Below are 270,000 nucleotides of genomic sequence, written 5' to 3'. Positions count from 1 at the left end.
CAGATTGGCAGTGGAATCAGACTGATTTGACTGACAATCTGTCAGTGGAATCATGTCAAAAACTAAAAACTAAATAATTCGTTTTTCAAAAATCTTTTTTTTTGTGTTGCATTAGTCGACTATTAGCCGACTATAGGCAACATTTGGCCAATCAGATTCCACTATAGAAATCCTTAGTCGGGGACAGGCCTAATATACACACACACACGCACACGCACACGCGCACGCGCACGCGCACGCGCACGCACACACACACACCGTTACATACATACACATGCACCACTAACAATCCTACTACGTGAAGATACACACGCATGCACACACACAAGACACAAAATGTAGCATTTTCGTCTTCTCCCCGCCGTCCCCTGATGATCTCTCATTGTCTTTCCTCTCTCAGTGGACGTCCAGCTCTGCTTCTTTCCAAACAAACCCCCCATTTCCCCTAAGTAACAGAATATCAGACTGAAAATAGCCCCAATCACTTCTTTTAAAGAAAACAAATGTGGGACTCCATTAGGTAAAATTCCTTCCCCCGCCCACACACACACACACACACACGCGTGCACAAAGTCTAACGCGTACAAAATAAATGCACATGCTCATGCACGTTTTCACTCAAATGCATACACATATGCATGTGTGCGCAAGCACCTACACACAGATCTACGCTAACGCACACGTGAACACGCCACACACGCACGCACGCATGCACACACACACACACACACACACACACACACACACACGCACGCACGCACGCACACGCACGCACACGCACACGCACACGCACACGCACACGCACACGCACACACACAGTACCACAACATATGAGATCAATGTCCACAGTGACCCTCCCCCCATGCCACAGGCAGTCAAAATACAATATTGCACATTGGTTCAATAAAGTGCCAAATTATCATCACTTCTCTCGCACGCACACGTGCACACGCACGCACGCACGCGCACGGACACACACACACACACACACACACAGACGCACACGGCCTATATCTGCCGTGTCAGGGTTTGGAAGCTGGTTGAAATGAGCAGTATTCTAATGTTCTACTTATCCAAGCCATCTTAATGACCATGACACAGGCAGAGTGGAAGCAGCAGCTGCAGCAGCTGTAGTCCATGTGAAAAAAAAAACATTGTTTCTGACGAAACACACTTTAGGGAGCATATTTTAAAACGGACATTCTTCTTCTTTTCTTCTTCCCTTTTTAAATCTACAGATCCACAGTTGGCAGTCGGCCAGCAAGACTCCAGGAAAGCGGTGGGGGGGGTCAGTGAGTCAGGAATGTGACCTAGAATGCGGTGCGTTGGTGAATCTCTGCCCTGGAGTAAATATCCCACCGTTGTTGTTCATTCGGCGCTCCAATAACTTCATTATACGTTCATGTATCGCAGCGTAAATGTATTCACACATCTCTTGTCTTAACCCATTAAGACCGGGAACGCATCTGTGTCATTTTTTTGATTTCTTTGGCTATTCAAAAATAGCAGATCTACAAGCTCATAGCGCGGCACTCGGTGCCGCGCTATGAGCTTGTAGATCTGCTATTTTGTTTTTTAAATAAATCGTGAAAATGTGTGCAAATCTTTGAATATATATACATTTTCAACTCAAATATTTGCTTCTGGGGGGGGGTCTCTGGAACAAAATATTTTGAGATGGGGGGGGGTCTCTGGAACAAAATATTTTGAGATGGGGGGGTCCGCAGACAAATACATATCATTTTGGGTGGTCCTTGACATGAAAAAAGTTTGAGAACCACTGATATATATATTTTTTTATTAATAGATTCATTCCCGGTCTTAACGCGTTAAGCAACACCACCGGCTTCATATTCAGTAGTGTTTGCATGCCTTTAACTTAGTGACTCAGCAGTGATCCTTTCTCACTGAAAACTAAACATGCTTCATGGCTCAAACATCTGGCCTTAGTTATCACCTAAAACCAAACCAGGTAGACCTACAGTATATACAAACCAATCAACCAACCCTGTTCAAACTGTGAAATAGCTCGCCTCATTCCAGCTCACATTGTGAGCCTGTATATCGGCTGTTTTTCGTAGAGACTCATGATATATCGTTGCTGTCAGGCAGAAACCTCCTATCTCCATATTCTAACTTGTTCTTCCGTATATTAACGCCCTACTTATGATCATACTACAGCGTCACAGAAACGTATTGAAAGTAGCAGATCCACAAGCTCGAAACGCTGTGTGAATTTAAATCCTGAAAAGTCACAGTGTTGGACATATTGGTTTCCAACTGACAGAGACCATATCATGATGGTACCAACCAGGGACGTGCAGAGGGATATGGAGAGGCAAGGGGCTGAAATTCCAAAAGGGCACCGAACAATTACCATACTTTTAGGCCCGAAAACCCAAATAACCCAAAGATGTGTCCTTACGCGCTTAATGTCCTTAAAGTCCTTAAAGTTACGCATCCAACAAGCTTTGAACTGAGCAGAATGGGCCTTCCATTCCAGAGATAATGGCCAAAACATCTTGAAAACGACCTCTTTCGCCGTTTTTTGATCGCCGATTTTCGATTGAGTTTTGGCCATTGTCGCCCGTTTTTCTTCAATAACACGGACTAGGAAGGTCGGACGGCGACAAACTCGATACCTGAGTAAAGTTTACTTTGAGACATTTCCGTCAGCCTTACTGTTAGGCCTCTAGGGGCAGTTGACAATTCTTTTTTGGGGGAAATAGATTTTCTTTTTTGGGGGCGGTGTAGCCGCCCCCTATAAGTGAGTTTTGGACACCGACCAAAAGATTTGTATACCCCCTAACCCTTCCATTGTTAATGCAAATCGATACTTTTGCAAAGTCAGCCAATCACATTACAGCTAGTGTCATCACCACTAACTGTAATGTGATTGGCTGACTTTGCAAATTCAGGACTGTGATTGGCTAGCGAAACACATGACACATGTGCAGCCCTATGAATAGCAGTATGGACTTTAAAAAAAGTCTTTTATCCTTTTTTTAAAGTGAGTCATGTTGTGATGACCACACACCGCCCACTTCACACTGGGTGTGATTTTTTATTTGTTTTCTAGTCTGGAGGGGGCACTTTTTTACCGACGGGTAAAAGGGCAGAGGGGCTCCAGCCCCCTTTCATGTCTATGTGTGCACGTGCCTGGTACCAACAAGAGCTAACAGTACAGAAGCAGGACCCCCCCCCATGTGTGTATGGATGGACTGGTCCATAAATCAGCCGACTCATCCAACCATCCATAACCATAACTATCAAATGTCTCCAGGAAGGAGGACGAGTGACCTCGTTCGCGTCTTACCGTAACGTAAGCACTTCCTCTAAATAGAACCCGTTGCAAAGTGGGGCGAACGCGACCGACTGCTGTAAACATTATGGAATGGAATGTACTGTATGTATGGAGAGAATCACATTCCACTGAAACTGGTTCAACTCAGGACTGAAATGTTAACTACTTCATGACCGCACACACACCCCGGCCAACATAACTTAAACTACTACAGAGATAGAGGTTGCCTCATGGACCGGTTTTGTGTCACGAGCGCAGACCCCTCCCACTGACACAATACTGTCTCAGAGCGAACCACTTTACTCTCTTGATTCTATAGAACAGTGGTTCTCAACCAGTAGTCCGGGGACCACCAGTGGTCCTTGAGGAGGTTTCCAGTTGGTAACCAAATGGACCCTTATTAGATCTTTAACTCTTGAGAGCGTAAAATGAAACCAAATGGACCCTTACGGGTCCATTTGGTTTCATTTTACGCTCTCAAGAGTTAAATTATTGTTAAATATCTGCATTACTTAATTTACAAGAAGTCTACACAATTAGAGAATGTAGAAGAATTGTTATTTTGGTCGTTGTTTTCCTGTTAATCTCTCCTATTGGTACCAACATCAATACAGCATGGATGGAACTATGGAAAAAATCTTATCCAACAATGACAAACTATTCTAAGTCTTGGGGCTGAGAAGCTAAGTCTCATCAAACGGTGGTTCTGTGGCTCAAATGCCCAATAATTAATGGACCTTGATATGAAAAAGGTTGAAAACCACTGCTATAGAAGGTACCACACTAGTGTCTACTGAAGGTTTGTTCGGTATATATATATATGGATGCACTTTCCATAGAATCAAGAGAATCAATGATCTCTGGCACCTGAATTGCTTCCGCAGGATGAATAAAGGTCTGTCTGTCTGTCTGTCTGTCTGTCTGTCTTATTGAGTGAGACACTCATACAGGTACAACCGTGACATGTTGGTGTGACATCATGGTCCACAGGACTGTGCAGGGCAACATCAGCATTACAATCTAAATGTTTACATCATTTAGGGGCGGCCATAGCTCAGTGGTTAGTGAGCCCGCCTAGGGAGCCAGAGGCCCTGGTTGCCCTAGGTTCGATGTGTTGCCCATATGTGTCGATGAAATGAAATTTGTCCCTGAGCAAGACTCTTAACCCCTAATTGCTCACAGGTTCTCATTGGAAACAAGACCGCAAGGACTTTCATGAACGACCTGTTAAAAGGAATTATCCTTTATCATCGTGTTTCACCTCTGTGTTCTGGACTGGTTGGTAGGCGTCAGAGCTCTGGCAGAGCAACTACACCAGCAATACAGTCAACACAATGGTGACTGTATTGTACCTATCAGCAAGAACACATATATTTTGTACCTGTACCTGGGTTTTAGGTTGGCGTTACTCTATTTTAGAAAAGCTTCCTGTGTGTGGACAGGTGTTGAAAATTAGCACTCGTGCTATATACACTGTAAACAATGCATCTGGTTTCGTACAATGTAATTGTGATGTCTGTCCATATCAAATATATAAACATAACATGATATAACTTAACATTCATGTGGCCTAAGTCACTTCTTTTGGGCTTGTTTTCATAGACCTGGTTGCTTATTTCTCTCGCAAAATCTGGCAACACAGGTTAACAGATGTAGTGACTCTGATGAGCAGGTTAACATATGTAGTGACTCTGATGAGCAGGTTAACAGATGTAGTGACTCTGATGAGCAGGTTAACAGATGTAGTGACTCTGATGAGCAGGTTAACAGATGTAGTGACTCTGATGAGCAGGTTAACAGATGTAGTGACTCTGATGAGCAGGTTAACAGATGTAGTGACTCTGATGAGCAGGTTAACAGGTGGACAGATGTCATGCGTCATGCCATGTGTTCACCTCTTCACTGACAGCCTCCACACATTAGCATGGAAATAGAGGAGGAAGAATTAATGAAATATAAACCAAAAAGAAGTGAAATCTAGTCCGTCTTCTACGGCTTTGAATCAGTGAGGTCACATGACCCAGCCCTGCTCAATCATCAGGTTTCTTACATGTGTAAACACTGGAGAATGCACGACTACTACATGTGGTATTTAAGGAGCCAAGTCCCTCCCCAACCCAACACAACTGTAACTGTAACTGTAACATCCACAAGCCTGGGATGAACTCCAGCTATTTCTATTCCTGGCGTTGTTGACGATGACTTCATTCAGTAGTTATGCTCACTTCCTCTTCCTATAGATTTTTCGTCAGGACTTCGGTTACTCTATGGTTCTTCTGTCCAGTGGTTGGAAGAAATACACAAATGGTTTTACTTAAGTAAAAGTATCAATACTGCAGAAGTACTCTGTTACAAGTAAAAAGTCCCTAATTAAAAATTGACTTGAGTAAAAGTACAAAAGTATTGGTATCAAAATGTAGTTAGAAGTACCAAAAGTAAAAGTACTAAAATGTTGGAAAATAGCAGATTTGCAAGCTCACAACGTGTCGCACCGCTATTTTCAAATAGCCTAGGTATAAAATAGGGCTAAAGAGGTTAATGTATGTTTTATATATCTGCAAAGTAACCAGTAACTAAAGTTTTCAAATAATTGTACTGGAGTAAAAGTATAATATTTGCCTCTGAGATGTAGTGGAGTAGAAGTAAAAGTATAGACAATTGGAAATGCTCCAGTAAAGTGAAAGTGCCTCAAAATTGTACTTAAGTACAGTACTTGAGTAAATGTACTGGTTACTTTACACCACTGCTTCTGTCTTCCTCTCTTTCTTTCTTTCTTTCTTTCTTTCTCTCTATTTACAGTAATACATGTGAGGAAGCCCAGCTCTAGTAGCCTGGTAAACCCTCCCTCCGGAAATCTCATTTCCATTTGATTTCAGGAGTGAGTCTGGCCTGATCGCCCATTCTGCAATATTGGCTGTGGGCTGGAGTTGGGCGGGAGTAATACCGTTGACTGACAACCCCTTCAGCCAATGATCGTTTTTCCCCTCCAGCCAATCAGCAGACCTCCAGACTAATGTGACGCAACGGGACTTTTGACACGGCCATGCCCAAAATAGGTTGCCTTATTGGGATACATGCGTGGCACTGCCCGCCCCTCCCGGTTCTCAGAATTTTTATTTTTAAATAGGCTCTGTCATGATTAATTGACTACATATATGAAGTCAAACAACTCAATTCTATCCAAACGATATCTTAAAAGTAAATTCCGTGCCTCAAAAAAGAAGTTTGAGTGTAACTGGCCACAGAAACAATGGCGGATCGTTCCATTTTTGTCGGCTGCACTCGGTCCCATTCGGGCTCACTCGTACTCGCCACCTGATTGGCCAACTGTCGCTGTCAATCACAGAACGATGAGCGACGACGCTGATAGGCTCGGTTAGCTGGTAATTCCGCTAGAAACCCCCACAATGGGCGTTCATGCCAGACTCACTCCTGGAATCAAATGGAAATGAGATTTCCGGAGGGAGGGTTTACCAGGCTACAGCTCTAGTGTCAAGGACGATGACAGGCAGACTCAGCGGACGATGAATAATTCATGCTGAGGATCAGTTTGCATATAGATCAACCCCCCCCCCTCCACCCCCCCCCCACCCCCCCCCAGACTGCTTTCATCCAGACCTGCATGTTCTATAACACAATCATAAGCACTTTAACGTACATATCACTGTGTGTGTCTGCATGCTGGCGAGGCCACGCCCATTTCAACCCCTACACTTTGCATGACTTTGCGTTTAAATAAATATTTTTTTAGTCCACTTTACAGATCAAAGAAACATCTAGATTAACAAATCCATCTGAGCAGGAAGAGCACATGCATGGAGGTGTCAAGTGAAGCAGGCTACAGCATTGGCTCTCAAAGTGGGGGTCCGGGGACCCCCAAAGGGGTCTTTGGAGGGGTGGGGGGTACCAGGGGGTCCCCAGCAAAATGCGTTTGTTTTTTTTAGATTATTTTTTTTATAACCATTTCATCCATAAAACAAACACACACACACACGCTATTGGTGGTCTGGAAATACATAAAAAAAATAGCAGATCTACAAGCTCACGGTGCGTCACTTGGTGCCACGCTGCGAGCTTGTACATCTGATATTTTTTGTATTTTTTTACGTAATATCTTCTCTTCTGTGTGTGTGTGTGGGGGGGGTCTCCCTGGCGTACGTACAGTACATGTACAGTAGGCTGTTTTTTTTTAATGAAGCATCCATCCAGATGCAGTAGAATAGGATACAGACATACAGACAGACAGACAGACAGACAGACAGACAGACAGTATAGCCACATATTGGGCACAATGATCAACTGGTTCCGACTGGATAGAACCGGTCTCATGTCATCATGCCTCAGACAGAGAACAGCAGCCTACATGTTACATGATAAACACCACTGCATTTTTATTTATTTTTAAATAGCAGATCTACAAGCTCATAGGGTGGCACTCGGTGACGCGCTATGAGCTTGTAGATCTGCTATTGTTTTTGAATAGCCAAATAAATGTTAAAATGACACAAAGAGAACAGCAGCCTATGGTTACATGAACACAACTATTATGTTATTATTATAAAAAAAAATATATAATGCATCCTCTTCAATCTACAAGTTACATCACCATCACACTATACAGGGGGGTTCAATCTATGCTCATCATGTATGAGCTTGTAGATCTATCTATCCCCCCCCCTTCTCTCCCCAAAGGCTAATAACACATCAAACACGAACCAACGCACGGGCACAATAACACGCACGCGGGTGCAACTGAAGTGACACGCGTGCATATGATCTAAGTTTGCATCATCTGTCTCCAGATGATGCAAACTTAGATCATAAATGTATTGTTTGTTTTCAGAGGCAACATTTCAGACAGAAATAGGGAGGCAAAACAATAAGTTACCACTTTATAAGCCCTTCTAAAATAGTGGATCTGCAAGCTCTTAACGCGTCGCCAAGCGACGCGTTGAGAGCTTGCAGATCCACTATTTTTTTCCAGGTATTTGTTTGGGGGTGAAAATAGCCATGGTTCACATGACGCTCGTCTATCACAAGCGTCATGGCGCTACTTGTTCTTGGTTTTTGAACTTTCTACATTTACGACCCGTACATCTACATGGACGTTCACATTTCAAATATAAAGCGCTGACCCCCCCGGCCACGGATGTAACAAGTTAAAGCGCTTGGGTCTAAGTACCCGTATCTTCCATATTGTTCAATAAAAAAGCATTTTAATCCAATCGGTGGCCATTTTCTTAGAATGTTCTCCATATGCTTTCGACTACGCGACCCTATCGGTTGTGAGGTGTACTGCACTTTGATCCAATTTATAACTGTATGAGAAAATGAACGCCAATCGGATTAAAATGCTTTTTGTTGAACAATACGGAAGATACAGGTACTTAGACCAGGGCGTTTTAACTTGTTACATCCGTGGTCGTGGGGTCAGCACTTTATATATGAAATTTGAACGTTTATGTAGATGTACGGGTTGTAAATGGAGACATTTCAAAATCCAAGAACAAGTATCGCCATGACTGTCATGATATGACAGTCATGTTTCAGGGCTATATAATATAGGGGCGAAAAGAGAAAATGTTTGAACATGTTCTCCTCTATAATGACATTCCCAAAATAAGGATGCCATCATGTTGAAAGTAGTTTAGAATAGATGAATGGTCGCATTAAACAATACAACGCGTGTCTGAATTATAACACGTGTCACATGTAGATGGACGGGGCATCGATTGCGATGAAAATCTGAATAATCTGCAAAACAACTATTCAGAGTTTTGGGACAATTATGCATAAAATAACTGAATGTGAGGTTTAATGTAAACTGCATGGCCCACATGACACTGTATGTGTTTCCTTTCGTATCTACGATACGAAAATAAACACATCAAGTCTTGATCCCAGGCTGATGCAAAGTGAAAGTATTTTGCATCATGATCTGCTGAATATCACCATCATGGGCCATATACACCGCGAGTGTGTGTGTGTGCGTCAATACAATACATACAGTAACATAATAAGCTATAGGTTTATGTATGTATTAGCCTACAGCACACACACACCTTTTGGGTTCGTGTGTGTGTGGATACATCACATACATTAGATACATAGTGTGGATACATGTGGATACATTAGACTCTATAATGTATCCACAACACATTGTATCTCTATAATGATCAGAGAACTTACCGATCAGATCAGAATCTGTCCACCGACGATGAAGCTGTTTAATCAGAACCCAGGAGAAGCAGCCAGGACGGGTAGCCTATCTGTGGAGCAAAGCGGAAGGTAAACAGCAGCAGCGGCTATAGGGCTGGATCTACACAGCTGTCATGGAGCAGGGATGTGTGTGTGTGTGTGTGTGTGTGTGTGTGTGTGTGTGTGTGTGTGTGTGTGTGTGTGTGTGTGTGTGTGCGCGCGCGCGTGCGCGTGGTCTGTGGCTGTGCGTGTGTGCGTGCGTGCGTGAGTGCGTGCGTGTGTGTGTGTGTGTGTGTGTGCGTGCGTGTGTTGTGCCGGTGGGGAGAAGTAGGAGGGGTTCCAGCCCAACAGAACACACCGATCGTCCAATGAGAGCCGAGCACCAGAAACCAAAAGGACCAATCAACTGAAATCATCTGAGTTCAACAGAGCCGAGAAATCAGCATCATCACAGAGGAGGAGGAGGAGGAGGAGGAGGAGGAGGATGGAGGTGCAGATGCAGTCCATACAGACAGACAGACAGACAGACAGACAGACAGACCTGTGAATGCATTGTGTCTGCACTATCCTATGATAGGACAGGATAGTGATGACACAATTAATTGGATAGGATTCCTATCCTATTAATTTGTACTTCTCTTGTTTGATGCATCCTTAACGTCTGTTTATAATGTTATTATTGTGTTTCCTCTGCTTGATGTTTTGTGTAAAGCACATTGTCTTGCCTTGTTGTTGAATTGTTCCATAGACTACAGTACAAATAACACTGCCTTGAATATACATGTCAGCTTTATATGTATGTGCAGACTCTGAAATTATTTTAGATTTGTGTTTTAGGTTATTAGATTTTTAGATAGGCAAATGCATTTAAAAAAATGTTGATATTGTAATCAGCAAAATAATTCATTGTTTTAATGTTATTTGTCTTTTTAAACCTGTGATCAAGCTGAATAAACATAACATAAACATAACATAAACATAACATAAACAGCTTTGCCTTTGTTGACAGTGAAGTTACTATTAATTATGCTCTATTTTGCGTTAAAAATGCATAGTTTATTCTGTCAATTGCAATGCAGAGAGAGAGTAAACAAAAAGTGGTTCTCAACCTTTTTGTCATGCGACCCCCCAAAAATAATCATGTTTGAACTGGGGACCTCGCAATATAATCATATTTGAAATGGGCACCCCCCCAATAATCATATTTGAACTGGGGACCCCCCAAAATAATCATATTTGAACTGCGGACCCCCCAATATAATCATATTTGAACTGCTGACCCCCCCAAAAAATCATAATTGAACTGGGGACCCCCAAATATAATCATATTTGAACTGCGGACCCCCCAATATAATCAGATTTGAACTGCGGACCCCCCAATATAATCATATTTTAACTGCGGACCCCCCCAAAATAATCATATTTGAACTGCGGACCCCCCAAAAAAAAACATAATTGAACTGGGGACCCCCCAAAATAATCATATTTGAACTGGGGACCCCCCAAAATAATCATATTTGAACTGCGGACCCCCCAAAAAAATCATAATTGAAGTGGGGACCCCCCCAAATAATCATATTTGAACTTGGGACCCCCAAAATAATCATATTTAAACTGGGGACCCCCCACCCTGACAAGCACTTGGAACGTTAGGAGTTGCGGCGTTAGGTTTAGTTTGACTCGGTTCCACAGATATAGTGAAAATAGCAGACCTACAAGCTCACAACGCCTCACAACGAGCCCCCCCCCCGCCCCCCCCCCCCCAAAAAAAAAGAATGTTTTGGGGGACCACTGCTGTAGCATATAGCCTAGGTTGTGTTTCTAAAAAGTGGGACAAAGAGAGAAGAGGAAAAGAATAGTTGTAATGTTTACCTTTGGTCTTCTTCAGGCAGAGGATGGAGGTTGTCAGCTGGGTAAAGGATGGACCTCAGCTCCAGAAGAAGACCCTCTACAGATCTGTTGTGATGTTGTGACTGCTGCTGCTGAAAGAGAGACAGACTTCCCCAATTTAAGGGGGGTCTCTCCTGCTCTTATATTAGCGCACACTACCTCCCTCTAGTGACCGCCGTGAGAAAATGCAACACGTTACACAAGGCAGTTATGTCAGTGGTTCTCAAAGTGGGGTCCGGGGACCCCTTTGGAGTCCTTGACGGAGTTCCAGGGGGGTCCCCTAAGCTAAACAATTGATAGTTAGGTTAGGAACCACATGGATCTACAAGCTCATAGCGCGGCACCGAGTGCCGCGCTATGAGCTTGTAGATCTGCTATTTTTTTTAAATCGTGAAAATGTGTGCAAATCTTTGAACATATATATATATCATTTTTTTTACTGAAATCTTTGCTTCTGGGGGGGTCGCTGGAACAACATATTTTGAGATGGGGGTCCTCGGCCAAATACATATCATTTTGGGGGTCCTTGATATGAAAAAAGTTTGAGCACCACTGATATTACAGCAACATAAGTTTAAAAAAAAAAAACTGTTAGGATTTAGAAGACATTTTGTAGAATCCCTCAGAAGCAAAGATTTGAGTTACAAATGTTGACTTAAAAAAAATATATATATATATTCAAAGATTTGCACAAATGTTCACGATTTAAAAAAGAAAATAGCCAAAGAAATCTAAAAATGACACAGATGCGTCCCTGGTCTTAATGAATGAAGAGAACCAGTAGAGAACCACTTCACTACGTGAGTACAATTCACTGGACACCCTTTCTAATCATAGTTTCTAATAAGTGCCTTTAGTTTCAGTGAATGAAATCTTAATGCTATACACTATACAGCTACAGTGACATGATGCAATGTTGTGATAACAGTTACGTTTCCTGGTTTTTATTTCATTAACATGTTTTATTTTGTTTACAATTGAGGAAGATCTAGCACAGAGCCCTGACACTGTCCAACACATGTTGGGATGAATTGAAACGCTAAATAAATGCCAGCCAGGCCTTATTATCCAACATAAAGTGTGTGACCTCATTGGAGCTGCTCCCCATTCTCTCCACTATTCTCTCTGCCATGGCTTTTTTTCCCCACTAGAATCACTAAAGCAGTAGCCTCGGAAACCCATCCTTTTTTTTTTTTTACTAAAGCAGGAACACTGCTGCAACCTGCTACCATTCAGCCACCAGAGCATTAAAGGGATAGTTCACCGAAAAAATGACTTATTTTCTATCAATTACACACCCCATGAAGATTTAAATTCAATTATTATCGCCGGTCATCAAATTATTGTCTTAGGAATGCGACAAAAACTACAAAAATCTCCATGAATTTCATGGAGATTTTTGTAGTTTTTGTCGCATTACTAAGACAATAATTTGATGACCGGTGATAATAATTTGATCTCCGGTAGGAGACATTAGCATCTTTCTACCGGTCATGAAATTATTGTCTTAGGAATGCGACAAAAACTACAAAAATCTCCATGAATTTAAGTCTCCATGGGGTGTGTAATCGATAGAATAAAAGTTATTTTGGGGGTGAACTATCCCTTTAATGAGGTCAACGTGTCCGGGTAGCTCAGTCGGTAGAACTCACGCCACAAGATCATGGGTTCGATCCCCGGGCACCAACTCAGTGTGTAAGGCTTGGGTGCGGTTAATACCCCAACCGTGTGATAATTGGTGTGGTTAAGTACTGGGAGCTGATGGTAGGTGTGGTGCTATCTCTCCCTGGGTCTGGTTAAGTATGTTCTCTGCGTTCTCGGCTGATACAGACAATAAGCGTCTTCTTACTTACAATACTTACTTACTTAATGAGGTCCAGTGGTGGAAAAAGTACTCAAATGTTTTACTTAAAGTAAAAGTATCAATACTGCAATATATAAATACTCTGTTACAAGTAAAAGTCTGGAATTGAAAATTTACTTGAATAAAAGTACAAAAGTATTGGTATCAAAATGTACTTAAAGGTAGGGTAAGTGATTTTATTTGGTTAAAATAAGTGTTAAATAGCTCTATATTCTGATAGTAATCATTGCTATAGAGTGTTTGTTCAGTAAAAGGAGTCTCCTTGTCTCTCCAGCTCTTTATTAAACAGAAAATGCATTTTCGTTTCAGTTTCATTTCCAATTTTATCCAACCAGGACAGAGAACTCAATCAGGATACAGATTAAACAAGTGAAATTGGAAGTGATGACACTAAGAAATGAGCAGACCAAATTGGAACTGGAACACTATAAAAATGAAGCTTAAAAATGGGTACTTTCTCCTGATTGGCTGAGATTTTGACACCTACCGGAAAATGTATTTTCTGTTTATTAAAGAGCTGGAGAGACGGAGAGACTCCTGTTACTGAACAAACACTCTATAGCAATGATTAACCCAAAAATATCACTTACACTACCTTTAAAGTACCAAAAGTAAAAGAACTAAAATGTTTAAAAATAGCCGATCTACAAGCTCACAACGCGTTGCGATGCGTTGTGAGCTTGTAGATCTGCTATTTTCAAATATAACAATTGGAAATGCTCCAGTATTTCCAACAGTAGTTATAGAACGGGAATGGGAGACAGTGATGGGTTCGAAGGGTGGGTGTGCATCAGGGATCAGTACTCAGTCCATTACTGTTCGCTATTGTGATGGATGTGGTATGGAGGGAAGTGAGGGGTGGACTACCATGGGAGCTGCTCTATGCGGATGACCTGGTACTGATGGCTCACTCCAGTGGCGTGCACAGACATTTTGAGGGGCAGGCGCTCAAGTAAATTATACTTTTTTTTGTTTACTTGGTCTGCTCTTTTTTCCCTCTACACCTATACCTCTTTGCCAAAAATAGCCTCAAAAATAGTGAAAGGGATGAAGGTGAATGTGGAGAAGTCAAATGTCATGGTTGGTGGTGCTGGCCAGGGAGTGATACCGCAGTCAGGAGGAGCATGGCCATGTGGAGTTTGTGTGGGAAGGGAGTACAAGACAACTCTCTCCAGTGCAAGGGCTGCCAAAAATGGGTCCACAGGAGATGCAGTGGAGTAAAAGGTAGTCTGCAAGCGGCCAGCGAAACATTCCGGTGCAAGGAAGACGTATGAGGTGGTGGACAGTTTCTGCTACCTGGGAGACATCCTTAACGCTGATGGGGGGGGGGGGGGGGGGGGGGGGGGGGTGGACCTAGCGGCGACCACAAGGGTGAGAAGTGGATGGAAGAAGTTCAGGGAACTCACGCCCTTCCTAACATCCAAGGCCCCATCCCTGAAGATGAAAGGGCAAGTGTACTCAGCCTGCGTCAGAACAGTGGCATGACGTCGTAATGGAAGTGAGACATGGGCTGAACAGAGCAGAGGTGAGGATGATCAGATGGATGTGCGGTGTGTGTCACTGAGGGAGAGAAAGACCAGCGCAGTGCAGAGCTCTGAGACAGAAGATGGGAGTGGAGGCCACAGTGGATGTGGTGAGGAGAGGCAGACTGCCATGGTACGGACACGTTGTGTAAGGAAGGAGGAGAATGATTGGGTGAAGAAAGTAATGTCGATCAGACCCAGTGGCCGGCCGGCCTAAGAAGACCTGGCAGATGACCGTGTTAGCTGACATGAAAGCACTCTGCATCGATCACGAGATGGCCATGGACCGTTCCCGGTGGAAGAAAGCCATAGCGAGAACCCAGTCCAACCCAGCGGAGCCTGGAAAGCGGACTTTAAACAGCCAGATGACCAAGGGGGTTTCAGGGGGTTCCCAGACAAATTAATAGTTAGGAACCAAATTGAACCTTGTGTGTCTGTAACTCTGAGAGTGTACAAATGGAACCAAATGGACCCGCTAGGGTCCATTTGGTTCCATTTGTACACTCTCAGAGTTAAATGAACATGATGATGATGATGAAATGCTCCAGTAAAGTAAAAGTACCTCAAAATTGTACTTAGTTACTTTACACCACTGATGAGGTCAGACACGTCTTTCCGCAAACTGTTGTGACAACATTGAACTACACATTGTAGCGTTAACGTGTACATGTTCTGTGGAAACGAAGGGGCACAGATTAGAACACAGTCATTATGAAGTGTGTCTACTAACCTTTTGGACACGTATTATGTAACGGCCAGGATTCAAACCCGGGTCTCCCACATCATGGAAAGCCAAGATCTTATCCATCCACCACTAGCCTAAAGGGGAATTCCCCCCCTTGGCCGGGGGAGATATCAGCCCCCCCCCCCCCCACACACACACACACACACACAGCTCCCCAGCCCGTAGGATTACATTCAGTGACAAATATCGCCCTCGCCGCCCGGCTTCCCTCCCCCGAACACGGGGCCAATTGTGTTCGTATAGACCAGGGCTGATGCAACTTTGATGATGCAGAGGGCCACTATATATTTACACACTCACTCCAGGGGGACACGTTGCATATACTGTACTGTCGGGCAGACACCTCTTTTCTCCGTATTTTAACTTTTTTTTTTAGAAATTACCATTCTGTCACACAAAAGTAGCAAAAATAGCCGATCTACAAGCTCAAAACGCGCCGCAGTGCGACGCGTTTTGAGCTTGTAGATCGGCTATTTTTGCTACTTTTGAATTGGAATCCTGAAAAGTAACATTTTTATTTCATTTCAAATGCATTTAGTTATACTTATGTTAACTTTATGAACTTAAATACAAATACATTGGACATAGAAAAAAGACAATATAATTGTAATACAAGTCATTAAACTACTAATATAGACTGAATTGATAAAAAGCGGGTCATGTTTGCATGTTTGGAATTGTAACAGCTGAAATCAATAATATATCACTATTCTGATATTAACCATTAAGTGAAGGTGGGGGCCGCCAGTTGCTCAGGTATGGTATAGACAAAGCCGGATGCACCGCGGTGGATTCGAACCCCTAGATTCCACGGGGGTGGGCAGGCACTTTACCACTGCACACCCGTGCGTTTGTCTTTCTGCTATTAAAAAAATACAAAAAAACATGTAGAGTATATATGTGATAATGTATCAGTTTTGTTTTATTTAAAAATATGACACATCAGCAACTTTTTTTTGTTAGCACACTGATCATATTATTTCCAATCCATAATCCATATAGCCCTTTATGGTGTTTAGAATTATCAAAAATAAATCTATACTGTACCAGTGATAACCTTGGCAATCACCTTTGATGCATTAAATTAAACACTGCGTCATAATTTAAGAAATGTATAAACAAAGCGGTTTAATATTTATTTTATAAAGTTCTTATTCAAAGTCTCATTTGTCGTTTCCATAAATTTCCTAATTTTTTTTTTAATTCACAGCTTAAATCAATAAATAGTGTTGTAAGGTGCACACATTCATTAACCACTTTAAACCCGGCAGCAAAAGAAAACATGCTCAAAAATACCTTTTTAAAAAAACAATCTACAAGCTCACAACACATTACAATGCGTTATGAGCTTATAGATTGCCTGTTTCTTTTGGCCAATGAAATAGGGCTCAGGTGGTAAAAAATATTTGGTAAATCTAAAATAATAATAATAATAATGTCAGTCCCTCTAAGATTGTAGTTCAAAACAGAAAACAAAGTCAAAAAAACATTCACGCATTTTTACCATGCTTGCGTGGTAAAAAAATATTATTATAAAATCCAATATTATGGGATATGCCGATCCAAATTCACACTCACAAAAATGTCCCAATCTATATCTGCTTAACCCTTTATGACCAGGAATGCATCTGTGTCATTTTAGAATTATTAGGTTATATTCAAAAATAGCAGATCTACAAGCTCATAGCTATGAGCTTGTAGATCGGCTATTTTTGAAAAATCGTATAAATGTGTGCAAATCTTTACATCGATACATACATACATACATGTATATGTTTCAAAGCGAACCTTTTTAACTCCGATCTGTGCTTCTGGGGGGTCCCTGGAACAACATATTTTGAGATGGGGGTCTGTGGCCGAATACATATCATTTCGGGGGGGTTCTTGACATGGAAAAGTTGGAGAACCACCGATATAAAATACGTAAAAAAAAACAACTGCTAGGATTTAGGAGACATTTGTACAATATACTACATTCAAAGACTTGCACAAATGTTCACGATTTAAAAAAAACAGCAGATCTACAAGCTCTTGAGCTTGTAGATCTGCTATTTTTGCATAGCCAAAGACATCTTAAAATGACACAGATGCGTTCCCGGATTGAACAGGTTAATAATAGTAAAATATTTCACAAACAATACATTCCCCTTGTCCAAAACATTAACATCTCAGGTATTGCTAGAGGATTAAAACACGAATATCAAATAAGAGAACCAACCAAAGCGTAAAACGTAATTAACTCAAGTACAATCCAAGAACTTCAATTCCACAAAATGGATGCAGAACGCAGTGAGGTGCAGGTTGTTATTGAATTATAGTAGACATGTGTGAGTAATAATGAAATAAAAGCTCATGAACCGGTTTGTGCTCTTAAAGCGTTCTCTACACACCAATCACTCAATACTAGGTTATTGTTTAAAGTGATATTAGAATACTTATTGGTGTGATGGCACAAGGCCAGGTTCTTACCTACCCAAAAATAGACCTAAAATCTATAAGCTCACAACGTGAACTATTTTCGGAGCGTGACAACGACGTGAAATTAAGGATAAATTAGTCTTAAAGGCTGACTTTTTTTCCTATGGATTAGTCACCACATGGAGACTTCAATTCATGGATACGTTTTTAGTTTTTGTCTCATTCCTAAGACAATAATATGATGACCGGACTTCTTTTTTTTTAAACAAAAAAAAAAAGGCATGGGTTTCCGAGGCTACCCATTCAATGGTCTGATAAAAGGTGATAATGTCCCATTCAATGCATTGATAGCATGACTAATCGATAGGAAAAAAAAGTCATTTTGGGGGTGAACTATCCCTTTAAGCCTACAACTGCTCATAAGAACAAACTCTAAACCAGTGGTTCTCAACCAGTGTTCCGGGGACCACCAGTGGTCCTTGAGGGCGTCCCGGGGGGTTCCCAGACAAATTAATAGTTAGCAACCAAATTGTGTGTCTGTAACTCTGAGAGAGTACAAATGGAACCAACTGGACCCGCTAGTTAAATGAACACTGATGAGGATACTACTGTGTAGATTGGGAGCCCCAAGAGAATCAAAATGGTTGAGTCCCTGGCTTATCTTATCAAATGGGGGGTCCCTGGGCTAATATGTGTGAATTTGGGGGTCCTTGACGCGAAAAAAGGTTGAAAACCAACTGCTCTAAACCACTGTAGTGATCAGCTGTCTCATTAATACTTCACTATCTCACCACGTTTGTTTCGACTTTCACTTCATAGTGAATCAATGGATGTCTAAGCGCCAGCTGTACTGTACTGTACTGTACTGTAGGTTCAATGGGTGCCAGCAAACAGGAGGAGCCCATGTGGGGTGGGGGGGGTGACGTGAGGACCACCCCGGCCTACCAGTACTACCAGCCAGCTGAACCAGGTGGGCTCACAGCTCTCACAAGTCTATCTCAGGATGAAGGCCGACCGCAGAGAACAGGTCACACCCGCTTCAGATGCAGAGGCGTGGCCGTTACCTTCCACAGCTCCTGGAAACACAAACAGAGCAGTCATGGGCATGGACAGTGGTGGAAAAAAGTACTCACACAGTAAAAGTATCAATACTGCAATGTAGAAAATACTATGTTACAGTAAGTAAAAGTCCGGAATACATTTTTTTACTTGAGTAAGAGTGCAAAAGTATTGGCATCAAAATGTACTTAAAGTACCAAAAGTAAAAGTGGTCATTATGCAGAATGTCCTGTTTCAAGTTTTCAAATGTATAAAAATCTTTTGAAAATAGCAGATCTACAAGCTCACAATGCGTCGCACCGCGATAATAATAAATGTTGTCGCTGTCTTTTTTCATTTTCTTTTCTAACAAATCAGGGCCATTGAACACCCTTTACGTCTGTGTGTGGGTTTTAAAGATATTAAACCAATTAAAAGTGTTTAAAAAAGCACTTCTGACTGTTGGTCAACCTCCAAAAAAACTCCAACAAAGGTTATTATTTTTTTTCCGTCTGACTTCGTCATTCTTTCTTTCTTTCTTTTTCCTTTATTTATTCAGGAAAACCCATTGAGAGGAAGCTCTCTTTTTCAAGGACGCCCTGATAACAAACATTTGAATCACATTACAATGTCACAACTAATTTAACAATAAAGCAAAAAAGTAAAAGCAAAAGCATAAAACAACATTAAAATACTCGCAAAAGGCGGTGAATCAGACAATACAGTGAGGACATGGATAACAACATAGCGATTTAAACATCAGATGCAAATAAACAGTGTTACATGAAACAGGTACAGTCACTATGTAGTGTGTCCTCAAGAAGCATTTGTGAATTCTAATCAATGATGGACAAAACCCATCATTCTCCACATTAATGGTCAAAAACCTCCTAACTCCACTTGAGCTGTTATTGGGTAAAGTTATGATAATATGATAGGTGAACTGTTTGGTGCTACTATATATATGACTATGAATTGAATACCAAGGACCTCAATGGAAACAAGACCGCAAGGACTTTTTTGGACGGACCTTTTAGACAAAGAATTTTAAATGTAATTGTGCTGTTTTAAAATGTTTTGCCAAATAAAACATATTTAATTCAATTCACACATTCAAGTATCTGACAATGTATAAAGTCACCAGACCAACTTTGATGAGTGTTGTGTTGTTTTAAAAATATGTTTTTTTTTCTCCTTCATTTTCTTGCCCGACAGCAGAGATATGCAATGTGCTATTATTAACTTTTAATAATAGCCCATTTGACATGCAATAATACAAATACAAAAATTGACTAAAATATTATAGTCTAATTGTCTTGTATTTGAGAGTGGTCCTAACTTGACACACAACCAATGTGCTACCTATCGTTTTAATACTAATACTTTAGCTCCATCTAGTGGCTACTGGCACATACAATCTATTCTATCAACTCAAAACTTCTAATCCCTATCCTAGTGCATCAGGTTTGAAAGATATAATTTAATTAATCAAATTAATATGTATTATTGCCATAAAAAAAGGTCTTCTATTTCTTCTCCCTTTTTTGTATATACTACATATATGAGCTTGTGACTGACTCACCAGTTACTCTATTATACAGTACCTGCACTATGAACGCATAGAGTCTATGCGTTCATAGTACAGGTACTGTATAATACTGTATAATACTGTATAATACTGTAAATGAGGTTATGTCTCACCAGTTGCTCTATGCGTTCATAGTGGAGGTACTGGGGGAAGTTGGTGGGGAGCTTCTCCACATGGAAGCTGATCCGTCCGTCCTCCATGGTCTGCATCTGGGACAGACAGCGGTGGAAGTGGTCGTAGGCCTCACAGGATATGTCCATGTGTCTCAGGGTGAAGTTCAGCCTAGTGGGAGGTACGAGGAGAGAAGGGAAAGCACAATGGCCCTCATTTATCAACGGAGCGTAAAAAACGGCTTATCTTTTTCCATATATTCGGCCGTACACCAACGTCAAAGTCACATTTATCAAAGGATCCTATACAGCCCATCCTAGCGTACATCAGGTCGGAGCTTTGATAAATCTCACGTCTGAAAACGAGCGTCATTTAAATAACACACCCTTAAATATTCACAAAACGCCCAACTTCACGATATGAAGAACCAGAATACGACCCAAAAAAAGCATGAAAAGCCAATAAGAAAGAGTTTCCCCCGCTCGCCGCACACGTCCCTCTTGCAGAAGCGCACAACGCGTTGCGATGCGACCTGTTGTGAGCTTGTAGATCTGCTATTTTCAAATAGCCAATGCAGCCAGATCTGCAAGCTTAACCGAATGACTGTTAAAGCAGTTTGTTTAAATTAGTTTATAAAATGATATATTTTCACAGCGATTATTTATTAGTGTAGATACACATTTTGGAGTGGATTATGTGTCCAGATGCCTGTCAGACAGTCAGACAATGCTGCTCCGCAGGTCTACAATGGAATAAACGGGCGCAGCCAACGTTAACAACTGGTCTCTACCAGACGTGAGATCTCAGCGTACGGTAGGATGAATCCAACGTCAGGATATATTGATAAATGCCAAATGTTGCGGTGATCTCGCCGTACGCCCATTATTTGGTCTGCACCGCGTTGATAAATGAGGGCCAATATGTGTCGATAATGATCATTAAAAAGCTGGACCTTAAAAAAGTCTCTTAATGTTAGGAGCACCATGTTTCAGTGGCCTGTGCCACTGAAACATGATTTCCATTTGACTTTCATTGCGAACGCGGAAGAGGCGCCTCCGCGCCCCCATGTCACTCACGCTCTCATTGGCTGCCCCCATGTGAGTCACGCTCTCATTGCCTGCATGCACTACAGTGTGGCTGAAATTCGCCTGTGCCCCTGGCTGACTAATTACACTCCTCTGAGAAAAATATAGCAGCGACAGTCAAAAAAAACACATCTACAAGCATCTACACGAGTTCATCTATTGGGATATCTAAGAATTCCATGTCATTTGTGCATATTTCAGGCCGGATGGCAAGTAATTGCTCATTCCTTTCTATTCTTCTTATTGTTATTTTCGAGCTGCGTTCGCTTCCAGCGTTCGCGCGTCTTACTTGTGTAATATTCTACTACCTACCTACCTGTATTTTACCACTGACCAGTGGTGGAAAAAGTACATTTTCTTTTTACTTAAGTAAAAGTATCAATACTGCAATGTAGAAATACAAGTCAAAGTCCGGAATTCTAAATTGACTTGAGTAAAAATACTGGTATCAAAATGTACTTAAAGTACCAAAAGTAGAAAGTACTCATTATGCAGAATGTCCCATTTCACAAATGTATAGAAATCTTTTGAAAATAGCAGATCTACAAGCTCACAATGCGACGCATTGTGAGCTTGTAGAGTGAGCTTGTAGATTGGCTATTTTCAAATGGCCGAAATGTATATACTATAAGTAGGGCTGAAGCGGGTAATGTATGTTTTGTGATAATAATCAAAGTCTACAAAGTAACTAGCAATTAAAGTTTTCAAATACTTGAAATGGAGTAAAAGCAAAATGACTGAAAGTTGTAAAAAATACCTCAAAATTGTACAGTAAAAAAAGTACAGTACTTGAGTAAATGTACTTAGTTACTTTACACCCCTGATCTCACCTCTTCTCTATAGGGCCAGTGGCGCCCATTTTCTGGTTCCACTTCAAAATAGTCAATGCATTTTCCCCATTGACATTTCCAAAAATATTCATATCAATCATTTTAAGCCTAGAATCAAGCCATCCTGGGTCCTGGTGAATCATGACCATAAAATGTTTGATTCTGTGAAAAAAACTTTTTGAAAACGGCAAAACAAAGGGTATTTATTAAATATAGTATATCATGTAATTAAATATAATATAAAACAAATCACAGAAAAAAATGTTTTATGGTCATGATTCCCCAGGACCCTGGATGGCTTGATTCTAGGCTTAAAATAATTGATATAAATATTTTTTGAAATGTCAATGGGAAAAATGCATTGAGTATTTTGAAGTGGAACCAGAAAATGGCCGCCACTGCTATTTTTAGCGGCGCTAGCCGCTCTATACCTTTAGGTATAGAGCGGATATTAGCCCTCTATACCTGGCTTTTGCGTCAACGTTCTGATTGGTCAGGCTCGCCAAGGTTCTGATTGGTCAGGTCCGTCAACGTTCTGATTGGTCAGGCCCGCCAAGGTTCTGATTGGTCAGGTCCGTCAACGTTCTGATTGGTCAGGCCCGTCGAGGTTCTGATTGGTCAGGTCCGTCAACGTTCTGATTGGTCAGGCCCGTCAAGGTTCTGATTGGTCAGGCCCGTCAACGTTCTGATTGGTCAGGCAAGGGAACTATTCATGACATCAATATTATATCATGAATACAAAATTAGATGGTTTATATAAACTGTAAAAGTCCGGAACATAAACACTCTGGGTACGGCTTATAAATTGTATAGATTATTTCATAACACATACATATCTTTCTGGTACCACATGTATACACACGGACACACAAAGTTTATTTTTTAGGTACCCACTCTATCAGCTATGACAGATCAGTTTTTGCCACTTACCTTGGAATGCATTTGGTGATTCGCTTCCAATGGCACTATTTAGTGCCACTGGAAGCCTTGAAATAAATTTACAGAGATTTAATATTGTTTCTCTAGTATTTCTCTGTGTGTACATATGTCCGTGTCTATGTCCAGGTGTATGTCCATCATTATGTTCGTCCTCTGTATTCTTATTAACTGGGGTATAAACTAATATTGATATTATATATTAGATATTAATATTGAAACACATATCTATGACAAAATATATCAAAGGCGCCGCTACCTTCACACAGGTGTGATTTTTATTACCTCTTCTCTATAGACAGGTACGTAGTGCAGGGATGCTGGAAGTTACTGCAGAGTCTGTAGAAGGTTCTGAAAAACGCGTCTGTCAGCTCATCATCATAGCAAACTGGAGGCAAACAAAAACAGATCATAACACTCATTATGTGTGTCCACTTTAGCTATTTTACATGTATTTTCTCATTCTTGTTCCGTATTCAAGTGTCAACCACTATTAAGGAATGTCAGTTGTTGTAAACACAGCACAACTCATGTATTTCTACCATCATGGAGATTCACAGTGATTCCAACAAACATCTGACTCCAGAGTCTGACTGAAAAGCACTATAGTGTACTCTGAGGTCATTCACTGAGGCTGTGCTGCCACCTAGTGGCAATAGGTAAATTAGAAGAAATGTATGTGATATTGTCCACAGGTTAAGTGAAACCCTCCCAGGTTTGACAGTCCATGTTGCTGCAAGGGCCTTTTTTAGACGCATAGGCAAATTAGTACTTTTTTTCCAGGACTTTTATTTGTTCTCCTTTTAGCCTAAATGTCTGACTGTACCTCGTGCTGATTACATCTCTGACTGATAAAGTAATCAATCAATCAATCAATCAAAGCTGACAGTGTTAAACTACACGTATGAGCTGAGGTCAAAGGCCAGACCCTCATTCATTCATTTGTAACCTCCCGTCTGGACTACTGCAATGGAGTCCTGTCTGGGCTCCCAAACAAATACCTGGACAGGCTCCAGTATGTCCAAAATTCAGCTGCCAGAGTTCTCACCCGCACCAAGCCATGGCAGCACATCACCCCTACCCGTAAACAACTGCACTGGCTTCCTGTTCAATTCCGCATCCATTACAAACTCCTCCTTCTGACCTACAAATGTCAAAACGCCCTCGCTCCACAGTACCTCTCAAGCCTACTCCATACACCGAGCCGGTCACGGACCCTGCGGTCCACAGACTTGGACCTCCTTGCTGTCCCCAACACAAACATGCGAACTTTCAGGGACAGAGCCTTCAGTGTGGCAGCCCCCACCCTGTGGAACTCCATCCCAACAGGGATTCGCCATGCTCCAACACTGGACTCTTTTAACCCATTAAGACCTGGAACTGTGTCATTTTTTGATTTGAGCTAAAAAGCATTATTTACACTTTGGGCTATTCAAAAATAGCAGATATACAAGCTCATAGCGCGGCACCGAGTGCCGCGCTATGAGCTTGTAGATCTGCTATTTTTGAAAAATTGTGAAAATGTGTGCAAATCTTTGAATATAATTATTCTTAAAGCGAACATTTTTAACTCAAATCTTTGCTTCTGGGGGGTTCCTGGAACAAAATATTTTGATGGGGGTCTGCGGCCAAATACATTTTGGGGGTCCTTGACATGAAAAAGATTGAGCACCACTGATATAGAAACATACGTTTTTCAGAAAACTGTCGGTATTTAGGAGACATGTAGAATCGGCTTCAGGTCTCAATGGGTTAAAGCTGCCTTGAAAAGACACGTGTTCTCTCAGGCTTATGGCATATAGTAGTTGTTTGTTGTTTGTTTGTTCATTTGTCTGTTAGTTGTTCCTTGTTCTGATGTAAAGCGTCCTTGGGTTTATGAAAGGCGCTATATAAATTCGAGCTATTATTATTATATTATTATTACACTCTTACCGTCCGCTGCCAGGATGAACCTAGTGTTGTCATGGAGATCTGCCACTTCCTCCTCCGTCCAGCTGAATTCCACATCAGCGTCTGACAATGAAGGAACAACAAAAAAATATCATCATATATTTATCAAGTAAAAGGAGTCAAGGACTACTGACACTCCTTTCTCTTCAATTAGACATCAAATTCAAGGATGAGGCAATAAGTAAATAAATAAGAAATTAAAACATTCAGAAAATAAATGGTTTTCTTGTGTAGAAAAACAAGGCCTATTCACCTTGGATTTCTTTCAGTTTTTCCTCACATAAAAACAAAACACATCGACACAGAACTGTACACAAAGTGCAGCTTTATGCCGTAGACAGAGCATCCATGAGCAACCGCAGGTTAATATCAGAATACTGATATGTTATTGATTTCAGCTGTTACAATTCCATGCAAACATGACCCGCTTTAATTACTTCAGTCTATATTAGTAGCTTAATGACTTTTTTATGTCCAATGTATTTGTATTTAAGTTAATAAAGTTAACATAAGTATAACTCAATGCATTTGAAATTAAATACAAATGTTACTTTTCAGGATTCCAATTAACACATGGGGTGCCAAAACCGAATACCCTTCGGTTTTGCAAATAGTTACGCGGAGTGCCAAAACCGAAGGGTATTCGGTTTTGCTGTCTTTTTGTTTTTTTCGTTTTTTCCCACACGGGCGGGGCTGGAGCAGCTCTGGGAGTACCCATTGGCCACAGTTACATGGACCATCATGTATTCATTCAGAATGAACTCATTCAGAACTAGAAAATGTGCTCCTCGGAGCACAAGTCTCCGCCAGCAGCAGGATTTTTGGTAAGGAATTTATTCCAAGATTGGAACTTTTTCTGCTAATATCTCCTGACTAAATGTTAGCTTGGCTGATGGCACTGATGTCACTTCGAAACATGCAATGCAATGTTTTGAAGTGACTCCCCGTTTTATAGGTATGTATTTCGTCATGCGTCTCGCTAGCCAATCAAAGCACACCCTTTCAACATATTGTCACGTGTCACGTGAAGCTTGACCAATGTTAGCTTGGACACACAGCGAAAAACGGAACGAAAACATACTCTCCACCATGCCTTCGGCCTGGCGGAGACAATGAACTCATTCCGAATAGAGGAATCTGTTCCACTCACCTGTTTACATGGGACCTGAATAAAAGTATTCCTCGTTTACATCACCAAAGCATTCATTCGGAATATAACTTTGGACATGAGCAAAGTGGTTCCCGCCTACGCCCGGGCATGGACCAGGGGCCACTACCCGGAGCAGAGCTTCCCCTGGTGGGCATGGGAGGAGCCAATAAGCCCCCTTGTGCCTCCGCGGCCGAGGTCTGTTGGTCGTAGGCAGGCAGGGAAGCAACGCACCGACTCCTGGCCAGGCAGCGTTGTATGTGGTGCAAGCCTGTGTTCCTTTGTTATTGCCGTTTTAAAAGTAGCAGATCTACAAGTTCAGACCAGTTTCTTTTTTTGTATTGGTACCAGACACGGTAAAACGTAGGCTAGCCTATACTATTCTATTTGTCACATCTCTCACGTAGGTACAATGACGTCATCGCGCATTCGCACATGGTCATTATAATAATAAATAATAATACATAAACACCGGACCGCTCATGGTCATTATAATAATAAATGGAGAGAGAGAGAGAGAGCAACACTACAGTCTATGAAACAAGGCACGCTCATTTATGGCAAAAGTACAAAAGTATTGGCATCAAAAGATACTTAAGTAGAAAGTATAAGCTACTCATTATGCCAAGTGTCACATTTTTCTTGTATTATTATGAATATTATTATGAAAAAGCTTTGAAACATGCTGTAACTCATTCACTGTGAAGAAAACCCTCTTTATGCGCCGAGTAGCGCGCGGTGCGCACACGGGTTGAATGCGCACACGGGGTCAAAATCCAGCGACCAAGGCGCGGCCGTGGATATCCCGCTCAAAAGGTGCGTGGGGCGTGGTGTTTTGGGACGACTGTTCTGGCTGCCCATGTAATTAATTGATTAAGTAAAACTCATCTGTTTTCGCTGCAGCTGCGCCCTAATAATGTTGTTTTCATTTATTTTTGTTCACGTATGCTATTAAAACAATGCAGCTATTGCAGTATTTGGCCTTAACATGTGATTAAAAATGTATACGTATTTGGCCCCTCATAATATATAAAATAAATGTAAAATCTGATTTAAAATTGAAACTTGCAGCTGATCAATGCGTTTCTGTGTTTATGTGTGGACAGGGATTTAAAAAAAAAAAAATCTTTGTCATGTGGCCAGGGATTCTTTTTAAAAACTGAGGACTAAAATACCCGTTTAAAAAAAGATCCATATAAGTGTAGCCTAGGCCAGCAATCCTTGGAGCGTCCGTTCTCCTGGACAAGTCTGGGCTTAACCATTACAGGCTTATTAAATGACGCTATAGAATAGAATCATTCATTTTATCCCGCAGGAGCGACCGTGGCCGAATTACAGATTTGATAGGTCATTTTTGGACAATTCTGACAGCCCTACTAAGCACAGACATGCGCAAAGGAATGCATGTATTCCAAACAGAGAGGAGTGTTCGGAATGAAGTGTTTACATGGTCAATTCCAATTGGTATACCCCGATTCAAACGGTCTATACCACCCCTCCTAACCCGAATGAAAATTCATTCGGGTCAGACTGGAATGGAATATTCTATTCCAATTGAGGTGTTTACATGAGCATTTCTATTCTGAATGAATTCATCCATTCATTCATTCCGAATAGAAGTGTATTCATTCCGAATGAAACTGTCCATGTAACAGCAGCCACTGTGATCCTGAGAAGGAAGGGCCAGATAGATCACCGGAAACAAAAATATGGCTCCCATCCGCTTCCTGTCTATTTCCTTCTTTGAAACGCTTATATCTCCGAATCTGTTTCCGGTGGGGAAAACCGGTCATGCGCGGTGCGCGATCCGTCCCCGTTGTAACTTGCGAGTGAAATGTTATCGTTCCAGGATGTAGCCAGGGTCATCGCGCTAAATGAATGGATGCTTTTTTTTACGTGGATTTGCTCGTCGTGGAGTCTAGAGCTTTAAACAGCAAAGCGCAGTCAATGGGGAGAATGCTGGCACTCACGGTATGTTGTTATGAAAAAATGCTGGCACCCAATGTGTTAAAAAAATACCAAAAAATGATTCAGGATTCCAATTCCAAAATGGAAAAAATAGCAGATCTACAAGCTCAAAACGTGTGACATACTAGAATGACGAAGTAAGGCAATCATTTACGAAAAAAGTTAAAATATTGAGATAAGAGGTTTCTACCCGACAGCAACAGTATGCAACGTGGCCCTCTGGAGTGAGTGTGGAAATATAGTGGGGTACAAGAATAGAATATAAAAAACGGCAATCAAAAATGCAGTATAAAGAAAAAAACAGTAGGCTTAGACAAACACACGCACACGCACACAACACACACACACACACACACACACACACACACACACGCACACACGCACACACGCACGCGGCCCGCCCCCTAGAAGCCTCCCGATAACGGCGTGCTTGCGTGTGTGTGTGTGTGTGTGTGTGTACGTGCGTTTTATGGGCGTCATATCGTGTGTGTGAGTGATTGGAGAGAGAGAGAGAGAGAGTAATCTTACCTGTACAAAGGTCATGTTGGAGCCAGTCTAGTTGCCTCACCCTGACTTCACCACCTGTTGAACAGACCAGATGAGATAAAAAACTAAACAACAACGTTGTTTTCTTCACTGTGTTGTCATTCTCATGCAGTGGTGTAGTTTACTCAAGTACTGTACTTAAGTAAAAATATTTAGATACTTTTACTTTACTACAACTACAATTATTTGAAAACTTGAGTTACTAGTTCTTTTGCAGATATAAATGATTATATTATAAAACATACATTAACCACTTCAGCCCTATTTTATAGGCTATTTGAAAATAGCCGATCTACAAGCTCACAACGCGTCACATCGCGACACGTTGTGAGCTATTTTCAAACATTTTAGTACTTTTACTTTTGGTACTTTAGGTACATTTTCATACCAATACTTTTTGTATTACCTGCAGGCTCTGTCAGATGTCTATTTAAGGTGACGTTCTGCTGACACATGCTGAGTAGATCCTCTCCAACATCTGCAACAGAAGAGAACAGGACAATGAGATTACATGGAAACGATACATTGTTGTACCTGTGTTTTCTAGTAGGCTATACATTTACACGTTTATCTCTGGTTCTCGGTGTACCTCTCATTGCCTTGCCATTTGCTCAAAACAAATGGATTGTAATAATGGTCTCAGTGAAGCGTTTATGTTCTCCATTATCCCCAATGCCTCCCCCGCTAACTTAATAAGAGACGGAAAACAGAGAGGCTGCCAGAGGCTGTGGGTTAGGCCATTCCATCCGGGAATGCATCTGAGTAACCACTTTATCCATATTTTAGACTTTGGTTGTTCAAAAATAGCAGATCTGCAAACTCATAGCGCGGCACTCGGTGCCGTGCTATGAGCTTGCAGATCTGCTATTTTTGAAAAATCTTTAACATTTTGTGCAAGTACTTGAATATATATTTATATTTTTATAAAAGGGAACACTTGTAACTCAAATCTTATCGTCTGGGGGGGGTCCCCGGAACAACATATTTTGAGATGGGGCGGTCCGCGGCCAAATACATATCATTTTGGGGGTCCTTGACATGAAAAAGTTTGAGAACCACTGATATAGAAACGAAATACGTTTTTCAAAAAACTGTAGGATTTAGACATTTGTAGAATCCCCCAGAATCAAAAAGATTTGAGTTACAAATGTTTGCTTGAAAAATACATATATTCAAAGATTTACACAAACTTTCATGATTTTACAAAAATAGCAGATCTACAAGCTTGTGAGCTTGTAGATCTGCTATTTTTGAATAGCCGAAGAAATCTAAAAATGACACAGAGATGCGTTCCCGGTCTTAATGGGTTAAAACGGACCCCCCCCGCTCCGTGTCATCCAATGCTGTTGTCTTGGATGCAGACCACGAGAGAGGATTTGATTTGATCAGATTTTTATTAGGAGTTTTAAAGCACAACAACTCAAACAGTTTAAGGACATTAAACCCCCATGGGATAAGCACATAAAGGTGTTATTAAAAAACACCAGACTTTCCAAAGTTGTCCTCCTGGTGGAAACAGGAAGGAACTAGAAAAAGTGCTCCTCGGAGCACAGGTCTCCGCCAGGTCAGGTAGGTTATTGTGGCCTCCTGGTGGCGCTATAATAGGCCAATGTGAAAAGGGAGCCATTTCTTCTTAGGCTTTTCACTCAATCGTATTGCAAAATTAGACCTGCTGGTGGCGCTATAACAGGCCAAACTGAAACATTTGGGCCAGAGGTTCTGACTTGGCATCCAGGGAGTGTGTGTGCACAGTTTCGCAGCGACCGGGCCAACGCTCGCCATGCCTTTCGGCCTGGCGGAGACAATGATATAAATGTTACAGCTTCACTGTAATAAATGCTGCTGTGTCCTGAGTATCACACATTAATCACCTTAACACATTTAGACCGGGAAAGAATCTGTGTCATTTTTACATTTATTTGACTATAAAAAAAATAGCAGATCTACAAGCTCATAGAGCAGCACCAAGTGCCGCTCTATGAGCTTGTACTGTATATCTGCTATTTTTAAAAAATCTTTAAAATTTGTGCAAATCTTTAAATATATATATATATATACTGTATATGTTGTTTTTAAAGTAAACATTTGTAACTCAAATCTTTGCTTCTAGGGGATTCTACAAATGTCTTCTAAATCCTAACAGTTTTTTGAAAAAACGTACTGTATGTTGCAATAATCAGTAGTTCTCAAACCTTTTCATGTCAAGGACCCCCATTTGGCCGTTGACCCCCATCTCAAAATGTTTTGTTCCAGGGACCCCCATGAAGCAAAGATTTGAGTTACAAATGTTCCCTTTAAAAAATATATATATTCAAATATTTGCAAAAATGTTCATGATGAAAAAAAAATAGCAGATCTACAAGCTTGTAGATCTGCTATTTTTGAATAGCCAAAGAAATCTTAAAATGACACAGATGCGTCCCCGGTCTTAATGAGTTAACGGCAAAACGTCTGTGTGCTCTGCAGCCTCGGTCCAATTAAAGAGTCCCTTATCAGGAATACACAACTCACTGTCTGTTAGGAGGACTGTGTGTGTGTGTGTGTGTGTGTGTGTGTGTGTGTGTGTGTGTGTGTGTGTGTGTGTGTGTGTGTGTGTGTGTGTGTGTGTGTGTGTGTGTGTTGGGGCGATTTATTTAAAACAAAACACAATAATACATTATAAAATGCACCCACACACTGTTTTCCACCAGGTGGGTTAGAAAGGCTTGAAGCACACAGACACACTTTAAGCACTCCCTCACCCTGTGTCATCTCTGTACTCATTACATCTTGAGTTTAGTTTAGTTTGAATTTTTGAGAAAGCCCTGGCCTGCTCACCCCTTCCTTGAAGCATTAATACATGTGATATTCTATGTCCATGCTAAAACATGAAACTCACTATTTAGTCATCTGTACCTACTTTACCGCATTGATCGTTCACATTCAGTCAACTGTAAAACATTCTAAACGTTCTACAACATTCTACCGGTCTGTAGTAAACAGAGGGCAGAGGGCCAGCTCTGTAGTCAGAGTTATACTGGACAATGTGGAGGTGGTTGCGGAGGGGAGACTGGGGAGGAAGATGGAAGCTATCCTGACAAAGCCCTCCCACCACCTCCATGGTGGGCTAGCGGAGTTGAGGAGTAACTTCCAGCCACAGACTGTGCCTCGGCTTAAGACTGAGCGACTCGGTCGGGACCTTTGTGCCAGTAGCCATGAAGCTACGTAACCGCCCTGTTCTGTCCCTGGATTAATGTCTCCTATGAAAATAGATATTCTGCTATTTTCACAATATTTACCTGTGGAACAGAGTCAAACTAAATGTAATGCCTCAACTCCTACAAGTGCTCGTCAGGGTAGCAGGGTCCTCCGTTCAAATATGATTATTTGGGGGGGTCGTGGCCTGAAAAGATTGAGAACCACTGATATAATGTATGGGTTGTGTAGTTGTGTATGGGCTGTGTGTGTGTAGTTATTTATTTTACTCAAGGCTCCAGAACGTGAAGTGATGTTGTTCAGTAAAAGTGTGTGTTTGTATGTGCCTCCATGTGGGCGCGGCTGTAGAGTATCTGTGCAGGTTGTGGACTTTGAACCTCACCTGAGTGTCAACTGATTCCTGCCAAGCCCTTTCTTATCAGCACAATACAAGAGACAGGAAAGGAAATTAATCTTCAGTCAGTCAGTCAGTCAGTCAGTCAACCGTACTAAATTGGCGCAGCAGGGAGTTCAACTGGATCAGGAACAGTTCTGCTGTTCTATCTGTCTGGACCTACTGAAGGATCCAGTGACTGTTCCCTGTGGACACAGCTACTGCAGGAGGTGTATCGATGGATTCTGGAACCAGGATGATCAGAGAGGGAGGTTCAGCTGTCCACAGTGCAGACACACCTTCATCACAAGACCTGTTCTGAAGAAAACCACCGTGTTGGCTGATGTGGTGGAGAGCCTGAAGAAGACAGGACTCCAAGATGTTCCTCCTGATCACTGCTACGCTGGACCTGGAGATGTGGCCTGTGATGTCTGCACTGGGAGGAGACTGAAAGCTGTGAAGACTTGTCTTCAGTGTCTGGTCTCTTACTGTGACACTCACCTCCAGCCTCACTATCAGTCTCCTGCCTTTAAGAAACACAAGCTGGTCAAAGCCTCCAGCGAGCTTCAGGAGAACATCTGCTCTCGTCACGACGAGGTGAAGAAGCTTTTCTGTCGTACTGATCAGCAGTGTATCTGTTATGTGTGCTCTGTGGAAGAACACAAAGGTCACGACACGACCTCGGCTGCAGCAGAACGTACTGAGAGACAGAAAGAGCTCGATACGAGTCAGCAGAACATCCAGCAGAGAATCCAGGAGAGAGAGAAAGACCTGAAGGTGCTTCACCAGGAGGTGGAGTCCATCAACCACTGTGCTGACAGAGCAGTGGAGGACAGTGACACCATCTTTACTGAGTTCATCTCTTCCACTGAGAGAAGACGATCTGAGGTGAGGGAGCAGATCAGAGAGCAGCAGGAACGTGAAGTGAGTCGTGCTGAAGAACTGAGGAGGCGTGTGGAGCAGGAGGTCACTGACCTGAGGAGGAGACACGCTGAGCTGGAGCAGCTCTCGCTCACAGAGGATCACATCCATTTTCTACAGCGTTACACCTCCTCCCTCTCAACGATCAGTGAATCTACACACCCAGTCAGCAGCAATGTCTGTCCTCTGAGATACTTTGAAGATGTGACTGTGACCGTGTCCAAGATGAGAGACAGACTAGAGGACATCCTTACAGAGGAAGGGACAAACGTCTCAGAGACAGTGAACAGAGTGGATGTTTTACTGTCAACACCACCAGAACCCAAGACCAGAGCTGACTTCTTACAATATTCACGTCCAATCACACTGGATCCAAACACAGCTCATCAACTCCTGTCTCTGTCTAAAGGGAACAGAAAAGTAACACGGATGGTCAAACCACAATCATATCGTCATCACCCAGAGAGATTCACTGATTATGGACAGGTTCTGGGTAGAGAGGGTCTGACTGGACACTGTTACTGGGAGGTAGAGAGGAGTGGAGGAGTTGTTTTTATAGCAGTCTCATACAGAGATATCAGCAGAACAGGTTCTGGTGATGAATGTGGATTTGGATTCAATGAGAAATCGTGGTCTTTACGGTGTACCAAAAAAGGTTATAGTTTCAGACACAGAGGCGTTGAAACTAAAATCCGAGGCCGTGTGTCCTCCAGAGTAGGAGTGTACCTGGACCACAGTGCAGGTACTCTGTCCTTCTACCGTGTGTCTGACACCATGACTCTCCTCCACACAGTCCACACCACGTTCACACACAACCTCCATGTTGGATTTTGGCTTCCATCTTCATATGGAGACACTGCTGAGTTGTGTGACCTCAACTAAATCACTGTTTTGTTTTACTTTAAAAAAGAAAAAAGAAAGAAAAAAACACCTCACAAGACATGTTATTTCATTGTGGGACAGTTACTGGTTGCTATGGCAGCTTGTGGAAACTAAAAAGACAACTGAGTCTTTCTCAGATTTTCTTTTCTTATACAGTATAGCATATTATGCCAAAAATGGTCAAAATCCATTTAGTTTAAAAACAGTAATACTCTTGAGGATGTACTCTGCCGTTTAGTAACACAGGGATTTCAGTTAGAACTTCTACACTACATAAAGATAATGACCATGATTGTTCTTTATTAATTATTGTATATATTTTTTCTATTGCCGCTGTGATGACTGAGTTGAAGATCAACTGATGATGACACATCATTAACTGTGCCGTAGCCTGGTGGTGGTGAGATTGAATGCCACACGAAACATGTCATGTAATTTATTTTATTTTTATGTATTTTTTTGTGTTGAAATTTGAACAGTTGGTGCCAATATATATGACTATGAATTGAATACCAAGGACCTCAATGGAAACAAGACCGCAAGGACTTTTTTGGACAGACCTTTTAGACAAAGTGTTTTAAATGTAATTGTGCTGTTTTACCTTTTTTTTGCCTAATAAAATATTCAAATCAAATCAAATGTCATGTCAAATCTTTAATAAAGTCACTCTAATGATAACTTGTTCTCTCTTTTTGTGTCAATTCACTTCCACTTCAGTCTGCCCAGCCTCTCACTATAACATTAACCCATTAAGAACCAGGAACGCATACTGTGGCATTTTAGATTTGTTTAGCTATAAGTTATTTTTCATTACTTTGGGCTATTTAAAAATAGCAGATCTACAAGCTCTTAGCGCGGCACCGAGTGCCGCGCTAAGAGCTTGTAGATCTGCTATTTATCTATTTTAAATCTTGAAATTTGTGCAAATCTTTGAATATAATGTATTTTAAAGCGAGGGTTTCTAACTACAATCTTTGCTTCTGGGGCATTCTACACGTGTCTTCTAAATCCCAAACAGTTTTTTTGAAAAATACTTATGCTGCTATAATATCAGTGGTTCTCAAAGGACCCCCAAAATGATTTGTATGTATTTGTCCACGGACCCCCATCTCAAAATATGTTGTTCCAGGGACCCCCACCAGAAGCAAATATTTGAGTTAAAAATGTATATTATTATTATATTATATTCAAAGATTTGCACACATTTTCACGATTTATTTTTTTCAAAAAAAGCAGATATACAAGCTCATGAGCTTGTATATCTGCTTTTTTTGAATAGCCAAATAAATCTTAAAATGACACAGATGCGTCCCCGGTCTTAATGAGTTAACGGCAAAACGTCTGTGTGCGCTCTGCAGCCTCTGTCCAATTAAAGAGTCCCTTATCAGGAATACACAACTCACTGTCTGTTAGGAGGAGTGTGTGTGTGTGTGTGTGCGTGTGTGTGTGTGCGCGCGCGTGCGTGCGTGCGTGTGCGCGTGTGTGTGTGTGTGTGTGTTGGGGCGATCTATTTAAAACAAAACACAATAATACATTATAAAATGCACCCACACACTGTTTTCCACCAGGTGGGTTAGAAAGGCTTGAAGCACACAGACACACTTTAATCACTCCCTCACCCTGTGTCATCTCTGTACTCATTACATCTTGAGTTTAGTTTGACTTTTTGAGAAAGCCCTGGCCTGCTCAGCCCTTCCTTGAAGCATTAATACTTGTGACATTCTATGTCCATGCTAAAACATGAAACTCACTATTAAGACATCTGTACCTACTTTACTGTTCTGTAATGTTCACATTCAGTCAACTGTAAAACATTCTAAACGTTCTACAACATTCTACCGGTCTGTAGTAAACAGAGGGCAGACGGCCAGCTCTGTAGTCAGAGTTATACTGGACAATCTGGAGGTGGTTGCGGAGGTGAGACTGGGGAGGAAGATGGAAGCTATCCTGACAAACCCTCCCACCACCTCCATGGTGGGCTAGCGGAGCTGAGGAGTAACTTCCAGCCACAGACTGTCCCTCGGCTTAAGACTGAGTGACTCGGCCTTTGTGCCAGTAGCCATGAAGCTACGTAACCGCCCTGTTCTGTCCCTGGATTAATGTCTCCTATGAAAATAGATATCCTGCTATTTTCACAATATTTACCTGTGGTACTGAGTCAAACTAAATGTAATGCCTCAACTCCTACAATCCAAAGTGCTTGTCAGGGTAGCAGGGTCTTCAGTTCAAATATGATTATTTTGGGGGGTTGTGGCCTGAAAAGATTGAGAACCACTGATATCATTTATGGGTTGTGTAGTTGTGTATGGGCTGTGTGTGTGTGTGTGTGTGTGTGTGTGTGTGTGTGTGTGTGTGTGTGTGTGTGTGTGTGTGTGTGTGTGTGTGTGTGTGTGTGTGTTTGTATGTGCATCCATGTGGGCGCGGCTGTAGAGTATCTGTGCAGGTTGTGGACTTTGAACCTCACCTGAGTGTCAACTGATTCCTGCCAAGCCCTTTCTTATCAGCACAATACAAGAGACAAGGTTCAGTGTGGCTTGTCTTTCTGAACCAATCAGAAAGGATCTCTCATCTCATGTGACCTCTGAGGAAATTAAACTTCAGTCAATCAGTCAGTCAGACAGACAGACAGACAGACAGACAGACAGACAGACAGACAGACAGACAGACAGACAGACAGACAGACAGACAGACAGACAGAGAGTGGTACTAAAATGGCGCAGCAGGGAGTTCAAGTGGATCAGGAACAGTTGTGTTGTTCTATCTGTCTGGATCTACTGAAGGATCCAGTGACTGTTCCCTGTGGACACAGCTACTGCAGGAAGTGTATCGAGGGTTACTGGAACCAGGATGATCAGAGAGGGAGGTTCAGCTGTCCACAGTGCAGACACACCTTCATCACAAGACCTGTTCTGAAGAAAAACACTGTGTTGGCTGATGTGGTGGAGAGCCTGAAGAAGACAGGACTCCAAGATGTTCCTCCTGATCACTGCTACGCTGGACCTAGAGATGTGGCCTGTGATTTCTGCACTGGGAGGAGACTGAAAGCTGTGAAGACTTGTCTTCAGTGTCTGGTCTCTTACTGTGACACTCACCTCCAGCCTCACTATCAGTCTCCTGCCTTTAAGAAACACAAGCTGGTCAAAGCCTCCAGCGAGCTTCAGGAGAACATCTGCTCTCGTCACGACGAGTTGAAGAAGCTTTTCTGTCGTACCGATCAGCAGTGTATCTGCTCTCTGTGCTCTGTGGAAGATCACAAAGGTCATGATACAACCTCGGCTGCAGCAGAACGTACTGAGAGACAGAAAGAGCTCGATACGAGTCAGCAGAACATCCAGCAGAGAATCCAGGAGAGAGAGAAAGACGTGAAGGTGCTTCACCAGGAGGTGGAGTCCATCAACCACTGTGCTGACAGAGCAGTGGAGGACAGTGACACCATCTTTACTGAGTTCATCTCTTCCATGGAGAGAAGACGGTCTGAGGTGAGGGAGCTGATCAGAGAGCAGCAGGAACGTGAAGTGAGTCGTGCTGAAGAACTGAGGAGGCGTGTGGAGCAGGAGGTCACTGACCTGAGGAGGAGACACGCTGAGCTGGAGCAGCTCTCGCTCACAGAGGATCACATCCATTTTCTACAGCGTTACACCTCCTCCCTCTCAACGATCAGTGAATCTACACACCCAGTCAGCAGCAATGTCCGTCCTCTGAGATACTTTGAAGATGTGACTGTGGCCGTGTCCAAGATGAGAGACAGACTAGAGGACATTCTTACAGAGGAAGGGACAAACGTCTCAGAGACAGTGAACAGAGTGGATGTTTCACTGTCAACACCACCAGAACCCAAGACCAGAGCTGACTTCTTACAATATTCACGTCCAATCACACTGGATCCAAACACAGCTCATCAAGAGCTGTCTCTGTCTAGAGGGAACAGAAAAGTAACAATGATGGACACACCACCATCATATCCTGATCACCCAGAGAGATTCACTGGAACATGGGCTCAGGTTCTGAGTAGAGAGGGTCTGACTAGACGCTGTTACTGGGAGGTAGAGTGGAGTGGATACAGTGTTTATATAGCAGTATCATATAAAGATATCAGCAGAACAGGGTCTGGTGTTGAATGTGGATTTGGACACAATGATAAATCATGGTCTTTACAGTGTAACAAACAAGGTTATAATTTCAGACACAGAGGCGTTGATACCGTCATCCCAGGCCGTGTGTCCTCCAGAATAGGAGTGTACCTGGACCACAGTGCAGGTACTCTGTCCTTCTACAGTGTGTCTGACACCATGACTCTCCTCCACACAGTCCACACCACGTTCACACACAACCTCCATGCTGGATTTTATCTTCCATGTTCATTTGGAGACACTGCTGAGTTGTGTGACCTCAACTAAATCACTGTTTTACTTAAAAGAGAAAAAAAAGAAATACACCTCACAAGACATGTTATTATGTTCATTGTGAGACAGTTACTGGTTGCTATGGCAGCTTGTGGCAACTAAAAAGACAACTGAGTCTTTGTTTGTACTTTGTTGTTTAGTAACACAGGGATTTCAGTTAAAACTTTTACACTACGTAAAAATAATGACCGTGATTGTTCTTTATTAATTATTAATATTATTTTCAATTGCCACTGTGATGAACGAGTTGGAGGTCACGACCTGATAATGACACATCATTAACTGTACCGTAGCCTGGTGGTGGTGAGATTGAATGTCATACATAACATGTCATGTAATTATTTTTATTTTATTTTTATTTTTTTGTATATAGTGTTATTTTTTTCCTGTATTTTTTTGTGTTGTAATTTGAACAGTTGGTGCCAATATATATATGACTATGAATTGAATACCAAGGACCTCAATGGAAACAAGACCGCAAGGACTTTTTGGAAGGACCTTTTAGACAAAGTTTTAGATGTAATTGTGCTGTTATACTTTTTTTTGCCTAATAAAATATTCAAATCAAATCAAATGTCATGTTAAAACTTTAATAAAGTCACTCTAATGATAACTTGTTCTCTCTCTTTGTGTCAATTCACTTCCACTTCAGTCTGTCCAGCCTCTCACTATAACATTAACCCATTAAGAACCAGGAACGCATACTGTGTCATTTTAGATTTGTTTAGCTACTGTATAACCATTATGTTTATACTTTGGGCTATTCAAAAATAGCAGATCTACAAGCTCGTAGCGCGGCACCGAATGCCGCGCTACGAGCTTGTAGATCTGCTATTTATAATTTTGTTATCTTGAAATTAGTGCAAATCTTGACATTGTACACATGTCTTCTAAATACAAAACAGGTTTTTTTTTAAACTTATGTTGCAATAAACCTTTTTCAAGTCAAGAACCACCAAAATGATATGTATTTTGTCCATGGACCCCCCCACCAGGGACCCCCACCAGAAGCAAAGATTTGAGTTAAAAATTGGATTGAATGGGTTAAGTAGGAGTGTTTTCTGGAGGTATAGATATAATGAAGTCACGTTTACCTGTGCAGTAAACTGTTTTGGCCAGAGTTGCCATGACGACGCTGGTCAGGCCCGTTCCGGCCCCCAGCTCCAGCACCGTGGCCCCTCTGAACGTGGACAACTGAGAGAGGATGTAGTCGGCCAATAGGAACGCCCCGCGCCACACCTGACCAATAGCAGGAGGGGAGGAGAATGCAGTGTAAATAATAACGAGGCAGAGACAGAGGACATTACGTTCAACAAGTTGGCTTAAAGCAGGGTGTCATTAATCCAGAAACGCACCTGTGTATCGTTTTTAGATTCCTTTGGCTATTCAAAAATAGCAGATCTACAAACTCATAGCGCAGCACTGAGTGCCGCGCTATGAGTGATAGAACAAGTGGGGGGGGGACACACCCCAATGGTGGCAAGCTAGCGCCGACCGACACAGGGCCTGGGCCTAGGGCCTACTCCTATTTATGTCAAACAAACAGGAATGAGGTGAGTGGACATCAGTGTGTTCTGATGTCCAGTGCTATGATGCAATTCTGTTGTCATCAATAAGCCTGGGATGTCTGTGATGTTGATGTGAATGTAACATATAATATATATATATAATATAATGTAACATCACAGAGAGAAGGTGAGACTAACCTGTTTGCCCACATCTTCCAGAGTAGTGGCCATGGTGTGCTCTGTAGATAGTTTGGAAATGTACATTAAGCACATTATTAAACACATTATTACCCTATGCAAACATACACCCACATACAGTCCATAACACATTAACACAGACACGTCATGCCAGGGTAAAGACAGCTGAGTTGCAGCTATGCACAGATATGATGTTATTCAAGGTTCTCTGTATTCACACAACACACCCTGCATGTTCAAGATCCTTCATAGAATAAGTGACCTTTACATCTTCACAATCACACCCACACTGGCAGGCCGGGTCACTAGATTTGTACAACCAAGGTTTACATTACATTACATTACAGTCATTTAGCACACGCTTTTATCCGAAGCGACTTACAATATGTGTATTCAACATAGGTAGGAAACTACTAATCACCAGAAGTCTTAAGTGCAATTTCTGCAAAAACAAGTAACTAAGAGTATACCTAGTGCTAAGGTAAAAGTGCAATATATCAGCTACCTATTTTCCTTAAACAGATGAGGCAAAATCAAATGAGCAAGAGCTAAAACAAATAAGTGTATCGACTAAACAAGATCCAATAAAACAGTAAAACAATAAAACAAGCGTTCATACAACTAGTTTACTGGCTGTTCCTGGGTCAAGACTATAAACTACTAGGGGTGTCACGATACGCCTAATCCACGATTCGATTCGACTTTCGATTTTAAGGTCACGATTCGATTCGATTTTCGATACGATATATATTTTTAAACCTTATTTTTTTCAGCTTTGAGGGCTATATGATTATTAATTTAGGCTATTGTCTTGATTTGTAAAGAAAAACACATGTTCTCTTTTATTTGAATAATATCAAATGAGAATGACAATAACAAAAAGGCTTTTATGCCCTTACAACAACTGTCATTTTCAGATTCTTCTTTAAGATGAATTAACAACAACATTCTTGTGAAGCTCTATAACTAAATAAAATCTAAATACAAAGTTGAACATGTAAGAAAAAATGATCGAAAGACAACTGTTATTTGGCTACATGTTCTTAAACATCTTAAAGTATGTTCACATTGTTTGAACAGGTAAGAGCTTTAACAAACAAGAAATGTGAATAATAAGCTAAGCCAGGGGTCTTCAACAGGTTTATTTTTTATTTTTTACCTTAACCCCATCCCTTTTCTGAGGTGAACTTTAGCCAAAAATATCAGATCTACAAGCTCACAGCGCCTCGCGCTGCAAGGCGTTGTGAGCTTGTAGATCGGCTATTTTTGCCAAGAGGTGTAGAGGGGAAAAAGAGAAGACGGAGTGGAGCATAATCGACAAACGGTAGCCGTTTTGTCAACAACGAGTCGGGTGCCCTCATAGTTCACTGGGAAGCCAAAATATTGCCAGACTTTTGACTTAAAGGAAGCGGGAGGGTTTTCCAATTCTTCCGTTTGTGTATCATCATTACCATCGCTGGCTTCAGCAGTGGCCATGGTGAAATGTAATGTTACTAACGTAGCAGTACAGACGCAACGTTACAGCGGTCTGTCTGTCCTCCAAAAACTCCTCTGCTGCGGTGTGCACTGTGTGTGGGTTTGTCGTGTCGTCTTTTTTTTTCTCCCCCGTCGTAAGCACACATGTGCGATGCACGGAAAAACACAACAGCAGCTCCAGCATGGCTTTCACCCGGACGTGCAATCGGATGTGCGCATGCGCGGGAGTATTTATTTTTTTAACCCTTGAATCGCGATACGGCTTTTGATTTCGATACACTGTATCGTACGTCATTTTCGGTTCGATCTCGATACGTATCGCGTATCGTGACACCCCTATAAACTACACATTGTGGAGTCTTAGTGGTTCCCAAACTCGACCAAAAGAGACATTTGGTGTCTCCCTGGGACCTAAACGTACAAAAAAAATTAACATTAAGTCCTATTTAATAGTGACATCAGCCGATCTGCATGTGTTGTGAGCTATAATAGATGTGCTACTTTCACCATAAGTTTATAAAATGTATGGAATAAAATTCTGAACTTCTGTTGAAAGATATTTGATTGTTTTTTTGGAACATTTCTTTGCGGTGTCACGCGCTGAAAAACTAAAGTCAGGCTTTACCGACCGATCCTTATGACATCTTTGAGGTACTGGTGGTCTTCATCGTCCTGCTCTTCATCATCATCTTCTTCATCGTAAGTGGCTGTTGATTGGCTGAGGATGGTAGGACACACCTGGGTTCTGCTGACCCTCTCTGTCTGGACGTTCTGTCTGGGCCTGATGGAGAACAACAGCATTTCCTCTGACTTCTGTTTTTCAAGGTAACATTTTTAATCATCCAGAACGAACACACACACACACACACACACGGTTCTGTGGTTCTCAGACATTTTCATGTCAAGGACCCCCAAATGAATATGTATTTGGCCGCAGACCCCCACCTGAAAATATTTTGTGTCAGGGACCCCATACAAGATTTGTGTTGTTAAAATGTTTCAAAACTGTTAAACAATGTGTAAAATATCATACTTACAGGTTCACAATGTGTCACATGACTGGCATCAGCTATTTTCAAATAGCTGATGTCTCTAGGTATAAAGTGGTTTAAACCCCCTCAAGGTCCCCAGACCCCACTTTGAGAACCAGTGCTGTACCAAACCAGCTGTGGCCAGATGTATGAGGGTTAGTTGGTTGGTTATTGGTTGGTTGAACGTACCTTCGTGTCACCTCCAGGTCCCCATCCTCGTCTAGGATTGGCTGCACAGTTCCGTCCACTTCCTCCTCTGCCACCGGCGTGCTCCCTTTCTCATCTTCCCTCCCACCGTCTTCCTGCGTGTCACCGTGTAAATCTTCCCCGAGAGCAGTGGGAATGAGCTTGAACTTGGAAACAAAGACTGAGGACAAAGAAAAAAACATTATTCATAATATATGAATAAAACATTTAAAAAAATAAAAATAATACTTTCTAAATCATTTTTTTACTACAAGTACAACATGAAATGTAATTGTTTTACTAAAATGTGTTTCTTTGACGAAGCTTTCTAGATGTTACGTTGCTATGGAAGCAGAAACGTATAACACTAGAAGTTCGGGCCGCTACGCGGCCCGAACGTCTAGCGTGACGCGTCGTTCACTTTGCAGTGCCACCTTACAGGCACCTCACAGTGTGAGAGAGAGTTTTGTGCTCTCCTAAATCCACGGCAGGCTTTGAAAGTACCCACTTCAGAAAGAGGTGACGTGCATCACCTCTCCAATGACCAAAACCCACTATGGAAGCCGTCGAACTGGTGCGATCTGACGGCATCCTAGAATTTATAGGTAGGATGTGATGTCATGCGTGATGTCATGCTGTCGTGAGATTACGTCACACTGGCGTGATGTCAGATTACATCACACTGGCCACATACAACGTTCGTACATACTGACAACCGACATGGCGCAGGATTCAAATTGTATATATATAGATTACTTGCACACGCAATAAATGCTGTCTCTGTGAGGTTGGTGCATTACACTGAATATAGTCTCGTGTAGCCAGACAACTATTCCACAATCTCATAGAGTCTGGAACTACAACTCCCAAAATCCGAGAGAGGAAACTGTCACTTCCGTTCACGAAAATATATTTTAAAACATCTTTACATTTTACTTTTTAATTTACATTTCTGCTAAGCAGCAAGCTATGTGTATACTTAGATGATTTGTATTTATATTAGGATAAATTTGCGCGACTGTAAAGACGAAACGGAAATGGAGAGGAGGCTCCACATCCGGTTTATATTCTAATCATGATCAGAGCTTCCGAGTCCCAGACTGTATGACCGGAAACATTTGAAAATTGTGGGAGGCAACAGTCTGGTAAGGCGAGACTACACTGAATAACAACAGTATAATAGACCCCTTAACAGACGACGTCACACTGGTTGCAAGCGTCATACTGGTTGCATATGAAACCCATTCTGTCAGGTCTAAGCCTGGGCAGCGTTCCTTTTCGGGTATATGATCCGGTCGGGAGCGACCGGATCGCGACAAACCGGAAAGACGTCTGACCCCAAAATAGGTCCGTCCTAATAAAATCCTAATAAAACCTAATAAAAATATATTTTTAACATAAATGTGAGTGTACTTTCCGGAGACTATTTAGCGTCTGTATTATCCCTATTATCCCACGGGGAAATTCTATTCCATTTAAATAGGGATTGGGGAACCAAAACAAAGCGGCACCGCAAAACAGGATCGCGACAATGCGGAAAGAGGATTCTTTTTTCTTTTTTTTTTTCCTAGACCGGATCATATGGGTCTTTGGGCCTGATGGAGGGGAAAGGGAACTGGTTGGAATAACGTGTTCCTTCCACGCGCTACGTCCTACCAGGGAAACTCTCTCCCCTGTCAGGTGACAAGAAGGTCAGTTGGCTCTCATGCATTGAAGGAGGCATGAGCTCGGCCCCGGCCTCCCTAGGCTGGTGGGGGGAGTGTAGCGCCCAGGATCAGTTTAGCAAATTGGCACCGGGTGAAAAAAGGGTTACAAAATCGAGGGATAAAAAAATTTAAAAAAGAAGAAATACTTGGAATGGAAGTTCTCGAACGGATAGGACACGGTTGAGGCGTGCCATAAGGCAAGTTTATACCAAGGGGCAAGTCTTAGATATTTACGATGAGGCCGACAAAATGGCCAGAGTGGCGCTGTTTTACCCTGCGCCGACCTGCGGTGTCAGAAATAATTTATTTTAACGTGAATGGGTTTTTTGACAAACTTTAGACTAGATTTTCTTACTGTAATAAAAATTGTCATAAATTCTATATGCTTCCAGTCGCTAGTTTAAAGTCTCCTTTCAATCATCAGGATATGCGTTTTGCTAAATTATGGTCCTATTTATTATAAAATTGACGATAAAGTAGGCTATTCCCTAGGAGGGGCGGGATGATTTGATTGACAAGCTACACAACCAATAGCATTCATTCCCCGCCCCCCCCTCTTGATTGACAAGCTACCCAACCAATAATGGTCTGGTCTCATTCTGACGCGTATTGAAAGATGGCGGACCTACAGTCTTGGAACAATCAGCTTCATTTTCGGTCTGTAGAAAGCAGCGGAGTGGGTTTGTCCATCTCATTTATACAGTCTATGGTTTATACACCCACACCCACACACACACACACACACACACACACCTGGCTGTCCTACGCGGTTGAGGCGGGCCATGAGGTGGCGTGCGTTGGGCAGCAGCAGGTGAACGTCTGACAGAACGGTGTCATAGTGGAAGGTGATGCGGTCCATGGCTCCTCCCACATCACCTCAACGACAGATACTGATGTGGTGGTGTGATCCTTAATGCCTGCAGACCACACACACACACACACACACACACACACACACACACACACACACACACACACACACACATTTTTAGAATTACATTTTATATATATATATTTTTTTTTTAAATACATTTTTTAAATAGCAGATCTACAAGCTCACAACGTCTCACTGCAACCTGTTGAGGGCTTGTAGATCTGCTATTTCCAATGTGTGACACCGCCATGCAATTAAATATAAATCAGGCCTAACTCTAACCCCAACCCCCTAAACCTAACCTCTATGTCTATTCTTAATCCTAACCTAACCCCTACACCTAACCTCTAGATTATGTCTATTCCTAATCTAATCTAATCCTATCCTAACCCCTACACCTAACCTCTAGACTATGACTATTCCTAATCTTATTCTTAACACAACCCCAATCTTCTCCTAAGTGTGCAGTGCCATCTGTTATAAAACAACCTTTTATCTGGTGAGGACTATTTCTTAAAATCTACCACACTACACTACACCACACCACACCACACCACACCACATATAGTCATCTTGAAGAGATTGCATGTTTATTGTCATACAGGCTGTCCATATGAACCCCTGGGTCCTGCTTTAAGGTCAAAGGCATATGGTCAGACAGCATGGCAGAGAGGCCTGCATGTTATTTATAGAGGCTGGTGTCTGCTGTCCATGTCACATTAGACACCTACGTTACATGTAAGTTACATGAAGTAACAGCTGGTATAAAAGTAAAAAGAGATTTATTCTATTCTACCTACAGTAGATGTATATTCTACCAGCGTCACTTTTAGCAGGGTTCATAGCCTATGCTTGTTTCAAGAACATTATAATGGTGTGTAAATTAAATAAAAATCAAAAATGTGCCACAGACAAGACCAAGTCTTTGGCAAGGACAAGTTTTCGGACATAATATGACCCCTGAGCCAGAGTTACCGTTAGGTTAGCCTTAGATAAAGACTCTCGTATAGATGTTTTTTTTTTTATCGATTTAGATTGTTTTTATCTCTACTAGAGTCTTAGCGACAACCCACCCAATTTGCCCTGGAATGTCACCAGTAAAGCCCATATGTCTCCAAACATGTACAAATGCAAAATATAAGGTGCTAACGCTTGCTATAAATGTTAACTAGGTGTCCGAATTATTTATGCAATGCATTAGTTCATATTGTTCAATAAATACGTGTTTTAATCCCGTCTGTGGCCGAATGACATTTGTTCCCCTAGTTTACTTCCTGTTTACATTGAGTGTAATTCCGGCTTTCACCAGATGCGCCCCGTGACTACCGTCCATTGGGAACTTTGGACAGAATCGGCCACAGACGAGATTAAAACACTTCTTTATTGATATGGATTAATACATTACACAAACACACCGGACACCTAGTTAACATTTGGGCCAAGCGGGTAAAGCACCTTATATTAGCATTTGTACATGTTTGGAGAAATACGGGCTTTACTGGTGAAAGTTCAGGGCAAACGGGGGGTGGAGCTAAGACTCTAATAGATATATAAAAAAGTAAAAATCGATCCAAAAAAAAATCTACGATAGTCTTGATCTAAGGCTAATTATAATAGTGTGTAAAAAATAATAATCTAAAAATGTGCCCACGGCTAAGACCATATCTTTCCCAAGGACAATACGGACATATTACCGTTAGGTCAGTCAATATTTAACCGTTAATGGGTTTAATACATGATCCTAATCCTAACGTGTGATTAAATGTTAGTCCATGTAACAGTCATCTAACTGGCACTGCTGTGCATGTGTTGCCGTTAGATTGTAATGTTTTAGAACGTTCTGCTCTATAGAATAATAATAAATTATTTAAATTAGTTTATATTCATTTTAGATCATTTTAGTGATTTAGGACGTGAAGAGGGGGGCGGGGCGACGTACATAAACAACACGTATATATTATTAAAGCTTAAATTCAACGCGTTTAAACAACCTAAAGCATAACCTGCCGTTTACCTAATAGAGACACGGTGGTTAAAAGTCCAAAGGCAGAGTAATTAAAGAGATAAATGTCATGTTAGTGTTTAATAAGGAAAGAGAAACAGAACTCACACATTAAACTTCTCTCATGCTCTCCTCTACACGGACACTAATGACGGACGGACACGCTCCTTCACCCTTGGGTGCCGCATGCTATCTGGTCCTGACAACAAGTGGGAAACAAGTAGTGTTGCAGGACGTTCCTAGACCATGCCCCTAAGACAGGGCTATTCAACGTTTCAACTTTTCAGGCCAAGAGCCCCCTAGCTGAGAGAGAGATGAAGCAGGGACCCCCTCTGTATTGTATAAAATTGTGTTTCAGATAAACTTTTGCTGCTCTTTTTTCCCTCTACACACCTATAACTCTTTGCCAAAAATAGCCGATCTACAAGCTCGCCTCACAACGCCTCGCAACGCGAGGCGTTGTGAGCTTGTAGATCTGCTATTTTTGTCAAAAGTTCTCCTCAGAAAAGGGATGCTAGGGTTGAAGTGGTTAATGTAAAAGGAAAAAAATCATGTCACACAAAGATTTGGCGGACCCCCTGTAGTAACTCTGAGGACCCCTAGGGGTCCCGGACCCCCTGTTGAAGACCCCTGCTCTAAGATAATCATGGAGAGATGTGACAACATGTATTTACACATGCAATCCACACACCCAGTCACTGGAAACTGTTAAATATTTATGTCCAGATTCAGTTTTGTAATGTATCATTACAAAAACAAATATTGAAAGCTTAATAAAGCTCAATAATAATAATAATAATAATAATAATAATAATAATAATAATAATAATAATAATAATAATAATAATAATAATAATAATAATAATGCTTGCAGTCAGTATGGCAGGTTGTATGACCCTGTAGTTGTTGTATTTAGCCACAAGATGGCACTGTTACCTACCATTTAATGGAACTCAACAGTGAGGCGCTGAAGTAAAAAACAAACAAAAAAACATTCATTTTCTGCATAGAACATTAATATTAATATCGATTGGAACATTACCTCATTTGAGTTTAAAGAAAATTCTAATATAAACGGAAATAATAGATGCGTAGAAAATACATTAATAAACTAATAATAAAATCTATTTGTAAAATGTATGAATGTGATGAAATAATAATAATGTATATATTTGAGAGAGATAGCCAGAGATCCATATTTTCTGCCAAATAGAATTGATAAGGTACCAAAAGAATGGGTAAGAAAGGGATCACAGGTGTATTCACAGATGATTAAAAAATAATACAGGGGTCTGCCATCAGAATAGCCACACCAGGGGCCACGTGTGGCTCTCAGGGGCCACATCAGGGGGCCCCGGGGTTCCACAGGTGCACCGTTGCCACCAATCTGCACCAAACTTGGCACAAACACTGTTCAGGGGCCTGCCATGACAATAGTCACACCAGGGGCCCCCAATGTATTTTACCTTTTGTAACTATGTGTCTTTGTGACAGTAGTATTTTCATGCTGGCATACCTGAAGAATATGTACAGGGCAAGGTTCGAGCCAGAAAATGACATGAGACATGAAACTCCACATTAGCCAAGAAGAGACAGACATGGACCACCCGTAATCATGCCATGAAAAACAGTTCACTCAATGACTTGGTGACCTAAGATGACACGTCGATGTAGTTGACAGCAGTTACTGGGAAGTAAGAGATCAAGAACTTCCACAGAAAAGGGAATAGCATCTCAAGAAGGGGAAGTGTAGCAGATTGCCTTAGTTATCATTATTAGGAAATGTGCCCATGTAATAGGGTGTGTCTGCTCACTAATACATAAGTTACAAATCAGTATATCAGTTAATATGAGTTTGGTTCCTCAATTGTTGTTTGTCAAACTTTTTGGGCTGACCCCATGTCCAGGTGACCTTTAGTCTAGTTATCTCCCATCATCACTTTAAAGGGTAATGTTTCAACCAAACTGAAATGCAGATGTCCTTTGTTAACATAAAACAATCAGTCATGATTAATTCCACATTTCTATAAAGAAAACATCAAATGGATGCAACTGCTAAAATAACCTGACTCCGCCAGATGGGGAAAGTATTGAATGTGACGCAGGCTTCTTCTTCAGGTTACTCCTAAAAGGCCTCACAGTGGATTTGTTTCTATTATAATAAACAATTAATTCCATCACTCATATTATAAGCATCAGACACTTTTCCTCCATTTTATTATCAGATGTTGTACACATACATATCTTTTAGTTAGTTTCATACTTCAGCATGATCGATACCGTTGATTAAATTACATTATTCAAATAATCATAATTGTCATCATGTCCAGCATTAGATCATGTGTGTCTGTATCACAGCATTCGTGCCTCACACCCAATCTATGTGTGTGCGTGTGCCTGTGTGTATTGCAGCAGCGTTGTGCCCCCACATCCAAAGCAATCTATGTGTGCGCGTATGCCTGTGTGTGTTGTAATCGGCTTTCTCCAGCCCAAAGTACAGGATACACATGCTATGTACTTTCGTGTACTAAGCATTTTCAGTTCCTCAGATTATATTCTCATCTATTTCTTCATTTCTTCATCCTGTTTGCCACTGAGTGACCAGTACTGTCGACATCTCCAGTGTCATACGAGGTAACCTTCGCGTCCAGTAACCAGTAACTTTATGTGTGTTGTATTGCAGTAACATCCTGTCCCCAAGATGTTTGAGGAGCTTTACTCACACAGCATTATTCAGTAAAGTGATTTGATTCATTCTTCATTAGTGTACGCTTATAAGCAAGGTTTATGATCCCCGCTGTGCTGTGCTTTACTCTTTCCTATTAATTCTTCTCTTCTTTGACCATGGTTTAGTAGGCCTAATAGGCAGACATGGAGACCATTATCACCTGCCCTGGCCTGGGATTTGCCATAAGGGATCCAAGGTACCCACGGTTGAAAGACTGATCTGAAAGCCATGTCTTTCGACACATAATGGGAACGGATATTCTATATAAAGTGAACTATATTTAACCACTTAAACTCTACATGGTTGACCGGAGGCCCTTGGGGCTTTATTCTAGTGTCTTTTCCCTGGTGTTAGGTAGGACAACTAACAGGTTGACAAGTAGCCTTTCCTGAAGCTCCTACGCCCAATATCTCCCCTGCCAAGTGGGGATTCCCTCTTGGCTCCCATGCGGAAGACCCAGGTTCAAATCCTGGGTCTTACAGTTGTAACAACCACTTGAATCTTAGAATTCCTATTCAGGGGCAAATAGTGAACATCTGATCTACAAGCTCACAACGTGTCTCAACGTGTCACAAGTAACGTTATCATGCATGTTGTGAGCTTGTAGATAGTCCATTTTCGGTTATTTGGTGTTCAGAGAAAACAGGAGGGCCAATTATAGAGCCCTGGGAAATTGGTCAAATAAGTATATGGTTTAAGTTGTTTCCACATCAGGAGAGGACATAAAACGTGGGATTACAGCTTTATTTTGGGGGGTTGGAGAGGGTGATATTATTCAAGTATCTTGCATGAACAAATGATGTTGCACGTTTTCTAACGTAACACTGTAAAATTGTGGATTTCATAGATGTTAGTAAGGTTGTGATGTCTATTTACACAGCTCACCTGTGGCCAGATTTTTTTATTCTTTTTTTTACAATTTAATTACAATCTAGGTAGCTGGCTAGCAGTTTGTACTGTATGTTAAAGCGGCACTATGTAACTTTTGTAATGAAGAGAAGACAGTCATTTTGTCCAATCTGTATGGTAGAGTATGTTAATAAATATAACTTATACAATTGGGGTGGTTGTATTTTGTCTCCCTGCTCTTCTATTGAGACAAAAGGTCATGGCTCACCTAGACACAGGATCTGACACGAATTTTGACCTGCTAGTCAAGATTAAATTTATCCCCTGAGCAAGCAGGCAGGCTCTATTAGCTCAATGGTAAAAAAAATGTCAGCGCTTGACCAAACCATTCAGCATTGGAAAATATAGATGACTCGATTTTCACACTCTCACATCACATTGTATACCTTTATGTCTGTCACTGAGGTCCATAGAGCATTAATACAGTTGGAGTTTGTCACTACAACCCTAAAAAACCTGCTCATCTGACAGCGTTTTAAACTCAAACACAATGACAATAACACACTTCATGAACTGGCTACAGACAGGTGCTGTTGAAAATATGACATACCAACATGTGATATTCCACTTGCCATACTCTCAGGTTAGTTATAGGGCATTGTTATTTCTACATCCTGCTATTTGTCTCTCTCAGCTTTACCAACAATCATATTTAATCAACTGAAAACCATTTGATCAGGCTTTGATGTCAAGACTCAATAATTTACAATTTACTATTGTCTTCTTTGAGCAGTGGTTCACAAAATGGGGTCCGAGGACCCCCAGGGCCTTGAGGGGGTCCCCAGCAAAATTAGCTAATAATAGCATCAAAATCTTTAACCCTACAGTATATACGTACATCAGCTATTTGAAAATAGCCAATCTACACATTCTCAACACCGTGTTTTGAGCTTGTAGATCTGCTATTAAAATAATAATAAAGAAATAAAACATCTCGAAAAAGAATTGTCAGTGCTGCTCTATGGGGCTGAGACATGGGCCCTCACAGTGGAGTCAGTACTGCTGTATGGAGCTGAGACATGGGCCCTCACAGTGGAGTCAGTACTGCTGTATGGGGCTGAGACATGGACCCTCACAGTGGAGTCAGTACTGCTGTATGGAGCTGAGACATGGGCCCTCACAGTGGAGTCAGTACTGCTGTATGGAGCTGAGACATGGGCCCTCACAGTGGAGTCAGTACTGCTGTATGGAGCTGAGACATGGGCCCTCACAGTGGAGTCAGTACTGCTGTATGGGGCTGAGACATGGACCCTCACAGTGGAGTCAGTACTGCTGTATGGAGCTGAGACATGGACCCTCACAGTGGAGTCAGTACTGTATGGAGCTGAGACATGGACCCTCACAGTGGAGTCAGTACTGCTGTATGGAGCTGAGACATGGACCCTCACAGTGGAGTCAGTACTGTATGGAGCTGAGACATGGACCCTCACAGTGGAGTCAGTACTGCTGTATGAGGCTGAGACATGGACCCTCACAGTGGAGTCAGTACTGCTGTATGGGGCTGAGACATGGACCCTCACAGTGGAGTCAGTACTGCTGTATGGGGCTGAGACATGGACCCTCACAGTGGAGTCAGTACTGCTGTATGGAGCTGAGACATGGACCCTCACAGTGGAGTCAGTACTGCTGTTGTAACAATCGGCCTTTACCTTGAAAGGAGAATTATTAACTAAAGGAAAATCAACGGGATCGACAGGTTTTTAACTGAAATTAATTTAATAATAAAGCCACAAAATAAACAATTACAAATTAAATGGTAAATAAATAATACACTTCAGGCTTTTAAACAAGACTTCTGTCCTTAACTCTTTCCCTAATAAACGAAATAAATAAACAAACAGATTAACAAAACAATACTTCTTTCAGATCACAATCTCATTCAAATACAAATAATAAACAAACTACTCGGACGTGAGGGCGAGCGTCGCCGCAGACCGACGTTTCAAACAATAACAACCGTTCACGCGTTAGTGTTCAACCGGCCTCCTCTTCCCACGCTCTCGAGTTAGTCTATAGTATTAGTCCTTATATCCAAATGAAACGATAACGATCTTCCGCACGTCGCGGTCCGAATGTAACTTAAAGTTCGGGGTACCCCATTATTTGTAATCCTCAGGAACAGAAATATGGACTCATCTCACCCGCGGCTCCGTCAGAATCCTCTCGGTGACGAGCGGTCCATTCATAAATCCAGCGCGATTGTAACCCCACGGCAGCAACGACTCGTTCCTCTTCCGTTGGGCTCGCTCTTTCTTTGTTCTTGGCTGCAGCTTACTTAGTTAAAACTTTACAACTTAACCTAGTATCACTGGCGCTCAGGAGATCTCCTCTCGATTCACCCGTTCACAGGTTTGTTTGTTCCCCCCTCCCCCCAGTACCACACCTTCTATTTGTAAAGTCGGGTGGCGCAAATCATTCAATCACCCACTGATCAGACCCATTACCTTCACGTGAATTGGAAATGTCCAAATAGCTCATAGAGTCCAACATGTCACATATCACTCGTATATAATAACATGCATAAACAGATCAGATGTTACATATCACTCTTATAAAATAACACCCATAGATCAAGCAGATAAATATAATAAATATAATGTGCATTTGTCACACTGTATGGGGCTGAGACATGGACCCTCACAGCATTACAGGTAAGGGCCCTGGATGGAGTCTACACAAGAATACTACAAACGGCACTAGGTGTCACAGGGAAGGACCACATCAGACCACGGGTCACAGACAAAGTCAGAGAGAGAAGGATGAGGCTGGCAAGGCACTGCGTCAGGCACCCGGAACTAGAGGCACACCTGATTCGGATGCTATCAATGCATTGAATGGGAGATTATCACGTTTTATCAGACCATTGAATGGGCGAAGTAGGCGAGCTACTGTCTACCCCGCGATTTATCAGACCATTCATTGGGTGTTATCAAGACATACTGACCTACCGACGGAGATGACTTAAATAGTTCAGTTTTGGTTTTGGTTTTGGTTGTTTTGGTTTCGGACCATGACGGAGGCGCGCAGTCTCAGGCGAGCTGGAGCCCCGCGACGGACCACCGAGGGAGCTAAAGCGACCGAGTTGCCGTCCTGAGCGGTGCGACGCTCGCCTGTGCCTACTCAGCGCCGTTGGAGTTATGTACCGATAGGCACAGAATCGTAAATATTGTTGTGGGGACTGCTCCGCCTCCAAAGTAGGTCAGTAGCTCCCGATTACGCCCAATGAATGGTCTGACAAATCACGGGGTAGACAGTAGCTCGCCTACTTCGCCCATTCAATGGTCTGATAAAACGTGATAATCTCCCATTCAATGCATTGATAGCATTCGAAGCCGGTGAGAGGCAAGCAAACTGACACTATGGGAGCCAACCCAGGGCAAAGCCAGGAAAGGCAAGAAGCACCACCTACGTATATAGATGACAGCTTTAGCTAACAACACCTAGAGCTCAAGACCCTGATGCTAGATCTATACATTTCAATAACTAGAGGTTCAGGCCGCCACGTGGCCCTCACAGCTACGTTAACTTGCACCGCCGATCGGATCGATATGCCCATATAGGTTTATCTGTGCCCCCAGGGGTCACATGTGCAAATCTGTGTTCCTTTTTCTGGCCATGTTGTCTTTGGGCCTCTTGCTTCTGCAACACACACACACACACACACACACACACACACACACACACACACACACACACACACACACACACACACGCACGCTGGTCAAGATAGGGAACTTGGGAATGACAACACTTCTACAGAAAGAGGAAGGAGGAACTGAAATCTCAGCTAAATATGTATTGTATATGAAACTGGAGTGCGTGTTGTCAGCAGTATTTTAACTCAAATCAGCAAAAACTGTGTCGCGGTGATTAAAGAAAGAGAACTTGGGAATCCCAGCCGACAGTGAAATGAGGACAAGAAAGAAGGAACTGAAATCTCAACCATGTGAACCATACATGAAACTGGATCAAGTGCTGTCATCAGTATTTTAAATGCACGCCATTGAGCTGGACATCTGATGATACACAAAAAAATAATATTTTAAATGTCCCATAAATCATTTTTGCTTTGTTTGATGCGATAACACTTAATTACTTAACTTAACTTTACTTACTTTATTAACTTAATGTTAATTATTATTAAGAGAACTTGCCTGTCTCAAAAAGATAATTAATTTTGCTTACATTTTTAATATCAAACTACTGACTGATTTTTCAGTTCTTGGAAACCGTTGGTCGTTTGGCTCTGCACACCTTAAGGTCATAGTCATATGTCACACATGCCTGGTGTGGGACAGAACGGTCGGATGCTGTCCGAGTTATGCCCAGGACACAATTCGGGTTAGCAACTGCAAGACACTCCCACATGGTGCTTTCATCCTGACACCTGTGGGGTGGGTGGCAGTCTTTTATTCACAGAATCTGTCAGATCAGACCCTTTTCTGCTGGCAATGTTTAGGGTGAAAGTAAAGGTCTGCAAAGGGTAGGACACACACACACACACACACACACACACACACACACACACACACACACACACACACACACACACACACACACACACACACACACACACACACACGTCAAAATAGAAAATCAGTTACCTTTATATTTAAAGTATAAAAATAGCAGATCTACAAGCCCACAACGCCTTGCACTGCAACAAAAAGCGGGGGGAAAGCGGAGACTAAATACAGAGTGAAGGTCAAGTTTACTAAGTATTGACGGTTTAAGTGGTTGAATGTCTGAAAATACACATTAACATGTATCCAACATACACTGATGATAGTGCTGTCAAACAAGCCTATGAAAAGGTTTTATTTGCGACACAATATGCCCTGCTTCATCTGTCTCTCAGCTAAAGGGTCCTGTCGTGGCATAAATTACATCTATTATATTAGATGTGATGAGATATCCTACTATAATTCTAGTAACCTCTGTCTGTCTGTAGTGGTAGGTGTAGTGGTGAGTGAAGCTACCCGGTTCTACTCAGTGGCTGGAGCAATTGCTCTGATTTTGCACACAGCCATTGACCATTACCATCTGAACTTAACTGTGAAGCCCGTTTTTCAATTTCATCAAATCTCAGCTTCTTATTAGCGTTTTTGTGTAAAACACTGTCGCCATGGTTACGGGGCTGCCCAGCTATGGGACGAACTGCCTCCCGGGTTGCCAGATCATGTGCGCATATCCCCCCACGGATGCGTCGACCGGGTATGGTCTAGTTAATTTAAATTTGATAGGGATCCCTAGAGACACTTCACCTTGCAGCCTATGCAAGATGATCAAGTCTCCAGAACAACACATGTGGTCCATTCTTAGACATGCTAGCCTGCTAATAAATGCAAGACGGACCAAAATGTAGGGTACAAAATAGCATTTTTTTTAATTATAGAAAAGGTTTAAAAAATACAATTTTAAGAGTGAGTCAACTAGCAGGAAAGACTGGTACAAAACAAATCCAAAAAACAAACAAGGGAAAGGAACAGCGGTCCTATACAGGTGCCGCTTGTTCCACATGGACCTACAACCAACGACAAAGCAGACATAGTTTACAACAGTGGTTCTCAAACGTTTGTCTCAGGTCACCCCTGTAAATAACTTTTTCCATCCAAGGCACACCTGAATTACATTGTTACCTTATAGAACCGTACATTTGTCATATGGTACGTAAACATGTAAATCTTCCTCCCCCTAAGATACAGTATGTGTCACGAGGAAAACTTGAGAATAGTTTCCATTACGACAGATCGAAAAGAACTTCATACTTGATATTTAACCACAGCATCCCTAGAATGTTCACCAAAACTAGCAGATCTACAAGCTCACAACGCGTCACGTTGTGACGCGTTGTCAGCTTGTAGATCTGCTATTTTTGGCAATAGAGGGTTTAAGTGGTTAAACTGAAATTCCAAATATTATCAAAGTATTCTGCGGCACCCCTGGACTTGCGTCATGACACCCACTTTGAGAAACCCTGGTTTACAATATGGACATGACACAAAGCACACAGCATGTAATATGTCACAGGCAAACCAATACAAGGATTACCTTACCAGATAGCCCTTAATTCATTTACACACAGGACGCCTCTCAACGGTTTCAACCAGCAGCACAAGCCCCCCTGTCTCCACCTGTAGCTGTTATAACAATGACATCATACATGTAGGTTAAACACAATGTTACACAAAATCATATAAAACTACAGAACCTACCAGTATATCAACCCTCGTTCACCTTTGCACATACATAATACTCACATTTGTTGAACACAATGTGGAATGTCTTACCAAAAGGAGTATATGAGTGTAAAACCCCACTCACTTTCAAAACTGCCCTGAGAAAAAAAACACCTGTCAAAATCTTAACCTTACCCCCCCCCCCCCCTCCTTGAACTGTTATTGTACATACTTCTTGTTTTTCATACCAGTAACCTGTAAGCTGATTGTATGACGTTCTGCATAGTATATCTGTCTGTTTTCGTATATGTCATTATGATTTGAGTGTGTGGGGATCTCCTTTTAAATAAGCCATTGTGCTTTTATGAGCGATCCAGTTTAGAGGACATTGTATTGTAAATTATACTTCCATGTACTGTTCCCATGTATTTTCTAAATAAAGTACTCAAACATTCAAACCCCAACACTAGTGGACAGGCACGACAACAGCACCAAAAGTGGCACAGACCTGACAATATAAAAACATTTCTCATTGTAGACCATTCAAAACAATACAACGGTAAAAGGGAGGATACCATTACAAAACAATCAAAAGGCTTGCCGATTACCACCCAAACACTCCCTCTCACAACACACTACCGGTGTGGTGTGAGGACGCACAGTTTAGTGATCTACTACCTGCCTGTTCAGAAAGGCCTTAAATACCTGTGTCACTTATGACATCACTTCATCTCTGCCTCCCTCTAGAGGCTACATACACTCCACTCATGACCAGACAGTCACCCCCCCCCCCCCCTCCCCCCAGCCCAAATCACACTCCTGTTTCAAAGGGACCATCTGAATTATGGGAATGAACCCCATATGTACATTCTGACATTGTTTGTATTCATTTCATTGTACCTGTGTATTGTGTGTGTGTGTGTGTGTGTGTGTGTGTGTGTGTGTGTGTGTGTGTGTGTGTGTGTGTGTGTGTGTGTGTGCGTGCGTGCGTGCGTGCGTGCGTGCGTGCGTGCGTGCGTGCGTGCGTGCGTGCGTGCGTGCGACACATAATGGGAACGGATATTCTATATAAAGTGAACTATATTTAACCACTTAAACTCTACATGGTTGACCGGAGGCCCTTGGGGCTTTATTCTAGTGTCTTTTCCCTGGCGTTAGGTAGGACAACTAACAGGTTGACAAGTAGCCTTTCCTGAAGCTCCTACGCCCAATATCTCCCCTGCCAAGTGGGGATTCCCTCTTGGCTCCCATGCGGAAGACCCAGGTTCAAATCCTGGGTCTTACAGTTGTAACAACCACTTGAATATTAGAATTCCTATTCAGGGGCAAATAGTGAACATCTGATCTACAAGCTCACAACGTGTCACAAGTAACGTTATCATGCATGTTGTGAGCTTGTAGATAGTCCATTTTCGGTTATTTGGTGTTCAGAGAAAACAGGAGGGCCAATTATAGAGCCCTGGGAAATTAGTCAAATAAGTATATGGTTTAAGTTGTTTCCACATCAGGAGAGGACATAAAACGTGGGATTACAGCTTTATTTTGGGGGGTTGGAGAGGGTGATATTATTCAAGTCTCTTGCATGAACAAATGATGTTGCACGTTTTCTAACGTAACACTGTAAAATTGTGGATTTCATAGATGTTAGTAAGGTTGTGATGTCTATTTACACAGCTCACCTGTGGCCAGATTTTTTTATTCTTTTTTTACAATTTTATTACAATCTAGGTAGCTGGCTAGCAGTTTGTACTGTATGTTAAAGCGGCACTATGTAACTTTTTTAATGAAGAGAAGAGAGTCATTTTGTCCAATCTGTATGGTAGAGTATGTTAATAAATATAACTTATACAATTGGGGTGGTTGTATTTTGTCTCCCTGCTCTTCTATTGAGACAAAAGGTCATGGCTCACCTAGACACAGGATCTGACACGAATTTTGACCTGCTAGTCAAGATTACATTTATCCCCTGAGCAAGCAGGCAGGCTCTATTAGCTCAATGGTAAAAAACATGTCAGCGCTTGACCAAACCATTCAGCATTGGAAAATATAGATGACTCGATTTTCAGCCTGCTATGTGGCGCTCAAATCGAGTCCTATCGCGCTGATCAGAGCAATGGCCATTTGAAATGTTTGACACTGCTATAACGCTGCTGCAATGTAGTGCTAGCCTGGGTGCCAGCCTGCTTCGCTGCGTTCGGTGGACTTTTTTTCTCTCTCCGCTTCTCAGTCTGGAATGCCTCCTATCTCCAGGAGGCGGGACACAGCAGCCAAGGTTCCAAACCTACCGTGGCTTCTGATTGGTCTGTGGTGCGGGGCGGGACAAAAAAAACGGTGTGATCGTTTTGATTCGTCATTCGTTTGAACAACATCCAATCAGCAACGACGTTGCCTAACGTAACATATGTAGTTCCTGTGTACTTCCTGTGTAGTTCAGCAAGACGAATCAATCGGGGGCATTCCAGACTGAGAAGCGCAGAGAGAAAAAAAAATCCGCCGAACGTAGCGAAGCAGGCTGGCACCCAGGCTAATGTAGTGCCACATGTGTGCAAACTTCCCAACGTTTACCCCCAAATACAATTTTTTTTCCTGAAATCCCTCCTGTCTAACTGATCCCTCCTGATTAGTGGCAGTGCCCACCTGGCTGTAATTGCCATGGGGTGGGGATGGGGCAGTCCAAACACACATTTGAATCTGCAGGTATTTGTGAGTGAATCTCACCAAAAGAATGTGAAGCCTGTCTCAAAACTTAACGGATATGCACGGATCTGCAGAAAGTATGAATCTCACCAGGGGCGGCCATAGCTGAATGGTTAGTGAACCCGCCTAGGGAGCCAGAGGCCCTGGTTGCCCCAGGTTCGATTCCAGGCCAAGTCAGCATATGTGTCGATGAAATGAAATTTGTCCCTGAGCAAGACTCTTAACCCCTAATTGCTCACAGGTTCTCATTGGAAACAAGACCGCAAGGACTTTCATGAACGACCTGTTAAAAGGAATTATCCTTATACCAACACACGGATCTGCAGAAAGTATGAATCTCACCAACACACGGATCTGCAGAGAGTATGAATCTCACCAACACACGGATCTGCACAAAGTATGAATATCACCAACACACGGATCTGCAGAGAGTATGAATCTCACCAACACACGGATCTGCACAAAGTATGAATCTCACCAACACACAGATCTGCACAAAGTATGAATCTCACCAACACACGGATCTGCACAAAGTATGAATCTCACCAACACACGGATCTGCACAAAGTATGAATCTCACCAACACACGGATCTGCACAAAGTATGAATCTCACCAACACACGGATCTTCACAAAGTATGAATCTCACCAACACACGGATCTGCAGAAAGTGAGAGTGAATCTCTCCAACACTGTGTGAAACTTAGCACATGTATTTAAATGCAAACTTACAAGTTACAAGTAAGTTTGTGGATAGGAAAATACATTTGTAACAATTCTCTTAAAAAAGCGTGATGTTTGTCTCAAAATGATGTAACAGGAAAAAGGAATGTATGCGTGTGTTGGTCTACTCACAAATAAGATCCAACAATTCACACACAGAATAGATGATTTACAAATGATATTTTATGATAAATGCACACACAAGTATAATATTTTTTTGTAAAAATTACAAATTCAAATTTACAAAAGTCACAAATAAATAATTTGTGTTTGTAGATTGCAAAATACATTTGTATGTAATCATGGAAACACATTTGTAAATCATGGAAACATATTTGTAAATCAAAGAATATTTGTGAATCTTGGTATTGGATTCACAAATACTTTTGAGACAAATCTCTCCCCATAGGTTCTCCCCAGGGTGAATCATGAGTGCACGTCCTGATGGATCTGAGATCCCACCGAGACCCAACCATCCAGTGCTTCAAACGTCAGTATGAGGGGTACTAATAACAGACCCCTGGTCAGTGTGAGGGCTGCCAATGTAGCAGTCCCCTGGTAAATTGAAGATGGTGTATGTGGTGGGTAGCTTTTCAGCATGAAGGTATGAAAGATATATACTGTCTTTCTCAATATAACAACCCTAGCCGGCTTGAGTGGTTTCCGATTCTGAAGCCATCCTGACAACAGGATGGTCCTTGACATTGGACATTGACATTGTGTTGTTTGCCATGTGCTGAAGCTCGATTCGTGCTGCTTTTGCATATATGAACATTATGGTATACAGTAGTGTAATTTGTACCCATGGTGCTGCATCTCCAGTATTTAGAAATTGTGTGTCTTTAACTTTTTCCCCCTCCTACTGAAAACTCCAAAATGTGGCCAGCAAGATCCCACAACTAATCGTATGGTTTTTGATTTATTTTCTTGGATAGATTCAAGGTTTTAAAGATGCAATGCCATTTCTTTTAATCTTGATACTGTTGTGTGTGGGAATCCAATGTATACAATCTATGAGTGCCTCTGTATTCTTTTGCATGACGACGAGCCTTCATGGGACTTTGATTTTGAAGGCTTGTTTGAGGACGAAGAAAAAAACAATTGACCCATGAGCAAGCGCGAATCTTGCCCGGAGGAGGGTGATTTTGTGCTGGTAACCTCTCCCCTCCTTCAAAACACACACACACACACACACACACACACACACACACACACACACACACACACACACACACACACTCTCCCCCACACAGACGCCCTCACACACACTGCCCCTTACTCTACACCCTCACACAAGCCCCCGATCTACAACCATCTGACAGAAAAGACATTCTAGTACTCTGAACCTATACCCATACAAATGTTTTAAAAAAACGGGGACTGATAGGTATGATTTTGCACCATTTTCTTATGGTTCTAAAGTGTACCATTTTTCATTTGTATGTATTAATATGGTTAAAAGTGTCAGTGCCTCTCTGGCAGCCTGCCAGAGAGGCACTGGCAGCCTGCCAGAAGACCAAAACAGTTTTTGGTCTTCTGGTATGTCAACAATATTAGATAGCAGGTTAACCTCGATTTCATTCAAGCCATAACTTACGGCTGACGTGATGACGAAAGGCGTAACGCCACGTTATGTGTATACTTACTCTGTACCTCTGTTTTAACGTCAGAAGAATATATCTGGAACCATGCATGTCCAACGCTTGTAAGATCTCTTCTCTGGAATAAACCCAAATACTATTATAACACGTTTCCTTCCTCCGTTTATTGATGTAATTAATTCTTATCTGACTGATAGATATGGACCGGTATTTAGTAGGAAAAATAAAGCTATCAGGTTCCTGTTGGTTAGATAACTGGTTATCCAAGTGAATGCCATACCTCTTATCACATATCTTAGAGGTGTTGTTAACAATATTTAATAATCCACAGTGTAAAACACCTTTTTAAGATATAGAAATACACCTACAGTATATTCTTTTTTTTCAATAGGAGTTGTTATTTCCGCTACAAAATCAAATAATGCTAGTGAAGGAGGTCCTGTTTTTTTTCTAAATCCATATTGTTGCTTGCACAGTTGTTGTTGTTGTTTTGTGATAAAGATTGATCGCAGACAGATGTGTATAATGGTTCACTCTTAACAATTAACATATTTATAGCGTTGCAGTCAGTTGACTTCTTACCCTTAAATTATTTGGGGATTGGGGTAAACTGTAAAGTTGGGTTGGGCTTTGCCAAACCAGGCCTACCGTAGATCCGCCCCCCCCCCTCCCTCCTGTATAAAACAGCAAAATAAAAGTCAAGGCTTCAGTTGCTCTCAGTCATCGTTGTATTTGCTTCATCAACCTACACTTCTAATTCTTGGCCAGAGGAACGAGGTAAGTGTTGATTGTTTTATTTGTTTGTAATTTGTTTTCCGTATTTCCTGGTAATTCATACTCAGGTTTGCTTATAAAAGATAAATACTTATCACGTAGTATGACATGAAATGAAACACTTTTAATGTATTCTAACAATGTACATAAACGTTTGACTGCAACTCTGGCTATTCTGTTTTATTGAAGTTAATTGAGATTAGTTCATCTTTTACTGATGTATGCTGGAGATTAACTACTTTTCTTTTTTTTTAACAATACTGTATTATGTTGGTCAGTGACATCCATGACCCCCAAATTGATCTGTATTTGGCTGTGGACCCCCAATTAAAAGTATTTTGAGCCAGGGACCTCCATGAGAAAAGATTTGTCAAGATCTGTGAACTGTTTTTTCTTCTTTCTTTTCAAAAATAGCCGATCTACAAGCTCAATAACGCATCACAAATATTTTTTTGGGGTACATACACATAGGGGTTCCTGGGCCCACTTTGAGAATCTCTGTTATGTATTGTATAAGATATGCTCACATAATCAATACTTATCTTATTTTGTAGATACAGTATGGGAAAAGGAAAATCAAAACCACTTAAACCTGACCTGAGTAAGATTGTTCAGTTATTATTAAATACCATTATAATACATATTATAATTGATGTTGCTGAAGCTATTTTTAGTTAATTGTTTTGCTCACTTTTTTTCCCCTCAGATGAATGGAGAAAGACAGACTGGTTGTAAGAAGACATATTTTTACATATCAAATAATGTGGTAAAACTAATAAGAAAGGAAAACCGGTGCGCTTCCTCTGGATGCCTTCTTAGTTTAGGCAGTGGGTGCTCAGCTATGTAAATAACTCAAAAGAAAACCACCTAAGTGGAAAAAAAGCGGCACTCCAAAATAAAGTTGCAAGACAGTGGCTCAGATGTGGTTTCTCATTTTATTGAGAAGTGAACACTAACGCGTTTCGGCCGTAGCCTTCCTCAGAGCAGATTAATTTTAAAAATGAGAAACCACATCTGAGCCACTGTCTTGCAACTTTATTTTGGAGTGCCGCTTTTTTCCACTTAGGTGGTTTTCTTTTGAATGTGGTAAAACTGTGGTGTTTATTCATGAATATGAACATGAAACTGTACAAATTATGCTGCAACACTGTTCATTTTAAAGGGGTAATTTTTTTTGTATTTTCTTCTGGGGCTTGTGTGGTGCCTTCTAAAAAAAGAAGAACAATTTATTTATTAAAATGTGTAGGCCTACTCCATTGGGCTGTTTGATTTACTGCTCAATGTTTACGTGAAAGCTAGGCTGCTCCACCCCTCCCTCTCCCCCTCTTTCCTAGCCTGATTCATGGATGATGATGAATGTTTATTTATATTGTATTTCATTTCTATTTCATTTTATATCTTCAGCAGCAAAGAAGCAATGCTTGACTCTATGAAGAAATACCAGCCTCAAAATAGCAGCATCAAACACGTCAGGATCTTGCTCCATGGACCAGTAGGATCTGGCAAATCCAGTTTCATCAACTCTGTCAACAACATCTTCCAGGGGAGAATGACACATGGTGCACATGTGGCTACTGTCAGTGGTGAAAGTTACACCAAAAAGGTAAGTAATATATTCTGATTGAAGATATGCTGGTGAAAGTAATCAGTCATATATGTAATGTATTCATGATTTTGCTTAGTAAACTGTACTGTATCATTCACCTTAAGAATTATCAACACACAACTTAGGATGAATTACCGTGGTGTAATGAATGCATCTCCTATAACAGGGGTGCCACACTGCAAAGAGGTCCAATCTGTCTTGGGGGCGGGGGGTCATGACCATTTATCATGTATCTGTATGGGAGCTTCTCTCTCTCTCTCTCTCTCTCTCTCTCTCTCTCTCTCTCTCTCTCTCTCTCTCTCTCTCTCTCTCTCTCTCTCTCTCTCTCTCTCTCTCTCTCTCTACCACTGATAAATTATGAGCATGTCGGTTGTGTCGGAGTTCAAATTAAGTAAATTATTTGATTACTCAAATCAGCCTAATGATGGCGCTGTAACAGGCCGATTCACATTTTGGCCTAAAACTCTTGAACCATATGCCTGGATTCCATGGATCATGACGGATCACGATGGATCATGACGGCCCTGTTCATTTCTGCCTACAAGGTTTTCCATCATTATGCTCAAATGTGTTTTGCTACAACTCCTACACATTGATACATATTATCTCATGTGATCAAGATGCATCTGTCATATTTTTCAGATTCCATTCCGATACGACTGGCTTTCAAAGTTTATGGAAGGGGTTTTGCACAAAATGCTGAAAATCATGAGGGCATCCGATTGTTGTAAAACTTTGCACGCACTGTCCCAGTAGGCAAAGGAAGAACTTCCTCCCCCAAGTTTTTGAATCAGCCACATGTTTTTTTTAATGTTTTTATGCCAGACAAAGACCTGCCTGGCATATTTTCTAGTTGATACTGTAATGTTGTGTACAATTTATATTTCCAATGCCATGATTATAATCACTACTCTAAAAATAAAGTCCCTAGAGGCCATAATTGGCTACATTTGAATTGCAGGAAATCAGTGACTTACAGATTTTCATTTTTTTTACAGTATAAAACCCATGAAATCGAAAAGGAAGACGCACAACACTTCTACCCCATCGTGTTCAATGACATCATGGGCTTTGAGGCACAGGGTGGAATTGAAGAAGAGGACATTAAATTGATAATGAAAGGCCATGTAAAGGATGGTTACCCGGTAAAATGACTGCATGTGTCACACCCTTGTCATTGTAATCATAAATGTAAATGAATCATTCAGACGATATTTCATGACGTATCCCACTGTCATAATCTTTACCATAACAAGATGTTTACATTTTTGTTCAGTTCAATCCTGCTTCAGCGATAACGGATAAGGATAGTCTCTACAACCATCACCCCACTATGGATGACAGAATTCATGTTCTGGTTTCTGTCGTTACTGCGGCCAATGTGGACATCATGGATCAAGATGTCATAAGCAAGATGCGGCGCATCAGACATACAGCCAGTGAATTGGGTAAAAGCTCATTTTAGCTTGATGATTTGTTCTCACAAGGTTATTATCAATTATTTAATTGTCTTCCTAAAACTTAAAAACACCTTTTAGTGTGGTTAAGAACTAAATAAGAATGAGTATGTCTCAGTCACAGTGTCATTGTCACAGTATGTAGCAGGTTGAAAAAAAGAGGAAAAGAGGGGGGGGGGAAACCTTCACTTGGGTATGTTTTTGCTCTTTTGACAGACATTCCACAAATCTGCATTATCACCAAGATTGATGAAGTCCATGATTTGATCAAGAATGATGTAAGAAATGTCTACAAGCTGAAGATTTTGAAGGACAAGGTGAGTTTTATGCAAGATTATTAAACTTGTTAATAATAATAACTTTTTTCATGTAGCACTTTTCTAAACAGAAGTTACAACGTGCTGCACAAAATCATACAGATTAAATTGACGAAAGGGAATTGAGAATTGAGAATGTTAAATCCAATGTTGCTTTGTAGTTAACGGTTATTTTCTTTTAAAAACCTCCTACTGGCCTGTCATTCTGTCAATACTCTCAACACAGATGGAGGCATTCAGTAATGCAGTGGGTATTCCAGTGAACTGCATCTTTCCTGTGAAGAACTACCATGAAGAAATTGACCTGAATCATGACGTTGATGTTCTGATACTGAAAGCACTGAAACCGATTATTGACTTTGGAGAAGACTTCATCAATGGGGTGATGAAGGCCGATCCAAAGTTAACATCCGTTTAAGTCAAAGCCTTAAAGGGACAGTTCACCCCCAAAATGACTTTGAGTTTTGTGAAAAAAATCTAAAATCTAAAATGACACGGATGCTTTCCCGGTTTTAATGTGTTAATAACACTTTTACGTGCTTGTCCCAGGGGGATTTTATGTCCTCATACTTTTTGAGTTGTTGTGCTTTAAAATTCCTAATAAAAATCTGATCAAATCAAATCCTGTCTTGTGGTATGCATCGAAGACAACAGTGTTGGATGACATGGAGCGGGGGGGGGGGGGGGGGGGTTCTGTTTTAAGTATCTGGCCTAACCCACAGCCTCTGGCGGCCTCTCTGTTTTCTCTGTTATTAAGTTAGCGGGGGAGGCACTTGGGGATAATGGAGAAATAAACGCTTCACTGAGACCATTACCATCCATTTGTTTTGAGCAAATGACAAGGCAATGAGAGGTACACTGAGAACCAGAGTTAAAGGAGTAGTTCACCCAAAAAATAACGTTTTTTCTATTGATTAGTCCCCCCATGAAGACTTTGTCGCATTCCTAAGCCAATAATTTGATGACCGGCAACAGTACCGGTCCGCTGGTCATGAAATTATTGGCTTAGGAATGGGACAAGAAAAAAAAAAAAGATATCCATGAATTCAAGTCTCCATGTGGTGACTAATTGACAGGAAAAAAAAATCTTTTGGGTTAACTATTGCTTTAAATGTCAACCTCACCTTTTTTCAAACCTAACTTCATATTGGTCCTCACTAATGCATATTATAAAATGGCACCATTTCTGTTTACTCACAGAGTGTCTCTGAGAAAGGCTGTGGGCAGTTTAAGAAATTAGCATTAGTGAAAACCATGAAGATGAGGTTGAAAATGGGTGGAGCGCTCCTTTAACATTTATAGCTTTTCTGCTTCATTTAGATACAGTACATAGTAACATCCTTATTATTAATGTAACAACTAACAGTGCACAAATGGAACGACATTAACTATTTGTGCACTTTTCAGAGTTAAATTAACACTGATATTTTACTGAGTGGGACAGGGAGGTCAGAGGGTCAGAGATGGATTCCTCTTTGAAATGAGATGAGACATTTAACTCATGAGTGACTGCAGCCTGCAGGCAAAGTTGGATAAATGTCAGGTATATTTCAAGCCCAAAGGAATGATTCAATGATTCAATTCTATGTAACATTTATACATAAAATGACAAATTTTGTAACGTCAGCATTAATACATATGTACTTCATATGTCTGTTTATTGTTTGTTTGTTTTTTCAAGATACATATATTGTTTTATTACCATTGTATTATTATTATTATTATTATTATTATTATTATTATTATTATTATTATTATGTTTTTGTTCCATCTGATCTGTCAAACATACATACAGTACATAAAGTGTAGGAGGAACAGCCTTTTTTATTGCCATTCTTGCTCCAATACAGCAACTTAAATACATAAATAAATAAATTAATTAATTAATAATAATTATATTAATTAATTATAATTAATTATAAGAATACATTATCACAAGAAAAATAAAGCCCCCACAGGAATTTCATAGACTAATTTTAAACACAATATGATGTATGGCCTAGTATAACACAAGTACGCATGTTCTTTTTTTTTTTTTTTTTTTTTTTTTTTTAACCTAGTAGTTACCTTCTTGTGCCACCGTTTCAATAAATATATTTAAACTAACTTCCACCCAGAGTGAAATGTTCAGCCCATCTTCATTGTCTGACTTTAACCCTCTTCACATTTTTTTTTTTTTTTCAAAAACTGCTTAATTTCTGCCAAACCATATAGTTAGTTGGCTCATCCTCAGATGCCTCACTTTCCCACACCCCAGGCTCAGTACTATCTGAACTTTCATCAGAAATGACATCTCCCTTTTTTGCCAGACTGTCACCTCTATCCTCTGTCACCTTTTTTGGTTGTGACCCACCTGGGACTTTTTTTGCCTTCCTTTTTCCTCCCACCACCTTTACACAGTCCTCTCCACCACCCATGTCCACATCTGTTGCCAACTTCCCTCACTCTCAATGCCACCAGTAACCTCATCCGCTACAGATTCACCACCAATCACCCCCCCCCTCCTTCACCTCCACTATTCTGTTGCTGTCCATTCTCCCCCCCCCCCCCCCCCCCCCCTTCAGTTTTATCCTCCTGTCCCACAGCCTCTCCATCCTTGCCCCCCTCCCCTCTCTCCCTCAGCACTCTGCACCTCTGCACTGGCTGAAGTGGACGGCCGTTCTGGACATGATCTAACGAAATGCCCCTGCGAGAGAGAGAGAGACAGTAAGCTTTTTCATATCTGCATCATTATGGTTTGGTCAGGTTTGTTTCTAAACTGTGGAACCATTGGTGTGTAAGCCTGTATATGAATTTATGATTGTATGTGTACTATATGTCCGCCTTTTGTTTGTTTTTGTATTTGTATGTTATTTTATGTTGCTATGGCTCATGTGTCCTTAATAAAGTTTGATTGACATGGTAGATCAAATATATGCCGAAAGCCAATATACTATGGGGAGAGATTTGTCTCAAAAGTATTTGTGAATCCAATACCATGATGCACAAATATTCCATGATTTACACATTTGTTTCCATGATTTACAAATGTGTTTTGCAATCTGCAAACACAAATTATTTATTTGTGACTTTTGTAAATATTAATTTGTAATTTTTACAAAAAATAATTATACTTGTGTGTGCATTTATCATGCGACAGCGCATTCCTCCGACAGCGCAGCGCTCCGACGTTTTCAATACTAAAGCCGAACCAAACCCGCACCCTAACCCTAACCGCACGCGGATGCCACATAGTCGGAGAAAAGGTCTGTCGGATTAACGCATGCCTCCCTTTATCATAACATATCATTTGTAAATAATCAATTCTGCGTGTGAATTGTTGAATCTGCATTTGTGAGTACACCAACACATGCATTAAGTTTTGAGACAGGCTTCACATTCTTTTGGTGAGATTCACTCACAAATACCTGCAGATCCAAACGTGTGTTTGGACTGCCCCACTCCATGGCAATTACAGCCAGGTGGGCACTGCCTCTAATCAGGAGGGATCAGTTAGACAGGAGGGATTTCAGAAAAAAATAGGTATTTAGGTACGTTTTATGTCCTCTCCTGATGTGGAAACAACTTAAAAATATCAAAATACAGAAAAAAAACTCACAAAACACACTCCAACATCATCGTTTATGATGTCCTCAACTTCATTAAAATAGTGTTTAGGTGCAGAACTGGCAAAGTTGCCCTTTTATACAGGCGACTCAAATAAGCACCTGTGCCCAACAGGAGAATCAAAATCAATCTTTATTTACAATCTTTGTTGATTTAAAAAAACAACAACAACTATGTTTTATTGATTTATCAATTAGACGAACACATTTGTACAAATATTCTCTTTTTTCCCATACACACAAATGGCAGTACAAATATATCAAAATAAAATAGTTAAAGAAAATGGTTACAATAATTTCCAATCATATATTTCCATAAAATACAAATATATGGATCAAAGATGAAATGTGCACATTTGGTGTCCAGAGGCCATACAAAAACCTGAAGAATATAAATATGTATAAACATAATCCTATTATCTTTTTATCCAGAAATATTTATAATGACAATGTGTTGTTATTCAGCTTTAAAGTGTCAAAATGTTATTCAGTATAACTGTCCAGGCTAAAATATTAATAACAAAAGTATTTTGTGTTGAAATCCATCCTAAACCCATGTCATAATTGTGCTAGTGTTTACAGCAACATATAAATACATGGACAATATATTGTACCAAGAAAATAATTTAAAAACTTGAAACACTCTTGTCCGGATTTTGTGCTTCATCAATTTTAAAGCATAACATGTTGTTAATCATGTGACAGTATGTGTCATAACAAAGAGGTATTGTAAGGTATTGTAAGACACAATATCTTTATAATGTAGATGTTGTACACTGAATAAAAAGCAAAAATCTCTAGCAGCAATAACATTTCCCTTAAGCTATTTTTAATTAATACATCTGTGTAAATTAAGCATGCATAGTTTTATTTGATTTAATTTAAATGCTTAGCGTTACTCTGAATGACATTTCACGGGGTACATTTATATGAATGACAATAAAATATAATTACTGTTTTTATTCATGAATATAAACATTATTGGGGAATAGGTGACACTCCAATGAACAAAAAAAACAATTTTAGGGAATTATAATTGCTGTTTGGATTTTTAGATACCTGGAACGTACGTCTTTGACGAGACAAGACTGGGGCACCGGTAGGGCAGGAAAGTTCAACTCCTACGATGCACTTCGTGGTCAGCGATAGTGCAGTTCCCAAACCAGGCGGCGGTGCTGCTCACCAGGATGCTCTTGATGATGCTGTTATAGAAGCTCTTAGATGGAGAGGAAGAATACAGACAGTGGGATCTCGGACAGCTTGTTTCTAAGCCTATCTAATCTATACATTTAGGGTGAAACATACAGTAGGATGTGGCATGCAGTTGTTCAATTCTGAGCAATTCTGTGGGCAGTAGGAGGTGGGGTTTATGACGCTATGGGGTGTACAGGGTGAGGTTATGGGCCGGTGGTTGAGTTGGTGGGGGTGGTTGAGTTGGTGGGGGTGGTTGAGTTGGTGGGGGTGGTTGAGTAGGTGGGGGTGGTTGAGTAGGTGGGGGTGGTTAAGTTGGTGAGGGTGGTTGAGTTGGTGGGGGTGGTTGAGTAGGTGGGGGTGGTTAAGTTGGTGAGGGTGGTTGAGTTGGTGGGGGTGGTTGAGTAGGTGGGGGTGGTTAAGTTGGTGAGGGGGGTTGAGTTGGTGGGGGTGGTTGAGTAGGTGGGGGTGGTTAAGTTGGTGAGGGTGGTTGAGTTGGTGGGGGTGGTTGAGTAGGTGGGGGTGGTTAAGTTGGTGAGGGGGGTTGGGTTGGGGGTGACGTTACCGTCCAAAACTCTTATTGTAATACACAATACGAGAACCGATATGAGAACAATAGAAAAAAAAGCACAAAGCACAATACGTTTGAATGAAAACCACTGAAACAAAAATAAAAGTAGAAATAAATGGAGAGAAAAGAAAGAAAACAAATTAATAATAGTTGAAGGTCATGGTGTAACAGACACATTTGTGCATCAAATAACTATCAAGTCTACACTATTGAGTTCCAGCGCGTTGTGACATCTTGGAAGAGTTTGTGCTCTGGGATTTGCCGTAGTTTCTGTTTTGATTTTTATTATTTTAATGCTACAGGGGTACTTAGTTATCCAGTGTTACAATGAATAAGGACATTTGGGTTTAACCACTTAAACCATCTATTGTGAAAAGAACCTGAGTTGCAACCGTACTACGCTGGTTCACTCTACACCAACTCGAACCCAGCTGTTGTCTTATTTTTTTTTTTTACTATATTTTTATCCCGCGATTTTTGTAACCCATTTTTTTCACCCGGTGCCAATTTCCTAAGTGATCCTGGGCGCTACAACAGCCCTACACCAGCGCTACACCAGTCCCCCTCAGCCTGGGGAGGCCAGGGCCGAGCTCATGCTTCCTTCAGTGCATGAGAGCCAACTGACCTTCTTGTCACCTGACAGGGGGGAGTTTCCCTGGTAGGATGTAGCGCGTGGAAGGAACACTTTATTCCAACCAGTTCCCTTCCCCTCCATCAGGCGCCCCGGCTGTCATGGGGGAGGCAGTATAGTGACCAGGATTACTACATGTTTTTGTGAGGGTATTAACTACCCTGGGAGACACAGGGAGAACATGCAAACTCCACACAGATGTTGTCTTCTACTTTCATATGATATATGATGTTTTGTATGATATAACAAACTCCAAGGAGCACCCTGTACTTAGACCTTTTTCAAATAATTGCAGTGGAGTAAAAGTACATAATATAGATGTAGTGGAGTAGAAGTAAAAGTACAGAAAATTGGAACAAAATTGTACTTAAGTACAGTACTTGACTAAATGTACTTAGTTACTTTCCACCACTGCCTCAATTCAATAAGGAGAAAATAATAAATATTATGTGAATATGAAATATATTATACATTACCGAACGATGTCCAACGTTAAGCTTCACTTTACTGAAGGCTTTCTTGTTGTGTCTGCAGGTCAGGAATTCACCTTCCCAGAACACAGTGTCGACAGTGAGGATGACATCATCTCTGGTCACATGTCTACTGCTGTCATCTAGAGGAGCTTCAACATCATGTCTGTGATGCATCACCACCAGAATCACTGGTTTACCACCTTTCAAGGGAAAGAAAAGGAATTGATTAATCATTCTGGATGGATGATTTATACACCAATTAATCCAACAACTCTTATAAAAGAATGTCTCACTTGGAATTTTTCTCATTGCCTCCTTGACATCAGTTCCAGTTCGTGAGGTGATTGGGCAGAAAGCCAGGATGTAGTCACTTTCTTCTGGAGATGCTTTCTCAATCTGTCGGATGTTTTCAAGTTTTCTAATGAACTCTTTATGGGCACCACCAGTCTTTCCAGTCAAAACAACGAAGAAATTGAAGCGCTGCCCTGGTATCAAGACAGAGATAATAGTAGTAAAGCTGGAGATCTTATTGAGGTCAATAATGCCTTGTAAAAACAACTGACCCATCAATGAAAGCAGTGTATTGAAAAGGTGAAGAAAAATACAAAACTAAATAATAATCATGGTGCATGATATAGGGCTGTAATGTGTGATACACTGGCCCAACAATAAACGGAGGAGAGGGAAAGAGCGGTTCGGGCAGTGGGGCACGTACCACATAGGTTCTGATGCTAGCTCTAAGCTCTGTGTGATGTCCGTATAGTTCTGTTAAATATACACAATATTCTCTCTACAGTTCAATGCAAGGACATGCATTTATTTTACAGATGGATACAACATGTCATGTTTAATTAATTTAAGTACAATTGAGTACCCTGAAAAGTGCTCTATAAGTACATTATGTTATTATTAACATAGTCAAGCAACTGATAAGTGTGTATTCTGCTGTTGCCTGGCAAATGATGTATACAGGCTTTGTTTTATTTTTTCAACATACTTGTGGCAAATTGTGTACATGAAAAAGGGTTAGGGGGAAAAAAGGAATTTTGCAAACACATTATCACTGAGGTTCCCAATAAAATGAATGGACTAAATTGAATTACAGACATTACACAAAGCATAGTGGAAACTACTGTGCAGGCATGCATTCACAACTTGCATCATTTCTGAGTAAGAAACATTTTGCATTAAAGTTATTAGAAAAAATGTTATTTAAAGTTATTAAAAAGTTGCACTCCTCTGGCCACATATCTCCACCAGGCCTTGAATAATTAGCAGGCCTACATATACTGGTAGTGTGTGTGTGTGTGTGTGTGTGTGTGTGTGTGTGTGCGTGCGTGCGTGCGTGCGTGCGTGCGTGCGTGCGTGCGTGCGTGCGTGCGTGCGTGCGTGCGTGTGTATAAAGTTTCACGCCGATGATGTCAACGGTCCCAGAGATTAGCTGCTCACAGACTGCTCCCCTGGCAGGGATAAAAGACTGACAATCTTACCCAAAGCAATTTGCAACCATAGAAAAGGCTGCAGCATTGTAGGTTCCCTCATTATATGAAAACCAATATTAAAGGCAGAAATACATAATTATTGTTTAAAAAAGTATTAGTATGTTTAGCTACATTAATCAGTTCGGTCTCCAAACTGGTTGCAGTGATATTGTGAAACTTGCACTCGATCATTTCTTCTAAATGTCCTGTAACAATAAAAGTAAACGTTTTGTAGCACGTCATGTTCTTACCATGATCCTGTGGTGTGTTAATCGGTGATTCGTCTGATCTGAGCAGACAATAAACAGAAAATAACATCATATGAAATGACCACCATCAAGCGTGTCAGTAAAACTAGGACAACCATGGACATCAAAGCAACAACAACCAAAATGTCCATATGACAAGGGTCTTAAATAATGACAGAATAATCAGAATAAGGTTGTTAGTTGTTCTAATCATAGGCCATACATGGGCAACCGGCGGCCCGGGGGCCACATGCGGCCCCCTCCTTCACTTAATGCGGCCCGCAGGTTAATATCGGAATACTGATATATTATTGATTTCAGCTGTTACAATTCCAAACATGCAAACATGACCCACTTTATTACTAGTAGCTTAAAGGGATATTTCACTTTTAAAAACAATTGGGTCATTTTATCGTCTACTCAGGCTTGTGGGAGCACCCCTGACAGTTTTTAAATTGTTTGATTCAGTATTTAGATATTTGATATTCATTTGATCAGACACCTCCCCTTCCTATACAAACCCATTGTAACTTCAAACTCCATTTTAACCATCTTAGATTAATCGGAAACACCCGTCCTTGGTTCTGGTGACTGATATAGTCCTTCTAGTACGTGAGAAAACCGTGTTTTTTCAATTACTGTTTTCATTTATTTGTAATATTTTTGGGGAATAATGAAAAAAAAATTATACAATAAAAATAACTAAATAAAATAACTGAAAAAGGTAATGGAAAAAACACGGCCCCCTCACGTATTAGGAGGGCAGTATGAGTCACCAGAACCAAGGACGGGTGCTTTTGATGAATGTAACATTTAAAAAAAGGAGTTTTAAGTTACAATGGGTTTGTATAGGAAGGGGACGTGTCTGATAAAATGAATATCAAATATCTAAATACTGAGTCAAGCAACTTAAAAACGGTCTGGGGGGCTCACTAAAGCCTGAGTAGACGATAAAATGACCCAAATTTCTTTTGAAAGTGAAATATCCCTGTAAGGTCTTTTTTATGTCCAATGTATTTTTATTTATGTTCATAAAGTTAACATAGGTATAAGTAACTAAATGCATTTGAAATGAAATACAAATGTTACTTTTCAGGATTCCAATTCAAAAATAGCAAAAAATAATTCAGGATTCCAATAAAAAAGATAGCAAAAATAGCAGCTCTACAAGCTCAACGCATCGCACTGCGATGTGTTTTGGGCTTGTAGATCGGCTGTTTTAGCTAATTTTGTGTGACATAGAATGACAAAGTAAAATACAGAGATAAGAGGTTTCTGTGCAGCATATGCAATGTGGTCCTGAGTGGACCACATTGCATATGTGGTCCCCTGTCATAGGCCTACCCTAGCTGTGTCTTAACATGTCATTACAGTTCTGTCAGAGTGCCAGCTCAGTGAGTTGCTGCATGTTGTGGTTAAAAAGATCTGTCCATTACGGACAGTGAAACAGTTAGCCTATAACATAACCTTATTTCAAAGTCAAGTGATGCCGTTTCCTAGCTCGGAATCTATGTTTTCAAATTAAAAGTCTATTTGCAAAAGCCCCAAGATTTTCACTCACCTGGTCGACATTGTTGGTGATGTCCGTCTATTCAAAGCCATTTCCATTGCTCAATATTTTGAGCAAAAATGTATGATTTATTTTCTTCAAATATTTGCCGTGTCTGATAGGCCTACGTACCACTTCAGCTTGTCAACTGTAAGAACTGATTCTTTCACATGCTTCTAGTCCAATCTGTAAGGCTCCTCCTCCCTGTTACTGCTCTGACTCACTCTGCTCTCACTGCTACCATGATAGGAGCTGGAAGAAATAATGTGTTACCAACACAACCAGAAAACTTTCATTTACCAGTTGCTTTCAAGATTTAAAGACAATGTTGTGCCTTTACAATATTGAAAAATGTAAAGATACATTGTTGTTGTTTTGTTAAAAATGACATTGATTGCAAAATATTGTTTATAGGCCTAAGTAATTCACAGGTACAAGAAAAAGGAACCCACACATAAATCACCCATAGAAATCAGGCACTATTGGAACATTATATGGCCAAAAGTAAAGCAAACAAGCAAATGCATGCAATGAAAATGCAAAGAAAACAATACAAGTTTGTAAAAACCCTAAATATTTTGTATTTAAAAAACAACCGGAAAGTTTATTTTATTTTATTATTGTTTTATGCTGTGTGAATTTAATCATGAAAAAGGTCAACAAGATTGAATGAACAATTCACTCAAACCAGGATGTTCTGTGAAGCTTACAGTTTCAAAAGGTTTCTTTAGTTATGCTAAATTGTAAAACTTAAAAATCAAACAAAACAACTTAGTTAATGTAATGTTAATGCCTTGCTCACTTTTTATTCATACATTGGTGTCTAGTGACATCTAGTGACCACTTGTAGCAACAACAACAAAATTAATTGCACCATACCAGATGGCTAACCAGCAAGAGCGGGCACCAAACCATTGTGGGCACTGGGTAAATCTAGGCACCACGGAAGAGTGGCCACGTGGTTATTCCGGGCACCAAAACAGAGTGGGCACTGGGAATATGTTGTTTTGTTTGTGTTTTTCTAAATAAACAGGTTCTTTAATCTGTGATATCTAGGCCTACTTATGATGAGAGTCGGCTGACTTTATAATTGAGTAAAACTACACCAAGGTTTTTGGCTTGGTGAGTGTTGCAACTTAGGTAAACAAAGGATAGGATGATAATGGTAACCAGACTGCCAGGGCCAACCATGCACTGGCCGTACGGGGCAATTGCACCACAGGCAAAATTGTTTATTTTGCCCAGGGCATCACATTGCCTCGAGCCGGCCCTGCAGACTTCTCAGGTGCCCAGTCTTCCTAGCCTGGCTCCAGACCATAGACCCCGGCCACTCAGTGGACTGCCTCATGCTTCAGTCTGATAGTCAGGCTACACTCTTCCTGTATCCACCACAAGCACAGGTGAAGGTTGACTTAGACCTAATAACCCTTTATCACGACGCTGATTGGCAGGCAGCTAGACTGAACAAGATCAAATGGAGGATGACCGGTTCTTTCAATTTGAAGATTAAACCACCTTCAGTGGGCAATGGGCATCAAATCATTGTGGGCACTTCATTCTGGGCACCAAAACAGAGTGGGCACCGGGAATACTTTGTACATGAAGTGTTAAGCATTAACCCTATTTTATTTGAATCCTTATGTATCCTTATGACTGTATATTCTTTATTGTTATGGATCCTTATGACTGTATATTATTTATTGTTATGGCTCCAGTGACTGTATATTCTTTATTGTTATGGCTACTTATGACTGTATATTATTTGGAACTGTTTGTGTCATGAGAACAGCCACACAACACAAATATTCAGTGGTGGAAATTAACTAAGTACTTTTACTCAAGTGCCGTACTTCAATACAATTTTTAGATACTTTTACTTAACTTGAGTACTCTTTACTCCACAACAATTATTCAAAAACTTGCGACGCATTGCAAGCTTGTAGTAGTTGAATTAGTCCCTGGCATTTAAAGCCTTGACCGGCCCACGTCTGATGTAACCTTATTTTTCCCTGTTGCTCATCACATTGCATTCCAGCTTTAATTCATTCATTAACAGGGTTAACAGACTTCTGTCTATTGCATTATTCTTTCACGCTCTGCCTCTGGGTGAGTGATCTACGACTCCTCAGGGTGTTTCTGAGTTCATAATCACTCTGTCAACCACCGTACATTCCTCTCCTATTGTCACAAATGGCTCGTGTTATTTTGGTATGTGTTGTGTGTCTGTTAAACTGGAAAGAGAGAACCGACATGCACATTATCCACAACCCAGGTTTGGGCAGGTGCTGAGCAACCAGCAGTATAGAGAAGAATAAATAAACGCTCGCACACCGAGGGCTCCAATGCGACAGATGCTTTATTGCACCAAACAATCTGTGACTCAAATTAAATTACGTTTATCTTTATATCTGTGGCTGCTGTTTGAACCACTTCCACAAACATCACAACACTGAAACTTAGGTTGATCCTTTGATTCCTTAGACGTTTGCCCCGGACCCAAACTAGCTTGTGGACCTGTATTTTACACTCATTTTTATTTTATTTACTTTTTGTATGGAAATTATTTGATTTTCTTCAAATGTTCTTTATGAAATACTTTTTTTGTTTAAACTTTTTAAAATCTTTTGAAATAATGTTTATAAATATATTATATTTATAAATGTAGGAAACGAAAAAAGCGGGGTATTTATTTGCGACCCATGAAAGAATTTCCCGACCCACCGTTAAGGAAGCAGCATGATATACAGCATACACTGGCAACTGGCTGGTCAATGTCCCAATACAGATATATTAGTCCAATGTATTACATTACAGTATATTTTGATGCATTTGTAATCAAGTTCACAATTAAGTTAATATTAGTAGGCCTAATAGTATTACTAAATGCATTTGAAATTAAATAGAAATGTTACACTGAATAATAATAGTTAATATTCCTTTATTTGTGACTATTATGGGCTATTTGAGTGATGGAGTTGCAGTGTACTGCTGAGACAGCAAGAGGGAAAAAAACATCTAAAATTACATATTTACACATAGCATATCACTTCAGTATGTACATGAGGTTTAGACATAAGAGTCCAGGGGCCAATACTGATATTTTAACAAAATGGTTCCACACAAGGTTTTTCTGGGACCAGGCCAGGCCCATTGGCCATCCCACCCTAGCATAATGAACAGGGCTTAAACGAGTTCTAGGTGTGAGGCCTAGTAGCAACCTGACCAGTTTGTTTTGAGAGGTCTGAAGCCTTGCTTTTAATGCCTTTGTGGTGCTATGATGTCTATAGTCAAAATGACATTGGATGAGTGCTCCCATTAATGAGGGTTAGTATTCTTCTGCCTACATACGTCATGTCCTAGTATGAGCGAATAGGAGAAGCTGTGCCGTTTCACCCGATAAAGTAATGGCGGATTCGGCCACGTGAAATACCGATAACAATAAATAAATACATCGGTACATCAAACTTTAAAATGTCAAAGAGGATGGGGGGGGGGAAGGAAAAATTATCAATTATGATTTTCACTCACCTGGTCCACTCACCCACTGTTGGTGATATCTGTGGATTCCAAGGTGACATTGCTGACAAAAAGTTTTGGGCAAAAACTAATAAAGTCAATCGTTTTTTACTTTTTTTGTCCGATAGGCCTACAGTATGTAGCCGTTCAGCCTGTCGACTGTAAGAACTGATTCTTTCACATGCTTCTAGTCCAATCTGTAAGGCTCCTCCCTGTTACTGCTCTGACTCACTCTGCTCTCACTGCCTTATACCATGATAGATGTTTTTATGAGAACTATTTTGTTACCAACAAAATAAGAACACTTTTTTTTTTATTATACATTTAGTGTTGTACAGTTTCAAACGTTTTCTTTATTTAAATAGGTTTGTTGAATTGGGAAACTTTAAAGACAGTGTTGCCTCATGACTTAGTTCATGTAATGCCTTGCTCACTGCAAAGCATAAACAGCATTACTTTTAAATTCATAAATTGGTATCTAGTGACATCTAGTGACCACTTGTAGCAACGGCAACAAAATGAATTGATGAAGCACCATATCAGAAGGATACCCTAAGAGTGGGCACCAGAACATTGTGGGCACTAGGTAAATCTGGGCAGCAAAACAGAGTTGGCACCAGGACATCTGGGCACCAAAACAAAGTGGGCACTAGGAATACATTGTACATGAAGCCGGGTTCAGCGGGTTGTGTTCACAGAAATCATGTTTTGAGCGTACGGGTGATGTGAGTGATGAGGTTTATTTATAGGCAACTTCTTTACTCAAGACATTAAAGCGTAAAATGAAACCAAATGGACCCTTTTAAGCAGTAGCCTAAGACATCAAGCTAAATACACACATTATTGAATGGACAGGTTTTTAATATATTTATCGCATTTTATTTTTAGCTGTGGTTTAAAGCAGTGGTTCTCAAAGTTGGGTCCGGGGACCCCGAGGGTCCTTGGGGGGGGGGGGGGGGGGTTCCAGGGAGTCCAAATTATAGCATCAACATCTGTTTAACTACCTCAAACCTATTTTATATTTCGGCCATTTGAAAAATAGCCGATCTACAAGCTCACAGTGTGCCTCAATGTAATATGTTATGGGCTAGATCTGCTATTTCCTGAAACGTTTTTTTCTTATTTACATTTTTAACAATTGTGACAAATGTTGAATAATTGTCCACATTTGTAACACACATCTTCTCTGAATGGGGTCCCTGGTACAACATATATTTAGATCGGGGTCCGGTGCCATGCAAAAACATATTAATTTGGGGGTCCTTGACATGAAAATGTTTAAGAACCACTGGTTTAAAAGGGCTGATAGCAGACATGGCGTTTGTTCCAGATATGTGGTGCTGGCCTGTTGGTGCAGAAATGCAACGTTACTTGCGTCTCCATGTTTGGTTCTGATGTTGTATCTATGCCTCCATTTCTATCTACCATAATTCTACATTATTTACACCAGCTCAACAGCCCTGTCCCAGAGGGCCTGGTCTGATGTTAAGTTGTGTTTTATGCTGTCTTTGCAACACATCACTTTGGAGTGATGCAACTTTGATGATGGAGAGGGCCAGCTATATTTACACACTCACTCCAACATTGCACATACTGTCAGGCCATTCTATGTCACACAAAAGTAGCAAAAATAGCCGATCTACAAGCTCAAAACATGTCGCAGTGCGACACGTTTTGAGCTTGTAGATCTGCCATTTTTGCTATTATATTACTACTATATTCTACATTATGTACACCAGCTCAACAGCCCTGTTATTAAGTTGTCTTTTATGCTGTCTTTATATATCAAATATAGATTAACTACTGTTGCCCTTCGCTTACATCCTGTACTTGTTCTCTACCTGTATCATTGTTTCATAATTCTGCAGCTCTACTATGACAAGTTCATTTCTCTCAGGATCAATAAAGATCTGTCTATTTGAACGCCCCTTGGCGAGGAGAGATATTAGGCTTGCAGAGTTACTTCTTCACATCACTTTCCACTGTGATCTCCTGGAGTTTTTGTTTACACCAGTGTTGGAAAGTGACTAAGTACATTTACTTTTGAGTTATTTGTGCTTTACTTGAGTATTTCCAATTTCCAATACTTTTACTTCTACTCCACTACATCTCAGAGGCAAATAATTGTATTTTTTACTCCACTACAATTATTTGAAATTTTAACTTTCAGATGTAAATTATGATATCATGAAACATACATTAACCGCTTCAGCCCTATTTTATACCTAGGCTATTTGAAAATAGCCGATCTACAAGCTCACAACGCGTCGCAGTGCGACACATTGTGAGCTTGTAGAGCTGCTATTTTCAAACATTTTAGTACTTTTACTTTTGGTACTTTAAGTACACCTCAATGTTAGTGACAAGGGGAGACCATGTCAGCACATGAGTTTATATGAAACAGACTTGTGTAGATATGAACAGCAGAAGGTACACATGGAGTACAAAGGTCAGTTCAGTCAGTGTTCTGTTGAATGTATGGATGAGAGAAAGGTTTGTAGAATGTGTAACACTAATGAGGACTGGAAACCTGAACAAGCTCACAGAGGAGTTTTAGACCTCAGTCAGAAAATGTGTGTTATGTTTAACAATAAATACCTTTCATATATATATATCTGCATAATACTGTATGTTACATGTCAGTATACTGACCATCTGTGAGGTAGTTTAGGAAAAACTACCTCACAATAAGGCATAAGCAATTATAGTCTGCTCTACTGTGCCATAATGATGGGGCAATAGGGTATTAATATTACATTCATACCTATAAGCTGTGGAATAGGTCTCTCTCTCTCTCTCTCTCTCTCTCTCTCTCTCTCTGATCTCACTGTCCATTGGACACCGACCGCCTCTCTCATACTCTCCAGTGTCTTTCTCGTTTCCCTCCCTCTTTTTCTCAGCTTTTCTTCCGTCACTTCACATTCAAGAGCGATTCTCTCTCTCTCTCTCTCTCTCTCTCTCTCTCTCTCTCTCTCTCTCTCTCTCTCTCTCTCTCTCTCTCTCTCTCTCTCGCCTCTCTCTCTCTCTCTCTCTCGCCTCCCTCTCTCTCTCTCTCTCACACACTAGCCTAACCCGTATTCTTTCTCATCACTCTCACATCTCTGCTCTGTGTTGTTGTCTCTCTGATCTCACACTCTCTTTCTCCTTTCCCTCTGTTTTCCATCCTTCAGTTTCCATCCTCTTCTTCAAATATCAGCCACTTTCCCCTCATCTCTCTCTCTCGCTCTCTCTCAGTGTCTCTCTCTCGGTCTCTCTCTCAGTCTCTTTCGTCCTGGGTGGAGGATATCCTCAGGTTTTAATCTAGAAGCAGAATGGTTGGACTGACCCTGAAGGCTGTGTCTGTGTTGGCGGGGGTGTTTGGAGTGCTCAGTTTCATGTGTTTAGTGGTGGCCATCTCCACGGACCACTGGTACATCATCGACACCTCCGGCTTATTGGTGAACAACTCCTCTCTGAGGGCTCCCAGCTCCCACTCTGGACTGTGGAGAGTCTGCTACTGTGAGTTACTTTCTCTCTCTCTCTCTCTCTCTCTCTCTCTCTCTCTCTCTCTCTCTCTCTCTCTCTCTCTTATGTATAAATCCATAAATATATTTATACGATTATATGTTATATTTATTAAAAGTGCACTTAATGTGACCAAACTATGTTTGATTTAAAAAAAAAAGAAGAAATGTAGCTGACAAGTGTCTTGGGTGTATTGCCCAGCCCTAACTTTGACAAATATTATTAAATAGTCAACCCTTATACTGTAGTTAAAGGACAACTTCACCCATTTTCAACCTGTCTTTGTATAAGTGGTCCTCACTAATGCTCTTTATGTTACCATTTATGTCCTACTCAGTCTGTGTCTCAGAGGAGGGCTGTGGACAGCTCAGAAACCCACCTACCAGTGACACAGACCCAGTAGAAAATAATGGTACCATTTTATCATTTAGCATTAGTGAGGACCAATTATATGAAGATGAAAGCTTGAAAATGGGTGAAGTTGTGCTCGTAAAGGGCAATACATTGACATTCATTCTGTTTCTCTGTGGCAGTGGAGAGACCCTGTGATTCTCTGGTCAACCCGTTTGGAAGTACAAAGAACTACACCCACTCTGTGAGACGCATCATACGTAAGCATCCTCCACCTACACCCACTCTATACCACCCTGTTACACCCACTCTATACCACCCTGTTACACCCACACGACTACACCCATGCACCCTGTTACACCCACTCTGTGAGACGCATCATACGTAAGCATCCTCCACCTTCACCCACTCTATACCACCCTGTTACACCCACACGACTACACCCATGCACCCTGTTACACCCACTCTGTGAGACGCATCAAACGTAAGCATCTTCCATAACCATAGCCTACAGTAGGCAGACAATCAGCATAATTATCATCACTTCCTCAACTATTGTGTATAGAAGGTACTGTGGTACCTCCGCGTCATCAGCGCCCATACCCAGGGTGGGGTTGGCGAAAGGGCCTACTCTGTGTGGAGTTTGCATGTTCTCCCTGTGTCTCCTAGGGTAGTTAATACCCTCACAAAAACATGTAGTAATCCTGGTCACTATACCGCCTCCCCCATGACAGCCAGGGCGCCTGATGGAGGGGAAGGGAACTGGTTGGAATAACGTGTTCCTTCCACGCGCTACGTCCAACCAGGGAAACTCCCCCCTGTCAGGTGACAAGAAGGTCAGTTGGCTCTCATGCACTGAAGGAAGCATGAGCTCGGCCCTGGCCTCCCTGGCTGTGGGGGACTGGTGTAGCGCTGGTGTAGGGCTGGTGTAGCGCCCAGGATCACTTAGGAAATTGGCACCGGGTGAAAAAAATGGGTTACAAAAATCGTGGGATAAAAATGATAAGAAAAGAAGGTACTGTGGTGTTGTATAGAAGGTACTGTGGTGTTGTATAGAAGGTACTGGGGTGTTGTATAGAAGGTACTGTGGTGTTGTATAGAAGGTACTGTGGTGTTGTATAGAAGGTACTGTGGTGTTGTATAGAAGGTACTGTGGTGTTGTATAGAAGGTAGTACTGGGGTGTTGTATAGAAGGTAGTGGTGTTGTATAGAAGGTACTGGGGTGTTGTATAGAAGGTACTGGGGCAGTTACTGATACTGTAGGTGTATATAATATGCCACGCTTATGCGTACAGTGTACATACGCTGATGAGTGAGTGAGTGAGTGAGTGAGTGAGTGAGTGAGTGAGTGAGTGAGTGAGTGAGTGAGTGAGTGAGTGATGTGTTTTTGTTGTGTGTTGTTGGATTGTTTTCTTGTTGTGTGTTGTGCTTTGAGGACCCTCTGGAAAACCAGATGCTGCATTTCACGGGGCTTATCCTCCAGTAACAAAATTAATTACGGGGCCAGAGCTCTGCTCTGGACACGTATTGTTATTCGCATTATTCTGTCACTTCTTCTGCCACTTTTCGCAGTTCTGGCTGAACCGTGCAGTCGCTTTTTACGAAACTCGTCCATATGGTAGATGGTCATGAAAAACGATCAAGAAATAATTCTCACACTCATTCGTCAAAAGGTGGCGCTATAGCACTCAATTGAAAAATGCCAACTTTGAACAGGTACAACTCATGCCCTGTTTGACCTACAGCCATGAAACTTGGATACACATATGCGTCTCCTCATGCTGAACAACTTTCACACTCTGACTTTTGACCTCTGACCTTTAGATCTCCCACCATTTTGAATTATATGAAAAACAGTCATTGGCTCCTAACTTCTGCATTTTTTCACTTATGGAAAATCCGTTGGAAATTTTTGTAGAAAGTGGTCCAAAGTTCAAGTGTGAAACGTTTCGTGCAGATTGCTCAAAAATCCCAGGAGGAGATAGATTTTAACTATTACAGTTTTATGAAAATTATTCATCTGTGCCTAAAACATACATGCAGACTCACATTTCTTTGAAACTTTGCAGAAATGTAGAGGGTCATTCCAAATATCACTGAAACCAATCTTACTCCAATTGGCCAAAAGGGGGCGCTATAGCAATTTTTTTAAAAGGCAGACTTTAAACAGGCATAAGTCATGCCTCGTTTGGCCGAAAGTCGTGAAACTTGCTTACACATGTGCCTTGACTCATGAGGAACACACGTATCGATTTGACCATTAAGCTCCGCCCTTAGATTTTCCGCAATTTTGAGCAGTTTGAAAAATACTTGTTTTTGCCAGTTCTGGCTTAACCGTGCATACGCTTTTTACGAAACTCGGCCATATGGTAGATGCACATGAAAAACTACCAAGAAATAATTCTCACACTCATTCGTCAAAGGGTGGCGCTATAGCACTCAATTGAAAGTGCCAACTTTGAACAGGTACAACTCATGCCCTGTTTGACCTACAACCATGAAACTTCGATACACACATGCGTCTCTTCATGCCCGACAACTTTCGTGGTCTGACTTTTGACCTCTGACCTTTAGATCGCCCACCATTTTGAATTATATGAAAAACAGTCATTGGCTCCTAACTTCTGATTTTTTCACTTATGGAAAATCCGTTGGAAATTTTTGTAGGCAGTGGTCCAAAGTTCATGTGTAAAATGTTTCGTGCAGATTGCTCAAAAATCCCAGGAGGAGATAGATTTTAAATATTACAGTTTTATGAAAATTATTCATCTGTGCCTAAAACATTCATGCAGACTCACATTTCTTTGAAACTTGGCAGAAATGTACAGGGTCATTCCAAATATCACTGAAACCAATCTCACTCCAATTGGCCAAAAGGGGGCGCTATAGCAATTTTTTGAAAAGGCATACTTTAAACAGGCATAAGTCATGCCTCGTTTGGCCGAAAGTCGTGAAACTTGCTTACACATGTGCCTTGACTCATGAGGAACACATCTATCGCTTTGACCAGTAAGCTCCGCCCTTAGATTGTCCGCAATTTTGAGCAGTTTGAAAAACACTTAAACCCAGGATTTTTCAGCTATTTGTGTGAAACTGTATCATCTGTGTGATCTCCTTTTTCACAGTTACTTATCTGTTGGGCCAATGGCGTCTCCCTTAAATGAAGGCCTCACAATCTCAGGGTCGCCAGTTCAAGCCTCACTTGATGCAGACTTAATTTAAGTTGAATTGCAAACAACATGACTGTATCATTGAATACATGTGCAACTGTTAAAGGTAATGATGAAATGCTTCTTGGAGAGAGTATGTTTTTTTAATGTATGACAAACTTCATTGTGAAAATAACCGATCTACAATCTCAAAACATTTCAGATAGCAACATGTTTCTGAGCTTGTAGATCGGCTGCTTTCACTGGTTCACTTTTATCTTCAACAGATGACCTCAGCCTGGACAAAGCTATAGCCCTATAGGTAGTGTCTCAGCCTGTGAATCCAAAGGTCGAGAGTTTGATTCCTGTCAATGGCAATAGGTTGAGATGTTAATGGGTGAGGTTTTTCACCTGGGATTGCCCCCCTGCGTCCTATATATGACCACCTCAGCTGGGTTGGGCTGAAAAGAATATTCGCCTGTTGGAATCATTTGCTTTGTCTCAATTTCAATCTATTCCCTTTCCATGTCTTATTGTGCTATTATTACGGGGCCAGAGCTCAGCTCTGGACCTGTTTTGTTATTGGCAGTATTCTGTCACTTCTTCTGCCACTTTTCGCAGTTCTGGCTGAACCGTGCATACGCTTTTTACGAAACTCGGCCATATGGTAGATGGTCATGAAAAACGATCAAGAAATAATTCTCACAATCTTTCGTCCAAAGGTGGCGCTATAGCACTCAATTGAAAATGGCAACTTTGAACAGGTACAACTCATGCCCTGTTTGACCTAGAGCCATGAAACTTGAATACACATATGCGTCTCCTCATGCTGAACAACTTTCACCCTCTGACTTTTGACCTATGACCTTTAGATCTCCCACCATTTTGCATTATATGAAAAACAGTCATTGGCTCCTAACTTCTGCATTTTTTCACTTATGGAAAATCCGTTGGAAATGTTTGTATGCAGAGGTCCAAAGTTCAAGTGTTAAACGTTTCGTGCAGATTGCTCAAAAATCCCAGGAGGAGATAGATTTTAACTATTACAGTTTTATGAAAATTATTCATCTGTGCCTAAAACATACATGCAGACTCACATTTCTTTGAAACTTTGCAGAAATGTACAGGGTCATTCCAAATATCACTGAAACCAATCTTACTCCAATTGGCCAAAAGGGGGCGCTATAGCAATTTTTTGAAAAGGCAGACTTTAAACAGGCATAAGTCATGCCTCGTTTGGCCGAAAGTCGTGAAACTTGCTTACACATGTGCCTTGACTTATGAGGAACACATCTATCGCTTTGACCAGTAAGTGCCGCCCTTAGATTGTCCGCAATTTTGAACAGTTTGAAAAACACTTAAACCCAGGATTTTTCAGCTATTTGCGTGAAACTGTATCATCTGTGTGATCTCCTTTTTCAGTTACTTGTCTGTTGGGCCAATGGTGTCTCCCTTAAATGAATGCCTCACAATCTCAAGGTTGCCAGTTCAAGCCTCACTTGATGCAGACTTAATTTAAGTTGAATTGCAAACAACATGACTGTATCAATGAATACATATGCAAATGGTAAAGATAACCTGAAATGCTTATTTGAGAGTACGTTTTTTCAACGTATGACATACTTCATTCTGAAAATAGCTGATCTACAATCTCACAACTTTTCATGGTTTGTGAGCTTGTAGATCGGCTACTTTCACTAGTTTTGGTTCTGAGGAGATGTACAATTTCTTCATTGGTAAATGGTTTGTGAACGAGTGATCTTAGTGTTAGTGAAACAGGGGCTTGGTTCATGAAAGAAGGCAAGAGTTTATGATCTTCAACAGACAATATCAGCCTGGACAAAGCTATAGCACTATAGGTAGTGTTGCAGCCTATTAGTCTGAAGGTTGAGAGTTCGAATCCTGTTAATGGCAGTAGGTTGAGATGTCCAATCAAACCATTATGTTTCCATCTCTCTCTCTCATCAATCTATTGTTTCCATGTCACTCTCTCTCTCTCTTCAATCTATTCCGTTTCCATGTCTCTCTCTCTCTCTATTCACTGGCCCCGTATTATCGCTGCTTGCAGCTATATTTTCCATTGTGGTTCTCTAGAAGACACTGAACAGTCACAACATAAAACACTCATCAAAATATAACACAAGCAGCAGCATCAAGCAGCATACAGTTTACTGTCAAACAGTCTACACATCTTTAGGTACCGTATTTTAATGTACTTACTAAAACCAGGAGTGAAATGAGGGCATTACAAACTACAAGACGCTAAACATTCTTACCTAAGGCAAAAAATTAAATAAATAGATATATGCACATACCCCCCTACATGCACTTAATGGATATTTGACTGATTACATTGTGTATGTTGTTTACAAGTAGTTTATGACATTCATGTGGTGTTGGACAGAGAAGTGCACTGTGAGAGTTACACATGGTTTAGAAGGACGGGTGTGTGTCTGTGTGAGTGCGCATGCAACAGATGAAGAGTTGGAACCATGGTGTCATTAGTGGACCTTTAAATGTGTCTGTGCTGTGTGTGCGCTAATTGTCAGCCACCAGGACACAGAGCACATGATAATGATTCACTGCCATCAGAAATGCCATTTACCTGTTTTCCGAGAGCCTTAATTAGACCATTAGAGCATGTAATGGTTCTTTCTCTACCTCGGAGCTCTGTTAGATGTGCATGTAGGCTACACACATGTACACACATGTACACACATGTACACACATGGACACACATGTACACACATGTACACACATGGACACACATGGACACACATGTACACACATGGACACACATGGACACACATGGACACACATGGACACACACGTACACACATGTACACACATGTACACACTGTGTCGTAGATGTGAAGGTGATCATGTTTTTGTCCAACCTGGCGTTGTAGGGATTGTGTTCTGTGTTTATGAACCTGTGGATCAAGTATGTTGCCTAGCGATGAACAACGTTAACAGAGAACAATTGTGTTATATGGAATACAATCATTGTTATCGGGCAGAAACCTTGTATGTGTAAAAACTGTTTCAGGAAATGAAAAAAAGAAAACAGAAGAGAAAAAAAACCTGTGTTCCAATGGATGTAATGTATTTATTATTTAGTCACAAGCTCTTGATAATCCCTTTCTATTGGTTAAATATTTATAAAACCAATAGGCACACTTAACCACTCTCAATTTCACTTCATTCTTTTAAAAAAGCATCCAAAATAGCCCACATCACGACTAACGTTATTATTAGCTTGTAGACAAACATTTATGAAAACCCATTAAAAGTTGAAATATCGAGATACAAGGTTTCTGCACGACAGTGTCATTATGAAACCATTTACAGACCAATTTAGTTCACATGCAAGATCGTGGTTCGCTCTTATTGTGTGAGTTTGAATTATGGCCTCGGTATTCATGTACTTTATCATAAGTCACTACACGTGCTATGTATATATTTATTCATGTACAGCCCAGGATTCGAACCCGGGTCCGCCGCGCGCAAAGCCAACATCTTAACCGCTAGACCAGGGATTTCCAAACTGTAGTACGCCTCTAGGAGGTGTGAAGCGCCCTCTAGGGGGTGTGACATGAAAATGCTAATGGTGGTGCTATGGTGTTATTTTAAATATATGAACACATGCCAATATATGGCAAGTATGTGCAGAATGTTCATATATGTGAAATATATGTCTCATATATAGCTTGTATATGTCCACATAAATGGATATATATATATATGTACATATATGTAGAGACATACAGTATGAAGGCAGACAATTTCAAATAATATGTCACATATATTTATCAACATATATGTTGCATATATTAAACATATATGTTCATATATGTGTGTGGGGGGGGGGGGGGGGGGGGGTAACAGGGGGTGCATGGTAAAAAAGGTTTGGGAACCGCTGCGCTACTGTAGACTAAAGGGAATTCCGTATAGACCGGGGGAGATATTAGACATTTCAGGTCATCAGGCTGAGGGTCTGCGCCACTCTGCTACATTTACAGTATAATATGATACATTTACAGTATAATATGATACATTTACAGTATAATATGATACATTTACAGTATAATATGCCACAATTTGATCTTTGCTGATGAGACATTTCAATTATAATTACTTTTCATCTCTATGGTAATTATTAGAGAGGACAGCCTGAAAGGAAAACATTGATAGAGCACGAGGCTAATTAAATCATGCTTCTTGCTTTAACCAACAAACAACACATCTGCATAACAATGGCAGCTGGACGTACAGTACATAATAACAATAATAACCCCTGTTTGATAAAAGCAGGCATGTCTCAATGTCAGTATGTTTGACATGAGGTGGTCTGGTATTCTGATGTTTGTTTTACAGCTGTATTGAATCAGAGTGGATATCGTCTCTGTCGGGTGGAAACCTCATATCTCTGTTACTGTAACAGCCTTTTTATCCTCTTTACTTTGCACAATTTCACCCCTTTTGCAGAAGCTATTGTAAGCCTGCACTGTACGGGGAAAAGATCAATCATCCACGTACATAAGGTGGTTGACCACAGTATCACCGATGACACAGTTTCATAGACAGGTCATCCATGTACAGATTAAACAAAAAAAGAGATAAAATCCCACCTTGCCTGACCCCATTACTAACATAAAAATGTTCAGACATGTTGCTATAATGTCTTTTAAAGCAGAAATACACATATCTATGCCATGTTTTCTTTTAAAACCAAACTGGTTGTCAGCTGTGGTAAAATACCTTTCCAGCCTGTTCAACAGAATGTTCTCCAGCACTTTGGAGAGAATGCTAGCTAAAGCAATAGGTCTGTAATTATCAATGCCATTAATTTCCCCAGCTTTGTCCTTGATGACTGGCACAAGTAGCACAGATAACATGGAAACTGGCATATTATAAGTGTTCAGCTGAGATGTGACCCGGGCCACAAGCTTTGTTATTTTCTAGATTCATTATAGTGTTGTAGACTTCACTCTGATCTGATCTAACTGTCACGTTTTCAGTGGAGTCAACCTTTTCACCCACAAAACATCACTCTTAACACAGTTGAACAACTCATCATAGTGTTGTCGCCACAGTTCTGCATTGTGATCCGTTCAATGGCAGACGGTGAGGGAGTTTTACAGCTGTTTATGACATAAACCTCTTGCCAGAAATCGCACCAACTGTTGTTGCGCAGATTTCTGGCAAGTGAGTCAGCCCTTCATTGTATCTTCGTTTTTTTTGTTTATGGAGCGGACAGCATGTTTATATTTGGCATTAGTGGTTTCTTTATGTTCAAATAAAGACCCCTGTCGCGGCCTTCCTGATTCTGCCCATAATTTAAAAGCATCTCTAGCAGCAGTGTGTGGCTCAGTCACATGCATCCAGGTTTTATACTATGCTCCTTCATACTCCTCTTATCTTTAAAACAATAAAAATGGCTTCTTCACGCTTTATGGTTTTTGAGATGAGTTTATTGATTGTGGATCGGCTCGGCCTGGACTGTAAAGGTAATCTCAGCATGCAGACAGATGTTACTGTGTCAACACTAGACAGGTCACTCACTAACAGTGTTGCCAGACCACACATGGACAAATTACATCATCAACTTGCGACGGGCATTGTCCCTATTGAGTAAAAGATGAACTGTTTCTAAAATAAATACAATATTTAAGGTGTTTTTAATTTCAATTTTAGTTATATAGAGGGTAATTATAATGTATTAAGGCATATACGGCTCATTAGCCAGAGATTCTTTTAAACATTTTAACGACACATATCTGGTATGGGGTTCTTTGGCACAAAACATGTTCGGATGGGGGTCTGCACTACAGGCACATACACTGTTAATTTGGGTATCCTTAATTATTGCTTAAACAATAATTTAAACATTAGGAAGCACGCCCAAATAAGAAACTACACTTTAAAAGCAAGCCCAACAACAACGCACCCCGCAACTACCAATATTTACAAGCGACAAAAACAAGCTCCAAAGTCGCTTATAATCAGCAGACTTGGCAACCCTGATCACTACCGTCGTCACACACTGAAAGGTCTGTGAGATCTTATCAACAGTGTGTGTTTGACTCAAGGGGCAAGTCTTAGATATTTACGATGAGGCCGACAAAATGGCCAGAGTGGCGCTGTTTTACCCTGCGCCTACCTGCGGTGTCAGAAAGAATTTATTTTAACGCAATTGAATGGGTTTTTTGACAAACTTTAGACTAGATTTTCTTACTGTAATAAAAATTGTCATAAATTCTATATGCTTCCAGTCGCTAGTTTAAAGTCTCCTTTCAATCATCAGGATATGCGTTTTGCTAAATTATGGTCCTATTTATTATAAAATTGACGATAAAGTAGGCTATTCCCTAGGAGGGGCGGGATGATTTGATTGACAAGCTACACAACCAATAGCATTCATTCCCCGCCCCCCGCTCTTGATTGACAAGCTACCCAACCAATAATGGTCTGGTCTCATTCTGACGCGTATTGAAAGATGGCGGACCTACAGTCTTGGAACAATCGGCTTCATTTTCGGTCTGTAGAAAGCAGCGGAGTGGGTTTGTCCATCTCATTTATACAGTCTATGGTTTATACACCCACACCCACACACACACACACACACACACACACACACACACCTGGCTGTCCTACGCGGTTGAGGCGGGCCATGAGGTGGCGTGCGTTGGGCAGCAGCAGGTGAACGTCTGACAGAACGGTGTCATAGTGGAAGGTGATGCGGTCCATGGCTCCTCCCACATCACCTCAACGACAGCTACTGATGTGGTGGTGTGATCCTTAATGCCTGGAGACCACACACACACACGCGCGCGCGCGCACGCACGCACGCACACACACACACACACACACACACACACACACACACACACACACACACACACACACACACACACACACACACACACACACACACACACACACACACACACATTTTTAGAATTACCTTTTATATATATTTTTTTTTTTTAAATAATTTTTTTTAAATAGCAGATCTACAAGCTCACAACGTGTCTCACTGCAACCTGTTGAGGTATTGTAGATCTGCTATTTCCAATGTGTGACACCGCCATGCAATTAAATATAAATCAGGCATAACTCTAATCCCAACCCCCTAATCCTAACCTCTATGTCTATTCTTAATCCTATCCTAACCCCTACACCTAGCCTCTAGATTATGTCTATTCCTAATCTTAACACAACCCCAATCTTCTCCTAAGTGTGCAGTGCCATCTGTTATAAAACAACCTTTTATCTGGTGAGGACTATTTATTAAAATCTACCACACTACACCACACTAGACCACACCACACCATATGATCCCCTGGGTCCTGCTTTAAGGGCATGGCAGAGAGGCCTGCATGTTATTTATAGAGGCTGGTGTCTGCTGTCCATCCATGTCACATTAGACATGTAAGTGATGTAACAGCTTCTAAATAACACACTGTTTTGTTCAACAACAAAACAAACTACTAGCACGAATAGATTACTGTGGTATAAAAGTAAAAAGAGATTTATTCTATTCTACCTAGATGTATATTCTACCAGCGTCACTTTTAGCAGGGCTCATAGCCTATGCATGTTTCAAGAACATTATAATGGTGTGTAAATTAAATAAAATCTAAAACGTGCCACGGACAAGACCAAGTCGTTAGGTTAGCCTTAGATAAAGACTTTCAGATGTATTTTTTTTTTAATCGATTTAGATTGTTTTTATCTCTACTAGAGTCTTAGCGACCACCAACCCAATTTGCCCTGGAATGTCACCAGTAAAGCCCGTATTTCTCCAAACATGTACAAATGCAAAATATAAGGTGCTTACCCGCTTGTTATAAATGTTAACTAGGTGTCCGGAGTATTTTTGTAATGTATTAGTTTATATTGTTCAATAAATACGTGTTTTAATGCCGTCTGTGGCCGAACGCCACCCCCCCTCCCCCCCCCTCGTTTACTTCCGGTTAACATTGAGTGTAATTCCGGCTTTCACCAGATGCGCCCCGTGACTACCGTCCATTGGGAACTTTGGACAGATTCGGTAACAAACGGAATTAAAACACTTCTTTATTGAAACATATGGACTAATACATTACACAAACACACCGGACACCTAGTTAACATTTGGGGCAAGCGGGTAAAGCACCTTATATTTAGCATTTGTACATGTTTGGAGAAATACGGGCTTTACTGGTGAAAGCTAAGGGCAAACGGGGGGGTGGAGCTAAGACTCTAATAGATATTTTTTTTTTAAAGTAAAGATCGAGAAAAAAAATCTACGATAGTCTTGATCTAAGGCTAATTATAATGGTGTCTGTGTAAAAATAATAATCTAAAAATGTGGGCACGGCTAAGACCATGTCTTTCCCAAGGACAATACGGACATATTAATGTTAGGTCAGTCAATATTTAACCGTTAATATGTTTAGTACATGATCCTAATCCTAACGTGTAATTAAATGTTAGTCCATGTAACAGTCATCTATCTGGCACTGCTGTGCATGTGTTGCCGTTAGATTGTAATGTTTTAGAACGTTCTGCTTTATAGAATAATAATAAATGATTTAAATTAGTTTATATTCATTTTAGATCATTTTAGTGATTTAGGTGAAGAGGGGGCGGGGCGGCGTACATAAACAACACGTATATATTATTAAAGCTTAAATTCAACTCATTTAAACAACCTAAAGCATAACCTGCCGTTTACCTAATAGAGAAACGGTGGTTAAAAGTCCAAAGGCAGAGTAATTAAAGAGATAAATGTCATGTTAGTGTTTAATAAGGAAAGAGAAACAGAACTCACACATTAAACTTCTCTCATGCTCTCCTCTACACGGACACTAATGACGGACGGACACCCTCCTTCACCCTTGGTTGCCGCATGCTATCTGGTCCTGACAACAAGTGGGAAACTAGTAATGTTGCTGGACGTTCCTAGACCGTACCTCTAAGACAGGGCTCTTCAACGTTTTCAGGCCAAGGACCCCCTAGCTGAGAGAGAGATGAAGCAGGGACCCCCTCTGTATTGTATAAAATTGTGTTTCAGATAAACTTTTGCTGCTCTTTTTTCCCTCTACACCCCTATAACTCTTTGCCAAAAATAGCCAATCTATAAGCTCACAACGCCTCGCAGCGCCTCAGAAAAGGGATGCTAGGGTTGAAGTGGTTAATGTAAAAGGAAAATAATCATATCACACAAAGATTTGGCGGACCCCCTGTAGTAACTCTGAGGACCCCCTGTTGAAGACCCCTGTTCTAAGATAATCATGGAGAGATGTGACAACATGTATTTCCACATGCAGTCCACCACACCCAGTCACTGGAAACGGTTAAATATTTTGAAATGTCCAGATTCAGTTGTGTAATGTATCATTACAAAAACAATTATTGAAAGCTTAATAGAGGCTCAATAATAATTATAATAATGAAATAAATTATGCTTGCAGTCAGTATGGCATGTTGTATGACCCTGTAGTTGTTGTATTTAGCCACGAGATGGCACTGTTACCTACCATTTAATGGAACTCAACAGTGAGGCGCTGAAGTAAAAAAAAAAACTAAAATCATTTTTGGAACATTACCTCATTTGAGTTTAAAGGAAATTCTAATACATAACGGAAATAATAGATGGGTAGAAAATACATTAATAAAGTATTAATAAAATCTATTTGTAAAATGTATGAATGTGATGAAATATGTACGTATTTGAGAGAGAGATAGCCAGAGATTCAGATTTTCTGCCAAATAGAATGGATAAGATACCAGAAGAATGGGCAAGAAAGGGATCACAGGTGTATTCACAGATGATTACAAATAATACGATAGACTCGTTTGAAACTTTAGTTATTACATTTTAATATAAGTAAAAATCCTTTTTTAAAGTATCTACAAATTAAAGGCTACCTCATGAAACAGCAGAGAGACCAGGGACAAAGAATGCATGGGCTATTGAATATATATATATATATATATATATATATATATATATATATATATATATATATATATATATATATATATATATATATATATTATTTTTTCTTTTTTTCAAAAATAGAAATAGTGAAAAGAGCAGAATCTCAAAACTTTATAAAATTCTACAATAAATGAAGGTAAAAGAGGGTAACACCTCCCAAAGAGAAATGGGAAAACAATTTTGGAAAATGATTGGAAAGAAGCATGACAAATATTTTTAAGAAGATGCGATCTAAGTACTGGAATGAAAACTGGAAACTGGAAAATTAATATGAAGACTTTTATAACACCCAAAATGTTATTAGAATACAAGCCATCGGGCAGTGCTGAATGTTGGAGGAAATGCGCAGAAATGGAAGCCAATCATAAACATATCTTTTATTATATTTCATATATTAGTTTTTGTCCAGTATTGAAAAGGTTTTGGGAGACAGTGCAGGTAAACATGACAAATACATTTTGCTTAAATAAACCGATACAACCAATATTCGCCACCACTCAATATTAGGTTAGGTATTATTCCATTAGAAATACACAGGGAAGGGAAGATAAACATCTGTATACAATATTAAGTATCGCTGCATGCTTTAAAATAAATCCCACGGAAATGGTTGTACTGTAAAGCCACCATCTATTAATAATTGAAAAAAAACAGTTGAAGGGATTAAAGAGATGGAAAGAATTACTTATAAAATGAGAAACCGTGAAGATGAATTTAACAACAGGAAAGCTATCCATATTTTAAATTATTTCATTTACTATTCATTTACTTCACCCTTTTTCTGTTTATATACTGTATGAATTAAAAGAATGTATAAAAATGATGCAGGATGAATTAATCCATTGAAGGAAACTTATATTTATAGATATTTTGGATGAAATTGATCACATGTATTGCACAAACAATATGCAATAGAGTATTAAAACAAAAGGTCTGGACTGGGACAAACAATTTGACCCTGATGTCATTTAATCGTTTAATGTCTGATGTGGAAAAAAGCGTTTCACCACACTCAAAACATTTCTTTCCAGCATTGATTTATTTATTAACAGGGTTAATATACTTCTCTCTATTGCATTATTGTGCACACAGGTTCTCTCACGCTCTGCCTCTGGGTGAGAGTTTCCACTCCTCAGGCTGTTTCTGAGTTCATAATCACTCTGTCAACTGCTGTAGATTCCCTCCTGTTGTCACAAATTACTTTGTCCCAACCTGTGTGTTTGAGCTCTTTTAGTACGTCTATAAATGACAAACCGGGCCATAATTACAGATAATCTTCATGTCTGTGATTGTTTGTGTCTCTGTCAAATAAGGACAGAGGTTCTTCCCTTGGCCTAATGTGACTGTGCGTGCAAAGCTTCACACTGATCGGTCCAACAGTGTCGAAGATTAGCTGCTCTCACACACGCGGACGCACACACACACACACACACACACACACACACACACACACACCCACGCACGCACGCACGCACACACACACACACACACGCACGCACGCACACTCATACACAGGAGTAACAACATAGTCTACGGCCTTCGGCCGCCTGGCCTGGCGGATACAAAAAGTGTCTCATCTTACTCCTCTCACTCTCCCCTCTCCTCTATGCAATACCATATCAGCAGCTATGAAATAGATGAAATATCACAAAAACACCATCAATAGCAAAAAAGGAAAGAAAAACATATCCCGCCCTAAGCTTAGGCAAAAAAACATCAGTAACCAGTATATACCAACAGTATACAAACAGTTACTGTAGTAGCGTATCATACAAACAGTCAGTGGCGTATCATACAAACAGTCAGTGGCGTATCATACAAACAGTCAGTGGCGTATCATACAAACAGTCAGTGGGGGATCATACAAACAGTCAGTGGGGGATCATACAAACAGTCAGTGGGGGATCATACAAACAGTCAGTGGGGGATCATACAAACAGTCAGTGGCGTATCAAGCCAGCAGTGGACCCTAATGCGGGGTGGTCAATGTGGGTCCTCCACACAGTCAGGGACCCGGAACTATAGTAGCAAGCAACCTGACACTGTGGGAGTCAACCCAGGACACAGCCATGGAAAGGAGAGAAGCTCACCACCTATGTAGATGCACTGCGGCGCGACAGTGGAGCTAACAACACTGTAGAGCTCTAGACCAAGAGGAGGGTGGAGGGCAGTGATTGAGGAGTCCCAAGCTGGTGTTGGCTAGACCGCACTCTCCTGTCACTTTGCATTGCAGTGCATATCTAATACTGTATGTCTGTTACTGTCACTGAGGACCATAGAGGATTAATACAGTCGGACCGTAAGAAACAGCAGGTCCACAACACAACACAACACAACACAACACAACACAACACAACACAACACAACACAACACAGCAGTAGAGGAATGTACAGTGGTTGGCAGTGTGACTCTATGACCTCAGAAACCCCCTGTAGAGTCGTAGAACATTCACCCAGAGAGAGAAAAGCTGGATGCACAAATTGATCACATGTATTGCACAAACAATATGCAATAGAGTATTAAAACAAAAGGTCTGGACTGGGACAAACATTTGACCCTGATGTCATTTAATCGTTTAATGTCTGATGTGGAAAAAAGCGTTTCACCACACTCATCACATTTCATTCCAGCATTAATTCATTTATTAACAGGGTTAATATACTTCTCTCTATTGCATTATTGTGCAAACAGCTTCTCTCACGCTCTGCCTCTGGGTGAGAGTTTCCACTCCTCAGGCTGTTTCTGAGTTCATAATCACTCTGTCAACTGCTGTAGATTCCCTCCTGTTGTCACAAATTACTTTGTCCCAACCTGTGTGTTTGAGCTCTTTTAGTACGTCTATAAATGACAAACCGGGCCATAATTACATATGTCTTAATATTTGTGATTGTTTGTGTCTCTGTTAGTCTGTCAGTCAAATAAGGACAGAGGTTCTTCCTTGGCCTAATGTGACTGTGCGTGTAAAGCTTCACACTGATCGGTCCAACAGTGTCGAAGATTAGCTGCTCTCACACACACACGCGCACGCACACACGCACACACGCACGCACGCACACACGCACGCGCACGCACGCACGCGCACGCACGCACGCACGCACGCACGCACGCACGCACGCACGCACGCACGCACGCACGCACGCACGCACGCACACACACGCACGCACACTCATACACAGGAGTAACAACATAGTCTATGGCCTTCGGCCGTCTAGCCTGGCGGATACAAAAGGTGTCTCATCTTACCCCACTCACTCACTCTCCCCTCTCCTCTATGCAATACCATATCAGCAGCTATGAAATAGATGAAATATCACAAAAACACCATCAATAGCAAAAAAGGAAAGAAAAACATATCCCGCCCTAAGCTTAGGCAAAAAAAACATCAGTAACCAGTATATGCCAACAGTATACAAACAGTTACTGTAGTAGCGTATCATACAAACAGTCAGTGGCGTATCATACAAACAGTCAGTGGCGTATCATACAAACAGTCAGTGGCGTATCATACAAACAGTCAGTGGCGTATCATACAAACAGTCAGTGGCGTATCATACAAACAGTCAGTGGCGTATCATACAAACAGTCCGTGGCATATCATACAAACAGTCAGTGGCGTATCATACAAACAGTCAGTGACGTATCAGCGGTGCGACAGTGGAGCTAACAACACTGTAGAGCTCTAGACCAAGAGGAGGGTGGAGGGCAGTGATTGAGGAGTCCCAAGCTGGTGTTGGCTAGACCGCACTCTCCTGTCACTTTGCATTGCAGTGCATATCTAATACTGTATGTCTGTTACTGTCACTGAGGACCATAGAGGATTAATACAGTCGGACCATAAGAAACAGCAGGTCCACAACGCAACGCAACACAACACAACACAACACAACACAACACAACACAACACAACACAACACAACACAACACAACACAACACAAAATATATCATCTTTATTCTTTCTTTCTAGATAAACTTTATTTCATCGCGTTATTTCTCCCACAGTTTATTTTTCCCAATTTAGTGCCATATGTCAAAATGACCGGCTTCATCGGGAATCAAGGGCTTGTACTTTGCTGAGAGATTGGTTGTATAGTTTAATTGATATTGATTCATTAGCGCATTAAATGTCCCCATCCACTTTAATGGGAAAATGAAAAAACTCAAATTCAAGTATTTTTTTCTCAGAAACCGTAAGAGCTAGAGTTACAAGCCTTGAAGGGGAGGTTCATAATTTAGTGTGAAATTATTAAAAGAAAAATTATATCATTCAGCCACATGGTGGCACTATAAAAGCCCACTTTACGTTTTGGCCTATAACTCTTGAACAGTAGGTCGTAGAATAAAAATATTTTCCCCCATGGATTCCTTGGGTCATGACGCAACCCATATAGGCCACGCCCATTTGCGTCTGGATAGATTTTCCGCCATTTCAAATTTTCTTCAAAACACACTTTTAGCTCCTTTTCCCAGATATTTTGTCCAAATCTCACAAAAATCGATACACATGATCTCTGGACCCATGCGATAAATACCTCGAAGCGAAATTTTGATAGTCCATACCGTTCGTCCGTAATTAGGGTGACCACCTTCAAACAGGTCCAATGAGGGACAGATGAACCCGTTTCGCGGGACATCGCGGGACATCGCGGGGGGTCCTCATGCACGCGCGCGCATTTTTTTTTTTCGGTGCTGGGCGGATTGGGTTAGTTTTTTTCCAGTTTTTGGTTTCTTTATTTCGGTTTTAGGTTTAGGATTAGGGTTAGGTTAGGGTTATGTTATTTAATTCTTATTTTTGCCTGATTTTACCGATTTATTATCAAAAAAAAAAAAAAAAAAAAAAAAAAAAAAATATATATATATATATATATATATATATATATATATATATATATATATATATATTTTTTTTTCCCATATCTTTGATTTTCAGGACATTGCTCTGCTTGTGCGGGACGCGGTGGTCACCCTATCCGTAATTGGCTTCCAAATTTAGTGGGAGGGGCCCATTTTACAAAAAAACACCAAAAATCACAAACAGAACGTCCGGTCCATCCCAAATTTGAATCACATGTCAATGGTGGTTCACTCAACGAATCCCCTTAAGCATTTCCACTTTGATCCATAGGGGGCGCCACAAATGCGCAAAAAAGTATCTGGGCTATGGTTGATGCCTGCACCCCTGCCCGACCACTTCGGTCTGCCACCTCTGGGCGACTGATTGCCTCATCACTCAAGGGTCCTTCTGGCTGATCCACACGGTCACGACTCTTTTCTGTTCTGGCCCCACAGTGGTGGAATGAACTTCCCACTGATGTCAGGACAGCAGAGTCACTGCCCATATTTCGCCGCAGGCTGAAAAAACCCACCTCTTCAGGAAACACTACCCTTCCTCTCTGCCTGGCCTACTTGTTGTTAACTAGTTGTACGAACGCTTGTTTTCTATTGTTGTATTGTTTATTGGATCTTGTTTAGTTGATACACTTATTTGTTTTAGCTCCTGCTCATTTGATTTTGCTATTTTGTCTCATCTGTTTAAGGAAATAGGTAGCTGATATATTGCACTTTTACCTTAGCACTAGGTAATTCAATTCAATTCAATTCAATTTTATTAAAGTGTCAAATCACAACAAGTTGTCTCAAGACACTTTACATGTAGAGAAAAGAGACCCGACATCCCACCCTGAGCAAGCAATTTTGCGACAGTGGCAACGAAAAACTCCCGCTTAACTGGAAGAAACGTCAGGCAGACCCTAGGCTCTAGGGTGGCGGCCTTCTGCCTCGACCGTGTCGGGGGAAAGAAGAGAGAGAGAGGGAGAGACAGAGTAGAGGCAGAAAGAGATACAGTGCAAGTAGTAACAATAACAATAGTAGCACATATAATAGTGTAGGATAGTATATGATAATATACAGTAATATAGTAAAGCAATAATGTGTATGCAGTATATAATGGTATAATATAAGAATGTTAAGATCATATACAGTATAGTGTAGTGGTATATTGTAATGTAGTAGAAATCCACGGTCGTGCTCCATGGAGAGGCCCGGTCCGCAGTCACAGTCTTGAGCCGCAGCTGGGGGTCCGTAGTGACAGTCCATGGACCTGCGACGTGGGAAATAAAAGAAACTCCGGGGAGCGGGTCCCCGGTTGTAGAATTAGTGGCAGGCCTTACTAGAGCGTGAATCCGTACAGGGTTAATTACGATTGTACCAATGGGACACAAACCCACACAACCAAAGGGAGGACGAGAAGAGAGAGGACGAGAGGAGAGAGGAGAAAGGGGAGGTGGGGAGGGGAGAGAGGATGACTATAGGGTGACTGAGTCAGTCTATACACTTTGGCTATAGGCTTTATCATAGAGAAAGGTTTTTAGTCTAGTCTTAAATATACAGAGTGTGTCTGCTTCACGGACTGAGACTGGGAGATGGTTCCACAGCTGAGGTGCCTGAAACTTAAATGCTCTGCCTCCTGTTCTAACTTTTTTGGGGTTTCCTGGAGCCGTAAGCATTTTTTCATATTGTGGACGCAATGGTGTTCTGGCTGGTTTATAGGGCTCGATGAGTTCCTTGAGATATACTGGTGCCTGTCCATTGAGAGCCTTGTATGTGAGGAGGAGAACTTTAAACTCTATTCTGTATTTAACCGGGAGCCAGTGCAAAGAGGCCAATGAAGGAGTGATATGATCTCTTCTTCTGGTTCCTGTCAGTATGCGCGCAGCGGCATTTAGGACTAGCTGCAGGCTATTTAGGGATTTACTTGGGCAGCCAGGTATACTCTTGGTTGCTTGTTTTTTGCAGAAAATGCACTTAAGACTTCTGGTGATTAGTAGTTTTCGTTTCCTACCTATGTTGAATACACTTATTGTAAGTCGCTTTGGATAAAAGCGTCTGCTAAATGACTGTAATGTAATGTAATGTAATGCTTGATGCAAAACACATGATTTTTGGGGGGATCAATCCTCTCAAAATGAAATACAAGTCATCTCAGGAGTGAAGTGACAACGTAATTGCCCCGTCACATTTATAGTAGGGGCCTATTTCTTTAGTGGGAGGGGCCTATTTCCTCAAATCAAAAACGCACGTATCACGAGCGTGGGATCCGATCGGCACCGAATTCGAATGGCACGTCGCGCTGCCTCCGACGGTATTCCTCCCGCCGTATTCCTCGTGCCCCGGCGGCCGCGACCGCCATCGGCGCAACCACTTTGCGATTTCCCAGAATTGCGACGCGTCTAGTTTTTATAGTGTTCCACTTCCCATTTTGTCAGCTCATTTCTTAGTGTCATCACTTCCAATTTCACTTGTTTAATCTGTATCCTGACTGAGTTCTCTATCCTTATTGGATACAATTGGAAATTAAACTGAAACTGAAACGAAAATGCATTTTCGTGGGAGACGAGCGCTGTGGTGTTTGCGAACGTGACGCCGGTCGGTGTTGGAGTCGGGAGGAGCCGAGAACAGCGGTGAGGCAAAACCAAGCGTCTAAGTTTCTTTATGGATTACAAATTATAGCGGAAATCACAAGCTGCGTGCATAATTTGAGGCATTTTGTTCAAAACGGACCAGTCTTGCAAACTTTGGAAGCCAACCTTAGCCAATTAGGATGGATATGGGAAATCGGACAGTTCCGTGTTGATCAAATGATATGTGTACCGATTTGCATGACGTTTGGAAATAGGAGTAATATCCAAAAATGGGTTTTGCACAAATCGGCCTCCTGGTGGCGCTATAACAGGCCCATGTGAAAAACTTGGGGCAGAGGATTGGCATCCAGGGAGTGTGTATGCACAGTTTCGCAGCGACCGGGCCAACGGTGCCGGAAATTAGCTGCTTGCGGACGGACAGGACACACACACACACACACACACACACATATATATATATATATATCTTCAAACAACTGTCCTCGTACCTCCACTAGAACAACCTCCTGGACTCCCACCAGTCTGGGTTCAAAGTGGGTCACTCGACCGAGACTGCCCTCCTGGCAGTAACGGAGTCACTCCATGCCACTAGAGCCACCACTGCTCTGCCGATGACACCCAGCTGATCCTCTCATTCCCCCCTCTGACACACAAGTGGAGGCACGCATTGCTGCTTGTCTGGCTGACATCTCGGAGTGGATGTCGACGCACCACCTGAAGCTCAACCTAGACAAGACCGAGCTGATGTTCCTCCCGGGGAAGGGCTGTCCGCACCGAGACATGGCCATCACCATTGATAATGCTGTGGTGACGTCAACTCAGAGTGCGAAGAATCTGGGTGTGACGCTGGACGATCAACTGCCGTTCTCGGAAAACATCACATCAGTGACACGGTCCTGCAGATTCCTCCTCTACAACATCAGGAGGAATCGCCCCTTCCTCACGGAGAAGGCAGGCCAGGTGCTCATCCAGGCTCTTGTCATCTCCCGCCTGGACTACTGCAACTCCCTCCTTGCTGGTGCTCCAGCATCTGCCATCAGACCGCTGGAGCTTGTTCATAAAGCTGCGGCTCGTCTGGTGTTCAACCGCCCCAAGTTCTCCCACACAACTATCCTTTTCTGTGCTCTACACTGGCTCCCCGTAGCGGCTCGTATCCAGAAAGATTTTAAAATTTAAGAAAGTAGGTAGCTGATATATTGTACTTTTACCTTAGCGCTAGGTATACTCTTGGTTGCTTGTTTTAGCAGAAAATGCACTTAGGACTTCTGGTGATTAGTAGTTTCGTTCCCTACCTATGTTGAATGCACTTATTGTAAGTCGCTTTGGATAAAAGCGTCTGCTAAATGACTTTAATGTAACGTAATGTAATGTATCTGTTCTGTTAAATAGACCGAAATAAATAAATAACTACTACTACAACAAGTCAAACAGTAGTAAGTACTCTTTTTTTTAATTTACCAGCATCTTGTTGTCTCTGACATATGTGACTGGGTACAATGCTTTATTTTTAATTTTTCATTATTATGAATGGAACATATTTGAAGAAGATGTGCTCATTTGAATCTTATTATCTATAATAGTGCAAACTGAGATAATCCCTTCTAAAGAAATGTCACTTCTAGCACCTCTCAGCTCCAGGTAATGGGCGTGAACAATGGGTAATTTATTCAGCCTAGCCACTCCTCTAATCACTCCCCCATTGACACCGTTCAGTCAGCTGTCCATTCTATTTAGTGCCAGGGACCCCCATGGATCTGCGTTGTAAAAAATAGGCATATTAAATAATCATCATAATAGATTTCATAAAATATTTATTTGAAAATAGCAGATCTACAAGCTCAATGCATGCTTGTAGATCGGCAATTGGAACTGCAACCTGGTGTTTGCACTTTGTTCAATTACAGCCTGTACATCTACATAAATGTTCAGATTTCAAATATACAGTGCTTAACCCATGGCCACGGATGTTACAATTCACTTCGGGTGGGTCTAAGTACCCGTATCTTCTGTATTGTTCAATACAAAGCATTTTAATGCGATCGGTGGTCGCGTAGTTGGAAAAAAAAACGGAGACAATGGCCACCAATCGGATCAAAATGCTTTTTATTGAACAATACGGAAGATACGGGTACTTATGAGGGCCCGTACATAAACCAGACTCAAACACAGCTGTTTTTGTAATGTAATTTAAACCACTTAAAGGGCAAGACCACTTTGGTAGAGGTTTGGGTTGTGTGGTTACCTTGCCATGATGTAACTCCAAAGGTGGTCAAGAAATAAAAAATAATTGCTGCATTGATTAGAAATTGATCATTCAAAATATGCTCCCCATTGACTTACATTGTACAGTAAAACAGCTCTCAAAGTTGCTCTTTTAGCATGTAAACGAATGTAAACAAAGTTGATTCAGACCATATAGAACATCACCAAACCCAGTACTGTTTTTTTTTTAAATAAAAATGTTAACTTACTGTTGATTTAGCTATTTTTATTAGAAAGAAAACCTGGACTGGATCAGCGGATCCGGATCTTCAAATAGTAAAATCATCAGGAAGTTGACATTTTTATTAAAAAAATAAACAGTACTGGGTTTGGTGATGTTCTATATTGTCTGAATCAGTTTAGTTTGTGTTCGTTTATGTGCTAAAAGAGTGACTTTGAGAGCTGTTTCAGTGTACAATATAAGTCAATGGGGAGCATATTTGTAATTATCAATTTCTAATTAATGGAGTAATTATTTTTCATTTCTTGTCCACCTTTGGAGTTACATCATGGCAAGGTAACTACACAAACCAAACCTCGACCAAAGTGGTCTTGCCCTTTAATGATTCTAAAACGACTATCTTTTGCAATACAAACCTTCTTCAACATTCGAACTATGTTAACACATCGGGTGCCAGCGTTTTTTCATAACAACTTACGTTGGGTGCCAGCATTCTCCCCATTGACTGCGCTTTACTGTTTAAATCTGTAGACTCCGCGACGAGCAAATCCACACGAAAAAAAGCATCCATTCATGTTGAGCGATGACCCTGGCTACAGCCTGGAACCATAACATTTCACTTGCGAGTTACAACGGGGGGGGATCGCGCATCGCGCATGACCGGTTTTCCCCACAGGAAACAGATTCGGAGATATAGGCGTTTCAAAGTAGGAAATAGACAGGAAGCGGATGGGATATATTTTTTTGTTTCCGGTGAGTGATCTGGCACTTCCTTCGCAGGATTACAATGGGTGCTCCCAGAGCTACTCTAGCCCCGGCCGCGCGGAGAAAAACAAAAAAAACAAAAATACTAGACTCACGGTTCAGACCGTGTTCGGCACCGAAGCGCTACTATGTAAACACACGGTTCAGACCGTGTTTGGCACCCGATGTGTTGATATGAAAACAAAAAAGAAAAACACACAAAAAAAAATCAAATTTAATTGGCTGTTTTCTAATGATTCTAGAATCGCGACATGTGGCAGCTTTGACCAGTAGCACACACATATGAGTCCCTTTATTTGTAAAGAAGGACCATGAGGTTGTAAATAGTATTTACAACCAAATACCTTGACGTCTGCTTGATGCTGTAAATTGTCTGGAAGTCACAGGTTTGCCACAATGGTTAACTTAATGGTTAACTGAACTCTGTTAGTTATTGGTAGCAGGGTGGGTGCAGTACGTTAATCCGACAGCGCATTCCTCCGACAGCGCAGCGCTCCGACGTTTCAATACTAAACCCGAACCAAACCCGCACCCTAACCCTAACCGCACGCGGATGCCACATAGTCGGAGAAAAGGTCTGTCGGATTAACGCATGCCTCCCAGCAGGGTAACTGAAGACCAGGGACCCAGAGTGTCCAAGTTCACATTTTCAAAACTATAAGTCACCCAACACCAGCATGATGGCTTGGACAGCATGAATCTGTGTAACGTGTAAGATGAAGAAAGACTTGAAAAAAGAAAAAAGACCATGTTTGACTTGAGCAAGAGGGGAATTGCAGTTTTTCAGATTTTTACTCTAACTCACCTTCTAGGAAAATAGTATGTCACGTACGTACGTAATTATTATTGTAAACATCCTGGGTTGTATGAAAGTATGCAGAGTGTGACTGTTTTTGTCAATCATTTGAATTTAGGCAGTTAGCTGCCTTTGCCCTTTTGGCCTCCTATCACAATGAAACCAAACCAAACCCAACGTTACTTACTGTATATACAGTATATCTCACTACCCAGGGTTTCCAGCGTTGACCGGGTTATTCATTCCACAGGTGAAATAGGCACAAGGTACTGGCAGGTCAATCTATGACGTCAGTGCTGTGACATCAGTAGGACGCCAGTGTTGTGATGTCTGGCCAAAGCTTCCTGTCCTTTGACTTCCAGTGTAACATTTAAGTTTTAAAAAGTTAATTATTAAAGTATAAAACATTAACAAACAAAAAGTTGCCGATGACCTTCCCCCGGATCATAACACACCATTATGGGAAGTTTCAGCCTGATCCGGGACAGACAGACAGACAGACAGACAGACAGACAGACAGACAGACAGACAGACAGACAGACAGACAGACAGACAGACAGACAGACACAAGTCCCCCAGGGCTCTATAGATGGGTGCAACGCTCCGACATTAAACAGTAAACCCGAACCAAACCCGCACCCTAACCCTAACCGCACGCGGATGCCACGTAGTCGGAGAAAAGGTCTGTCGGATTAACGCATGCCTCCCCTATAGATCCTCTTTCTTTGTCCCTCTACTTCAAATCTCTTTGCCATAAATAGCTGCAAGCGTCCAGAATAAGCATGCTGGAATTCATGTGATGAAAGAGAATTCATACAGAAAGTGCAACTCATTGCGCACCACAGAAAAGAGTGATTAAAAAGCAAAGCAAAGAGGAAATTATGTAATTCACAGTTCCCTATTTAACAACCACCTTCATCAACCATATGATTGCTTGTGTGTCATGACTTCACAATATGACTTTCCACGTGGGAACACAGTGGCCTTCCACAAATATCCATATGACTGTTCAGCTACTTCCCTTTTATCCTGAGGCGTCCTTATATATTCTAGAACAAGTTCATTTAAAGGAGACACACCATGAATTTCCCCAGTGTCTCTTGTACCCCAAAACATTTTTTTTTTAACATTCAGTCATTCATTCTCATTTCAGAGATTTTCAGAATGGGCGTGTCTGAACAGGCCATCTCAGAAATGGCAAGTTTGCTTACATCACGAAACTTTCTGCCCATGTATTTTGACAGACAGAATTGCTCAGTAGCCCCCCCTCTGCCCAACAGGACGTTTTGGTATTGCAGCTGAAAGTGCTTTATAAGCCTGAGAGAATTGACTTGGGATGAGTATATCTGAGTGTTGATTTGGGCTCAAACCTTTTGAAAATGGTTTGAGGGACATACACCATATGATATTAAATATCATTTTTTTTTTTTAATTCATGGTGTGTCTCCTTTAAACCCTGCAAACAGAATGAAGTTCATTAAGTCTCTTAACGTTGTCAACCCTGTCAGATAAGAAATATTAATACTGTTTATTATTTTGATGTTTTATTTCACTTTTGATTGAGGGAGTACCGCTTTGTCTCATGATATCCTGACATCCTGATTCATATTTTTGAAATATATTTTTCCTGGCACCACTCGACATACTATCAAGGTGTAATACAATTTGTAATACGTATATGTTAAAGCTAATAATGGAACAATATTGGTTATACAAAAGCCTTCCGTTGTTGTATGCAAGCCTTTGCCATTATTGATGCATTCATGTCTCAAAAGGGTCGAAATAATTGAAAATGTGATTTTCATAATAAAATAAGTTTCCGCCAGGTCAGGTAGGTTATTATGGCCTCCTGGTGGCACTATAATAGGCCAATGTGAAAAGGGTGGCATTTCTTCCTCGACCTAATTAATGGGAATGTGTGTGCAAAATGTCACGGAAATCGCACACTGCCTTCATGATTTGAGGAATTTTGTTGAAAACTGACCTATCCTGCAAACTAGGTTGTTAGCCATGTTATCCAAGTAGGATGGAATATGAAATATCGGACACATCCATCTTGATCACATGATGTGTGATTTTTGGACAGAATCTGAAGGAGTAATAGCAAAAAATGTGTTTTACAAAAGTCAGCCTCCTGGTGGCGCTCTAAAAGGTTTTTCCTTGACCTCTAGTGAGTGTGCGTGCAAAGTTTCACACAGATCGGTGCAGTTATAGGTAAAAACAGGAATCGGCCTGTTATAGCGCCACCCTGAGGCTGATTTGAACGTTTTCAAGTGGTATTTCCTCCTGGGCCTTGTGGGAATCCAGGGAGTGTGTGTGTGCAGTTTCACAGCGACCGGGCCAGTGGTGACGGAGATTAGCTGGTCACAGACAGAAGGACGGACAGACAAGGGGAAAAACATACTCTCTCGCCATGCCTTTCGGCCTGGCGGAGATAATAAAGACAATGGTGAACTTGGTAGTTAGTCAATTAACATTTAAAACGACAGAGGTGTGCCATGCACACGCGCGCAGGTGCCCCCCCCCCACCCCCCCGCGCGCGCGCGCGCTTTGCGCTGTTATTGGGCGGATTGTGTTTGTTTTTTTCCAGTATTTGGTTACTTTATTTCGGTTTTAGGATTAGGGTTAGGTTAGGGTTATGTTATTTAATTCTTATTTTTGCCTGATTTTACCGATTTATTATAAAAAAAATTAAACACAATTAAAACGTGTTTTTTTTTTGCAAAAAGTGGGGCGTATGAAATCCTCTCTGTAATAGGAGTATGATAACAATAACTATAATAGAACTACTATGCAAATAAAAACTTAACAACAGAAATGCATTTGAAATTATCTGTATTTACTGGACAATACAACCTACCAAGAGGCTTTGATTTGATCGTGAAGACATTAATTACATCCAATAAGGAGCTCACAATGATGCCAAGTTCTCACTATAAACCCCTTTGTTTCAGAGGTCTTGGAAGAATGGTCTTTACCTAGTCTACTTTGGATCTGATGGATAGGGTTCTGTGCAGACTGCAGTCCATTTAGAAACACTTGGTTGGACCCTACCTGGTCGTAGTGTCACTGTTGCCTGGTCCATTGCTCCTAACATTATCAGAATGGCAGCTGCTAAATCCTCTGATCTCTGATGATCATAACATTCTCCGTGTCCTCCTCTTCAATACCTTAGGTTTTGGTCAAACTACCCCCCAACTTGGAAGCACCAGGAGGTTGTTTGTTTATAATTATTCACAACGTGGTCACTAGTTTGAGTCATGGCGGGGGTCTATCAGTTTCTGTTTCTTTTTCCTCGGTAGCTTTCACTGTTTTAAAATACTTGCTTAAATATGCACACTTTGCAGCTAGCACAGATAGCTCTTGTATCTTATTATGTTGTTGAGCTCCTGATTATTTTCTTTCCGACTTGTATAGACCCCTTAACAGACGACGTCACGCTGATAAGAACCAGTATGCGTGCAACCAGTACTATGCGCACAATGAAACCCATTCTATCAGGTCTCGCTAGGACGCGCCCTCACTAGCCAACACACAAGAGGGGGTTGGGGTGTGCTGAAACCAGCGCACCCCAAAACAACAGGTTGAGAATTGATTGCATGAAAAATTCACCTGTGCATCCAGTCTCAATGTTGGTAAACAAATAATTGGTCTATTCCACCAGCAACACGTGATTTCATTCACTGCTTGTTTACAATAACGCCTTGTTCAAAACACTCGCCCCAAAACACAAAAAAAAAAAAAATCGCCCCGGGTATATCCGGTGGCCTTGGTCGGCGAAAAACATAGGGGCGAGTGTGTTTTGGGGCGAGTGTTTTGGGCTGCGTTTCTCGACACACACACACACACACACACACACACACACACACACACACACACACACACACACACACACACAAACTCGGCCCGCCCCCTGATGACATGCTCCACTGCGCACAGCCAGTTAGTTGATAAAACCAAGATTTTAAATGCATAGGCCTACAGACTTGTGCTATCCGCACAAAGCGGGACATTTGGTCACCCTAGGGCTAAGTTACACAAAGAGTCTCAATTAAATGAGCCGGCAGCCCATTTAATAGGGTTGCCACCCGTCCCGTAAAACTCAAGTGGATAGCAAAGTAAACATCACAACTATAAAGACACGATAAGATAAATACAATGGTAAACTATATAGTTATAGTGTTTGATATGGACAGCCCGATAAACTTGCTCAACAACATGAATATCAAAAGAACATCGATCACAATTTAGACTTTTAAGGCATTTCATGTGCCAAAGCGGTAGTAAATAAAGCAATGGACATGTTTCAACAATGATAACCGGAATGGTACGCCTAAAACCTAGTGGGCCCCATTTTTTTCACGCTCAGCCCCAGCGGCCGAATGTTACCCCCGAGAAGTCAAGCGTTTTGCCGAGTACGCTTTGGCGCCGAGTGTTCCGGGGGCTGTTAAAGCAGAATCTGAATGGGAACTCAGTCAAACAAGATAGACAAAATAAGGCACTTACGAAGTCACAGTTTGAGAAGAATCAATGATATATTCTTGATATCAGGAGGAGATACGAGACTCACAATGCCAGTAAAACAGATCTGTATGGAAAACCACCTCAGCCCTCGAACTCAAAGAACACTCTGACTGCAAGTGACTTACATACTCATCACCAAAATGGCAACATAGTGCAATCCCTCCTCCGACCCAACAGCTTCATTAACATCGATAAAAACCTGAAAACAAAGAGGATTATAATTCCCTTTGTTCCAGCCAGGGGCAGAACACACCTATCTTTCAACTATTCCCCCCACCCCCCAGCCACAAACCAGCCAATTTGTCAGAATGTCTGCAGTAGGGTATAACAGATGTCATAGGAAAGAGAGGAGTGTATTCAACTCAGACATTATTGCATTAACTAGCAGTTCTTTACAAATGTTCACTACATTTCAAAATCCCTTTGACAGGGCCGAGTAGGTTTTGGTGGCCAGAAATACATGGTGCTGACCGCTCCAAGGTCACCGGATTTGACCGGGTTGAGTAGCTTTGGGGGCCAAACGTTCTTGTATTCATTTCAACCCTTCTGGCCAGTGCACGGTTTTAAGTCATGCAATGTGAGTGAAATAGACAATTACGTTGTATTGTATAATAATAACTTCATGTTCACAGAGTGTCATATGATCATCTGAAAGCAACCTGCTTACTAGCCATCATGTAACACAACAACAACTTCCAGTGTGTTTGTGTAAACGTAATCCTTTTTCTGTTTATGGTGTTAATATACTCCACGAGAGAGAGGTTTTGTTCACCCATGAGCCTCAACGTCAATGTCTGTGTTGTGCAAGCACATGGGTGCGCAACTAGACTCAGTTTGCTTTTCAGGCTGCAGATCCGATCTACAGCGAATACTGAAACAGCCTTTGTGCGTGCCTATGTGTTTGTGTGCAATTTACCCGATCTACACCAGAGCAGATCATTGAGCTTTAAATAGATTACAGCAAAACACTAGTGCTTGGAAAGGGTGTGTTTGATTTATTATTCCTGTACGCTCAATTGCTTTCCCCTCACAACCAAACCACACACTCTTGACATAAGGTGCACTAGCAGAGACTAATTAAATTCCACCAACATTCTTCTTTACATGTTTGTGGTTGGCTGACAAATTATTAGGATAGTTTGTTTAGTTATAATAATAATAATAATAATGAATTGCATTTTTATGGCGCTTTTCTAAATTCTCACACTTACTCAAAGCGCTTTACAATGGTTAATTTATTCATACATTGGGAGGTGAAGCGGCGAACAGTCAACACCAGCGTCCTCACTTCACACATTCACACACCAATGGTAGCAAGCTAACACCGACTGAATCATTGGAGGCAATGTAGGGTTCAGTGTCTTGCCCAAGGACACTTCGGCATGTGGACAGGAGGAGCCGGGATTTGGAACCGCTGACCCACAGATCATTGGACGACCTCTTCCTCCTGGGCCACAGCCGCCACAGTTATGGGTTATAGATATGTTTAATTTATATTTTTAAAAAAAGTAATTGTTGAATTTTTGATATTGATATTGAAGTTCTGTGTTAAAATCAACACAACTGTGGTACATACACCATTTGATTTAATTGTGCTATACATGAAGTGCTTTAAGTGCTTGTAATTCCAAAGAAAATTAAAAGTAGCCCAATTGTTGAGTTTAAATGGTGTCAACATTAACACATTACCATTTGATTTAAACAAATACCTTTCTATGCATGATAGCATGTGCTTGTAATTTCTACAACATACTGTACAGGCATAAAGCAATTGGTGCATGTGCATGCATGTGTTCAGGGATTCATGAATGAGGGAAACAATATGAGGAGGTGAAGGTCGGCGTATAGTTTCGGCAAGAACTTCAAGCCACTTTCACCCCTGGTAACAGGCCTCAACAAAGCATGATCTTAGTTGGTCTTCTACGTCAGGGATTAAGAGTCTGACTAAAACTTAGAAAGCTCGTCTAAAACTTTATTTGGTACTAGTTATAATGAAGTCTGTTTCTGTTGACCCCCCCTTTTTCATGTATAGCAGAAAAAAGCACTCTAGGCAGATGGTAGGCGGTTGTTACCATGTAAAACTTTTACATGATAACAACCGCCTACCAACTGCACCAAATGTCTTTTACTAAAAGACAGTTGGTGCAGGGCTTTGTTACACCAATAGACATGGACTCTCGGTCTCAACTAAATGAGGCAGCAACCCACTACAGCGTTACTACAATTTGTTCAGTGCTCTCGCCCCTGATGTTGGCAAAGCCTCTTAAATAGAATAAATCATGTGATTTGTTTACTAATGTTATTTCTTTGTCTAATAAATAAACATGTATTTATATGAATCAACTATAGTATTATAAGTATATAATACTATATAATTATAATCAATTATAGTGCCCAAGTGAAGAACAACTCAGCATATTACAATATATTTTAATTTACTTAGAATACAATACATAATTACATATATAGACATGTGAAGGAACTCTAGTATGTTTTGTAAACAGTATGGCAGTACAGTTACAAAAACTATGCTAAAAGGAGCACAAGTCTGTAGGCCTAGAGCTTCTAACTTATGTAAAAAGTCATTAACTATCAAACATCAACCAATAAGGAAGGTTAAGAACTAAGAAGGCTAATAACAGCAATACATGACAAGAATTCTCTCTTGATGTCACATGGGAAGACCACATCAGAAACATGGACCTCTATGGACGCCTCCTGCAGGTCACGATCACAATCACGATCACGGCCACTAATAACCCTAAACAGACTTTAATCACACAACCACACAACAGGTACAACACTGTAACAAAAAAGAAGAAAATAATAAAAACAAAAGAAAAAGTAAAAAGAGAGAGAAAGAAAATAAATATAAACATTTAATTTGAAGGTCATGGTGTAACAGTCAAATATGTGCTTTAAATAGGTCAAGGGCAGTGACTAGAGATATTTCAGAAAAGGAGGTGGAGGGATCATTTTTCAATTCAAATTCATCAGTTATTTTGTTTATTTATTTAGTAGTAATATATTCTGAAAGGGGCCGACAAATGCTATTAAACATGGATTAGGAAGCCTCGTAAATATGCTAAATATGCTCAAGCTGCATAAAGTTTAACACATCCCTAACCAAATGAGAGTTTGTGTAAACTGACCGACTAAGCACATATAAACTACTTTCAATGAACGCATACTATGGGACACCAATTACACGAGTCCGCAACAACTAATTCTTGTTTGCAGAAATGGACCTGTCCATTTATGTGTCCCATATGTATGTGGGACATACATACCAGCGGGGAAAAGGAAACGAGGCTGACCTAAGATCACCTGGTACAGAACTGTAGAGGATTAGCTGGTGGAGATGGGTCTCTCTTGGGGCAAGACACAACTGGTTGCCACAGACCATGATAGGTGGAGGAACATTATCAATGCCTTAAGCCCCATAGGGGCAAAGAGGATAAGTAAGTAAGTAAGCAATCTGGGAACCCATCGCCAAATGAAAAGGAAAAACAGCGCCCTCTGCTGTTTTTTACTCTTTCACTTGGCTCTGGGAGGAAGTCGACGTAGCACCCGTGCGCAAGGAAACCGGGGTTTTGGTCTACCTTCAGCCTTTCACTTCCGGTGGTGCGCTTATGTTTTCATTCCCACTAACAATATTTCTACACGGAACACTAACACCACTTCTCCCAGAGAACATGATGGTTTTGGTTATAAGCCCACTTGTTTCTATGATGAAAGAGCAAGTTAAAATGTGAATATCTTTCCGTGGTTTTGTCTGCTTCGAGGACGCTATTGTTAAATTAGTTTTGGTTTGTTTCGAGAGGGGAAGGATCGGTGGACACGTAAATCCCGCCCACTACATTTGATTGGGTAAAGCGCGGCCTGCTTCCTGATCTGAAGGCACGCCCACTTGTAGGCCAGTGCGTACGCGATATGACAAACCCCCCGGCTGGTTTAAACGCAGAGCACAATCTGTTCTTGAGAGATTAGTAAGTAAGTAATGTACTGTATGTGTTCATTTAATGAAGTTTACATGTGTTTAGTGCTGCTTTGAATGCGGTCCTGTCAAATACAGATAATGTGGTCCATGTGAATCTCATGGACAAGTCTTGCTATTTTCCTAAATACACATTTCACAATCTTTCAAATGGATATGAAACTAAATGACAGCTGGGCCCGAGTCACAGCAATTCATTATTGGATGAGTAGGCATACGCACAGAGAGCTATTATAATGTCACTGAGATTAATCCCTCCACAGAAATGTATTGAGTGTTCTATGGCTGTGTTATGGAATAAATGCTACAGTATGTCGTGCCTAACAAGCTCCAAGGATCACCATTCTTCTAACCCTGTACCTCAATGAAGGAAGAATGCTCTGAAAAGAGAATATATCTAAAGCAATCAATTCAATGAGAATAATAATAAATATTAACCTGTGGCGAACGATGTCCAATAGCCCGCTGCACTTTACTGAAGGCTTTCTCATTATGGCTGCAGATCAGGAATTCACCTTCCCAGAACAGAGTGTCGACAGTGAGGATGACATCTTCTCTGCTCACATGTCTACTGCTGTCATCTAGATGAGCTGCAACTCCATGTTTGTGATGCATCACCACCAGAATCACTGGTTTACCACCTTTCAAGAGAGAGAGAGAGAGATAATTAATAAAATAATGAATCTGGATGGATAATTTATACATCAATGAATCCAATAACTCTTATTAGATAATTTCTCACTTGGAATCTTCCCCATTGCCTCCTGGACATCAGTTCCAGTTCGTGAGGGGCTTGGGCAGAAAGCCAGGATGTAGTCACTTTCTTCCACAGAATACTTCTGAATCTGTCCTTTATGTTCAAGTTGTCTTATGAAGGTTTCATGGGCACCACGGGTCTCTCCAGTCACAAAGATGAAGAATTTCCCTGTTATCAAGATACAAACACTCAAGCTGAATGTATGTACAGTATATGTATTCACATAATTGACATGAAATTGTATCAATCAATCAATCAATCAATCAATCAATCAATCAATCAATCAATCAATCAATCAGACTATTTATATTGCACATTTCATACATTTGAGGTTCAATGTGCTTCACATCATGTTAAAAGAAAATATTAAAGAGGAGAAGAAAAGAAAGCATGAGAGAACATATATAAAATACTTTAAAAAGGAACATGCAAAGTTACTTGTAACTTGTAACTATGCCTTTGTTTAATAGTTAATATAAATATTATCGGATATCTCTATGGGCTGAATGAATGGGCTTTCTATGGAACGTGGAACCAGACCCGGTAAACGAAATGGTCGCTACCGTTATGCTCTATTGCAAATATGTAGGCTGGAGATCATTACATTTCCATGTAATGATTTAAATCCCAACTAGAAAAAGTGCTCCTCGGAGCACAGGGCTCCGCCAGGTCAGGTAGGTTATTGTGGCCTCCTGGTGGCGCTATAATAGGCCAATGTGAAAAGGGTGCCATTTATTCTTAGGCCTTTTACAGCAATCGGACATTTCATTCATGATTTGAGGCATTTTGTTCCAAACAATTGTTTTACTTAATTAGACCTACTGGTGGCGCTATAACAGGCCAATGTGAAAAGGGTGGCATTTCTTCCCCGGCCTAGTGAGAATGTGTGTGCAAAATTTTACGGAAATCGCACACTGCGTTCATGATTTGAGGCATTTTGTTCAAAACGGAACTATCTTGCAAACTTTGGAAGCCAACGTTAGCCAATCAGGATGGAATATGAAATATCGGACACATCGGTCTTGATCACATGACTATAGAGATACTGTGTACCAATTTGCGTAATTTCTGGATAGAATCTGATGGAGTAATAGAAAAAAAAATGTTTTACAAAAGTCAGCCTCCTGGTGGCGCTATAAAAGGCTGATGTAAAAAATACAGGGCAATTGACTATAGAGTGTAATGACTATAGAGATACTGTGTGTCGATTTGCGTGATGTTTGGACAAAATCTGTAGGAGTGCTGTCAAAAAATGGTGGTGCTATAATAGGAGATTAGCTGTACACAGACAGACAGAATGACACACGGACGGACGGACAGGGTGCAAAACATACTCTCGCCATGCCTTTCTTCCTGGCGGAGACAGAGGTACCAGAGATTAGCTGTACAAGGACAGACAGAATGACACACGGACGGACGGACGGACGGACGGACGGACGGATAGGGTGCAAAACATACTCTCGCCATGCCTTTCGGCCTGGCGGAGACAATTAGTTAGCATTTCTAGCTACATTAATCTGTTCTGTCTGGCTCCAAACCGGTTGCAGTGACATTGTGAGACACGTGCTAGAATATTTTGTTTTCTAAATTTCTTGTAACTTAAAGCTGCACTCTGAAACTTTTGCGTGCAACCAGTATGCGCGCAATGAAACCCATTCTATCAGGTCTCGCTAGGACGCGCCTCACTAGCCAACACACAAGAGGGGGTTGGGGTGTGCTGAAACCAGCGCACCCCAAAACAACAGGCTGGGAATTGATTGCTTGAAACAATCACCTGTGCGTCCAGTCTCAATGTTAGTAAACAAATAATTGGTCTATAAACATACTCTACCATACAGATTGTATAAATTATATTGTAACATACACTACCATACAGATTGTATAAGTTATATTGTAACATACACTACCATACAGATTGTATAAGTTATATTGTAACATACACTACCATACAGATTGTATAAGTTATATTGTAACATACACTACCATACAGATTGTATAAGTTATATTGTAACATACACTACCATACAGATTGTATAAGTTATATTGTAACATACACTACCATACAGATTGTATAAGTTATATTGTAACATACACTACCATACAGATTGTATAAGTTATATTGTATTAACATACTCTACCATACAGATTGTATAAGTTATTATGTATTAACATACTCTACCATACAGCTTGTATAAGTTCTCCTCAGTGTCTGGAGCCATTGACCATTACCATCTGAAATGCGAAGCTCGTTTTTCAATTTTGCCAAATCTCTGCTCTGTTTATTAGCATTTTTGCGAGCTATGGGACGAATGAACAAACTGCTCATGCGTCGATCCACAGACCACAGACCCACTGTCTGCCACAAGCACACACAGAGAGTGTGTGTGCGACGGGACGCGCAACAACCCCACGTTTGCACAACTCCATAGACCCACTGTCTGCCGGGGGGGGGCTGAGCACTTCACCGGGTAAGGACTAGTTGTATTAACATACTCTACCATACTGATTGGACAAAATTACTTTTTATTCATTAAAAACAAGTTACATATAGTGCCGCTTTAATTGAATCAGTGGTGGGGTGGCACATCATTTTCTTACCACCCTGTGTTGTCTTTTGCTCTGATGTGATTCTGAGGAACAGACAAATAAACAGAACAGAACATCAGATGAAATGATCACCAGCAAAGCCAGTCACTAAAAATAGGACAACCATGGACATCAAAGTATCATAATAAGGCTGTTGTTTGTTTTTCTAATGGTCCTCATAGGCTGACCCTAACAGTGTCTTGAAAAGCTCCATCCATTTACAGGGAGCCTTGGGGGCGGCCATAGCTTTATGGGTAGAGGCCGCCTGGGAACACCGGTTAATTTCCCGGCCCCAGTGAACGTGTCCCTGAGCAAGACACTTAACCCGTAACTCATCCCTGAGTTCTGTACTAATAGCGCTCACTGCTCCTGATACAGTTATAGGACAGGTAAATGCATAGCACATATTTCACATACAGTGCATTGACAAAAAACACAGATGGAGTGTGGACCGAATTATTATTATTAATTATTATATTGATTATTTTATAATATAACATAATTTCAAAGGCAAGTGATAGGGTTTCCTAGATGAAACCCAATGACTCAGAATCTGTGCTCTTTCAAATGAGAATTCTACTTGCAAAGCCTAATGATTTTTTTTCACTCACCTGATCCTCTCCTCTTGTGGTGGTGTCTGTCTACTCTTCATTGACATCACTGACAAAGTTTTGGGCAATAATTAATGGAGAAATATTTTTGACCGAATATTTATTGTGTCCAATCTGACCTATGTATCACTTCAGCCTGCCAAATGTAAGAACTGATTCTTTCACATGCTTCTAGTCCAATCTGCAAGGCTCCTCCTCCCTGTTACTGCTCTGACTCACTCTGCTCTCACTGCCTGATACCATGATAGGAGCTGGAAGTCTGTTTGGAACTTTTTTTATAATAAATGATAAATAATACATAACCAACAGAACCAGTAACTTTTGTTTAACATTTGGTTTATCCTGTAAAGCAGGTGCTTTCAAGATTTAAGGACCATGCTGATGGAAAGTGTGTTTTTATAATATATTTTTTTATAATATTGAACATGAGACTGTTATATATTTTATTGAAGGCCATGTTGTAGAAGTGTTTTGGTTTTATTGAATGTTTCTTTACGACACTGACTGGTTAACCTATTTTGTTCAAGATCTTGATGAGTCCATCATGACATCATGACAGATCAAAGGCCTTTATCAGGCCAACGAAAGCAACCCTTCAAGGGCATAAGTTAATATACAGTATATGTTCCGATTAATTATGCTGCTGAAACTCACCTGCCCAGAACATTACCCTTAACCATTGTTTGGGGGCTGTCAGGTGATAGGCCTTTGCCAGAGGCCACCTGGAGGTAACAGTGGTTTGGGCCTTGGGGTACCCTGATTCTGTCTCCTGGTCTAGGCCCCTCACTGTCAGATGCAGTTTAATGTCACGTCAAGGGATTTAATAATTTTAGCAAGACATGCTTGCTTCGAGATTGGTCAATCATTATTTGGGTCATTTTTATCATGACCTTTATACAGGGGGTACAACACCACCACCACCACTTTATTTTATGTGATTATATAACGCTCTATTGTTTTATTTGGATAATTATTGGGTCTTAATTCTGCTCTGCAAGCTTTATTTGGTGTTTTACCATTGATTCACATAATTAGCATTATGATTAGCAGTCTCAGTTATGTGTTTATTATTTCACGTTCTTATTGGGCAAGGGAACCTCCCAACCATAGAGGGAAATGTGTTCTATAACGGAGTCTAAAATACTTTGAGACATATTTTAATTGGGATGTCTAGCTTCCCCGGGAGGCAGAGCTTGAGAGTAGTGCTTTTTGCACTTTTTCCACAAAACGTTTTTGGTGAAAAGGTTCTGGCAGTAATCATTGCTATAGAGCAGTGTTTCCCAAACAGTGGGTCGGGACCCATTTGTGGGGCGCAGACACAATTTGTATGGGTTGCGAGTAAAATGTCGATACATTTTGTTTTAATAAATTATTACTATTATAAAAATATATATATATACCCCCCTCCCAAATAAATGACATTCCATAAATTATAAGCAATACATTTAGTGAAAATAGCAGATCTACAAGCTCACAAATGTGGCATTGCGCGAGTTGTTGCTTGTAGATCTGGATTTTCACTAGTTTGGTTGACCGACAAATTTCTCTTTTGGGTCTCAAACTAAAGGTTTGGGAACCACAGCATAGAGTATTTGTTCGGTAAGAGGGGTCTCTGTGTCTCTCCAGCTCAGGTGGGTTGTCAATTTGGGGGGAGGGAGAAGTGATGGCTATTCACTTCCCCATCCAGATTTGTCCTGCCGGTACAGGCAGCCTAACCGGGAACCATTCAGTAACAAGCACACTCCTCTAACCTTTAGGCCACCGCTGCCCCCACAGCCTATAAATGAATGCCACCCGCCCTGATGCCCAAATATGACTGCTGTAAGACCTTTGGTACGATTCTCCTCCCACAGTTGACACACAGACACCACAGACACGTGGAAATCACGTATAAATAACTTGTTACAACAGCAACAGTAAAAGTGTATTAAAGGCTTCAGTTGATCTCAATCCATTTTCCATTTGCAGCATCAACCTACACTTCTAATTCTTGGACTGAGTAGGTATGTTTAATATGTATATATATATATATATATTTATATATATATATATATATATATATATATATATATACTTTTACATTTTTAATATTTACAGGTTTTGTAAAAATACATAAATGTATTTATCATGTGCAATAGTATGTACAGTATGAATACCACCCGATATTACCTGTTCAACAATATCTTTTGACAGTTTACTCTGGCTATTTTGTTTTAATTAAATTAATTTACGTTTTTGTTTTGTACATATTTTAGGGACACAAACTATATTATGTAGGTCAGTGGTTCTCAAACTTCATGTCAAGTTCCCCCAAATTGATACTATGTATTTATTTGGCCTCAGACACCCAATTGAAAGTATTTTCAGTTGTTTACAAGCTCAGCAACGTGTCACGAAAATTGCCAATCTACAAGCTCACAATGTGTTGCAATGAATGCCTTGTACAGTATATCAGCAATGTTCAAATAGACACAAAAATAAAATAGGACTCAAGTGTTAAACTGTTCCTCATTTTGCTGGGGAGCGAGCCCCTGGAACCTGTACTTTATGCACATTGTATGAAACATATTATAATCAATAATGATCTTACTTTGTAGTTATGGGACTCAGACAAAGCAACCTTACACCTACATCTCAATTTGATGGTAAGAATGTTACAATATTCAATTATGATTAAATAACATCATTTTTAATGCAAAATGACAAATGCTTGATGTTACTTATTCTATTTTTGTGAATTGTTCTCTTCACCTTTTTTTCTCTCAGATGACTGGAGAAAAAAGGTGGACTGGAAGTAAGTTGAATAACAAATAATGTGTTAAAGCTGTGGTCTTTATTCATCAAGATTACATTTTTATTACAACTTTATAAATGTGTTGCAACACTGTTCATTTTAAAGGAGCAATAACATTGAATGTAACTCTTTCTTAGTTAAAAAAAAGTAATAAAAAAAAACAAGCATAAAATATCCACGTTAATGTTATGATTATTGGGTAATTACAAGTCAAATATAATGTCAATAACATCATGGTAAACTCACTGTACAACCCACTGTCTGGGACAACTAGGAATGAAGCCCATAATATATTCACTATTTGTAGAAATGTATATTAAACTGCTAAAATAAATGCTAAGATATGACATTTAATGTAAGTATTCAATTTATATTCAATTTCTAATTTATCTTATTTCTTTAGTAATAAAGATGCACTGCTTAAAAAGGTGAAGGAATACGACCGTGGAGAGGAGAGCATCAAACACATCAGGATCTTGCTCCATGGACCAGTAGGATCTGGCAAGTCCAGTTTTGTCAACTCTGCCAGCAGCGCCTTACGGGGGAGAATGACCCAGGCTGCCGCTGTGGATACTATGGGTGGTACAAGTTTCACCTTAAAAGTAAGTTAATACATTTTGATCCAATATATTGACTGCTGGTTAAAGTATAATCAGTCATTTATGTAATGTATGCTTTTGCTCAGTTTACTTTGGCGGCCTCTCCGTCTCTCTCTCTCTCTCTCTCTCTCTCTCTCTCTCTCTCTCTCTCTCTCTCTCTCTCTCTCTCTCTCTCTCTCTCTCTCTCTCTCTCTCTCTATTATTAGGTATATTATTATTATTATTATTACCCTTATGGTTATTATTATTATTAAAATCATTTTTCACATGCATCTTTAAGCGGGCGGGACAATATGGGTGAGCTCCCCCAACCACCAATTATGTATTGATACTAGAGTCAGTAGTTGTGTACCATTTATATTTTAAATATGATAACATTAATTATGAACAATACTTAGATATCATATGAAGCTCCTAGAGCCTGAACATCGCTACATTTGTATTGCATGAAAATCACATGTTTTTTTTACAGTATAAAACCCATACAATCAAAAAAGAAAAAGGACAAAACTACCCCTTTGTGTTCAGTGACATCATGGGCCTTGAGGGAGGACAAGGAATTCAGGAGGATGACATTATATTGGCTATGAAAGGCCATGTAATGGATGGTTACACGGTAAAATGACTGCATGTGTCACACCCTGATATTTGATCATTAATGCTAATTTATAATTCAAACCATATTTCATGACAAATGATTGAGATATTGAATTTTCTATCATGATGTAATATTTGTTACATTTTTATTCAGTTCAATCCTGTATCAGCGATGTCAGATAAGGATCCTCACTACAACCATCACCCCACTCCAGAGGACAAAATTCATGTTCTGGTTTGTGTCGTTCCTGCTGACCAAGTGGCCATTCTATCTGAAGCAGTCGTAGTCAAGATACGGAACATCAGACTTGCAGCCGCCAGACACTTGGGTAATAAACTATCATTACACCTTGGTAAAACACAATCCATTATCTATTCCCTGAGAAAGGCAACTGTCAAGGTCAGAGTTGACGATAATGTAATCACAAGTAAAGAAGAGGTTAGGCTGTATTCTTGATAACAAGCTGCCCATATTGTTTTCATATCAATGCATTGCTGTATTGATCTGACATTCAAGGATGTTCTATAAATGTTCAACAAATGTGAAATTATATCTACAGACTCACAACGCATTGTGATGTGACGTGTTGTGAGCCTGTAGATCGACTATGTTCACTATATTTGAATTAAGCCTTAAGTAGTTAATTCATAATGCACCCTTATAGAAATGTAGTGGAGTCAAAAGAGTAATAATTGTACTCAAGTACAGTATTCAAGGAGTCAAGGACTGTACTCAAGTAAATGTACTTAAGTACTATCCACCACTGGTTGTGCTAAGTATTGTTTCTGCTCTTTTTACAGACATTCCACAGATCTGCATTATCACCAAGATTGATACGGTCGATCCTTTGATGGAGAAGGACGTAAAGAATGTCTACAAGATGAAGATTGTGAAGGAAAAGGTTAGACTACGGAAAGTTTTATATACGATTGTTCATCTTATTCATCTCTGTTGAATGCCAAATGCACTTTTACTTTGTATTTAACAGTTATTTTATGTCAACAATCTTCTACTTATCTGTCAATACTCTCAACACAGATGCAGGAATTCAGTGACGCAGTGGGTATTCCAATGAATAATATCTTTCCTGTGAAGAACTACCATGACGAAACTGACCTGGATGATGCCATTGATGTTCTGATACTGAGAGCACTGCAACACATGATTAACTTTGGAGAAGACTTCATTGACAAAATGTAGTATCCTGTTGATGAAGTCTATAGACTGATCCATTAAAGATGATTGTTTTATAGCATTTCAGTTTCATTTAGACAGGACAGTCAGGTCAGAGGGTCAGAGATTGATACACACACACACACACACACACACACACACACACACACACACACACACACACACACACACACACACACACACACACACACACACACACACACACACACACACAGGCTTAGATATAAATGTAAGTGACAGTGCAGATTTGGATATAAATCCGGTATATTAAGTAATGCTTCAAAGATCCGTGGCTGTATTGATTCAGCATCTATAAATCCATGTATATTACATTTCAATGACTAAAAGATGATTAATGCTGCATAACTTCAATATTTATGCTTTTGCTTTGCTTTTAAATTTGACTGACTTTAAATGAAAAGGCATTAAATAAGTCTCTTAATTAAAAAGATATGTCGACCGTGGTGCATCCTACTTTGTCAAGCGTCTATCTTGTCGAACACAATTGGCCTGTGTTCGGGGGAGGGAAGCTGGGTGGGGAGGGTGATATTCATCACTGCATGTACAGTACTACTCCTACGGGCTGGGGGCAGCACCTGTCAGCGGGGAGTGTTGGGCGGGAGGAGTAGGACGAAGGCTCTATGACGACCTCCCAGTGGGAGCTCCTCACTGGCAGGTGAGCCAGTAGGATACAACAGCAGTGACAACACACACACACACACACCCACACACACACACACACACACACACACACACACACACACACACACACACACACACACACACACACACACACACACACACACACACACACACACACACACACACATGTGTATGGGGAGGAATTTATTGGCATAATGACTAAAATTGAAAGAAAAGGAGTAAAAAAACAAGTGGGGAAAAAAAACATTTTTTCTTTCCTTTTTTTGTTCCATATGTCAGTGAATTCATACCTAGATGCTCGAGAAGGGACTAGTTATTGCCATTTGTGCAAAGAAAAAAAAAGAGCCTCCTACCATAGACTAGTTTTAATTTAAACACATTAGTATGAAGCCTGTATGTTAACATTTGTGTTGTTATTCCATCTACAGTAGCTATCTGCTTGAGCAACTGTATTCATGTATTTACAGTAATAGCGTGCACAGAAACTAATAATATTAATAATAATAATGATACTTTCATCCACTTGTAAACGTGTGATGTGACAATAAAGATGATTCTGATCCAGAGAGAAATCAGTCAGTCTCCATATCTGTCATTGTCATGTAACATTGTCATGTTACTAGTCTTTTTACAGGTTTATGACATGAAAACAATGAATACATGTTGAGTATGACTGTGCTGCTTTCTCTGCTCTACTCATGTGTCTCATGCTGCTTTGAACTAAGATTGAAATAAGCATTGACACTGAAAACCTTTTCAAACCTCCAATTTGTTTATGAATATAACTACCTTAACATGACAAAGTTGCATAGAGCAGTGGTTCCCAAACGTGTTAGCTCAAGAAACCCAAAAAATGAATTTTATGACTGCCCATTTAGGACCCAAACTAGTGAAAATAGCTGATCTACAAGCTTGTAGATCAGCTATTCCAAATTTGAAATAATAATTCAAAACAAAATGTAGGGTATTTAGTCGCGACCCATAAAAATGGTTCCTGACCCAGTGTTTGGGAAACACTGGCATACAGAGAGAGAGAGAGAGAGAGAGAGAGAGAGAGAGAGAGAGAGAGAGAGAGAGAGAGAGAGAGAGAGAGAGAGACAGACTGTGGTCTCACACAATTTCTGCAAAAGCTTGCATAACATGTGAAGATTGTAAAACGGATGACCCACACACACTTCTTTTTAGCATGTGCAGTCACATAAATATGTCAATGCCTATCTAGTTTGCTGCTTAGCAGAATTTGGAGATTTTTAAAAATATATTTTTGTGAATGAAAATGAACAGATCAGCTTCCGTTGATGACTTTCAGGAGGCGTAGTTACAGAAACTCTTAGTCCATGGGTCAATTCTCATTCTACTACTCTGTCACTATAATGTGGAATGCTCTGACATCATCCATTAATAGATGTTAATTACTGCTTTCAAAACTGGCTTGAAAGAAAAAGTATCATAAACTTACAAGGGGAGTTAGATATTAATTCTCATTGAAATGAGGGGTCAGACACTGTCGCCGTTTCCTTTTTTCCTCTGCAAATATAGCTATTTGTATTTGTTTGATGACATGGGTCAGACACTGTCGCCGTTTCCTTTTTTCCTCTGCAAATATAGCTATTTGTATTTGTTTGATGACATGTATTAATGTGTTAATATTCTATATTATGCTCTGTTGATGAATTGAATACATAAGACCTGAGCCACAATGGAAACAAGTCCCCAGGACCTTTTTCGTGTTATCCTTTTAGCCTAAATATTTTCCTGTAACTCTGTGCTGTTTACATCATTTTGGTATATTATTATATTATTGGTATATTCTAATGTTGTTGTTGTTGTTGTTGTTTATTCCTACACAACCATAGATTATGTTTTGATATCATTGCCCTTGCTGACTGACAGCTTATTAGTATTTATCACCTCATTAAGTAATGGACTGTTATAAAACAGGAACGTGCCTTCCCTGGAAATCATCTTTCATTATATCCTCTCATATGTAGTGTTTGAAGTAATTTAAATAATACACAGGTGTTATTTAACCAACCCTTGGCAGTTTAAATTATAGCAGTGTATTTTCAAATTAAGGACATTATATAATGTATACTAGACCTGGGCTCTAGTGATGCGCGGGTCGGGTTTTTTCATGACCCGCCCCGCCCCGCCATGCCACGCCACGGAACGCAACCCGCCTCAACCCGCCCCGCGAACCCATATATAAATCTATGGCTCAACCCGCCCCGCGACCCGCGTTTTTTTTTTTATTCTGTAAAATGACGGTTAGAAAATAATCCCCAAGTGTATTCAAACTGTTTTATTGTTATTATTCTTATTCTTATTAGGAATAAAGACAAAACAAGAGCATGTTATTATTTTTATTTTTTTTGCGTGTGAGAGCTCACCCTCAGCCCGCATCATTTTCTCCGAAATTCTGACTTGACCCACCCGCGCCGCGGGTTGACCCGCGGGTCCCGCGGGTTACGGGTCAACCCGCGCATCACTACTGGGCTCCATCTTGGAGGCTAACCTCTCTGGCAACAAAAACGCCGAAAAAGCAATCAAAAAGGTCAACCAAACAACAGTGGAGGATTGATCGTCTAGTCAGTAAGAATACTTTGAAGATTCTTGCAGGGGCCCTCATTCAAGGTTATTATGATTATGCATGCACTTCATGGTATCACAACACCTCCAAGGCCTTAAAAACAAGGCTCCAAACATCCCAAAACAAACTTGTAAGGCTACTTCTTGGCCTCAATCACAAAACCCATCTAACCCCTGCTCATTTTGCTAGGATTGGATGGCTTCGGGTTGAGGACAGAGTGTAAAACCCTACTCACTTTCAAAACTGCCCTAAAAATAGACCTTCAGGAGGCTGCAATTCTAAAATGGCCCCTGTCCAAGTCTTAACCTACCCCAAGCCCTAACATATCCCCCTACCCCCCCCCCCTTTTCTTTTTTTTGTACATATTTTTCACCTTTTCATACCAGTAACCTGAAAATTGATTGTATGACATTCTGTATAGTAGTGTGTATATCTGTCTGTCACTTATAGTATGTCATCATGATTTGTGTGCATGGGGATCCCACCTTAAACAAGCTTTGTGCTTAATGAGTCTCCCAGTTTAGTAGACCTTGTATTGTGAATTTGTACTTCCATGTACTGTATTTCTCATGTCTTACTAAATAAAGTACATCAATCAATCAATCAATGATATCAGTGACCACCTCCCTGTTTTCGCTATTTTCCAACACTTCTCAAGGACATCAAACATAAAAAGCACACGTGTGCATTGACACGACTTTGAGTGGGGTTTATGCAGCAAATGAGCCAAATGAGGCCTATGAAGCCTTTCTGTCCGTCATAATAAAATTGAATGATAAACACTGTCCCTTACTCCCTTGCAAAAGCCTTCCCACTAAAATAAACTGAAACAGGAAAAGCCATGGATAACGAAAGGTTTACATAACGCATGTAAAACTAGAAAAAGTGCTCCTCGGAGCACAGGTTTCCCCTGACCTCTAGGGAGTGCACATACAAAGATTGGTGCAGTTATAGGTAAAAACAGTAATCGGCATGTTATAGCGCCTCCATGAGACTGATTTGAAAATGTTCAAGTGGCATTTCTTCCTCGGCATAGTGGGAATGTGCGTGCAAACTTTCACAGAAATTGCAAGCTGTGTTCATGATTTGAGGCATTTTGTTCAAAACGGAGCACTCCTGCAAACTTTGGAAGCCATTTTTAGCCAATCAGGATGGAATATGAAAAATCTGAAAGACTGTTTCGTGTAATGACTATAGATAGACTAGAGATATTGTGTACCGATTCGCGTGACGTTTGGGCAAAATCTGTAGGAGTACTGTCAAAAAATTAGTTTTATATAAGTCGGCCGCCTGGTGGCGCTATAATATCATGTGGCTCATGTGAAAAATTTGGGGCAAAGGTTCTGAATTGGCCAGAACAATTGTCCAGGGAGTGTGTGTGCACAGTTTCGCTGCGATCAAGCCAACGGTGCCGGAGATTAGCTGTTCACAGACGGATACACACACACACACGGACGGACGGACGGATGGACGGACGGACGGACGGCGGACGGACAGGGTGCAAAACATACTCTCTCGCCATGCCTTTCGGCCTGGCGGAGACAATAAAGCAAATACACATACAGTAATTATAGTTATCTCTATAAGACATTGTTTGAGTTAAATACTCCCTGGTGAGAGTATTTAAACCAGTATTGGGAGTTTTACAACAGAAAAGGCTAGTTAGCATGATCAAAGTATGCTGAGATAGAGTTGCAGTTTCCGAGAAGAACTTTTCTTATTTTTGTTATTAATTATTAAAGCAATTGTGTGGATTGTGTGGTTATTGTCTCATTTTTATTTTTTTGTATTACCTATGAAATTTAAATTATGTTCCACAAAATTGACTGAAATAAACTAAACTAAGCTTAAACTAAATTAAACTTAAACTAAATTATTTGTATTATTTCTCTGTTGAGCTGTCTATGGTGCAGAAAGTGCACTTAATTACGTGTTTAAGTTGATGTCCAAAAATACCACTTTTGTTTTGTTTTATGTATTTCATTTATGTATTTGTTTATTAATTTTTGTACTTTTTTGTGTACAGGTACATAAGAGTCAAACTTATTTTTGTTTGGTTTCTTTCAGACAATGTAGCAGCATATGTGATAATAATAGTAAAGAGAGATAAAACTTCTCAAAAAGAGTCAATAGGCTAATTAATACTAATAACATTAGTTGGTCAGCGTATGTGCAATGCATATTATATACACCATCAGCTTGTGTGCGGGCTCCTTTTTACTTTGATGTCCTTTTTAGGGCTTTGGATTCCCTGCACCACAGAAGAGAGTAAAACAGTTGGTGTGCATTTTGTAACTACACAACCAAAACACAACCCAAAGCTCTACCAAAGTGTCATTTATAGATCCTGAATCAATACACACATGCATCATTGAATCATATATACTGAATTTATCCAACTGTGTCACTCACAAGTTATACAAGTGGCTCATCTTATTATTTACAGAGGCACCCTGCTGATTTATATCTAAGCACATGTCTATGTCATCCATCTCTGACCCTCTGATATCACTGTCCCACAGTAATAGTCAAGTCTTTGTATTAATTTAACTTAAAGGGGTATTTCACTTTCAAAAAAACTTTTGGTCATTTTATCGTCTACTCTGGCTTTTGTAGCCCCCCAGACCGTTTTTTAAGTTGCTTGATTCAGTATTTAGATATTTGATATTCATTTGATCAGACACGCCCCCTTCCTATACAAACACATTATAACTTCAAACTCCATCAAAAACACCCGTTCTTGGTTCTGGTGACTCATACCGCCCCCCTAATATGCGAGGGGGGCGTGTTTTTTCTATTACTTTTTTCATTTATTTTTTATATATTTTTGGGGAAATGAAAAACGTAAAATACAATTAAAAAAATATACAAAAGAAAAGAAAAAATGTATCGGAAAAACACAGCCCCCTCACGCATTAGGAGGGCAGGGTGAGTCACCAGAACCAAGGACGGGTGTTTTCGATTAATCTAACATGGTTAAAATGGAGTTTGAAGTTACAATGGGTTTGTATAGGAAGGGGTCGTGTCTGATAAAATGAATACCAAATATCTAAATATTGAATAAAGCATCTTAAAAACTGTCTGGGGAGCTCACAAAGGTCTGAGTAGACCATAAAATGACCAAAAAATGTCCCTTTAAGATTGTACAAATGGAACCACATGGACAACTGTTAATGTTGTTCCATACATTGTTAGTTGTTAAATGAATACAAAGGATTTAAATTAAGCAGAAATACTACAACATCTTTAAGGCTTTGAGTTACTCTGATGACATTGGAACAGACTCCATCTTTTGGATGAAGTCTTCTCCAAGGTAAATCATCTGTTTCAGTGCTTTCAGTAGAACATCAGTAGAACATCAATGTCATTATCCAGGTCAGTTTCTTCATGGTAGTTCCTCACAGGAAAGATGTGCTTCTTTGGAATACCCACTTTGGCACTGAATTCCTGCATCTGTGTTGAGAGTAGTGGTGTAAAGTAAGTACATTTACTCAAGTACTGTACTTAAGTACAATTTTGAGGTACTTTTACTTTACTGGAGTATTTCCAATTGTCTATACTTTTACTTCTACTCCACTACATCTCAGAGGCAAATATTGCACTTTTACTCCACTACAATTATTTGAAAACTTTAGTTACTAGTTACTTTTCAGATATACATTATTACATAAAACAAACATTTGAACGCTGGTCTCCTGCACAATTGTTGACATGTTCACCACTGAGCTAACAGAGCCTGCCTCTTTGCTCTGGGGGGAAATTACATTTTGACCTTCAGGTCAGAAACAGGATTGTGTAGACACAGGATCTAAATGTCTCAATAGAAGATCAGGGAGACCAAATACAACCACCCCAAATGTATACATATATATTGTGGGGTGTCGCTAGGCAACAGCCTGCCAGGTAAGCACCTCAGCAGGGAGAGTCAGTGGGACAGAGGCGGTGCACGGCCAGCTGGGCTGCGTCATCGACGGGTGTTACCTGCCCGTCTACCTGTGGAATCAGCCTGAAGTGAGCGCAGCTGTGGCACCCAGCTGGGGAGCGCACAAACAATGTAAAAGCACCGTCTCTGCCTCAGTATGGACTGACTCTCCACGCTGGCCAGACAGGTGCACAGGCGGTAAGCCTCATTTACCTGGTGTTATATAGATCGGAGTCTAATGTCTGTATCTCTCTGTTGTAGGCAACCTAGGACCTGGTGTAAACTTACAGACCGTCTGTGGACAGGAATCCCCCGCAGAGCGCGGGCAGAGGATTACGCACAGACTATATATCTCACTGAACCCTGGCTTGGGGAGTGATATTGTTTTCTTGTTGAGTTATGATTTGAAACGTAATAACGTAGTAACAAGACGGCACCGGGGTAAAACCCTGTGGACGTGCCGTATTCATTATTATACAACAGGTAGTTCCGACCAAGCAATCTGATTGGTTGAAATAGCTTTCTAGCCGTGCTTCAAACCAGCATCATAGCACGGGCCTAATCACATTAATAAATCACTCCGCAGTGCAGTCCAGTCCGCACCTGATTAGACCATTATATGGCACAGCTGTGCTGTGAAGTCACTCTGTCCCACGGTAGGAAAACAAACAGACAGTAGCCTGACCCACCGCCGCCACCGGAGAACAAACAGCTATGCAAAATGGACTATGTTGTTAATTTGGTGGATTTACGGTTGATCAATGGTTAGAAGGTTATAAATATCCTCCTGTGTAAAGTAAAATGACTCCCATTTCGTTAACAGTCCAGTAGGCTATATGCTCCGTCGTACGACCGTGTCACGCGGCCAAAATAGCCGATCTACAAGTTCACAACGCGTCGCCATCGCGACGCGTTGTCAGCTTGTAGATCAGTTATTTTGGCCGCGTGACACGGTCGTACGACGGAGCATATAGCCTACTGGAATTCATTCCACTGCGCAAGCATTGATAGCTCAGCTGTGTTGATGAGACGGTGCCTCAAACTCAAAGCACTGCTACAGGGACTATTTAATGTCTCTCAGTCAAAAACTCTTCTCTTTACAGGGAAACGGACAATAGCGAAACATTTTTATCATTAATTGCCCCACAATATGAATACATTTGGATGTGTTTTGTTGGTAACTGTTGTATAATCGCAATATTACACTCGAGGGTGCTTTACCTTACATTATTGGCACTTCAGTGATGCTGGCGGAACTCGGCTTCGCCTCGTTCCTGACCGCATCACTGGCGTGCCAATAATGACGGTAAAGCACACCCTCTCGTGTAATATTGCTTAAATAAAACGCCCTGTGAGGCCTTCGCATATACTGTCTCCGAGTGTTGGTTTGGTTCAGTCTTCACAATATATTGTATTAACATACTCTACCATATATATTGGACAAAATAAAATTGTATTCACAAAAAAGTAATACAAATATAAATACATAAATACAAAAAACATAATAGTTCTAACATTAATGATTCTGCAATTTTATCAACACATCTTACTCTCAGTGTCCTGGTCCTGGTCTATCTTCTGTGGTGTGCTGAGGATTGATAAACAGAGAATTACATCAGATGAAACGACCACCATCAATAATTAACACTAAAATAGGACAATCATGGTCTTCAAAGTACAACCCACATTACCATGTAACACTGCTGCTAGTAGTTATAGGATGAGTGAAAGCAGAAGACTTGTATTATTCTGAGACAAATGTATTATTATTAAAGGTATACATTATGATAATGAGTATCAGAATAATACATACATTAAGTGTACTGTACTGTATATAGGAGTATGTTAATTATAATTGAAAACACTTGGTTTTCTTTCAGTTCATCACTTGGTAAAACTGAGTTGCATTAGGAATACACCTCATCAGGAAATATTTAAGATCTCCCAAATACTAATTTAATACAATTTAATAGGAGAGACTCGAGAGACCAACAGTACAGTAAGAGAGAAACATATTACCTGGTGTTATGTGTCTCTTCTTTGGTAGGTATGGTAGAGAGAGAGAGAGAGAGAGAGAGAGAGAGAGAGAGAGAGAGAGAGAGAGAGAGAGAGAGAGAGAGAGAGAGAGAGAGAGAGAGAGAGAGAGAGAGAGAGAGAGAGAGAGAGAGAGAGAGAGAGAGAGAGAGAGTAATTGCTGACATTTTCACCACTGAGCTAATAGAGCCTATTTGCTCTCGGGGAAAATTACATTTTATCCTTCAGGTAAAAAAAAAATCAAACCAGAAACAGGTTTGTGTAAAAGGTTGTGTCCAACTTTGACACAGGATCTAAGATCTAAAAGTCTCAATAGAAGAGCAGGGAGACCAAGTTATATTGTATTAACATACTCTACCATACAGACTGGACAGATTAAAGACAAACATAATAGAGATTTAACATTGAAGATTATGCAATTGTATCAACTCTTACTGTCAGTGTCCTGCTTCATCTTCTTCTCTGGTTCTCTGAGGATTGAGAGACAGAGGATTACATCAGATGAAATGACAACCCACAAGAGCCATGTAACAAGTTTATTAATTAATGGGTATCAGAATATATACGGTAAGCATACTGTATACAGGAGCATGTTAATTGTAAATTAAAACTTTTGGTTTTCTTTCAGTTCATCACTTGGTAAAACTCAGTCGCACTGGTAATACACCTCCTCAGAAAATATTTAAGATCTTTCTAAATCAAATGTAATACATTTTAATGAGAGAGACCCAAATACAGTAAGAGTGAAAAAATATTACCTGGTCCTGGTTGGTTCCTCTGCATGGGGAGTTCTGGAAGAGGCTGAGAGAGAGAGAGAGAGAGAGAGAGAGAGAGAGAGAGAGAGAGAGAGAGAGAGAGAGAGAGAGAGAGAGAGAGAGAGAGAGAGAGAGAGAGAGAGAGAGAGAGAGAGAGAGGTCATCATGAACATACAATTTGCCACTTTTGCAGAGTTGAGTCTCTACTATACTGTGTCTGCCTGTTGGAAAGGTGCCAAAACATGCATGCATTCACACACACTCAGCGATGTTACATATGATTGTATGGGACTAGATTTCACTAGCAATGCTCCATATGTACCTTTTTAGTGGATAAACTGCCTTAATTGCTCCATTGATCAGACACCAGAGTGCCCTTGAAATAATTGCGTTCAAAATGGCCTTATGCACAATTACACAATTACATACAGGACACTGTATGTAATTGTGCCAAACATGACAACCCTGGTTGGCATAGAGCGCCACTGGAGCTCTGAATGGTACAGAATTCATACCTCTAGCGGGAGTGTTGCATTTAATAACTGGTTTGCATTCATACAATTTCTGTTCACAAATATTATATTAAATCTATATGCACAAGTACAACATAATATGTTTACAGGTTTATCTTGCAAAGTTATTAAAAAAACAAACTAAAAAAACCAGTAAATCATACTTTTGGCATTCATTTAAGCCCATATTTGGCATGAATCAAACCAAAAGAAAGGTTCCTCATGGGGTGCTTAGGAATTATTGTAAATGAAGAAAATAGGTTTGTTTGTCCTTTTGTATTTTATTTTACCATGTTTGAATGTTGAAGAACATTCTCATTATAACACTTAACCATTTTAGGAGCTCCGACCTAATGTACGCTAGGACTGTCTATATAGGATCCTTTGATAAATGTGACTTCGACGTTGGTGTACGGCCGTATACTGTATATGGGAAAATATAAGCCTTTTTTTACGCTCAGTTGATAAATGAGGGCCAATGCATCTACATTATGAGCATCTTAGAACTAATGTTGGTGACTTATTTTCAAATCTGATAATAGAATATGTTTTCTCTTCATGTTCGTAATGCAACTTACAAGCCGATACTTCCAAGGAGCCATTCTCTGCGGATTTCAAAGTGGTCTGGAAAAGTAAAAAAAGGATGTTATTAGACAGCGAGAACAACAGCTTGTGTAGTTCCCAGTGTGACATCATTACTATATTCATACTGATGTATTTTATATTGATAAAGTATATTTAGTTATTTAGTTGATGTCCTTATCCAGTATAACAAAGGGCATTTGGGTTAAAGTCCCGTCTGTCCTGTCGACGTGTCCTTAAGCAAGACACTGAACCCCTAACAGGCTTCAAGGAGCACCGTTCTTCACCTGACCCTGTACTCAGACCTCTGAGAAAAAAATAAATAAAACAATTAAAGCAATATGAAGAAAATGATATTCATGTGTAAAGTAAATGAGTACCAAAGAATGACTAACAGCCTCCAGGACTTTACTGAAGGCTTTCTCATTGTGGCTGCACTTCAGGAATTCACCTTCCCAGAACAGAGTGTCGACAGTGAGGATGACATCATCTCTGCTCACATGTCTACTGCTGTCATCTAGACGAGCTGCAACATCATATCTGTGATGCATCACCACCAGAATCACTGGCTTACCACCTTTCAAGAGAGAGACAATGAATACATAAATGAATATGGATGGATGATTTATACATGAATTTAATTTAAAAAAAAACTCTCATAAGATGTCTCACTTGGAATCTTTCCCATTGCCTCTGTGACATCAGTTCCAGTTCGTGAGGGGCTTGGACAGAAAGCCAGGATGTAGTCACTTTCTTCCACAGATTTCTTCTGAATCTGTCCTTCATGTTCAAGTTGTTTAATGAAGGTTTCATGGGCACCACGGGTCTCTCCAGTCTTAACAATGAAGAAATTGAAGACCTGCCCTGGTTTCAAGATAGAGAGAACATAAGGCTGGAGATCTTATTGAGGAAACAGTCAAGCTGAACTGTTCTACCTCGGATTTGAACATGTGGTCTCCTGCGCATTTGCTGACATTTTTACCACTGAGCTAATAGAGCCTGCATATTTGCTCTGGGGGGATTTTTTTTTTGTTGTCAAACCAGAAACAGGATAGTGTAAAAGGTTTTGTCCAACTTTGACACAGGATCTAAAAGTCTCAATAGATGAGCAGGGAGACCAAATACAACCACCTCAAATGTACAAGTTATATTGTATTAACATACTCTACCATACAAATTGGACAAAATAAATTTGTATTCACAAAAAAAAGTAAAGAAAAACATTAGGGCTGGCACTTGATTGAAAAAAATAATCTAATTAATTAGAGGCTTTGTAATTAATTAATCGAAATTAATCGCATGTTTAATCGTATATCAATATTTGACCTGAAGTTAAAACAGATTTTGGTATATGAGTGAATCAGTGAGTGAATACATAAGTTTAAGCAACAAAAATAGTTCTGCACACAACCGTGTTTTTATCCACGCTTCCATAAGAGAGTTTTTTAAATCTAAATTTCCCATCCACTGGGCCAAGCAAACAGTCTGATCGGCTTCTTGTCCCATTGCGTGCACTAGGGTGTGTTGGCTGTTGGTTGGTGCACTGGTTTTGATTGATTGATTGAATATTTTATTAGGCAAAAAAATGTAAAACAACACATTTACATTTAAAATACTTTGTCTAACAGGTCCGTTCATAAAAGTCCTTGCGGACTTGTTTCCAATGAGGGCCTTGGTATTCAATTCATAGACATATATAGTGGCACCACAGTTCGAATATCATTACACAAAGAAAAAAAAAAAAAAACAGCAAAAAAAATAAAAAATAAAAAAATAAAACACTATGTACAACAAAATAAATAAAAAAAAAGGGGGGAAAGATATGTACAAGAACAGGGGGGGGGTCGGCTGTCTAACAGGAAAATGGTACTACCTCCTCTTTTGGCCTCCTGAAAGGTGATTTTTTTAAGGCTCTTTTAAATGAGCCCAGCGAACTGCATTTTTTGAGGGATGGGGTACGTTCGATGAATGTTAGGGACCAAAAAAAAAGTCACTACCAATCAACTTTAAATTGCCTGAAACGTACTCCTAACAGGTTTTTGGGGGATTATTTTTTTTTTTCCCGTTTTGGTAGTGTCACTACCGAAACGGAAAAAAATGTACTAAGTCCAGAGCTCGATGAATGTTAGGGACCAAAAAAAAAGTCACTACCAATCAACTTTAAATTGCCTGAAACGTACTCCTAACAGGTTTTTGGGGGAACAATTTTTTTTTCGTTTCGGTAGTGTCACTACCGAAACGGAAAAAAATGTACTAAGTCCAGAGCTCGATGAATGTTAGGGACCAAAAAAAAAGTCACTACCAATCAACTTTAAATTGCCTGAAACGTACTCCTTTTGGAGGTATTTACTCAGATATGCGGGAATAGGGGGCATATCGGGCAAATTTTCATTTACAATTTTGAAGGCCATTCCCATTTTTAGTTGTTTAACCCTGTCTTCCACCCTGAGCCAGCCTAGGCTGGCAAAATGGGTGGGAGAAAGGTGGGTCATGGGCCCCAATCCGAGGAGTAGCCGAATCAGTTTGTTTTGGGAGGTTTGAAGCTTAGTCTTCAGTGACACTGAGGTGTTGGAGTACCAGGAGGTGCTAGCATAGTCAAAATGTGGTTGAATCAGGGCCCCTGAGAGGGTCCTGAGGGCCTGAGGGTTGACAAAAGAGGAAACTTTAAAAATTTGGTTCTCTGGTTTACTATTTTGACCACCTTTGTCCCCATGCTTTCATCAAATGAGGTATTTGTCGAGAATACAACCCAAATAGGTAATCTCTTCTTTGCTAGAGATAATGATCGGTATGGTATGATCGGTACGCCTGAAACTCGTCCAGTGAGGTTCTGTGGTGTATAAACTAAGCGCGATTAAAATGCGATAACATATTTTTATCGTGTTAATTTTCTGTAATTAATTAATCGAAATTAATCAGTTAAAGTCCCAGCCCTAAAAAACATACTAGAGATTTAACATTGAATATTCTGCAATTTTATCATCAACTCTTACTCTCTGTGTCCCGTTTTATCTTCTTTCCTGATGGGCTGAGCATTGACAAAACAGAGAATTACATCAGATGAAATGACAACCTGCAAGAACAGACACTAAAACAGGACTCGGTCTTCAAAGCACAACCACATTACCATGTAACAGAATATATACGGTAAGCATAATGTATACAGGAACATGTTAATTGTAAATTAAAACATTTGGTTTTGTCTTTCAGTTCATCACTTGGTAAAAACTCAGTCACATTGGTAATACACCTCCTCAGAAAATATTTAAGATCTTTCTAAATCAAATGTAATACAATTTAGTGAGAGACTCAAAAGAGACCAAAGTACAGTAAGAGTGAAAAAATATTACCTGTCGCTGGGGCTTAAATAGGCTGAGAGAGGGGCTGAGAGAGAGGCTGGGAGAGAGGCTGAGAAAGAGGCTGAGAGAGAGAGAGAGAGAGAGATCAGGTCTTCATAAACATACAATTTGTTATTTTAGCAGATTTGTGCCTCTACTATACTGACTGTTGGAAAGGCGTCAACACGTGCATACAAACAAACAAGCGCGCGCGCACACACACACACACACACACACACACACACACACACACACACACACACACACACACACACACACACACACACACACACACACACACACACACACACACACACACACACACACACACACACACACACACACACACACACAGTGATGTTACAGATGAACGAGGTAGGAAAACAGAAATAAACCAACACAACAATAAGCATAACTATACTCCTCATTACATTGTTTGTATGGGACAAGATGTGAGTAGCAATGCTCCATATATACATTAGTAATGGCCTTAATGTCTCTGTTAATCAGACACCAGTGTGTCCTTGAAGAAATTGTGTTCAAGAATGGTCTGACATAGAATATGGTTTCTCTTTATGATTGTAATGAATGCAACTTACAAAACCAGCCTGTTGTCTGGACGGGTTCCACAGTGTTCTGGAAAGTTTAAAAAGCATGTTATCAGACAGCGAGCACAACAGCTTGTGTAGTTCCCAGTGTGACATCATTACTATATTTATACTGATGTATTATATACTGGTCAAGTATATAGTTATTTAGCTGATGTATAACAATGTATAAGTGCAGTTGGGTTTAAAGGAGTAGTTCACCCCAACAATGACTTATTTTCTATCAATTACACACCCCATGAAGCCTTGAATTCATGGATTGTTTAACTTTTTTGCCACATTCCTGAGTCAATCATTTTGATGCACGCACGCACCATGAATTCAAGGCTTCATGGGGTGTGTAACTGTCATTTTTGGGTTGAGCTACTCCTTTAAGCCTCTTCTGTCCTGCCAAGGTGAATTTTTGAGTACATCTTGGCTGTGATTGTTCCCTAGCCATGATATTTGTTTTTTTATGTAGTTTGTAGAGTTTCATCCATCTGTGTCTGAGATGTTTTAGTTACGTTGGGAGTGTTAACTACAAGATCTGTACCATAGACTTACATTTTGACCCGCCCCTTTAAATTAAAGTGAACAATTATTTTCTTCTGTAATTTCCATTTTCTCTGCAGCAAACTTCATGAAGTTTTATTTTTTAAATAAAGTAAATAAAAAAATGGTCCCATTTTAGCCTCTCCCCCATTTTGTTTGCAACCTTTATTTAACATGGGAAATCCCTTTGACTTTCGACCGCTTTGCATTTATTTTTCTAAAAAGCGATTAGTGTTGTATGATCAACGTAACTTTTATACAAAAAGCAATAATGAACCAAAATCAATCCTCTCACTTATCATTCAGATGGGTCAGCCGATGATACTAATAATAATCAACGTATATTCTTTTTTATTTTTCTGGGGGAACAATGGGGGGAAAGTTCTTTCATACTTTTATTGCAGTAAATACAAAATGTTCCTTAACACGCCCAACATAACTTTTTTTGTCCAATCTGACATTATACAAAAAGTAATAATGCACCAAATGTGTTTTTAGAATATTGAATAATAAAAGTGTATTTAAAAAAGCGGTTAGTGGTATATGATAAACTGGCATCTAAAGAGTTCAGTTTTACTGTGATTAATTACATTGTTGTTATATAATTACAACTCCAAGAACTCCTTCAGGAAAAAAGGGGAAAATATTGATCTTTCATGATTGTATTGCAGTTTAAAGTTCAAAATACAAATCTTGTAGTTAACTCTCCCAACCTAACTTTCAAGGCATAACGGTTAAGCAAGACACTGATAATCCCTAACAAGCTTCAAGGAGCACCGTTCTTCACCTGACCCTGTACTCAGACCTCCATGTACAGTAGTAGAGGCCTCCACTACTGAAAGAATGAAAAAAACAATAATAAGAAAATGTGTAAATTAAGCCAGTACCGAAGAATAACCAACAGTCTCCAGGACTTTACTGAAGGCTTTCTCATTGTGGCTGCAGGTCAGGAATTCACCTTCCCAGAACACAGTGTCGACAGTGAGGATGACATCATCTCTGGTCACATGTCTACTGCTGTCACCTAGACGAGCTGGAACACTATGTTTGTGATGCATCACCACCAGAATCACTGGTTTACCACCTTTCCAGAGAGAGAAAATGAATAAATTAATTAATGTGGATGGATGATTTATACATTAATTGAACCAAAATCTCTCATCAGAGGATTTCTCACTTGGAATCTTTCCCATTGCCTCCTGGACATCAGTTCCAGTTCGTGAGGGGCTTGGACAGAAAGCCAGGATGTAGTCACTTTCTACCATAGATTTCCGAATCTGTCCTTTCTCTTCAAGTTGTCTAATGACGGTGTCATGGGCACCACGGGTCACTCCAGTCACAACAACAAAGATTTTGGACATCTTCCCTGTTATCAAAATAGAGTTAACTGTAAGGCTGGGGAAACAGCCAAGCTGAATTAATGTATTTATTAACAGAATTGAACGTTTATTACATTCTTTAGTGCCTATCACAAACTGGCCAATCGCATAGATCACAAGATTATATATCAACTAGACCATCAGAATGTTTTAATTATTCATCATCTATCATTATTTTATTTTTAATACTACATATTTGATGTGTCACAGGCGCGCAAGTTGTTGAGGGTTTGTTACATAATAGATCCTGCCTTACACTTTGATGTATATTTTTGACCATCTTAGTCAAGAAAACAAAGTTATTGCATTTTAATATAAATGTAATTGGTGTTACATTTGAATGACAATTTTTCTTTTTTTTACCCTGAATGACACATCACTACTACAGCCCATTTAAATGTGATTCATTCAACAATAACAACTATGGCCCTATATATGAACTATTATTACTAACATCACCATTTGATTTGTTTTAGCTGTTTTTCAGTTATATAAAACAAAACAACAAAATAATAAAAAATACAATAATAAGGATAAGATGTTCAAAATACTAGGCTAGCTGAACTTAGATCACTTCCATGCTAGAGAGATAAATGACCCATACAACAATACACATATAATGTAGATGACTTTGACTGCAACTGTTACATGAGGTTAAGTCCCATTACACCTGTAATTAATCAGTATTCAACATTTAAAACAAATCATTAATTACATAAATCTAAGAACATTTGTGCAGAAAACTGTAATTAATAATTAAGCTAATTATGCATTAGAACACTTTGGTAATGTTCTATTCAGTTCAGGTACACTAATATGTTCTCATCTGTGCCATACAGGCCTCTCCATATTAAACATACACATGAGGAAGCAGCTCTTTACTTTAGTATGGAAGTAATTAAAGTTTAGCTAGCATGCATATTTAATCATATGTTGTACTTTTATTTTACACAGTTTTATGAATAAAGAATAACTAAAAGGAATATATTATTAGTGCTAGTAGTAGTACTGCATGGAATCATTGTTATTTCTGAAATAATCACACGTCATTCGTATTAGTGGGCTGTACTGATATGTGTCATTCAGGCTTGCTAAATGCTATTTTATATTAACATATAATAACTTTGTTTCGCTGACTCAGAGAGACAAACAATTATGGAGTTAAAGGTATTTTCATAGATTTCTGCATTTGTCTCAGTGTAAGGCATCTGCATATAAAGATCATATAATACCTTAACATGCCATAGTTTAAATGATAATATTTTGTTCATGAAACAATTCAATACATATTGCATGAGTTGAGTTAACTTATATTAAATTAATACGTATTTATGTTATTAATTTTTTGATAGCCTCTGGACAACAAATGTGCACGTCACACACACACACACACACACACACACACACACACACACACACACACACACACACACACACACACACACACACACACACGTATATATATATACATATATATACACACACACGCACGCGCGCGTATATATGTATATATATATATATATATATATATATATATATATATATATATATATGTGTATATATATATATATATATATGTGTATATATATATATATGTGTATATATATATCTATATATATATATATACACACACATATAATATGTATATGTGCATATATATATATATATATATATATATATATATGTGTATATATATATATATATATATATATATATATATATATATATATATATATATATATATATATATATATATATATATATATATATATATATATATATATATATATATATATATATATATATGTGTCTCCTACCGGAACCGCTGCCTACCGGTCCACTGGTCATCAAATTATTGGCTTAGGAATGAGACAAAAACTAAAAAAAAACATTAAACCAAGTCTCCATGGGGTGACTAATCGATAGAAAAAAAGAAATGTTTTGGGTGAAACATCTCTTTAAAGGTAGGGTAAGTGATTTACTTTGGTTAAAAATAAGTGTTAAATAGCTCTATATGATAGTACTCATTGCTATAGAGTGTTTGTTCAGTAAAAGGAGTCTCCATTTCTCTCCAGCTCTTTATTAAACAGGAGATGCATTTACAGTAATCTCTCCTGATTGGCTTAAATGTTGTCACCTACCTGAAAATGTATACTATATTCTGTTTACTAAACAGCTGGAGAGACCCCTGTGACCCAACAAACACTCTGTAGCAATGATTATTACTATCACAATATAGTACTTTAACCTTTTAAGAAAAAAACAATCAAACCAGTTGCAGTGACATTGTGAAACTTCTGCTAGAATATGTGTTTCTAAATGTCTTGTAACTTTATTTAATTAGTAAAAGTGTTGTAGCACATATATGGTGTTGTAGTACATATGTATTAGTTCTTACCATGAGCCTGTTGTGTGCTATGTTGTGATGTGTTTGATCTGAGGGAACAGACAATAAACAGAACATAACATGAGATGAAATGACCCCCAGCAATCAGGTCAATAACAATAGGACAGAGAGAATGCACTGCTAAGCAGAAATCCAGCAACACTGAATTATACAACAAATATCAAAGTGCACGGCCCGACAATATCACAAGAACAAGAAAACAGACAGAACTCAATGAATGTCCTTTTCACATAGATGTACTGAGCACTAAATGAATGTCCATTTCACATAGATCGTCTGGGTGAGACACCTCATAAATCTATGTGAAATGGACCTCCATTGATTGCAGGCAGTTTTCTTGTCAGTAAATATAGGACAGGTGGGCATCACAGTACAACCTACATTATCCATTACCATGTGACAAGGGTCTTAAATAATGAGTATCAGAATCAGGTTGAATTTTTTTTCTAATCATAAGCCTCCTCTAGCAGGGTCTTAACATGTCATTACATTCTGTCAGAGTGCCAATCAGAGCTCAATGAGTTGCTGCATGTTTGGCTAAAAGATCCATCAAGACGGCGGCTTGGGAAACATAAAGTCGCCCGTTCATGTCCCGGCCCGATCGAAGTGTCCCTGAGTAAAACCCTTAACCCCTAGCTGCTCCTAAGTGCTCTACTAATAGCACTAACAGCTCACACATTTCAAATAGCATTATGCACAAATACACAGTAAGTGACAAAAACACCACAAAGGAGTGGGGACCAAATTATTATTGTTAATTATTATATTGATGCTGTTGTAATATAGCAGCATTTCAAAGGCAAGCATTCTTCATTTATAGAATACACAGGACCACAATGTAAATATGCTTTTTATGTTTTAGCATCATTGTATAATTGTACCACTGTACTTTTTGAAAACTGTTGATAACGTATTCAGTCAATCAAAAGAGATGCTGTTTATAAAATGGGAACGTCTACTTGCAAAAGCATAATGATTTTCACTCACCCCTCCTTCGATGTTGTATCCCTTGATATCTCAATCGATTATTGTCTAACAAAGGTTATTTGGGCAACAACTTTTTTTTTTTAGTTTTTGTCCGATAGACCTATGTACCACTTCAGCCTGTCAACTGTAAGAACTAATTATTTCACAATGCTTCTGGTCCAATCTGTAAGGCTCCTCCTCCCTCTTACTGCTCTGACTCACACTGATCTCACTGCCTGCTAACAAGCCTACTGTAGACGTACAGTAGAAGTCAGTGTGGAATTTGTATAAGAAATAATGTGTTACCAACCAAACCAGAGAACCTTAGTTTAAAAGGTATATTGGATTTATCCTGTAAACCAGGTGCTTTCAAGATAAACCATTCTGATGGAAAATCTTTACAACATTGAACATGAGACTGTTATTTTAGGAATTACCTTAATGTAAAATTGTTTTTGGTTTGATGAAATATTTATTTAAGACATTGACTGGTTAAACTATTTTTAGTTTTAAGATAAATTGAGTGGAAAATAGTGTTTATTTTGAAACTTTACATTTTGTTTGGAGCATTTTATTCACAAGTAGGCCTAAGGAATTCACAAATACAAGAAAAAGGAAACGACACATAAAACTATTGGAACATTATATGTTCAAAATTAAAGCATACAAGCAAATGCAAGCAAAGAAAACACAATACAAACAATAATTTTGTAGAACCCTAAATATCTTTCCTCAATAACCGACCATGCTTGTTTATATGATACCACTATGTACTGTATACCTTTGTAATGTCCTGCGCTTTTGTTCATTTTTACACTTTTATACTTTTACTCCCAGGAAAACAAAATATGTTGGAGACACCTGGGCCAAAACAAACTAAGGGACGTTCACTGGTTAATATTTTTTTTCAGCAGGAAGAGGCTGGCTCAGATTTGAGGAATGTAAAATAGTAGTCTATACTGTGGCAAAATGGCAAACTATAAATTCAAACAACAAAACAACATGCTTTATGACTTAATTAAAAGGAGGTCACAGCAAGGCATAAATAGCAGCACTTTGTATTCATAAACTTGCATGTAGTGACATCTAGTGGTAACTTTTAGCAACGTCAACCACATGATTGAATGAAACAAGCTTGGTTGACTCAGACTTTTGAATGAAACTGATAGACAGTCAGGTAGATTGAACATAATGGGAGCAAATGGGGGCAATTCATTCAATCTGAAGATTAGACCACCTTTTAACAAACACATGAAGCGTGCTGGGTGTCAAAACATAGTGGGCACTTGGTAAATCTGGGCAGCAAAACAGACTAGGCACTGTGAGAACTGGGCATTAAAGCAAAGTGGGCATTCAGAATAGTGGGCATCAAAACAGAGCAAACACTTGAGAAGTCTGGTCTACTTTGTACGTGAAGTCTATTTATTCATGAGAACATCCACACACCGCAAACAGCATTAATTCATTCAGGGTTAACAGACTCTAGTGCATTATAGTGCACACAGCTTCTCTCACACTCTGCCTCGAGGTGAATGCTGCGACACCTCAGGCGGTATCTGAGATCATAGTCACACGATGTCAACCGCTTTACATAACTCATCTATTGCTACAAATGACTCGTCCCAACTTGTGTTTTCTGTTGTTTTGGCATGTGTTGTCTATCTGTTAAACCGGGCCATTAACTGCAGATATCGTCATATCAGTCTTCTCCCCAAATAGTGCAATTTTTGCCCAAAACAATCACAATGAATTATCTCAAATCTCATGTCAAAACAAAGTCTTCACTGGAACAGTGCTATCCAGTATTGGTCAGAAAATAAGAAGCATAAAAGCCTTAAAAGAGGCTAACATACTTTATTGAAACCCAATGGGTAATGTGTAAACTGCATCTCATTTTAACTATTCTTCCTATAGGAGAGACTTCAGTGTTGGGCTTCCTGCTGACATGGTATAATGATTTTTATTTTAAAGCAAATGTACCCAGGTTGAAACTTATATATCATGCATGTTGGTGATATTCCAATGTATAAAACCATGTGAATCATTTAGCTAAAGAGTAGCCTGAAGCATTAAGATAGCCAGGTTAGGTCAAAATGGTGGCCATGGGGCAAGATGAACCAAATGCCTTGGGGTAAATTGAACCAATTATCCAAATATCAATCGCCATTCATATTTTTTATTATGTCTTTGCTTCTCAAATGATGCTGTATGACCTTTCATTTGGATGAATACACTCATTTAAGAGAAGTTTTCAATATTGTATTAACAATTGCAAATATTAAAAGGTTCTGAATAACAAAAAATATTTAATTGGTTTTATATTGTTTAAATACCATTAAGAAAATAAATAAGACTATTTGCAAAAGGGAAATGTGTTATTAAATTATTGTTTATACGTGAATACATTATTTGTTCAAGTTTAAACTTGAAAATGCAAAATATCATATGGGTAAATTTACCCCTTGACTAGGATCAACTTACCCCTTACCTGGGGCAAGTTGAACCACATGACCACTTTTTTTTGAGAGCCCATATTTTTACAACCATTTTTCATAGATAAAAACTCACTATTTCAATTGATAGAAGACATCTTGAAGTTTTAGTAGATGTTTAGATTTTACTTCCATCTCATTTTTCCTTGCCTAGAGGTCAACATAAGTAAAAAGTGGTTCATCTTGTGGCTCCCACTTGAGTAAAAGTACAAAACTATTGGTATCAAAATGTACTTAAAGTACTAAAAGTAAAATTACTAAAATGTTTGAAAATAGAAGATCTACAAGCTCACAACACGTCGCGATGCGACATGTTGTGAGCTTGTAGATCAGCTATTTTGTAATAGGTTATTTATAAAATAGGGATCAAGTGGTTAATGTATGTTTTATAATATAATAATCAGAGGTGGGGACTTGGACTCGAGACTCGACTTGACTTGAAGTCCCGATTTTGATGACTTTAGACTTGCTTGACCAAATCAAAAATAGACTTGGACTTGCTTGGGACTTGAATGCCAAAGACTTGAGACTTGACTTGACTTGAACACTAAAGACTTGAGACTTGACTTGACTTGAGCCCTCGTGACTTGAAAATTCAAGTCTTTTCAAGTCACCTTCAAGTCACTGTCAAGTCACTTAAGCAAGCCAAAAATGTTTAAAAAGTGTGCATCAACTATAATGTTATTAGTCAGAAATCCCGGCCGTCAGTGACACCTAGTGTAGTGTTGCCAAAGCTGCTTATTTACCCTAACCTTTGGACAAAATTTGGTTTGTTTTTGGCTTGTTTTTGGAAGTCGGTTCGCTTGTTTCTCTCCCGATACTTGGCAACACTGGCCCACATGTTGCACGTTACCAAACAAACAACACACCGGCTTCACTCCTGCCGTCGCTGCTGGAACTGACAGGTGGAATAAAATGTCAACTCCAGCAGTTATAGCTTTCGGTTTTAAAGATAGACAAGACGAGAAAAGCAGTATGCAAGGCAAGACCTATACTTCACATTAACATTACTGCGTGCTAAGTGCAAACTATAACCAGTGGTGGAAAGTAACTAAGTACATTTATTCAAGTACTTTACTTAAGTACAATTTTGACTTATTTTTTACTTTACTGAAGTATTTGCAATTTTCAGTACTTTTACTTCTACATTATTTAGCAGACGCTTTTATCCAAAGCGACTTACAGTAAGTGCATTCAACATAGGTAGGGAACAAAACTACTAATCACCAGAAGTCTTAAGTGCATTTTCTGCAAAAACAAGCAACCAAGAGTATACCTAGCGCTAAGGTAAAAGTGCAATATATCAGCTACCTACTTCTACTCAACTACATATGAGAGGCAGATATTAGCCTACTTTTACTCCACTACAATTATTTGAAAATTTTAGGTACCAATTACTTTGTAGATTTTGGTTATTAATACAAAACATACATTGACCACTTCAGCGCTATATACATTTCCTCTTCTACCCCGGATTTGAACGCGGTTTCCAGTGCAAGTGCTGAAATTTCACCATCGTGATAATAGAGCCTGCCTGCTTGATCAGAGGATACACTGAATTTGTGTCAGATCCTGTGTCTAGGTGAGACATGGCCTTTGACATTATCTAAATGTCTCAATAGAAGAGCAGGGAGACAAAATACAACCACCCTGATTGTATAAGTTATATTGTAGTAACATACTCTACCATACAGATTGTACAAAATTACATTATATTCATTAAAAAGGGCCCTTTTAAACCCTGTCCTCAAGGAGGATATTAAAAGTACAGTATCTGCGTTCTAAAACAAATGCAAATTGTGAAAAATGCTCATGATTTATGTAAATCTTTACATATCTTGAATTAAAATTTTGACTTGTTTGGGACTCGAAACAAAAGGTTAGGACTTGTTTGGGACTCGAAACAAAAGGTTAGGACTTGTTTGGGACTTGAAACAAAAGGTTAGGACTTGTGTGGGACTCGAACCAAAATGCTAAGGACTTGTGTGGGACTCGAAACAAAAAGCTGAGGACTTGGACTTGACTTGGGACTTGGCTGTGTTGACTTGGACTTGACTCGGGACTTGAGAGCAAAGACTTGAGACTCGACTTGGACTTGCAACATAGGGACTTGGTCCCACCTCTGATAATAATTGACAATTGCAAAGTAACTACTAACTAAAGTTTTCTAATAAATAGTGGAGTATTTGCCTCTGAGATGAAATGAAAAATTGGGGAGACCGGGGGAGACAAAAGTAACACTTTTTGTATTTGCCTTCATAATTCACAGAGTACTTGAAATATCCTAGTCATATTTTGTTATAAGAAACATATATATGTGCCCTAAATAATAATACCATTTTTAAGCTTTCACTAATAAGGACAAGACTAAAATATTAATTTGAATGCAATGAGTCACAGTGTTACAACAATTGCCCCCGTGACGGGGGCAGTTGTAACAGTGGTTGGGGGCAATTGTAACACTGTAAAAATAAGTCATATTAACACCCTTTATCTCAAATAAAAGCACATCACTAAATAATATGTATTTTTAATAATTTAACATTTTTACTTACGAATGTTTTATATACATAGCATGTATTTCTCAACAATGACTCGTCATCAGTTATCACTTGCATATGATCATCTTATTCACTATATTCATTGTGGAGTTGCATTTTCTTAAAGACAGATCATTTAAAATAGCACCATTTTAGAGTGAGTTGTGGTCTAGGGTCCGCTCCAGGAACTTCAAACCAGCAGCTGTGTCCAGCAGGAGAATTAAATCAATCTTTATTGTCACATCACAGTAAGTAGGGTGGGTGAAATTATTTATTGTACATGCTCATCATTGTGCAGTTAAAGACAGGAAAAATAAAAGATAAGACGAGACGCATTAAAGGTAGGGTAAGTGATATTTTTGGTTAAAACAAAATGTTTTTTTGTTAAAAGGTTAAAGTTCTATATTGTGATAGTAATCATTGCTATAGAGTGTGTGTGTGTGTATTCTGTAACAGGAGTCTCCATGTCTCTCCATCACTTTAACAAACAGAAAACACACTTTCAGGTATAGCGGACAAAATAACCATTTATCAGCTTAATTTTAATAGTGTTCCAGTTCCAATTTTGTCTGTTCATTTATTTGTGTCATAACTTCCAATTTCACTTGTTTAATCTGTATCCTGACTGAGTTCTCTATCCTGATTAGATAAAATTGGTATCCCAACCTGAAAATGCATTTTCTGTTTAATAAAGAGCTGGAGAGACATGGAGACTCCTGTTACTGAACAAACACTCTAAGCAATGATTACTCTCAGAATATAGAGCTATTTAACACTTATTTTAACCAAAGAAAATCACCCTACCTTTAAGTGCATGATACTAATTGTACAGCAATTGTTCACATTAATAACAATAATATACATATATATATTTTAAATATAGGAAATGAAAAAAGGGGGGTAATTAGTGCTACCCATAAAAAAATGTTCGCGACCCACTGTTTGTTTGGGAAGCAGTATGAAGCAGTATGATATACAGCATACATTGGCAACTGTCTGCCCGGTCGGCCACATGCCACCTTCACTTAAACAGCCCACGGGTCAATGTCCCAATACAGATATATTAGTCCAATGTATTAAATTGTAGTGTATTTTATGTCCATTGTGTTTGTAATCTAGTTAATATTAGTCTTACTAAATGCATTTGAAATTAAATAGAAATGTTACACTGAATAATAATAGTTAAAGGTAGGGTAAGTGATTTGCTTTGGTTAAAATAAATGTTAAATAGCTCTATATTCTGATAGTACTCATTGCTATAGAGTGTTTGTTCAGTAAAAGGAGTCTCCATGTCTCTCCAGCTCTTTATTAAAAAGAAAATGCATTTCAGTGCTCTCTCCTGATTGGCTTAAATGTTGTCACCTACCTGAAAATGTACTATATTCTGTTTATTAAAGAGCTGGAGAGACCCCTGTGACCAAACAAACACTCTGTAGCAATGATTACTGCCAGAATATAGTACTTTACTTGTTACCTTAACGAAAAAATACCCAAAAATATCACATACCCTACCTTTAATATCCCTTTATTTGTGACTATTGTATGGGCTATTTGAGTGATGGGGTTTACAGTGTACTGCTGAGACAGCAAGGGGGAGCAAGGGGGATAAGAAAGAATAAAAAACAAAGGCATCTAAAATTACACATTTACACATATCACTTTATACAGTATGTACATGAGGTTTAGACACAAGAGTCCAGGGGCCAATACTGATATTTTAGCAAAATGGTTCCACACAAGGTTTTTCTGGGACCAGGCCAGGCCCATTGGCCATCCCACCCTAGCATAATGAACAGGGCTTAAATTAGTTCTAGGTGTGGTCTTACTACAGGTAAGTCTTGTAGGTCTTATTCACTATATTGATAGAGCACCGAAGTCTGACGTAATTTGCACATCCTACCTGGGTCGCGTTTTTCCCCCCGTTCTGAATTCCCATAGATGTGTTTAATATCACGTCAAATAAGAACTGTGTTCCAAAAATAAACAAATGATCCCCAAAGAGGATGGGGGGAAAAAGGAGAAAAAAAAGATGAAGAAAAAAATAAGTCTTGTTTCCATTGTGGTCCACACAGGGGTGGACTGGGATGCAGTGGTTGGTGGTTTTGGGGGTGAACTGGGGGGTTAGGATGTGGTCTGAGTGGTTAAACCTACCACCACCTATACTCCTTCCCAATCACGTATACAACAATAATACAAGCAATAATACATATGACAACAAACCCTAAAAGAACATAACACTGTAACAAAAAGAAAAGAAAAAGTGAAAGGGGAGAGAAAAGAAAAGAAAGCAAATAAACATTTAATTATGGTTGAAGGTCATGATGAAGATAATCACTTATGTGTATGAAGTGGGGGGGGGGCATTTTTAGATTATTATCTGGCAAGGCAAAGATAAATGTGCTGATTAAACCTGTGGTTCTCAAAGTGGGGGAAGGGGTTCCAGGGGGTCCCCAGCTAAATGAGTTAATATGGTATCAAAATCAGATTGAACTTAGATACATAGATACCTAGATACATCCCTGGATCCCACTTTGAGAACCACTGCAGCAGATTTGATCAATTGTTTATTGATTCCATTATCTTACCTTTATCTTCTTTGGGTCCTGGAGGGTCAGTGAAGGTTCCATAGAAATAGAAGGAGAAAAAAATAAAAATAAAGTCATACAATGTCATGATACTTTGTTCTTGTTTGCATAAACTGTTCACAGCACAGCTACTGTCTGTTTTGGTATTACTGATTGGTGTTTGTTGCAATAAATACATGAAATGTACGTGGTTAGATTCAATGGATATAATGTTTTATCCCTGAGTCACTAGGATAACTCAAAACAAAACATAATGCAGTTCACATCAGGCTCAGACTATAATTGATCATAGATGTGTTATGCTGTATGAGTGTACAGCTGTATTTTATCCATCTTAATTCAGCTAATCAAAGAATAGCTGTGGTCATAACACTGTATGAGAAACTAATTGAAAACCAGTCATACTTTCTTATTTATCAGTGTCCAAAGTGAGAACATGTACTTGTAATTAAAAAATGCATTAAAAAAACACATAGTTCTGATGGATTAAAATAATTACAAAAATAAATGAATAGTAGTAAGTTGCTCCGTTATCTCTGTTCCCTGGAGTGTGCAGTCCCTTCCTTATGGAAGGTCCATCCCTTCTTTACAATATATATATATATATAAATCACAATAAGCATCGTGTGTAAATTCATCCATTACCGAAGAATGACCAACAGCCTTCAAGACTTTACTGAAGGCTTTCTTATTGTGGCTGCAGGTCAGGAATTCACCTTCCCAGAACAGAGTGTCGACAGTGAGGATGACATCATCTCTGCTCACATGTCTACTGCTGTCATCTAGACGAGCTTCAACATCATGTTTGTGATGCATCACCACCAGAATCACTGGTTTACCACCTTTCAAGAGAGAGACAATAAATTAATCTGCATGATGGCTGATTTACACATAATTTAATCCAACAAATCTTATGAGAGGATTTCTCACTTGGAATCTTTCTCATTGCCTCCTCGACATCAGTTCCAGTTCGTGAGGGGCTTGGACAGAAAGCCAGGATGTAGTCACTTTCTTCCACTGATGTCTTCTGAGTCTGTCCTTTATGTTCAAGTTGTCTAACGAAGGTTTCATGGGCACCACCAGTCTCTCCAGTCACAACAACACAGACATTGAAGAGCTTTCCTGTTATCAAGATAGAGATAACTGTAAGGCTGGAGTTGTTATTGAGGGAAACTTCACAAACAGCTGACCCAACAATGAAAGCAATGTATGAAAAATGTGAAGATTATACACAAAATAAAAACAAAATAAGAATCATGATACGTGGGCTGCATTGTGTGATATACAGGCCCAACAACAAACGGGCGAGGTGGAATAATGATAAGCCATTGGTTCCAATAATTCAGTCTCTGAAAATAAAAATAAACGTATTGAAATGCATCCTAGCATTTCACAGCGATCTGCTAGATGTGTATATTCTCTAATCTTGGGGCACCTATGACCGACTATACATATATATATATGTATATATATACACGCACGCACGCACGCACGCACGCACGCACGCACGCACGCACGCACGCACGCACGCACGCACGCACGCACGCACGCACGCACACACACACACACACACACACACACACACACACACACACACACACACACACACACACACACACACACACACACACACACACACAACTTTCTCCACCATATTGACTGCTCAGTAACTCACATTGACTAGCCTTGAGAAGAACCTTGTTCCAGTATTTGCCTATTTACCTATTTACAAAGAGTACAGGATTTGTGCTGATTTCAAGAACCTACAGTAGGCTATACTGTTACGCCTCGTTTCCACTAAGCTCGTTTCCACTAAGAAGGAGTCATTTCACAAACACATTGGAGATTACAGAGCTTCCCCTCCAAAAAAATGATGGACGGAATTACGGACATCACACAAAGCATAGTGGAAACGTCACATTTAACCTATTAAAGTAAAAAAAGTGCAGTCCTCTGAGCGTGTATATCTATCTATGTGCATACATGTCTAATAGTCTGTTTTGTCCCCCGATTCATGTGTAAGGGGACCACAGTGATTCTGTGTAAGGGGACCACAGTGATTCTGTGTAAGGGGACCACAGTGATTCTGTGTAAGGGGACCACGGTGATTCTGTGTAAGGGGACCACAGTGATTCTGTGTAAGGGGACCACAGTGATTCTGTGTAAGGGGACAGTGGAAATGACTTTACTGTGTTTTCTATCCTCAATCGACTTTTAACCTCAATTGTACTGTATGTCTGACGGTTGCAAGCAATTAAGTAAATCGAATCCAATCAAATATCAGGCCTGGTTGCCTACCCAGGACTGTGTCAGCCATGGTTCAACAGTTGTAGGCTAAAACTGAAGCAGTCTGTTATTGCGCCACAATGAGGCAGATTTGAAAATGTGGCACTACTGAGTGTGTGTGCAAAGTTTGACTGCAATCGGCCCAATGTTGACAGAGATAACTGTTCACAGACTCACTAACAGACAGACGGACAGACAGGGGCAAAAGCATAATCTCCGCCTTCCGGCCATTCTGGCCTGGCGGAGATAAAAATACTGACCGACGTCCTCCTTACCCAAAGCAATTAATGTAGAAAAGGCTACAATGTAGGCACCCACATTACATGCAACCAATATTAAAGACAGAAATACATCATTATTTAAAAAAAATATTAATATGTCTAGCTACATTAGTCTGTTATGTCTGTCTCCAAACTGGTTGCAGTGACATTGTGAAACTTGTGCTATATCATTTCTTCTACATTTCTTATACTGTAGCAATAGAAGTAAAAGTGTGTCACGTTATGTTCTTACCATGATCCTGTGATTCGTTTAATCTGAGGAACAGACAAATAACCAGAAGATAACATCAGATAAAATTACCACCAGTAAGTCACAAAGAATAGGACAACCATGGACATTAAAGTAGGAAAAGGTTGTTTGTTTTTCTAATGGTCATATAGTCCTACCCTAACATGGGGTTACATTCTGTTAAAATGCCAGCTCAATGAGTTACAGCATATTCGGCTAAAAACATTTATCTCTTACAAGCAGTGATACATACAGTTATAACATAACCGCCTTTCAAAGGCAAGTGATGTGGTTTCCTATAGAAGAAAAGGCTCAGAAAGTCTATTTGCAAAAGCCTAATGATTTTCACTCACCTGGTCCACTCACCCACTGTTGGTGATATCCGTGTACCCCGAGGTGGCATTGCTGACACAGTTTTGGGCAAAAACTAATAAAGTAAATCGTTTTTTTGTCCGATAGTCCTATGTAGCCGTTCAGCCTGTCGACTGTAAGAACTGATTCTTTCACATGATTCTAGTCCAATCTGTAAGGCTCCTCCTCCCTGTTACTGCTCTGACTCACTCTGCTCTCACTGCCTGATACCATGATAGATGTTTTTATCAGAACTATTTTGTTACCAACAAAATAAGAACACTTTTGTTTTAAATTATACATTTAGTGTTGTACAGTTTCAAACGTTTTCTTTATTTAAATAGTTATGTTGAATTGGGAAACTTTAAAGACAGTGTGCCTCATGACTAGTTCATGTAATGCCTTGCTCACTGAAAAGCATAAACAGCATTACTTTTAAATTCATAAATTGGTATTTAGTGACATCTAGTGACCACTTGTAGCAACAGCAACAAAATGAATTGATGAAGCACCATATCAGAAGGATACCCTAAGAGTGGGCATCAGAACATTGTGGGCACTAGGTCAATCTGGGCAGCAAAACAGAGTGGGCACCAGGACATCTGGGGACCAAAACAAAGTGGGCACTAGTAGGAATACATTGTACACGAAGCCGGGTTCAGCGGGTTTTATTCATAGAAATCATGTTTTGAGCGTACGGGTGATGTGAGTGATGAGGTTTATTTATAGCCAACTTCTTTACTCAAGACATTAAAGTGTAAAATGAAACCAAATGGACCCTTTTAAGCAATAGCCTAAGACATCAAGCTAAATACACACATTATTGAATGGACTTTTTTTTTTTTTTTTTTTTTTTATCGCATTTTATTTTTAGCTGTGGTTTAAAACAGTGGTTCTCAAAGTGGGGTCCTTTGGGGGGGGGTTCCAGGGAGTCCACATTATAGCATCAAAATCTGTTTAACTACCTCAAACCTATTTTATATTTCGGCCATTTGAACAATTGTGACAAATGTTGAATAATTGTCCACATTTAACACACATCTTCTCTGAATGGGGTCCCTGGTACAACATTTAGATCGGGGTCCGGTGCCATGCAAAAACATATTAATTTGGGGGTCCTTGACGTGAAAATGTTTGAGAACCACTGGTTTAAAGGGCTGATAGCAGACATGGTGTTTGTTCCAGAGATGTGGTGCTGGCCTGTTGGTGCAGAAATGCAACGTTACTTGCGTCTCCATGTTTGGTTCTGATGTTGTATCTATGCCTCCATTTATATCTACCATAATTCTACATTATTTACACCAGCTCAACAGCCCTGTCCCAGAGGCCTGGTCTGATGTTAAGTTGTCTTTAATGCTGTCTTATCATATAGATCAGGAGTGATGCAACTTTGATGATGGAGAGGGCCACTATATTTACACACTCACTCCAACATTGCACATACATTCTATGTCACACAAAAGTAGCAAAAATAGCCAATCTACAAGCTCAAAACACGTTGCAGTGCGATGCGTTTTGAGCTTGTAGATCTGCTATTTTTTAATTGGAATCCTGATTATATGTTTTTGACATTTCTTAATTGGAATCCTGAAAACTAACGTTTGTATTTCATTTCAAATGCATTTCTTTACTTATGTTAACTTTATGAACTTAAATACAAATACATTGGACATAAAATAGACAATAGAATTTTAATACTAGTCATTAAGCTACTAATTTATCACTATTCTGATATTATCCTGCAGGCCGCATTAAGTGAAGGTACGGCCCCCTGGCCGCCAGTTGCCCATGTGCCTCCATTTCTATCTACTATATTCTACATTATGTACACCGGCTCAACAGCCGTGTCCCAGAGGGCCTGGTCTGATATTAAGTTGTCTTTTATGCTGTCTTTATATATCAAATATAGATTAATTACTGTTGCCCTTCGCTTACATCCTGTACTTGTTCTCTACCTGTATCGTTGTTTCATAATGCTGCAGCACTACTATGACAAGTTCATTTCTCTCAGGATCAATAAAGATCTGTCTATTTGAACGCCCCTTGGTGAGGAGAGATATTAGGCTTGCAGAGTTACTTCTTCACATCACTTTCCACTGTGATCTCCTGGAGTGTTTGTTTACACCAGTGGTGGAAAGTGACAGTACATTGTGACAGTACATTTACTTTTGAGATATTTGTACTTTACTTGAGTATTTCCAATTTCCAATACTTTTACTTCTATTCCACCACATCTCAAATATTGTACTTTTACTCCACTACAATTATTTGAAAACTTTAGTTACTTTTCAGATGTAAATTATGATATTATGAAACATATACATTAACCACTTCAGCCCTATTTTATACCTAGGCTATTTGAAACTAGCAGATCTACAAGCTCACAATGTGTCGCAGTTGTGAGCTTGTAGATCTGCTATTTTCAAATATTTTAGTACTTTTACTTTTGGTACTTTAAGCACATTTTGATGCCAATACGTTTGTACTTTTACTCAAGTAAAATTTGAATTCTGGACTTTCACTTGTGACAGAGTATTGCTATATTGCAGTATCTTTTACTTAAGTAAAGAATTTGAGTACTTTTTCCACCACTGGTTTACACAAAGATCTCTGTCACATTCACATTGAACCTTCTGTGTTCACACTCTTCAAAGAATTATGAGCCTAAACTCTTCATAGTGTCACAAACCACTTCAATGTTAGTGACGAGGGGAGACCATGTCAGCACATGAGTTTATATGAAACAGACTTGTGTAGATATGAACAGCAGAAGGTACACATGGAGTACAAAGGTCAGTTCAGTCAGTGTTCTGTTGAATGTATGGATGAGAGAAAGGTTTGTAGAATGTGTAACACTGCTGAAGACTGGAAACCTGAACAAGCTCACAGAGGACTTTTAGACCTCAGTCAGTAAAAGGTGTGCTATGTTTAACAATAAATACCTTTCATATATATATATATATGCATAATACTGTATGTTACATGTCAGTATACTGACCCTCTGTGAGGTAGTTTAGGAATAAACTACCACACGATAAGGAATAAGCAATTATAGTCTGCTCTACTGTGCCATAATGATGGGGCAATAGGGTATTAATATTACATTCATACCTATAAGCTGTGGAATAGATGTGTGTCTCTCTCTCTCTCTCTCTCTCTCTCTCTCTGATCTCACTGTCCATTGGACACCGACCGCCTCTCTCATATACTCTCTAGTGTCTTTCTCGTTTCCCTCCCTCTTTTTCTCAGCTTTTCTTCCGTCACTTCACATTCAAGAGCGATTCTCTCTCTCTCTCTCTCTCTCTCTCTCTCTCTCTCTCTCTCTCTCTCTCTCTCTCTCTCTCTCTCTCTCTCTCTCTCTCTCTCTCTCTCTAGCCTCCCTCTCTCTCTCTCTCACACACAAGCCTAACCCGTATTCTTTCTCCTCACTCTCACATCTCTGCTCTGTGTTGTTCTGTCTCTCTGATCTCACACTCTCTTTCTCCTTTCCCTCTGCTTTCCATCCTTCAGTTTCCATCCTCTTCTTCAAATATCAGTCACTTTCCCCTCATCTCTCTCTCTTGCTCTCACTCTCTCTCAGTGTCTCTCTCTCAGTGTCTCTTTCTCAGTGTCTCTCTCTCGGTCTCTCTCTCTCAGTCTCTTTGGTCCTGGCTGGAGGATATCCTCAGGTTTTAATCTAGAAGCAGAATGGTTGGACTGACCCTGAAGGCTGTGTCTGTGTTGGCGGGGGTGTTTGGAGTGCTCAGTTTCATGTGTTTAGTGGTGGCCATCTCCACAGACCACTGGTACATCATCGACACCTCCGGCTTATTGGTGAACAACTCCTCTCTGAGGGCTCCCAGCTCCCACTCTGGACTGTGGAGAGTCTGCTACTGTGAGTTACTTTCATCATCACCATCCTTCTGACAATGTCTCTCTCTCTCTCTCTCTCTCTCTCTCTCTCTCTCTCTCTCTCTCTCTCTCTCTCTCTCTTATGTATAAATCTATAAATCTATTTATAAGATTATATGTTATATTTATTAAAAGTGCACTTAATGTGACCAAACTATGTTTGATTTAAAAAAAAAAGAAAATAAATGTAGCTGACAAGTGTCTTGGGTGTATTGCCCAGCCCTAACTTTGACAAATATTATTAAATAATAATAATAATAATAATAATACATAAAAAACGGAAAACTGTGGGACACATTGAAATAATCTATATGGCGTTGCTCATCAACCCTTATAGTTAAAGGACGACTTCACACATTTTCAACCTGTCTTTGTATAAGTGGTCCTCACTAATGCTCCTTATGTTACCATTTATGTCCTACTCAGTCTGTGTCTCAGAGGAGGGCTGTGGACAGCTCAGAAACCCGCCTACCAGTGACACAGACCCAGTAGAAAATAATGGTACCATTTTATCATTTAGCATTAGTGAGGACCAATTATATGAAGATGAAAGCTTGAAAATGGATGAAGTTGTGCTCGTAAAGGGCATTACGTTGACATTCATTCTGTTTCTCTGTGGCAGTGGAGAGACCCTGTGATTCTCTGGTCAACCCGTTTGGAAGTACAAAGAACTACACCCACTCTGTGAGACGCATCATACGTAAGCATCATCCACCTACACCCACTCTACCACCCTGTTACACCCACCCTGTTACACCCACTCTACCACCCTGTTACACCCACTCTGTGAGACAGACGCATCATACGTAAGCATCCCCACACCCACCCTGTTACACCCACTCTTACAGCCACCCTGTTACACCCACTCTGTGAGGCGCATCATACGTAAGCATCCTCCACCTACACCCACTCTATACCACCCTGTTACACCCACACGACTACACCCATGCACCCTGTTACACCCACTCTGTGAGACGCATCATACGTAAGCATCTTCCATAACCATAGCCTACAGTAGGCAGACAATCAGCATAATTATCATCACTTCCTCATCTATTGTGTATAGAAGGTTCTGTGGTGTTGTATAGAAGGTACTGTGGTACCTCCGCGTCATCAGCGCCCATACCCAGGGTGGGGTTGGCGAAAGGGCCTACTCTGTGTGGAGTTTGCATGTTCTCCCCGTGTCTCCTAGGGTAGTTAATACCCTCACAAAAACATGTAGTAATCCTGGTCGCTATACCGCCTCCCCCATGACAGCCGGGGCGCCTGATGGAGGGGAAGGGAACTGGTAGGAATAACGTGTTCCTTCCACGCGCTACGTCCAACCAGGGAAACTCTCCCCTGTCAGGTGACAAGAAGGTCAGTTGGCTCTCATGCACTGAAGGAAGCATGAGCTCGGCCCTGGCCTCCCTAGGCTATGGGGGACTGGTGTAGCGCTGGTGTAGAGCTGGTGTAGCGCCCAGGATCACTTAGGAAATTGGCACCGGGTGAAAAAAATGGGTTACAAAAATCGCGGGATAAAAATTTGAAGTAAAAAAAAAAGAAGGTACTGTGGTGTTGTATAGAAGGTACTGGGGTGTTGTATAGAAGGTACTGGGGTGTTGTATAGAAGGTACTGTGGTGTTGTATAGAAGGTACTGTGGTGTTGTATAGAAGGTACAGTGGTGTTGTATAGAAGGTACTGGGGTGTTGTATAGAAGGTACTGGGGTGTTGTATAGAAGGTACTGTGGTGTTGTATAGAAGGTACTGGGGTGTTGTATAGAAGGTACTGTGGTGTTGTATAGAAGGTACTGTGGTGTTGTATAGAAGGTACTGTGGTGTTGTATAGAAGGTACTGTGGTGTTGTATAGAATGTACTGTGGTGTTGAGGTACTGTGGTGTTGTATAGAAGGTACTGGGGTGTTGTATAGAAGGTACTGGGGTGTTGTATAGAAGGTACTGGGGTGTTGTATAGAAGGTACTGGGGTGTTGTATAGAAGGTACTGGGGTGTTGTATAGAAGGTATAATATGCCACGCTTATGCGTACATTGTACATACGCTGATGAATGAATGAGTGAGTGAGTGAGTGAGTGAGTGAGTGAGTGAGTGAGTGAGTGAGTGAGTGAGTGAGTGATGTGTTTTTGTTCTGTGTTGTTGGATTGTTTTCTTGTTGTGTGTTGTGCTTTGAGGACCCTCTGGAAAACCAGATGCTGCATTTCACAGGGTTTATCCTCCAGTAACAAAATGAATTTCCATTGTGGTTCTCTAAAAGACACTGAACAGTCACAACATAAAAACACTCATCAAAATATAACACAAGCAGCAGCATCAAGCAGCATCAGCAGCATTACAGTTTACTGTCAAACAGTCTACACATCTTTAGGTACTTTTACTTAATGTACTTACTAAAACCAGGAGTGAAATGAGGGCATTACAAACTACAAGAAGCTAAACATTGTTACCTAAGGCAAAAATGAAATAAATAGATATATGCACATACCCCCCTACAGTACATACACTTAGTGGATATTTCGACACGGTCGAGGCAGAAGGCCGCCACCCTAGAACCTAGGGTCTGCCTGACCTTTCTTCCAGTTAAGAGGGAGTCTTTCGTTGCCACTGTCGCAAAAATTGCTTGTTCAGGGTGGGATTGTCAGGTCTCTTCTCTACATGTAAAGTGTCTTGAGACAACTTGTTGTGATTTGACACTTTAATAAAATTGAATTGAATTGAATTGAATATTTGACTGATTACATTGTGTATGTTGTTTACAAGTAGTTTACAACATTCATGTGGTGTTGGACAGAGAAGTGCACTGTGAGAGTTACACATGGTTTAGAAGGACGGGTGTGTGTCTGTGTGAGTGTGCATGCAACAGATGAAGAGTTGGAACCATGGTGTCATTAGTGGACCTTTAAATGTGTCTGTGCTGTGTGTGCGCTAATTGTCAGCCACCAGGACACAGAGCACATGATAATGATTCACTGCCATCAGAAATGCCATTTATCTGTTTTCCGAGAGCCTTAATTAGACCATTAGAGCATGTAATGGTTCTTTCTCTACCTCGGAGCTCTGTTAGATGTGCATGTAGGCTACACACATGTACACACATGGACACACATGGACACACATGTACACACATGTACACACATGTACACACATGGACACACATGGACACACATGGACACACATGTACACACATGTACACACATGGACACACATGTACACACATGTACACACATGTACACACATGGACACACATGGACACACATGTGCACACATGGACACACATGGACACACATGGACACACATGTACACACATGTACACACATGGACACACATGGACACACATGGACACACATGAACACACTGTGTCGTAGATGTGAAGGTGAAAATGTTTTTGTCCAACCTGGCGTTGTAGGGATTGTGTTCTGTGTTTATGAACCTGTGGATCAAGTATGTTGCCTAGCGATGAACAACGTTAACAGAGAACAATTGTGTTATATGGAATACAATCATTGTTGTCGGGTAGAAACCTTGTATGTGTAAAAAAAATCTTTCAGGAAATGAAAAAAAGAAAAAAGAAGAGAAAAAAACCCTGTGTTCCAATGATAATTTATTATTTAGTCACAAGCTCTTGATAATCCTTTTCTATTGGTTAAATATTTATAAAACCAATAGGCACACTTAACCACTCTCAATTTCACTTAATTCTTTTAAAAAAGCCTCAAAAATAGCCGACATCACGACTAACGTTATTATTAGCCTGTAGACAAACATTTACAGTATAATATGATACATTTACAGTATAATATGATACATTTACAGTATAATATGATACATGTACAGTATAATATTATACATTTACAGTATAATATGCCACAATTTGATCTTTGCTGATGAGACATTTCAATTATAATTACTTTTCATCTCTATGGTAATTATTAGAGAGGACAGCCTGAAAGGAAAACATTGATAGAGCACGAGGCTAATTAAATCATGCTTCTTGCTTTAACCAACAAACAACACATCTGCATAACAATGGCAGCTGGACGTACAGTACATAATAACAATAATAACCCCTGTTTGATAAAAGCAGGCATAATGTCTCAATGTCAGTATGTTTGACATGAGGTGGTCTGGTATTGTGATGTTTGTTTTACAGCTGTATTCAATCAAAGTGGATATCGTCTCTGTCGGGTGGAAACCTCATATCTCTGTTACTGTTACTTTTTATTTAACAGCCTTTTTATCCTCTTTACTTTGCACAATTTCACCCCTTTTGCAGAAGCTATTGTAAGCCTGCACTGTACGGGGAAAAGATTAATCATCCACGTACATAAGGTGGTTGACCACAGTATCACCGATGACACAGTTTCATAGACAGGTCATCCATGTACAGATTAAACAAAAAAGAGATAAAATCCCACCTTGCCTGACCCCATTACTAACATAAAAATGTTCAGACACAGTATTGCCCCAATTCACCTGGTGGGATTTTGGCTTCTATATGTTGCTATAATGTATTTTAAAGCAGAAATACACATATCTGTGCCATGTTTTCTTTTAAAACCAAACTGGTTGTCAGCTGTGGTAAAATACCTTTCCAGCCCGTTCAACAGAATGTTCTCCAGCACTTTGGAGAGAATGCTAGCTAAAGCAATAGGTCTGTAATTATCAATGCCATTAATTTCCCCAGCTTTGTCCTTGATGACTGGCACAAGTAGCACAGATAACATGGAAACTGGCATATTATAAGTGTTCAGCTGAGATGTGATCTGGGCCACAAGCTTTGTTATTTTCTAGATTCATTATAGTGTCGTAGACTTCACTCTGATCTAACAGTCACGTTTTCAGTGGAGTCAACCTTTTCACCCACAAAACATCACTCTTAACACAGTTGAACAACTCATGATAGTGTTGTCGCCACAGTTCTGCATTGTGATCCGTTCAATGGAAGACGGTGAGGGAGTTTTACAGCTGTTTATGACATAAACCTCTTGCCAGACATCGTACCAACTGTTGTTGCGCAGCTTTCTGGCAAGTGAGACAGCCCTTCATTGTATCTTTGTTTTGTTTTTTATGGAGCGGACAGCATATTTATATTTGGCATTAGTGGTGTCTTTATGTTCAAATAAAGACCCCTGTCGCGGCCTTCCTGATTCTGCCCATAATTTAAAAGCCTCTCTAGCAGCAGTGTGTGGCTCAGTCACATGCATCCAGGTTTTATACTATGCTCCTTCATACTCCTCTTATCTTTTTTTTTTTTATATAATTTTTTATCCCGCGATTTTTTGTAACCCATTTTTTTCACCCGGTGCCAATTTCCTAAGTGATCCTGGGCACTACACCAGCCCTACACCAGCGTTAGACCAGTCCCCCACAGCCTGGGAGGCCAGGGCCGAGCTCATGCTTCCTTCAGTGCATGAGAGCCAACTGACCTTCTTGTCACCTGACAGGAGGGAGTTTCCCTGGTTGGACGTAGCGCGTGGAAGGAACACGTTATTCCAACCAGTTCCCTTCTCCTCCATCAGGCGCCGCGGCTGTCATGGGGGAGGCGGTATAGTGACCAGGATTACTACATGTTTTTGTGAGGGTATTAACTACCCTGGTAGACACGGGGAGAACATGCAAACTCCACACAGAGTGGGCCAACCCCACCTAGGGTATGGGCGCTGATGACGCGGAGGAGAAGACACGCCCCCCAGCGCCCACAGCGTCCCCGGGGGGGAATCGAACCCAGGACCTTCTTGCTGTGAGGCGACAGCGCTACCGACTGCGCCACCGTGCCCCCTCTTATACTCCTCTTATCTTTAAAAAAAAAAATGGCTTCTTCACGCTTTATGGTTTTTGAGATGAGTTTATTGATTGTGGATCGGCTCGGCTTGGACTGTAAAGGTAATCTCAGCATGCAGACAGATGATACTGTGTCAACACTAGACAGGTCACTCACTAACAGTGTTGCCAGACAACACATGGACAAATTACATCATCAACTTGCGACGGGCATTGTCCCTATTGAGTAAAAGATGAACTGTTTCTAAAATAAATACAATATTTAAGGTGTTTTTAATTTAAATATATATTAATAAGTTATATAGACTAGAGCAGGGGTCTTCAACGTTTTCAGGCCAAGGACCCCCTAGTTGAGAGAGAGATGAAGTAGGGACCCCCTCTATATTGTATAAAAATTGTGTTTCAGATAAACTTTTGCTGCTCTTTTTTCCCTCTACACACCTATAACTCTTTGCCAAAAATAGCCGATCTACAAGCTCACAACGCCTCGCGCTGTGAGGCGTTGTGAGCTTGTAGATCGGCTATTTTTGGCTAAAGTTCTCCTCAGAAAAGGGATGCTAGGGTTTCAAGTGGTTAATGTAAAACAGAAGAATCATATCACACACAGATTTGGCGGACCCCCTGTATTAACTCCGAGGACCCCCTAGGGGTCCCGGACCCCCTGTTGAAGACCCCTGGACTAGAGGGCAATTATAATGTATTAAGGCATATACAGCTCATTAGCCAGAGATCCTTTTAAACATTTTAACGACACATATCTGGTATGGGGTTCTTTGGCACAAAACATGTTCGGATGGGGGTCTGCACTACAGACACATACACTGTTAATTTGTGTATCCTTAATTATTGCTTAAACACCTTGTGAGCTTGTAGATCGGCTATTTTCAAATAGCCTAGGTATAAAATAGGGCTGAAGTGGTTAATGTGTGTTTTATAATGTAATCATCTATATCTGCAAAGTAACTAGTAACTAAAGTTTTCAAATAATTGCAGTGGAGTAAAAGTACAATATTTGCCTCTGAGATGTAGTGGAGTAGAAGTAAAAGTATAGACAAGTGGAAATACTCCAGTAAAGTGAAAGCACCTCAAAATGTTACTTACTTACAGTACTTGAGTAAATGTACTTAGTTACTTTACACCACTGTATAGCGGGGGGCAGCTCTGAAGGTGCCGGCAACCCACCGTTAACATCTAGAACAATAGCCCAGGGTGGAGTTGAGTCCCCACGGCCGCGCACATAAATCGGCGCGCCTGCTTCCTCACATTTTAGTGGACTTTACCTTGTTGAAAGTAGAGCTCATGATGATTCCATAAATCAATACAAGTGCCTTCTCTGGAACATATGGTCTCTGTCGGGGGGAAACCTCATATGTCCAAAACTGTTACTCTTCAGGATTCAAATTCCAAAATCCAAAATCCAAAAGTATCAAAAGTAGCAGATCTACAAGCTTGTGGATCTGCTACTTTTGATGCTGAAGTGATCAACCTTTTTCGTGCCAAGGACCCCTAAATTGATATACGTCGGGCGCAGACCCCCATCTGAAAATGTTTTGTGTCAGGGAAGCAAAGATTTGAGTAAAAACAAATGTTTGCTTTAAAATATATACGTGTTCAAAGATATGCACACATTTTCAAGATTTAAAAAAAAATAGCAGATCTACAATCTCATAGTGCGGCACTATGAGCTTGTAGATCTGCTATTTTTGAATAGCCAAAGCTAAGTGGTTAAAATGATTGTGACGCTATGTTAACTCATTTAGCTGGGGACCCCCCCCCCCCCCCCCCAGGGACCACTGATTGAGAACCACTGAAGTATGGTGTTGTTAATTCTCTCACACACACACACACACACACACACACACACACACACACACACACACACACACACACACACACACACACACACACACACACACACACACACACACACACACACACACACACACACACACACACACACACACACACATACACACACACATTCCTACAAGACAGGAAACAAAAGAGAAAAGGCTTTATTTTCCATAGTGATTCCATTTTCTGCTTAGCATTTAATGACTCCACAAGGTTGGAGTCCAACATCAGTGCAAATCGTCACGGCAACAGATGTTACGCAGATCATTAGCCACGATTAGTCTCCTGAGTCTCTGCTTTTCTAGCTCTGGGAGACAGCTCTGTTTGTTTGTTTATATATTTATTTGATGCTTTAGAAAGATAAGACTGAGCAAATCATAATGTGACCCTGTGCACTTTCCTGCACATTAATTCCACCAGAAGCTTCTCTCTTGTCTCCCGTTGTTTACCAGGTAAATGCTGTTCTTATAAGCAACAAGTGATGTGGGTTTTACTTTTCCAAATGATGCATTCAACCTTTTTAAAAACATACAGTAATTCAGTGTTTATTTTCTAGCTGAATACACTCTGCATTATGTATGTATGAATGTATTCGTTTTAATTCCTAAGGACAGCAAGGATGCCATTTTACATCTGTAGTCCCTTGTGCCTATTATGAATGCATTGCCATCTAATTAAGTAGAGTGACATGGCCAGTCAGTATGTTGGGGTATTCGTCACATGCAGCACATTTACACATACATGACATTCCATTTATCCATCCAGGAGCAGTGGATGATGTAAAACATTTACCGTCCTAACTATTAGGAGCAGTGGATGATGTTAAAACATTTACCATCCTAACTATTAGGAGCAGTGGATGATGTAAAACATTTACCATCCTAACTATTAGGAACAGTGCATGCTACATATTAATACAGCATCCAGGGAACCATTATGGGTTAAGTGCAGGGTTTGTCAAAGTTAAAATGACACCGTTGGCAGAATCAGACAGCCTACACATACATTTGATACTTGGATATGTATACATCCCAGTAGTCCATGACAGTGTGCCAGAGTCAGTAATCATACAAGAACAGACATCGCCAGAGTCAGTAATCATACAAGAACAGACATCGCCAGAGTCAGTAATCGTACAAGAACAGCCATCGCCAGAGTCAGTAATCGTACAAGAACAGACATCGCCAGAGTCAGTAATCGTACAAGAACAGACAGCGCCAGAGTCAGTAATCGTACAAGAACAGACAGCGCCAGAGTCAGTAATCGTACAAGAACAGACATCGCCAGAGTCAGTAATGGTACAAGAACAGACAGTACCAGAGTCAAAACAGGACAGTAATGCCAAATGAACAGAACAGACAGAGCAGGTCTTCTTGATCTCTCATAATGTGAGCTGTTGTTCACACAGACATTAACGTTTCCCAGGTATCCTAGTTCCTTTGAAGCACTAAATCATTTTCATAGCTGCTCCACTTAAGTGACCATTAACAAAAAAAGGGGATATTTACTCACGACCCATAAAAATTGGTCCGCGACTCTAACATGGGTCCCAACCCAGTGTTTGGGAAACAGTGATGTACAGTACTTGTACCCTTGCCCTCCAACAGCATATTACAAGTATAGGTGTGTCAAATCAAATCAAAATTGCATCTATGAAGGCAGAACAGGCATCCAAGCAATTCGGGTGAAATTGGTAATACTAATCATTTTTTTTTATCACTTTCTTATCACATCTTCATTTGCAATTCTCTGTGGCAACCCTGAGGGAAGAGAAGAGGGGTTCACAATCTAATATGTAGGATATGGCAGATGTGCATTCTGAAAAATGTCTTTATTTTTTTATTGGGATGCTTAAAACATACAAATAGCAGATCTAAGCCTGGTACCAGGCAAGACCACCAAGATATCCTGAGGCTACTAGGCTAGATGCTGAACATTCCATGTGGAAACAAAGTGTCAGGAAGGTTCAGCTGTACAGATTGAAGCCAATGCAGAAGTAATGGAAACAATGTACAGTAGTTGTCATTAATGAAATGAAGACTGAGACTGAGATGTCTTTCCAGATGGTAAGAGTGTAAAGAGAAGAGGGGGGGGGGGGTCAGAGTGTGAAACAGGGGGTCCCTGTGGCCTGCCTGGCCGTGATCTGACCTCAACTGGTGTGAAGAGATTCAATCTAATTCATGTTCAGATAAAAACTATTTTCTGACCACTTTTAGGCTGCATGCCTGCAGGACACCATCAGCTCAGGACACAGGCCCAGCATTTGGCTGAAAAGCAATAACTCTGAATACAAGACTTTAAAGGTAGGGTAAGTGATTTTCTTTGGTTAAAATAAGTGTTAAATAGCTCTATATTGTGTTAGTACTCATTGCTATAGAGTGTTTGTTCAGTAACAGGAGTCTCCATGTCTCTCCAGCTCTTTATATAAACAGAAAATAGATTTTCAGGTCTGGATACCAATTTAATCCAATCAGGATAGAGAACTCAGTATACGGATTAAACAAGTGAAATTGGTAGTGATGACATGAAGAAATGTGCAGACAAACTGGAACTGGAACACTATACACAATAGAAGCTGATTAATGGGTACTCTCTCCTGATTGGCTGGTGATTGGCAACCCATCTGAAAATGTATTTTCTGTTTATTAAAGAGCTGTATGAGACATGGAGACTTCTGTGACTGAACAAACACTCTATAGCAATGATTACAGAATAGTGCTTTAACCTTTGTTTTAACCAAAGAATATCACTTACCCTACGTTTAAAGCCTCACTATGTAACTTTTTTCCCCAATTAATGAAATGTAATTTTGTCCAATCTGTATGGTAGAGTATGTTAATACAATATAACTTATACAATCTGTATGGTAGAGTATGTTAATACAATATAACTTATACAATCTGTATGGTAGAGTATGTTAATACAATATAACCTATATATAAATGGGGTGGTTGTATTTTGTCTCCCTGCTCTTCTATTGAGACATTTAGATCGTGTCAAAGGTCATGTCTCACCTAGACACAGGATCTGACAGAAATAATGGCCTGATGGTAAAAATTCCTCCATTTATCCCCTGAGCAAGCAGGCAGGCTCTATTAGCTCAATGGGAAAAATATCAGCACTTGAGCAGGAAACCGGGTTCAAATCCGGGGTAGAAGAGGACAGTTACATAGTGTTGCTGTAAATGATGCATTATGGGAATTTAAGGCATTTCATCTTAATCTCAATCTAATATTTATCTCATAAGACATGTCTTAAAGCTTACTTATGTGGCTTTATTAGGTGCACACATTATTTGATTTATTTATTAATAATTACACGTCATTACACATGAATTCTCATTGCTCTATCAAAAGAAGTGCCCGAGAATCTGTGCAAAAGATCCAATAATTGAGCTCCTTAGAAAAGGTGAAAGACTGATCTGAAGCCGTCTGAGCCAGAGGCTGAAGTCCTGAAAAAGATATTGATCCAGACAAATTGGTCTTTATTGAACCTTCTCCTCCACAATTAAACGCATGAATCACTTTGTTCCTTGTAACAACTTGAACACTACCGACCCTGTTCTGGGGGGACAGTTAGCGAAAACAGCAGACCACAGCAGACACATGAAAAAAGTAATTGCGTTTGAAGTTGCAATGGGTTTGTATAGGAAGGGGGCGTGTCTGATAAAATGGATATCAAATATCTAAATACTGAATCAGGCAACTTAAAAATTGTCTGGGGTGAAACACAAAAGCCTGAGTAGACGTTAAGTCATACATGGGCAACTGGCGGCCCGGGGGACACATTGAGCCCCCACCTTCACTTAATGCGGCCCGCAGGTTAATATCGGAATACTGATATATTATTGATTTCAGCTGTTATGATTCCAAACATGCAAACATGACCCGCTTTATTTACTTCAGTCTATATTAGTAGCTTAATGACTAGTATTACAATGAACATAAGTATAACTAAATGCATGAAATTAAATTAAAATGTTACTTTTCAGGATTCCAATTCAAAAATAGCAAAAATGTAATCTGGATTCCAATTCAAAAATAGCAAAAATTGCAGATCTACAAGCTCAAAACGTGACGCAGTGCGACGCGTTTTGAGCTTGTTGATCGGCTATTTTTGTTACTTTTATGTGACATAGAATGGCGAAGTGCGGCATTCATTTACGAAAAAAAGTTACAATACGGAGATAAGACGTGTCTGCCGGACAGTATATGCAATGTGGCCCTCTGGAGTGAGTGTGGAAATATAGTGTCCCTCTGCATCATCAAATTTGCATCACCCCCTGCGTTAACATGACCCCAAACATGTGTTAAAGTGAAATATCCCTTTAAAAGCAGCAGGGGTCCTCAATGTTTTTCAGGCCAAGGACCCTTTAGCTGAGAGAGAGAGATGAAGCTACATATTGTATAAAATTGCGTTTTTATATACAAACTTTGTCACAGATTTCATAGATAAATAGATAGATTCCACCACTGGAACATGTCTTCTATTGCACCAATGCTTTCCAGTGTGTTTCTTTCTGGTTAGAAAAGATTAATTAGTAATCACCTCAGGGTGCTTCTGTAACTAATTCCTCTATGATGGATGTGTTGAAAGCGTCGGTACTCTTGACTAATGACCCGCATTTCATACATAATAGAAAACCATGTAATTACTCTTGTCCTGTTGGTTGGTATTTGTTTGCGGTCGACAGCGTGACAAACATTGAGCATTAAATCAACACGTTTCCTATTCATTACGTTCAATTTGTTCCACAGCCATGAGAACAGTTGGAGCTTCAACGGTTGACGACCCTTCATCAACAAACTGATTAACACACAGTAGAAAGGTCTCCATGGACCAAGTACCGTACTGTACCTCTGGGGCATTAAGGGTTTTAGCTTTGGCTGCCCCAACCCTGTGGAATGCACTCCTCAATACTCTCAGAGATGCCCCCCCACCCTTCAAACCCACATCTTCAATATGGCTTTCCCCAGCTAGCTAACTGTCTCACCATTCCACTGTTTTATTGATTTTATTCCTTAGTCTTAGGGCCCTGCTTTCGCCGGTGCCTTCCTCATATACCTAAACGTATTTGCCATTCTTTACTATTTTTAAAAACATTTTCAAATTGTTCAAATAGCCAAACTACCAGCTCACAACGTGTCGATGTAGATTTAGATCGGCTAGTTGAACTATTTGAAAATGTTTTTAAAAATAGTGTAAAAATATGGCCATTAGGTCTGTATTTTCGCGGGTGCCTTACCCATTATCTATAGAATATAGAATAGAAGACATGTTGCATTGAACTATAATAAATAACAATTAGACGGAATTATAGCATTAAATTACGACAACAAATCACAAAGGAAATATGTATACATACTGTAGCAGACATAGACGTGCTTGTTAAGTGATTTAAGACATGATACAGATTTTGCCTGCCACCCCTAAACCAATCAAGATGGTAGGTTCTGTTCAGTGACCCTGACAGCATACAGTAGCCTATCATTATCTAGCAACAGACACAATGTCACCTAATAAATTAATCACACAAAAGCGCACATCTAGATCTGCTATTTTCACTATCTTATAGGGCTTGGGTGGTTAATTCATAATCTAGGCTAGTTGTTTTCAAGTTGTTGCTTTCGAGTCAAAAGTACAATATTTGTCTTTGAAATGTAGTGGAGTAAAAGTCATACTTATCCAAGAGTAAAGTAGAGATACTCTAAGTAAATGTGTACCACTGGTAGCCAAGTGAAGCCGCCACAGACCTCTGAGCTGTTTATCTGGCGCTCTGAGGCCAGGTGGTGCTGTGGCTGGGTTCCAGACTTCACAGAGCACTTGGCTGTTCAACAGCTGAGCTCCTCCTGCCAGTTGGGAAATGAAAGATCAATTGTACTGACACTGGCCAATATTCACACATGACGCACACATACAATAATAAATGTGTGACCGGCTCTGATAGAATGTGATGCACACATACAATAATATATGTGTGACTGGGCTCTGATAGAATGTGATGCACACATACAATAATATATGTGTGACCGATGTGCACCGACTGCACACATACGCTACTAGTGGACTCACCAACACCTGCTCTTGCTTGGCTGTTTAGCCATTTTGTAGATCTACATGTTTGTACATGTTCTACATTTTGTAGGATTATTAGCTTTTTTACGCTTGAATTGGATCACTTTTGGAGATATTTTAGGTATTCGCTGTGTATCATGGACGTCCTATTTGTTTTGTAGTGTATGTTTGGCAAAGACGTATCATTTTATTCTGCCTCTTCACACTTGAAGAAGAGACTTTGTCTCAATGTGTTTTTTACTGGTTAAATAAAGGTTAATTTAAAAAAGGTCACTGGGGGACACTGGTCAGTAAGTATAAGGTTTACCTATAATTTGTTAATTATTTGATTGTTGTTTTTTATGGGCACAAATGTAACTGCTGTAACGGTATGTGAGTTAACACACACATTTGACCAGCTTTTCCCCCCTCAGCTTCTTGCTTTGAGGTTTATTAAGTAACATTCCAATTTACACCGTGACACGTTGTGAGCCTGTAGATTAGCTATTTTAGAAAAAATCTGTTGGGGGGGGGGGGGGGGGGGTCACTTATGACACGTCCTAACTAGGGACGCCCGGGTTAATGTGGTAAATGGTAAAATGATAAATGGTGCATTTATATAGCGCTTCTATCCGAAGCGCTTTACATTGATTGTGCCATTAACCCATTCACACACACATTCATACACCGATGGAGGAGGAAACCATGCAAGGCACCAACCTGCTCATCAGGAGCAATTAGGGGTTCAGCGTCTTACTCAAGGACACTTCGACACTAACTCTGGGGGAGCGGAAAATATATATATTTTATACAATTAAAGAAGGAAAAATGAAAGGAAGTAACAAGTGAACTGATTAAGGCTTAAGAGTCCTTGAGCAAGAAGCCTCTAGTGTATCTTACTCCTACACAAGAACAGCTCTACCACCTGAGTCATAAATAAAGAAAGAAAGAAAGAAAGAAAGAAAGAAAGAGACATTGCCAAAGAAAGAAAGAAAGAAAGAAAGAAAGGAAGAAAGAAAGAAGACGATCTACAAGCTCACAACCTTGTATCAAACTTTTCAGGCACTATACCCCAAAATAATCAATCATATTTGAACTGGGGACCCCCCAATATAATCATATTTGAACTGAGGACCCCCAATATAATCATATTTGAACTGGGGACCCCTAATATAATCATATTTGAACTGGGGACCCCCAATATAATCATATTTGAACTGGGGACCCCCCAATATACTCATATTTGAACTGGAGACCCCCAATATAATCATATTTGAACAGGGGACCCCCAATATAATCATATTTGAACCGGGGACCCCTAATATAATCATATTTGAACTGGGGACCCCCGATATAATCATATTTGAAGCGGGGAACCCCCCAGTATAATCATATTTGAACCGGGGAACCCCCCAGTATAATCATATTTGAACTGGGGACCCCCAATATAGTCATATTTGAACTGGGGACCCTCCACCCCGATAAGCACATGGAATTGTAGGAGTTGAGGCATTACATTTAGTTTGACTCGGTTCCACAGATACATATTGTGAAAATAGCAGATCTACAAGCTCACATCGCCTCGCACTGTGAGGCGATGTGAGTGTGAGCGTTGTGATCGGCTATCTTCATAATCGCTGTCTCTTTCTTTGGTAATATTTGACAATTTGGCCAATTTGGTATTAAAAAGGTCCTAAAGGTCATTAAATTATAAATGTGCAGATACCCTGTATGCTGTATTGGTTTGTTTACTGTTGAGTGAGAAAACCGTGTTGCACATTAAGCTAATCATCTGGGGACCCCCCAAAATAAGTCCCCAGTTTGGGAACCACTGGTCTTCAGTATAACGGAGAATTGTACTCCCAGCTTAATGACAGTAATAAAACGAATACAACTTATAAAGACATCAGCGTAATCTGTTGAATTACAGTTTAATTCATTTAGCAGTGTGGGGCAGAATCTAATTGAATGGTCTTAATTAGGGATGCATTTAACAATTACGTTCACTCAATTAACCTGTTGATTATGTTTTAATAACATCTGTGCAATGAATTTAAACCACATGATGATGGAAACAAAAAGTTATAATGTATTACTTTGACTTGTTATGGGAACAAATGCTCATGGTATAAATGCTCATCAGTTATTTGAACCCAAAGAGATATTTTTAAAATACTAAATATGCTTATCTGCAGTGTAAAAAAAACAAGGAAAAAAAACAGATTTAAAAAAAATGATATGTGGAACAAAGATGCAACAATGAAGCATTCACATTTGTAAATAGGGCATAATAATCTTTTTTTTTTCATAGGATACATCACTGAATTGATTATTGGATTACAAACATTGCGTTACAGTTAATCAGTTCAATCCAACATGATTAGGTTACACTCCCTTACCATAAATCTCAGTAAGAGAATACCAGAACTCACAGAACTGTCCTTTTAAGCCACTTTTATTTATATATAAGTTGGCATGGTATAGTGCAGGGCAGACAGCAGCGTACGCGTTTCGACGCCAAGCCTTCATCAGCGCTGTGCGCTGCGGGCAACGGAAGTGTCCCATTTATAGGGTCCGTAGGTGGCAGTGGTTCTCAACCTGTAATTTGAACCAAATTTGAGCTGCATTTTGAAGGGCTTCCTGCCTAAACTCCAGGAGCTCGTCAGCCACAAAGAATGGACACTGATTAGAATGAATGAAGTTCACCTGCGGGGTGAGGACTCCCAGCATGGGGGCTGCAAATAGCACGAGCGGACAGATTTTTTTCATGCACACGCGCAGGTACGGCGCGGTACTGTGCATGCACGTGCACCATACCACCCTACAAAAATAATCCCCATTACACCACTGTCACGGTGGTAGAGGAGCAGACACTGCCTCACGATGGGTTGAGCGTATAAGGTGGAAGGAATTAAGGAAAGTGTGTTTGATATGGAAAGTTTGGACAAGGCTTATTAACACATCACCCGCCAAGGTATTAAACATTGTTTGTTATCCCCTTGCCAGCGTAATTACCTTCATCCGATGATATTTGAAACGCTGTGGACGCCAAAAAAACAAAAAAGGCGGAGGGAAGGGGTAGGCGGAGGGATCTGTGTATTCAGACGAACCACAACATTCCAACCGCGATCCGCCATTTTGGGGCTGTGGCCCGCTCAGTGGTTTTCAATGCAAAAATAAGTTACAGCTGTTTTTCTGAAAATCCCATAGTCAGGGCGGGTGGAAGTGACGTTTTTGGAATGATGTCACATCCACATACTTCTTCACTGATTGACGATGGATCATCCCAGAGCTGTGTTACAGTGCCTAAAACAGCGTGCCTAATTTTTTTAATAGAACGACTTTATGAGTGTTGGCGGGCAAGTGCGCTATTTAATAGAACGACTTAATGCGTGTATTGAAGTGAATTGAGTTAAGGAACAGACGGACGGACGGATGGATGGTCAAACGGCAAAGTGACATACATTGTCAACGTAAGACTTGTCGGCAGACAACAGGAGCAAAGGGGGAGACACATTTATCGTGCTTTGTCCGCCTAATTTACCATTCGTCCGCCTGCGGACTGAACTCAACCCGACGTGCTTTCACCGTACGTTAGCAAAAAGTACCCATGGCGACCTTTAAGCAGTAGTGAGGAAAAAGTTAGTTTTGTGTGTAACTGCTGGTGTAGAATTGGTAAAAGCAAAGCAATAGGCTCACTCCACTGTGTTTGTTTGCTGTGGCATGTGAACAGATATACAGAACCAAATGGACCCAGACGTTCCTTAAACACACACATAAATAACATAGGGGGCGAAACTGAAGTTTTGTAGACTGTAGATTGTTTGTGTATAGTTTGTGTGTCTTTGCTCAGGACAGCTAGCCTACATGCTATAGCTATACATATACATTTGGGGGTCCTCGACACTACTGATTTAGAAGTCATTTGTAGAACGGGCCTCAGGTCTTAATGGGTTAATCCATCAAGGACAAGTGGACAACAGGACTATCTAATCTACTCTGTTCTCAGTGAGAGAGCAGAGTAGACGTGGAGGAGGAAGACGATCAATTCAAAGCGAGTAAAACAGGAAGAAAAAAAGGCTTGTGTGTGTGTGCGTGTGCGCGTGCGTGCGTGCGTGCGTGTGTCATCTTTTCACAGCCAGCACTGATAGTGTTGATTAAGTGCTGCGGGCCACCAGGGGTTGATCCATTTATTACTCAATAAATACTAGAGACCCTAAACGATTTATGTTTCACCATTAGAGAGAGAAGAGAGCGTTCTACACTACAGTATGTATGAAGGCATTTAGCACACACTCTGATCCAGAACCACTTAAAAGTGCAAGCTTTGCTTTGGTTTGTTTAGCAGGGGGTCCCCAGCCAGGGGGTCCCCAGCTAAATGAATTAGTATTACATTGAAATCAGTCTCACCACATTAAACCTATTACACATGGGGCATTTGAAAATAGCTGATCTTCACAATAGAAGGGATAAAATACAGAAATGAGAATAAATATATATATTTGTTATAATCAGATGTATAAAATATTTCCCTGCACCTACAGTATAAGACCCCCACCTCACACACACACACACACACACACACACACACACACACACACACACACACACACACACACACACACACACACACACACACACACACACACTTGAATACTTTTATTTGGATCTACAAAATACAGTAGCCTACAAGATCCAAACATTTTTTGAAGAGGGTTTCAAATGAAGGCATGGCCAGACACTGTGTGTACACACACACACACACACACACACACACACACACACACACACACACACACACACACACACACACACACACACACACGATTAGCAGTAAATGTTCCAACACTTTCCAGAATGAGAAAAATCATTTAGTCTGTCCTTCAGGGAGTGGATATGAATTGAAGAGAGAAAGAGAGAGAGAGAAAAAAAAGAGTGAGAGAGAGAGAGGGGGGGTGTGATAGAGGAGAGGTAGATGGTGAAAGAGTGTGAAAGAGTCCACAGCCTGGAGAGCATGACCTTAGTGGGCAACGATGGCTGATGATGACAAAAGCGTCCAGAGGATCAGAAGAGAATCAGAGACACTGAGGAGAGATTTCAAAGAAACACATGAAAAGGAAGGTGAAGAATGAGTGATGCGTTACTGATGTTTGAAGTAGAGGATGGAGACTGAAGGATGGAAAGGAGAAAGATCAGAGAGACAGCATGACACAAAGCAGAGATGGATCAGAGAGAGAGAGAGAGAGAGAGAGAGAGACCATTTTCAAATCAGGCAGAAACCTTGTATCTCCATAATTCAGCTACACTGGATCCAGTGGCTCTATTTTTCTCTCTTTTTTTTAATTTTATATTCCCTGAAAAGTAACAGTTTCGGAGATAAGAGGTTAGCACTGTGTCTGCAACCCACTGTGCAGCACTTCAGCTTTAGTCCCTCATAATGATTATAATGATGATAATAATAGATAATGATGCTTTTTATTGATCCCAGGCTAGTGTGTGCGTGTGTGTGTGTGTGTGTGTGTGTGTGTGTGTGTGTGTGTGTGTGTGTGTGTGTGTGTGTGTGTGTGTGTGTGTGAGCGTACGTGCCCAGCCTTGGTAAGTATGAGTTCATACATTTATTAAAGTAATGTCGAACCTTGTGTCGTCTAGCTCAGTGGTTCTCAAAGTGGGGTCCGGGACCCGAGGACCCCATGGGGTCCTTGAATGTAATGACATGTTAAAGACAGCTGGGAGCTCTGATAGCTTGAGGGCAAAGCTCTCTCTCTGTGGTGGATCTGTGGCAAAAATAGATCTCTTGGTTGCATATTGATTTCTTCCTCTTCGCTGTTTGATAATGTCACGTTCCAATCTAAACGTTACAATTTGATAAAGGGCAAATGAATGAATGAATTAATGTATTTATTATGATTTACCAGGAACAATATTCATCAACGTGTCAGTTCTCACATCAATGTAAATGAGTTAGCAAAGAGACCATTTTCATCTGTAGTCCCTGAGCAGGTTGTTAAAAATGGTGATCTATAACTATCAATACGAAACATAGACCTATCACTACATTACAATATAAGTACACTTATAATACAATACAAAATGCAATACAAACATAAGTACAAAAGGCAAAACAATTACGGTATGATATGAGTGTAAAATGTTGCTGATAATTACCCAAGATTACAAGTTTGGTTTGCTTTAAGCCATCTCCTGGCTAAGCTGTGTTTTAAGTTTGTGCAACTTCCAAAACACAGAACTAACTATTATATCCACACGAGCAGTGGTGTGCACAGACATTTTGAGGGGCAGGTGCTCAAGTAAATTATACTTTTTTTTGGTTTACTTGGTCTGATCTTTTTTCCCTCTACACCTATACCTCTTTCTACAGATCTACAAGCCCACAACGCCTCGCGCTGCGAGGCGTTGTGGGCTTGTAGATCGGCTATTTTTGGCTCAAGTTCTCCTCAGAAAAGGGATGCTAGGTTTCGAGTGGTTATGGTAAAAAGAAAAATCATATCACATAAAGAATTGGCGGACCCCCTGTAGTAACTCTGAGGATCCCCTAGGGGTCCCGGACCCCCTGTTGAAGACCCCTGCTGTAAACTGGGCACTTCTGGTCAAGAGGGCAAAGGGCAGGTGCTCTAGCACCACCTAGAGTCTATCTGTGCACGTCCCTGCACACGAGCAAATAAGACACTGCCACGTCTGAGACCAGCGCTGGCCAGGAAATAAACAGCTGCCAAGGGTGGTGAACACAGTGTTGCCAGATGGGAAAGGTTGAATTATCGTACTGGAGGCTTAGAATGATCGTATTTGAAAGAAAACTATTGTACACAGCTAAAAAAGAGAAATCACACATGTAAATATGTAATTTCACCAAAAAAAAGTGTATTTAGTGTAAGAAACAACCTTGTTTGAGACTCCTACGTGACAAAAACGCATCACATATGCTACGTGCATGGAAGCAGGCAACTTCCCAAGACCTTACACAAATAAAAGCCTAAAACTGGACTGGAAAGACGCGACCGGTGTTTTCAATGCCTCCAAGTACAGATCTAGGGTCAGATTTACGGATTTCCTGACTTATTTTGAAAAGCCAAATCGGATCGCGAATCAACAGCCAGGGAATTTAGTAAATTCACACACTTTTTTGTGATATGGCGAAATGACCGTACATTTGGGCACTTTCTGAAATATTGATCGTACAGAGGGCAAAACTATATTCCAAATACGATAATTAACGTACATCTGGCAACGCTGGGTTAACACCAGGCCTCAGGTGAGAGGGACACTACGGGAAACAAGCAATTAGCCAACATTTTACCTTCTATGCCCGTTATCTGATGAGCTGAATGATGAACTAAATGATGAACTAAATGAGCTCTGACCGTGTTCACCGCCCAGTGCAAATCGCCCAAATCCTAGAAACAAGCTCTCTGATTGTTCACATTATTAATATCATATGCACTGGGTTCACATTATTAATATCATATGCACTGGGTTCACATTATTAATATCATATGCACTGGGTTCATTCAGCCGTGACAATTCCCTTAATAAAGCACATCAGGAGGAACATGACACATTGGTTCAATATGACTAAGCGTTCACAGCTGTAAATGGGGCTTAGTTTAGCCGGACCATTATCTGCTGACAGAGTCTGTTCTGCTCACAATCCAGCGGTGGTGAAAAAAATACTCAAATGTTTTACTTAAGTACAAGTATCAATACTGCAATGTAGAAGTACTCTGTTACAAGTAAAAGTTCGGAATCCAAATGTTTCATATGGTAATATCATAATTTATATCTGCAAATTACCTAAAGTTTTCAAATAATTGTAGTGCAGTAAAAGTACAATATTTGCCTCTGAGATGTAGTGGAGTAGAAGTAAAAGTATTGGAAATTGGAAATACTCAAGTAAAGTACAAGTAAATTTACTTAGTTTCCACCACTGCTCACACCTGATTCAGAGATAATTGCTTCCCATAAGGACTAATAATATCTACATTCTGCAGGTGTAATCAACACCAAAAGGTCACCAACATTCTGAGCATGCAATACCTCTTTCTGGCACTGCCACTAATTCACCCGTTTTCTAACCTTATCTTCATATAATTGCTACTCAACGATGCTCATTATAATATTAAGGTACTATTTTCTAGGTTTCTGAACTGTCCACAGCCCCAGCTCTGACATGCAGAGCAAATAGACAGACAGGCTTAATCTTATAATGAGCATAACTGAGGACCAATTATACCAAGATAAAGGTTGAACATGGGTGAAGTGGTCCTTTAAGGATCGGCTCCTGAGACCCTTCTTGTTTACAATGGTGATGGACAGCCTGGTTTACCCACACGATCAGGAATAAGTCTCCTGGACTATGATGATTGCTGATGGAATTGGGATAATGTAGGTTAGTGAGAGGATGGTTGAAGAGAGTCTGGAGAGACAGAGGTGCATTATGTACTGGAGAGAAGAGGGATCAGAGTCAACGGGAGCATTAGATGAAATACATGCGTGTGAATGAGAGGGCAGACAGTAGAAATGTGTGCGTGCATGTATGAGAGGGAAGACAGTTGAAATACGTGTGTGTGTGTGTGTGTGTGTGTGTGTGTGTGTGTGTGTGTGTGTGTGTGTGTGTGAATGAGAGGGAGGATGCACACAGAGTAGAGGTGGCTAACGTGGATTAGTTTAACCATATTAAACCTAGCATTCCTTTTCTGGGCATGAGTGCAAGTGGCATAATAGGCAAACATTCATCGGAAATGGCTGTTCTACCAGCTCACAACGACGAGTCAACACACTGTGAGCTTGTAGATCAGCTATTTTCAGCATAGATATATCTAGAATGCCTTTGCCATTTCTTACAAGCGCTTCAAGAGAACAGTTTGTCACCATGGCAAACTTTAAAAACATTTTTTTTTTAATTATGTTGAGTAAAATAACAATTTGTCATTTTCACATGCAATCTATTCTTCCCCATGACATGTTCAGTGACAGTGTGTCTCATACAGTAAATGATGGAGTACGCCACAGTTGTACATTATTGATTTGTCCATTCCTGTAATTTAGACAAATGACAGTTTTGCGTGCTGTGCACATGCTAGGCTATTTGTAAGATGTCACGAGTCAGGTGGTTTATAAACATCTGCAATGACACCTCTTCTTTAGTTGAGGAACAGACCCACATTACATCACTGAGGTTGTTAGGATTTAAAGTTCAAACTGGAGCCACAAACCACCAGGAAACAAAGGTTGCAATCAAATATCCAGTTTATTTAGCCGCATGTATAGTGTTGACGTTGGGTTTCATGATGATTGCCATGGTTCTAAACAAAGACACAAAGAAACAAATTATAATATCATGCCAGATAAAATGTCAAACATAAATATATGGCCTTTAAATCATATTATACATTAAGGTATTGTATATCATCAAAATGATAATTGGCCAAGTATTTACTTCATAATATTAAACACATCTAAATATCCATATAACTCATGTTCATCAATTCTTAACTATAATCCACATCACTAGAAGTAAAACACTGGAACTTACATTATAGCAGGTTTAACAGACGCATGGCAAACATCAGTACATCAGCAGCACACGGCACACACACAGGCCGGCTGCATGTGTTTGGAGACAAAGGACAATGGGAGAATGGGAATCCAGTCCTGCTTTTATAGTGGGAGGAAGTGAGGTCACCACCACAGGTACCACTGAACCCCATTGTGGTGCCTCCTTGTGGAGCGGAGGGGTAATGAACCTTGCAGTTTCTGACAGAGGTGTCCAGTGTTCACTGGTGTTGGTACAATGTGTGTTATAAAGTAGTGTGATGTAAGTATACATTTACATATGAGCAGTAATAGCAGGTCCTTAATGCACATCATGTTTTGTTAAAAGTAATAGTTTATTTTGGTCATTAGCCATGTAAGAATATGACACTTCATACAACACAAACAGCACAAAACAGCTAGACTGAAAAGGTGTATGCTGAAGCCTTATAGCTTAATAGTGCCTGAACCCTTTTTACTTTAAATATATAAAACAGAAAACATTAACAGAATCATTAATAGAAACAAATAATTTGGTTTACAGACACCTTTGCGTCCTTGTCCCTATGGGGGCCATCAATTTTACAGTAACATAAAATAGTAAACATATAATAATAACACAGAAGAAATGTGAGAGCTTGTGTGCCATGAAAAGTGAACCGTCATGCTTATCTGCAGAGGACAATATGGAGCCTGTGGATGAAGTGAAAAGTAGTTTTTTTTGCTGGTGTAGGTGAGCTGAAAACAGATCACTTCACCTGAAGCCTCTCATCCGTCTGTGATGAGCTAGCAGAGATGAGGATGTTCAGACAGACACTCATCCGCTCCCACAGCACAAAACCTAAGTGAACCTGGACCGTCTTTTTTGTAGTCAAATCAGAGGCTCCACAACCAATCCTTCCTGACCATAATATGAGCATTTAAGACCTACAGCGTCTGTTCTGTGCTCTGGGATTAACCCTTTCAGACCTGGAACGCATCTGTGTCGTTTTTAGATTCGAGCTAAAAAAGCATTATTTTACACCTTGGCTATATCTGATATTTTTGAAAAATCGTACAAAATGTGTACAAATTGATATTTTTATATTCTTTTAAAGCGAACATTTTTAACTCAAATCTTTGCTTCTGGGGGTCCCTGGAACAAAATATTTTGAGATCGGGGTCGGCGGCCAAAAACATATAATTTCGGGGGTCCTTGACACGAAAAGGTTTGAGAACCACTGATATAGAAACATACCTTTTTCAGAAAACCGTTTTCAGGATTTAGAAGACATTTTGCAGAATCAGAACCTCAATGGATTAATGACAATCAGTGACTCTGATTCACTTGCACTCGGTGTACACACAATTGAGACAAACTCAGACCCGCGGGTCTGCTCATACATACGATAGGCCTTTTTTTATTAAGGTGCTAAATAAAAACACAGACTGACGTTTCGATGCTGCTGCATCTTCTGATGACTCTGAGGAAGATGCATCCAAACATCTGTATTTGTATTCAGCCCCTTAACTAATAAAAAAAGCCTTTTTGTCCGAGCTGCTCCAGTGTGTTGCAGTGGCGTAGCCAGAACGCTGGTATAGGCTGGGCCTATTAGTTAGGGAATTTTAACAAGATGCTTGGACCATCTGTGAAAAAATTTACTACCAATAGCTTTCTTCACCAATGTGTTCTTATAGGTGTCTAGAATCACCTCTCAATTTATTTAAACCCAAATTCTCGTGGAAAATCCTGGAGAGACAATCAAAGTTAAGGAGCCCAGAGGGCTTGGGTGAAAAATATGAAAAGAAATAAAAGTCTTGTGAGGTGTCTAACTAGGGGTTTTCAGGGGTGCTGAATCCATTCCAACCATTATTTTTGAGTAAAAATGTCTCCCTGGCCATCTAATATTGGTATATTGGTTATTGTTAGTGTATAATCAGTGTATAATCAATGGTAGGGGATTGGGGCGTTGTTGAATTGATTCTATTCTGAAAAATAAAATAAGAAAATATTGCTAAACACTTGATAAGAGTGTACACCTACTGTGCACATGCTCAGTGGGATACACTGTCTGCATGTGGGGAAGGAGCGGGAGTGTTGCATCCTGGCAAATATGTCTGGACGATTTTAAGGTACGGTAGTTTATCTACTTTTTGGCATTTATTTTCCTCTGCTGGCAAAACGTTTGATTACTGTGAATTTAGATGTCAATTTTCTCTAGCCTATTGCTTACATTGAACAACCATTAGTTAAACAATCATGACACTTGTCTTATAGTAGACAACATGGAAGAGGATTCTGTAGCTTGTGACTTAAAGGAGAATTTTGGACTAAAGTTTTATTACATTTTCTTTGATGTTATGATATCTTAGGATGAATGGTACAGTAGAAAAAAATCATAACTACACCCCTGGTCCGCCACAGTTTAAAAGCCCTCTAAGCTGCCTCATTCACTACAATGGGGAATCTCACTTACAGTTGAAGCGGATAGGCCTTAGGTTAGATCACATATTTTAATAGCTTTTTTTTTTTTTTTTTTTTGAGATCTGATGTTCATAGTGACAGAACACTATGCAGCCAAAAAACAAATAAACAAAAAAAACAGAAGTCTCGCTAGACGAGATTGAAATCTCGAGATTGAAATCTCGTCTAGCAAGACTTCTGTTTTTTTTTTTTGGACAGTGTTCTGTCACTATGAACGTAAGATCTAAAAAAGAAAAAAGAAAAAAAAAGCTATTAAAATATGTGATCTAACCTAAGGCCTATCCGCGCACCTTTTTAAGCTGTGGCGGACCAGAGGTGGAGTTATGACATTTTTCTACTCTACCATTCATCCTAAGATATCATAACATCATAGAAAAGGTAATAAAACTTTAGTCCAAAATTCTCCTTTAAGGTGCTTCATCTGTGGTGGTCCTGAGACTGAGATTCGAAAGCAATCAAAAGTCACCCAAAAAAGCTCTGCACTGATTTTGTCTTATTCTGAATGTGCGGATGATGCAGCATTAATCAGAAGACTACGTGAGGACTGGAAAAACTGAGATGACCACAAACTAAGATACCATTTGGAATGCACACACACACACACACGCACGCACGCACGCACGCACGCACGCACGCACGCACGCACGCACGCACGCACACACACACACACACACACACACACACACACACACACACACACACACACAGCCTACATGTGGAGGAACAATCATTCGTGCACGTACCAGTTACAGGCCCTGACATGAAACATAGTGTGTCTCAATGTGTGTCTCAGTATGCCTCAGTGTGTGTGTGTGTGTGTGTGTGTGTGTGTGTGTGTGTGTGTGTGTGTGTGTGTGTGTGTGTGTGTGTGTTGTAAAGTGCTGCTCCCTCAGTACTGCAGGTTGGGGTGAGAGGTCAGAGGTCAATGGAGTGTGTGGAGAAGGGTTAGCAGGGTCAGGTGGGCTGGGAGCGAACGGAAACCATGTACCAGTAACCTACTGTTACTGTTAACGTTACCGTTACCGTTACCGTTACCTACTGTTACTGTTACCGTTACCTACTGTTACCGTTACTGTTACCGTTACCTACTGTTACCGTTACTGTTACCGTTACCGTTACCGTTACCTACTGTTATTGTTACCGTTACCGTTACCTACAGTTACTGTTACCGTTACCTACTGTTACTGTTACCGTTACCTACTGTTACCGTTACTGTTACCGTTACCGTTACTGTTACCGTTACTGTTACCGTTACCGTTACTGTTACCGTTACTGTTACCGTCACCTACTGTTACCGTTACTGTTACTGTTACCGTTACCTACTGTTACTGTTACCGTTACCGTTACCGTTACTGTTACCGTTACTGTTACCGTTACCTACTGTTACCGTTACTGTTACCGTTACCGTTACCGTTACCTACTGTTACTGTTACCGTTACCGTTACCGTTACCATTAATGTTACCGTTACCGTCACCTACTGTTACCGTTACTGTTACTGTTACCTACTGTTACCGTTACCGTCACCTACTGTTACCGTTACCGTTACCGTTACTGTTACCGTTACCGTTACCGTTACCGTTACTGTTACCTACTGTTACCGTTACCGTCACCTACTGTTACCGTTACTGTTACCGTTACCGTTACCGTTACCTACTGTTACTGTTACTGTTACTGTTACCGTTACCGTTACCGTTACTGTTACCGTTACTGTTACCATTACTGTTACCGTTATTGTTACTGTTACCGTTAGTGTTACCGTTACCTACCGTTACCGTTACTGTTACCATTACTGTTACCGTTACTGTTACCTACTGTTACTGTTACCGTTACCTACTGTTACTGTTACCGTTACCGTTACCTACTGTTACCATTACCGTTACCTACTGTTACCGTTAACGTTGACGTTACCGTTACCTACTGTTACCGTTACTGTTACCGTTACTGTTACCTACTGTTACCGTTACCTACTGTTACTGTTACCGTTACTGTTACCTACTGTTACTGTTACCGTAACTGTTACCGTTACCTACTGTTACCGTTACTGTTACCGTTACCTACTGTTACCGTTACCTACTGTTACTGTTACCGTTACCGTTACCTACTGTTACCGTTACCTACTGTTACCATTACTGTTACCGTTACCTACTGTTACTGTTACCGTTACTGTTACCGTTACTGTTACCGTTACCTACTGTTACTGTTACTGTTACCGTTACCGTTACCGTTACTGTTACCGTTACCGTTACCGTTACTGTTACTGTTAACGTTACTGTTACCGTTGCCTTTACCTACTGTTACAGTTACCGTTACCGTTACCGTTGCCTACTGTTACTGTTACCGTTACCGTTACCATTACTGTTACCGTTACTGTTACCGTTACTGTTACCGTTGCCGTTACCTACTGTTACTGTTACCGTTAACGTTACCGTTACCTACTGTTACTGTTACCGTTAACGTTACCGTTACCGTTACTGTTACCTACTGTTACTGTTACCTACTGTTACCGTTACCTACTGTTACCGTTACCGTTACCTACCGTTACCGTTACTGTTACCGTTACCGTTACCGTTACCATTACCTACTGTTACTGTTACCGTTACCTACTGTTACTGTTACTGTTACCATTACCGTTACCGTTACCTACTGTTACCGTTACCGTTACTGTTACCTACTGTTACCGTTACCTACTGTTACCGTTACCGTTACCGTTACCTACCGTTACTGTTACTGTTACCGTTACCCTTACCTACTGTTACCGTTACCGTCACCTACTGTTACCGTTACCGTTACCGTTACTGTTACCGTTACCGTTACCGTTACTGTTACCTACTGTTACCGTTACCGTCACCTACTGTTACCGTTACTGTTACCGTTACCGTTACCGTTACCTACTGTTACTGTTACTGTTACCGTTACCGTTACCGTTACTGTTACCGTTACTGTTACCATTACTGTTACCGTTATTGTTACTGTTACCGTTAGTGTTACCGTTACCTACCGTTACCGTTACTGTTACCATTACTGTTACCGTTACTGTTACCTACTGTTACTGTTACCGTTACCTACTGTTACTGTTACCGTTACCGTTACCTACTGTTACCATTACCGTTACCTACTGTTACCGTTAACGTTGACGTTACCGTTACCTACTGTTACCGTTACTGTTACCGTTACTGTTACCTACTGTTACCGTTACCTACTGTTACTGTTACCGTTACTGTTACCGTTACTGTTACCGTAACTGTTACCGTTACCTACTGTTACCGTTACTGTTACCGTTACCTACTGTTACCGTTACCTACTGTTACTGTTACCGTTACCGTTACCTACTGTTACCGTTACCTACTGTTACCATTACTGTTACCGTTACCTACCGTTACCGTTACCTACTGTTACTGTTACCGTTACTGTTACCGTTACTGTTACCGTTACTGTTACCGTTACCTACTGTTACTGTTACCGTTACCGTTACCGTTACCGTTACTGTTACCGTTACCGTTACCGTTACCGTTACTGTTACTGTTAACGTTACTGTTACCGTTGCCTTTACCTACTGTTACAGTTACCGTTACCGTTACCGTTGCCTACTGTTACTGTTACCGTTACCGTTACCATTACTGTTACCGTTACTGTTACCGTTACCGTTACCTACTGTTACTGTTACCGTTAACGTTACCGTTACCTACTGTTACTGTTACCGTTAACGTTACCGTTACCGTTACTGTTACCTACTGTTACTGTTACCTACTGTTACCGTTACCTACTGTTACCGTTACCGTTACCTACCGTTACCGTTACTGTTACCGTTACCGTTACCGTTACCATTACCTACTGTTACTGTTACCGTTACCTACTGTTACTGTTACTGTTACCATTACCGTTACCGTTACCTACTGTTACCGTTACCGTTACTGTTACCTACTGTTACCGTTACCTACTGTTACCGTTACCGTTACCGTTACCTACCGTTACTGTTACTGTTACCGTTACCGTTACCTACTGTTACCGTTACTTTTACTGTTACTGTTACTGTTACTGTTACTGTTACCGTTACCTACTGTTACTGTTACCGTTACTGTTACTATTACTGTTACCGTTACTATTACCTACTGTTACTGTTACCGTTACCGTTACTGTTACCATTACTGTTACCGTTACCTACTGTTACTGTTACTGTTACCGTTACCGTTACCGTTACCTACTGTTACTAGGGGTGTCACGATTCACTTACCTCACGATTCGATTCAAAATCGATTCCTAGGGTGCCGATTCGATTAAAATTGCGATTCTGCGATTAATTGATATTCGATTCGATTCTGCGATTTATTGCAATTTTCTAGGGTGCCGATTCGATTAAAATTGCGATTCTGCGATTAATTGATATTCGATTCTGCGATTTATTGCGATTTTCTACCCCAAATGTGTGTGTGTGTGTGTGTGTGTGTGTGTGTGTGTGTGTGTGTGTGTGTGTGTGTGTGTGTGTTTGTGTGTGTGTGTGTGTGTGTGTGTGTGTGTGTGTTGTAAAGTGCTGCTCCCTCAGTACTGCAGGTTGGGGTGAGAGGTCAGAGGTCAATGGAGTGTGTGGAGAAGGGTTAGCAGGGTCAGGTGGGCTGGGAGCGAACGGAAACCATGTACCAGTAACCTACTGTTACTGTTACCGTTACCGTTACCGTTACCGTTACCTACTGTTACCGTTACTGTTACCGTTACCGTTACCGTTACCGTTACCTACTGTTATTGTTACCGTTGCCGTTACCTACAGTTACTGTTACCGTTACCTACTGTTACTATTACCGTTACCTACTGTTACCGTTACTGTTACCGTTACCGTTACCGTTACTGTTACCGTTACCGTTACTGTTACCGTTACCGTTACTGTTACCGTTACCGTTACTGTTACCGTTACTGTTACCGTTACCGTTACTGTTACCGTCACCTACTGTTACCGTTACTGTTACTGTTACCGTCACCTACTGTTACCGTTACTGTTACCGTTACCGTTACCGTTACCGTTACCTACTGTTACTGTTACCGTTACCGTTACCGTTACTGTTACCATTACTGTTACCATTACCGTCACCTACTGTTACCGTTACTGTTACTGTTACCTACTGTTACCGTTACCGTCACCTACTGTTACCGTTACCGTTACTGTTACTTACTGTTACCGTTACCGTTACCTACTGTTACTGTTACCGTTACCGTTACTGTTACCATTACTGTTACCGTTACTGTTACTGTTACCGTTAGTGTTACCGTTACCTACCGTTACCGTTACTGTTACCATTACTGTTACCGTTACTGTTACCTACTGTTACTGTTACCGTTACCGTTACCTACTGTTACCATTACCGTTACCTACTGTTACCATTAACGTTGACGTTACCGTTACCTACTGTTACCGTTACTGTTACCGTTACCGTTACTGTTACCTACTGTTACCGTTACCTACTGTTACTGTTACCGTTACTGTTACCGTTACTGTTACCGTTGCTGTTCTACCCCAAATGTGTGTGTGTGTGTGTGTGTGTGTGTGTGTGTGTGTGTGTGTGTGTGTGTGTGTGTGTGTTGTAAAGTGCTGCTCCCTCAGTACTGCAGGTTGGGGTGAGAGGTCAGAGGTCAATGGAGTGTGTGGAGAAGGGTTAGCAGGGTCAGGTGGGCTGGGAGCGAACGGAAACCATGTACCAGTAACCTACTGTTACTGTTACCGTTACCGTTACCGTTACCGTTACCTACTGTTACCGTTACTGTTACCGTTACCTACTGTTACCGTTACTGTTACCGTTACCGTTACCGTTACCTACTGTTATTGTTACCGTTACCGTTACCTACAGTTACTGTTACCGTTACCTACTGTTACTATTACCGTTACCTACTGTTACCGTTACCGTTACCGTTACCGTTACCTACTGTTACTGTTACCGTTACCGTTACTGTTACTGTTACCGTTACTGTTACCGTTACCGTTACCGTTACTGTTACCGTTACTGTAACCGTTACCGTTACCGTTACCGTTACCGTTACTGTTACCGTCACCTACTGTTACCGTTACTGTTACTGTTACTGTCACCTACTGTTACCGTTACCGTTACCGTTACCGTTACCTACTGTTACTGTTACCGTTACCGTTACTGTTACCATTACTGTTACCGTTACCGTCACCTACTGTTACCGTTACTGTTACTGTTACCTACTGTTACCGTTACCGTCACCTACTGTTACCGTTACCGTTACCGTTACTGTTACTTACTGTTACCGTTACCGTTACCTACTGTTACTGTTACCGTTACCGTTACTGTTACCATTACTGTTACCGTTACTGTTACTGTTACCGTTAGTGTTACCGTTACCTACCGTTACCGTTACCATTACTGTTACCGTTACTGTTACCGTTACCTACTGTTACTGTTACCGTTACCGTTACCTACTGTTACCATTACCGTTACCTACTGTTACCATTAACGTTGACGTTACCGTTACCTACTGTTACCGTTACTGTTACCGTTACCGTTACTATTACCTACTGTTACCGTTACCTACTGTTACTGTTACCGTTACTGTTACCGTTACTGTTACCGTTACTGTTACCGTTACTGTTACCTACTGTTACTGTTACCGTAACTGTTACCGTTACCTACTGTTACCGTTACTGTTACCGTTACCGTTACCTACTGTTACCGTTACCTACTGTTACTGTTACCGTTACCGTTACCTACTGTTACCGTTACCTACTGTTACCATTACTGTTACCGCTACTGTTACCGTTACCTACCGTTACCGTTACCTACTGTTACTGTTACCGTTACTGTTACCGTTACTGTTACCGTTACCTACTGTTACTGTTACTGTTACCGTTACAGTTACCGTTACCGTTACTGTTACCGTTACTGTTACCGTTACTGTTACTGTTACCGTTACTGTTACCATTACTGTTACCGTTACTGTTACCGTTGCCTTTACCTACTGTTACAGTTACCGTTACCGTTACCGTTACCGTTACCGTTACTGTTACTGTTACTGTTACCGGTACTGTTACTGTTAACGTTACCGTTACCTACTGTTACTGTTACCGTTAACTTTACCGTTACCGTTACTGTTACCTACTGTTACCGTTACCTACTGTTACTGTTACCATTAACGTTACCGTTACTGTTACCGTTACTGTTACCTACTGTTACTGTTACCTACTGTTACCGTTACCTACTGTTACCGTTACCGTTACCTACTGTTACCGTTACTGTTACCGTTACCGTTACCATTACCTACTGTTACTGTTACCGTTACCTACTGTTACTGTTACTGTTACTGTTACTGTTACCATTACCGTTACCGTTACCTACTGTTACCGTTACTGTTACCTACTGTTATCGTTACCTACTGTTACTGTTACCGTTACTGTTACCGTTACCGTTACCTACTGTTACCGTTACTGTTACCGTTACTGTTACCGATACTGTTACCGTTACCGTTACTGTTACCGTTGCCTTTACATACTGTTACAGTTACCGTTACTGTTACTGTTACTGTTACCGTTACTGTTACTGTTAACGTTACCGTTACCTACTGTTACTGTTACCGTTACCATTACTGTTACCGTTACTGTTACCGTTACTGTTACCGTTAACGTTACCGTTACCGTTACTGTTACCGTTACTGTTACCTACTGTTACCGTTACCTACTGTTACTGTTACCGTTAACGTTAACGTTACCGTTACTGTTACCGTTACTGTTACCTACTCTTACCGTTACCTACTGTTACCGTTACCTACCGTTACCGTTACTGTTACCGTTACCATTACCTACTGTTACTGTTACTGTTACTGTTACCATTACCGTTACCGTTACCTACTGTTACCGTTACCTACTGTTACTGTTACCGTTAACGTTACCGTTACTGTTACCGTTACTGTTACCGTTACTGTTACCTACTGTTACCGTTACCTACTGTTACCGTTACCTACCGTTACCGTTACTGTTACCGTTACCATTACCTACTGTTACTGTTACTGTTACTGTTACCATTACCGTTACCGTTACCTACTGTTACCGTTACCGTTACTGTTACCTACTGTTACCGTTACCTACTGTTACCGTTACCTACTGTTACCGTTACCGTTACCTACCGTTACTGTTACTGTTACTGTTACCGTTACTGTTACGTTACCTACTGTTACCGTTACTGTTACTGTTACTGTTACTGTTACCTACTGTTACTGTTACTGTTACCTACTGTTACCGTTACCTACTGTTACCGTTACCTACTGTTACTGTTACCGTTACTGTTACTATTACTGTTACCGTTACTATTACCTACTGTTACTGTTACCGTTACCGTTACTGTTACCATTACTGTTACCGTTACCTACTGTTACTGTTACTGTTACTGTTACCGTTACCGTTACCGTTACCTACTGTTACTAGGGGTGTCACGATTCACTTACCTCACGATTCGATTCAAAATATATTCCTAGGGTGCCGATTCGATTAAAATTGCGATTCTAAGATTAATTGATATTCGATTCGATTCTGCGATTTATTGCGATTTTCTAGGGTGCCGATTCGATTAAAATTGCGATTCTGCGATTAATTTTTAAAATCGTGGCATTAAGAATCGCGATTTATTCATGAATCGATTTTTTTTGACAGGCCTAACTGTTACTGTTACCGTTACCGTTACTGTTACCGTTACCTACTGTTACTGTTACCGTTACCGTTACCGTTACTGTTACCGTTACCGTTACTGTTACCGTTACCTACTGTTACCGTTACCGTTACCTACTGTTACCGTTACCGTTACCTACTGTTACTGTTACCGTTACCATTACTGTTACCGTTACCGTCTGTTACTGTTACTGTTACCGTTACCGTTACCTACTGTTACTGTTACCGTTACTGTTACTGTTAGCTACTGTTACCGTTACCTAATGTTACTGTTACCTAATGTTACTGTTACCGTTACCGTTACTGTTATCGTTACCTACTGTTACCGTTACGGTAACAGCTACTGTTACCGTTACCGTTACCTACTGTTACTGTTACCATTACCGTTACCTACTGTTACCGTTACCGTTACCGTTACCGTTAGTGTTACCGTTACTGTTACTGTTAGCTACTGTTACCGTTACCTACTGTTACTGTTACCGTTACTGTTACTGTTAGCTACTGTTACCGTTACCTAATGTTATTGTTACCTAATGTTACTGTTACCGTTACCGTTACCGTTACTGTTACCGTTACCTACTGTTACCGTTACCTACTGTTACCATTACTGTTACCGCTACTGTTACCGTTACCTACCGTTACCGTTACCTACTGTTACCGTTACCGTTACTGTTACTGTTACCGTTACTGTTAACGTTACCGTTACCGACTGTTACTGTTACCATTACTGTTAACGTTACCGTTAACGTTACCGTTACCGACTGTTACTGTTACCGTTACTGTTAACGTTACCGTTACCTACTGTTACTGTTACCGTTACCGTTACCATTACTGTTACCGTTACTGTTACCGTTACCTACTGTTACTGTTACCGTTACTGTTACCTAATGTTACCGTTACCTACTGTTACTGTTAACGTTACCGTTACCTACTGTTACCGTTACCTACTGTTACCGTTACTGTTACCGTTACTGTTACCGTTACTGTTACCGTTACCGTTACCTACTGTTACCGTTACTGTTACCGTTACTGTTACCGTTACCGTTGCTGTTACTGTTACCGTTACTGTTACCGTTGCCTTTACCTACTGTTACAGTTACCGTTACCGTTACTGTTACCGTTACCGTTACTGTTACTGTTAACGTTACCGTTACCTACTGTTACTGTTACCGTTACCGTTACCATTACTGTTACCGTTACTTACTGTTACTGTTACCGTTAACGTTACCGTTACTGTTACCTACTGTTACTGTTACCGTTAACGTTACCGTTACTGTTACCGTTACTGTTACCTACTGTTACCGTTACCTACTGTTACCGTTACCGTTACCTACCGTTACCGTTACTGTTACCGTTACCATTACCTACTGTTACTGTTACCGTTACCGTTACCTACTGTTACTTTTACTGTTACCATTACCGTTACCGTTACTGTTACCTACTGTTACCGTTACCTACTGTTACCGTTACCGTTACCTACCGTTACTGTTACTGTTACTGTTACTGTTACTGTTACTGTTACCGTTACTGTTACCGTTACCGTTACCTACTGTTACCGTTACTGTTACTGTTACTGTTACTGTTACCGTTACCGTTACCTACTGTTACCGTTACCTACTGTTACTGTTACCGTTACTGTTACTATTACTGTTACCGTTACTATTACCTACTGTTAATGTTACCGTTACCGTTACTGTTACCATTACTGTTACCGTTACCTACTGTTACTGTTACTGTTACTGCTACCGTTACCGTTACCGTTACCTACTGTTACTAGGGGTGTCACGATTCACTTACCTCACGATTCGATTCAAAATATATTCCTAGGGTGCCGATTCGATTAAAATTGCGATTCTGCGATTAATTGATATTCGATTCGATGCTGCGATTTATTGCGATTTTCTAGGGTGCCGATTCGATTAAAATTGCGATTCTGCGATTAATTTTTAAAATCGTGGCATTAAGAATCGCGATTTATTCATGAATCGATTTTTTTTGACAGGCCTAACTGTTACTGTTACCGTTACCGTTACCGTTACTGTTACCGTTACCTACTGTTACTGTTACCGTTACCGTTACTGTTACCGTTACCTACTGTTACCGGTACCGTTACCTACTGTTACCGTTACCGTTACCTACTGTTACCGTTACCGTTACCGTTACCGTTACCTACTGTTACTGTTACCGTTACCATTACTGTTACCGTTACCGTCTGTTACTGTTACCGTTACCGTTACCGTTACCTACTGTTACTGTTACCGTTACCGTTACCGTTACCTACTGTTACTGTTACCGTTACCATTACTGTTACCGTTACCGTCTGTTACTGTTACCGTTACCGTTACCGTTACCTACTGTCACTGTTACCGTTACTGTTACTGTTACTGTTACCGTTACCTAATGTTACTGTTACCTAATGTTACTGTTACCGTTACCGTTACTGTTATCGTTACCTACTGTTACCGTTACCGTTACGGTAACAGCTACTGTTACCGTTACCGTTACCGTTACCGTTACCTACTGTTACTGTTACCATTACCGTTACCTACTGTTTCCGTTAACGTTACCTACTGTTACTGTTACCGTTACTGTTACTGTTAGCTACTGTTACCGTTACCGTTACCTACTGTTACTGTTACCGTTACTGTTACTGTTAGCTACTGTTACCGTTACCTAATGTTACTGTTACCTAATGTTACTGTTACCGTTACCGTTACCGTTATTGTTACCGTTACCTACTGTTACCGTTACCTACTGTTACCATTACTGTTACCGCTACTGTTACCGTTACCTACCGTTACCGTTACCTACTGTTACCTTTACCGTTACTGTTACCGTTACCTACTGTTACTGTTACCGTTACTGTTAACGTTACCGTTTCCTACTGTTACTGTTACCGTTACTGTTAACGTTACCGTTACCTACTGTTACTGTTACCGTTACCGTTACCATTACTGTTACCGTTACTGTTACCGTTACGTACTGTTACTGTTACTGTTACCGTTACCGTTAACGTTACCGTTACCGTTACTGTTACCTACTGTTACCGTTACCTACTGTTACTGTTAACGTTACCGTTACTGTTACCGTTACTGTTACCTACTGTTACCGTTACATACTGTTACCGTTACCTACTGTTACCGTTACAGTTACCGTTACCGTTACCGTTACCTACCGTTACCGTTACTGTTACCGTTACAGTTGCCATTACCTACTGTTACTGTTACCGTTACCTACTGTTACTGTTACTGTTACCATTACTGTTACCGTTACCGTTACCGTTACTGTTACCTACTGTTACCGTTACCTACTGTTACCGTTACCGTTACCGTTACCTACTGTTACCGTTACCGTTACTGTTACCGTTACTGTTACCTACTGTTACCGTTACCTACTGTTACTGTTAACGTTACCGTTAACTACTGTTACCGTTACCGTTACTGTTACCGTTACTGTTACCGTTACTGTTACCTACTGTTACCGTTACCTACTGTTACTGTTACTGTTACCATTACCGTTACCGTTACCGTTACCTACTGTTACTGTTACCGTTACCTACTGTTACTGTTACTGTTACCATTACCGTTACCGTTACCGTTACCGTTACCGTTACCTACTGTTACCGTTACCGTTACTGTTACCGTTACTGTTACCTACTGTTACCATTACCTACTGTTACCGTTACCCACTGTTACTGTTACAGTTAACGTTACCGTTACTGTTACCGTTACTGTTACCTACTGTTACCATTACCTGTTACCGTTAACGTTACCGTTACCTACTGTTACCGTTCCCTACTGTTACCGTTACCGTTACCGTTACCGTTACCGTTACCTACTGTTACTGCTACTGTTACTGTTACTGTTACCGTTACCGTTACCGTTACCGTTACCGTTACCATTACTGTTACCGTTACCGTTACCGTCTGTTACTGTTACCGTTACCTACTGGTACCTTTACCGTTACCTACTGTTACCGTTACCGTTACCATAACTGTTACCGTTACTGTTACCGTTACCGTTACTGTTACCATTACCGTTACTGTTACCGTTACCGTTACTGTTACCGTTACCGTTACTGTTACCATTACCGTTACCTACTGTTACTGTTACCGTTACCGTTACTGTTACCATTACCGTTACTGTTACTGTTACCGTTACCGTTACCGTTACCATTACCTACTGTTACCGTTACCTACTGTTACCATTAATGTTACCATTACTGTTACCGTTACCGTTACCATTACCTACTGTTACCGTTACCGTTACCTACTGTTACCGTTACTGTTACCGTTACCTACTGTTACTGTTACTGTTACTGTTACCATTACCGTTACCGTTACCGTTACCTACTGTTACCGTTACCGTTACCGTTAATGTTACCGTTACTGTTACCTACTGTTACCATTACCTACTGTTACCGTTACCCACTGTTACTGTTACCGTTAACGTTACTGTTACCGTTACTGTTACCTACTGTTACCGTTACCTGTTACCGTTAACGTTACCGTTACCTACTGTTACCGTTACTGTTACCGTTACCTACTGTTACCGTTACTGTTACCGTTACCTACTGTTACTGTTACTGTTACTGTTACCGTTACCATTACCATTACCATTACTGTTACCGTTACCGTTACCGTCTGTTACTGTTTCCGTTACCGTTAATGTTAATGTTAATGTTACCGTTACCGTTACCTACTGTTACCTTTACCGTTACCTACTGTTACCGTTACCGTTACCATTACTGTTACCGTTACCGTTACCATTACTGTAACCATTACTGTTACCGTTACCGTTACCTACTGTTACTGTTAACGTTAACGTTAACGTTAACGTTAACGTTACTGTTACCGTTACTGTTACCATTACTGTTACCGTTACCGTTACCTACTGTTACTGTTAACGTTAACGTTAACGTTAACGTTACTGTTACCGTTACTGTTACCGTTACTGTTACCTACTGTTACCGTTACCTACTGTTACCGTTAACGTTACGTTACCTACTGTTACCATTACTGTTACCGTTACCGTTACCGTTACCTACTGTTACCGTTACCGTTACCTACTGTTACTGTTACCGTTACCTACTGTTACTGTTACTGTTACCATTACTGTTACCGTTACCGTTACCTACTGTTACCGTTACCATTACCTACTGTTACCGTTACCTACTGTTACTGTTACCGTTACCGTTACCTACTGTTACTGTTACTGTTACCATTACCGTTACCTACTGTTACCGTTACCGTTACTGTTACCGTTACTGTTACCTACTGTTACCATTACCTACTGTTACCGTTACCCACTGTTACTGTTACCGTTACTGTTACCTACTGTTACCGTTACTGTTACCGTTACCGTTACCGTTACCTACTGTTACCGTTACTGTTACCGTTACCGTTACCTACTGTTACCGTTACTGTTACCGTTACCGTTACCTACTGTTACTGTTACTGTTACCGTTACCGTTACCATTACCATTACTGTTACCGTTACCGTCTGTTACTGTTACCGTTACCGTTACCGTTAATGTTAATGTTACTGTTACCGTTACCGTTACCTACTGTTACCTTTACCGTTACCATTACTGTTACCGTTACCGTTACCGTTACCGTTACCGTTACCGTTACTGTTACTGTTACCATTACCGTTACCTACTGTTACTGTTACCGTTACCATTACTGTTACCATTACTGTTACCGTTACTGTTACCGTTACCGTTACCTACTGTTACTGTTACCGTTAACGTTAACGTTACCGTTACTGTTAACGTTACTGTTACCGTTACATACTGTTACCGTTAACGTTACGTTACCTACTGTTACCATTACTGTTACCGTTACCTACTGTTACCGTTACCGTTACCTGTTACTGTTACCGTTACCGTTACTGTTACCGTTACCGTTACCTACTGTTACCGTTACCATTACCTACTGTTACCGTTACCGTTACCTACTGTTACTGTTACTGTTACTGTTACCGTTACCGTTACCTACTGTTACCGTTACCGTTACCTACTGTTACTGTTACTGTTACTGTTACCGTTACCGTTACCTACTGTTACAGTTACCGTTACTGTTACCGTTACTGTTACCTACTGTTACCGTTACCTACTGTTACCGTTACCTACTGTTACTGTTACCGTTAACGTTACCGTTACCGTTACTGTTACCGTTACTGTTATCTACTGTTACCGTTACCTACTGTTACCGTTAACGTTACCGTTACCTACTGTTACCGTTACTGTTACCATTACCTACTGTTACCGTTACCGTTACCTACTGTTACCGTTACTGTTACCGTTACCGTTACCGTTACCTACTGTTACTGTTACTGTTACCGTTACCGTTACCGTTAATGTTAATGTTACTGTTACCGTTACCTACTGTTACCGTTACCTACTGTTACCGTTACCGTTACCATTACTGTTACCGTTACTGTTACCGTTACCGTTACCGTTACTGTTACCATTACCGTTACCTACTGTTACCGTTACCATTACTGTTACCATTACTGTTACCGTTACTGTTACCGTTACCTACTGTTACTGTTACCGTTACCGTTACTGTTACCGTTACTGTTACCTACTGTTACCGTTACCTACTGTTACCGTTAACGTTAACGTTACCTACTGTTACCGTTACTGTTACCGTTACCATTGCCGTTACCGTTACTGTTACCGTTACATACTGTTACCGTTACTGTTACCTACTGTTACTGGTACCATTACTGTTACCGTTACTGTTACCTACTGTTACCGTTACCTACTGTTACCGTTACTGAAAATGTTCGTTTTTTTTTGTTCAATTAATTTTTGTATGTTATTTAATTCATATTTCTGCCTTCATTTTCATCAAAATATTGAAAGGTGACGCGATGCCCCGCTGACCGCCTCCAGACAGGTCAACTCTGAATATCGTTCAACAAAGCAGAGCCTAAACTGGCCTTTAAGGCCAGGACATTGGTGTTACACTAGTACAGTGTACAACATAGTGGACCAAGTTCAACTCTGGCTTTCAAACTAATGCTGTATAACCAATATAACTTCACAAATAACGGTGTGTTTGTGTGTGTGTGTGTGTGTGTGTGTGTGTGTGTGTGTGTGTGTGTGTGTGTGTGTGTGTGTGTGTGTGTGTGTGTGTGTGTGTGACACAGACATGCAGGGGGCCTTCAGTGTGCTGCTGCCTCTCAGTGTCATCATCATGGTGGCTGGAGGAATGCTGGGCTTCATGGCTCTGCTGGCCCGGAGCTACCTGCTGTTAATGATGACTGGAGTTCTGCTACTGTTAGGAGGTAAGCACTGTTCACCCCCCCCCCCCCACACACACACACACACACACACACACACAGTTCTTCTACTGCTGGGAAGTAAGGATCGTCTGGATCGATGCTAAACACTATTGACTATTCACACACTAAGGATATTATAGTTTAGCTTTATTAGTTTCTTTTTTTGGGGGGGAGGGGGGGTTGCCTTTTTGTTAGTTGTTTTTTTAGTAGGTTTGCTAGGTTTTCGGCGATAGATATATCATGTCCATGTTTGTTTGTTTGCCGTAACCGGCAGTGGTGGAAAAAGTACTCAAATCTTTTTCTTAAGTAAAAGTATCAAAACTGCAATGTAGAAATACTCTGTTACAAGTAAAAGTCCAGTAATAAAAATCTACTTGAGTAAAAGTACAAAAGCAATGGTATCAAAATGTACTTAAAGTACCAAAAGTAAAAGTACTCATTGTGCAGAATGTCCCAGTTCAAAATGTTTACAGAATCTTTTGAAAATAGCCGATCTACAAGCTCACAATGCGTTGTTGTGAGCTTGCAGATCTGCTCATTTCAAATGGCCGAAATATATATTTATACGGCTGAGGTGGTTAGTGTGTTTTGTAATAATCAAAATGTACAAAGTTACTAGTAATTAAAGTTTTCATATAACTGTAGGAGTAAAAGTACAATAATATGTAGTGGAGTAGAAGTAAAACTATTGGAAATTGTTAAATACTGAAGAAAGTAAAAATACCTCAAAATTGTACTTAAGTACAGTAACTAAGTATATGTACTTAGTTACTCCTCACAGAGTCCATGAGGATGGTGGGCCATGGACAGTGTCTACACAAGATGTTTGGGCCTTAAGGCCTTCCTCTCAGTACATCATTAATCTCTGTTGAAAAGTGCAGTTTCATCTCCATTAACGTTCTGCTTTAACAGGTGTTACGACCCCTAATTAGTTATCTAGGGAAAAGAATGGAGTGTAAAACAATACATCCTGAAGGACACAAACACACAAATAAAATGTGATTCATGACCATTGTTTAAATGAATAAAAAGAAACAAAGGTGAATCATAACAGGTCAGGGTGGCCACGGCCAAATCAAACCAAACTGACAGAGAGAGAGAGAGAGAGAGAGCAACACATCTACACCAACTCAAACAAAAGTCCATCTCTAGGCTCCCTGACCACCTCAACAACAGCAGAAACAGGGGGAACATGAGAAATGGCAGCACACCCCTGCCTTTAACCACAGAGATACTGTATTAACCACAGCCTACACATGCAGCAGTCTGATTCAGGAGTATAGCTAGGATCATGCAAACAGCTGGACTGAATGTTCTTCCTGATTTATATACCACCAGGTGCTGTCACTCCACCCCTCACCAATGCCACTCCCCCCTCACAAATGTGACTCCCCCATGACCAATGGAAAATCATGGTTCTTTGAATATATATATTTATTAAAGCATTTTTTTTTTTACTCAAATCTTTGCTTCTGGGGATTCTACAAATGTCAGTTTGTAAAAAAATGATGTTGCTATAATGTCATTGGTTCTCAAAAATTATATGTATTTGGCCGTGGACCCCATCCCAAAATATTTTGTTCCAGGGACCCCCAGAAGTTGTAACAGAGTTAAACATTTTCGCTTTAAAAAAATATATATAAGGTTTGCACACATTTTCACGATTTTTCCAAAAATAGCAGATCTACAAGCTAGTGCCGCGCCATGAGCTTGTATATCTGCTATTTTTGAATCGCCAAAGACATTTATAGCATAAAAAGAAAAAAAGAAAATAAATCAACAGACCTTTTTCTGAGTGCGACCTTCTTTCTTTTATTGTTTATCAAAGATAAAATGGAATAATTTCCACAAGGAGGATGTAGGAGGCATAAACATGAGGATTGTGCAGGAAGCTGCTTTGAATGTGAAATGTTTTGAATGTATGAAACACTTGTTGCTCCTAGAGGAGTTTGTCTTGCTCACAGATGAGCCACGGCAGAAATTAAAGATAATAATACAACATATATATAAACTAATACATCAAATTCAATGACAGTTCAATTAACAACGACATGATCAATTCAATAACACAGCCTCACCCTCAGTATCAATAAAGGTCTGTCTGTCTGTCTTCATTGCTTAAAAATATAAATGAATCAAATCAAACACTGCTGAATGTTTAATACCCAACTAGTCTTCTTCAACAGCAAAAGTATGTAACGCCGGGATATAAAGTAAGACATAATAATAAACTATACTTGTAGCGCCCCTGTAAACAGGGGCAAAGATGAATGAATGAATAGTGAATTCACACGACACGGTGCATTCTCTCCAAACACACAGAGTGTATCTTTATATAAAGCTTCAATAGTGCAATAACACATTCACATACAAATCACAATACAATTGCATCCTTTCAGAATGACTGCAATATTTAGCAGCATCACAGTATCATGATACTTCATCATAATCATAATATCATCAACCACTAAACCACTACTGCAATAAACATGTGACCCCTTTGACCATGAATTCACAAAAGGTGCCACTCAGTCTGTAACTGTAGCATCATAGTATATCACTCTGACAATAATCAAAATAAATGCACAATCTCACATTATACACATTCAATAGAAAAGGCACTTGGTATGCTTAAGCATATAAATGTTACCACACTGGACCAATACAAGTGCATCAAAAGTGCTTAACTGCAGTGATTACTTAATGCACCTGTAACCATGTACATTCACATTTGTTCAGTTTTTAACTAAATTATAAATGCATTCCTTGACATCACTCTTTTTATCCCTTTTAACCTTAAGTTATTCTCTTCATGTATTCAAATAACACTCATTAATTGCCCGTTTTTAACTGCATGACAAATTAATCATTAATCACGTTTTTAACCCTTCACCAATGAATTTACTGTTCCACAAACTAATCATGGCTGAAAAGATCATCAAACACAATAATACACGACGTACAGTAGGCCTAATGCACCCATTATACCTCCATGACTTGGCCATGGTTTTAACTGTATTAAATGCATCATCAATACATCATGTCTTTAAACCTTTACCAAATAAATGTGCTGTTAGACAAACTAATCATGGCTCCAAAGAGCAAACACAAAGTTACACGACGCGCAGCAATGAGAACTAGTGTGGCTGCAGAATGGCGTCGTCACCATGTGGCTCAAACAATCCACTAGTAATCATTTGGTCTCAAATACACTCTTAAAGTAAACATACAACGGTTTTGCATGTTCACAACATTAAGCATCTTTCACATTTATATTTGTTCACACTTTTCAGCCGTCTGACGACAGTTTTACCTATAAACAGGGGCAAAGATGAATGAATGAATAGTGAATTCACACGACACGGTGCATTCTCTCCAAACACCAGAGTGTATCTGAGGAGAAAATAGCGCCGTTCCCCTCTACAGGTAGTCTCGCGTAGCCAGACCCCACAGAAAATGAAAAACAGCGACCTCTGTTTTCTGATATTGTCTGTTCTTGAGAGATTACTCTACAGGCAGCACTGTGACAGACCAACATAATCGATCACCGATTCTTCTCAAAACACTCACTAGCCGATCACAGAGTGATAGATCAAAATTATGCTGTACAGTACTATAATCATATTAAACTCTGCAACACAAACCCACAATGTTGCTTTAAATAAAGAAAATCACTCAACATAGCTGGACCAAAATAGCTGGATAAAGACATTTAAATAAAATACTTTTGAACAAAAATAGCTTAAAAGACCGTTTTTGTATGAATCAATAAATCAATTAATCAAATCATTTCAATCTACTACATACTCGTAATAAGAAAGTAAAAATGATGATAATAGCTTTTCCAATTTAGACATTTAGCAGACTAGGATCATAAGTAAACCAAGAACCTATCAGTCTAAACAGTATAATATCAAACAATACATAATCTGTACCTGGCATCTGTCTAAATAACATGCTATTTACATTACATTTTCATCTTTGCACATTAAAGCCTGTAAGGTCGTCAAGGCTAGGCTCTTTCCTGGCTTAGTATCTTACTGAAGGCGTTGCTGCCCTTTAGACCTAACACCATTTCAAAGCTACAACACTAACTGACTGTAACAGCTGAAGATTAAATAATGATGTCTCAAATAAAGAGCACTTTGCTGAATGTCAGAGTGTGACCTCATTGATCATCTGACATCATCTCACATAATGCATAAAGACTCCAACAAAGCAGCCATAATGAGCACCGTGTGCACATAGTCTATAGAGCAGCCATAATGAGCACCGTGTGCACAGATTCTATAGAGTGAGCTGCAGTGTGTTGGGTGCTGCTCCTCATCGCTATAGCAGCACTGACAGACAAACATGCTAATTTCACCATTCAGGATTCAAGAGGGAGGGCTTTATTTACTCATTTTATTTAATTCAATTTCAACCTTTATTTAATTCTCGGAAAACACACTGAGGGGCTGAGACCCTGCTTTCCAGTGGTGCCGAGATTACATCAATTAAAACAGGTGAATTTAGATTGACCAAAGTTGATAGATCCGATTGAAAGTGACCTCTAGGGGGAACAAGAGAGCTGTAATTAAGCAAACCCTGTAAGGTGGACACAAAACTTGAAAGCAGACTTTCCAAACTCAGTGGAGACACGTGGAATCTCAAGCATCAAACAGTCCTGAGAGTGTGTATGATATAGGCACTAGTTTTCCACTGCAAAAGAGAATTTAAATGAGGGGGTAAACTCCCAATGAAAACTTTATAAATAAATAAAACCCAATGCTGATCTCTCCTAGTCGCAAGTGAGGGCCAACCAACCTTATTATACAGTATGCAGTGATGGGTGTTATAGCTGTCGCCTGTCATACATCTGACTGTCTCAACAGTCTGCGCTAGCCGCTAACAACAAAGAGAGAGAGCAAGACATCTACACCAACTCAAACAAAAGTCCATCTCTAGGCTCCCTGATCACCTCAACAACAGCAGAAACAGGGGGAACATGAGAAATGGCAGCACACCCCTGCCTTTAACCACAGAGATACTGTATTAACCACAGCCTACACATGCAGCAGTCTGATTCAGGAGTATAGCTAGGATCATGCAAACAGCTGGACTGAATGTTCTTCCTGATTTATATACCATCAGGTGCTGTCACTCCACCCCTCACCAATGCCACTCCCCCCTCACCAATGGAAAATCATGGTTCTTTGAATATATATATTTTTAAAGCATTTTTTTTTTACTCAAATCTTTGCTTCTGGGGATTCTACAAATGTCAGTTTGTAAAAAAATGATGTTGCTATAATGTCATTGGTTCTCAAAAATTATATGTATTTGGCCGTGGACCCCATCCCAAAATATTTTGTTCCAGGGACCCCCAGAAGTTGTAACAGAGTTAAACATTTTCGCTTTAAAAAAATATATATAAGGTTTGCACACATTTTCACGATTTTTCCAAAAATAGCAGATCTACAAGCTAGTGCCGCGCCATGAGCTTGTATATCTGCTATTTTTGAATTGCCAAAGACATTTATACATTTATAGCATAACATTCTGAGTGCGACCTTCTTTCTTTTATTGTTTATCAAAGAGAAAATGGAATAATTTCCACAAGGAGGATGTAGGAGGCATAAACATGAGGATTGTGCAGGAAGCTGCTTTGAATGATAAATGTTTTGAATGTATGAAACACTTGTTGCTCCTAGAGGAGTTTGTCTTGCTCACAGATGAGCCACGGCAGAAATTAAAGATAATAATACAACATATATATAAACTAATAAATCAAATTAAATTACAGTTCAATTAACAACCACATGATCAATTCAATGACACAGCCTCACCCTCAGTATCAATAAAGGTCTGTCTGTCTGTCTGTCTGTCTGTCTGTCTGCATTGCTTAAAAATATAAATGAATCAAATCAAACACTGCTGAATGTTTAATACCCAACTAGTCTTCTTCAACAGCAAAAGTATGTAACGCCGGGATATAAAGTAAGACATAATAATAATAACCTATACTTGTAGCACCCCTGTAAACAGGGGCAAAGATGAATGAATGAATAGTGAATTCACACGACACGGTGCATTCTCTCCAAACACCAGAGTGTATCTTTATATAAAGCTTCAATAGTGCAATAACACATTCACATACAAATCACAATACAATTGCATCCTTTCAGAATGACTGCAATATTTAGCAGCATCACAGTATCATGTCATCAACCACTAAACCACTACTGCAATAAACATGTGACCCTTTGACCATGAATTCACAAAAGGTGCCACTCAGTCTGTAACATCATAGTATATCACTCTGACAATAATCAAAATAAATGCACAATCTCACATTATACACATTCAATAGAAAAGGCACTTGGTATGCTTAAGCATATAAATGTTACCACACTGGACCAATACAAGTGCATCAAAAGTGCTTAACTGCAGTGATTACTTAATGCACCTGTAACCATGTACATTCACATTTGTTTAGTTTTTAACTAAATTATAAATGCATTTCTTGACATCACTCTTTTTATCCCTTTTAACCTTAAGTTATTCTCTTCATGTATTCAAATAACACTCATTAATTGCCCGTTTTTAACTGCATGACAAATTAATCATTAATCACGTTTTTAACCCTTCACCAATGAATTTACTGTTCCACAAACGAATCATGGCTGAAAAGATCATCAAACACAATAATACACGGCGTACAGTAGGCCTAATGCACCCATTATACCTCCATGACTTGGCCATGGTTTTAACTGTATTAAATGCATCATCAATACATCATGTCTTTAAACCTTTACCAAATAAATGTGCTGTTAGACAAACTAATCATGGCTCCAAAGAGCAAACACAAAGTTACACGACGCGCAGCAATGAGAACTAGTGTGGCTGCAGAATGGCGTCGTCACCATGTGGCTCAAACAATCCACTAGTAATCATTTGGTCTCAAATACACTCTTAAAGTAAACATACAACGGTTTTGCATGTTCACAACATTAAGCATCTTTCACATTTATATTTGTTCACACTTTTCAGCCGTCTGACGACAGTTTTACCTATAAACAGGGGCAAAGATGAATGAATGAATAGTGAATTCAATTCAATTCAATTCAATTCAAAGGGCTTTATTGGCATGAGAAAACATACGTTTACATTGCCAAAGCAAAAAGACAGCAATACAATCAAAACAAAAAATGTACATTTGAAAGTCAGAATCTTCAATAGATCAATTTCTATGTACCAAGATCACTGGGTGCAGGTATAGTGTAGGAATATACACAATGATTAGTCTTTAGGGTGGTTGTGTTCCGTTCGATATCCTTCTCCTATCACAACAACTCACAAATCTTGCTGCTGTGTTTGCACATTGTTGTACTTCGCCCAGCAGATATGGGAGTTTTTTGTCGTTGGTCATGTTTTCAAAGTCTCTGTGTGTGGTTGTAATCTGTGGGAAGTATGTGTCTCTGATGTCTTGGTACAATGGACAGACGGTTAGGAAGTGTAGCTCGGTTTCCACTTCCTTTTGTGTGCAGTGGGTGCATAGTCTGTCTTCTCTCGGGATACAGGTCTGCCTGTGACAACCTTTCTCGATCGCAAGACTGTGCTCACTGAGTCTGTATCTAGTTAAGATTTTTCTTTGTTTTGGGTCGGTCACGGTGCTCAGGTATTCTGCCACTGTGTATTCTCTGTTTAGGGCCAGATAGCATTCTAGTTTACTCTGCTTTTGTGTTGCTTCTTTCCAATGTGTCAGGTAGTTTTCCTTTTGCTGTTTTATAATTTTGTTTGGTCCGATGGGTTTTCTATCTCGTGGCTCTGTTTGTGTTTGTGCCCGGAGTTCCATGGCCAGCTGGCTGAGGGGGCATCTCTCTAGAGTTTCGCTGTGTGTGAGTGCTTTGTTATGGAGTGCATTTAGGTCGCTTTCTTTTAGGTGGTTGTAGAACTTAAGTGCTCTCTTTTTTATTTTGATTATGAGTGGGTATCGTCCTAGTTCTGCCCTGCATGCATTATTTGGTGTTTTTCGCTGGGTACGGAGAATGGATTTGCAGAATTCTGTGTGTAGGGTCTCGGTTTGGTGTTTATCCCATTTTTCAAGGTCATGGTTTGCTAATGGTCCCCAGATCTCACAACCATAGAGGGAAATTGGTTCTATCACAGAGTCCAGTATTTTAAGCCAGGTTTTAATTGGGATGTCTATTTTGATGTTTCTTTTGATAGCATAGAATGCCCTTCTTGCCTTGTCTCTCAGGTCCTTTACAGCTTGGTTGTAGTTCCCTGTGCTGCTGATGTTTAGGCCAAGGTAGGTATAGTTTTTTGTTTGTTCTAGTGGGATCGTATTTAGGAAAAATTGATGGTTTTGGCGGCTGGATCTTTTTTGAAATATCATGATTTTAGTCTTAGTTAGGTTCACTGTCAGGGCCCATGTCTGCGAGAATTTGTGTAGGAGATCAAGTTGCTGCTGTAGTCCTTCCTTGGTTGGAGACAGCAGCAGCAGGTCATCTGCGAAAAGTAAGCATTTGATTTCTGTGTTTGCCAAGGGGATGCCTGGAGCTGTAGACTGTTCTAACGTTTTTGCTAACTCGTTGATATATATGTTGAAGAGTGTTGGACTCAGGCTGCATCCCTGTCTAACTCCTCGGCTTTGGGGGAAAAAGTCTGTGTGCTTTTCGCCTATTTTAACTGCGCATTTGTTGTTTGTGTACATTGATTTTATGATGTCATAGGTTTTCCCCCCTATGCCACTTTCCAATAGTTTGTACATCAGACCCTCATGCCAAATTGAATCGAATGCTTTTTTGAAGTCGACAAAGCAGGAGAATAATTTGCTTTTGTTTTTGTTTATTTGGTTGTCAATTAGGGTGTTTAGAGTGTAAATGTGGTCTGTTGTGCGATATTTTGGTAGAAAGCCAATTTGTGATTTGCTCAGGACATTGCTTTCTGTGAGGAAGTTTAGGATTCTGTGGTTGAGGATCATGCAGAGGATCTTTCCGAGGTTGCTGTTTACACAGATCCCACGGTAGTTATTTGGGTCATATTTGTCTCCACTTTTGTGGAGTGGCGTTATCAGCCCTTGATTCCATGTGCTAGGGAAGATCCCAGAGCTGAGCACTATATTTAGGAGTTTTAGTATGGCCATTTGGAATTTGAGGTCGGTGAATTTTATCATTTCATTTAGAATTCACACGACACGGTGCATTCTCTCCAAACACCAGAGTGTATCTGAGGAGAAAATAGCGCCGTTCCCCTCTACAGGTAGTCTCGCGTAGCCAGACCCCACAGAAAATGAAAAACAGCGACCTCTGTTTTCTGATATTGTCTGTTCTTGAGAGATTACCAAGCCCCCAGAGCCGCTGAGAAATCTTGAAGCTGCCACCCCAGTGGCCAAAGCTGGAACTGCAGGCGGGGAGAAATACATGCGCGAGCAAAACATACTGATATATATTTATATATAGAGATATAAATATGTAAACATATTATACATAAATACATATGCATTTACATATACATAGGCATCTCCAGTGAATTTCATAAATATCTCGCGTTCAATCCTTGACACACGGGCTGCCGTAGAACGCAAAAATGACACTAGTGCGCATGCTCATAACTTTACGCCAACCCAAAACCGTCTCAATAATTCTACTTCCGGCAGGCTTCCGGGTGCTTCAAAACGCCAGTGAGCACATTCATTGAAATGATAGCTGGGGGCGGGGCAATCCTCCCTCTAGTTATATTATACCTCTATGGAGATTACTCTACAGGCAGCACTGTGACAGACCAACATAATCGATCACCGATTCTTCTCAAAACACTCACTAGCCGATCACAGAGTGATAGATCAAGATTATGCTGTACAGTACTATAATCATATTAAACTCTGCAACACGAACCCACAATGTTGCTTTAAATAAAGAAAATCACTCAACATAGCTGGACCAAAATAAAGACATTTAAATAAAATACTTTTGGACAAAAATAGCTTAAAAGACCGTTTTTGTATGAATCAATAAATCAAATAATTTCAATCTACTACATACTCGTAATAAGAAAGTAAGAATGATGATAATAGCTTTTCCAATTTAGACATTTAGCAGACTAGGATCATAAGTAAACCAAGAACCTATCAGTCTAAACAGTATAATATCAAACAATACATAATCTGTACCTGGCATCTGTCTAAATAACATGCTATTTACATTACATTTTCATCTTTGCATATTAAAGCCTGTAAGGTCGTCAAGGCTAGGCTCTTTCCTGGCTTAGTATCTTACTGAAAACAATAGAGGCGTTGCTGCCCTTTAGACCTAACATCATTTCAAAGCTACAACACTAACTGACTGTAACAGCTGAAGATTAAATAATGATGTCTCAAATAAAGAGCACTTTGCTGAATGTCAGAGTGTGACCTCATTGATCATCTGACATCCTCTCACATAATGCATAAAGACTCCAACAAAGCAGCCATAATGAGCACCGTGTGCACATAGTCTATAGAGCAGCCATAATGAGCACCGTGTGCACAGATTCTATAGAGTGAGCTGCAGTGTGTTGGGTGCTGCTCCTCATCGCTATAGCAGCACAGACAGACAAACATGATAATTTCACCATTCAGGATTCAAGAGGGAGGTCTTTATTTACTCATTTTATTTAATTCAATTTCAACCTTTATTTAATTCTCGGAAAACACACTGAGGGGCTGAGACCCTCCTTTCCAGTGGTGCCGAGATTACATCAATTAAAACAGGTGAATTTAGATTGACCAAAGTTGATAGATCCGACTGAAAGTGACCTCTAGGGGGAACAAGAGAGCTGTAATTAAGCAAACCCTGTAAGGTGGACACAAAACTTGAAAGCAGACTTTCCAAACTCAGTGGAGACACGTGGAATCTCAAGCATCAAACAGTCCTGAGAGTGTGTATGATATAGGCACTAGTTTTCCACTGCAAAAAATGAGGGGGTAAACTCCCAATTAAAACTTTATAAATAAATAAACCCCAATGCTGATCTCTCCTAGTCGCAAGGGAGGGCCAACCAACCTTATTATACAGTATGCAGTAATGGGTGTTATAGCTGTCGCCTGTCATAGCCTAAATCTGACTGTTTTTTTTGTCTTTGTTTTGTCCGTGTCCTTGTACAGAGGCTCTGACAGCCTCAGTGGGGAAAACAAAAACACTCTTACAGAGTCTTGAGGCCTGCAGGGTTTTAGTAGTATATATCCTTCATAGAAACCCTCTGATGTCTACTAAAAAATAATACAACAATAACATGATGAACCTGTACAGAGGAGAGGCAGGAGGAGGAGAGGGATAAAAGGGAGCGAGGAGGGAGAACGATGGGGAGGAAACAAAGGAGAGTCGGTGACAGTGAAGTATTAAGTATTAAGGCCTGGATTATAAAGCAAGCAGCTGAGCCACGGCTTCCAGAACAGCACTGACACAAGAATATCTGATTTATGATTTGTGAACTCATCTAAATAACTAGGAGATGATGTGGGTCTCAGCATGATGTGGGCTCTAATGTGGACATCAGACTTCATGTGTACGACCTGTGACTCTCGTCCAGTGGTGGAAAAAGCACTCAAATGATTTACTTAAGTAAAAGTATCAATACTGCAATGTAGAAATACTCTGTTACACTGTAAGTAAAAGTCCGGAATTCAAAATTAAAAGTACTCATTAATTACTCATTTCAAGTTTTCAAAATATAAAAATCATCTGAAAATAGCAGATCTACAAGCTCACAATGCGTCGCATCGCATTGTAACCTGACACAGGTTAACCACATTAACCTGTGTCTCTCCTCTCCTCTCCTCTCCTCTCCTCTCTCAGCGCTGATAACGGCGGTGGGGGCCAGCATCTACATCGTCTACTCCGCCCTGGCCCTGTGGGAGCTGATGTGCATGCTGGACCCCCGGGCCCTGGAGGGCCTCGGCATCCACTTCGGCTGGTCCCTGGCGCTGGCCTGGACCTCCGGCGCCTCGGAGCTGCTGGCCTCCATCGCCTTCTTCCTGGCATGTCGGCTCATCACGCAGCAGAGGGAACAGCAGGCTCTGTGAGGAGGCGGGGAGGAGGGGGAGGAGCCAATGCAGCGGCCATACAACCAGAGAGAAGACGTGAGAACGAGGGGGGGGGGACGAAGAGGGGAAGACTAACAGGGTCTGTTAACTCATTGACTGCCATTGACGAGTACACTCATCATTTCACCCAAGGCTCACACCGCCATTGACGAGTCACTCGTCATGTCTGATATCTGGAAAAAACATCCTTGGGCTCCCATTGGTTCACCGATCTGTGCGCCCGCCCCCGCCCCGTGCCCCTCTTCCTCCCCCGATGTGCAGCATTAAGAGCCCTGACGTCACAACATTTGGAGCGACGCCCACTGCACTCTGGTTGGTTGGAGAAATGAAAGGTTGACTCCCACTTCCTATGCCAGGAACGTCAACAGGCTGGTCCAGGCTCTTATTTTGGAGCAAAACGCGAAGGAAAATAAAAGCCTGGAGATCCAGGCTACTCGTCATGTGGTGTTTTCAGTGGTTTTACGATAGAGGGCGCTCTTCCGCAGCCTGTGAATGACTATGATGATGATGATGATGATGAAGGGTACACCCAGAAATCACGTGCTCACAACAAAATGAAGCTGGTTTCGTTTAGTGTTGTAGGGTTTATAAAAGTCAACATTATCTTGTTGTTTTTGGTAAAAACAAGCCACATTTAACGGCCCATAACTATGGAACGGATTATCCCGACGGCACATTTTTTCCCTCTGATTCTCCTACGTCTTTTGAGGCGATCGCCAGGTGGATCGCTGTGAAAAATAATATTCTATGAGTTTTCAAATGTTAGTAAAAACGCTCCAAATCGCTGGCAAGGACAGCTATAGACAATGTTTTAACTCTGGTAGTTAAAGAGTTAAAGTGTAAACACATAGTAGGAGGGAGGCAGTGAACAGGAGGGAATGGCAGTGGATGCTAAAAGAGCAGGAGAGCGGAGGGAGGGAGGGAGGAACCCTGGCATGGCCAGACTAATATCACTGCCTAGATATTAGTCTGGAATCTCTGTGTGGAACCTTTTTCTTTTAACCCACGATTTTTGAAACCCATTTTTTTCACCCAGTGCCAATTGCCTAAGCTGTAATCCTGGGCGCTACCCTCCCTCTGCAAGCCTCAAACACAGCTTCTTTAGCCCCGTAGTCACTGAACTAAATATTAGACCCGATCATCACAAGCCACACTAAAATCGTTTTTTTTTTTCAGTGAGACTAATCAGGACAAAATCAACTTTGTTATCCACAGTTATCGACCTTTCTCCATCCCAGTTACACACCCTTGTGAGATCTAGCACCAGTAAACATAGATCTATAGCACCAGTAAACATAGATCTATAGCACCAGTAAACATAGATCTAAACATAGATAGGACGTTTGTGAGATCTGACGCCAGACTGCACCCAGGCCATTTTGTGTCTCATTTTGCTCCTAGTGGCAAAGCGTGGGTTGAACTATATTCCTAAATGAAGAAGGGAAAACACATGGAGGCTGGGGAATAACAGACTATAGTAAGATTGATACCAGAGACAAGAAGACATAGACGTATACTCTGGACAAGGACAGCAGGACTAAACAGAGGAGGTGACCCTACATACACATGGGAAGGATCAAGGAGGACAAATGGGAGACGCCTGGGTTGACAGACAAACGCAGAACTACACAAACTCTAGACCAGTGGTTTTCAACCTTTTTTCGCGCCAAGGACCCCCAAATTGACACATATTAGCCCACGGACCCCTATTTGAAAAAATATGCCAGGGACTCAACCATTTAGGTTTATTGGGGGTCCCAATCGACACTGTATCATCATTATCAGTGTTCATTTAACTCTGAGAGTGTACACAATGGAACCAAATGGACCCGTTAGGGTCCATTTGGTTCCATTTGTACACTCTCAGAGTTACAGACATTTAAGGGTCAATTTGGTTCCTAACTATTCATTTGGCTGGGGACCCCCTGGAACCCCCTCAAGGACCACTGGTGGTCCCCGGACCACTGGTTGAAAACCCCTGCTCTAGACAGTTAACAGAGAGCTGCACAAACCAGACAAAGAATACAATACATAACAAAACAATTTTACAAATATCATAAAAAGAGAGAGAGAGAGAGAGAGAGAGAGAGAGAGAGAGAGAGAGAGAGAGAGAGAGAGAGAGAGAGAGAGAGAGAGAGAGAGAGAGAGGTAGATGGTGAAAGGGTCCACAGCCTGACCTGAGTGGATAACGATGTCTGATGACGAAGGCGACCAGAGGATCAGAGAGACTGAGGAGAGATGTTAAAGAAACAAAGGGAGGAGAAGAATGAGTGATGCTGCGTCTCAACAGGGAGAGAAAGATGAAGAGCTATGAGTGGGAGAAGAACAACAATAAGACATTGTTATCAGACAGAATGAAAGTGGAATGAGGACACTTTCATTTATCAGCAGGTGTTAATGTCACACTGTGCGCAGTCATTGAAAGAGAGAGAACACAATAGAAACACAAGACAAATCTCTCTCTCTCTCTCTCTCTCTCTCTCTCTCTCTCTCTCTCTCTCTCTCTCTCTCTCTCTCTCTCTCTGATAACTGCTGAGGATACATACAGTAAACCATACAGAAACCTCTTATCTCCATGTCTCCAACTTTTTTGTGTTTTTGAGCGGTGTAGCCGCTCCTATAAGTGGGGTTGGGACACCTCATTAGTACACCCTTCGCTGTACTGTGATTGGCTCATAATAGCACACCCCTCTACATTAGTACACCCCTAGCTGTACTGTGATTGGCTGACTCTATTGGCTGACTCTATTCAGCACTGTGATTGGCTAGCGAGACACATGATGAAATTAATAACCGATAAATAGGACTATGCACTTAAAAAAAACATTTTTTTTAAGTGAGCTTCCATCACTGTGATGACCACACCGCTCACTTCACACTGGGTGTGATTTTTTTTCATAAATTAACGCCCTACTTAATTGATCATACCACAGTTTCACACAGAAGTATCAAAAACAGCAGATCTGCAAGCTCAAAATGTGTGACACGTTTTGAGCTTGTTGATCTGCTATTTTAGCTTTTTTTAAATTTGAATCTGAAAAGTAACAGTTTTGTACATATGAGGTATCTACCCGACAGAGACGATATACATGACTGTACATTTCATTTATATTGATGAGGGAACGTCTATGGATCTAAACAGTGTTAGATGGAAGCCTGACAGATTGCAGACTGTGTGGATTTTTTATTATTATTAATTGATGATGGTTCTTGAGAGAGCAGAGCTGTGCAGTTCTGAGGTCATGGTTTTCCCTGGATGTGATTGTGTTGTTTCGTTTTATGACAAATAGCGTCTGAATAAAGGGTCCTTGGAAACCAGAGAGAAAGGAGAGCAAGGGAATATTTTATAATTTTATTCAAATTATTATAATTAGTTATTATTAGATTTTTTTACGGGTAGAAATTTAAATTGCAAGTAAGCCATTTTGACTAACTCACTGAATTAACAGAAAGAGTCACAAGGAAATAATATTATTCTATATTAGCTTCTCCAGTGTGATGAGGCTATAATATAAAGTATATCACATCACTGTAGTAATTATTTACTGTACATCTTGTCAATGGTGCCATAAAATGTATCCTTCATTGCAACCATCTAGTGGAGATTGTGTCATTTTTGTCGAGTGATGTGGTTGTGCAACAAAGTATACATTATAGCCATCAAACTCTTAAACAGAAACACATCTTAAACAGTCCAAGGGCCTCATTCATGACATTGTGGCTCCACTGCATTTCCTGTTTCCTGTCCCGGTGACCAGTGTTGCTAGATTTGGCAAAAGAAACAAGCACACACACACAGACACAGACACAGACGGCAAGCCCAAAGAAGCAACTACACTTTAGAAACAAGCCCACAACTACCAATATTTACAAACTTATAATAAGCAGATATGGCAACACTGTCAGTGACCTGCGCTGTCAGAGAGGTGATCTCTGTCTCCTGGTGTACACCGTGTTAAAGGACATAGAACATGAATAGATATTAGTGTGTGATTGTTATCACACAGGAGCAGCGTGGTCTGTTGTTTACCAGAGAGCTTCTCTTTACCATTCTGTCACTACAGTCGGCAGAAAATCCATTTATTATCAGCTTCAAGAGCAAAAACACACCATATCACCTTTTCTGTTGTTGATGACAGGCTCTGCAGCCTCAGGCAACACTCACTGACTGACTGACTGACTGACTGACTCTCTCTCTCTCTCTCTCTCTCTCTCTCTCTCTCTCTCTCTCTCTCTCTCTCTCTCTCTCTCTCTCTCAAGTTGTTTACATAAAGTACTGTGGCACCTACTGAAACATGCTGTGTAAATAGTATACCATATGCACGTGCATATACACTGATCTCTTTTTTATCTTATGTTGTTGTTGTTGTTGTTGTTGTTGTTATTATTATTATTATTATTATTATTATTATTATTATTATTATTATTATTATTATTATTATTATTATTATTATTATTATTATTATTCCATAGTTGTATCTATTCTTAAAAACTGAATCGTCTGTGTTACTGTTCAACCAGCAGAGGGCACTATTGACCATTGTATTGTCTGAACGTAAAAGACAAAGTACAGATGGTACATATTACTGATCAACCCATGATTGCTATGGTAATATATAGAGCTATTTAACACTTATTTTAACTCACTAACTAACTAACTAACTAACTAACTAACTAACTAACTAACTAACTAACTAACTAACTAATGAATGAATATTACTTACATAATCTGGTTGAATACATTTGAAATATATATATATGTATGAACCAGTCAATAACAAACAATAATGTATTTCTCCATTTTAAATAGTTTGAATATGTGGTTACACATACTGTACATTCCATTAGAACAGAGCAATAAGACCATGTACAAACATTACAACATAATGCTGATGAGGTTTATTCTACCAGTTAACAAGCCTGTCCCCTTCCAAACATCAACAGTCACAGCATACATTAAATATAACAATTAAAGGTAGGAGGTAGAGCGGCCAACTTGTGGGAAAAAAAGAAAAAGTCTACACCTCATGTACTTCTATACAACTCAGGTATAATTCTAGCTTTTTAAGTTGCCGTTTCTAAGTTGCTTGATTCAGTATTTAGAAATTTGATGTTAATTTTATCAGACACGCCCCCTTCTTATACAAACACATTATAACTTCAAACTCCATTTTTAACATGTTAGATTCATCAAAAACACCCGTCCTTGGTTTTGGTGACTCACCCTGCCCTCCTAATACGCGAAGGGGCCGTGTTTTTTCTATAACCTTTTTCATTTATTTTTTATATTATTTTTGGAAAATGAAAAAAAAAAAATACAATAAAAAAAATTAAATAAAATAAGTGAAAAAAGTTATCGAAAAAAGACGCCCCCCTCGCGTATTAGGAGGGCGGGGTGATTCACCAGAACCAAGGATGGGTGTTTTTGATAAATCTAACATGGTCAAAATGGAGTTTGAAGTTATAATGGGTTTGTATAGGAAGGGGGCGTGTCTGATAAAATGAATATCATATATCTAAATACTGAATCAAGCAACTTAAAAATGGTCTGGGGGGTACACAAAAGCCTGAGTAGATGATAAAATGACCCAAAGTTTTTTTGAAAGTGAAATATCCCTTTAAAGTTCATGTTAACATGAAGGTCACAACAAACCTTTTATGGAATACTGTAATCAAGTATAATCATATTGACTGTCCTACGTCAAAGTGTGACTATCAGCAGAAGCTGCTGTCCTATGACTTTTATAACAGTCAATGACCTGAAGTTGGCAAGGAAGATCATCCTTTAGCCGACTGTGTTCTGTGTCTGATAGATGATAAAAGTAGGCTACAGATCTTGTGCTACAGTTTTAATTTGGCTTTTATAGTATTTGTGCAGCTGTTTTGATCTGCTGTTTCTTTTCATGGTCTTGCTTTTTTGTGCTTTTATGTCATAATTCACTATAAAGATACAGTTAAATCGGATGGCAAAGTCCACACAACAACTATAAAGACAATTAAAGACAATGGTGAACTACATAGTTATTGGTATGAACGCCCCTATAAACATTTTCAACTCAACATAACTTTGTACGGTGCAGAACATGAATATCAAAATAACATCAAACATGTAACGTGGATGGCAGGCCCAAAACCCATAGTCGGCCCCAATTTTTTCAGCAGAACATTTGGCCCCAGCGGGCTGAATGTTCCGGAAAACACTCGGCCCGCTTAATGAGAACAGTCGGCACCAGTGAGGCGGAACACTCGGCCTGCTTGGTGACTACAGACTACAGCCCCTAATGTTAAGATAGATAGATAGAATACTTTATTGGCGGTTAAAAAATAATCACAACAGTGTCATTAATTAGGAAAACGCAACTACACAAAAAAGCCGTAGCTCATTTCCATTGTGGTCCACCTGGAGACATAGAACAACACGCAACATACGGCACAAACAACCATGAAACATAGAAAAATATATCCGTATATATATAGAGAGTTGGAAGCCATACATACAGGACAAGAGGTACAAGTTAGGAAGTAGTTAGGCAAAAAAGCTGTTAAAATGACAGAGGCGCTCAGTCTGAAGCCGACTCAGCACTATTCGAGTTATGTCATTATGGGACATAATGACATTGACATTATGGGACATTATGGGACATAATGACATCGGATCAATTACATGTCCGTTGTGTAGAGATATCATTGTTTGCTACATGTCCATCTAAGTCTCGACCCCCTGAGGTTGGCAAAGCCTCTTCAGTAGAATACATGATATGATTTGTTTACTATTTTCTGTGTGGAATAAATAAACCTGCATTAATATGAATAAATTACAAATAGTGCATGTGAAACTCAGCATATACAATATAGTTTAATACACGTTGAATACAATACATAATTACAATATGCTCAATTATTCTGGAAAACTGCATTCTTCAATACTAATGGATCAAAAGTAAAAAATAAAATGATGGTAAATAAATAAACACTGCATGCATTGTCAGTCTGCCCAGCGCCTCAGTGAGGTGCTTAAAGTTCATATTAACATGCAAGGCCACAACAAGCTTATCATGGGATACTGTAATCAAGTAAGTGTACATTTTGTCATCATTCTGTGAATATCAGCACATTCAGCAGTCATATGACAGCAAGGAAGCACAGCTTTTATAACAGTCAATGACCTGAAGTTGGCAAGGAAGATCAACTTTTAACAAACTGTGTTGCTGTCTGATAGATGATAAAAGTAAGCTACAGTGTTTTTTTTGTCCTCCACAACAGATCTTGTGCTTTGATATGATGCTTTTATAGTGTTTGTATATGGTTTGATCTGCTGTTTCTTGTAATGGTCTTGAGTTCCTTATAGGGGTTTTATGTCATAATTCCCCAAACACTATAACGATAACTGTAAAAATACAGCAGTTAAATCGGATGGCAGTCCACACACAACAACAACTATAAAGACAATTAAGGACAATGGTGAACTCGGTTTATATAGTTATCGGTATGAACGGCCCTATAATCTTGCTCAACTCAACAGAACTTTGTACGGTGCAGATTCTAAACAACGCAGTAGTCAATAAAGCAACCGTCATGTTTCAACAACGGTAACCGGACGGCAGGCCCAAAACGTAGTTGGCCCCATTTATTTTTGTGGAGCGCTCGGCCCCAGCGGGCTGAATGTTCCGGAAAACACTCGGCCCACTTGGTGACTACAGACTACAGCCCCTAATGTTAAGTTACAAATTACAATTCATGCATTTAGCAGACACTCTTAATCCAGAGTGATTTACAATAAGCAAGGTAAACACAAGGCAATATATCAAATGCATAGGAATAGTCTTCTAGGATCCTAGATAAACCACAAACCTATAATCAGTCTAAACAGTATATAATGTAAACAAATATATAATGTGTACGTTGAAACTATACAAATTATAGGATGCCAGGTCAACAAATGAACCTGGTATCTGTCTACATAATATGCTATCTAAATTACATTTTATCCTTTGCGTAAGCCTGCAAGGTGGTCAAGGCTAAAACGGAGTCTGAAGAGGTGAGTCTTCAGATTACGGCAGAATATTGGGAGTGAGTCTGCAGCTCTAAGTGCAATGGGGAGTTTGTTCTACACGTCTGGGACGTGTAGAGCGTTGCCCCGGATGTTTTAAGGAAGGTCCTGACTATGGATGGAGCTCGTTATTTTTTTATGATAATGAGCACCTTATCATCCTGCTTATTATTGATCTGGGCTTTAATCAAGCCCACTATTGAGCTTTATCTATTATTTTGTGGAAAGACTTGAGACGACAAATTCTGAACAGAACCGGTATCTTTTTTATTAGCCAGTGGTTGTGACAGTGAGTTTGTGGCTGACCACCGTCTGAAATTAAATGAAGATGACAAAAGTAAAACAAAAAATGTCTATATGCCTATCATTAAAACAATCATTCATTAATGTGCAATAAGTGTTAAATGGCTTTATATTATGAATAGTACTGTAATAATTACTATAACATCTCCATGTCTCTTCAGCTCTTTATAAACAGAAAATGCATTTTATTTTTAATTTTTTTACCAAAAAGTATCACTTGCACTACTACTAGGGCCTTCAAATACAGTGCTTTTCTAACAGTGTGCCGTCACTTTAAAGGCGTAACTTATACTTCATATTACGACGGTGTCACACACCAAACATAGCCGATCGACAAGCTCACACCGCGTCTGATTGTGCCACGATGTGAGTTTGTAGATCTGCCATTTTCGGCAATGATAGACTGAGAATAATAAATGTGTCTTTGTAATGTGCTGGTCATTTTGTCAAAAAATCAATACAAATATTGAAAGAGGTCTTCTAAACTAAATGAGGCGGTAACCCACGATATTGTTACCACGATTTGTTCGGTACGCTCCCCCCCTGAGGTTGGCGAAGCCTCTGAAATAGAATACATGATGTGATTTGTTTACTAATGTTGTTGTTTTTTTGTCGCATAAATATACTTTTTTTTTATATGACTCAATTAGCCTATACATATGGTGCCCATGTGAAGAACTCAGCATCTTTTTTTGGTGAAAAGGTTCTGATAATTATTGCCCAAAGAGTGCTTGTTCAGTAACAGTGTCTCTCCAGCTCAGGCCAATTTGGGGGGAGGGACAAGTAAAGTGGTGGACATTCACTTCCCCACCAAGATTTGTCCTGCCGGTACAGGCAGCCTAACCGGGAACCATTCAGTAACAAGCACACTCCTCTAACCTTTAGGCCACCACTGCCCCCACAGCCTGACAAATGAATGCCACCCGCCCTGATGCCCAAATATGGCTGCTTTAGACCTTTGGTACGATTCTCCTCCCACAGTTGACACACCACAGACACGTGGAAATCACGTATAAAAAATGTTACTACAGCAACAGTAAAAGTGCATTAAAGGCTTCAGTTGATCTCAGTCCATTTTCCATTTGCAGCATCAACCTACACTTCTAATTCTTGGACAGAGTAGGTAAGTGTTTTTTTTTCCTTGCCAAAAATCTTTTTAACACAATTAACAGGTTTTGTAAATTAATTAAAAAAAACTAACTATATTTATCATGTGCAATATATGTTGTATGATATACCACCTGATGTTACATGCTTTTCATTTATTTCAACAATAACTTTAGACAGTTTACTCTGGCTATTTTGTTTTATTGAATTGAATTGAATTTAGATTTGTTGTGATTTTACAGAAGTAAGATGGAGATTTACTTTTTTGTTTTGTACAGATTTTAGGAACACAAGCTATATTATGTAGGTCAGTGGTTCTCAAACTTGATAGTTCTCACAAATTACAGTCATATGTATTTATTTGGCCTCAGACTCCCAATTGAAAGTATTTTCAGTTGTTTACAAGCTCAGCAACGTGTCACAAAAATTGCCCATCTACAAGCACACAATGTGTTGCAATGCAATGCCTTGTACAGTAGGCCTATATCAGCAATGTTCAAATAGACACAAAAAATAAAATAGGACTCAAGTGTTAAACTGTTCCTCATTTTGCTGGGAAGCTCATGGAACCTGTACTTTATGCACGTTGTATGAAACATATTATAATCAATAATGATCTTACTTTGTAGTTATGGCGAATCATGCACATAGCAAACATCGTCCACCTCCACCTCCACCTCCAGAAGTACGTACAGAGTACAGAGTAGAAACGGTGTATGTAACTGCACCTCCACCTCCACCTCCAACCTTCATTCGTAAGAATGTTACAATGTTCAATTATGACTAAATAACATCATTTATAATGCAAAATGACAAATACTTGATGTTACTTAATCTATTCGGTGAAATGTTCTCTTCCCTTTTTGTCCCCTCAGCTGAATGGAGACCGGTGGACTGGGAGTAAGAAAACATATTTCTTAAATAACAAATAATGTGTTAAAACTGTGGTCTTTATTCATCATTATGAACATGAAACTTTGTAACACTGTTAATTTTAAAGGAGCTATTATATATATATATATATATATATATATATATATAATGTTATGATTATTGGATAATTACTAGTCAAACATAATTTCAATAATATCATGGTAACTGTCTGGGACAACTAAGAATGCATCTCATAATACAGGGGTTTTCAACCCGCAGAGGTATATTGCAGGTGGTCCCTGGCCATGCATTTCAAACTTTTTTTTTCTTATTTTTGAGCGGTGCAACCGATTGTTTAGGACCCATCCGTGGTGAAAGTTTTTCTTTCCGTCGTGAAAATTTGTCTTTCGCTGTGACGCCATGCTGTGGAAAACACGGCCATAGGCTAAGCTCTGCAGGACGTGCTGTGATTGGCTAGCGAGACACATGATGAAATTAACTTCAAACTTCGCAGACGCGCTGTGATTGGCTAGCGAGGCGCATGATGAAATTAATAATAATGTAAAAAATGTAAGCACGACATCATGGTGTCACTTCGCAGGACGCGCTGTTATTGGCCACCACTGTGATGACCATCACTGTATATTTTGAGCTTCCATCACTGTGATGACCACACTGCCCACTTCACACTGGGTGGGATTTTTGGGCGGTGTAGCCGCCCCTATATGTGAGGTTGGGACATTGACAAATGCTGCACTGTGATTGGCCACCCATTGTCCCCCCCCCCCCCCCCACCCATTGTACCCCCCCAACACTGCACTGTGATTGGCCACCCATTGTACACCCCTTCCACCTACAATGGGTGGCCCCTGGCCACCCATTGTACACCCCATTGACCCGCTGACTCTATTCAGCACTGTGATTGGCTAGCTAGACACATGATGAAATGTCTCCTGGCGGAGACAATAATAACCTATAAATAGGACTATGCACTTAAAAAAAAAAAAAAAAATTAAAAGTGAGCTTCCATCACTGTGATGACCACTGTGATGACCACACCGCCCACTTCACACTGGGTGTGATTTTTAGCGGCGCTAGCCTCTCTATACCTTTAGGTATAGAGCGGATCCTACTCTATAACTGACTTTGTCCGTGTTCACCGTCAACGCTCTGATTGGTCAGACCCGTCAACAAAGTGATTGGTCAAGCTTCACGTGACACATGGCTATAAACACATTATAAACACATATCGATGACAAAATGTATCAAAGGCGCCGCTACCTTCACACAGGGTGTGATTTTTTTAAATTTTACTTTTAATAACTTACAGGAGTTCTTACTGTATGGTGTGTGTGTGTGTGTGTGTGTGTGTGTGTGTGTGTGTGTGTGTGTGTGTGTGTGTGTGTGTGTGTGTGTGTGTGTGTGTGTGTGTGTGTGTGTGATATGAAATGTGAGCTTACCATAATCACAGTAATCCTTAATCATATTCCATCATATTCAAACAAAATCACTGTATTTTATTAGATATTATATTGATATTATAGCAATTTTCTCCAGCTCCCTGTGGTGCATGAACCCCCCACCACTATTGTGTGGGGTGGGTCTATGATGGACCCACCACACACAATAGTGGTGGTCCCCAGGTTGCTCTTAGTCAGGATGGTGGTCCCAGGGTCAAAATTGGTTGAAAACCCCTGCCATAATATATTCACTATTTGTAAGAATGTATATCAAACATTACATGCTAAAATATGACATTTAATCTAAGTATTTTATTTATATTAAATTTCTAATGTATCTTATTTCTTTAGTAAGAGAGATGCACTGCTTAATAGTGTGAAGGAATACGACCGTGAAGATGAGGACATCAAACACATCAGGATCTTGCTCTATGGACCAGTAGGAGCTGGCAAGTCCAGTTTTGTCAACTCTGCCATCAGCGTCTTAAAGGGGAGAATGACCCATGGTGCCGCTGTGGATGCTATGGGTGGTACAAGTTACACCTTAGAAGTAAGTAATCTGATCCAATATATCTACTGGTGTAAGTATAATCATTTATGTAATGTATGCTTTTGCTCAGTTTACTTTACTGTGTCCTGCACCTTAAGACTTGTCAACACACAAATAACTGTGGTGTAATACATTCACAGTTCAATCGGGGGAGTCAAACTGACAGCCTGTGGCTGCATCCAGGGCAGGCTAGGGAAGGAGTTAAATCCACCTTGGGGTGCGGGGGTCACATGACCACTTACCATGTATCTGCACAGGAGCCACTCTCTGCTTTCTGCTCTCTCTCTCTCTCTCTCTCTCTCTCTCTCTCTCTCTCTCTCTCTCTCTCTCTCTCTCTCTCTCTCTCTCTCTCGTATGGGGGCGGTCACACTAAACTCGATTCTGCCTATAATGGTGGATTCTGCCAATACTTTTCAATGGGAACGGAGCGGTTTGTTGCCATTCGAGGATTTCTGAAAAAAAAAACATCCCCATTGAAAAGCATTGGCAGAACCCATCCTCATATGTAGAATTAAACTTCTGTGTGACCGTGCCCAATCACTGTTCATGTTTTTTTACAGTATAAAACATATAAAATCAGAAAAGGAAAAGGACAAAACTACCCCTTCGTGTTCAATGACATCATGGGCCTTGAGGGAGAACATGGAGTTAAGGAAGAAGACATTGCATTGGCTATGAAAGGCTGTGTAAAGGATGGCTACACGGTAAAATGACTGCATGTGTCACATCCTGATATTTGATTATTCATGCAAATTTATAATTCAAACCATATTTCATTACAAAGGATTGAGATTGAACGAGGATTTAATTTTCTATCATTATGCAATATTTGTTCAATTTTTATTCAGTTCCATCCTTCAAAACCGATGATGATAGACCAGGATCCTCACTACAACCCTGACCCCACTCCAGAGGACAAAATTCATGTTCTGGTTTGTGTCGTTCCTGCTGACCAAGTGGCCGTTTTATCTGAAGCAGTCGTAGGAAAGATACGGAAGATCAGACTTGCAGCCAGAGACTTGGGTAATAAACTGTCATTACACCTTAAAGGAGGAGTCCACCCAGAAAATGACTTATTTTATATCAAGTGCACGCCCCATGAAGCCTTGAATTCAAGGATTTCTTTTTGTTTTTGTCGCATTCCTAAGCCAACAATTTGATGACTGTGTGTATTTCCGGTAGGAGACACAAATAATCTACTTTGTGTCTCCTACCGGATACATTAGCCGGTAGGAGACGGGAATCAAATTATGAGCTTAGGAATGCAACAAAAACAAAAAAGAATCCATGGATTCAAGGCTTCATAGGGTGTGCAATTGATAGAAAATAAGTCATTTTTTGGGTGAACTCCTCCTTTAAACAGAATCCATTCTCTTTAGGTGCAAACATTCCCTTAGTAAGGCAACTGACTTCAAGGTCAGAGTTGACAATAATGTAATCACAAGTAAAGAAGAGGTTATGCTGTATTCTTGATAACAAGCTGCCCATATTGTTTTCATATCAATGCATTGCTGTATTGATCTGACATTCAAAGATGTTCCATAAATGTTCAACAAATGTAAACTAATATCTATATCGGCTATTTTCACTATATTTGAATTAAGGCTTGAGTGGTTAATTCATAATGTACTTGTTCCCTTATAGAAATGTAGTGGAGTCAAAAGTGCAATAATTGTACTCAAGTACAGTACTCAAGTACAGTATTCAAGTACAGTACTCAAGTAAATATACTTAAGTACTGTCCACAACTGGTTGGGCTAAGTACGTTTCTGCTCTTTTTACAGGCATTCCACAGATGTGCATTATCACCAAAGTTGATGAAGTCCATTCTTCGATGAAGGATGTAAAGAATCTGTACAGGATGAAAATTGTGAAGGACAAGGTGAGTACACAATTGTTCATCTTATTAATCTTTTTTGAATGCCAATTGCAATTGTACTTTGTAGTTAACAGTTATTTTATTTTAATAATATTCTACTGACCTGTCAACACTCTAAACACAGATGGAGGAATTCAGTAGCAAAGTGGGTATCCCAATGAACTGCATCTTTCCTGTGAAGAACTACCATGAAGAAACTGACCTCAATAATGACATCGATGTTCTGATACTGAAAGCACTGAAACAGATGATTGAATTGGGAGGAGACTACATTGAGGATATGCAGGACCGGCCCTAGGATTTTCGTGGCCCTAAGCAAGATTATTTTTAGGCAAACACCCCCATTATAAAATCATTATGTCATTTTTTTATTGCATTCTAAAATAATAACGCTAGTTGATGGATAGGAGAAACATGGCATAATTACAATATGAAAGTAATCATTTCATTTTTTTTGGGCCCCCTAGTGGTTGTGGCCCTAAGCGACCGCTTATATTGCTTATTGCCGCGGCCGGCCCTGAGGATATTTAGTATCCTGTTGATGAAGTCTATAGACTGATCCATTATCATCAGAGTAACTGAAAGCCTTAAAGATGATTGTTTTATAGCATTGCAGCTTCATTTAGTCAGGACAGTGAGGTCAGAGGGTCAGAGATACACACACAGGCTTAGATAGAAATCAGCAGAGTGCCTCATTGATATGAGAAACTAGCATAACTTGTAAGTGACAGTGCAAATTTGGATATAAGTCATGTACTGTATTTCAAGATCAAAGTAATGCTTCAAAGATCTGTGGTTGTATTGATTCAGCATCTATACATACATTTATGTATTAACATTTCAATGGCTAAAAAATGATTAATGCTGCATAATATTTCTGCTTTTGTTTTGTTTTTAAATTTCACTGACTGGTAAATGAAAAGGCATCCGACTTTGTCGAGCATCTATCTATACGAACACAACTGGCCCATGTGCGGGGGAGAGAAGCTGGGTGGGGAGGGTGGTATTCATCACTGTATGTACTCCTACAGGATGGGGGGGGGGGGGGGGGGGGGGGCATCTGTCAGTGGGGAGTGTGGGCGGGAGGAGTAGGACGAAGGCTTTACGTCATCCTGGTGGGGGCTCCTCACTGGTAGGGGAGTCAGTAGGATACAACAGCAATGACAACACAGACACATGTGTGTGGGGAGGAATTCATTGGCATAACAACTAAAATGGAAAGAAAATGATTAAAACATGTCAGTGAATTCATACCTAGATATTGGAGTAGGGACTAGTTGTTGCCATTTTTGCAACACAAATAACGCAAAAGAAACAAGCCTCCTAACCATAGACTAATTTTAAACACATTATAGTATGAAGCCTGTATGTTAACATTTGGTGTTGTTTTTCCACCTACTGTAAATTATCTATCTGCTTGAGGAACTGTATACCTGTATTTACAGTAATAGCGTGCACAGAAACTAATAATAATAATATTAATAATGATACTTTCACCCACTTGTAAACCTGTGATGTGACAATAAAGATGATTCTGATCCAGAGTGACATGTTCAGTCCATCTCCATGTCTGTCATTGTCTTGGTTATGCTATAAAATGTCCACTTGTTACAGGTTTATGACATGAAAACAATGAATACATGTTGAGTATGACTGCTGCTGCTTTCTCTGCTCTACTCATGCTGCTTTGAACTAATATTGAAATAAGCATTGATAAGACATTTAAATAGTCGACACTGAAAACTTTTTCAAAGCTCCAATTTGTTTATGAATATAATACCTTAACATGACAAAGTTGCATAGAGCAGTGGTTCCCAAAGTTCAAGTACCTCGGAGTCATATTAGACTCAACCCTCACCCTCAAGTCACAAATACTGTACGATTAAATTCAACCATCAACATTTTAAACAAATTAGACCCTTCCTGACAGTCGGTGCTGCCAGATCGTATCTTCACTGTATGATCCTATCACACATTGAATACTGTTTTACAAACTGGTCTTAGTGAGACTGTGTTGGCGTGACGACTCTCAAACCCATTGAACAGCTCTACAAGAGTGCGCTCAAAGTGTTTGACAGGAAGCCTCACTCATATCATCATTGTAACAACATCCTCCGGAGGCTAATTTGTTTTAGCTTTAATAACTTAAAACATTTCAAACAGGTTGGGGTCATATACAAGACCCTACATGGTCTGTGTCCCCCCCCAAGTGAATTCATTAAAAGGAAGCCTGAAAGGGGAATTAGCACCAGAGCAACCACTCGAGGGGATTGCGAAGTGCTGCACCGTCAAACAACATTCGGTCAAAATGTCCTCTCAGTACAGGGTTGTGTAACATGGAATGGCCTTCCTCTGCGTATAATGGATTGTGCTACTGTACATTTCCATCTTTTAAATTCAATCTGAAAAGATGGTTGCTTGAAGTAGGATATTTAGTCGCGACCCATACAAATGGTTCCCGACCCAATGTTTGTGAAATATGTGAAGATTTTAAAGATGGAACACATTTCTTTTTAGCATGTGCAGTCACATAAATAAGTCCCACTATAAATTGCATATGTCAATGCCTATCAAGCTTGCTGCTTAGCAGAAATAGGAGATATTTAAAAAATATTGTTATTGTTAAATAACCAGATCAGCTTCCGTTGATGACTTTCAGGAGGCGTAGTTACAGAAACTCTTAGTCAATTTTCATTCTACTACTCTGTCAAGATAATGTGGAATGGTCCGACATCATCCATTAATGGATGTGAATCACTGGTTTCTTTCAAAACTGTCTTGAAAGAAAAAGTATCATAAAATTACAAGGGGAGTTAATTCTCATTGAAATGAGGGGTCAGACACTGTCGCCGTTTCCTTTTTTTCCTCTGCAAATATAGCTATTTGTATTTGTTTGATGACATGTATTAATGTGTTAATATTCTATATTATGCTCTGTTGATGAATTGAATACATAGGACCTGAGCCACAATGGAAACAAGTCCCCAGGAGCTTTTTTTGTGTTATCCTTTTAGCCTAAATAGTTTACCTTACTTCCGTGCTGTTTACATGTTTTGATCAATCAAGACCCAAAATACAACATAGAGTATTGGTACCGTCTACAAGCTCACAACGCCTCGCGACGCAAGGCGTTGTGAGCTTGTAGATCTGCTATTTTCACAATATTTATCTGTGGAACTGAGTCAAACCAAATGGGGGTCCCCAGTTCAAATATGATTATTTTGGGGGGTCACGGCCTGAAAAGGTTGAGAACCTGATTGAATCAGGTCCATTTGGTTCCATTTGTGCACTCTGATTTGCAAATGTTAGAAGAACCACTTTGTGAGAGATAGACAGACAGACGGTCGCTGTCGCGGCAACAGCCCCACGCCAGGGGCGGGACACTGGTTTGTGCTTTTACCACACAAGGTTTGGCCCCACTGCCAAGCAGTGCCGACCGGTGTGTTCTTTTGGCATGCCGGGAAACGCCAGCGCCGGCACACAGTAGTGGCCCTGTGTGCCGGCCGTACTGGCAGGCTGCTTTTCATTCAGGACACAATCTCCGGCCGGCAGTTCTTGTGTGACTCAGGTGCACAGAGCAGCATCCTGCCCGCATCAGCAGCAGACATCCGGGCCAACGGACATGGCCCCCCGATGGAAGCTTCTAAAGGCGGCTTTCCAGATGCATGGCCTCACACCACACCACACCACACCACACCGTCCACTTGTGCCTCGGTTTCCACTACAATGAAGTGGGTAGAGTGGTGTGTAAGTGGTACTAAACTGGTGCCTAAAAATTACCCAGTCCTGGGTAGGTCTGAGCTAGGCCAAGCGGGGCCACATGCACAGGTGATTTGCATTTGTATACAGGACAGTTGGCCACTCACCTACATTGCATTGTTAGGCAAAAATTTACATTACAAATGAGTGTGAATGACCGGAGTCTGCTACTCATACCTGTGGATTTGAGCGGGGGTACTTTTGTGTAATGGAAACGGTAGATATTTTGATGCGGTGTGGTGTGGTGTAGTGTGGTGTGGTGCTTAAGCTGCAATGGAAAGGGGGCTTAATGGTACCCCTATCTACACCTACGGCACCAGGCATGTGTCTCTGGCTTTCGGCGGGCAGGAGTTCGACTGGGACTTTGTGTTGGCAAAGTTGTCTTTTCCCTTCATCGGCGTGGATTTCCTGTGTGCATATGGCCTGCTGGTGGACGTGAAAAAACGCTGTTTGATCAACATGGCCACCTACTGTTGCGTGCACGCTCGGGGTGGGGGGGGGGGAATTCTGTCAGACTGTCCAACATGCTCTCCGCCACGGATGAGTTCCCCCAGCTCCTCGCAGAGTTCCCGGCCCTCATGCAACCCACCTTCTCTTCGTCCACAGCCAAGCATGGTGTGGAGCACCTAGCCATTGCAGGTTCTCCGGTCTATGCTCGGGCTCGACGTCTGGACCCTGCCAAGCTTACCCTCGCCAAAGCAGAGTTCGAGTCCATGGAGCGCCTCGGCATCATTCGCCGCTCCAGCAGCCCATGTGCTTCCCCTCTTCATATGGTCTCAAAGCCTGGTGGTGGGTGGCGCCTGTGTGGCGATTACCACCGTCTTAATGAGGCGACTACGCTGGATCGTTATCCGGTCCCGCACATCCAGAATCTTTCTGCCCACTTGGCTGTGAAGGTCATTTTTTCCAAGGTGGATCTTGTACATGGATACCACCAGGTGCTGTGATTACTCCTTTCGGACTTTTTGAGTTTCTTCGCATAAGAACGCTGCGCAGACATTCCAGTGCCTCATGGACTCGTGCTGAGGGACCTGCCTTTTCTTTTCGTCTACCTGGACGACATCCTTATCGCCAGCACCTCCAGAGCCGAGCACCTGTCTCACCTCCGGATTCTGTTCGAGCAACTCAGCACGCAGGGCCATATCATCATTCCGGCTAAGTGCCAGTTCGGCCTGGCGACCATTGACTTTTTCGGGCACCGAGTCACCAGAGATGGGGCTGTTCCCCTCCCGTCGAAAGTGGATGCCATCGCGACCTTTCCTAGGCCACTCACGGTCAGGTCCCTACAAGAGTGCATCGGCATGATAACATTTTATCACCGTTTCCTGCCCAGAGCTGCCCCCCATGCGGCCCTTGTATGAGGCCCTTAAACGCAAAGCCCCCCAGCACGCTGTGGACTGGTACCCGGAGAGGGACAGTGCATTCAGGGCTGCCAAGCCTGTTCTAGCCGATGCAACCTTGCTGGCTCACCCGTGGCCCGGGGCTCCCATCACCACTGACGCTTCGGACTATGCTGTTGGCGCAGTGCACGAGCAGTGGGTGGGCGGCGCCTGGCAGCCGCTCGCTTTCTTCAGTCGACAGCTGCGTCCCAGTGAGCGCAAGTACAGCACTTTTGATCGGGATCCTAGTCCTCTACTTGGCTGTCCGTCACTTCCGGTTCCTGCTGGAGGCTTGCCCGTTCATAGCGTTTGTGGACCACAGGCCGCTGACTTTTGCAATGGCCAAGGTGGCTGACCAACATCGTTGCTGACTGCCTGTACCGGGCCATCGCTGGGACCGTACATCTGGGCCTCGACTATGCCTGCATGGCTGCGGACCAGGCCACTGACCCGGACATGCAGGCTTACAGGACGGCGATCACAGGGCTTCAGTTGCAGGATGTAGTCTTCACCGATGCCGGTGCCACACTCCTGTACGATGTCTCAAGGGGTCAGCCCAGGCCTGTCGTTCCCAGTGGGTGGCGCCGACGATGTGTTTTTTAAAATCATATATCTCGAATATTCCATGATTTTTCAAAGGTCCAAAAATCGTTGTTTTTGCTCGCAAGGGGACGATAGGCGATGTTTTAACTCTGGCAGTCAATGACTCACAATAAGCAAGGTAAACACATTCATAGAATGCAGAGACAGTGTAGTGCATCAAGACACTAGGATCCCACTGGGATCATCCCAGGTAAACCAACTATATGTAACTGACTTGTCCCCAATCAGGGTTCTGCGTCCACGATCCCAATTACTCAGATGAGTAGTCACTCATTACCCCCATCCCCTATGTCTGGTGCTCATTCACGCCTATGGCACCCTCTGTATGGACTGGCTTGTCTGAGCAAGGTAGGCAATGGATTTTAATTAGGGGGCCAAGCACGTAGTGCGTAGGCACCCTATCATTCGGGGGCCAAGCGTGTAGTGCGTAGGTCCCCTTTTATATGTGTTGGTTTTATTAGGGGGCCAAGCACGTACTGCAATGGTCCCCTCTTGTTTCTCTACTTATTATTATTCTTCTGACGTTTTATGGGGTTCTGGCCTAACTGTGCAGTCGTTTTTACGAAACTCTGAAAGCCAATGAAAGTTGCAGTTTTATGAAAATCATTCTTCTGCCCCTAACACATAAATGCAGATTCATATTTGTATGAAACTTTGCAGTATGGTAGAGGGTCATTCCAAATATCACTGAAACCAATCTTACTCCAATTGGCCAAAGGTCGGCACTATAGCAATTGTTTGAAAATGCAAACTTTGAACAGGCATCAATCATGCCTCGTTTTAGCCTAAAGTCATGGATCTCCGGTCTATGCTCGGGCTCGACATCTGGACCCTGCCAAGCTTACCATCACCAAAGCAGAGTTCGAGTCCATGGAGCGCCTCGGCATCATTCGCCGCTCCAGCAGCCCATGTGCTTCCCCTACACATAAATGCAGATTCATATTTGTATGAAACTTTGCAGTATGGTAGAGGGTCATTCCAAATATCACTGAAACCAATCTTACTCCAATTGGCCAAAGGTCGGCACTATAGCAATTGTTTGAAAATGCAAACTTTGAACAGGCATAAATCATGCCTCATTTTAGCCTAAAGCCATGGATCTCCGGTCTATGCTCGGGCTCGACGTCTGGACCCTGCCAAGCTTACCATCGCCAAAGCAGAGTTCGAGTCCATGGAGCGCCTCGGCATCATTCGCCGCTCCAGCAGCCCATGTGCTTCCCCTCTTCATATGGTCTCAAAGCCTGGTGGTGGGTGGCGCCTGTGTGGCGATTACCACCGTCTTAACGAGGCGACTACGCTGGATCATTATCCGGTCCCGCACATCCAGAATCTTTCTGCCCACTTGGCTGTGAAGGTCATTTTTTCCAAGGTGGATCATGTACATGGATACCACCAGGTGCTGGGATTACTCCTTTTGGACTGTTTGAGTTTCTTCGCATAAGATTTCTTTTCGTCTACCTGGACGACATCCTCATCGCCAGCACCTCCAGAGCCGAGCACCTGTCTTTCAAAGGTCGGCTATAGTGCCGACCTTTGGCCAATTGGAGTATACACTATAGCAATTGTTTGAAAATGCAAACTTTGAACAGGCATAAATCATGCCTCGTTTTAGCCTAAAGCCATGGAACTTGTTTACACATGTGCCTTGACTCATGAGGAACACATCTGACCAGTAAGTGACTTTGACCTGTAAGCTCCTCCCTTAGATTATCCGCCATTTTGAGAAGTTTGAAAAACACTTAAACCTTCATTTCTCCCGGGATTTTTTAGCAATTTGTTCTATTGACCAATATCTAAAATCCCAGTTGAAGAGAAGTTTGTATGTAAAAAAAAAAGTGAAGCCTTCATGAGCCAAAGAATATTGTAAAGTATCACTCTTTCGGCTATGTGTGGGCGTACTGTGGCTCTGTGTGGGTGTAGGCTTGCCGGCCATCAACTCATCAACCACCACAGTATTTGGTCTTCTATTCACTCCACTCATCACCGGATCATTGCACAACCTCCCATGGTAGTAGCATAACTCTTGGCAGTTGTATTTTTGAGTGAAGTTACTGGTCCGTTAATTAAAGTTTTCCCTAGAACTTCTGTTTGTGTTACCTAGTATTCCTAGTGTTGTGCTCCTGTGTTATCTGCAACTCAAACTCTTCTCCTCTGCTTCAGAACCCAGGTCACCTGTTCCACTGCCTGCCTGCCTGCCTGCTCACTTCCACGCCACCAACCCCTACTTCCACCATGGCTGTGAATGAATAACCTTTAACTTGCTCCCTGTGTTTGGCTCTGCTTTTTGGTCCTCACTTTTGTCGTTTTTGAGGTCTCTGATCACGACTGTTTTGTGGTAACCGGTCTTGGGTCTTTGTTTTTTCCGGGTACAAAAGATTATGTAATGATCACTTTGTCCGTAAATGATAACACCACTTTTGAGGATTTTGTTCATGTATGTTGTTAGAATGAGATCTATGGTAGTTTGAGTTGAAACACATACCCTTGTGGGTTGGGTAATTAGCACATTGAGTGCCATAAACGGTCCGGACCGTTTTTGAGAATCCATGCGTCATGTGCCATAAACGGTCCGGAACGTTTTTGGCCCTTTTTTTTAAAATATATTTTTCCCACGTGGGGCGCTCTAACGAAACTTTGGGATCATCCAAGGAGTCTCTGAGAAGGAGAGGCCGGATGTGGATCCATGTCAAAAATGCTTCCGGTCGGCTGCTCCAATGTTATCTCCTTGACTAAAAGCTTAATATCTCGATTTCTTTTTTCGAGACGGCGATCGCTCTGCAATGGAGGATCGTGTTAGAAATATTATTGTTCCAGGCGTTATTCGGGATCCTCCGCCGTCTCGCACGCACGCTTTGTTTACATGCACATCCGCGTCGGAGCTTCTAGAGCACGAAACATATCAACGTAAGTGGATGGAAGATATGCTGGCACTGAACGTACCCTATTTTAATAAACCTCTGGCACACAATGTGTTAGCTGATGGAGGGAGTGCATATCACGAAACCTACTGAAGGACCTGAACACGGATGCTTCTTTTCGGAGGTTGTCCGTGTTTCAGTCTCCGATAAGAATTGTCTCAGCACTGTCCTCCTTAGCTAAGCACCCCTCAAGTACATCATAGAAATCATTCTGATCAGGAGGTCTGTGTATGGTACTGACAGCACAGGTTTAGCACTATCAAAAAGTATCTCAACCCACACAGTTTCAGTAGCTACATGAATCAGGTCAGAACGACTGATAAAGTTAGTGTCCCTATGTACATGCATACACCACCCCCATGTCTGTTCCTATCATTTCTGATGACTGAGTAGTTTTCTATTTCAATCTCAGAGTCCGTTAAAGAATCATCAAGTTTTGTCTCAGAGAAATTCAAAATGTCAAGTTTTGTCTCAGAGAAATTCAAAATGTCAATCTTACTTATCACGAAACATGTTCCTGATTTGAGCTAGTTTGTTTCCTGCAAGACTATTCATGCTCAGGTGAATAATAATATTATGCAGACCAGCACCAAATGTTTTGCCCATGTCGTCGATAGAGAAATAGCTTTCCATTGTGTCATTATCTTAATTATCACCATGGTCAGATGATTAAGCAGGTATGTCAAGCTTAGCAGAGAGCTTGATTTTGAGCTCCTTAAAGGGTTAGTTCAGATTTTTTGAGTATTTTCTGTAGGAAATACTTACCATTAATGTAGTGGTTGCAAAGGTATTAATTGATTGCCCGAGTCCCGTGGTCAGAGTTATGGTCCGTTTCTGATAAATATGAAGTAGTTCCGGTAGATTAGTAGATTTGGTGGGGGCCGCTCATTAAAAATAAATACATTTAAAAAACTAACGTCATTTGTATTGTTGACCTATTTCTACCATATAGAGCAAGTTTCGTTCAATTTGGACCCCTCTGTCACATGGTACTAATGTTTGTGTCCAGAATCACTGCGCCGCGGCAGCCTACTCACGCACAAAATATATGACACAAAAAACAACCAGCCTGGGGGGGCTCTGAAGGGCCCAGGAGCCCTTGTGAAGGCCTCAAGGATGGTGGTGCCATGTGCTGCAGCACCTAAAGCCCTTCCATTAAGACCCCACTGTTTTATTTTGTTTGGAATCTGCACCGTGCAAAGTTCTGTTGAGTTGAGAAAGTTTATAGAGCCATTCAACCCAATAACTACATAGTTCACCATTGTTTTTAATTGTCTTCATAGTTGTTGTGCGGACTTAGGGTTAGGGTGGTTAAACCCTAAACCACAAAAAAGAACTCAAGACCATTAAAAGAAACTGACGATCAAAGCATATACAAACACTATAAAAGCAGATCAAAGCACACAATCTGTTGTGGAGGACAAAAATACACTGTAGCTTACTTTCATCATCTGTCAGACAGCAACACAGTTGGCTAAAAGATGATCTCCCTGCAAACTTCAGGTCATTGACTGTTATAAAAGTCATATTCACAGTTTGACGTAGGGCAGTCAATATAATTATACTTGATTACAATATTTCATAATACGTTTGTTGTGGCCTTGCATGTTAGCATGAACTTTAAACACCTCACTGAGTCACTGGACAGACTGACAATTCATACACAGTGTTTGTTTGTTTGTGTGTTTGTGTGTTTGTGTGTTTGTTTGTATTGTATGTATTGTATGTATTTATGTATGTATTTATTTATTTATTTATTTATTCATTCATAATCAGTGCTAAATAGCTCTATATTCCGATATTCCGGCAATCATTGCCAGCATATATCGTGTTTATTTCAGTAGCAGGGATCTCCCAGTCTTTCAACCTTTTTGGTAAACAGAAAATATATTTTAAAGACGGGACACCAATTTTATCCAGTCAGGGGAGAGAACTCATACAGAGATAAGATGTTTATTGTCCTTTTATGGAACATACAACACATTTTTTGTAGCGCACTTAAAACAAATAGCAGCATCAACAAAGAGATACAGATAGATAGAGAAACATTACGACACAAACTAGTCCGTCGTTATCATAGTCTGTTGTCATAACGAGAGAGAACAGAGTTTGTTGGGACTCGGCCAAACCTACTCTACCCTCATTAGTAGCAGGTGGTTGTGCCCCTGCGTGCCATCTAAACTGGCTACGTGTGTGGTAAAAGTACATTCGTGAGACAGAATGCGCGCAGCATACTCCCCGCCCACAGTAGGAGGGGAGTACTGTCCTACGAAGCATTTTGTAACGAGCGCCCTGGGCCGCTTGTAACACCCATCGTAGCGAAATAGATCTATGAAAAGACCGACACACACACACACACACACACACACACACACACACATACGGTCGTCATTTTTAGATATATAAATTACGGCCGGGCCGCTGCATAACGTGCGATGCCTGCTCAAAAAAGAAAAAAAGACAGACGTCAACGCACTGCGACATGCCGCGTCGACAGCTTGCAGATCTGTTTTTTGGGTAGGGCCAGCGGCTGCGCTACTTCGTCCTCTATGCATGAACCCGAAGTTTACAAATTGTCACGGATGATCTCTGATCTGATCATCTGATAAAAATATTAAGCAAGCCAAGTTAACTAAAGGACGAAAGACCCCAGTTCCTCTCACAAAGTGACAGCTGTGAATGGTTAAAAAAACTTTTGAAAATAGCAGATCTACAAGCTCACAACGCCTCATAAGCTTGTAGATGTAATTTAATGCATAAATATATTATTCAAACGTTGTATTTACAGTGGACTGCTTCCGGACATCTGACAATTGGCTCTGTCACCGACAGCATTTTTATCGGATCATGTTATAATTTATCAACGCCGGGTTCATACATATGTAGTGGAAGCAGTGAGTTGGGATCGAACCCGAAGTTCCCACTCGCCAGCCCAACGCGTTACCAGTCATGCCAGTAAGACTGAGCCCGATAATTAGGTCTTTTGCACGCCACTTCTCGCTAATTTGAGTGTGGGGGCTACACAGCGCAGCTGTTCCTCCTAACAGCCGCTCGCCCCAAAATAACAGATCTGCAAGCTATCAACACGGCATGTCGCAGTGTGTTGGTTGTATATATGTCTGTTTTTTTGGGGAGGCGTCGCCCGTTACGCGCCGTTATATATATATATATCTATATATATCTGTATCTATATATATAGATATATAGATATATATATATATATTCCTAAACTTTCCTAAAGTAAATTCCCCCCATTGGTGCTAAAAGCTGTCAATCATGCAGGGGGACGCCCCATCTATCCTCTGAATTTTTTTGAACGGCGAACAATGGCCGCCGTGTTCATTTAAGATCATTGAAATGTCACCTTAAAATGCATTTTAATACATTACAGAATGTACCTAAACAAATGTAAGTGTCCAATACATATAAAGGTAAGTTAGATAAAGGTGCGACTTTATCTTAGTATATTTGCAAAATTCTGTATATATAGATATATGTATGCAAAGAGTGTTTAAACTATAGTAGGATAGCACTACGTAGTTGACGTAGGCTTTACGTAGGCTACGTCTAGGATCTCTCCACGTGCATGCTGTCTCACGAATGTAGTTTTAGCACAGACGTGACGGAACCTACGACGATGGTGTCTCCTGAAGCCAATTTAGATGAGACGTTGGGCACACACAGCTGCTACTAACGAAGATAGTGCGCAGCGGGGTTGCTACTGCGCAGATGCGTGGAGGCACCTACGCAGCTTCTAGGCTACGCAGGAGCTCAAATTCGTTTGGGAAACCCGGCCATTGTGTGTTTGTTTACATGGCTACTTTTGATTGATTGAATATTTTATTAGGCAAAAAAAATGTAAAACAACACATTTACATTTAAAATACTTTGTCTAACAGGTCCGTTCATAAAAGTCCTTGCGGACTTGTTTCCAATGAGGGCCTTGGTATTCAATTCATAGACATATATAGTGGCATCACAGTTCGAATATCATTACACAAAGAAAATAAAAATAAAACAGCAAGAATATATATATATATATATATATATATATATATATATATATATATATATATATATATATATATATATATATATATATATATATATACATATATATATATATATATATATATATATATATATATATATATATATATATATATATATATATATACATACATATATACATACATATAATACTATGTACAACAAAATAAATTAAAAAAAAAAAGGGGGGGGGGGATATGTACAAGAACAGGGGGGGGGGGTCGGCTGTCTAATGGGAAAATGGTACTACCTCCTCTTTTGGCCTCCTGAAAGGTGATTTTTTTAAGGCTACCTTAAGGCTACCTTGCTAAATACGGCTAAAAGCAAGCACTGCAGAATTGATGGATTTAATTAATTAGTTGATTCTGGTGCTTTGCCTGACACTGTCTATGATTGATAGCAGTGGTTATATTAAAACAATTACAGACCACTGAATTTAGTGATTGATTGTTTGATATATGTAGCTAATTACACAATATAAATAGATGAGAGAAATTAGTGAAATACAAAACAATAGAAAGATAATCAATGAAGGAAATTGTAAAATTTGTGGAAGAACTGAGAAAAAAGGAGTGATGAATTGAAAGTGGTTGTTAAGTTGGTTATATGGTGTAATATGTGAGAGTGATATATCACTGCTAGGGTGGTGCTTGGGTATTGGTATATTAGGTGCATGCAAAGGTGTAGTAGGTGGCCAATTCAAAGATGACAACCTGGACAATGCTTCCAAGTTAACAGATAGCTTTAATTACAGTTTATATAAACAATAAACCATATGTAACTCAACATAAAGCAAATAGGCAGGTAATTTATTTCACTACAAACACTACCAGCGGTGTCAACTAATACAAACTAGCACATTTTCAAAATAAAGCAAATACACATACAGTAATTATAGTAATCTCTATAAGACATTGTTTGAGTTAAATACTCCCTGGTATAGTATTTAAACCAGTATTGGGAGTTTTCCAACCGAAAAAGGCTAGTTAACATTCTCAAAGTATGCTGAGATAGAGAAGGTGTTTCCAAGAAGGACTTTTCTTAATTAGTTATTAAAGCATTTTTTGGATTAAAGCAATTATTTGGATTATGTGGTTATTTTCTCATTACATTGTTTTGTATTACCTATGAAATTTGAATTACGTTGTGTACCACAAAATTGACTGAAATAAACTAAACTAAACTTAAACTAAATTAAAGCAATTATTTGTATTATGTCTCTGTTGAGCTGTCCACGGTGCTGAAAGGGCACTCAATGCATTTAACTTGATATCCAAAAATACCACTATTGTTTTGTTTTATGTATTTAATTTATGTATGTGTTTATTTATACTTATTACTATGTGTTTGTGTATTTTGTTTTTGGAACATTCATTTGTAATTGCAACTGTCAAAGATATCTCATCGATAGCAGGAGTTGGCACGGTAACTACAGAATAGAGTCCTACACATACTGGATCACATCTGCACTGACTTTATTTAAAAAAGAATCACGTTTCAGTCGTTATGATCTCACGTGCGAGCAAAGTGTGTGTTTTTTGTTTTTCAGTTGTTTTATAAATTCAGTGCAGAGGTGACCCAGTGTGCTCAAGGTTCAGGTTGTTATTTACATCTTGTGTACAGGTTCATAAGAGTAAAACTTATTTTTGTTTGGTTTCTTTCAGTCAATTAAGCAGCATAGGTGATAATAGTAAAGAGAAAGAGAGATAAAACAGTAAAAAGAGTCAATAGGCTAATTAATACTAATAAGATTATTTGGTCAGCGTATGTGGCAATGTATATTATATAAACCATCAGCTTGTGTGCAGGGCTCATTTTTACTTCTTTGATGTACTTTTGGGGGCTTTTGGATTCCCTGCACCACAGAAGAGAGCCAAGCAGTTTGGTCAGGTGTGCATGTTGTAACTACACAACCCAAACACAACCCAAAAGTGTCATTTATAGATCCTGAATCAATACAAGTGGCTCATCTTATTTTACAGAGGCACCCTGCTGATTTATATCTAAGCACATGTCTATGTCATCCATCTCTGACCGTCTGATCTCACTGTCCCACTGTAATAGTCAAATCTTTGTATTAATTTAACTTAGAAGAGTGTACAAATGGAACCAAATGGGCATCTGTTAATGTTGTTCCATTTGTACATTGTTAGTTGTTAAATGAATACAAAGGCATCTAAATGAAGCAGAAATACTACCAAATCTTTAAGGCTTTGAGTTACTCTGATGACATTGGATCAGACTCCATCTGGTTGTTGATGAAGTCTTTTCCAAGGTGAATCATGTGTTGCAGTGCATTCAGTACCAGTACATCAATGTCATCTTTCAGGTCAGTTTCTTCATGGTAGTTCTTCACAGGAAAGATGTTGTTCACCCGAATACCCACTTTGGTACTGCATTCCTCCATCTGTGTTGAGAGTAAATTGCAGTTAACATTCAACAGAGATTCCAGGAAAGGCGAGATCCATTTGCGACCAAGGTTGCAACCGAGGTCGCTAAAGTCACGACTTAGCTGCCGAGGTCGCTAATGTTTTATGCTTTTGCTTTTATTTTATTTTATTTTTTGTTTGCTTTATTGTTAAATTGGTTGTAACTGTAACTGTATTCTTGCTCTGTAAAGCACTTTGCGCTGCATTTCATGTCATGAAAGGTGCTATACAAATAAAGTTTATTATTATTATTATTATTATTAAAGTCCCAACGCACCTCGCCATGCCAGCTACGTCGGCAGCGTCGCGACCCAGCATAGCTAGTCACAACGTCCAAGTCTCAACTTTAGCCGCCTAGGTGCTAAAGTCGCAACCTCAGCGACCATAGCAACCTTAAGTCTAGGTTAGGTCGCTAAGCTAGGTCGCCAGCTACGACCAAGCGTGCCAGGCTCCCGACCGAAGCACGGACCACGTCGGCCGCATGTCCAACCCCCCCCACCCCAGCTCCCAAAGCTATCCGCGACCCCCCCCCCCCCCCCCCCTCTGCAACTTATCTATTCATCTGGCATCTATCATCTAAAGACCGCTGTCTGTCTATCAAATATTATTACCGTCACTTTTGCCTGTGGAAAATTAGTAGTAGGCAGCGGTTCCGGTAGGAGACACAACGAGTCGTTGTGTCTCCTACCGGAACCGCTGCTGGTCATCAAATTATTGTCTTAGGAATGAGACAAAAAACAAAAAAAATATCCATGAATCCAAGTCTCCATGGGGTGACTCATCCATTGAAACAAAGTTATTTTTTGGGCGAAGTGTCCCTTTAATAAAATACACCCGTGCATGCGCACATCCGATTACACATCCGGTTGAAGCCATGCTCGAGCCGCTGTTGTGTTTTTCCGTGAATCGCTAATGCGTGCTTACGACGGGGGAGAAAAAAAAGACGTCAGGACAAACCCACACACACCACAGAGGAGTTTGGAGGAGACAGAGACCGCTGTAGCGTTGCGTCTGTACTACTACTTTACATTTCACCATGGCCACTGCTGAAGCCAGCGATGGTAATGATGATACACAAACGGAAGAATTGGAAAACCCTCCTGCTTCCTTTAAGTCAAAAGTCTGGCAATATTTTGGCTTCCCAGTGAATTATGAGGGCACCCGACTCGTTGTTGACAAAACGGCTACCGTTTGTCGATTATGCTCCACATTGATAGTTGTTCCGTCTTCTCTTTTTTCCCTCTACACCTATACCTCTCGGCCAAAAATAGCCGATCTACAAGCTCACAACGCCTCGCGCGAGGCGTTGTGAGTTTGTACATCGGCTATTTTTGGTTCACCTCAGAAAAGGGATGGGGTTATGGTAAAAAAAATAAAAAATTAACTGTTGAAGACCCCTGGCTTAGCTTATTATTCACATTTCTTGTTTGTTAAAGCTCTTTCCTGTTCAAACAATGTGAACATACTGAAATACAGTTTTTTCTTACATGTTCAACTTTGTATTTAGATTTTATTTAGTTATAGAGCTTCACAAGAATGTTGTTAACTCATCTTAAAGAAGAATCTGAAAATGACAGTTGTTGTAAGGGCATAAAACCCTTTTTGTTATTCTCATTCTCATTTGATATTATTCAAATAAAAGGGACCTATTGAGAAACATGTGTTTTTCTTTACAGATCAAGACAATAGCCTAAATTAATAATCATATAGCCCTCAAAGCTGAAAAAAGGACGTTTTAAAAAGATATATCGTATCGAAAATCGAATCGAATCGTGACCTTAAAATCGAAGCGAATCGTCGAATCGTGGATTAGGCGTATCGTGACACCCCTACTATCTATCTATCTATCTATCTATCTATCTATCTATCTATCTATCTATCTATCTATCTATCTATCTATCTAAAGACCGCTGACTGCTATGTCTGGAGCCGGCCCAGACAGCTATGATGTCAGCTATATAATATAGTATACGATCTGATTATTGCCAGAGGTGGAGAGTATGTTTTCGTTCCCGTCACGCTGTGTGTGTGTGTCCCCCTAACCAAGCTAACATTGGTCAAGCTTCACGTGACACGAGACAATATGTTGTCACCAATGCTTTTGATTGGCTAGCGAGACGCATGACTAAATGTCACTTCCAAAAACCATTTATGTTTTTGGAAGTGAGGTAACATTGGTCAAGCTAACGGGATCAAGCTAACATTGGTCAAGTGACACGTGACAATATGTAATATAAATAGGTAAGACAGGATTAATCAGGAACAGTACTGGCGGAGACCTGTGCTCCGAGGAGCACATTTTCTAGTTAGGGAGTGCATTTGGCGTGTGCGTGAATATGAATCTGGTAGCTAGGGGATATTAATTCAGGTTCATTTAGTCACTCTACCTATGCATGCGCTCTCTCTCTCTTTATACAAACACATGGTCACTCTACCACATATTCTCTCTCTTATTCTGTCTGTCTGTCTGTCTGTCTGTCATTTATCATCTATAGACTGCTGACTGCTCTGTCTGTAGCTGACAGTAGCCTATACATAATATAGTATCTGATTATTTGGCAGAGCGTTTTGCATGTCCTAGAAAACCCAAATAACTCGAAAATGTTTCATGCATGCTTAATGTCCTCAAAGTTACGCATCCAACAAGCTTTGAACTGAGCAGATCGGACCTTCCGTTCCAGAGATAATGGCCAAAACATCTTGAAACGACGATTTTCAATTGAGTTGAAATTTATTTTTTGGGGGTAATAGTGGGGGGGGCAAAAACATAATCTCGCCTGCCCTAAATGTAATTCCTGGGGACGCCGCTGGGGTGGGTTTTGAAGGATTGGAAGGTAGGGGCATCGCTGAGAGTTTTGGGGAGTGCATTCCAAATCAAAAGGGGGGACCACTGTTGTGTGCGCGTTGGATGACAGGTCAGTGCTCACAGACTCAGAGACGCTTGTCTGCGTCTTTCCACTCCAGAAAAACATATGTCCAGTCAGGACTGCCTGGGCCAGTGAGAGTTTATGCAAAAACGGGTTGCGTTAGTGTCCAATTAACACACACACACACACACACACACACACACACACACACACACACACACACACACACACACACACACACACACACACACACACACACACACACACACACAGCCTAATAATCAGATACATATACATATAATCATGGCTACAGACAGAGCAGTCAGTAGTCTTTAGATGATAGATGCCAGATGAATAGATAGACAGACAGACAGACACCTGCAGGGGGGTGGAGGTCGCGGATAGATTCAGGAGCTGGGAGGGGGTTGGACACGCGGCCGATATGGTCCGTGTGTTGGTCGGGAGCCTGGCACGCTGGTCGTAGCTGGCGACCTAGCTGGCAAGCGACGTACGTCGGGACCTAAGGTCGCTGAGGTCGCGACTTTAGCACCTAGGCAGCTAAAGTTGCTTGGACGTCGTGACTAGCTATGCTGGGTCGCGACGCTGCCGACGTAGCTGGCATGGCGAGGTACGTTGGGACTTTAGCGACCTCGGCCGGCTAAGGTCGCAACCTCCGTTGAGGTCGTGACCTTAGCAACCTCGGTTGCAACCTTAATGAACTCCGTCGAGGTCGCAAATGGATCTCGCTGTCCCTCAGAGATTAACAGGTGGTTGAATAATCTTGTTTAAAACTTCCAATATTCTCACCTTTTCCTTCATGTTCTTGCTTTTGTAGACATGTTGTACATCTTTCTTCACCAAAGAACTGGCCTCATCAATTTTGGTGAGAATGCAGATCTGTGGAATGCCTGTCAAAAGTGCAGAAACATACTCAGCCCAACAAGTTTCTTTCTGTCTTTCTTTCTTTCGTTCTTTCTTATGTGACAATGGCACTGATGCATAATCATTCTTGTATGCTGTAATTCTTAACCACACTAATCATTTGTTGTTGTTGTTGTTCTTGTTGTTTTAGAAAGACAACAATTTTGAGAACAAATCATCAAGCTAAAATGTTAGATGCAAAAATTACCCATGTTGTCTGCAATGACTTTCATCTTCTTCATGGAATCTAGGGATGAAGTGGTCATTTGGTCAGCAGGAATGACCAGAACCAGAACATGGGTTTTGTCCTCTAGACTGGGGAGATGGTTGTAGAAAGGATCCTTATCGGACATCACCGATACACGATCAAACTGTACAAGAATTTAAAAAAAGGAAAAAGAAGAGAGAAGGTAAACAAAAATAATAATAATACATTGGCATGGAACATTATTTAGTTTTTTTTATAAAATGGGTTTGAATTACGTAATTTGGGTTAGTGATGACATGTTATCATTACACAAATGAATGAATCATGAGTCTGGCACATGCAGTCATTTTACCTTGTAACCATCCTTGACATGACCTTTCAGAACCATGTTAATGTCATCTTCACTCCCAAGGCCCACGATGTCATTGAACACGAAGGGGAAGAAGTTTTGTTTGTTTCCTCTTTTGATTTTATGGGTTTGATACTGTAAAAGCATGAACAGATCTGTATAAGACAGTGCTTGTAGACAAGGCTTCTAGCATCTTCATCACAATATAAATCATACTGTAGATCAATGTCATAATTATGATAACAGAAATAGAACACAACAGACTCCAGTATACACAAGTGCCATAAATAACACTTTCATGAGGTTGATGATTTCAAACCCAGTTGAAACCCACTTACATTTGTAATCAGTTTATAGAATTGCTGCAGGTGGCTTTGTACAGTGCTACTGTGTATACACTAAAGTTGTATGATACAGTATATATACATTACTAATTACTTTCACTCATAGATATACTGAAACAAAATATGTTACCTACTTTAGTGGTGTAACTTGTATCACCAGCAATTGCATCCACATGTGCAGCCTGGGTCATTTTCCCCCGTAAGATGCTGCTGACAGAGTTGATGAAACTGGACTTGCCAGATCCTACTGGTCCATGGAGCAAGATCCTCACGTGTTTGATGTTCTTATTTTCAGGGTGAAATTCCTTCACAATGTTAAGCAGTGTGTCTTTGTCTCTGAAGAAATAAAATGAAATAGTAGACAAACAATTGTAATCATTTAGCAGATAACGTAAGCAAGTGGTGTATGGATGTTTTCGAGGAAGTCATTGATACACTTTAAGTATAATGTTATTTGCTCAGAGATTGACCAATGATTCCAATATGATATATGTATGATATATAAGGCATACCATATTTGAAGATTTTTCTTTCATAATCTAGGATATCTGCACACCAGGCTCAATATAACAGAATGCTCTACCATTATGTGCACACAAGATAAAAGACAAACAAATCAGACAGAGACTTCTGTCAGTAAAGCATTTATTTTCTTACTTTAGAATGTTCTTACCCAAAGTTGAAATCTTTCCATGGTTTAACTGAAAACAGAGGACAGGTCTAAGACAACAATCTACAAAAATAGCTTCAAATGACTATATATTATAAATCTCATCTAATAATTAATCTAAGGATTGAATTGTTTCAGGTCAGAAACAGGATCATGTAACGGTTGTGTCCAATCTAGACACAGGATCTAAATGTCTCAATAGAAGATCAGGGAGACCAAATAGAACCATACCAAATGTATACATATATATTGTATTAACATACTCTACCATACATATTGGACAAAATAAAATTGTATTCACAAAAAAAACAAAATGATATTAATAATAGAGCTTTAACATAGCAGATTCTGCAATGTTATCAACAACTCTTACTCTCAGTGTCCTGTTGTTTCTTCTTCTCTGGTTCTCTGAGGATTGAGAAACAGAGGATTACATCAGATGAAATGACAAACCCGCAAGAACAGACACTAAAATAGGACAATCATGGTCATTAAAACACAACCCACATTACCATGTAACAAGTGTCTTAATTAAGTATCAGAATATATACGGTAAGCATACTGTATATACAGAAGCATGTTAATTATAAATTAAAACATTTGGTTTTCTCTTTCAGTTCATCACTTGGCAAAACTCAGTCGCATTGGGAATACACCTCCTCAGAAATGTTTTTAGAACTTTCAAAATCAAATGTAATTTAATGTAATGTAAACTCCAGAGACCAAATTACAGTAAGAGTGAAAGATATTACCTGGTGCTGGTTGTGTCCTGTGGGCGAGTTCCGAAAGAGGCTGAGAGAGAGAGAGAGAGAGAGAGAGAGAGAGAGAGAGAGAAAGAGAGAGAGAGAGAGAGAGAGAGAGAGAGAGAGAGAGAGAGAGAGAGAGAGAGAGAGAGAGAGAGAGAGAGAGAGAGGGATATAGAGGGAGAGAGGTGTCAGGTCCACATGAACATACAATGCGCCACTTTTGCAGAGTTGTGTCTCTAATATACTGAGGCTGCCTGTTGGAAAGGTGCCAAGACATGCATGCATTCGCGCACACACACTCAGTGATGTTACATATGATTGTATAGTACAAGATTTAACTAGCAATGCTCCATATGTACCTTTTTAAAAGTGGATTAATTGCCTTAATTGCTCCGTTGATCAGACACCAGTGTGCCCTTGAAAGAATTGCGTTCAAAATGGCCTTATACACAATGTATATGCATAATGTATATCTATCTATCTTTATTTCATATTTTGATTGTCTGATTGTTTTGAGACAACAACATGGATATAGCTAAATATATAGAATAACACATAGAATAACACCTAGACACTGTATGTAATTGTGCCAAACATGACAATACTGGTTGACATCTGACATTAGAATATATGTTTTCTCTTCATGTTCGTAATGTAACTTACGAGCCGATCCTTCCAAGCAGTCATTCTCAGTGGATTTCAAAGTGGTCTGGAAAGTTTTAAAAAAGCATGTTATTAGACAGCGAGAACAACAGCTTGTGTAGTTCCCAGTGTGACATCATTACTATATTTATACTGATGTGTAATATACTGGTAAAGTATATTTAGTTATTTAGCTGATGTCCTTATCCAGTATAACAATGGATAAGGGCAGGTACACACTGTAGGACTTTTAAAGTGGTCGGGGAGTCATCTGATCGTTAAGCATTACACACTGCAGGAGTTATTTCTTGAAATCGGCTGTCATATATCGTTGTGGTTTTCACCCTATAGATTGATCCCTGACCAGGGATTACACACTGTAGGATAGTCCACTAGGATGCTGTCCAGAGTCAGACCCAATACATACATTTGTGTTTATTCCAATTCATTTTTTTTTTTTTTTTTTTTTTTATCCCGCGATTTTTGTAACCCATTTTTTTCACCCGGTGCCAATTTCCTAAGTGATCCTGGGCGCTACACCAGCGCTACACCAGTCCCCCACAGCCAGGGAGGCCAGGGCCGAGCTCATGCTTCCTTCAGTGCATGAGAGCCAACTGACCTTCTTGTCACCTGACAGGGGGGAGTTTCCCTGGTTGGACGTAGCGCGTGGAAGGAACACGTTATTCCAACCAGTTCCCTTCCCCTCCATCAGGCGCCCCGGCTGTCATGGGGGAGGCGGTATAGCGACCAGGATTACTACATGTTTTTGTGAGGGTATTAACTACCCTAGGAGACACGGGGAGAACATGCAAACTCCACACAGAGTAGGCCCTTTCGCCAACCCCACCCTGGGTATGGGCGCTGATGACGCGGAGGAGAAGACACGCCCCCAGCGCCCACAGCGTCCCTGGCGGGAATCGAACCCAGGACCTTCTAGCTGTGAGGCGACAGCGCTACCGACTGCGCCACCGTGCCCCTTCCAATTCATTTTAATCAACGTCTCCCATGATGTATATATGCGTCTCTCTCTCTCTCTCTCTCGCTCACTCTCTCATTTTGTTTTATAATGTTTAAATTAATACAGGACTGGACAGTGATATTACGGCAGGGACTGTTTGTTGTGGTTAGGTCCAACGACCCTCCATAGCCATGGTGGCTGTAATGTGCTCTCATTGGCTGTAGCGTACAACTCCTCGCAGAGTCATCTCAGCCACTTTCATACTGTATGATACTGTCTCATGTCGAGTCGGGACAGAGCCGAATATCTAACCTGGTAGATATTTGAAAACGGTCGGGAAGCCATCGCCAAGCATAATTATCGTGGCCGCCGCCTCTCGTAGAGCCTTTCACACACAGCGACCAAAAAAGGTCCCTAATAGCATAATCGGACCAAATATCCTACAGTGTGTACCTGCCTTAAGTGCAGCTGGGATAAGCCCAGGACAGAAGGGCCTTCTGGACAGAAGGGCCTTCTGTCCTCCCGATGTGTCCTGAAGCAAGACATGAATCCCTAACAAGCTTCAAGGAGCACCGTTCTTCACCTGACCCTGAACTCAGACCTCTGAGTAAAAAAGAAAAAAAGAATATATACAGTATAATATACAGTATATATATATATATATATATATATATATATATATATATATATATATATATATATATATATATATACAGTATATATATACATATATATATATATATATATATATATATATATATATATATATATATATATATATATATATATACATATATATATATATATACATATATATATATATATATATATATATATATATATATATATATATATATATATATATACAGTATATATATACATATATATATACATGTATATATATATATATATACACATATATATATATATATATATATACATACATATATATATATATATATATATATATATATATATATATATATATGAGAAAAAAAGCAATATGATGAAAATGATATTCATTTGTAAATTCATCCATTACCGAAGAATGACCAACAGCCTCCAGGACTTTCCTGAAGGCTTCCTCATTGTGGCTGCAGGTCAGGAATGCACCTTCCCAGAACAGAGTGTCGACAGTGAGGATGACATCTTCTCTGCTCACATGTCTACTGCTGTCATCTAGACGAGCTGCAACATCATATCTGTGATGCATCACCACCAGAATCACTGGTTTACCACCTTTTAAGAGAGAGGAAATGAATAAATTAATTAATATGGATGGATGATTTATACATCAATTGAACCAAAAAGCTCTCATCAAAGGATTTCTCACTTGGAATCGTTCCCATTGCCTCCCTGACATCAGTTCCAGTTCGTGAGGGGCTTGGGCAGAAAGCCAGGATGTAGTCACTTTTTTCCAAAGAATTCCTCTGAATCTGTCCATTATGTTCAAGTTGTTTAACTAAGGTTTCATGGGCACCACCAGTCTCTCCAGTCACAACAACACAGACATTGAAGATCTGCCCTATTAGCAAGATAGAGATAACTGTAAGGCTGGAGATATTATTGAGGAAACAGCCAAGCTGAAAGTGTAACTGTTCTACCCCGGATTTGAACACTAGTCTCCTGTGCAATTGCTGACATTTTCACCACTGAGCTAATAGAGCCTGTCTGTTTCCTCTGGGGGTAAATTACATTTTGACCTTCAGGTGTCCAGAAACCCGAAACAGGATTGTGTAAAAAAAGGTTGTGTCCAACCTTGTAGTGCTGCACGATATATCGTTATCGTATCATTATCTCGGTATTAACATGCGCAAACTCAGTATCGCAAAAGGCAACGATATATAGGCGATATAAAATGTTTTAGCCAGTAAATAAACCACCCCTCAGTTTCTCCCTCTATATCCTGTGCCTTTCCTCTGTGTGTGTGTGTGTGTGTGTGTGTGTGTGTGTGTGTGTGTGTGTGTGTGTGTGTGTGTGTGTGTGTGTGTGTGTGTGTGTGTGTGTGTGTGTGTGTGTGTGTGTGTGTGTGTGGGGGGGTCTGGGTGTGTGTGTGTGTGTGTTCAGAGATTTGAGGAGAGCTGCCTGTGATGTGCTGCTGTGTGTGTTTGACGCTGAATCACACTTTCAAAATAAAGTTTAACCATTGAACATGGCCTATCATTTGTCTTGCAAATCATTTTTCAAACTTTTGAACCCTTCATTTTAAGTCAGGAGTTTACAAAGTTTCAAACATGGAAAACAAAACAATATCCAGGGAGAACAGTGCCAAAATGCATATTCTGAAACTGTGTTTTTGACAAATTTGAAACTCCGAAAATGTGTTGGCGAAACATTGTAAAATGTGTTTTCAGAGATTTGAAAAACACTTTCGGCCTATCAAAACTTTTTTCAGATATTCAAGACTTTTTTCAGAGATTCAAAACAAGTTTTTCAAGCTTTATTTTAAGTTGGGAGTATTCGAAGTAATCTGACTTATGTGTGCTGTGTTTTTGTGACGAGCATACATGCGTGTGTCAGACTCCTACCAGCTGCTTCATAGAGCAAGACCTGCACTCGCCTATCAGTGAAAATTAGTTACTGCAAGCTGCCTAAAGCCTTCTGTAAGAAAAGCTTGATTGTTTATGTCCATTTGTCGGAGTGACGTTCGTTTAATTGAACTCAGTGATTTGCCGTGACTTTGACTCGTCAAGCCAGTCAAACAAGAGTAAACACTTGACTTCCGGATGGTCAGCCTTCAAAATAAGAGCGTATGTCATAGGAAAGTAGGCTAAGCGTTTTTCTTTCGGTCAGATAAATTCTAAATAAGAGTGAACTGAGTCTGACTTGCTATTTAAAAAAAAAATGCTTAGATTGAATTGTTGCTATACACTTAGAATATCAAATAACAAGTGTGTGAACCCAATAATAGGATACTTGAAGTTAAGAGTAATACTGACTTATTGCTCATAGTATTCTAGTAGCTATTCTGTTTTTTGAATAATGCTTAGTTTTCATTGTTGTTACACTTAAAATATAGAATATGAAATTTGAATAGTAATAGCGATATCAAAATATTTCGCATAAATACAGAGAAATTGTGTCCATATCGTGCAGCCCTACAACCTCAGGATCTAAATATATCAATAGAAGAGCAGGGAGACCAAATATAATCACACCAAATGTATACGTATACATCGTATTAACATACTCTACCATTACATCTGCCATTTTATCAACAACCCTTACTCTCAGTGTCCTGTTTTATCTTCTTCTTCTCTGATGGGCTGAGATTTGACAAACAGAGAATGACATCAGATGAAATAACAACCCACAAGAACAGACACTAAAATAGGACAATCATGGTCCTCAAAGTACAACCCACGTTACCATGTAACAAGTGTTTTAATGAATGAGGAACAGTATATACGGTAAGAATATTAAACCGTATTGATTGATTGATTGAATATTTTATTAGGCAAAAAATGTAAAACAACACATTTATATTTAAAATACTTTATCTAACAGGTCCGTTCATAAAAGTCCTTGCGGACTTGTTTCCAATGAGGGCCTTGGTATTCAATTCATAGACATATATAGTGGCACCACAGTTCGAATATCATTACACAAAGAAAAAAAAAAAAAAACATAAAAAAAAATATATATATATATATATATATATATATATATATATATATATATATATATATATATATATATATATATATATATATATATATATATATATATGTACAACAAAATAAAATAAAAAAAGGGGGGAAAGATATGTACAAGAACAGGGGGGGGGGTCGGCTGTCTAACGGGAAAATGGTACTACCTCCTCTTTTGGCCTCCTGAAAGGTGATTTTTTAAGGCTCTTTGAAATGAGCCCAGCGAACTGCATTTTTTGAGGGATGGGGTTAGACCATTCCAATCCTGGGTGGCAGTGCTGTAGAAGGAGAATTTGCCCATGTTTGTTTTATGGGTGGGTGGTACCAAATTGTTGTTAACTGGTATTGTGACTGTGGGTGTCACTAACCTTTTGGAGGTATTTACTCAGATATGCGGGAATAGGGGGCATATCGGGCAAATTTTCATTTACAATTTTGAAGGCCAGTCCCATTTTTAGTTGTTTAACCCTGTCTTCCACCCTGAGCCAGCCTAGGCTGGCAAAATGGGTGGGAGAAAGGTGGGTCATGGGCCCCAATCCGAGGAGTAGCCGAATCAGTTTGTTTTGGGAGGTTTGAAGCTTAGTCTTCAGTGACACTGAGGTGTTGGAGTACCAGGAGGTGCTAGCATAGTCAAAATGTGGTTGAATCAGGGCCCCTGAGAGGGTCCTGAGGGCCTGAGGGTTGACAAAAGAGGAAACTCTGCCCATAAATTTGGTTCTCAGTACGTTAATTGTAAATTAAAACATTAGGTTTTCTTTCAGTTAACTTGCCAAAAAAAAACATTTACACCTCCTCAATACATACACCTCCTTGTAAAATATTTAAGAACTTTCAAAATTGTACTTCAGTAAGAGCGAAAAATATTACCTGGTGCTGGTTGTGTCCTGTGAGCGAGTTCTGAAAGGGTTTGGGAGAGAGGCTGAGACAGAGAGAGAGAGAGAGAGAGATCGATCAGGTCCTCATAAACATACAATGTGTTACTTTAGCAGATTTGTGCCTCTACTACTGTCTGTTGGAAAGGTGCCAACAGGTGCATACAAGCATGCGCACACACACACACACACACACACACACACACACACACACACACACACACACACACACACACACACACACACACACACACACACACACACACACACACACACACACACACACACACACACACACACACACACACACGTCACAGATGAACGAGGGTGAGAGAGCTGTAGGAAAACAGAAATATACCAAAAATGAGAATAACTACTCCTCATTTGTATCATGGGACAACATTTGACTAGCAATGATCCACATATACTTTTTTAGTAGTGGATAATTTCTATGTTGGTCAATTCAAAATCACGCTGAATGCAAGAATATGGTTACTCTTCATGTTTGTAATGCAACTTACAAGTCAAATTTAAAAATGTGGTCTTCCAGCTGGATTTATTCTAGAAAGTTAAAGAAAAGGCATGTTATCAGACAGTGAGCACAACAGCGTGTGTAGTTCCCAGTGTGACATCATAACTATATTCATACTGAACCTTTATTTCAGGGATATTCATTGAGACCAGGGTCTCTTTTTCAATGGCGCCCTGTGTACAAAAAGAACATTTACAACAATGGTTTTACAGACATGACAAAGACAACAAGGTACACATACATATAATAAAATAAAAAGGTTTTCAAAAAATATATATATTAAAACCAAACATTACACCAAGCAAGTGCATAGGCATTCTTAAGGTCAGCTAAAAATCTTTTAAAAAAATAGCAAAAGAAACTAAATCTAACTTTTCTTGACATTCGTTCCATATATGGAGCATACACACTGAAGGCTGTATCTCCCAGTTTAGTACTGGTTGTGGTTGTAGGCACCTTCAGCAAAATCTTATCTTGAGATCTGGTACCATGACTTGAGGTATTGGGTTCTAACAGTTTTGTCAAATACAGAGGCAGTTTGCCAAGTAGTGCCTTGTATGTAAACAGGGTGACATGTTGTTTACTTCTAAGAGCCAGGGAAGACCATCCTACTGAGGTGTACAATGTACAGTGATGAGTCCTGAAACCTGCACCTGTAATAAAGCAGAGTGCACTGTGATAGATTGCATTCAGGGGCTTAAAAGTACTGTCTGCGGCATGCATATTTAAAATAATTAAAATAAATTAATACATTTTTTTAATTAATAAAGTAATAATTTATGATTCTTTGCCTATCGGTACATAACTCGGACGGGGCTGAGTAGGGTCAAGCGAACTTCGCAACGTTGGTGCTGAGGTGTACTGTATGATCAGCATAAAAATGAGTTTTACAATCTTAGATATGTAATTTGTTGATATATCACTTTTGTGTTACTGATGTATTATATACTGGTAAAGTATATTTAGTTATTTAGCTGATGTCCTTATTCAGTATAACAATGGATAAGTGCAATTGGGTTTAAGCCCCTTCTGTCCTGCCGACGTGTTCTTAACCCTTATGCCTTGTTAGGGAAATGTGTGTATTTTGTAGGTGAATTTGTGAGGTAATTTTGGCTGTGATTGTTCCCTAGCTATGACATTTTAGAGGAAAGTGTCTACTGTGTTTTAACTGTGACATGTTTTTGTTACGTTGGGAGTGTTAACTACAAGATCTATACCATAGATTTCCATTATAAACACATTTGTTTTATCTGCCCCTTTAAATTAAATGTTCTCCCTTTTTTTGTTAGTGTATTTTGTTAAGTGTATACAAAAATGGTAGGGGTCTATTATCAAAACTGGCATCTAAAGGGTACATTTTTATTTGTGATTAATTGTGATTAATTCAATCATAATATAAATTAAACAAGAACGTCTTCATGAAAAAAATGGGGCAAATAATTGGGGGGATATATTGTTCTTTCATAATTTTATTGCAGTAAATACACAATTTTACTTAACATGCCCAACAAAAAAATGTGTACAAAAAAGTAATAATGCATCCAAATCTATCTTCTCACTTATTATTCAGATGGGTCAGCCAGTGAAACTAATCATAATCAAAGTCAAAAGTGTTCTTAGAATATTGAATTATAAAAGGGTATTTTTCAAAAAAGGCGTTAGTGGTATATGATGAAAACTGACATCTAAAGAGTTCAGTTTTACTGTGATTAATTAAATCATTATATTATTTAAACAAGAACTCCTTCATGAAATAAAAATGGGAAGAAATATTGATCTTTCATAATTTTATTGCAGTTTAAAGTTCAAAATACAAATCTTGTAGTTAACACTCCCAACCTGACTTTCAAGGCATAATGGTTGAGCAAGACACTGATAATCCCTAACAAGCTTCAAGGAGCACCGTTCTTCACCTGACCCTGAACTCAGACCTCCATGTACAGTAGTAGAGGCCTCCACTACTGTTAAAAAAAAAGAAACGAAAACAAACTAGAAGAAGTGCTCCTCGGAGCACAAGTCTCCGCCAGCAGACTTGTGTTGGGAATGTTGGGAATGTTCTAATTCTTATGTTCTAATTCTTACAAAAAATAGAACATGTTACTGTGTCATAGTAACATGACACAAGTGTCCTATCCGTCTGTATAAGTGTCCTATCCGTCCTGTCTGTATAAGTGTCCTATCCGTCCTGTCTGTATAAGTGTCCTATCCGTCCTGTCTGTATAAGTGTCCTATCCGTCCTGTCTATGTAAGTGTCCTATCCGTCCTGTCTGTGTAAGTGTCCTATCTGTCCTGTCTGTGTAAGTGTCCTATCCAATTGTTACAGTATCCGCCATTTCTCAGCCATTTCGTGATTATTCCTGTCTCACCTCACTTTGAAAGAGGCTAAGACTCTTTCAAAGTGACACATGTATTTATAGGCCGCTATACGTCACTAGCCAATCAGATCACACTATTTCACCGTATTGTCACGTGTCACGTGAGGCTTGACCAATGTTAGCTTGGCCGAGGGGGGGGGACGGAAAGTGAAAACAATGTCTCCTGGCGGAGACAATAATAAGAAAACTAGAAAAAGTGCTCGGAGCACAGGTCTCCGCCAGGTCAGGTAGGTTATTGTGGCCTCCTGGTGGTGCTACAATAGGCCATTTGTTCTTAGGTCTTGCACAGCAATCGGACACTGCATTCATGATTTGAGGCATGTTGTTCTAAACAGGCCACTCCTGCAAACTTTAGATGTGAATCTTAGCCAATCGGGATGGAATATGAAAAATCAAACAGATCCATCTTGATCACATGTGTACCGATGTGCGTGAAATTTGGATAAAATCGGAAGGAGTAATGTAAAGAAATATGTTTTACATAAGTCGGCCTCCTGGTGGCGCTATAAAAGGCAGATGTGAAAAATGCAGGGCAAAGGTTTTTCCATGACCTCTAGGGAGTGCGCATACAAAGTTTTACACAGATTGGTGCAGTTATAGGTAAAAACACAAATCGGTCTGTTATAGCGCCACCATGAGGCTGATTAGAAAAATCTCAGGTGGAATTTCTTCCTCGGCATAGTGGGAATGTATGGGCAAAGTTTCATGGAAATTGCATGCTGTGTTCATAATTTGAGGAATTTTGTTCAAAACGGAGCAGTCCTGCAAACTTTGGCCATTTTTAGCCAATCAGGATGGAACATAAAAAATCTGAAAGACCCGTTTTGTTTAATGACTATAGAGATACTGTGTACTGATTTGCGTGATGTTTGGACAAAATATGTACGAGTACTGTGAAAAAATGGGTTTTGCAAAAAGCGGCCTCCTGGTGGCGCTATAACAGGGCCATATGAAAAAATTGGGGCAGAGGTTCTGAATTGGCATCCAGGGAGTGTGTGTGCAGAGTTTCGCTGCGATCAAGCCAACGGTGCGGGAGATTAGCTGTCCACAGACGGACGGACGGACGGACAGACGGACTGACGGACGGACGGACGGACAGGGGGTAAAACATACTCTTTCCCCATGCCTAACGTGTAAATTAAGCCAGTACCGAAGTATGACCAACAGCCTCCAGGACTTTACTGAAGGCTTTCTCATTGTGGCTGCAGGTCAGGAATACACCTTCCCAGAACAGAGTGTCGACAGTGAGGATGACATCATCTCTGGTCACATGTCTACTGCTGTCACCTAGGCGAGCTTCAACATCATGTTTGTGATGCATCACCACCAGAATCACTGGTTTACCACCTTTTAAGAGAGAGAAAATGAATAAATAAATGAATGTGGATGGATGATTTATACATCAATTGAACCCAAAACCTCTCATCAGAGGATTTCTCACTTGGAATCTTTCCCATTGCCTCCTGGACATCAGTTCCAGCTCGTGAGGTGATTGGACAGAAAGCCAGGATGTAGTCACTTTCTGCTACAGATTTCTTCTGAATCTGTCCTTTATATTGAAGTTGTCTAATGAAGGTTTCATGGGCACCACGGGTCACTCCAGTCACAACAACGAAGAAATTTAACATCTTCCCTGTTATGAAGATACAGATAACTGTAAGGCTGGGTTAACAGTCAAGCTGAATTCATGTATTTATTAACAGAATTGTCATGAACGTTTATTACTTCTTTAGTGCCTATCACAAACAGGTCAATCGCATAGATCACAAGATTATATATCAATTAGGCCATCAGAATGTTTTAATTATTCATCATCTATCATTATTTGATTTTTAATACTACATATTTGATGTGTCACAGGTACAACGCGCAAGTTGTTGAGGGTTTGTTACATAATAGATAATGCCTTACACTTTGATGTGTCCTTTGATGTCTATTTTTGACCATCTTAGTCAAGAAAACAAAGTTATTGCATTTTAATATAAAATATTGGTGTTACATTTGAATGCCATTTTTTTTTTTTACCCTGAATGACACATCACTACTACAGCCCATTTAAATGTGATTCCTTCAACAATAACAACTATGGCCCTATGAACTATTATTACTAACATCACCATTTGATTTTTTTTTTTGCTGTTTTTCAGTTACATAAAACAAAACAACAAAATAATAAAAAATAAAATAATAAGGATAAGATGTTCAAAATACACAGGCTAGCTGAACTTAGATCACTTCCATTCTAGAGAGATAAATGACCCATACAACAATACACATATAATGTAGATGACTTTGACGGCAACTGTTACATGAGGTTAAGTCTCATTACACCAGTAATTAATCAGCATTCAACATTTAAAACAAATCATTAATTACATAAATCTAAGAACATTTGTGCAGAAAACTGTAATTAATAATTAAGCTAATTATGCATTAGAACACTTTGGTAATGTTCTATTCAGTTCAGGTACACTACTATGTTCTCATCTGTGCCATGCAGTTCTCTCCTTATTAGACTTATAGACATAAGGAAGCAGCTCTTTACTTTAGGATGTTAGTAATTTAAGTTCAGCTAGCATGCATATTTAATAATATGTTGTACTTGTATTTTACACAGTTTTATGAATAAAGAATAACTAAAAGGAATATAGTATATGGTGCTAGTAATAGTACTGCATGGAATCATTGTTATTTCTGAAATAATCACACGTCATTCGTATTAGTGGGCTGTACTGATATGTGTCATTCAGGCTTGCTAAATGCTATTTTATATTAACATATAATAACTTTGTTTCGCTGACTCAGAGAGACAAGCAATTATGGAGTTAAAGGTATTTTCATAGATTTCTGCATTTGTCTCAGTGTAAGGCATCTACATATAAAGATCATATAATACCTTAACATGCCATAGTTTAAATGATAATATTTTGTTCATGAAACAATTCAATACATATTGCATGAGTTGAGTTAACTTATATTATATTAATACGTATTTATGTTATTCATTTTTGATAGCCTCTGGACAACAAATGTGCACGTCACACACATACACACACACACGCACGCACGCACGCACGCGCGCGCGCGCGCACGCACGCACGCACACACACACACACACACACACACACACACACACACACACACACACACACACACACACACACACACACACACACACACACACACACACACACACACACACACACACACACACACACACACACACACACACATTTTGGGTGAAACATCTCTTTAAAGGTAGGGTAAGTGATTTACTTTGGTTAAAATAAGTGTTAAATAGCTCTATATGATAGTACTCATTGCTATAGGGTGTTTGTTCAGTAAAAGGAGTCTCCATTTCTCTCCAGCTCTTTATTAAACGGGAGATGCATTTACAGTAATCTCTCCTGATTGGCTTAAATGTTGTCACCTACCTGAAAATGTACTATATTCTGTTTACTAAAGAGCTGGAGAGACCCCTGTGACCCAACAAACACTCTGTAGCAATGATTACTATCACAATATAGTACTTTAACCTTTTAAGAAAAAAACAATCAAACCAGTTGCAGTGACATTGTGAAACTTCTGCTAGAATATGTGTTTCTAAATGTCTTGTAACTTTATTTAATTAGTAAAAGTGTTGTAGCACATATATGGTGTTGTAGTACATATATGTATTATGTTCTTACCATGAGCCTGTTGTGTGCTATGTTGTGATGTGTTTGATCTGAGGGAACAGACAATAAACAGAACATAACATGAGATGAAATGACCCCCAGCAATCAGGTCAATAACAATAGGACAGAGAGAATGCACTGCTAAGCAGAAATCCAGCAACACTGAATTATACAACAAATATCAAAGTGCACGGCCCGATAATATCACAAGAACAAGAAAACAGACAGAACTCAATGAATGTCCTTTTCACATAGATGTACTGAGCACTCAATGAATGTCCATTTCACATAATATGTGAAATGGACCTTCTATGTCATAGATCGTCTGGGTGAGACACCTCATAAACCTATGTGAAATAGACCTCCATTGATTGCAGGCAGTTTTCTTGTTTTCAGTAAATATAGGACAGGTGGGCATCACAGTACAACCTACACCAGTAAGACTCCCTAATCGGGAGATAAGCGACCGTAGGTCACATGTATACAGAAGAGGGCTGTAACGGCGGTTGGTGTGTGTGTGTGTGTGGTGTGGTAGAGAGAGTGTGTTTATAGGGGAAAGGAGGGATTGTTTGTGGGGGGCAAGCCCCCGAGTTACGGCATTTTATGTGAGCTGCAGTGGCAGGGGGTCCTCCACTGGGGGCGCCACCACTTTTGCATCCGTTCTGGAGCACCAGGAGTGGGTGGTCCCCAGGAATGCCCCGTGAGCAGCCCCGTTGGGGTGGTCATTTGGTAATTTGTCCACATGTGCTCATTTTTTACACTTGGGGGTCCCCGAGGCAGCTGGTGGTCCCTGGAGCTCCGGGGGTCCTTGGAGGGTGTAGTTTGGCAGGTAAGGAGTGTGTGTGCAAAATGTGGCATGGATCGGGGCAATGGGTGCGGAGATATGAGCAGGGCAAAAGTGTGACGTGTGTGACGGAGTGACGGAGTGACGGACGGACACCTGGAGCAGCTTTCTGTAGTAAGTGCGACCTACGGTCGCAATTAGCCATTACCATGTGACAAGGGTCTTAAATAATAAGTATCAGAATCAGGTTGAATTTTTTTTCTTGATGGAAAAGATCCATCAAGACGGCGGCTTGGGAAACATAAAGTCGCCCGTTCATGTCCCGGCCTGATCGAAGTGTCCCTGAGTAAAACCCTTAACCCCTAACTGCTCCTATTAGTGCTCTACTAACGGCGCTCACTGCTCCTGATATAGTTGGGTAAATAAATGCAGAGGACACATTTCACATAGCATTATGCACAAATACACAGTAAGTGACAAACACACCACAAAGGAGTGGGGACCAAATTATTATTGTTAATTATTATATTGATACTGTTGTAATATAGCAACATTTAAAAGGCAAGCATTCTTCATTTATAGAATACACAGGACCACAATGTAAATATGCTTTAAATGTTTTAGCATCATTGTATAATTGTACCGCTGTACTTTTTGAAAACTGTTAAAGTAAAAGTATTCAGTCAATCAAAAGAGATGCTGTTTATAAAATGGGAACGTCTACTTGCAAAAGCATGATGATTTTCGCTCACCCCTCCTTCGATGTTGTATCCCTTGATATCTCAATCGATTATTGTCTAACAAAGGTTATTTGGGCAACAACTTTTTTTTTTGTCCGATAGACCTATGTACCACTTCAGCCTGTCAACTGTAATGATTCTATCACAATGCTTCTAGTCCAATCTGTAAGGCTCCTCCTCCCTTTACTGCTCTGAGTCACACTGATCTCACTGCCTGCTAACAAGCCTACTGTAGAGTACAGTGGAAGTCAGTGTGGAATTTGTATAAGACATAATGTGTTACCAACCAAACCAGAAAACCTTAGTTTAAAAATTTTATTGGATTTATCCTGTAAACCAGGTGCTTTCAAGATAAACCATTCTGATGGAAAATCTTTACAACATTGAACATGAGACTGTTATTTTTGGAATTACCTGAATGTAAAATTGTTTTGGTTTGATGGAATATTTATCTAAGACATTGACTGGTTAAACTACTTTTAGTTTTAAGGTAAATTTATTGTAAAATCGTGTTTATTTTTAAACTTATTTTTACTTATATTTTGTTTGGAGCATTTTATTCATAAACAGGCCTAAGGAATTCACAAATACAAGAAAAAGGAAACAACACATAAAACTATTGGAACATTATATGTTCAAAATTAAAGCACACAAGCAAATGCAAGCGAATTAAACACAATACAAACAACAATTTTGTAGAACCCTAAATATGTTTCCTCAATAACCGACCATGCTTGTTTATATGATACCACTATGTACTGTATACCTTTGTAATGTCCTGTGCTTTTGTTCATTTTTACACTTTTATACTTTTACTCCCAGGAAAACAAAATATGTTGGAGACACCTGGGCCAAAACAAACTAAAGGACTTTCACTGGTTAATATTTTTTCAGCAGGAAGAGGCTGGCTCAGATTTGAGGAATTTAAAATATGTAGTCTATACTGTAGCAAAATGGCAAACTATCAATTCAAACAACAATACAACATGCTTTATCACTTAATTCAAAGGAGGTCACTGCAAGGCATACACAACAGCACTTTGTATTCATAAATTGGCATCTAGTGCCATCTAGTGGTCACTTTTAGCAACGTCAACCACATGATTGAATGAAACAAGCTTGGTTGACTCAGAAAGACTTTTGCATGACACTGATAGACAGTCAGGTAGATTGAACATACTATGGAGCAAATGGGGGGCAATTCATTCAATCTGAAGATTAGAACACCTTTTAACAAACACATGAAGAGTGCTGGGCGTCAAAACATACTGGACACTTGGTAAATCTGGGCAGCAAAACAGAGTGGGCACTGGAAATAGTGGGCACTAAAACAGAGTGGACACCTGAGAAGTCTGGTCTACTTTGTACATGAAGTCTATTTATTCATGAGAACATCCACACAGCGCAAACATTACATGGCGATAAAGAAACATTTTATTATTATTACTTTTTTTATTCAGAACAAGGTCAGTTCTGAGGTGTCAACTATTTTCATTCGTCGGCCACCGTTGTATAAAGACCTTGCTAGTCCCAAATTACGCTGGTATTAATTGTTCTAATGTGTCCCATGCCCCCCCAGCCCACCCTCGATACCCTGCAATGTGTATATTGTGCTAACAGTATAGACTAGAGCAGTGGTTCTTTTTCATGTCAAGGACCCCAAAATTTACACTTATTACCCCACGGACCCCCATTTGAAAAGATAAGCCAGGGACCCCCGTAAGAGAAGGTTTTTATGGCTCTCTAGCAGTGATTCTCAACCATTTTAATTTCAAGGACCCCCAGTTTAACATGCATTAGAGGCTACGGACCCCCATTTAATGGCATTTATACCTCTGGGACCCCAATTCATATTGTAAAATCAATGTTAATTTAACTCTCAGAGTTATAAGGGCCCATTTGGTTCCTGTCCATCATTTAGCTGGGGACCCCCTGGAACCCCCTCAAGTACCCCTAGGGGTACCCGGACCCCACTTTGAGAACCAATGGACTAGAGGACGTCATCGGCAGACGTCCATGTCCTTCACACCACTCTCTCCCACCTGGGGGGGAGGAGGATGGGAGAATGGTGCCCACGGACAGCTCTGCGTTCAATACCAAAGTAACCTCCAGCCTCCAGCCTGGTCAGTAGGCTGTGGGAGTCAGGACCTACAGTAGGCCTGAAGGCAGGTCTGTGTGACTGGATTGACTCTCAGCAAGGGAGTGCCACAGAGCTGTATCCTCAGCCCACTCCTGTAGACAACTATACCTACAGTACGACTGTGTGGAAACAAAACAAACTTCAAACACCATGTTGAAGTTTGCAGATGACACAGTAGTGGGTGGGGGCTGATGAGACAGCGAGGTGACCAACCTGGAACAGGTGTGAGGAGGACAAACACCACCTCTCACTGAACGTGGTCTTTGTGGACTACAGGGAGGAGAGGGACCCTCAACCCTCCTGTCACCATTAATGGGGGTGGAGGGCAAGCCTTATACAGAGGTCCCTGGTCGGGTGCTACACCAGAATGTTACGTGTGGTACTGAACATCAACCAGGACGAGCACATTACCAACAAGCGTCTGTACGGGGCACTACCAAGTGTATCAGAAAAGATAGCAGTCAGGAGGATGAGACTAGCCGGCCACTGCCACCGACACCGAGAATTCGAGGTCAAAAAGCTCGTACTGTGGGAACCAACACACGGGCATCGATCAAGAGGACGTCCCACATCTACCTACGTGGATGTACAAAGGAAAGATGCTGGTGCAGAAACACCTACCTACGTGGATGTACTAAGGAAAGACGCTGGTGCAGAAAGCACAAAGGAGCTGGCCAGATGTATGGAGAACCGAGATGACTGGAGACTCATCTGAGGACGACGTAGAGCGAGAGAGGGTGGACACCTTCATGTGTTGTGGGTAAATATACAGGAGTGTCTTCCGTGAGGAAGAAGCCCAACAAACCCACGGTGAGGCCTTTAGGAGGGCCATTCAATCAATCCGCAAGTGGAGCCTGCAGTACCACCACGGCCCAAGGAACCATCACGCCAGAAGGAAATGTTTGGATCGGGGCGGTGCAGCTGATCTGGCGCAGCGCTCAGGTCCTGGACCTGGTGAGACGAAGGAGGAGCCCGGCCAGGAGTCAACCCACAGAGCCTAGTCCCTCCACGTGCCAGAGCCTCCCCGAGTCCCGGCAGAGTACTTCAGGAGAAGCGGACTGAGTGGCCCTGTCTTGCCCTGTAGGACTGACCGTGGGTAGCTACTGGGACGTAAGTCGGGGCTTGATCAACCCTGGCTGGGTCACCTGGGCGAGGGTGTATGTTGCGAGACCCGAAACACCCTATGACCCCAAGCTACAACACTGATGATACGTCCCAGTTGCATCCATGTGATGTTTTTCCTCATGAGAACCTGAAGTGGGATGGACACACAACTGTGGTCATTGCAAAAGCACAACAGCACTGGACTATAGATAAAAAGGTCTGGGACTGTGCGTCCCAGAGGAAAATGCCTACAGCTCCACATTCCTCCTCTAAAAACTCCACTGGCTTATCAGTGTCATTTGAACGTTTGGTGTGGATATATCACATACTACTTAAAGTATGTGATACTTTTACTTAAAGTGGAATTTTGCCCCACGGTTTTCAATCTCGAGATTTCAATCTCGTCTAGCGAGACACTTCCGGTGGGGCGCATTCAAGACAATCACGTTGCATATAGTGTTCTGTCACTATGAACGTCAGATCTCACAAAAAAAAAGAAAGCTATCAAAATATGCGATCTAGCGCAAGGCCTATTGGCGTGCGTTTTTAGCTGTGGTGGACCCGGGATGGACTTATGATATTTTTCTACTGTACCATTCATCCTAGTACCTAATCATCTCCAGCAGTTGAATGTTTTAAGTGTACTTATTCCTGGTCATACCGTAGCTTACATAAGCAGTGCAACTATAACACTGTAACACTTGGCATTAGAGGACAGAAAACAACAAACCCCTCAAAATCAATGGACTGTGTTTAATAGAAAATACTCAGCTATGACAAACCTTCACGCTGCAACAACAAAACATACTTTATGGGAAGTCGTGTGTGGATTATAGCAGAAACGGGAAGGTTTTAAATAAAGGGGAAAAAAGAGCAAAAATAAACTGTGATCATCCAAAGCTATTCAGTTTACAGAACATCCCAAATACCTTAAGACCAAATCCTTCATTCATGGTGACACAAACACACACACACACACACACACACACACAGCTGTCACATCTGTTCTGTCATCAATATGCTTTAACCCATGCATTCAATCCGAGAACGCATGTGTGTCATTTTAGATTTATGAGCTTGTAGATCTGCTATTTTTTGAAAAATCATGAAAATGTGTGCAAATCTTTGAATATATAGTTTTTTTTAAAGCAAACATTTTTTTACTCAAATCTTTGTTTCTGGGGTGATTCTACAAATGTCTTCTAAATCCTAACTGAAATTTTCTGAAATTGCTACAATCAGTGGTTCTCACTACTAAGTAGATCTGCTATTCTTAAATAGCCAACATATAAAATATCCAGATTTTGGAAAATATTTTGGAGGCACTACCCACACGCTTAGCTGTGCTCCTTACAAGCTGTACCTCGTTGTAAAGGTGACTAATCAACGATAAAAATGATATAAAACACAATACCAATTGGTATTATTAAAGGGGAGATATAATTGGCCAAAGTTAAGTTTCCCAACTTTTTTTTTAGCAGTTTATAAAAATAATGTTGTTATACATCGTCTCTGTCGGGTGGAAACCTCATTATGTCCAAAACTGTTACTTTTCAAGATTCAAATTCAAAAGTAACAAAAATTGCAGATCTACAAGCTCAAAACGTGTCGCTTTGCGTCGTGTTTCGAGCTTGCAGAGGTGTTCCCGCCTGGAAAGGTAGAACAACCTACAGGTCTAACAGGTCTAAATGGGTTAACCCATTCAATCCGGGAACGCATCTCTGTCCTTTTAGATTTATTCGGCTATTCAAAAATAGCAGATCTACAAGTTCATAGTGCGCTATGAGCTTGTAGATCTGCTATTTAAAAAAAATCAACAGATGTATAGATATGGTACGTCTGGACCAGACGTACCATATTAAACTAGCAGGCGAATAGAAACACTTTCTTTTTTATATTTATATATCACAAACTGTGCAAAAAATATGATTGTGGTCATTTACTCCTAATATACTTTCACACAGGGAAGCTATGCTAGATATATGCTAACTATGACACATACATTATGGTTCTCAACCTGTGGGTCAGGACCCCCAGGGGAGTCCCCACACGATTTTTTAAAGGACTTTTAAGACCTTTTTAATAGGTAAAAAAAATGCAAGAAAAAGATCATTACTGCATCAAAAGTAATCAACAAACTATACTATAAGAACTGGTCAAACGTTGGCC

At 40.3% G+C, this 270,000-nt stretch overlaps 9 protein-coding genes and 1 long non-coding RNA gene across 10 annotated transcripts in view; 4 read left to right on the top strand and 6 right to left on the bottom strand.

Annotated features, from left to right (window-relative positions):
• abat (4-aminobutyrate aminotransferase) overlaps positions 1-9,631 on the bottom strand; it is an 81,976-nt gene extending 72,345 nt beyond the window's left edge. Inside the window, exon 1 of the mRNA XM_084072484.1 lies at positions 9,494-9,631. The gene's annotated coding sequence lies outside the window, so the exon portion shown is untranslated. The remainder of the gene's footprint in view (positions 1-9,493) is intronic.
• Positions 9,632-18,309: 8,678 nt separating this feature from the next.
• mettl22 (methyltransferase 22, Kin17 lysine) lies at positions 18,310-48,046 on the bottom strand. The gene is made up of 12 exons (XM_084072486.1): positions 48,005-48,046; positions 45,774-45,937; positions 43,318-43,495; positions 42,727-42,878; positions 40,622-40,662; positions 40,010-40,154; positions 29,548-29,619; positions 29,124-29,177; positions 25,463-25,543; positions 23,816-23,918; positions 20,682-20,850; positions 18,310-19,018 (listed from the first exon to the last, which is right to left on the bottom strand). Exons 2-12 carry the CDS (start codon positions 45,877-45,879, stop codon positions 18,971-18,973), a joined length of 1,149 nt encoding a protein of 382 aa, XP_083928612.1. The 5' UTR covers positions 45,880-45,937; positions 48,005-48,046; the 3' UTR covers positions 18,310-18,970.
• Positions 32,203-34,512, top strand: LOC311055759 (tripartite motif-containing protein 16-like; the record flags this gene model as incomplete). The annotated part of the gene is made up of 2 exons (XM_084072026.1): positions 32,203-32,242; positions 32,759-34,512. The coding sequence occupies 2 exons, from the start codon at positions 32,203-32,205 to the stop codon at positions 34,510-34,512; spliced, it is 1,794 nt and encodes a 597-aa protein (XP_083928152.1).
• LOC311055758 (tripartite motif-containing protein 16-like) lies at positions 37,195-38,909 on the top strand (the record flags this gene model as incomplete). The annotated part of the gene is made up of 1 exon (XM_084072025.1): positions 37,195-38,909. Exon 1 carries the CDS (start codon positions 37,224-37,226, stop codon positions 38,907-38,909), a length of 1,686 nt encoding a protein of 561 aa, XP_083928151.1. The 5' UTR covers positions 37,195-37,223.
• A 15,408-nt stretch (positions 48,047-63,454) lies between the features above and the next one.
• LOC311054859 (interferon-induced protein 44-like) lies at positions 63,455-229,412 on the top strand (the record flags this gene model as incomplete). Its single annotated transcript, XM_084070857.1, has 8 exons — positions 63,455-63,509; positions 64,061-64,107; positions 64,213-64,237; positions 64,911-65,109; positions 66,111-66,257; positions 66,389-66,560; positions 125,837-125,937; positions 229,239-229,412. The coding sequence occupies exons 2-8, from the start codon at positions 64,068-64,070 to the stop codon at positions 229,410-229,412; spliced, it is 858 nt and encodes a 285-aa protein (XP_083926983.1). The 5' UTR covers positions 63,455-63,509; positions 64,061-64,067.
• Positions 71,889-76,768, bottom strand: LOC311055757 (uncharacterized protein; the record flags this gene model as incomplete). Its single annotated transcript, XM_084072024.1, has 5 exons — positions 76,648-76,768; positions 75,090-75,127; positions 73,651-73,842; positions 73,356-73,557; positions 71,889-72,258 (listed from the first exon to the last, which is right to left on the bottom strand). Exons 1-5 carry the CDS (start codon positions 76,692-76,694, stop codon positions 71,889-71,891), a joined length of 849 nt encoding a protein of 282 aa, XP_083928150.1. The 5' UTR covers positions 76,695-76,768.
• LOC311055154 lies at positions 123,941-125,346 on the top strand. The gene is made up of 3 exons (XR_014601756.1): positions 123,941-124,441; positions 124,911-125,054; positions 125,190-125,346. It is a non-coding gene; the product is annotated as an uncharacterized lncRNA (long non-coding RNA).
• Positions 133,396-143,126, bottom strand: LOC311055755 (uncharacterized protein; the record flags this gene model as incomplete). The annotated part of the gene is made up of 6 exons (XM_084072022.1): positions 133,396-133,517; positions 134,956-134,993; positions 135,793-135,805; positions 137,285-137,330; positions 142,653-142,849; positions 142,943-143,126. 6 exons carry the CDS (start codon positions 143,124-143,126, stop codon positions 133,396-133,398), a joined length of 600 nt encoding a protein of 199 aa, XP_083928148.1.
• Positions 229,413-243,784: 14,372 nt separating the features above from the next.
• LOC311054858 (interferon-induced protein 44-like) overlaps positions 243,785-270,000 on the bottom strand; it is a gene marked incomplete at its 5' end in the record, with an annotated part of 203,507 nt that continues 177,291 nt past the window's right edge. The window contains 2 exons of the mRNA XM_084070856.1: positions 243,785-244,230; positions 247,927-248,027. Coding sequence (XP_083926982.1) covers positions 244,042-244,230; positions 247,927-248,027 — 290 coding nt within the window. The 3' untranslated portion in view covers positions 243,785-244,041. The remainder of the gene's footprint in view (positions 244,231-247,926; positions 248,028-270,000) is intronic.
• LOC311055754 (uncharacterized protein) lies at positions 248,232-264,713 on the bottom strand (the record flags this gene model as incomplete). The annotated part of the gene is made up of 7 exons (XM_084072021.1): positions 264,600-264,713; positions 263,076-263,113; positions 260,828-261,019; positions 253,000-253,196; positions 251,021-251,066; positions 249,985-250,019; positions 248,232-248,411 (listed from the first exon to the last, which is right to left on the bottom strand). The coding sequence occupies exons 3-7, from the start codon at positions 261,012-261,014 to the stop codon at positions 248,232-248,234; spliced, it is 645 nt and encodes a 214-aa protein (XP_083928147.1). The 5' UTR covers positions 261,015-261,019; positions 263,076-263,113; positions 264,600-264,713.

This window comes from Gymnoscopelus microlampas (genome assembly GCF_963454915.1).
Source record: "Gymnoscopelus microlampas genome assembly, chromosome: 11".
In the NCBI taxonomy this organism is placed as follows: domain Eukaryota; kingdom Metazoa; phylum Chordata; class Actinopteri; order Myctophiformes; family Myctophidae; genus Gymnoscopelus; species Gymnoscopelus microlampas.
The sequence above is the reverse complement of the archived record's forward strand: the minus strand, read 5'-3'. Positions and strand labels throughout refer to the sequence as shown.

Excerpts from the sequence above, each read along its gene's own strand:
- mettl22 (XM_084072486.1), bottom strand. The coding sequence starts at position 45,879 with ATGGACCGCATCACCTTCCACTATGACACCGTTCTGTCAGACGTTCAC. Across the intron at positions 42,879-43,317 it reads GACCTGGAGGTGACACGAAG|GCCCAGACAGAACGTCCAGA; the intron begins GTACGTTCAACC and ends GTTCTCCATCAG. Across the intron at positions 40,663-42,726 it reads CAAAGATGTCATAAGGATCG|AGCACACCATGGCCACTACT; the intron begins GTCGGTAAAGCC and ends AACTATCTACAG.